This window comes from Salmo salar, chromosome ssa09 (genome assembly GCF_905237065.1).
Source record: "Salmo salar chromosome ssa09, Ssal_v3.1, whole genome shotgun sequence".
NCBI classification, from domain to species: Eukaryota; Metazoa; Chordata; class Actinopteri; order Salmoniformes; family Salmonidae; genus Salmo; species Salmo salar.
In genome coordinates this window covers 6,600,327-6,821,190 of record NC_059450.1, presented here as the reverse complement: position 1 = coordinate 6,821,190, position 220,864 = coordinate 6,600,327, and the positions used below count along the sequence as shown (strand labels likewise).

General features: G+C 42.4%; 8 protein-coding genes across 14 annotated transcripts; 4 read left to right on the top strand and 4 right to left on the bottom strand.

Moving 5' to 3' along the window:
* Positions 1-3,513: 3,513 nt before the first annotated feature.
* On the top strand, positions 3,514-55,022 carry rcan3 (regulator of calcineurin 3). Its single transcript, XM_014210095.2, has 4 exons — positions 3,514-3,862; positions 41,153-41,326; positions 47,992-48,163; positions 51,749-55,022. Exons 1-4 carry the CDS (start codon positions 3,776-3,778, stop codon positions 51,913-51,915), a joined length of 600 nt encoding a protein of 199 aa, XP_014065570.1. The 5' UTR covers positions 3,514-3,775; the 3' UTR covers positions 51,916-55,022.
* A 10,361-nt stretch (positions 55,023-65,383) lies between these two features.
* ncmap (non-compact myelin associated protein) lies at positions 65,384-83,510 on the top strand. Its single transcript, XM_045723352.1, has 4 exons — positions 65,384-65,594; positions 78,516-78,622; positions 79,144-79,228; positions 82,630-83,510. The coding sequence occupies exons 1-4, from the start codon at positions 65,581-65,583 to the stop codon at positions 82,895-82,897; spliced, it is 474 nt and encodes a 157-aa protein (XP_045579308.1). The 5' UTR covers positions 65,384-65,580; the 3' UTR covers positions 82,898-83,510.
* Positions 83,511-88,576: 5,066 nt separating this feature from the next.
* On the top strand, positions 88,577-92,005 carry tmem234 (transmembrane protein 234). 2 transcript variants are annotated; one of them, XM_014210094.2, is made up of 5 exons: positions 88,577-88,656; positions 90,084-90,235; positions 90,413-90,479; positions 90,659-90,751; positions 90,915-92,005. In XM_014210094.2, exons 1-5 carry the CDS (start codon positions 88,644-88,646, stop codon positions 91,025-91,027), a joined length of 438 nt encoding a protein of 145 aa, XP_014065569.1. In that variant the 5' UTR covers positions 88,577-88,643; the 3' UTR covers positions 91,028-92,005. The 2 variants fall into 2 exon arrangements, with proteins under 2 accessions (XP_014065569.1, XP_045579307.1); XM_045723351.1 differs by lacking the exon at positions 88,577-88,656 and adding an exon at positions 88,663-89,895.
* A 2,211-nt stretch (positions 92,006-94,216) lies between these two features.
* On the bottom strand, positions 94,217-99,411 carry LOC106610651 (doublecortin domain-containing protein 2). The gene is given in 8 exon segments (XM_045723329.1): positions 94,217-94,350; positions 95,573-95,656; positions 95,789-95,854; positions 95,967-96,006; positions 96,168-96,302; positions 97,061-97,210; positions 98,712-98,805; positions 98,808-99,411. Coding segments are annotated over 8 exon segments (837 nt in total). The 5' UTR covers positions 99,049-99,411; the 3' UTR covers positions 94,217-94,323.
* Positions 99,412-99,668: 257 nt separating this feature from the next.
* On the bottom strand, positions 99,669-106,975 carry iqcc (IQ motif containing C). Its single transcript, XM_014210093.2, has 5 exons — positions 106,829-106,975; positions 105,937-106,077; positions 100,639-100,861; positions 100,379-100,503; positions 99,669-100,250 (listed from the first exon to the last, which is right to left on the bottom strand). Exons 1-5 carry the CDS (start codon positions 106,862-106,864, stop codon positions 100,215-100,217), a joined length of 561 nt encoding a protein of 186 aa, XP_014065568.2. The 5' UTR covers positions 106,865-106,975; the 3' UTR covers positions 99,669-100,214.
* Positions 106,976-107,119: 144 nt separating this feature from the next.
* fancm (FA complementation group M) lies at positions 107,120-187,245 on the top strand. 5 transcript variants are annotated; one of them, XM_045723347.1, is made up of 23 exons: positions 107,120-107,918; positions 108,017-108,189; positions 108,996-109,073; positions 109,337-109,495; positions 139,194-139,325; positions 139,719-139,851; positions 140,023-140,112; positions 140,535-140,633; positions 141,021-141,199; positions 143,251-143,457; positions 145,021-145,246; positions 147,095-147,246; positions 147,596-147,754; positions 165,301-167,182; positions 167,446-167,534; positions 172,696-172,767; positions 173,000-173,125; positions 173,358-173,523; positions 173,883-173,989; positions 175,263-175,946; positions 176,121-176,487; positions 177,990-178,281; positions 183,992-187,245. In XM_045723347.1, the coding sequence occupies exons 1-23, from the start codon at positions 107,183-107,185 to the stop codon at positions 184,119-184,121; spliced, it is 6,438 nt and encodes a 2,145-aa protein (XP_045579303.1). In that variant the 5' UTR covers positions 107,120-107,182; the 3' UTR covers positions 184,122-187,245. The 5 variants fall into 5 exon arrangements, with proteins under 5 accessions (XP_045579303.1, XP_045579302.1, XP_045579301.1 ...); XM_045723346.1 differs by having other exon boundaries at positions 145,021-145,276; positions 173,361-173,523; XM_045723345.1 differs by having other exon boundaries at positions 145,021-145,276.
* On the bottom strand, positions 115,880-117,342 carry LOC106610652 (heme-binding protein 1). Its single transcript, XM_045723350.1, is given in 3 exon segments — positions 115,880-116,239; positions 116,786-116,847; positions 116,849-117,342. Coding segments are annotated over 3 exon segments (636 nt in total). The 5' UTR covers positions 117,251-117,342; the 3' UTR covers positions 115,880-116,067.
* A 536-nt stretch (positions 187,246-187,781) lies between the features above and the next one.
* On the bottom strand, positions 187,782-199,434 carry LOC106610586 (mitochondrial basic amino acids transporter). 2 transcript variants are annotated; one of them, XM_014209966.2, is made up of 4 exons: positions 198,668-199,434; positions 197,141-197,184; positions 191,293-191,376; positions 187,782-190,500 (listed from the first exon to the last, which is right to left on the bottom strand). In XM_014209966.2, exons 1-4 carry the CDS (start codon positions 198,726-198,728, stop codon positions 189,727-189,729), a joined length of 963 nt encoding a protein of 320 aa, XP_014065441.2. In that variant the 5' UTR covers positions 198,729-199,434; the 3' UTR covers positions 187,782-189,726. The 2 variants fall into 2 exon arrangements, with proteins under 2 accessions (XP_014065441.2, XP_045579300.1); XM_045723344.1 differs by lacking the exons at positions 197,141-197,184; positions 198,668-199,434 and adding an exon at positions 191,639-193,325.
* Between the last annotated feature and the right edge of the window lie 21,430 nt (positions 199,435-220,864).

Below are 220,864 nucleotides of genomic sequence, written 5' to 3'. Positions count from 1 at the left end.
ATCAGATGACCTGGCCTCCACAATCACCAGACCTTAAACCAATTGAGATGGTTTGGGATGAGTTGGACCGCAGAGTGAAGGAAAAGCAGCCAACAAGTGCTCATCAGAAGCAATAAGAAGGAAATAAATTCAACAAATTAACTTTTAACAAGGCACATCTGTTAATTGAAATGCATTCCAGGTGACTACCACATGAAGCTGGTTGAGAGAATGCCAAGAGTGTGCAAAGCTGTCATCAAGGCAAAGGGTGGCTACTTTGAAGAATCTAAAATATATTTCGATTTTTTTTAACACTTTTTGGTTACTACATGATTCCATATGTTTTATTTCATAGTTTTGATGTCGTCACTATTATTCTACAATGTAGAAAATAGTAAAAAATAAAACCATTCCTAAATAGGCATAGGCCTACATAATTGTGATTTGAAACAATCCACAGCCAAAAAAAATTAAATAAGCATTTTGGTGAAATATTTTGAATTATTTTACTTAGACAGGAGTAATTATATAATTTTGCTGAAACATCAATTTACTTTAGGGTAATCCAGCCTCCTAACAGTGCACTGTGCACCCGCCAACTTTCCTTTCCAATTCACAAGAGGCTGTAACCAGAGGTCTGTATATAATGACGAGATGCTCATGTCTCCGACCTAACAATGGGAGTTTGTGTCCCAAAGGTGCGAAGGCAGGCGACAAGCTTAGGTCTGCATATTATGCCCATAGAAACGCATTGAGCTTATTCTGGACAGATTTTGGCAAGAGTGAGACCTTTCGCTTTGCCTCTTCTCTGCTGAAACTGTCACCAGAGAAAGCATCTGAGTGAGTGAAACAGCGCCCCTATATATGTAGCCCCATGTATGTGATTCTGTCTAGCCAGAAATAATATGACATGCCATACTCTTGGTTCGTTTTGTTCACTCGGATGCTTTAACTGAGATTGATGTGTCTTTCTGTCGGTGCACATCTCACACCATGCCCAAACCGGACTCGCGCGTGTGTCCACCATCGTGCGCAAATTGATTTAGTCCCCCCACACCAAACACGATCACGACACGCAGGTTGAAATATCAAAACAAACTCTGAACCAATTATGTTAATTTGGGTACAGGTCGAAAAGCATTAAGCATTTATGGCAATTTAGCTAGCTAGCTTGCAGTTGCTAGCTAATTTGTCCTATTTAGCTAGCTTGCTGTTGCTAGCTAATTTATCCTGGGATATATACGTTGAGTTGTTATTTTACCTGAAATGCACAAGGTCCTCTACTCCGACAATTAATCCACATATAGAACGGTCAACTGAATCGTTTCTAGTCATCTCCCTTCTTCCAGGCTTTTTCTTCTTTGGACTTTATATGGCGATTGGCATCTAACTTTCATAATAAGGTGTATTACCACGACCGACCGAACAAATTCAGTTCATCTTTCAATCACCCACGTGGTTATAACTAATGAGGAGATGGCACGTAGGTATCTGCTTCTATAAACCAATGAGGGGATGGGAGAGGCACCGTGTTCAGCGTCACAAATAGAACTGACTTCTATTTTAGCGCATGGCAACGCAGACGCTCATTGGCACTCGCGAGCAGTGTAGGTGCAATGATTGAATAACATGTATGTGTACATTTATTTTGCAACGCTCGCAAACGCGACGCGTGGTCAGCATGTCAGCCAAATAAATAATCAATATTTCAATATTTTATTTGGACGGGCAGGGCCACCTGAGGCCCGCCCATAACGCCGACCCTGGTACAGTCAACTTTAGGGACAGTTCTTTGTGTACTTCTGTGGTCTGAAGTAACCTTTTATGAGTGGATCATCTATTAGTGTGACAATTTTAGGTCCCCTATTAATCAAGGATCTGGTGAGGGGAATGACGGTTGAATATCCAGGACACTCTCAAAATATATTTAATTGCAATTCATAGAGTAAAAATATTCATTTCACAGATATATTTGCAAGGAGGATAAACCCCTCTGAGAACACTGGATTAATGAGGGTAGATGATGGTTTTATTCCAAATAGATTTTAAGATGAGTTTAGAAAATGCTGACTGAGATCATTTGAAATTAGGACGAAAACTCTAAAGGCGAGCACATCCTCAATCTACTCATATTTTTGTAAGGATCTATGTGTAGCTGGTGCAGAGGAGTCAGGCGCAGGACAGCAGAGATGAGTAAATAAAAGTAACTTTACTCAAAGTCATCAAAATATAAGAGATTTTCCAAGCCCACAAATACGGACCACAATAGAACAAACAATCACTCACAACCAAACATGGGGAACAGAGGGTTAAATAATAAACAGGTAATTGGGTGAGTGAAACCAGGTGTGTAAGACATAGACAAAACAAATGTAAAATGAAAAGTGGATCAGCGGTGGCTAGAAGGCTGGTGACGTCGACCGCCGAACGCCGGAGAGGGACCGACTTCGGCGGAAGTCGTGACAAATTTATAATAATTGCATGATATTACTAATAGAAAGTAGTACTATGATAATGGATCAAAAGGTGTAACACCATCCCATTCGATTATATTCTATTCCATTCTACTCTAGCAACATAGTGCTTCTTAGTCAATTCACACTCTACCACTGGGGTCACAGCCTCAGGCTGGTCAGAACCAGATTGAGCCACCCCAGTTAACAGTGCATAATATCTGGCTCGCATGGACAATGTGCCCTGTGGTAAATTACATGACACACAGACAGACAGCTCACTCCCTCCAGCCTATTGCCTACTCATCATGGCTTATGACAACCTTTATTGTCTTAGCTAGTGAATGATGAAACGGAGAGCTTGTGCTGGAGTTGAGGAGTGTAAGGTAATGCAATACTGAAGTCTGTCGGAAGTTTGGGCCAATCAGATGAAGTTGAGAGAGAGAATGCACATGTCACATGATATCATCATAATGAGTAAGGGAGATATGAAAATTGTGGTAAGTTATTGTACTACAGGCAGCTTCTGCAAGGTCCACAACATATTAGCAGGCTATACTGGATTTGTCTGGATTGTTCTGTTTGCACCAGGCACTTTACGATCAAATGCATTTGTGGGAACATTATAATGACAAAATACTACTGTAGCATATAGACAGCCAACCCCATAAACAGATATTCAATAGGGTCACTACACATGTTGTGGGAAAGGATGGGTATATAACATGAGCATGCATATCACTTTGAATTTGAGTAAACACAAACTGACTTATTTCATTTGATTGAGCATGGTGCGTTCCATGTCAGAGAGAAAGTAGCCTAGGCCTATTCTACAGAACCAAGACATTATCAGATTCAATTCCAGGCTATTTTTGTGGACTGTGCTATAGGCAGTCCTGATTATTATTGTTGGGAGAAGTAGGCCTAGGATACATAATTTCAGAGTTCTTTTCGCAGTTATGTTCATGGGCTAAACGAGAAGGAGAAATAAATAAAGGGAGGCAGTTAGAAAAGCACCGTAGGCTACAAGCTGCAGTGCCTCCTCCCTACAGCGTCGCTAAACGAACAAATGAGGCATGACGTCAGTGCTGTGCCTGAGCGCGCGCTGGTTGGTGCGCTCGCGAGCGTTTCTGACGGTCGTTCTGTATTGGAGCAGTGTCGGAGTGTGAGAGTTTACAGCTGCAGCATCACTTCCTATAGCGCACCCAAACTGCGAGGACACCGCATCATCCAAAGCAAACCCATTGGAGTGTACAATCACCTGCGAGGCTGTGACTGCACTTTCTCTGAAGCAGACAAGAACCCAACGAAATATTTTATTTATTTATTAGCTACGAAAGGGAATGCCATCGATAAATATGAAACTGGAGATGGTGACCATCATCGCCTGCGAGGTAGATACCGACGTGTTTACGTCCGACAAAATGCAGGTAGGCCAACAGTTTCATAAAACCCCACGTTCAATATTTTGATTATATTTGTAGTTTTGTGCTCCGAATTACGCACGACCGGATTTTCTGCATGGCCCAAAGTGCCTGTCTTGATGACGTTTTATGGAGTCACCCGTTCACCATGGATATTTATCAATGAAACCGCAGTTCGTCAAGATGCACGTCCTGAATGCGCATGGATGTCCTCGATTTCATCATTGATTGACGTTTGTGGGGTTGCAGAAGTGGGGACGGGAGGGCGGACAAAAAAAGCCTCATGCAGTAGCCTATACTTTTTTTTTTACTGTATGCGCTTCAGACTACATCTCACCACAGGTCAGTTTTGGTACGCAAGTTACATGATTAAATGCAAAGCGGGGGAAGGGGGGGGGGGGGTATCGAATTGAACTTGAGGAGGAGCGCTGAACGAAATTCAGATTTCTTTTAGACGCAGTGTCGGAGTCGGACCCCCCTCAACCCTCCCCTTTTCAGCATTGCAGGGGCGCCAGATAGCTAGAGTGCTACTTTAGGGGGCGCATCCATCGAATCCAACGGTCACAGGGCAGACGATGTCGGTACTTATATGCCCAAACGTTGTAGCCTTGGAATAAGAAAGTGCTAATAATTCATTGAAATGCCGCACATATGTTGTTCAAATGGTGCATTGTGGATCAAGGCTGGCAATTGTATTGTCCATTGCAGAGAACAGCTCGTGCCGTGCAAGAACAACAAGGTATTAGGAGACTAAGTCTTTCCTAAATACAGTTATGCAGTCTGAACAGAGGTCTTATGCTATGGAAAAGTAAACAGTAGCTCTGCCATGGCCTCAATAAACACAAACATTATGCATGTGTGCTCGTGCACACACATCTCCGACTCCAAAAACAAAGCACCTTTTTTTTTTACATTCAAACCTGAGCTCTACATATCCTAACTCTTCACCTCACTGACTCCCAAAACCCTACTACCACCTTTTGCCTGCGGATGCTCGTGAAATCATGCAATGCAAGGGAGCGCGCGCAGGCTCATGTTGGAATAGGATGGCACAAAGAACAGGACTAATCCGTGTTTCTGGCAGTCTGGTCACGAGAGGACAGGGGTTTGGGGGAAAGATTAGCGGGGCATGCACGTGGTTGGGGAACACTGATTGAGATCATCTCTCCCAGGCAGCTTGCGGTTTGGTTCGTTGTTTTCAAATATCATTCAAGGAGACCTCATCTGTTGTCTGTGTGTTCTTTCTCTCTCCCTTTATTCATCCAAAGCAGTGGTCACCAACCTTTTCTGAGTCAAGATAATTTCCGCAGTCAAAAAGCAAGCTGAGATCTACTGCTCAGATTTTTACTTTTTACATTAACCTCACACAAAGAGTTTTGTAGGAATGAGGAATGGGCAGGAGGCCTAATACATTGTCACAGCATATTGGCTATATGATTGGCCTGCCAATATTGTTAATCAGACCATATTATATTTCAAAAGTCGAGCTTTGATAACAAAATAGATCAATTGGTTTAGCACTTGTGAGGCACTGTGGAGCATGAATTGAAATGGCTTGCGAAAGTTTTCACCCCCTTTGGCATTTTTCCTATTTTGTTGCCTTACAACCTGGAATTAAAATGTTTTTTGGGGGGGTTGTATCATTTGATTTACACAACATGCCTACCACTTTGAAGACACAAAATATTTTTTATTGTGAAACAAACAAGAAATAAGACAAAAAAACTGAAAACTTGAGCGTACATAGCTATTCACCCCCCCCCCCCCCAAGTCCATACTTTGTAGAGCCACCTTTTGCAGCAATTACAGCTGCAAGTCTCTTGGGGTATGTCTATAAGCTTGGCACAACTAGCCACTGGGATATTTGCCCATTCTTCAAGGCAAAACTGCTCCAGCTCCTTCAAGTTGGATGGGTTCCGGTGGTGTACAGCAATCTTTAAGTCATACCAAAGATTCTCAATTGGATTGAGGTCTGGGCTTTGACTAGGCCATTCCAAGATATTTAAATGTTTCCCCTTAAACCACTCGAGTGTTGCTTTAGCAGTATGCTTAGGGTCATTGTCCTGCTGGAAGGTGAACCTCCGTCCCAGTGTCAAATCTCTGGAAGACCAAATACAGGTTTCCCTCAATAATTAATATTTGCTGGTCTGTGGTGTATAATGAGGAGCAACCAGATGATGCACTTGACACATTTATGAAATTGCTTATTCCAGTTACTAATAAGCATGCTCCCATTAAAAATGACTGTAAAAGCTGTTAAATCTCTTTGGATTGATGAGGAATTGAAAATGGTATGTTTGATAGGGACGAGGTAAAATGTATGACATAACTCTGGCAGCCCAATCGATTGGCAAACGTACTGCAAATTAAGAAATCATGTGACTAAACTAAATAAAAATTAACTATACTATGAAACAAAAATAAATTATATAAAGAATCATAGTAGAAAGCTTTGGAGCACCTTAAATGACATTTTGGGAAAAAAGGCAAACTCGGCTCCATCATTCTTTGAATCAGATGGCTCATTCATCACAAATCAATTGCTAAACCCACTGATATTGCCAACTACTTTAATGACTTTTTCATTGGCAAGATAAGAAAACTTAGGCATGACATGCGAGCAACAAACGCTGACACTACAGTTGTGGCCAAAAATTTTAAAAATGACACAAATATTAATTTTCACAAAGTCTGCTGCCTCAGTTTGTATGATGGCAATTTGCGTATACTCTAGAATGTTATGAAGAGTGATCAGATGAATTGCAATTAATTGCAAAGTCCCTCTTTGCCATGCAAATGACCTGAATCCCCCAAAAACATTTCCACTGCATTTCAGCCCTGCCACAAAAGGACCAGCTGACATCATGTCAGTGATTCTCTCGTTAACACAGGTGTGAGTGTTGATGAGGACAAGGCTGGAGATCACTCTGTCATGCTGATTGAGTTCGAATAACAGACTGGAAGCTTCAAAAGGAGGGTGGTGCTTGGAATAATTGTTCTTCCTCTGTCAGCTGTGGTTACCTGCAAGGAAACACGTGCCATCATCATTGCTTTGCACAAAAAGGGCTTCACAGGCAAGGATATTGCTGCCAGTAAGATTTCAACTAAATCAACCATTTATCGGATCATCAAGAACTTCAAGGAGAGCGGTTCAATTGTTGTGAAGAAGGCTTCAGGGCGCCCAAGAAAGTCCAGCAAGCGACAGGACCGTCTCCTAAAGTTGATTCAGCTGCGGGATCGGGGCACCACCAGTACAGAGCTTGCTCAGGAATGGCAGCAGGCAGGTGTGAGTGCATCTGCACGCACAGTGAGGTGAAGACCTTTGGAGGATGGCCTGGTGTCAAGAAGGGCAGCAAAGAAGCCACTTCTATCCAGGAGAAACATCAGTGACAGACTGATATTCTGCAAAAGGTACAGGGATTGGACTGCTGAGGACTGGGGTAAAGTCATTTTCTCTGATGAATCTCCTTTCCGATTGTTTGGGGCATCCGGAAAAAAGCTTGTCCGGAGAAGACAAGGTGAGCGCTACCATCAGTCCTGTGTCATGCCAACAGTAAAGCATCCTGAGACCATTCATGTGTGGGGTTGCTTCTCAGCCAAGGGAGTGGGCTCACTCACAATTTTACCTAAGAACAGATCCATGAATAAAGAATGCTACCAACACATCCTCCGAGTGCAACTTCTCCCAACCATCCAGGAACAGTTTGGTGACGAACAATGCCTTTTCCAGCATGATGGAGCACCTTGCCATAAGGCAAAAGTGATAACTAAGTGGCTCGGGGAACAAAACATTGATATTTTGGGTCCATGGCCAGGAAACTCCCCAGACCTTAATCCCATTGAGAACTTGTGGTCAATCCTCAAGATGCGGGTGGACAAACAAAAACCCACAAATTCTGACAAACTCCAAGCATTGATTATGCAAGAATGGGCTGCCATCAGTCAGGATGTGGCCCAGAAGTTAATTGACAGCATGCCAGGGCGGTTTGCAGAGGTCTTGAAAAAGAAGGGGCAACACTGCAAATATTGACTCTTTGCATCAACTTCATGTAATTGTCAATAAAAGCCTTTGACACTTATGAAAAGCTTGTAATTATACTTCAGTATTCCATAGTAACATATGTCAAAAATATCTAAAGACACTGAAGCAGCAAACTTTGTGGAAATTAATATTTGTGTAATTCTCAAAACTTTTGGCCACGACTGTACAGTCTTTCTGACCAAATTCTGAAAGACAAGCATTGTACTTTTGAATTCCGTAAAATGAGTGTGGAAGAGGTGAAAAAATGATTGTCTATCAACAATGACAAGCCACCGGGGTATGACAATATGGGTGGAAAATTACTGAGGATAATAGCGGACGATATTGCCACTCCTATTTGCCATTTTTTCAATTTAAGTCTATTAGAAAGTATGTGCCCTCTGGCCTGGAGGTAAGCAAAAGTCATTCAACTACCCAAGAATTTTAAAGCCCCCTTTACTAGTTCAAATAGCCAACCAATCAGCCTGTTACCAACTCTTAGTAAACTTCTGGAAGAAATTGTGTTTGACCAGATACAATGTTATTTTATAGTAAACAAAATTACAACAGACTTTCAGCACTCTCATTGAGAAGGACAGTCAACAAGCACAGCACTTAAACAAATGCTTTGTTAGACTTAAGTGCAGCTTTTGACATTATCAATCATAGTCTGCTGCTGGAAAACTTGTGTTATGGCTTTACACCCCCAGCTATATTGTGGATAAAGATTTACTTGTCTAACAGAACACAGAGGGTGTTCTTTAATGGAAGCCTCTCCAACATAATCCAGGTAGAATCAGGTATTCCCCAGGGTAGCTGTTTAGGCCCCTTACTAACGACTTTGAGTAAAGCCAGTGTGTATGCGGATGACTGAACACTATACACGTCAGTTACGACAGCAACTGAAATGACTGCAACACTTAACCTCTATGGGCTAGGCGGGACGAATTCGTCCCACCTACGTAACAGCCAGTTGAAGCCTGTGGCGCGATTTTCAAATACCTTAAAAATCCTATTACTTCAATTTCTCAAACATATGACTATTTTACAGCTATTTAAAGACAAGACTCTCGTTAATCTAACCACACTGTCCGATTTCAAAAAGGCTTACAACGAAAGCAAAACATTAGATTATGTCAGCAGAGTACCAAGCCAGAAATAATCAGACACCCATTTTTCAAGCTAGCATATAATGTCACAAAAACCCAGAAGACAGCTAAATGCAGCACTAACCTTTGATGATCTTCATCAGATGACACACCTAGGACATTATGTTATACAATACATGCATGTTTTGTTCAATCAAGTTCATATTTATATCAAAAAACAGCTTTTTACATTAGCATGTGACGTTCAGAACTAGCATACCCCCGCAAACTTCCGGCGAATTTACTAACAATTTACTAAATTACTCACGATAAACGTTCACAAAAATCATAACAATTATTTTAAGAATTATAGATACATTACTCCTCTATGCACTCGATATGTCCGATTTTAAAATAGGTTTTCGGTGAAAGCACATTTTGCAATATTCTAAGTACATAGCCCGGCATCACAGGGCTAGCTATTTAGACACCCAGCAGGTTTAGCACTCACCAATATCAGATTTACTATAAGAAAAATGGTCTTACCTTTCCTGTTCTTCGTCAGAATGCACTCCCAGGACTTCTACTTCAATAACAAATGTAGGTTTGGTACAAAATAATCCATAGTTATGTTCCAACAGCGACGTTTTGTTCGTGCGTCCCAGACACTATCCCAATGGTAAATAACGGTTGTGCGCACGGCGCATTTCGTGACAAAAGATTTCTAAATATTTCATTACCGTACTTCGAAGCATGTCAACCGCTGTTTAAAATCAATTTTTATGCAATTTTTCTCGTAAAAAAGCGATAATATTCCGACCGGGAATCTGCAATTAGATAAACAGCCGAAGGAAAATATATCACTGGGTCGAATCGGGCACGCGCCTAATTCCATTGTCCTCTGATGGGCCACTTGGAAAAGAAGGGAGAAGTATGTCCATAATAAAGCTCTGCTCTGCCTTCTTAACAACACTATCAACAAGGCAGGTCCTACAGGCCCTAGTTTTGTCGCAACTAGACTACAGTTCAGTAGTGTGGTCAGGTGCCACAAAGAGGGACTTAGGAAAATTGCAGTTGGCTCAGAACAGGGCAGCACGGCTGGCCCTTAGAAGTACACGGAGATCTAACACTAATGATATGCTTGTCAATCTCTCATGGCTAAACGTGGAAGAGAGATTGACGTCATCACTACATGTTTTTGTAAGAAGTGTTGACAAGCTGAATGTACCAAGCTGTCTGTTTAAACTACTAGCACACAGCTCGGACACCCATGCATACCCCACAAGACATGCCACTAGAGGTCTCTTCACAATCCCAAAGTCCAGAACAGACTATGGGAGGCGCACAGTACTACATAGAGCCATGACTACATGGAACTCTATATGGAACTCTTTTCCACATCAGGTAACTGATGCGAGCAGTAGAATCAGATTTTTTAAAAACAGGTAAAAATATACCTTATGGAACAGCGGGGACTGTGAAGAGACACACACAAATGTACAGACACACGCATACATTGTAATATTGTTGTATGGTGGTATTATACATGTTGTATATGGCAGCAGCTAATGGGGATCCCTAATAAATACAAATACAGGAGAAGCATTTGAACATCTTTTTTTTAATCAAAATGCTTTTTTTGGCAGTAATGCATTCTGGAACATGTGCACTTTCATGTGCCTTAATAACTAACTTGTATTCCATCTGTAAATACAAATAAAATTGTTACATTACGAGCTGGTTTAGCCACGGAAAAAGACAGGAACCTTTCCGCTAGCCATGATTTACTGACATAATGGATGGGCTGGACATGCCAGGAGATGAGTGTGGATTGGTCTGCTATGTAGCATGCTTCTGTCTATAACCTGAGCTGCTCAGTATGTGTTGATAGTCCTTTCTACCGCAGCTTTTTTGAGAGATATAACATTAGCCATCGAGAACTTACACGTGTAAGAGTCTAGCTACATTTTCCGATATTATACGTTTCAAATTTTGTCAGGAAGTCGTTTTCATTTCAAGTTAAAGCGTACTGTTAGCTAGCAAACGTTAGCTTGCTGGCTCGCTAGCTAACATTACATGTATGATCTGTGTAATAATATTATTCGAATCAGAAACAGTTTGCATTGCTAGTTATAGCCTAATGTTAGTTAGCAAACATTGAACCTAGTTGGTTAGCTTTATCTACCTGCCGATTCATACTACAGCTATGACAATGTTTGTATCGGTAGTAGTATGAGTTGAGATTATTCCTGTTCATTGTTTAGCTAGCTAGCTACATGTCTAAACAAAAGACTCCACTTTACCAGATTATTACATGACCATCAAATTAGCCAGGTGTGTTTGGGGGTGATTATGGCCATCTATTTTATTTCATGAACATGTGTACATGTCTAAACAATAGTGACCCATCCACTTAGCTAGATGTGGCTGGGGGGGTGGTTATAGCATTTCCTTCACATGTCCCATCAATTTAAATAAGTATATCTGGGTAAGCATCATCTAATAATGATCAAATGTTTATCAAATATTTTTATCTGGACATTTACTGTTTTTGATATTAATACTTTAAAAGTAACCATTTCAATGTACTGTTTACACCTTCTGTATCCTGTGAATGTGAATTTGATATCAAATTCACATTCACAGGATACAGAAGGTGTAAACATTACATTTACCAGAAACGGTAATGTGAAGAACATGGCCTGCACCAAAGGCAGATTAGGATATAGGCTAAGGACTAGATAAAGTGTATTTTTACCTGGAGTTTTACCTTATTTGTAGGCTACTATTTTTACCACTTTTAGTCTTGTTAACTACACTACTTACTCTGTTTAGCATATGGCCTCACATGTGAATCCTTAAAGAGATGTTTAAGAGGGTGTGAACGATGCTGAATGGGTGGAGACAATGAAGAGCTCTGCAGTAGGTGTACCGGTCCATTCAAGGCCCATTTTCTCAAAAGTGGGGTTACAAGTTTATCAACTTTCAAAGCAGAATTATTTTCCCATTGTTCCTCAACTGCAGTGCATGATAGACTATTTTATAGTCTTTACTTTTATCCAATGTAAAAAACACCATTAAAAATGTTGCTACATAGGACTGAATCCAGGTGGAGGGTCACAAATAACTTCCCCTTATAGTGTGGCTCAGGTGGTAGAGCATGGCACTTGCAACGCCAGGGTTGTGGGTTTGATTCCCATGAGGGACTACTATAAAAATGTTGCTCTGGATAAGAGTGTCTGCTAAATGACTAAAATGTAAAAACAAATGTAAATGATGCACAAACACACTCCACATACATTATATAGGATCACGTGCACATGCTCTCTCTCTTTCACAGTAGTGACAGGATGGAAAAAGGTCATTGTTGTGTATTCCCTCTGTCAGCAAACCTCCATCCATCCAGACTAAATCCCAGGCCTGTACAACCCTACTTTCTTTCTATCAGCATTTGTGGTTTGCCTGTCTGTTCCCAAGCCTATCATCATAACAATGGCAGCTGTCTGTGTCACTTGTACCTCTGACTATCGCCCTGGAAACTCAGGGGAGAGCTTTGAGGAGCCACATCTTTGTTTGATGCCTAGCCAGCTCACTTGAACTCCTGTATGGTCTATGTTTTTGCTGAGGTCTGTGTTTTGGTCTCTTGCCTATTTATCAAGCACGTACCAATGGCATATTCAATGTGGATGTGTCAAAACGTCATGTATGAAATTATATTTGACTGAAAACATGGAACATTTGGATTGCTGTTTGGCTTGCTTTAGTAAGGTCATCGTATCATCTTCAAAAACCTGCATTGATAAAATTCTATCCATATTTCAAACAATCAGCAACCTATTAGCAAGGTTGCACTCAGTGAGCCCTCACAGAGTGCAAGCATTTGCTCGATGATATAACTATTCTGAAACAGCTCTGTAGAGGTTTGTATGGCTATAGTAGAGATATAACAAACCGCGTGTGTCAGTCAAACCGGTATAGGAGAGGGGGAAGAGTGGCGGATGAAGCGGGTGGCCATATTATGTTCTGTCCAGGTGGGAAACCAGATCTGGCCCTGGCAGGTGGACAAGGCCTAGGCCCCTGGTGCACCTGTGTATAACTCTGATAGCCTAGTCCAGAGTAGGGGGCTCAGGTGTTCACCGCTCTCAGTCTGTGGATATGTCGATCTGGGCCACGGTCGTCTCATATTCCCCCGAAACCTTAGAGAGACTCTGGGTCTCAGGTGTCACGTAAAAGGTTAGGACAATGTCCGCTGGAGTGACGTAGAAGAAAAAAACACAAAGAATAAAAGTCTATCATTGGCGTTGTGTCGGGATACAAGAGCCAAGACAACAGGGTTGTGAGATGATAAGGTGAAGGCTAAAGAAAAAGCTTTTTATCCACTGAAGTGGAGATTATTTGGGATCAATGGCAGGATGACATGAAGTCTAGTAACTTGATGTTTTAGGTCTGTTTTAGCTACCACTTTGTTGCCATGTAAAAGCATAAACTGAAATTAACGTTTCAGAGCTTTCATTTGGATAAGGCATCAGTGCCTTTACATCACACAGTATGCCAATAGAACCAGCCCCATTTTAAAAAATAAAATAAAATCAAGGAGCAAATTCTATTCATATTTATGAAATTGTTCATATTTTGAGTCTCTCCGCTAGTGTAACCGATGTGAAATGGCTAGTTGGTTAGCGGGGTGCGCACTAATAGCGTTTCAATCAGTGACGTCACTCGCTCTGAGACTTTGAAGTAGTTGTTCCCCTTGCTCTGCAAGGGCCGTGGCTTTTGTGGCGCGATGGGTAACGATGCTTTGAGGGTGGCTGTTGTCGATGTGTGCAGAGGGTCCCTGGTTCGAGCCCAGGTAGGGGCGAGGAGAGGGACGGAAGCACTAGCAAGGGCCATTGTAAACTCAACGGAGTCATTCAATTTGTGTAGTTGGAGTCCTACCATCATGATTGGTGCAATACTTAAAATAATATCACGTGAACGATGGCTTACAGTAGGCGTTAATGTTGTAGCCGAGGATATGGATACTGGATATAGTCGTCTGTCAATCTGTCAGTTAAATAACCTCTACAGCGCTCCATAGTACTGAATTACAGCATTAAAAAGAGACGGCACAAATCTTCAGACCAGGCCATTACTAGGCCTAGTTCACAACCAAGGTGACACACAAAGCGACACGCTTTGCTGCTGAGGCATAAGGTGAGAGTAACCCACCATCACAGCATCTTCTGGAGGATGTTGTCAGGGTTACCATTGGAAGTTTGGGTTGGATATTGATGATTATGAAAGAAATTGTCTTCCACAGTGAAATACCTAAATGACAGATTGGTAATAGGATTCATTTCTCCCCACAGCTATAAACTGATTTCAATCTATGAAGTACGGAGCGAGTCCTCAGAGGCCGTTACTTACGTCTCGCCCATCAATATCATCAGTGTTTCCAATTTAACAATTTTGTTGCTATATTTAGGGAGTTTTCATACCCCTCCAATGACTTTTATTGGTGAAAGATTCTAGTGACAAATGTAGCTACTTTTCAGGCTGCCTTTGGGGAGTTTTGACACAGAGGGTTTCTATGGTTTTGATAGCATTTAGTGAATTTTCCCACTAAATTCTGCCTCAAACTAGAGTGGGAGAAACTGATTGTGCAACAGAAGTCACAGCAACGGCACACACAGGCAGAGAAGCACAAGGGGAGGGGGTGTGCGGCGGGAGAGGGGGGCGAAAACGCTATTCGGGGACTGCAGCAGCAAGGCAAATTGGTGCAGTGACGTTGTCGCGGCAACAGCAAAGCGTAATCTAGCGATTTCTAGCGACAAATCAAGGGGCCAATAGCGGATCTCACTGAAAAATGGTTGGCAACACTGGATACTGTTCCCACTCCCGTATTGATGCCACAGAAATTACATGACCGTTTTGGCTGCTTTTTAGTTGCCCGCTTTGCAGCGCTGAAGGCTAGGCTAAGAGCATAGGGCAGCTAGGTCTGAAGCATTAGCATATGAAGCTCTAGGTAGCCTTACTGTCATATTGTTGTTTTGTAGCGCTGAAGGCTAGACTAACATGCTGACTACACTAGCCACACGCACCAGACGCGATCATGACACTCAGGTCAAAATACAAAAAACAACTGTGAACCAACAATATTAATTTGGGAGCAGGTCGAAACACACATGAAACATTCATGGACATTTAAGTAGCTAGCTATCTGTTGCTAGCTAGTTTGGCCTGGGAGATGAACATTGGTTTGTTATTTTACCTGACATGCATATGGTCCTCTTTTTACCTGGTTCTTTGTAGAATTTTGACTTGGAGTCATACAAAATCGTGGGTTTCTCTATGCCAACGATTAATCCACAGATAAAAAGGAAAATCTAGTTTGTTTTTAGTTATTAATTAATCTTTCAAGCATCCACGTGGGTTTGTATATTCCTGATCCATGTTCTATTTTAGCGCTTAGCTACACAGATGCTCTTTCACGTGTGTGAGCGGTGTGGGTGAAATTATGGAATAACGTGTGTGACCATTTATTTTGCAACAGTCCAGACCAAATCTGAGCCAATCATAGATGTCTATGTATTACAGGTTTGGACAGCACATTACAGCACTGCAGAGTACAGTACAGTTCAATACATTATAGTCACGTAGAGTACAGTAATGTATAGTTCATTACAGTACATTAGAGTAAAGTACAGCATATATTGTACTGTACCCTACTTTACTGTACTGTTCTCTAATGTACTCTACTGAACTAAACTCTACTGTGCTGTACTGTAATGTGTTGTCCAAACTTGTGAAACAAATACTTCCGGTCTGGACTGACCAAATGTTGTCTTGTTTGGGGGCGGAGCTCATTCAAATAATACCCAGCTTGCTTTGCAAGTGTTGTTTTTTTTACATTTCATTTTACATTTTGTGCTTTTAGCAGATGTTATTTTTCAGAGTGACTTACAGTCAGTGGATAAACAATCACATATCACAGTCAGAGCAACAAAAGCCTTTCTGTAACTGTTACTGAGAATGTTATTGTAGTTGAAGAGTTGTTTTTATAAACAAATGTTGGTCTGAAAACTTTGAAAATGATCAATGCTAGTTTTAAAGCTTAAAAAAAAAGTTACATAAGTGCATGTGACAGATGGGAGGCAACTTTTCCTCTAAGCTGCGCGGGTGAGCCCACCTCCTGGACTGCCGCACAGAATAAATGCCATGTTGCGCAGAGACGCAAGAGTTCAATCTTTACTAAGTTCGCCTCATTAGTTTACACTACATAGATCAACGTTTTTTTCTGTGATCGAATCAACATGATATCAGCCCCTTTTCAATGCAACAAACCAAGACAAATCTAACTTTGCAATATTGAGGATGTGATTTTGCTGTAGACAGAGCCAGAGCAACGGAGTAGAATTCTATTGGCAGGGGTGGCCCATGAGCTGTCTTTCAGTCACCCACGATTGAATGCACTTTTCAGATCAGATCAAATTGTGCGTGTGCACATTTGTTGATATTATTTGCTCCTTAGTGAGTTATTAGCCCAGTTATAGATAAGTATTGGTCAGCAATGGGGAGTTACTGTTTCCTACAAGTGCAAGAGGTAAAAGGAGCAGTGTTGTATTTTGAGACAATATGCAAATAAGCTAATAGTTAGAGGGGTAGCCTACATTGTCTAATTCTCTGTATGGTAATAATAATTAATTGTCTTTTGTAAAGTGGTTTCTTGCATCATGCAACACAATGCAATGTACAGTCACCTATTTGGCACATGGTGTTACAGACCAAGTAAAAAATCATGAATTAATGTCAAGCCCTACATAATGTAAGAGCGTTTTAAAAGTCTCATGCAATCAGTGGCGACCAGTCATTCATGGCCCCACATTTTTTGAGGGGGGGAGGCTTGCCTGTTTTGCATGTTATTTTGGCATTAATACGTGTCGCATATCAGTTTGCAAACAATGTAAAAATTATATATATATCAGTGAGTTAATAAAGCCTCATACAAACATGGTCTCTTTTTTGTTTTCTTGAGTAAAGCAGCTCCAAAATGCAGGTGTTTCAGCCTAGCTCAGTGCTTTCTGTGGTGGGGCGAGCCAGCAGGAAAATACGGAGCATTGTGCCGTGATTGGCTCAGTGTTCTGTCACTAATGGGGACACTACGTTAAATTCTAACCCCTTGGGTGCTGCCATAGAAGTGTCCATCCAAGAAGGCTCAAGGTCATTGGCCACAGATAAAATGTCAAATCACGTTATATCTACAGTAGCTTTGATTGGACTGATCTTAGCTAGCAGTCATCATCATGAATCAAGTCAACAATCTACTGGCAAATCCTTTTTAATCTTTGTCATATGAGAAATAATTAAGAGTAATGAAAGATAAAATGTATCGGTGCTCATCGGCCATAAACATTACACAACAAGTTGGAAATCGCAAATTTAACAATGAGTGGTTTGGAAGGAATCAGTGGCTAACTGATTTACATGCTAAAATCACCACTGCATGCAATGTAGGCAGTGAACACCACATATAGGCTACATCATAGAAATCAAAGCTATTTCCATGTGAAAATGTTATGGGATTTGCTCCATTGGTTTTGTTGGTAGGCCTATTATGCTCAAATAGCCACAATAGCCTATTGGCTACTGTCTAAAACTGTAAGGGTAAAGCCTCAGTGTTAACTGTACACACAAAATTCTCACAACGTTCCAAGTTTCTGCTCCCAAGACCAAACATTTGCTCTGTGCCCCAAAACATTAGAGGGAACATTGATGGGAGGAATATAATGTTTTCTGCATTGACATTGTCATGGGCGTCGTAAGGATTGGACCAATGCGCAGCGGGTAAAGTGCTCATCTTCTTAATTTATTAGAATTAACACTTAAACAAAAGAAACAAAACGACGAAACAGTCCCATAAGGTGCACAGACTATACAGGAAATAACCACCCACAAAACACAAGTGAAACAAACCTCAACTAAATATGGCCTCCAATTAGAGACAACGACAACCAGCTTCCTCTAATTGGAGGTCCTACCAAAAATCCAACATAGAAATAGAAAAATAGATTTAAACATAGAAATAGAAAACATAACCTAAACCAAAAACCCCAAAACAAACACCCCCTGCCACGCCCTGACCAAATTACAATGACAAATAACCCCTTTTACTGGTCAGGACGTGACAGTACCCCCCCCAAAGGTGCAGACCCCAAATGCACCTCAAAAACAAAAACCCCACAAAAACAACCCCAAACTTGAAGGGAGGGTGGCCACTGTCAACGACGGTCCCTGTGCTACACCCCCCCCCTTCCCAATCCTCCCACTACAGAGGTGGCTCTGGCTCTGGGCGTAGCTCCCGTTCAGAAGACTCTGGGCTGCGCGGCGTCGCTGGAGGCCCCCGGCTGAGAGGCGTCGCTGGAGGCCCCCGGCTGAGAGGCGTCGCTGGAGGCCCCCGGCTGAGAGGCGTCGCTGGAGGCCCCCGGCTGAGAGGCGTCGCTGGAGGCCCCCGGCTGAGGAGCGTCGCTGGAGGCTCCGGGCTGAGGAGCGTCGCTGGAGGCCCCCGGCTGAGAGGCGTCGCTGGAGGCCCCCGGCTGAGAGGCGTCGCTGGAGGCCCCCGGCTGAGAGGCGTCGCTGGAGGCCCCCAGCTGAGAGGCGTCGCTGGAGGCCCCCGGCTGAGGAGCGTCGCTGGAGGCTCCGGGCTGAGGAGCGTCGCTGGAGGCTCCGGGCTGAGGAGCGTCGCTGGAGGCCTCCTGCGTGGAGCTGGGACCGGTCTCCCCACCAAAACACACAAAACAAACACCTCCTGCCACGCCCTGACCAAACTACAATGACAAATAACCCCTTTTACTGTTCAGGACGTGACAGACATGTAGAAATAAATGATTGTATGTACGGTTGAAATTTGGCCAAAGAAACAATGACCCAAAAAATACGTACTGCATTTTCAACATCCATAAAATACGTTCTTTAAAAGTCGGGAAGAGATGTATTTTCAACTTTCAATCAGAACCAAAAAATAAATGTGATTTAAACGTTTGGAAAAGACGTCAAAAAAAGTATTTTTAACTTAATTTTGCTCACTGGGTAAGGCCAAGTGAGCAAAAGTAAGTGCCACTAGGCTGATGTTTGTTTTTGGTTTTGGTTTGTTATAGTCTGAAGCATTAGCACATGAGGGAAAAGCTATCCACTCTGAGGTAAATGCTCATTATAGCGTCTGGTGGAGTTGTCCAGACTAGTCTGTGGTTAGTGGTTCCCAGAGGCGCCAACCTCAGGCCTCACCCAGTGTGTCAATCTTCCCACTGGAAGACTCAGACAGTAAACAAGCGTTAGTCTGGGCACTAACACCCTCCTCCCTGCTCTACAAGCCAGTACCAGGGGATAACATTTTGCTAACACCAAACAAACACTCCCATCATTCACTATGACACGCATTATTTTACAACCGTGAAATTCTAATCTAGACTCTTTCAAAGCTACCCTTTCCTACCAACTGCCACCTTATTGTCTGGTAGGTGAGATTAGAGATATCTCCTCTGACTTGAGGAAGTGTAGTTTGTATGCGTGCGTGAGAGTGTGTGTGTGTCCGCACACACAAAGATAACAGGTGGATCACTCAACTGCTCCCATCATCCCCTGACCTGCTTTGATTGGCTCCAGCTCAGCCAACAGGGGGACTGTAATTAAAAAAGATTGTTGGCACACTTAAGAGAGATTAGCTTAATTATTTCAGCACACTCTATTTTTAGTTTAAAGTCCTTACTGAATCCCTCCGGGCGGCATGGCCTAGATTGTTGGTTTTCACCCAAATCTCCCGCAGTGGATGAGAGTCTCTTCAGTTTGTCCTTAAGTAAAGCCCTGCCTCAACGCTCTGATTACTAGCTGACTTGGCAGATATCGGTTTTTGGCTAGCCGTCCAGGGTCATATTAGGGCACACTCTAGCAAAATGTTTTGCAACTGAAAACTAAAAAACAGTGTTTCTTATTGGACATGTTCAGGTAGGCCCTCTCTGTTTCAGTCCTCTGTCTTCCATTTGGTGCTTAATGAAAACGACCCAGGCTATAAACAAGTTACAAACTGGTAGACGACAGTGCTCTCTCCACTCTCTTGCTATTGAACGCTCCCCCGCCTTCTGATTTAACTCGATTATGTAACGCAACATGTCAGCCGATGGAGTGTGCCGCTGCGGAAGTGTTTTACGATGTCTCACATCGTGTGATCTATAAAATGACAGTAGGCCCATTAGTCGAGAGGCTTTTATTTGGATGAGTGTCGCTCATGCATTTAGCAGACATGGAGGATCAAGGCAATGTTATGGTGAGATGACAACCATCAGTTTATTTCCACTTAAAAAGCATGTTCAAGGCTTCTGTCACCAGAAAACATTTAGTCAACATTATGTTGACCTTGCAAATATTAAATGTCTGAAACTTTAATACAGATCACTACCTATTTTTAAATGTTTATATATATATATATTCAAGCAGTAGGGAAAATTACGGCTTGAACTTTGCTATATACTTCTATGTTTACAGAATCCAGTGCAGCCCTGCTGTTTCTGTATTATTCTGGTTTGACTGCTGCATGTGTGTGTGTGTGTGTGTGTGTGTGTGTGTGTGTGTGTGTGTGTGTGTGTGTGTGTGTGTGTGTTTGGTTTTACTATCCTTGTGGGGACCAGAAGTCCTCACAAGGATATTAAACAAAGACAGGTGGGGACATTTCGCCAGTCCCAACAAGGAAAAAGGCTATTTTAGGTTTAGGGGTTAGGGTTACAAATATGGTTAGAGTTAGGGGTTAGGATTAGGTTATGGGTTAGGGTTAGAGAAAATAAGATTTTGAATGAGAATCAATTGTTTGGTCCACACAAGGATAGTAAAACAAATGTGTGTGTGTGTGTGTGTGTGTGTGTGTGTGTGTGTGTGTGTGTGTGTGTGTGTGTGTGTGTGTGTGTGTGTGTGTGTGTGTTTACTCGGCTAGCAGAGCAGTATGGGCCCGGCTAATCGTCACTGAGCCACATGCTAACAAACTCAATCATACTTTTACATAACACAGCATACAGCCACATAGTGAGTGTATGTGTGTTCCTCTCTCATCCACACGGACACTGTAGAGACAGCTAATTTAAATTCCATTTCTAACTAATTTCCTGTCTTCCTATCTGTGTCATCTTGGTGCTGATGAATGTGAGTCAAGGCGGTGTCCCGTTGTTACAGCCATGACAGCTTTTCCATTACCATCAGGAAAATGACCGTCTCATTACCCACAGGGCAATCTGCTAAAGGATGGGATTGTGTCACTCGTCCCTGTCTGTCTCTGTCTCTCTCTCTCTCTCTCTCTCTTGGCTAATTTGGGCCAGCTCATTGGCCAGCCGAAGTAACCTGGAGTGTTTCATAAAGGTGACATGGAGAGGTAGTGGAGGAGCACGGGTAATGCGGTAATGGCCATATTTTCTCTTGGAGCTCTTGAGGAGCTAGACTTTGGCCACGTTTCAATGTTCAATGTCCATACTACCATAGGCTACTACTTAGAATGGATGCCAAATGGATTGCTTCATACTAAGTGTTATATTCTATTATGGTTATTGGCTATTGTAACAGAGCCTTTTGTCTGTCTCTGACTTGGCTTTTTCTGGAGGTATTCCCCCTCCATTATAGAGTAGGAGACCAACTCATTACTCATTGTCCTTGTGGTCTGAGTGTCCACCTTGAGATTGGAAGGTTGGGAGTTTGATCCTCATCCGAGTCATACCAATGACTTGTAAAAATGGGACCTGGTGAGTTTCTGCTTGGCACTCAGCAGTAAAGAGCTAGATTGGGGGCTAAGGCCCTGCGATAGACTAGCGTCCTGTACTTGTACATCAAGCTGGCCTCACTCTACAGCACGTGTCAAACTCATTCGACGGAGGGCCGAGTGTCTGAGGGTTTTCGTTCATTCCTTGTAATTGATTGATGAAATAAGGTCACTAATTAGTAAGGAACTCGGCTCACCTGCTGTCAGAAATCAGCAGACACTAGGCCCTCCATGGAACAGGTTTGAGACCCCTGCCCTACAGAAACAGGCTCCTACTCCTAAAAGCTGTTCCGGCTCGCTCAAGCCAAGCGTTGTGCAGGATTACTTATGTACAGTACATTCATATGATCTGAACAGTCATTCAGCCTTACTTGTTCTGTCCCGTTACTTCATCTAGTGACAAAAAAGGTACCCCAATTTTCTGCACAAACTTACCTCCATGAAGTTAGAGGAACAGGGCCCACAGCGGCCATCTCTGATAAAAAGTCACCTTTGAGAGAGTCAAAAACAAGAACAGCTTGTTCTGTTTTCCTCACACTCATCCTTTGTCCACCATGTCTTCATGCTTCTCTCTTACTGTGGATAGCAGGTTCAGTGGGGTGTGTGCGTGTGCGCGTGCGTGCATGCTCGAGCAAGTGAGTGGTTTTGTGTGTGTGTGTGTGTGTGTGTGTGTGTGTGTGTTTTTACACCTTGGATTAAAAAGGCCCGGTCGGTCTTCCTTGACAGGCCCCATGGTCGTCCGTCAGCTCCTATTGGGTTTGAGGCACGTTACCTGTCACATTATTTTGCCCGTGCCCACATGAGAACATGACCCCTTATTTATGAGAGAACAAATCCTCCGGTTACATCAGAGCCCAGACGAGAAATTAAGTTATCAGTACAGGCACCACCGCTGCTCTGGGGCTTGCTATACTGACAGTCAAAATGACACTTGTCAAATAATCACAGCATGAGCCTGGTCTAATATGCAAGTCCTCTTTAGCTCAGTTGGTAGAGCATGGCCCTTCGGTTCAATTCCCGGCACCACACGTATGTAAAATGGATGCTCACATGACTGTAAGTCTACAAATGGCATATATTATTATATTTTAAGTTGCTCTGGATAAGATTGCCTTTGATTGTAATAAGGCGATCTGAAGAAGAGTGTTTGCTAAATGACTAAAATGCAAATGTAAAATGTATGTTTGAGTACCAGTCTGATCATGCCAATTCCTTGTCACTCATTTTCATGCCAAACTATTTTGTCTTGACAATGACAGCCTACAGCAATGGAGTTGGCAAGAGCACAAACATATCTGGGACCAGGCTACTCAGATTTAACACAGCGCATTTGATTCCATAAGTGTGTTGTAATACATCACTAAGATATTAAGCTTGATGAACCCTATGACATTGGCGAGTAGGTGGCTAGTAGTAGTATTACAGTGTGCATGCACAGTCCAGCCCTGGGTCTTGTCCACAGTTACAAAGGGGTTTAGACTGCAGTTTGCTATGAAGCCACCCATTTTCAACAGAATTCTGGATTCAGTAGCAAGTGACGACTCTGCTCACATATTTGTTTTTACCCCCTTTTGAGTTTTTCAGAAGTCAACTATAGAAATTAAAACTTACTTCTGAATAACTCAAAAGGGGTAAAAACAAGTGGAGAGGGGAACTGTTTACAGGGGAACCAGGAAGTACCAGGAGTAGAAGCCGAGTTGTCTCTCTGCTGCTGGTATAACTCTGATTGTCCATTTGCTTAATAGAGAGAAGATTTCCTGCTCTAGTATGCAAGCTGAGTCGCCACTTGCTACTGAATCTAGAAAATGGGTGGCTTTATAGCGAACTGCAGCGCCCCATTCTGAGTGCCCTTTCTGGGTCCACAACAGCTATCTGAGAAAGTTCACTTTCCGTAGCTTACGCTCAATTTGCTGTCTCGCTCTATTTGTCAAGGCAATTGCTTCACATTGGGCCTGGCCCGTGAGAGGATGAGTCTGAATGTTACAGGCTTGCCACTCAGAGTCATTGAGACTATCCAGAGTGCCAGAGTCCCTTCTATATGCTCACTGTATGGTAACAAGTGGTGCGTTTTTGCGAAGTGGTGTGATCATTCCTTACCAAAGCTTTACATTTGAGATCCTATGCTTTTTGCAAGACCTTCTGGACAGAGCAAAGGCTTTCTCCACTGTAAAGGTCTATTTAGCCGCTATCTCTGCCTTTCATATACGCTTCAACAACAACACAGTAGGGAGGCATCCCCCCCTGTTGTCTCGCTTTATGAAGGAGCCTCCAAGCCTTTAGCCCCATCTTGGGACCTACAGTGCCTTGCAAAAGTATTCATCCCCCTTGCCGTTTTTCCTATTTTGTTGCATTACAACCTGTAATTTAAATTGATTTTTATTTGGATTTCATGTAATGGACATACACAAAATAGTCCAAATTGGTGAAGCAAAGGGACAAAAATTACATGTTTCAAAAAATATTAAAACATTTAAAACAGAAAAGTGGTGCGTGCTTATGTATTCACTCCCTTTGTTATGAAGCCCCTAAATAAGATCTGGTGCAACCAACTACCTTCAGAAGTCACATAATTAGTTAAATAAAGTCCACCTGTGTGCAATCTAAGTGTCACATGATCTCAGTATATATACACCTGTTCTGAAAGGCCCCAGAGTCTGCAACACCACTAAGCAAGGGGCACCACCAAGCAAGCAGCACCATGATGACCAAGGAGCTCTCCAAACAGGTCAGGGACAAAGTTGTGGAGAAGTACAGATCAGGGTTGGGTTATAAAAAAATATCTTTGAACATCCCACGGAGCACCATTAAATCTGTTATTAAAAAATGGAAAGAATATGGCATCACAACAAACCTGCCAAGAGAGGGCCGCCCACCAAACTCACGGACCAGGCAAGGAGGGCATTAATCAGAGATGCAACAAAGAGACCAAAGATAACCCTGAAGGAGCTGCAAAGCTCCACAGAAGAGATTGGGAGGAAAAGGCATGTGGGAGACTCCCCAAACATATGGAAGAAGGTACTCTGGTCAGATGAGACTAAAATGTAGCATTTTGGCCATCAAGGAAAACGCTATGTCTGGCGCAAACCCAAAACCTCTAATCACCCCGAGAACACCATCCCCACTGTGAAGCATGGGGGTGGCAGCATCATGCTGTGGGGATGTTTTTCATCGGCAGGGACTGGGAAACTGGTCAGAATTGAAGGAATGATGGATGGCACTAGATACAGGGAGATTCTTGAGGGAAACCTGTATTTGGTCATCCAGAGATTTGAGACTGGGGAAACATTTAATTGTCTTGGAATGGCCTAGTCAAAGCCCATACCTCAATCCAATTGAGAATCTATGAATCTTAAAGATTGCAGTACACCAGCGGTACCCATCCAACTTGAAGAAGTTGGAGCAGTTTTGCCTTGAAGAATGGACAAAATTCCCAGTGGCTAGATGTGCCAAGCTTATAGAGACATACCCCAAGAGACTTGCAGCAGTAATTGCTGCAAAAGGTGGCTCTACAAAATATTGACTTTGGGGGGTGAATAGTTATGTACGCTCAAGTTTTCAGTTTTTTTGTCTTATTTCTTGTTTGTTTAACAAGAAAAAATATTTTGCATTTTCAAAGTGGTAGGCACGTTGTGTAAATCAAATGATACAACCCCTCCAAAAATCCATTTTAATTCCAGGTTGTAAGACAACAAAATAGGAAAAATGCCAAGGGGGTGAAAACTTTCGCAAGCCACTGTATCTATTGTGCTTGAGGCCATTTCACAGCAGCCTTTCGAGCCGATGGAAAGTGTGGAAATGAAAAATCTCTCCTTCAAAACCGCTTTACTGATTGCCCTTACGTCTGCAAAGCGAGTGAGTGAGCTGCACAGTCCTGTCAGTGAGCTGTCAGTCCACCATTCGTGCCGACAGTTTGCCCCAGGTTTTCCAAGGTGACTTTGTTACCCAACCCAGCCTTTTTGCTTACTGCCAGCAATACTTATTATTTCCTCACCTTAGAGCTTTTGGCCTTCCATGCGCCACCCCTCTCTTCTACTGGAGGAATAGTGTCTCCACCGTTTGTGTTCAGTACTCACTTTGCGCATTTACTTGGATAGAACGAGTACATTGCGAAAGAGCGATCAACTCCATATCCTGGGCACTCTCTCCCGTCAACACTTATCCCGTTGGATAGTGGAGGCTATTATACTGGCTTATAATAGCAAGGCCACTGGAGGGCCTGAGGGCTCATTTCACTCGAGGTATGGCTACCTCTTGGGCACTGTTCAAAGGAATCTCTGTACAGGAGATTTGTGATGTGGCATGTTGGGCCACCCCGCATACATTTGAGTTTTTTTCAACTGGAGGTGACTGCACCTTCTTTGGCGCATACTGTCCTCAGTATCGGAGCCTCTGAGACATGCTTAACCCCAATTCTCTGAGAATATGAGTGAGATGCTCGCAGGAGCTCAAGGAAGAGAGACATGCTTGAGAATGACCAGAGGGTGTATTGAGTGGCCCCTTATAAAGAGGGAGGGGCTCACCTCATTCGCCACTCAACCTGTCCGTCTCCGACAGATGTTGTGTGATTGGTTCTTCCATAGTGATCCGCCTATCCAGCGATACCATAGTGAGACATCTCAATCATATTCTCAGAGAACCGGGTTAACTTTGAGTTTCGTCTCAAACAGTGCCAAGGAATCAGGTTTAGAGGATTCAAGTCCCACATTGAGTGGCAGTTTTGTCGAGTCGCCTGCCAAATGACTATCCTCTTGCCAACATCACATATATTTTGTAGGCGATATGTTTTGTTGCTATGGAACTACTGTGTTTGGCTGCTGAGGGCTAGGGCTGATACTGGAAGGATGTATCAAAGTCTGTGTGGTCCAGGATGTAGAATTGAAATTAGCGTTGTCATTGGCTGGGAGAGGTTGTCTGTCAAAGTGCTGCCCACGCAAACACGCAATTCCTGGCCCACTCTACCATGACAGATTTTGAGTGGCGCTGCATTATGCAATATTTAGCGTGAGTTTCATCTATTTATATTTGACTACCACTGGGAGAGATTGACTCACAGGCACAGCCATAACAATATTATGTGATCACCAGTCTTGCAATGAGGTAAGATGGAACTGTGAACTGAGGAATTGAACACAGTTGTTGGGTTGTAGATGGGGTGATGTGTGTAATGTGTGTCACTGTTTTCCATCAGGGTAGTGGTTGCCTATGCTAGTTTCATTTACATTTACATTTAAGTCATTTAGCAGACGCTCTTATCCAGAGCGACTTACAAAATGGTGCATTCACCTTATGATATCCAGTGGAACAACCACTTTACAATAGTGCATGTAAATATTTTAAGGGGGGGGGGGGGGTTACTTTATCCCATCCTAGTTATTCCTTAAAGAGGTGGGGTTTCAGGTGTCTCCGGAAGGTGGTGATTGACTCCGCTGTCCTGGCGTCGTGAGGGAGCTTGTTCCACCATTGGGGTGCCAGAGCAGCGAACCGTTTTGACTGGGCTGAGCGGGAACTGTGCTTCCTCAGAGGTAGGGGGGCCAGCAGGCCAGTGGTGGATGAACGCAGTGCCCTTGTTTGGGTGTAGGGCCTGATCAGAGCCTGAAGGTATGGAGGTGCCGTTCCCTTCACAGCTCCGTAGGCAATCACCATGGTCTTGTAGCGGATGCGAGCTTCAACTGGAAGCCAGTGGAGAGAGCGGAGGAGCGGGGTGACGTGAGAGAACTTGGGAAGGTTGAACACCAGACGGGCTGCGGCGTTCTGGATGAGTTGTAGGGGTTTAATGGCACAGGCAGGGAGCCCAGCCAACAGCGAGTTGCAGTAATCCAGACGGGAGATGACAAGTGCCTGGATTAGGACCTGCGCCGCTTCCTGTGTGAGGCAGGGTCGTACTCTGCGAATGTTGTGGAGCATGAACCTACAGGATCGGGTCACCGCCTTGATGTTAGATGTTACATCATGTTGGTATGACTGTAAACACTGATAAAGTATCATATACATCATGTTGGTATGACTGTAAACACTGATAAAGTATCATATACATCATGTTGGTATGACTGTAAACACTGATAAAGTATCATATACATCATGTTGGTATGACTGTAAACACTGATAAAGTATCATATACATCATGTTGGTGTGACTGTAAACACTGATAAAGTATCATATACATCATGTTGGTGTGACTGTAAACACTGATAAAGTATCATATACATCTTGTTGGTATGACTGTAAACACTGATAAAGTATCATATCCAAATAATCTCAAAATTAAAATTCAAGTATTATATGTCATTTTAAAGATACTCTACTCGTTTCAAGTTTCAAGTGATAGTTATCAAGTGTGGCTGACAGTCTGCGATTTATATTTATTGAAATTTGAAAGTGGATTAAGCTGGTAAAGTCAAACATCACAACACTTTCTAAACCACTCTGGTGACAAACACTTTTTTTATTTGTCGCCATTCGTCCACATTGCTGCTGGCTTTGCTACCACCAGAAATATTGTGAAGATTGCCAATTATTTTGTTTTTGTAAGGACCCAAAAAACAGAGGTAGTAGGAGAACCTATTCAAGTAAGTAAATACATTTGTTTTATGTAAAACAAACAATGTATTATTACCTAGCTAGCAGGCTACAGTAGGCCACTTTGTAGGCTGACTCAACTGAGCTGCTAACTTAAAACACACTGTTCAGCTAAATTAATTAAATATCATCAGCTAGCTATCTAGCCGTCTTGATGTAATCATTGTAAATTAAAATCACCATGTTCAAATGCATTTGTAGATGACGGCCATGGAAGAGGCTGAAATTGCAGCTCCAGCTGTCAGTAAAGAGAGAGTGTAGGGTACTGGATAGTGCAGGTCATTTTGTGGGAGGACATTATGAAAAGATTGTCCAGTTCCAGTCCCTAGAGGGGAAAACTTTGAGTACAGAGCAACATAATATTCAGTGCTGTCTAATTTGAGTATAATGAAGTATGTTTCTTTGTGATGTTTTCAGTCCTCAGATATGTTAAGCTGTGAAAGCCTGTTTGCAGATGAAAAAAATAGGTCCCAATGAATGTCCCAAGATACTAAGGGTATGTCCTATATGCCATGGGTTATACGTGTAGGCCTACCCATGTTAGCAAATGTTGTATACAAAGATACAGTTAAATACATCACAAACAATGTATGAACCTATTACAATTAGAGCAAGCCAACCCTTCTGGAGGACTGCTGGGTGTGCAGTGTTCTGTTTCAGCCCAGCAATAACACACCTGATTCAACTTATCAAATCTAATGAGTTGATAATAAAGTGTGCTATACCTGGGATGGAATAGAAGTCTGCTCACCCAGTTGATCAGGGATCAGTGGAGCAAGGTTGGCCACCGTTCATATGGAGTTTTTTTGTTAACCACCATTCATATGGAGTTTTTTTTGTTAACCACCGTTCATATGGAGTTTTTTTTGTTAACCACCGTTCATATGGAGTTTTTTTGTTAACCACCGTTCATATGGAGTTTTTTTTGTTAACCACCATTCATATGGAGTTTTTTTTGTTAACCACCGTTCATATGGAGTTTTTTTGTTAACCACCGTTCATATGGAGTTTTTTTGTTAACCAGAATTTATGCTTTAGTAATAATAGCCTACTTGTTACTACTCAATTATATGTTGTCATTTAGACTAAGATGTCTAATCTTTACATACGAGTTAGCTTATTTGTACACTTTGAAGTGATGAAGTGTTGATTCTTTGAAGTTAAGTGTTTAAACTTGTTCTAATTGTTAAACTATTATTCAAAATGAACTAATGTCAATGTTGATTAATCACATATCTCAATCCTTTAATAAAGAGGGGAAGGGGTTCTTTCTCTAATGTGTCTGTGTTTCTTTGTTGTATTCTCAAATGAACATGCCCTTTTTGTCTAGTTGTAAGATTTTCAATCTCTTTTATTTGATTGGCACTCTTGTATATCCGCTATGTGAATCCATTTTGCAGCTTATCATATAGCATGCATTGCCAATACAGTCATAGGCCTACAGTATGATGGCATTACTGGCCTTATGGGCATCTGTCATCTGAAGCAGAGAATAGCTAAACTCACACTATATGTTCGCAATTTAAAATAATACCAGCAGACAAACCATATACCAGATTTTGTACATGCCTTTTAAGTGCTGACATATAAATTGTGTAGTGCAAATCCAACCCTTGTAATTAGGTACAGTATTAAAATAAGGCAACAATTAGGCTACAGGAAAGGGAATGCCTTCAAGATGAGCATTCCAGGTTAATAAATATTTGACGTTCATTTTATTTCATTCATTTTAGAAATGTTGCTTGCGAAATTATTGCAGTTGTTCCCATAGACTGTACATGGTTGCTCTATGTACCACTGACCCTGGATAAGCTAGTGACTGGGCTAACACAGTTAACCTTTTAGGTGGGGCTGGGCGATATTGTCGCGTCCTGACCATAGAAGCTTTTATTTTCTATGGTAGAGTAGGTCAGGGCGTGACGGGGTTGTGTCTAGTTTAGATTTTCTGTGTTGTTATGTTCTAGTTTCTGTATTTCTATGTTGTTGTTTTTTGGGATGATCTCCAATTAGAGGCAGCTGGTCATCGTTGTCTCTAATTGGAGATCATACTTATGTAGTTGTTTTTCCCGACCTGGGGTTGTGGGAGATTGTATTTTGAGTAAGTGTATGTTGCACCTCTTCGTCACGGTTTGTTGTTTTGTTCATTAGTTTATTTGTATGTCTTGCATAGTTTCACAGTTAAATAAAGAAAATGTGGAACGATACACACGCTGTGCTTTGGTCCGCTCCTTCATCCGACAACAACCGTGACAAATATGGCCTAAAAATCATATCTACATTTTTTTAAACTTATGGGCAATTCACGATATATATCTCTATTTTCTTTGAAAGTTTTCTCTAAATAAGCTTTATCGCACAATTAAAGGTCAATACACTACATATAAAATGATACCTAGGTTAATTGTAAACCTTCCACACCCATAAGACCGACTAATAATAATCTGGCTTTCAAGTCTGTCTATGAAAATGCCATTTTTGTTACAAATTTAACCAGAACCATGCATTTAATGAAACACGGACAGGAACAGAATAGGGACAGCGCCTGGACAGGGGAAAACAAAAACGACAATAATGCTGACATGGGGATGAAACAGAGGAAACAGACAGATATAGGGAAGGCAATGAAAACGTGAAGGAGTCCAGGTCAGTCCAATGAGCCCAGATGCGCATAATGATGGTGACAGGTGTGCGTAATGAAGGGCAGCCTTGCGTCCTCGAGCGCCAGAGAGGGGAAGTGGGAGCAGGCGTGACAATTATAGAAAAGGAGCACAGGTCTCAGAAAACAATCTCAAGCACAAGCCCACGTGCTAGTGAGTAGCCAGCTAATCTTTATATTTAAAGTCTAGCCAACTTGGATCTATTTGCTTGCTAACAAGGTAGATGAGTTAAACTTTATGAATACACCCATCTCCAACTGTTTGAATAGCATAGCCTGTTCACTTTAAGATTTTGAAATCAAGTGGCTTACCTGCTTAAGAAGACACTTATTTCTTAGAATGAGAACATGTTGCCTATTCCTGATATAAATAAACAATTTGTATGCTCATTGCACATGTATAAAACACAGACAGAACATGACAGTCTGTGGCTAAAATGCTGCTAGCGGTACGTGGTACGAGACAAAGTGAACATTTATTTTCCACAATCATGTTCATTGATACTCTTATTTTAGTAGGGTCGGCTCTATTCTACATTTTGGGAGTTGAGACATAAAAAGGGTGTCGTTAGAAAGGTTAAGTTCTCGTCTGTTGGACCAAATCTCAAATGCAAATAGCGAGTTTAAACTGCTTGTTGTCAGAGAGGAAGAAGTTATCTTTCATCGTTGTGAGTGGCAGGGGGAGGGGCTTGGTGTCTGTGTGCGAGTGGCCTGCACAGAGCCCTGACCTCAACCCCATTGAACACCTTTGGGATTAATTGGAACGCGGAATGTGAGCTAGGCCTAATCGCCCAACATCAGTGCCCGACCTCACGAATGCGCTTGTGGCTGAGTGGAAGCAAGTCTCCACAGCAATGTTCCAACATCTAGTGGAAAGCCTTCCCAGAAGATTGAAGGCTGTTATAGCAGAGACCAACTCCATATTAATACCCATGATTTTGGAATGAGATGTTTGACGAGCAGGTATCCACATACTTTTGGTCTTGTAGTGTAGCTAGTAACTAGCTAGTTAAACCTAGGTAGCTTACAAGGTTAGCTGACTTCTCAAAACGAACCTCATTGTAGCTAGCTACTTCTTGTCCCTCATGCTAGCCTTTACAGGCAAATATCACTTTAGAAACATCAAAATTAAAAAATATTGATATGGCCAGCATTGAAGACCATTTCTCCCCCTTTTCCTGCAGCTTTAGCTAATCTCGAAATGACAGAGAAATGCTGTGAAAACCAGTGTGCTGCAAACATTCTAAAATGTTTTGTCACCAGGGCTTGTTATGTTGACATTTTCTGTCCTCACACACTGGTGCTCCTACGGCGCTCTTCTGGTGAGCACCTTTGGAGCTCCGCCCAAGCAAGACATTTGATTTGTTTGACATATTGTGAGGTGCAGTGGTGGAAAAAGTACCCAATTTTCATACTTGAGTAAAAGTAAAGATACCTTAAAAGAAAATGACTCAAGTAAAAGTGAAAGTCACCTAGTAAAATACTACTTGAGTAAAAGTCCAAAAGTATTTGGTTTTAAATGTACTTAAGTATCAAAAGTAGAAGTATAAATCATAAAAAATGTCTTATATTAAACAAACCAGACCGATTTCTTGTTTTTTAAATTTACGGATAGCCATGGGCACACTCCAACAACTGAAACATAATTTACAAACGAAGCATTGGTGTTTAATGAGTCTGCCAGATCAGAGGTAGTAGGGATGACCAGGGATGCTCTCTTGATAAGTGCGTGAATTAGACAATTTTCCTGTCCTGCTAAGTATTAAACATGTAACGAGTACTTTTGGGTTTCAGGGAAAATGTAAAGAGTACATTCTTTTCTTTATGAATGTAGTGGAGTAAAAGTGAAAGTTGTCAAAAATATAAATAGTAAAGTACAGATACCCCAAAAAACTACTTAAGTAGCACTGAGTTGTCACTAATTTACACTGGCTTCCGACCCCTCTTTAGCTGATTTCTGCCATGGAACTTCCACAGGCTTCCCGTTTTAGGGAATCCTGGTTCGCGACGAGGCTAACCACATGCATCCCAATTCCAGGCAGCTCAACATCAGGAGGACTTTGATATATCCATGATGTTTTGTGTGTGTGTTTTCCACGTGGTAGTCATGGGTGTTGATGATGGTAGTCTAGAATTAACTGCAGGGGGTTCAACACTACTCGTTCAGTACAGAGGCTCTGAGTGGAAAAGTAGTCCCTTATGTCAGGGTTGGCACGGCTACAGACTGAAGGGCGGAGTCAAGACCCAGAAACAAAAATTTAACAATTTTCTTGGCTTATGAATGGAAAGGCCCTTGTATGGTAAGTTAAACACCAATCCGATGTGCCCCGATAGTGAATCTAGCTCTGGCTGGAAGGCAGATAAGGATATTCACATGGGGATTGAGGAGTGCTCATCTTTTACAAGCAGCTTATTCACTTTTCCACAGTTTACGCTCTTTATCAACCTGTTACTGTCAGTGTCTCATACCTTGACACTTCCATATCCCCATATCAACGCGGTACAAACGTGTATGTGTTTGACGATACCTTTGGAACAAGAGGTGAATTACGTCTTATGCTCTTGTACCAATAGTAAAGTCTGACACATACGCGTACCAGTACCAATATTATTGGTATTTTAGCATTTCCATTTGAAGGAGTAATTATTATTTAGTGTGATAGTAAATGCTTCATTCAATCAATTGTGTCCTTTCAGGAAAACTATGATATGTATGTGATTGAGAGCCTTTCTGTTTAGCTGAATTCAATAACAGTTTCTCTAACCCAAAATGGCACAGCCAAGCCGACCAAAAGGAAGTAGGCACCAGTTCCTTTTAAATGATGCCTATAGTTTCATGGCTACCTTTCTTCCCTCTTTCAAAAACAGGTTTGATGAGAGAGAAAGAATCGTCTCCTTGATTGCTCTATTTGTGGAGCGTGCTGTGAGAAAGCCCCCTGTATCGACTAGCCAGCCTCCACCTTCCCTGGTCTCTTCCCAGTTACTGGCTCCCGACAGAGTCCATCGATTGAATTCACAGCTAAAATGTCACTCTGTCCAAGCAGTGAGAGAGAGAGACAGAGGGATAGGGGGAGAGAGGGAGAACATTGAGAAAAAGAGGGCGTTGGATGGAGAAAAGAGAGAGGTTGGGAGATAGGGAGAGGTGAGAGACAGAGAAGATAGCATCTGGAGGGCCAGAAGGATTCAGATGGGAAATCTAATTTCCTTACCAAACACAGCAGTGGATGGGCAGAGGAACACCATGGTTACCCCTGATATATATATGTGTGTGTGTGTGTGTGTGTGTGTGTGTGTGTGTGTGTGTGTGTGTGTGTGTGTGTGTGTGTGTGTGTGTGTGTGTATTAGGCCTAAACTAATACCACCATTCTGAATGTTGACTGAATGAAAGTGGAACTCTCTCAACAAGCTTTTTGTTTTGCTAAATATGACAGACACACATCTGACCAAGGGGCCATATGTATGGCTCTGATCATAATACTGTAAGCACAGGGTTTGGTAGGTTACTTTCTAAATGTAATCCGTTACAGTTACTAGTTACCTGTCCAAAATTGTAATCAGTAACGTAACTTTTGGATTACCCAAACTCAGTAACACAATCAGATTACATTCAGTTACTTTTAGATTACTTTCCCCTTAAGAGGCATTAGAAGAAGACAAAAATGTATGTTACCAATTGAACGACATCTATTGCAACATAAATCAATAGTTTACATAGATGGCCATATATGGATGTAAAATGTTACTTTATGGGTTGGTTATGTAGGCTTCTTCTAACCCATTGCTTTCTACTACATATAATAACGCAATTAAATTATATCATTACATTAATATATATCATTTATAAGTCCAACTACAGATTGCCCCTTTAAGTCTATCAAAAGTGTGCGAGTTTGAGCATGTGTCCATTAGGCCTTTAGAATTTTTTTTTTATCAGCATGAATTAGATTGAGCAGTAAAAGCCCCACTTTTATTCCGTAGGCTGGGATCCGCACTATGCAGCTGTTGCAAGAGTGCATTTTTCACTGGCTGTCCACTGGTTTCAAAACAATCATTGATAGGCAGCTTAAACTTCTTGAATTCAACCATTATTGGGTTCAAATACACATTTAGAGTTGTGAACAGCCATCCACAACAACCACAATCCGTAAGGCGCAAATAGCTAAATTAGAGAGCAGCAGTTTGATTCACATCAATGCGCTATGTAAATATCAATAAAAAGTGATATCCGTATCGCCGTATAGACTACACCACTGCTGTCATCCTTACCTCCAAGCGTTTATTCAAGTTGGATAATCTTTGGATGCCGACAGCAGTTGCACCATTGGAAGACATAGCCTGGACTGTAGCCTACAAAAAAAGCCTATTCCTGCTCTTTTCCCGCGATACACCAAATGTGTTTGATGTGTCATCATAGTGGTCTCTGACTTGTGGTCAGACTCCCTCAGGTGGAACAAACCTAAACTTTTTTCAATGCTGATTTGAATGTCATTGAGAAAACAGAGAAGTGTTAAAGATTTTTTTCCGCAAGCATCCTTTCTGAATTTGAAAGTAATCTTCGAGGTAATCATCACATTTTTCAAAAGTATCTGTGATCTGATTAAATTATTTTAGCTGGTAACGTAACGGATTACAGTTACTGTTTTTTGTAATCCTTTACATGTAACGGATTACATGTACACGGATGACATGTAATCCGTCACTCCCCAACACTGTGTATACCTTAAATACACAGTGTACAAAATATTAGGAGCACCTATCTAATATTAAGTTGCACCCCCCTTTGCCGTCAGAACAGCCTCAATTATTTTGTGCATGAATAACAAGGTGTCGAAAGCGTTCCACGAGGATGCTGGCCTGTGTTGACTCCAATGCTTCCCACAGTTGTGTCAAGTTGACTGGATGTCCTTTGGGTAGTGGACCATTCTTGATACATACGGGAAACTGTTGAGTGTGGAAAAACCATCAGCGTTGCAGTTCTTGACACGCTCAAACGGTGCACATGGCACCCACTACCCGTTCAAAGGCACTTCAAATCTTTTGTCTTGCCCATTCACTCACTGAATGGCACAGATACACAATCCATGTCTTAATTCTCAAGGCTTAAAAATCCTTCTTTAACCTGTCTCCTCCCCTTCATCTACACTATTTGAAGTGGATTTAACAGGTAACATCAATAAGGGATCATAGCTTTCACCTGGATTCACCTGGTCAGTTTATGTCATGGAAAGAGCAGGTGTTCCTAATGTTTTCTACACTCAGTGTATATATATACACACTATAAATACAAAAGTACACCCCTTCAAATTAGTGGATTCGGGCTATTTCAGCCGAGCAGGTGTCCACATACTTTTGGGCATATATGCACACTACATGACCAAAAGTATGTGGATACCTGCTCATCTATCATCTAATTCCAAAGTCATGGGCATTTATATGGAGTTGGTCCCCCCTTTGCTTCTATACCAGTCTCCACCCTTCTGGGAAGGCTTTCCACTAGATTTTGGAACAATCCTGCTTCCATTCAGCCACGAGAGCATTAGTGAGGTCGGGCATTGATGTTGGGCGATTAGGCCTGGCTCGCAGTCGGCGTTCCAATTCATCCCAAGGGTGTTCATTGGGGTTGAGGTATGGGCTCTGTGCAGGCCAGTCAAGTTCTTCCACACAGATCTCGACAAACCATTTCTCTATGGACCTCGCTTTGTGCATGGGGGCATTGTCATGCTGAAACAGGAAAGGGCCTTCCCCAAACTGTTCCCACAAAGTTGGAAGCACAGAATCATCTAGAATGTCATTGTATGCTGTGGCATTAAGATTTCCCATCACAACAGCCCCAGACCATTATTCCTCCTCCACCAAACGTTACAGCTGACACTATGCATTCGGGCAGGTAGCGTTCTCCTGACGCCTGCCAAACCCAGATTCGTCCGTCGGACTACCAGATGGTGAAGCGTGATTCATCACTCCAGAGAACACGTTTCCTCTGCTACAGAGTCCAATGGCGGTGAACTTTACACCCCTCCAGCTGGCGCTTGGCATTGCGCATGGTGATCTTAGGCTTGGGTGCGGCTGCTCAGCCATAGAAACCCATTTCATGGAACTCCCGACGAACACTTCTTGTACTGTAGTAGCTTCCAGAGGCTGTTTGGAACTCATTAGTGAGTGTTGCAACCAAGGACAGATGATTTTTATGCGCTTTAGTACTGGTGGTCCCGTTTTGTGAGCTTGTATGGCCTACCACTTCACGGCTGAGCCCTTGTTGCTCCTAGATGTTTTCACTTCACAATAACAGCACTTGTAGTTGACCGGAGCAGCTCTAGCAGGGCAGAAATTTGACAAACTGAGTTGTTGGAATGGTGGCATCCTGTGACGGTGCCACGTTGAATGTTACTGAAGTTCTTCAGAAAGGCCATTCTACTACTAATGTTTGTCTATGGAGATTGCATGGCTGTGTGCTCGATTTTATACACCTGTAAGCAACAGGTGTGGCTGAAATAGCCGAATCCCACTAATTTGAAGGGGTGTCCACATACTTTTGTATATACATACAGTACCAGTCAAAAGTTTGGACACACCTACTCATTCCAGGATTTGTCTGAATTTTTACTATTTTCTACATTGTAGAATAATAGTGAAGACATCAAAACTTGTAGTAACCAAAAAAGTGTTACAAACAAATCAAAATATATTTGGAATTTTTCAAAGTAGCCACCCTTTGCCTTGATGACAGCTTTGCACGCTCTTGGCATTCTCTCAACCAGCTTCATGAGGTAGTCATCTGGAATCCATTTCAATTAACAGGTGTGCCTTGTTAAAAGTTAATTTGTGGAATTTCTTTCCTGCTTAATGCATTTGAGCCAATCAGTTGTGTTGTGACAAGGTAGGGTTGGTATACAGAAGATAGCCCTATTTGGTAAATGACCAAGTCCATATTATGGCAAGAACAGCTCAAATAAGCAAAGAGAAACAACAGTCCATCATTACTTTAAGACATGAAGGTCAGTCAAGAACTTGTGCAGTCGCAAAACCATAGCAAGACCAATCAAGCGCTATGATGAAACTGGCTCTCATGAGGACCGCCACAGGAAAGGAAGACCCATAGTTACCTCTGCTGCAGAGGATAAGTTCATTAGAGTTAACTGCACCTCCGATAGAAGCCCAAATAAATGCTTCACAGTGTTCAAGTAACAGACACATCTCAACGTGATCAGAGGAGACTGTGTGAATCAGGTCTTCATGGTCGAATTGCTGCAAAGAAACCACTACTAAAGGACACCATTAAGAAGAGACCTTTGGGCCAAGAAACACGAGCAATGGACATTAGACCCGTGGAAATCTGTTCTTTGGTCTGATGAGTCCAAATTTGAGATTTTTGGTTCCAACTGCCGTGTCTTTGTGAGACACAGAGTAGGTGAATGGAGGATCTCTGCATGTGTGGTTCCCACCGTGCAGCATGGAGAAGGAGGTGTGATGGTGTGGGTGCTTGGCTGGTGACACTGTCAGTGATTTATTTAGAATTCAAGAAACACTTAACCAGGATGGCTACCACAGCATTCTGCAGCGATAAGCTAATCCCATCTTGGTTTGAGCTTAGTAGGACAATCATATGTTTTTCAACCGGACAATGACCCAAAGCACACCTCCAGGCTGTGTAAGCGTTATTTGACAAAGAAGGAGAGTGATGAGATGACCTGGCCTCCGCAATCACCCGACCTCAACCAAATTGAGTAAAAGAAAACCAGCCAACAAGTGCTAAGCATATGTGGGAACTCCTTCAAGACTGTTGGAAAAGCATTCCAGGTGAAGCTGGTTGAGAGAATGCCAATAGTGTGCAAAGCTGTCATCTAAGGCAAAAAAAAATAGTTTGATTTGTTTAACACTTTTTTTGGTTACTACATGATTTGATATGTGTTATTTCATAGTTTTGATGTCTTCACTATTATTCTACAATGTAGAAAATAGTAAAAATAAAGAAAAATACTTGAATGAGTAGATGTGTACAATCTTTTGACTGGTACTGTATATTAATGTATATAGGGGCAAGAAACTGCTTATTTTCTTAAAAAGTTCGTAATGTCACGATTTCGAAGCTACAGTGCATTCAGAAAGTATTCAGACCCCTTGACTTCTTCCAAATTTTGTTACGTTACAGCCTTATTCTAGAATGGATGAAATATTTTGTTCCCTCATCAATCTACACACATAATGACGAAGCGAAAACAGGTTTTTGACATTTTTGCAAATGTATTAAAACTAAAAAACAAAATCCCTTATTTACGTAAGTATTCAGACCCTTTGCAATGAGACTCAAAATTGAGCTCAGGTGAATCCTGCTTCCATTGATTATCCTTGAGATGTTTCTACAACTTGATTGGAGTCCACATGTGGTAAATTCAATTGATTGGACATGATTTGGAAAGGCACACACCTGTCTATATAAGGTCTCACAGTTGACAATGCATTTCAGAGCAAAAACCAAGCCTTGAGGTCGAAGGAATTGCCCCATAGAGCTCCGAGACAGGATTGTGTCGAGGCACAGATCTGCAGAAGGGTACCAAAAAATGTCTGCAGCATTGAAGGTCACCAAGAACACAGTGGCTTCCATGATTCTTAAATGGAAGAAATTTGGAACCACTAAGACTCTTCCTAGAGCTGGCCCCCGGCCAAACTGAGAAATCGGGGGAGAAGGTCCTTGGTCAAGGAGGTGACCAAGAACCCGATGGTCACTATGACAGAGCTCCAGAGTTCCTCTGTGGAGATGGGAGAACCTTCCAGAAGAACATCCATCTCTGCAGCACTCCGCCAATCAGGCCTTTATGGTAGAGTGGCCAGACGGAAGCCACTTCTCAGTAAAAGGCACTTGACAGCCTGCTTGGAGTTTGCCAAAAGGCACCTGAAAGACTCACCATCCCTAAGGTGAAGCATGGTGGTGGCAGCATCATGCTCTGGGGATGTTTTCAGTGGCAGGGACTGGGAGAGAGAGATCCTTGATGAAAACCTCAGGACCTCAGACTGTGGCGAAGGTTCACCAATGACCATAAGTACACAGCCAAGACAACGCAGGAGTGGCTTCTCTGAATGTCCTTGAGTGGTCCAGCCAGAACCCGAACTTGAACCCGATCAAACATCTCTGGAGAGACCTGAAAATAGCTGTGCAGCACTGCTCCCAATCCAACCTGACAGAGCTTGAGAGGATCTGCAGAGAAGAATGGGAGAAACTCCCCAAATACAGGTGTGCCAAGCTTGTAGCGTCATACCCAAGACTCAATACTGTAATCGCTGCCAAAGGTGCTTCAACAAAGTACTGAGTAAAGGGTCTGAATACTTTTTATTTTTAATACATTTGCACACAAAAATAGAAACCTGTTTTTGCTTTGAGGTATTGTGTGTAAGTTGATGAGAAAGAAACAACAATTTAATTCATTTTAGAATAAGACTAACGTAATTAATGTGGAAAAAGTCAAGGGGTCTGAATACTTTCCAAATGCACTGTATAATACATCTGATATACACACATTTTTGCAAAAAGTCTGCCTTTTCTAGTCTGCTTAGTGAACAACAGGGGAGGGTGACCTGGAAAGTTGGAAACCTCAAATTTCACAATTCAACATATCCGCCAGTCCAGAAAATCCAATACGCGTAGCAGATGCCCCTAGAGTGCTACCACAACACAGAGGATGGACCACAAGAGAGGAACTATGACACAGGACACCCCTATGTCCCCTATTGCTCAAATGACAAGATCATATTCTGTTTCAAATGGCTGAATGATTGATTCAACCACCCTTTCCACTACTCCCCTCTCTCCCACTGTTTGTCTGCTCCCTTTGATGAATTAATAGAATAGATACTATATTGTCCCTTTTTGTTTTCAGCCTAATCTTAACCCTCCCCAAAATGCACACATTCACGTGTATCACACACACACACAAGGCAAAGGGTCAGCGATGGAGCAGCATCTATGGATGTAGAGAAGTTTATAATAATTATGTTGAATGATTGCATTTATATAACACCTTTCCAGATGCTCAAATCCCTGTAAGGGGGAACACACCTCTAGAGCTATGCTGCAGTGTAGGGCTATGCTACCTTACTAACAATGCCTGAAATGCTTAATGGAGACATTTCAGGACAGGTGCAGGATCAACTCCTGTCTAAAATGGCCACTTTTTCTTTCTTTCTCTCCCAGGAGCGGTTTGAGGCCTTATTCAGGATCTATGACGAGCAGACGTCCTTCCAGATGTTCAAGAGCTTCAGGCGAGTCCGCATCAGCTTCAGCACTCCGGAGGCGGCCGCCCTCGCTCGTGTCGAGCTCCACGAGACCGAATTCAACGGGAAGCAGCTTGAGCTTTACTTTGCCCAGGTGAGTGAACTCTTCCTGGTTTCATTTTTTTTTTTGCAATGGAAAACTAAAATGAGTGTTTTTAAAGTCTAGATTGGATAGTCCCTCCATTTTTCAGTGTTTCTTTTTCAATTTGGTACCTAATAAACACTACCCCAGGTATTACAGAAGCCCCGTTTATACCTGGTTCTAACATGCATCCTTTGTCCTGATCTTTTCCACATCCTGATTGTGCCCACATTTTCAGACGGGTGTAGACGATTAAAAGACGCATTGTGAACTGTTTGTGATCAGATCTTCCTGACCACTTCCGGTGGTAGTCAGGCACACATTGTGTCTGGATATCTTACATGTGTAGATGGATCTGGACAGTAACACCATTTAAATCATCATTATCCCACCTTTATAAAATCATTGACAGGTGGCACCATTGACTTATGCATCAATATGCATCTTAAAATAAAGAAATAAATATTATTTTTGAAATAATTGCTGTAAAATAATTTGCATACAGGGAGGGACCAGGAAATCTGGTCACAGTCCAGACACAGTGGACGGATATGAAACATATTTCAGAAAATGTGGGCACAATATCAGAATGAGGATAAGATCAGGACAAAAGGACACTTGTTAGCGGCAGGTATAAATTAGGCTAGACCATAGACATTAAAACCAGTAGATAGTGATGTCATCCACGTATTCCTATGGGAAACTCCAGATGGCATGTGAAGCCGGAAATATTTGAATTTGAAGCACGCCATATTGTTGAATGGAATGGCACCCCAAAATCGCTAAGCATCATGGTGAAAGTGGCCGTAAGAGAGTCAACCTATGTGGCCTAAGAGTCAACCTATGGCATGGGGGGGTGAGCTTCCTCGTAGCCTGCTGGCCCTTGATTGGTCTATGTCAGCACGTGGTACTGTGGGACAACAAAATAGTGGTCAGAAAGGATCACTATTTAACCCATATGAGTCTAAGCCCTATCTAAGCCGAGGTAGGGGAGGGAGGGAGGGGGGGTTCTACTATGCTATAAGGAATTGTTTTAAGAAGGTCATACCAAGGATCATTTTCTAAATCTAAAGGAAATTTGTTCTGAAGTGTCTGTCCTCGATCTGAGAGATATAAGAAAGATCAGGGAAAAAAATGTTTTTTACATGTACGGTTGAAGTCAGAAGTTTACATACACTTAGGTTGGAGTATTTAAACTCGTTTTTCAACCACTCCACAAATTTCAGTAAAACGAGTCCTATATCGACATAACCTGAAAGGCCGCTCAGCAAGGAGGAAGCCACTGCTCCAAAACCGCCATAAAAAAGCCAGACTACGGTTTGCAACTGCACATGTGGACAAATATCGTACTTTTTGGAGAAATGTCATCTGGTCTGATGAAACAAAAATAGAACTGTTTGGCCGTAATGACCATCGTTATGTTTGGAGGAAAAGGGGGGAGGCTTGCAAGCCGAAGAACACCATCCCAACCGTGAAGCACGGGGGTGGCAGCATCATGTTGTGAGGGTGCTTTGCTGCAGGAGGACTGGTGCACTTCACAAAATAGATGGCATCATGAGGATGGAAAATGATGTGGATATATCAGGAAGTTAAAGCTTGGTCGCAAATGGGTCTACCAAATGGACAATGACCCCAAGCATACTTCCAAAGTTGTGGCAAAATGGCTTAAGGACAACAAAGTCAAGGTATTGGAGTGGCCATCACAAAGCCCTGACCTCAATTAGACAATTTGTGGGCAGAACTGAAAAAGTGTGTGCGAGCAAGGATCCTACAAACCTGATTCAGTTACACCAGCTCTGTCAGGAGGAATGGGCCAAAATTCACCCAACTTATTGTGGGGAGCTTGTGGAAGGCTACCCGAAACATTTGACCCAAGTTAAACAATTTAAAGGCAATGCTACCAAATACTAATTGAGTGTATGTAAACTTCTGACCCACTGGGAATGTGATGAAAGAAATGAAAGCTGAAATAAATCATTCTCTCTACTATTATTCTGACATTTCACATTCTTAAAATAAAGTGGTGATCCTAACTGACCTAAGACAGGGAATTTTTACTAGGATTAAATGTCAGGAATTGTGAAAAACTGAGTTTAAATGTATTTGGCTAAGTTGTATGTAAACTTCTGACTTCAACTGTATTTATCCCTATATTTCTGGCACTAAACAGTCTCCATATATACAATATATATACAAAAGTATGTGGACACCCCTTCAAATTAGTGGATTCGGCTATTTCAGCCACAGCCGTTGCTGACAGTTGTATAAAATTGAGCACACAGCCATGCAATCTCCATAGACAAACGTGGTCAGTAGAATGGCCTCACTGAAGAGCTCAGTGACTCTGGAAGCAACGTAAGCACAAGAACTGTTTGTTGGTAACTTAATGAAATGGGTTTCCATGGCCGAGCGGCCGCACACAAGCCTAAGATCACCATGCGCAATGCCAAGCGTCGGCTGGAGTGGTGTAATGCTCGCCACCATTGGACTCTGGAGCAGTGGAAACGCGTTGTCTGGAGTGATGAATCATGCTTCACTATCTGGCAGTCCGACAGACGAATCTGGGTTTGGCAGATGCCAGGAAAATCGCTACCTGCCTGAATGCATAGTGCCAACTGTAAAGTTTGGTGGAGGAGGAATAATGGTCTGCGGCTGTTTTTCATGGTTCGGGCTAGGCCCCTTAGTTTCAGTGAAAGGAAATCTTAACGCTACAGCATACAATGACATTGTAGATGATTCTGTGCTTTCAACTTTGTGGCAGCAGTTTGGGGAAGGCACTTTCCTGTTTCAGCATGACAATGTCCCCGTGCACAAAGCAAGGTCCATATAGAAATGGTTTGTTGAGATCCGTGTGGAAGAACTTGACTGGCCTGCACAGAGCCCTGACCTCAACCCTATCGAATACCTTTGGGATGAATTGAAACGCCGACTGCGAGCCAGGCCTAATCGCCTGACCTCACTAATGCTCTTGTGGCTGAATGGAAGCAAGTCCCCGCAGCAATGTTCCAACATCTAGTGGAAAGCCTTCCCAGATGAGTGGAAGCTGTTATAGCAGCAAAGGGGGGACCAACTCCATATTAATTCCCATGATTTTGGAATAAGATGTTCGACGAGCAGGTGTCCATGTACTTTTGTCATGTAGTGTACTTTCATTAATCTTTTCAACTGGTAGCGGGGGACCTTCAGACAACTGTTTTTAGGAAAACAACTGACAGGTACGTATTCGAGAGAGTCTCACCTTTCCACAGAGGGATCATGTTGGTGTGTAGCCCAAACTGTTCGATTGTAGGGGTCATAGAGCAAAACGGAGCACACTATCATGTTCGCGAGAGTCTTCCCTTTCGATAGAGTAGTCATAATAGTTTGTAGGCCAAACAGTTCCGGATGCTATAGACGATGTTTTGATAAGACCTATATTCGGGATAACTCATGGTCTGTCAAACACCGCACTAGCTCCGTCACCTTTCACCGCAGATGCGGAAGTGTGACTCATCCAATGCAAAAAAACTGATATCTCTTGCTTAAACTGACAGATTTTTATGGGGATTTTTGTGTTATACTAATTATACTGAACAAAAATATAAACGCAAAATGTAAAGTGTTGGTCCCATGTTTCATGAGCTGAAATAAAAGATCCCAGAAATGTTTCCATACGCACACAAAGCTTATTTCTCTCATATTTTGTGGACAAATTTGTTTACATTCCTGTTAGTGAGCATTTCTCCTTTGCCAAGATAATCCATCCACCAGGTGTGGCATATCAAGAAGCTGATTAAACAGCATGATCATTACACAGGTGCACCTTGTGCTGGTGACAATAAAAGACCACTCTAAAATGTGCAGTTTTGTCACACAACACTGCCACAGATGTCTCAAGATTTGAGGGAGCATGCAATTGGCATGCTGACTGCAAGAATGTCCACCAGAGCTGTTGTCAGAGAATTCAATGTTAATTTCTCTACAATAAGCCGCCTCCAATGTAGTTTTAGAGAAGTTGGCAGTACATCCAACCGGCCTCACAACCGCAGACCACGTGTAACCACGCCAGCCCAGGACCTCCACATCTGGCTTATTCGCCTGCTCAATAGTCTGAGACCAACCACCAGGACAGCTGATAAAACTGAGGAGCATTTGGTGACTTCACGCTCCAGACCGGACACCGGAGGCCTGCACTTACATTTTACACTTTAGTAATTAAGCAGACTCTCTCATCCAGAAAGACTTATAGGACTAATTAGGGTTGAGATTTTTCACCTAGTCGGCTCTGGGATTCTAACCAGCGACCTTTTGGTTACTGGCCCAATGCTCTTAACCGCTAGGCTACCTGCCACACGTCAGTACACTGTATCCTCAGGTACATACCTTACTTTACTGTACTCTCCAACACTGTGTGAGGAAGTGATTTCATCATCCCAAATGTTCACACACCGTCCATGGCCCCGACAACAAAAACCGTTCACTCTGCTATAGTGAATGCGCTTTCTGTAATTGTTGTAGTCAACTGCTTATAGTGATCAAATCGTCCAGAACAAATGTGATCACTATATGTGGAGTGCAATGTACTACGAAGATAGAGCCGGCACATGCCATTGGCAGCTGCTCCCATTACGTACTTTCCCAAGTACTTTATTTTAACTGGTTCCACAAGAGAGATGTTTCATATGCAAGATACAAGACACATAGCCTTGCGGTGCAGGTTGAATCAAAGCACTTGGGAGCAGCATATTTCTGTGCAGCCTTTCTTTCTCTATTTCTATTCTTTCTCTATTTCTATACTGTACTCTCCCCATTGAGAATGTAGTGGCCTCTGAGCTAGACCCGGACCTCGTCCTCCACTCACAATGGGTCCAGGTCCCTCAGTCTGAGGTTTATCTGAAGCGTTGTCATTAGTTCAAATGTTTTTTTTCCCTTTTGTGTCATTGCAAGTGTGTGTGTCTTTGTACGTCTCTCTACAGGCATTGTGTATGTGTGCGTGAGTGTGTTCTGTGTTTTGTGCCTGAGTGTGTGTTTTGTGCTTGCGTGTGTGCGGTCGGGCGTGCGTCCTTGTGTGTATTGTGTGTGTGTGTGAGTGGGTTCTGCTAATGACTGCTCCTTGGTTGTGCTCAGCATGTGTTTGTTCTGAGTGTGTTTTCTACGTGGGTGGGCCGCTAAGGGGACTAACCAAGGTGTTAGGGATGGGCATTTGACATTTTTACTCACTTTTTTTTTGTGCAACAATGCCTCACATATCATAAACATTGCAGATAACAAATCCTAATTGCTAAATTGCCACATATATATTCAGCCAATAAAAAAAGCAAGTGCCATTTAAGATGAATTTATTAAAACCGTAATATCAACTGGTTATATTGTATAACACAATCTTCAAAAAGGCAGTAACTTCAGCAGTGGCGCTTGATTGTAGAAGCCTATGGCTGTGCAATGGCATAACCTTGTTTTGTTAATTGAGCAGACAAGAAGCTCTTATTTTCCAAGGCCTTATCACAGTCAAGACAAACCTATTTTATAGTTAAAAAACAAACATGATGTAATATAACAGAATAAAATAGAACATACTTTTTTTCCCCAAGTTGCCAGTGCGAAGTGATATGCATCTCGCGCGTCTGTAACAGTCATTCTCACAGGGTGATCATTTGAAACAGGGCTCAGTTTGGTGAGTTGAAAGACAATTCTTTCAGGGTTACAAACCAAAATGTGTCTACAGACGTTCGATTTAGTTTATTCTGCCTGTTCTTTGGAATTTTCAAAAAGGATGAACAATTCCACATTGAACACTGCGTGATGATGAATTACCTATGTAGGCCTACGCTTAATGATTCTGATAAAAATACACTATGTCTTTATCAAACTAAAGTTTTTGCTTATTTTCAGTGTGGAACCTGTCTATGGGTTATAGCCTAGGCTAACCAATTGGAAATTGCACTAGCAGTTGGCAAAGTAGCCTAAGCGGAAAATAGACGGGAAGCAATTATTCCAAAACTGCAGCTCATTGTTAGAACACATATTTTCCTACTTCAATCAACCAGTCCATTTTGAATTTGTGATGAAACTGTCGTCATTTGGCAAGGAATGTAGCTTGTGAAGTATCCCATCAGTTAGATGCATTTATTTCTGTATGCCTAACAGGAGCTTGTGTGCGCACTCAGCGCACGTGTGTAGAGGGAGCGGTCGGAACGCAATTGAGTGAATGAGACATGGAGGGGAAAGGAAATGTAGGGAGAAAAACTGTCTGATGCTTGGCTTGGTTTCTTTTTTGTTGTGCCCAGCAAATGCACATGTACAAATGGAACACTAGTGTCAAAGCAAATTAACATCGTCTTCAAGCACATTCCACCAAATAATTATACAGTATTTGAAAAAAAAAAGTGATCTCTGGTTAAAAATCGAGCTTTGACGTCCGTTCGAGTACTTGATTACTCATGTCCATCACTACATTGAGTGCGTGTATTATATAGATATGATCCAGTACATAGTGTTCCAACAGGAAGAGAACAGTGTGCTTCCAATACAACAGCAGCCGGGTGTATTCATTAATGCACAACGTAGCATTACTGTTTTCTACTTTAATGTTTCCAGCATTGCAATGTTTTCAACATTTTCCATCGTGTGTCCAAATGAACATAATCTGTTCTGACATTCCCCCCCTGTCTCCTCTCCTCCTCTCTCCCCCTCTATAGGTTCAGAACTCTGGGGAGGACATAGACAAGTCGTACCTGGCCCCTCCCGCACCCGTCAAACAGTTCCTCATCTCGCCCCCCGCCTCGCCGGCCGTGGGCTGGAGCCAGAGCGAAGACGCAACGCCCGTCATCAACTACGACCTGCTGTGTGCTGTGGCCAAGCTAGGCCCAGGTCAGTACACACACACTTTACACACACTCTTGCGCACACACACACACGAACACACACGTATAAATACATACATAGACACATACACACACGCACACAAATGCACGCACACATACTTACGTCCGTACACACAAATACACACCATTTTGCAAGCACACACACACACTCTACCCTTTTATAAACATTTATTAAAATTGTTAACTGAACTGAGCTCATCAGCTTTATCTGCTGTGGTATCGTGAGAATAATAGGATAACAGTAAGGTCACAAAAAGGGCACCAATTAGCATTCAAGCATACAATTGCTTTGTGCAGCATGCTGGATGGTTGTCTAAGTATGAATGTCCATCAGAAAAATAGATTAATCCTCAGACTATATATCGTGTTCTCTAATGCCTCTCTCTTATGGCATCCATACTTCTCTGTCTGTCTGTCTGAGTAAAGGACTGGCGTTTACAGACAGACGGTTTACCTTTGAGAGATGCCAGCCATATCAAACAGGGAGTAATGACACCTGTGTTGGCGTAATGACACCTGTGTTCTTTCTACTGGGGTCAGGAGGGTCACATTTACTAGGTAACCAAGCTCCCAGGATTCTTCACTGTGTGCGTCCCAATAATATGTCCTTTCTCCTGCTCATACACAACTCCCCACAAATGTTAAAACATTGGGCTAGAGGGAGTTTCCACTGTTATTCTTACACCAGTTATTTCCTTCTAAGTCCATGAAGGGAAGGGAACCAACAATTGCACACTTCAGGAGGAAGGACAGATTCATTGTTTATGATGCTAAAGACCCTTGTCATCTGTAAAAAGGAGACCCTTCTAAGATATACAAACTTAACGGAAGACGCTGTATGTTGGTAGTCAGTTACACCATAATATGTTTTTAATAGGCCCACGTGACATGATCCAAGAAAAAATCCTGGCCAGTTGTCAGGAAAAGGTCTGGTCCCTAGTTATATTATAGGTGTGTGTTCTTCACTCTACAGGGTGTGTCAATAAGTTTGTGTGTGAAGTGTCTTTTCATCCAGACATCAGGACATGCAGTACCATTTTGAGTGCTTCTCTTATAGTCTACCAGGGAACATTAAGGGCTGTTAAATGAGATCTAGCCTATGCCATTTAGCCTTGCCTCTGACATGGCTTAATTTCAAATGCACCACCACAACCCTCTCTAATGCATTACAAGAACAATCATGATTCCTACATTACATGATTTACCATGTTGAAGCCCTGACCACTGCTGCACTCACTGTTACTATGGTAACAGGAGGAGGCATCAGGAAATAGAGCTAACGCTTGTTTGGGCTTCTTTAGCCTGCCTCGGATTCAGATTAGTGCTTTGCTGCAGTGTGGCGCCCTAGCACTCTCTGCTGGCCGCCTATGGTAGTGACCTTCCCTAGACAAAATGGGGCCTTGTTTTTCCTGTCAGACAGTGGTGTGGGAAACCTCTTATCACGTTTCCCTCTGCCCTCTGGTCTTCATGGAAACCGTGATACAATCTGCATGCGTATTTGTGGCCAGTTGTGATGTGAGCATTGGTGTTGCCTAGTCGGTATTAAATTGAACATTGAGGCCCTGCCCACCTATGGGGAAAACAACAACCTTGGTTACCCAATTGGCTCACAGCAAAAACAACCTTTTTCAAAAGCAATTCTCTTGTTTTATGCTTGTTTTAGTCAGTGACAAAACTACATTTAAGAAATGTACAAAATGTCAAGATTACTTTTCAACATTGCATGCTCCCAAGCATTTTCACTACTTAGAAAAATGTAATATTGTAGGGCTTTCTTCATGCCCCTTTTCATGGCGGTGCTAACATTAAGCCACGTGAGGGCTTCCATCATGCCTCTTTTCATGACGGTGCTAACATTAAGCCACGTGAGTGCTAGCTATCTACCAAGCAGAGCTTTAAGCTGTTGAAGAGGATGGGCACGCCCCCTGGTCATGGCATTCTGCTAGGGAATGGAGTCCCTACATAAGACATTGCAGTAACTCCTTGTGTCTTCCAATGGTGGCTCCTTACAGGGAGACAGCATTGTGGAGTTGGTCTGAGACTGCTGGGTCAGTCATGGCCAGTTCGTACTATCAGAACTGAGGATAAGACCCAGATGCAGACAGCTAGAGTCACAGATATTTACTGACCCAAACAGGGGGCAGGCAAAAGACAGGTCAAAGGCAGGCAGAGGTCCGTAATCCAGGTCAGAGTCAATAGGGTACAGAACAGCATGCAGGGTCAGGACAGGCAGAATGTTCAGAACCGACGAACTGGCAACAGACAAACAGAGAACACAGGTATAAATGCACTGGGGATAATGAGAAAGATGGGCGACACCTGGAGGGGGGTGGAGACAAGCACAAAGACAGGTGAAACAGATCAAGATGTGAAAGTACCCTACAATTACATCTGCAACCATGTGCATGTGAGTAATAAACTCAGCTAAAAATGAATATATTCTAATCTAGCCAAGACCAACAACACAAACATAAAGACTATAAAGCTACAAGTAGTAAGTGTAGTTACAAACAGACTATACTAAACAAGCTATGATTAAATGTTTTCCACACACATAGCTATGTGTAGCTTACTTGGACACTGTGTCCCCACTTTCCCACTCTTCCACACCGAATAGCCTGAAGCCAGAAGGCTATTCTCGCAGGCTCTATTTCCTTACGTGGACGCATTGCGAACCAATGGTCAGGATTTTTTTACCTGTTTACATTCACATTTAACAACCCAGCAGCTTTTCGGGAAGTTTTGTCATTTCTGTATAGCAAAAGATCGACGACAAAGTTGGCTCTTTTACAATGGGGGTCAATGGGAAAGAATGTTTGTTTTCCAAATTTGTGGGCGTGGTTGAGGAGAATTCCTTCTTATGACACAAATACCGAAGTATATAAAATCTTGATATCTGTGTTATTCCACCTCTATTTGATATATTATACTGGCCGTATATTTTAAGAATCATATAACGTTAGTAACATTTGTTCCATGCTATATAACATTTATAACGTGTTATATATTCTCTAGTAGCCAATTCTCGAGTTGTTTGGCACATGATAGCAACAGGCAGTTTGATCCTATCCTATACTGCAGTACATTTCATTAGGCTGCAGCCAGCCAGTGTTGCAACAGCTGATAACATTGGCCATTGGGTACCACCGGTCATTGCAGGGGAGTTCCGTCTGTCAGGAAGGGTTCTACATGGACCCCTGAATAGTTCTGCCTGGAACCAAAAGGGGTTCTTCAAAGAGTTCTCTTATGGGGACAGCTGAAGAACCCTTTTAGATTCTATATAGAACCCTTTTTTCTAAGAGTGTATGGTAGGCTTGCATCTGTTCCTGGAGTCGGTTGACTCGCTTCAATCTGCTTCAGTGGGAGATCCGACATTCAGGGGCTCATCTAATCAATATATTTAAACTGGAATGCTGATGTAGGCCTGTTGATGCATGTGTAGCACTGTAAATGCAAATATAGTGTATTAGTCTTTCTTTTTTTCTCTCTCCCTCACGCTCTCTCTCCCTTTCTCTCCCTCCCTGTCTCTCTCCTCCCCCCCTCCATCCTTCCCTCCCCACTCCCTCTCTAGGGGAGAATTATGAGCTGCACGCGGGCACGGAGTCGACCCCCAGCGTTGTAGTGCATGTGTGCGACAGCGACGCCGAAGACGACAACAACGCCGAAGCGCGTCCCAAGCAGAAACAGCAGATTGTCCAAACCCGGCGCCCCGACGGACCACCGCAAGTCCTCAACTAGGACCCTCTACTTCGGACCCCACTCCTACGACCCCAAAACACGCACCTAGACCTGTCTTCTCTGTCTCTGCACTCGCAGAGCACAATGAGACAACGCCCCTCATTTCAATTCAACCAAAAACAAACAAACAACAAACATTTGGTGGTGTTTGTGGACGGAGCGTGGCTATTGGATGGAATGAGGCGGCCTGGCCTGTATGGATGATGGAGGATGGATGAGATTCACACACACACTCATCACACTCAAAGGAAAGGGAGGGAGGGATAATGGAACCCTTGACCTTTACTCAGCCAGGGGCGGTAATTTAACACCTTGTCCCCCTAAAGCAGGCACACTGTCATAGAATCATACACTCAGCTCTCATATGTGCTAGTACTGTAGTAGTTCCGCTTGTCTGACCTCTCCTTCTTCTTTCCTTCTTACGTCATTGGTTAGTTGTGTGCAATGGACTTCGGGGACATGCAATACCTCCGAAGAGAGATTTTGGTTGTTGCATCGGTTCTTCTTCTGCTCTTTTATCATATCAGCTGATTGGTTGTTTCTGCTATCACAGAATCAGGAATGATTGTCTGGTATTCCTCTTGTCTGCATGTATATATGAGTTCTTATGAGAAAAATACTTACTACAGAGACTCAAATACTAAACTACTGTATGAAGCAAAGGAACCTATCGAGGTCACACTACATAACAAAAAGTCGCCATGTGGTAACAACAAAGTTGTGGTGGTGTTTGCATTTTCTTTTTTTGTTCTGCTTCTGTCCTTTTTTTATCAGAGATGTGTATGTTGGTTTTTGCTGAACTAGATGTGTATTCTTCCTCTTAACATGTATTTGATACCACAAACAATCGTTTTTTTGCATGCTTACTTACTATAGTCGGCAGCTGAGGCGTTTTATACTGGTCCAGACGACAGGGAAACGGAATGACGCTTTTGACGACACGCATATCTATAATTTTATAGTGTCAAGTCAGAGGGGAGAGGCTGGCTGAGCAAGATATAAGACTGAGAGTGAAAGAAACCTTTACAGTGTGAGTAAAGGCCTAAGAGTAGGTCTCTCTCTTAAAGCCTAATAGTTGGGCTTTAGGATAGGAGTAAAAGCTAGCATTAATCTTCAAGAGTGTTGATGTTTTTTCAGGGGGCATTTTTATGATTCCCATCTTTCCAGTAATGGTTTTTGGTTCTTGTTATGATATCAACCCAGTTTATATATATATATATATATATGTCTGTTTTTCTTCTTCTGAGACCTATATTGCTTGTTTTGCACAGAAAATCTCGAGATCTCTGGAGCTACACTGAAGGAATGTCCTGAATTTCCTCTGTCAGCTCTTAAGAGTTTAAGGCCGCTTCTTAGTTCTCGCTGTAAATAGCTGAATAGTCAGTAGGTTGAAATAGTCCATTAGGTTTTAATGATTGACATTAAGCGTTGCTGAGAAAGTGAAAATTGTTAATTAGCCTCCTTGCCTCTGGAGATATCAACCAAATCCTTCGTCTCACCTTGCAGTCACAACACAAATCGTTGGAAACTCAAGAAACTTAAGAGAAAGTATTGATTTGAATCACTCCAATTTGGAATACTGCTGCATTCACAGTTGTTACTTTGCTCAACAACAAAAAAGTTATTACCAACTCCTAAATAAATAAAGTGTGCTTTTAGCCGTTTAGCCAATTATTTTAGGAGTAACTATTTCCAGAATGTTCGATTTTTCTCCCCACTATGCACCTTGAATAAAAAAATATGTGATGCCAAGTGTCTGTCATTACAATGATTTCATGCCATAAAAAGTCCTTATGTTTTAGTTTTGTCACAGAAACATATTCCATATAGTGAGACTGTTGAATACAGACTATTCCATGTTGAGTCCTTGATTTTATTCCCATCCTGAAAAGGTGTTTTGAATCTAGTTGTTTTTTTACTAAATTAAAGTCCAATCATTGAGGTGGAGTGTTCAAGTGTTCAATACAGTACATTTGGCCTCAGTGGTGAACGTAAACCTTATCCGTGTTAGAATGCATTAAAAATGACTTTTTGCTCATATTTTGTAAAGAAATGATGGTCTCTTTGCATGCTAGCACTTTTTCTGCGTTTTCTTTTTATCCTTGTAAGATGCAGTCTTGCTAGAGAGAACGCTCCTCATCGACATCATTTTTTTCTGTTCTTTAAAAAAAAAATCTTCTGTTTTTCAAGATGAACACCTGGGAAGCCTTCTCACCAACAGAGCAGTGTGAGTCCAACACTCAAATGATCTGAATTCCACCTCTCGCTAATGGGGTTTTGAAGGCTCGGAGTCCTTTGGATATAAGCGTACTACTGAATAGGTGTGGAAGGAAGAACAGGGAAACTTGTCTTTTGACAGGATAGATGGTTGCGACCACAGAACAAATGTGTGTTTTTGTTTCAGTGCTTGTCTCTGGAACATACTTCCATGTGCAAGCGTTGTCCTTTCAGAGGCGACTTCTAAAAACGAAGCCGGCAGCAAGTGTTGAAACGCAGCATAATGGCATAAGCAGTTTTTAGTTATGCTGACTGGTGAAAATATTGATGATTGATGACAATGATGATGATTATGTTGATGATGCTTATCTGATGTTTTTTACTGTCTTTGAAACTGAGTGCATTTTTGGTCACAGTTGAAAAGAGAAAACGTATATTTATGTATATATGCCAAGTGTTTTTTTTGCCGAGACCAGTTCCAGTGTGCATAAAAAAATTGTGGCTTCTACTTTTATGTTGTTGTAAAGATTTAAAAAAACTAAGTCCTGAAATGCTCGATCAAATCAATTCTCATTGCGTCGTGTTGAAAATTGACTCTGTTTGAATGTTTTTTTTGGAAAGTCTACAATACAAAAAGGTCAATACCGTCCGTTATTGTTGTATACTGTTCTGTTGAAATCTGAATATTGTGTATTGTACTGTAGTTATCCAAAAAACAAAGTAGCAATCAAGCAATAATTTACAGTTATATACTGGTATCTGTATTTCATGTTATGTACTAATTTCCAGAGTGGTTTTCTCTGACTGTTACAACAGTACTTGCTTATTTGTGTAGTATGATTGTCATTTGTTTCACATAGAGAAATATATAAAGAACTATTCTTAAAGAAGTTTGGAGTTTGTGTGTTTTTTAAGTTTCGGTATGATGTATTTTGCTTTAAATGTATCTTCAAATATTTGACATATAGTATACTTGTACTATATACTACCAGTGGTGGGAAAGGTACCCCATTGTCATACTTGAGTAAAAGTAAAGATATCTTAAAAGAAAATGTTTCAAGTAAAAGTGAAAGTCACCCAGTAAAATGCTAGTTCAGAAAAAGTCTAAAAGTATTTGTTTTAAAATATACTTAAGTTTTAAAAGTAAATGTAATTGCTAGAATATACTTAAGTATCAAAAGTAAAAGCATAAATCATTTCAAATTCCTTATATTAAGCAATCCAGACAGCATAATTTTCTTACTTTTTTTTATTTACCGATAGCCAGGGGCACACTCCAACACTCAGACATAATTTACAAACAAAGCATTTGTGTTTAGTGAGTCCGCCAGATCAGAGGCAGTAGAGATTACCAAGGATGTTCTCTTGATAACTGTGAATTGGACCATTTTCCTGTCCTACTAAGCATTCAAAGTGTAACAAGTATTTTAGGGTGTCAGGGAAAATGTATGGAGTAAAAAGTACATTAGGACTGTAGTGAAGTAAAAGTAAAAGTTGTCAAAAATATAAATGGTAAAGTACAGATACCCCAGGAAACGACTTAAGTTAAGTAGTACTTTAAAGTATTTTTACTTAAGTACTTTACACCGCTGTACAGTATACTACTAAACTATAGTACTACTGCAAATATACTGCTACAAGTATAGTGTGAAAGATGGATCTCATTTCATGTTTTGAACCAGTAGCTGTTGCACAGACAGTCAACAGTGCTAACTGTTCTCTTGTTTGAAGGTCAATATTGTCATGGTCAACCTTTTCAAACGCTTTCGTACTTAATAGTTAGTTAGCCCGTTACCTGAATGTCTTTTCTAAAGTGACTGAATTCTCAATGGATTGATTACTCTAAGCTGAACATCAAAAAGTCTTTAACACTGCAGTGCAGTGTCTGGTAGAACTATCCGGATGACTCACGTCTTTTTAAACCTTGTTGTATCAACACTGTCATGCATGAAACAAGAACCTTTTTAGATTCAATTCATCGTCAGATACATTTCCCAACACATTTTTCACAGAAGGAGTTTTCACAGATGCTCATTCACAGTTAGAAATATGTATGTAAACAAATCTGTCCTAATTGTTACATGTAATAGGTAGGATTGGTCTGACTACTGTTCTTAATAGTGAACACTGCTTTAACCCATATTTCACATAAATCTATCAACCTATGTTTAATCAAAAGCATAAAAGGCTGCTAAAAGCTTTACGGTTGCATTTTACATCACAGCTCAAGATAAAGTGGCATTAACGTGGTAATAGTATGGTAACACGTTATAGTGGCTCATCATACATTATATTGCCCAGATACCCCTTAATTTCAGTGTAATTATATTCTTGTTTTAGGGTAATACTCCATACAGTGCCTTCATAAACTATTCACACCCCTTTACTTTTTCCAAATGTTATTGTTACAGCCTGAATTTACTACATTTACTACATTTAGATTTTGTGTCACTGATCTACACACAATACCCCATAATGTAAAAGTGGATTTTTTTGTTGTTGAATTTTTTTAAGCTAATTATTTAAAAATGAAAAGGTCAAATCAGAAATAGAGTCAATAAGTATTCAACCCCTTTGTTATGGCAAGCCTAAATACATTTTACAAACATTTGCTTAAAGGAAAGATAAACCCATTTTGAATATTATATTGTTTTTGTGCATCTCTGAGCTATATTCTATTGATTCCTTGGGTCATTTCATGTTTTTATATATATCGGACCTATTGCCATTCAAGCAGGCAGAAATATAGCCGGTATGCTTGAACAGGGTTGGATACACACATGAAAACATGAAATGAGCCGGGGAATCGATAGAACATTGCTCAGAGATGCACAAAAACAATATAACATTCAAAATGGGTGAATCTTTCCTTTAACAAACCACAAATTCCAAACCAGAAGCCATGGAATACGGGCAACACTGCACCGAGCGAAATGCTAGAGCTGCTGCTTTCAAGGAGCTGGACACTAATCCGGACACTTATAAGAAATCCTGCTTTGCCCTCAGATGAACCATCAAACAGGCAAAGCGTAAATGCAGGACTAAGATTGAATCCTACTACACCGGCTGTGATGCTTGTCAGATGTGGAAGGGCTTACAAACTATTACAGACTACAAAGGGGAACACAGCCGCGAGCTGCCCAGTGAAACAAGCCTACCAGACGAGCTAAATGCCTCCCAGACGAGCTAAATGCCTTCAGTGCAACACTGAAGCATGCATGAGAGCACCAGCTGTTTCGGACGACTGTGTGATCATGCTCTCCGTAGCCAATGCGAGCAAGACCTTTAAAAAGGTCAACATTCACAAGGCCATGGGGCCAGACAGATTACAAGGGCATGTACTCACAATGCAGAGAGAACAAAAATAGTAAAACAATAGAAAAGTAAAACACTAATATTTAAAAGAATTAATAGATACACAATGCGTAATCACAACTTGGCTATATACAAGGAGTATCAGCACCCAGTCAGTGTGCAGAGGTACGAGGTAATTTAGGTAAATACACTACATGATCAAAAGTATGTGGACACCTGCTCATCAAAAATCTAATTCCAAAATCATGGGCATTAATATGGAGTTGATCCCCCCGTTGCTGCTATAACACTCTTCTGGGATAGCTTTCCAGTAGATGTTGGAACATTGCTGCGTGACTTGCTTCCATTCAGCCACAAGAGCATTAGTGAGGTCGGGCACTGATGTTGGGCGATTAGGCCTGGCTTGCAGTCGGCGTTCCAATTCATCCCTAAGGTGTACGATGGGGTTGAGGTCAGGACTCTGTGCAGGCCAGTCAAGTTCTTCCACACTGATCTCGACAAAACATATCTGTATGGACCTCGGTTTGTGCACGGGGGTGTTGTCATTCTCAAACAAGAAAGGGCCTTCCCCAAACTGTTGCCACAAAGTTGGAAGCACAGAATCGTCTAGAATGTCATTGTATGCTGTAGCGTTAACATTTCCCTTCACTGGAAGTAAGGGGCCTAGCCCGAACTATGAAAAACAGCCCCAAATTTTACAGTTGGCACTATGCATTATCCTGGCATCCGCCAAACCCAGATTCGTCCATCGGACTGCCAGATGATCAAACGTGATTCATCATTCCAGAGAACGCGTTTTCACTGCTCCAGAGACCAATGGTGGCGAACTTTACATCTCTCCAGCCGAACGCTTGGCATTGCGCATGGTGATCTTAGGCTAGTGTGCGGCTGCTCTGCCATGATAACCCATTTCATGAAGCTCCCGACGAACAGTTGTTGTGCTGATGTTGCTTCTGGAGGCAGTTTGGAACTCGGTAGTGAGTGTTGCAACCGAGGACAGACGATATGTACACACTTCAGCACTCAGCGGTCTCGTTCTGTGAGCTTGTGTGGCCTACCACTTTGCGGCTGCTCCTAGACATTTCCACTTCAGAATAACATTTGACTGGGGCAGCTCTAGCAGGGCAGACATTTTAAAAAGTGACTTGTTGGAAAGGTGGTATCCTATGATGGTGCCACGTTGAAAGTCACTGAGCTCTTCAGTAAGGCCATTCTACTGCCAATGTTTATCTAAGTAGATTGCATGGCTTTGTGCTTGATTTGACACACCTGTCAGCAACGGGTGTGGATGAAATAGCCAAATCCACTAATTTGAAGGGGGGTCCACATAGTTTTGTATATATAGTGTATATATATCGTTCCTTCCTAGGTTCCTGCCTTTCTAGGGAGTTTTATATAGTTCTTACAGACTTACCCAAAAAGATTCACAGCTGTAATCGCTGCCAAAGGTGTTTCTAACATGTATTGACTCAGGGGGTTGAATACTTATCTAATCAAGAGACACTGAGTATACTAAACATTAAGAACACCTGCTCTTTCCCTGACAGACTGACCAGATGAATCTCTTATTGATGTCACTTTTTAAATCCACTTCATTCAGTGTAGATGAAGGGGGGGAGAAAGGTTAAAGGAGGAGTTTTAAGTCTTGAGACAATTGAGACATGGATTGTGTATGTGTGCCATTCAGAGGGTGACCAGGCAAGACAAAATATGTAAGTGCCTTTGAACGGGTAGTGGGTGCCAGGCGCACTGGTTTGTGTCAAGAACTGCTGCTGGGTTATTCACGCTCAACAGTTTCCTGTGTGTTCAAGAATGGTCCAACAGCCAACTTGACCAAACTGTGGGAAGCACAGGGGGTGCAACTCAACAGGTCAAATAAAATGGTATTTGTCACATGCGCCGAATACAACAGGTGTAGACCTTACAGTGAAATGCTTACTTACAAGCCCTTAACCAACCACGCAGTTTTAAGAAAATACCAAAAAAAGTAATTAGCGAGCAGCAGTAAATAATAATAGCGGGGCTATATACAGTACAGGGGGTACCGGTACAGAACCAATGTCAATGTGCGGGGTCACCGGTGTCGAGGTAATTGAGGTAATATGTACATGTAGGTATAGTTATTAGGTGTTCCTAATGTTTGGTATACTCAATGTATATTAGTGTTTTATTTTTGATTAATACAAAAAAAGTTAGAACTTTGCACCCACTTTTACAATACAGAGTATTTTGTCTAGATCGTTGACCAAAAATTACAATTAAATCCATTTTAATACCACTTTGAAACACAACAAAATTTGGAAAAAGTGAACTTTCTGAAGAAACTGTACATAAAAAGAGTAACAACATCTGAACAACAGTAACTTGTGCTAGAAGTTGAGGTTTGGAAAACAGATGAATTGGTATATTGGTCAACATAATACTGTGATAGTAGGTATATTTGAAGAGTTTATTTCCAAAACACTATATCCACCAATTTTTCACATTTGTGTTTTTTCATCGGAAATGGTTGCTTTCTGTTCTCAGATGTTATATTCTTAGATTTGGTGTATGAAAATGTTTTTTGTTTGTTTGCAAAACCCTGTAATGTAATAACGCTATATTATATTAATTGTTTAGGTGGAGCGAAATGTTTGTATCCTGTATATTTATTTAACTGTGATATGTGGTTGTCTCACCTAGCTATCTTAAGATGAATGCACTTAATGTAAGTCACTTTAGATAAGAACATCTGCTAAATGACTAAAATATCAACAACAATAAAATACAATATTTTTTTTACTTTTCTCCCCAATTTTGTGGTATCCAATTGGTAGTTACAGTCTGTCCCATCGCTACAACTCCCGTACGGACTCTGGAGAGGCGAAGGTCGAAAGCTATGCATCCTCCGAAACACGACCCTGCCGAGCCACACTGCTTCTTGACACACTGCTCGCTTAACCCGGAAGGCAGCTGCAACAATGTTTCGGATGAAACACCGTACAACTGGCGACCGTGTCAGCGTGCATTTGTATTTGTATTTATTATGGATCCCCATTACTCTTCCTGGGGTCCAGTAACATTAAGGCAGTTTATACAATTTTAAAACATTACAATACATTCACAGATTTCACAACACACTGTGTGCCCTCAGGCATGCGCCCAGCCTGCCACAGGAGTCGCTAGAGCGCGATGGGACAAGGACATCCTGGCCAGCCAAACGCTCCCCTAACCCGGACGATGCTGGACCAACTGTGCGTCTCCTCATGGATCGAACCCGGATCTGTAGGGAGGCCCCCAAATGTAAATGTTTTACATAACAGATCTCATACTACTAAAAATAATATTGTCACAAATGTATAATTTGTACAGTTCTTTATAAAAATGTAGTTATTTGTAACATTTGACTGTGTAAAACCTAGCTGTGCTACTTATTTATCTAAGAGTGAGGTGGATATATAGAATTTTGCAAAAAAACATGATTATTTGTCTCTGAAATAAACCATTAAGTGATAGATTTTAAACAAATGCATGTCTGTCATTGAACAACCCTATGATTAGATAGTGAAAAACACCAATGTGTGACTTGATTTGTGTGACATATCCAAAGACCTTAGAAGCTGTATGTTTCTGGGACATCTCTTCTCTTACATTGATTGACTGTTATGCAACAGTGTTGTCGGCCTCTGTGTGTTAGCTAGAGGGTGACAAGCAACATGAATGATGGTCATCCCATTTAAAAATATATATTTTCATCCCTCATCCTCTTCAACTTTTTCCCAGTCACAAATACAGGCGTGCTTCCTAACTCAGTTGCCGGAGAGGAAGGCCAATGGTGACTTTAAAACAGTTACAGAGTTTAATGGCTGTCATAGGAGAAAACTGAGGATGGACAAACAACATTCTAGTTACTCCACAATACTAACATAAATGACAGACTGACCAGAAGGAACAGAATACAAATATTCCAAAACATGCATCCTGTATGCAATAAGGCACTAAAGCAAAGTGGCAACGAAAATAACTTTCTGTCCTGAATACAAAGCGTAATGTATGGGGCAAATCCAACACAAACCGTCACTGACTACCACTCTTCATATTTTCAAGCATGGTGGTGGCAGCATCATAATGGATATGGAGTTCTTTAGGATAAAAATGAATGGAACAGAGCTAAGCACATGCAAAATCCTAGAGGAAAACCTGGTTCTGTCTGCTTTCCAACAGACACTGGGAGCCAATTTCAGGACAATAACCTAAAACACAAGGCAAATATACACTGGAGTTGCTTACCAAGACGACATTGAATGTTCCTGACCGGCGTAGTTACAGTTTTGTCTTAAATCGGCTTGAAAATGCCATATAGTGGTGTGATATCTCAATGGCAACAAACCAAAAATGGATACAGATAAATAGTCAGGAATATGACATAACCAATCTCTGCAGAGCAGCATGGTGTTCACTATCAATGATTAATCGTTAGCTCAATTCAACCTTGAAAAGCAATTAATCAGTTATTAATCAGTAATAAATCAACAAACAACAGTCACTGCATCCCTTACCGACTGTTTGTATTGGAGTGAGATCAAAACAAAAGGGATACCATTTTGAAAGATGCATTCATTCTTCTCCTGTGTCTGTATGAAATCCGATCCAAATCTTTAGAACTGGCTTAAGTAATGATTCCTGATGATAAAAACATTTTTCCACCTGTGAATTTGGGGATTGCGCAAGCAGGCAGGCGAACAGAGTTTATCCTTTTGGGAGCAGGCAGCAGAACAGTACCTGTCCACTTTAATGAAGCTTAGTTACACTTTCTCATAAAAGAGGGAAAGTAATTAGCTACCCTTAAAGAAAAATCACATGATTTCGCATGTAATTTCACGTGTGAAATCATGTGAAAGCGTGTTTTTGGAACACTTCACATGTGATCACGTTTTCACATGTGTAGTTTCAGGTTATCACATGTTGTCTTACATGTTGTCACGTTATCATATTAACTTCACATAAGATCACACGTGATCACATTCATGTGTTTTTTCCGTAAGGGTAGGGCCTTAACCTAGCCTCCACAGGTAAACAGACTTGGGTTCAAATACTATTTGAAATGATTTCAAATACTTCATCTGGGCTTGATTGAGTTTGCCTGGTTTAACGGATCAATAGAATAGTTCCCAAACTGAAAACCCCGCCCATTTCGAGGAAAGGTTAGAGGAAGGTTAGAGAAAACGCTAAAAAGTTTTTGAAATATTTAGAATAGTATTTGAACCCAGGTCTGCAGGTAACATGAGGCTAACAGCTAGCGTGTCTATTGAATAGTTGGCACGGCTTGGAAAGACACTGCTGCCTGTCATTGGATCTGGTGAGAAAGGAGGAGAGAAAAGACAATTCTTCACAGAGAGAGAAAGCATTTTTCCATTCAGCGAGACACTTCTTGGGCAAGCCTTTCATTGAGGATGTTTGTCTTAGTAATGAATATCCCCCATGGGGTGAGGGCTGTGGCTTTCTGAAAGGGAAAAGGCATGCCATTACATACAGTGCCTTCAGAAAGTATACACACCCCTTGACTTTTTCCACATTTTGCTTTGTTACAGCCTGAATTTAAAATGGATTCAATTGAGATGTTGTGTCACTGGCCTACATACATTACCCCATAACGTTAAAGTGTATTATTTTACAAATAAATTAAAGAAGAATAGCTGAAATGTCTTGAGTCAGTAAGTATTCAGCCACGTTGTTATGGCAAGCCTAAATACAGTAAGTTCAGGAGTAAAAAGTTGCTTAACAAGTCACATAATAAGTTGCATGGACTCTGTGTGCAATAATAATGTTTACCATAATTTTTTTTAAGACTACCCCATCTCTGTACCCCACACATACACATGCCTCGCAAAGAAGGGCACCTATTGGTAGATGGGTGAAGATACAATAAAAAGCAGACATTGAATATCGCTTTGAGCATGGTGAAGTTATTAGTTATACTTTGGATAGTGTATCAATACACCAAGTAACAAAGATACGGACGTCCTTCCTAACTGAGTTGCTGAAAAGGAAGGAAACCGCTCATGGATTAAAACAGTTAAAGAGTTTAATGGCTGTGATAAGAGAAAATAGGATGGATCAACAATGTTTTAGTTACTCCACAATACTAACATAAATGACAAAGTGAAAAGAAGGAAGCCTGTACATAAAACAAATATTCCAAATGATGCATCCTGTTTTGCAATAAGGCACTAAAGTAAAACTGCAAAATATGTGGCAAAGATATGAACTTTATGTCCTGAATACAAAACGTTATGTTTGGGGCAAATCCAACACAACACATCACTGAGTACCACTCTTCATATTTTCAAGAATGGTAGTGGCTGCATCATGTTATGTGTATGCTTGTCTTTGGCAAGGACTAGGGATAGAGGAAAACCTGGTTCAGTCTGCTTTCCAACAGACACTGGGACACAACTTCAACTTTCAGCAGGACAATAACTTAAAACACAAGGCCAACTATTCACTGGAGTTGCTTACAGTTTGGTCTTAAAGAAAATCTATGGGAAGACTTGAAAATGGCTGTCTAGCAATGAGCAACCAACTTGACAGAGCTCAAAGAATAAAACAAATTATAATGTGCAAATATTGTGGTGTGCAAAGTTCATAGAGACTTACCCAGAAAGACTCACAGCTGTAATCGCTCCCAAGTATTGACTCAAGGGTGTTAATACTTATGTGAATTAGATATTTCTGTATTTCAGTTTCAATAAAAACATGTTTTCACTTTGTCATTATGGGGTAATGTGTGTACTGTAGATGGGTGAAGAAAAAAATATTGTAATACATTTTCTATTCAGGCTGTATTACTGCAAAATGTGGAATAAGTCAGGTATGAATACTTTCTGAAGGCACTTTACATTACATTATTTTGATTGTTTTAGTCATTTAGTTAGTGACCAATCCAAAACATCCATTAATTCCTTGAAGTTACGGGCAATGGAACGTTTCAGAGAGACTTCATACAATGAACATACAGACACACACACACACACACACACACACACACACACACACACACACACACACACACACACACACACACACACACACACACACACACACAGAGAGTGACAAAGACACACTGCATTTACAGAGTTACAGCATAGCTGCCATCCTTACATGGACTGTAATGGTTTTTGTCTTTCGAGGTTGGGGCACCTACACACACAGACACAATGATACACACACAAAGCCGCACCCTCTGGATGCAATTGAGAACTCCAGGGATTTGAGGCAGGCAGGCTGGAGCAGTGGTATAGCTAGACAGGCACCCTGAGACTGGAGGAGCGTCGTTTTAATCAATGCATGCAGCAGTGGCCAAGGCACGCCTAGGGCCAGGCAGTCGGACCTGAAAAACCAGCTGCTCAGAATTACAGTTACCAAGCAGCGTGGCGTCCATCCTCTACACACACTCCACAGAGAAGCAACAGAAACCATCCAACCAACCAACATTCTGTTGTGTTTTTTCTTCTTCCAACACTGTAGTTTCTACAGGTCGTCTGACTTTTTGAACGCTTTTCACTTTCAAATAGATTTTTTTCTTCTACTTCGTTTGGCAAAGTAGCCCCCTCCTCTCTACTCCAATCCCCTCCCCCAGCTTCGACGGTTTCTGAGTGGACTATGTCCCCTGTGCCTGAGGGAGTGGGGGCCAGGTGCTTCTTCTGAGGCTCCAGGAAGAAACGTCTGGAACAGAAAATCCGAGACAGTTAGGTGAGCAATCTGAAAGAGGGAAAGTAGTGACAAAGGTCTCTCACTTTCTTCCCCATATACTTTATCTCTACCAGTCCGCTGGGTCTCTGCGGTGTCTTTATGTGAGTTGGTTACTATACTGACTCACAGACAAGCTAATCTGGGAGTGGGCTAGAACTGGCAAGGGGAGGGGGTGGGGTTGGGGGGGGGGGGGGGTGGGGTAAGTCCTAGACGACGTGGCGACCGACATGCAGCAGGTGAGTCTCAGGTGGAACGCCGAAGCCAGAATAGCTGACATTCCAGAGAGGGGTAGTAAGGATTTGGAATACTAGTTGCGCTGCTATTGTAATGGTCATATACGGCTGAAACAAAAAGTTTGATGTCTCGTTCTCACTCTTCCTGTCTGGGTCGGATACCTGATTCATGGGAACGTTAAGGTAACGTTACTGAGGCGCTTATCACCACGTTGATTGTTGAAGGGGACTGGGAAAGATCAATGCTTTGGGATAGAGTCTGACAAAGGTAACATTATGAGATGACTTTTTCTGAAAATAAGTTTTCACTTCTTGGACATGACATATCATATCATTCACAGAGGGTGGAATATGTTTTGTTATTATTTTGGAAACATGTCATGACATATGTCATCAAAATCAAAAACATACGGGATGAATGAATGATGAAATCTTTCAGTCGATCTTTCTTATGAAAGCAGTAAAAACATTTTACAATCAACAATTATTCCCATGTAGCATATTTGTTTCACATTGAAATGACAAAATGTACCGTGTAATTACAGTACATAGCTATAGTGTACATTTTCTTGTATATGAAGACTGCTTCCTCTCAGTATTGTTCTAAAAGTAGATCAGTGACCTGCCATTCACTGTCCTTGGCTTCTCCCCAGTTGCTACAGAAAAGGTAATCGAGTCCTTGAGTTTTTTGAGGATGCTATTCTACACACAGTTCCACTATATTTAAGTGGTTTTATAAACTCAATATGTGCCTAATATCAAATGAATAGTGTTAGATCGTACCAGATGAACGTCTTGTTGGTGGCACAGTTCATCGTTGGAAGTCTCGTTTTGTGGAATCCTATAAATATATTTTTGTCACATACTGTACATCAGTAGTCAATTTCATATATATATATATATTTTGTACTGAGTGTACAAAACATTAAGAACACCTTCCTGATATTGAGTTGAAAGTCACTGAGTTCTTCAGTATATACACCAATATATACAAAATAATGTGGACTTTTTCAGCCACACCCATTGCTGACATGTGTCTAAAATCTAGCACACAGCTATGCAATCTCCATAGACAAACATTGGCAGTAGAATGGCCTTACTGAAAGTTCAGTGACTTTCAACATGGCACCGTCATAGGATGCCACCTTTCCAACATGTCAGTTCCTAAAATTTCTGCCCTGCTAGAGCTGCCCCGGTCAACTGTAAGTGCTGTTATTGTGATGTGGAAACATCTAGGAGCAACAGCGGCTCAGCCGCAAAGTGGTAGGCCACACAAGCTCACAGAATGGAATCGCCGAGTGCTGAAGTGCGTAGCGCATAACAATCGTCTGTCCTCGGTTGCAACACTCACTACCGAGTTCCAAACTGCCTCTGGAAGAAACATCAGCAAAATAAATGTTTGTCTAAGATCACCATGCGCAATGCCAAGCGTCGGCTGAAGTGAAGGGAAATCTTAACGCTATATCCTACAATTACATTCTAGACGATTCTGTGCTTTCAACTTTGTGGCAACAGTTTGGGGAAGGCCCTTTCCTGTTTCGATATGACAATACCCCTGTGCACAAAGCGAGGTCCATACAGAAATAGTTTGTTGAGATCGGTGTGGAAGAGTGGAGGCTGTTATAGCAACAAACTAGGGACCAACTCCATATTAATGTATATGTATATATACAGTGGGGGGAAAAAGTATTTGATCCCCTGCTGATTTTGTATGTTTGCCCACTGACAAAGAAACGCCTTCCCTGTAGCTCAGTTGGTAGAGCATGGTGTTTGCAATACCAGGGTTGTGGGTTCGATTCCCACGGGGGACCAGCACAGAAAAAAAAATGTCTGATATGTATGAAGTTGTATGAAATGTATGCATTCACTACTGTAAGTCGCTCTGGATAAGAGCGTCTGCTAAATGACTAAAATGTTTAAAAAAAATTAAATGTAAATGATCAGTCTATAATTTTAATGGTAGGTTTATTTGAACAGTGAGAGACAGAATAACAACAAAAATATCCAGAAAAACGCATGTCAAAAATGTTATAAATTGATTTGCATTTTAATGAGGTCTATGTCATGGAAACAGCAGGTGTTCTTAATGTTTTGTAAACTCAGTGGATATACTGGAAGTGCCAGAAATCCCTATGTTGATACATTTAATACATTTTGCCATTACAGATAAGTTGTTAATGTTTTACATAACTTAATAGCAAGATTAAATATCACCCTGATTTTGGATTTGGATACAATACATTCTCATCACTTCTAGAAGCAGTGATCTTGCAACTCTCAGTAAAGGCAATGTTTAAATGGTTGAGTGCCTGGGGCCTAGATGGGGCTCTTCAAGGATCCAGCCTCCGGGGCCTGAAAAGTGGGCTGGCTGTAGGTGACAATTAATCAAACCTGCAGTGGAAAACTAGGAACCCGAACATTGCTGACGTTATTGCTTCATGCCCTTATATGAAGAGTGGAACGACTGGGTGCACCTGTGCCATACTGACTGGTTCAATATTGACTCAGACCTTCATTTGATTAAGGTTGCTCACTGTACTGTGGGTTAAAACTGGGCATTTAAAAAAAAGGAGGAAACTAAATTGTACTGCGGCGCTTGTCTGTTGGAAGTCAATTGTATGAAAAGAACAATAAAACATGATTTGTTTGCAGAGGGAAATGGAGAGGATATTATACTTACAATGGGGAATTGTGGTTTGTGGAACAACATACAGTACACACATGCGGCTGGAAGGGTCAGAAGGAGTTAGAGAGAAGTATAGATGGAAAAGAGGAAGAGCAGCAAATAGAACAAAAGGTACAGTTGAAGTCAGAGTTTATAGTCGGGTTTATGTTCAGTGGACTAGTCCCACTGGGCACAGACGTCAGTTCAATGTCTAGTTTTGATTTCCATTTGGTTGTGTTTGTCAACTAACGTGAATTCAACGTGAAATCAACAAAAAACTTCACCGTGTCATTGAATGTAGGTTAAAAGTTTGGTGAAAAAAAAATGAAATGCCCTTACGTTTTGCAAATCCAATCAGTTTTCTAAGTTGATTCAACGTCATCACATTGATTTTGGTTGAAGTTACGTGGAAACAACATTGATTCAACCAGTTTTTGCCCAGTGGGTTGGTTGTTGAATAAGTTCAGGTGTAAGGTAGGTCATTGCTAGCCTGGTTAATGCAGTGCAGTGTTCAGTCTAGTTTAACCAGGTTTTGTCACTGCTGGCCTACTGTGCTGTAGTTGAGCAAATTTTCTCAACGTTTCAATACCAATGGCATATGGTTGCTTATTGATCTCCAAACGTCCAGAGAATATCCCTAGAATGCCCGTGACTCACCTATACAGCATGTGATCCATTAGTTATCAATGGCTGTTACCTCAGTAAATAGCAAAGCTGATAAATAGAGTATGTCATTAGTAATCGCCCATGACCTAATGTTGAGTCAACATGAGAGAGTTGTGTGATGTTTGCTGCAGTTAGGAGACAGACGAAGTGTGGCAAAATTGGAATTGGAAACATTAGTTGAGGTAAATCTTGCTCTATTTTTTCTGTTTCTGAAAATAAGACTATTTGTCAGTTGGCTGAGATATGTGTTTATTTGCACCTATGGCCCAATCTAATTCCAGCTGTACAGATCACATCTCTCTGTCTGGCATCAGTTGAGTTTAATGGGAAAGTCATGCGTGGGGGGGTCGTAAACTACATTTCACCTATCTTCCTGATTGTCCAGCTCAGAAAGGGATGTCATCCTAGAGTGGCTCTGGAAGTGAAATTCTTACTGCTGACCTCTGAGTGAACCTGGCAGTGGGTGTTGTCACCAGGCAGAGAGTACCCGGAAGCACTGGTCTGGAGCCAGCTTTTAAATATTGTTGTCATGGTTTTAGTTTGTTTTGTGTTTGTTAAGGCAGGTCCAGGATCAGATCCGTAGCCTATAGTTATACCTTGCTTAGTAGGATATGGCACGGGCTGTCACAGAGGTAGTTAGGATAGTGTTGGGCATTGGACTCTGTTAACCTGAGGGGTTTTAAATAAATCTCAGATACTGGCTGAGACGGCAATACTGTCTTGGTTGCATCATAACCGTGGGCAACACCAAAAATGGTTGATAAAGGGACAGTTCACCCAAATTACAAAATTACACATCTGCTTCCTTACCCTGTAAGGAGTCTTTGGACAAGAGACATGCAATCCATTTGTTTACTTGGCTGCTGTCAACAAATGCTAACTTAAGTCACGTTAATATACCCTAAGTTAGCATGGGATAACAACAATATTATTTGATTCAGTCTTACCCATGGGCAACACAGAGAATGGTTCACCTAGGAGGTGTACCACTGATCCTTCGACTCACTTTTCTATTACGTTATTGAGGTTTTGTTAGAGCAAGGGTGTCTTACCAAGCATTGAGAACGTCAACAAAAGATCTTGAGAAGGAATAGGATCTGGCATTATAGGATAATTGTTCTTCTTTGCACTGTAAAGAAATATGAAATGAGGGCTAGCATGATGACATGAATGGTTGTTGATTCATAAGGGTTGGATTGAATGCAAATAATATCCCACTTAAATTGTGATTCTTTTACAATATAAAGTCAGTCACTACGGAGACTTTTAAATACTTCAGATCTGTGTGTTTGTCACGTCCTGACCAGTATAGGGGTTATTTGTTATTGTAGTTTGGTCAGGACGTGGCAGGGGGTGTTTGTTTTATGTGGTTCAGGGTGTGTTTTGTGTATGTGTTTAGGTAGAGGGGTATTTCATTTATTAGTCCGGGGTTTGTTAGTCATTGTTCTATGTTAGTATATTTCTATGTTCTATCTAGTCTTTTGTAGTTCTTTGTTTAGTTAATTGGGGTTGGACCTTCAATTGGAGGCAGCTGGTTATTGTTGCCTCTGATTGAGGGTCCTATAATCAGGAGTTTGTTTTTCATGGGATTTTGTGGGAGATTGTTTCTTGTTTAGCTGTGTGCCTGACGAGACTGTCCAGTTCGTTTGTTTTTTGTATACGTTGTATGTGTTTTCCTTCTTCACTAAATAAAAAGAAGATGAGTATACATTTTCCCGCTGTGTTTTGGTCTACACCCTACGACACCCGTGACAGTGTTAAATCCAACATGATCTCACTCGCTAGAGACCATGCTGTATGGAGACTCAGTGCTGATCTAGGATCTGTCCATACAATGTTATTCATTGTATGGACAGATCAGTACTCCTACTCTGAGGCACTTTGTGGATACGGACCCTGGTCTGATCAATGGAGACAATACTCAACTGGCTTGTGTTTTAAACTATGTGCTACATAGTTTTCCCTCAGGGTTAGTGTCTATATATCAGAAATACTGTTTATGTAGAAGTTGACTTTTTCAGCCAATGGATGGCTTATTATAAGTGGCCAATCGATTGGTTGATGAATTGATAAACTTGATTGGCTGTTACTATTTCGGGGGGGAAGTTGCTATGAGGTTGTTATGCTGATAGCTGTGAAGCAGAGACTAGACACTTCACTGCCAACATGTTCATCACTCTGGACAGTAGTTTCAATTTATGGAAAGCAGACGTGGGGCCTCCCTGGTCCTGCCCCTGCCCCTGAACAGTTCTACTAGGCTTTGCATCAGTAGAGGCAGCTACGCTCCCAGCGTGGAAAAAATATAATTGCTGTTATGAAATTGTGGTGGTGAATCCATTTGAATGTAATCAGCTAGGAATGGTGCTGGCTTTTTGTTTCTCTCTGTGTGTGTGTGTGTGTGTGTGTGTGTGTGTGTGTGTGTGTGTGTGTGTGTGTGTGTGTGTGTGTGTGTGTGTGTGTGTGTGTGTGTGTGTGTGTGTGTGTGTGTAAGCAAGCATCCGTGCATATGAGCATGCACGTGTGTGTATGCGTGAGAATGTGCGCGGGAGCAGTACTAGTGGAACAGAGTCTGATCTTCCGTGTTCCAGGGTTTTCAGCTTTTTATAGCCAATGCAAATTTTGTTCTCTTTTGAAGCACCTGTTCAGATAAATGGGGGTCAATAGGGCGCTAGCTCAACCACCCAGCATGAGATGTGAGACTATTCATTTGTTCTCCGTAATATCATATACAGTGCATTCGGAAAGTATTCAGACCCCTTGACCTTTTCCAGATTTTGTTACGTCACAGCTTTATTCTAACATTGATTAAATTGTTGTTTCCCCACATCAATCTGCACACAATACCCCATAATGATGAGCAAAACATGTTTTTAGAAAATGGAGCAAATTTATTACAAATAAAAAACTGATATCATATTTACTCAAGTATTCAGACCCTTTACTCAGTACTTTGTTGAAGCACCTTTGGCAGTGATTACAGCCTCAAGTCTTACACCTGTATTTTGGGCGTTGCTCCTATTCTTCTCTGCAGATCCTCTTAAGAGAATCCTCTTAATCTCTCCAGAGATGTTCGATTGGGTTCAAGTCCGGGCTCTGGCTGGACCACTTAAGGACATTCAGAGACTTGTCCCGAAGTCACTCCTGCGTTGTCTTGGCTGTGTGTTTAGGATTGTTGCCCTGTTGGAAGGTGAACCTTCGCCCCAGTCTGAGCTACTGAGTGCTCTGGAGCAGGTTTTCACCAAGGACCTTTCTGTACTTTTTGCTCCGTTCATCTTTTCCTCAATCCTGACTAGTCTCCCAGTCCCTGCAGCTGAAAAACATCCCCACAGCATGATGCTTCACGGTACGGATGGTGCCAGGTTTCCTCCAGACTTGACGCCTGGCATTCAGGCCAAAGAGTTCAATCTTGGTTTCATCAGACCAGAAAATCTTGTTTCTCATGGTCTGCGAGTCCATTAGGTGTCTTTTGGCAAACTCCAAGCGGACTGTCATGTGCTTTTTACTGAGGAGTGGCTTCCATCTGACCACTCTACCATAAAGGCCTGATTGGTGGAGTGCTGTAGAGATGGTTGTCCTTCTGGAAGGTTCTCCCATCTCCAAAGAGGAACTCTGGAGCTTTGTCAGAGTAATCATCGGGTTCTTGGACATCTCCCTGACCAAAGCCCTTCTCCCCCGATTGGCCAGCTCTAGGAAGAGTCTTGGTGGTTCTTCCATTTAAGAATGATGGAGGCCACTGTGTTCTTGGGGACCTTCAATGCTGCAGATATTTTTTGGTACCCTTCCCCAGATCTGTGCCTCGACACAATCATGTCTCGGTATCAGGTATCAAGGTAAGACCCAGATGTCACAGCTGTTTGAATGATCGGACCAACGCGCAGCATGGTTGTGGTTCCACATATTTATTAAACGTGAAACTGAATGCAATACACTTAAATACTTGAAAATACAAAAACAACAAACCGTGACGCAGAGAGGAAAACACACTACTCAAAAGATAATCACCCACAAAAACAGGTGGGACAAACATCAACTGAAATAGGACCTCCAATTAGAGACAACGACAGCTGCTGCCTCTAATTGGAGGTCATGCCAAACAAAAACCAACATAGAAATACAAAACTAGAAACTGAACATAGAAATAGAAAAACAGACAAACACCCCCTGTCACGCCCTGACCTACTCTACCATAGAAAATAACAACTTACTATGGTCAGGACGTGACAGTGTCGAAGTAACAATGTTTATTACAGCAACAGGGGCAAAGGTACAGGACGGCGGGCAGGCTCAGGGTCAGGTCAAGCAGAGGTCGGTAATCCAGAGGTGGGGCAAAGGTACAGGACGGCAGGCAGGCTCAGGGTCAGACAGAGAACACAGGTATAAATACACAGGGGATAATGGGGAAGATGGGCAACACCTGGAGGGGGGTGGAGACAATCACAAAGACAGGTGAAACAGATCAGGGTGTGACAGTACCCCCCCCCCAGGGCCCATTCCTGGTTGACCCGGGGTGGCGGCGATGGAAGTCAGCGATGAGGGCTGGGTCCAGGATGTCTCTAGCGGGGACCCAGCACCTCTCCTCCGGGCCATAACCCTCCCAGTCAACCAGGTACTGGAAACCCCATGTGTGTCGAACCATCAGGATAGCCATCGACGACACGGGGAGGAGCGGTGGTCCTGGAAATAGAAGACAAAAGGCTCTGAGACACGGGAATGTAGGATGAATACGAAGGGTACGGGGCAACAGAAGGCAGACAGCAGAGGGGCTAATGATCTTGGAGATGGGGAAAGGGCCGATAAACCGGGGGGACAGTTTGCAAGATTCCACCCAGAGGGGCAGATCCCGGGTGGACAGCCATACCTTCTCCCAGAGACAATACTGGGGAGCCGGGGTCCTATGGTGATCCGCTTGTCGTCGATACCTGGAGGTGGTCTTGAGGAGGGCCGACCGGGCTCTCCTCCAGGTACGACGACAGCGGCAGACAAACATCTGGGCAGAAGGTATGCCGACCTCCTCTTCCTGCTCAGGGAAGAGCGGGGGCTGGAACCCCAGGGAACACTCAAAGGGAGATAGGCTCGTGGCAGAGCAGGAAAGGGTGTTGCGGGCGTATTCGACCCACACAAGCTGCTGGCTCCAGGTGGTGGGGTTGGCGTAGACCAGGCAGCGCAGGGTAGTTTCAAGGTCCTGGTTGGCTCGCTCTGACTGGCCATTGGACTGGGGGTGGGACACGGAGGGCAGGCTGGCCGACGACCCAATGAGGGTGCAGAACGCCTTCCAGAGCTGGGACCCCTGTCGGAGACCATGTCCACAGGCAGGCCATGGATCCGGAAGACGTGCTGCACCACGAGCTGGGCCATCTCTTTGGCAGAGGGTAGTTTGGGGAGAGAAATTAAGTGGGCGGCTTTGGAAAACCGATTCACCACGGTCAGGATGGCGGTGTTGCCATCAGACGGGGGAAGACCCATGACAAAGTCCAGGATATGTGAGACCAGGGACGGTGGGGGACAGGCAGAGGTTGGAGGAGACCAGCCGGAGCTTGCTGAGGAGTCTTGTTCTGTGCACACCCCTTGCAAGTGGTAATGAATGCGGACACGTCAGGGACCATAGTAGGCCACCAAAAGCGCTGTCGCACAAATGCCAGGGTCTGACGGGCGCCTGGATGGCTGGCAAGCCTGGAGGACTGGGCCCACTCCAGGACCGTGGAGCGGACAGCGTCAGAAACGAACATCCGGTTATCAGCAACAGGGGCAAAGGTACAGGACGGCAGGCAGGCTCAGGTCAGGCAGAGGTTGGTAATCCAGAGGTGGGACAAATGTACAAGACGGCAGGCAGGCTCAGGGTCAGGGGCAGGCAGAGTGGTCAGGCGGGCAGGTACAGGGTCAGGACAGGCAAGGGTAAATACGCAGGGGATAACGGGGAAGATGGCCGACACCTGGAGGGGCGTGGAGACAATCACAAAGACAGGTGAAACAGATCAGGGTGTGACACTCTGAGCTCTACAGACAATTCCTTCGACCTTGGTTTCTGCTCTGACATGCACTGTCAACTGTGGGACCTTATATAGACAGGTGTGTGCCTTTCCAAATCATGTCCAATCAATTTCATTTACAACTCCAATCAAGTTTTAGAAACATCTCAAGGATGACAAATGGATGACAATTTCGAGTCTCATAGCAAAGGGTCTGAATACTTATCTAAATAAGGCATTTCTGTTGTTTTTTTTGCGATACATTTGCAAAAAATTCTAAAAACCTGTTTTCGCTTTGTCATTATGGGGTATTATGTCTAGAATGATAAGGGGAAAAAAACTATTTAATCCATTTTAGAATAAGGCTGTAACAAAATGTGGAAAAAGTCAAGGGGTCTGAATACTTTCCTAATGCACTGTAGCTTTGAAATCATGACATTATTAACTTCTGAAGAAAATACGCAGTTTCTCGACTCATAAACTGACTTTCTAGAAGGGAGTGCGCGGTGAATGGCTATGCAACCGCATGACACAGCACGACAATGTGAATTTGATTGGCCAAGAATACCCATGCTTCGAGCATTATGCATTTCTTCATTCATTTTCCCCGCTGTTTACCATCTCCTTCCTTGTTATAAATATATCTGATACTTATTTTCTACTACAAAGATCTGGTCAAAGGTCAAATCATGAATGAGGCAGAGTGAAAGCGAGACAAGGGGCTAGACAAGATAAACTACAAAACACTCATTCTCTAGAGGAAAAGAGAGACATCCATGTCCTGTGTCTACTCAGTGAAACACTGTCTATAGCTAAAGCCACACAAACTCAATTATATGTTTAACGGATGCCCCTCGAAATAAAATAAAAATGTGCTTGATTTCCTCACAAAAAATAAGTAATCTGTTAAACATTTATTAACGTTTGTAGCGAGCACCTCAATCAACAACAGTTTTTAAACCAGCATTTAGAAAGGGAATTTCAAAAGGAAATAATGGGAAGGTTTTGTGCCAAAAGAGACTGTATCATCTGTACTGTTCTGTATATCTATGTAACTACATTCTCAACAGTGTTTTGGCTGCAACACTGTTGACAATTGATGATTGATGATCACTTCACCAACATAATACGTAGATAAGATAATTGTAACCAAGTAAATTCATTTAAATATGGTGACTAATTGTAGCTTTTGTCTTGTCATGTGGAAGGCCACGGAAATATTTCATCCATACCTACTATGACATCACAGCTCGTCAACATCTGCACATTTTGTTTCATGTAGGTGTTCACAGTGTAGGTGTTCACAATGTCATCATATTGTCTGCATTTCAGATAGGCAAAAATAGATGTTTAACGTTTAGAGTGATGCACAATATGTTGTACAGTATGTTGTATAATATGCACCAAGGTAACAGACAGAGGATATTTCGTAAACAAGGTTATTTTATTTTGATCAGGGCCCGTCAGTCAAACATGCGACTGGAAACTTGTTTTCTGGGAAATGAACGATACAGACACGGGAACGAGGAGAAACACATAGTATCACCGATAGAAATATAATTGATGATATTTCCATGGTACTGCATCACCACTCCATTATACAATATGGTTCATGCTCAGGTATAGCCTAAATGGGGGCCCAAGGTAGGGCAACTTCATTCCAGTGGCTTTTGGCATGTGTTCATTAATTCATTCCACCCACTTGTATTCTGTCTTTCTCTGTCCACTCTTTCTCTTCCTTTCTCTATTTTCCCTCACCCATTTTGTTGGCGAGGATATGGCAGGCGTTACTCAGGTGGCTCTTGAACTCATAAAATGTAGTAAGTTAATGACTCTGACTCATGTCAATGTTCATATAATTCCTATGACTGAATAGGCTCCATGCTTAGATTTCAAAATGCCTATTCTGCAGGCACGTCGTTAATGTAACAGACTCTCTGCAGGGTGACACCAAACGCTAAGTTCATTAACAATCATCTAACAATAACCACTCTCTTGCAGGATGACGCCAAGTTCATTAGCAATCATCTAACAACCTATGTAATAAAACTTTTTTTTTAATATACTGCTCAAAAAAATAAAGGGAACACTTAAACAACACAATGTAACTCCAAGTCAATCACACTTCTGTGAAATCAAACTGTCCACTTAGGAAGCAACACTGATTGACAATAAATTTCACATGCTGTTGTGCAAATGGAATAGACAACAGGTGGAAATTATAGGCAATTAGCAAAACACCCCCAATAAAGGAGTGGTTCTGCAGGTGGTAACCACAGACCACTTCTCAGTTACTATGCTTCCTGGCTGATGTTTTGGTCACTTTTGAATGCTGGCGGTGCTTTCACTCTAGTGGTAGCATGAGACGGAGTCTACAACCCACACAAGTGGCTCAGGTAGTGCAGCTCATCCAGGATGGCACATCAATGCGAGCTGTGGCAAGAAGGTTTGCTGTGTCTGTCAGCGTAGTGTCCAGAGCATGGAGGCGCTACCAGGAGACAGGCCAGTACATCAGGAGACGTGGAGGAGGCCGTAGGAGGGCAACAACCCAGCAGCAGGACCGCTACCTCCGCCTTTGTGCAAGGAGGAGCAGGAGGAGCACTGCCAGAGCCCTGCAAAATGACCTCCAGCAGGCCACAAATGTGCATGTGTCTGCTCAAACGGTCAGAAACAGACTCCATGAGGGTGGTATGAGGGCCCGATGTCCACAGGTGGGGGTTGTGCTTACAGCCCAACACCGTGCAGGACGTTTGGCATTTGCCAGAGAACACCAAGATTGGCAAATTCGCCACTGGCGCTCTGTGCTCTTCACAGATGAAAGCAGGTTCACACTGAGCACATGTGACAGACGTGACAGTCTGGAGACGCCGTGGAGAACGTTCTGCTGCCTGCAACATCCTCCAGCATGACCGGTTTGGCGGTGGGTCAGTCATGGTGTGGGGTTGCATTTCTTTGGGGGGCCGCACAGCCCTCCATGTGCTCGCCAGAGGTAGCCTGACTGCCATTAGGTACCGAGATGAGATCCTCAGACCCCTTGTGAGACCATATGCTGGTGCGGTTGGCCCTGGGTTCCTCCTAATGCAAGACAATGCTAGACCTCATGTGGCTGGAGTGTGTCAGCAGTTCCTGCAAGAGGAAGGCATTGATGCTATGGACTGGCCCGCCCGTTCCCCATACCTGAATCCAATTGAGCACATCTGGGACATCATGTCTCGCTCCATCCACCAAAGCCACGTTGCACCACAGACTGTCCAGGAGTTGGCGGATGCTTTAGTCTAGGTCTGGGAGGAGATCCCTCAGGAGACCATCCGCCACCTCATCAGGAGCATGCCCAGGCGTTGTAGGGATGTCATACAGGCACATGGAGGCCACACACACTACTGAGCCTCATTTTGACTTGTTTTAAGGACATTACATCAAAGTTGGATCAGCCTGTAGTGTGGTTTTCCACTTTAATTTTGAGTGTGACTCTAAATCCAGACCTCCATGGGTTGATACATTGGATTTCCATTGATTATTTTTGTGTGATTTTGTTGTCAGCACATTCAACTATGTAAAGAAAAAAGTATTTAATAAGATTATTTCATTCATTCAGATCTAGGATGTGTTATTTTAGTGTTCCCTTTATTTTTTGGAGCAGTGTATGAAATGTGGAATTTTATTGCAGATATACAGTATCCTCTTTGCATGACAAGTTTGTACCTTTTTAATGCACCCAACTGTAGTAAAAGGGAATCCTAATCATCAATGTGAAGGTTTACTGCAGGTCCCGGAATCATCAGATGCATGTTTTCTCTGTCTGCACAGGATATTGTTGAAGATGACTTCAACTGTCTCACCTGTGACCAACTTCACTACAGTATTCTCCAATACCACAATCACCACCAAGTCCAAAGAACAAATACTCACTCAGAGTAAGTGGGCGTGTGTGTACGTGCGTGTGTCTGTGCGTGCGTGTGTTGTGTGCGTACATGCATGTGTACTGTATGTGACCTGGCTGGTGTGTGTGAGAACTGTTTGTTAACACAATTTTATTTGCAGTTTTTGTTACATTTCAGAAGTGAATAAACTATTCGTAATAGTTTCACAATGACCCCAAGTAGTAGTAATCATCTAACACAACGCCTCCCCTATGAAATTTTAAATCAATAGGAAATTATAGTCCTAGTTAAGATAAGCATGTGCTTATAAATAACATCCCAGTGCGTCACACAATCTAATCAGATGTACTGTAAGGGAGTGGTAACAACTGAAACTCGACCCGTTCACTAAAGGATACATCTACAATCCCTCCCAACAATGCTATCAACAATGCCATAAACAGTGAGAGGCAGCATGCAAGATGGCTGACGAATTAATGTTGATGACAGTATACTAAATGACCATTCACTCTCACAAATAAATAACATTGTTACCTCTTTGCTCATTTTCCCAGGTTCAGGGGCTATGATTGCTGTCATTGTCATTGGGATCATTATCCTTCTAACCATACTGCTTGTCATCCTGAGGACATACAACAGGTCAGGCTGCATTTCATTTAAATAGGCCTCAATTACATTCTCAGTGACACAGTCAGCCATTGCAGGTTCCCTTTCAATTATTTGTTTCGAAATCTCACAGCGGGATTCACCAGAATCTCTAGAAGCTCAAAGAACCAATCACACAGTGGTCTAGTGGCAAAAAAGATGAGCCCCTCCCCTCATACTGAAGAGCCATTCGCCTGACCTCTGGTCATTCTCATCTCTCTTCCTCATCACGAAGAGTACTACTCTAGGCTGCTCAGCATGACTTGATCTGTTTTGAGGTTCAACTGTTCACAGGTGTGCTGCAAGGTAGCGCCGCCAAGCGCAGGTTTTTCTGCTCTTGTCTTCTGCGTCACTGGTACTTCCTGTTTGAGTTTTTGCTTGTAAGCAGGAATCAGAAGGATAGAGTTATGGTCTGATTTGCCAAAGGGAGGGCTTTTTATGTGTTTCTGTATGTGGAGTAAAGTTGATCTAGAATTTTGTTGCCTCTACTTGCACAGGTGACATGGTGGTAAAAATGAGTTAAAACGGATTTCAGTTTTACTGCATTAAAATCAACGGCCATGAGAAACACTGCCTCTGAATTTTCATTTTCTTGTTTGCTTATGGCCCTATACAGCTCGTTGAGTGCAGTCTTAGTGTCAGCATCGGTTCGCTGTGATAAATAGACAGCTACGAAAAATATACATAAACTCTCTTGGTAAATAATATGGTCTGCAGCTTATCATACGGTATTCTAACTCAGGGAATCAAAAACTTGAGACTTCCGTAACATTAGAGATCGCACACCAGCTGTTTTTAACAAACAGACACACCTCTCCCCCTCTCGCCTTACCCAAGTCTGCCGTCCGGTCATGACAATGCATATAAAAACCAGCGAGTTGTATATCCATGTCCTCGTTCAGCCACGACTCCCGAGAAACATAGGATACTACAGTTTTTCAGGTCCCGTTGATAGTATAGTCTCGGACAGAGATCATCCAGTTTTTCTCCAGGGACTGCACGTTTGCCAGAGGGCATTGGTGGTGTACATGCTCAGCGACGTAATCTCGCCGCCTCGCTTGCCTCTCTTTTGCCGCCGCTTCCTCTTTCGAGTCACGGGGATCAGGGCCTGGTCCGGGGTAAGTAGAACATCCAGAGCTGCTGACTCGTTGAAGTAGAAAACTTCATCCAAAACGAGGTTAGTGTTCTGTGGAGCAGAGCACAATTACTTTCACTATGTGCGACTCATGTCCCAGGAGTGCTAAATGTAGGAGCGGACTTATTGTCCAGGGGGAATCATCATCACAGGGAATGGAAACCATCCCCAAGTGGTGAAACACGTCTTCTCCTATAAGCCTCATACTCCCCACTCTAGTCAGAGTGAGGGAAGAAGGCTCGTTTCTCATCTTGGTAGCCCCTCGATGGCCAGGCAAGTTCTGGTTAGCAGAGATCATTATCCTGCTGCACGACGAGCCCTGGCAACTCCCGTTATACAGGGATATTCCGACTCAAGTGAACTGAGACATTGTCCACCCTCACCTGAAACACCATGGCCCTCTGGGCCTGGCCCATGAGGTTCAATCTGGATGTGACAGGCCTGCCTCTTTGAGTCATTGACTATGCAGAGTGCCAGGGCCCCTTCTACACGCTCACTGCATGGAAACAAGTGGTGCATTTTTTAGAAGTGGTGTGACCAAAAACAGATAATTCCTTACCAATGTTCTGTATCCGAGGTGTTATGCTTTTTGCAGGACCTTATGGACAGGGGGAAGGTTTTATCCACTGTTAAGGTCTATCTAGCCGCTATCTCGGCCTGTCATATAGGCTTAAACAATAACATGGTGGGAAAACACCCCCTGTTATTGTCACGACTTCAGCCGAAGTCGGTCCCTCTCCTTGTTCGGGCGGTGTTCGGCAGTCGACGTCACCGACCTTCTAGCCATCACCGATCCATTTTTAATTTTCCTATTGGTTTTGTCTTGTCTTCCTTCACACCTGGTTCCAATCCCATCAATTACATGTTGTGTATTTAACCCTCTGTTTCCCCTCATGTCCTTGTCGGAGATTGTTTGATCGTCTGTTTGTGTATTATGTGTTGGTGCACGACGGGTTTTGTACCCACTTTTTATTATTTAGTAATTTTGGTTTTGGAGTTTTGTGAAGCACTGATTAAACAACTCCGTTTATACCAAGTTCGATTCTCCTGCGCCTGACTTCCCTCCCACCAACACGCACCCAATACAGTTATGTTGTTTCATGAAGGGGGCACATCGCTTACGTCCAGACTTTTTAGCTGCTGGAAAGTGTGGAGATATATGTCCTTTAACACTGTTTTTACATTTGCAAAGAGAGTGAGTGCCTACAGTTTGTCTGGGGCTTTTCCAAGGTTTCCTTGTTGCCCAACCCTGCCTTGATGCCTAAGGTCAGGGCAATAACAATTTTCTTGCCTTGGAGCTTGTGGTTTTCCACCCACCGCCTTTCCCTTTGACCAAAGAAGAGCGGTTCCACCGTTTGTGTCCAGTATGCGCGTTGCACATATATTTTGGATAGAACAAGAGCTTTGAGCAAGAGCAACCAACTCTTTGTGTCCTGGATGCCTCCCTGCAAGGGAAGGCCCTTCTCTCATCAATGGTTATCACATTGGATTGTGGAAGCTATTATATTGGAAGGGGGTTACAGCCTCCAAAAGGCCTGAGGGCTCACTCCATTAGAGGTATGGCTACTTCTTGGGCTCTGTTTAAAAGGAATCTCCTTGCAGGAGATGTACGATGCGGCTTGTTTGGCAACCCCTCAACCTTTTATGAGGTTCTACCGGCTAGACGTGACTGCGCATTCTTTGGTGGATTCTGTCCATTCTTCTGAGAGCATGTGCGATACGGGAGTTGTCCATATCCCACTGTTAGATATGAAAACAAGATATCTCTGATATTATCAGTGAGATATCTCACCACATTCCCCTACTCACAAGAGTGTGAGGAAGTTTGACATGCTCGAAAATGACCAGCGGGCAAGTGTCTCCGACAGATGTGTGCGATTGGTTCTTCGAGGGCTGTACAATTGAAAAGTAAACTCACACACCTATAGTGTTACAAGGTGCATGGAGAAAAACTGAAAACACTGAATATAAAGCAAAACTGCACACTAGTGATCCTGATGCTTCAGAAAATGTTATGGATCTCATAGAATAACTGTGCTATAACAACTCAATTATGTGTTAGCAAATGTATTATTGAGTGTATATGTTCTGCTAATCCAGATGGTATTGACTTTTTGTGATTAGTCATTAGAAATTAACTAGAATTTTAAAATGCAATGTATTACCTATTTTGCTATAGTGAGGGCTTTGACAGGTTACATTATCAGGAAAACCTCAGGGCCCTAAGATGGATCTTTATATGTATTTTACCCTTCACCAGGCGAACACATGCGTCCAGAGTGCTGGGTACAGGCTCCAAAGGGCCACCTCGACAGAAGATGTCCTCTTCTACAGTGCAGACCAGCATGCCCTTGGGGAACTCTGTGTCTGGGAGCTTTGCGCTGTCAAGTAGTATGTCCGTAAATGGATTCCGGCTGCCCCGAGTGGAACTAAACAGCCTGGACCAAAACAACTTGGAGCAACAAAGCAGAATCAGCGATTCGACAGTAGTCACCATACATGATACTCCATCACTAGGGAATACATAGCAGGCCGCTAAATTATTGGACAGGTGACAAAGTCAGCATATAATGCTTGAAAAGAAAACCTTTATTATGAACAAAGTGGTGCTATAGGAACGCAATGAATATGCATGGACAGTCCTGTGGACATAAACAATTGCTTTCTTGACTACAGTGTTCAGAACATGAACAAAATGATCCTGCTGTCTGTGCATTTGCAGCTGTGCTACCAACAACCATGAGGACAAGCGTTGGAGGAGAGATGTGTACAAGATTAACGGCATGAACATGGTATCATGTCTAGTTTTCCTGTGTGTGTACATTTCTGTGAGGAAGTTGTTCACAGGGTTTTACATTTATTCACATTATTCTGATGTAAGATTATTTTATTTTTTATCTGAATAATGTTGTGGTTTTCAGGAAAAATCATGAGAATGTTTCTGTGAAAAGTCGATACTGGTTTGAATCCCTGTGGAGATCTAGATAGCATCTAGATCGCATACAATTATGAAATAATAAGTTCCAATTAGTTTGATTCCAAAGGATTTTGCACTTTTCACTCACCCTATTCTGTGATAATTTTTGCTTGTTGTTATTTCATTGAAATTAATATTGAAAATAAATCTTGATATTTCTAAAAGTGTGTGCATGTGTCTGCTTGAATATGATTACATTTCGTTAATTTACAGTGCATTCGGAAAGTGTTCAGACCCTTTTCCATTTTACACATTTTGTTACGGGACAGCCTTATTCTAAAATGGATTGCATAGTTTTTCCCCCCTCATCAATCTACACACAATACCCCATAATTGTCACGACTTCAGCCGAAGTCGGTCCCTCTCCTAGTTCGGGCGGCGTTCGACGTCACCGGCCTTCTAGCCATCGCCGATCCACCTTTCATTTTCCATTGGTTTTGTCTTGTCTTCCCTCACACCTGGTTTCCATTCCATCAATTACATGTTGTGAATTTAACCCTCTGTTTCCCCCATGTTCTTGTCCGGAATTGCTCTCAGTCTTTGCTCTCCTGCGCCTGACTTCTCTGCCGCCAGTACGCACGCATTACAATAATGATAAAGGTTTTTAGACTTTTTTGCCAGTAAAAAATATATTTAAAAAATGAAATATCACATTTACATAAGTATTCAGACCCTTTACTCAGTACTTTGTTTGAAGCATCTTTGGCAGTGATTACAGCCTCCAGTCTTCTTGGGTATGACGTTACAAGCTTGGCACACCTGTATTTGGGGAGTTTCTCCCATTCTTCTCTGCAGATCCTCTCAAGCTCTGTCAGGTTGGATGGGGAGCGTTGCTGCACAGCTATTTTCAGGTCTCTCCAGAGATGTTCAATCGAGTTCAAGTCCAGGCTCTGGCTGGGCCACTCAAGGACATTCAGAGACTTGTCCCGAAGCCAATCCTGCGTTGTCTTGGCTGTGTGCTTAGGGTCGTTGTCCTATTGTAAGGTGAACCTTAACCACGGTCTGAGGTCCTGAGTGCTCTGGAGCAGGTTTTCATCAAGGATCTCTCTGTACTTTGCTCCGTTCATATTTCCCCTTGGCCCTGACTAGTCTCCCAGTCTCTGCCGCTGAAAAACATCCCCAAGGCATGATGCTGCCACCACCATGCTACACCTTAGGGATAATGGCAGGTTTCCTTTAGACGTGACTCTTGGCATTCAGGCCAAAGAGGTCAATTTTGGTTTCATCAGACCTGAGACTCTTGTTTCTCATGGTCTGAGATTCCTTTAGGTGCCTTTTGGCAAGCGGGCTGTCTTGTGCCTTTTACTGAGGAGTGGCTTCCGTCTGGCCACTGTAGCATAAAAGCCTGATTGGTGGAGTGCTGCAGAGATGGTTGTCCTTCTCGAAGGTTCTCCCATCTCCACAGATGAACTCTGGACCATAGGTTTCTTGGTCACTTCCCTGACCAAGGCCCTTCTCCCCCGATTGCTTAGTTTGGCCGGGGGGCCACAGCTCTATGAAATCTTAGTGGTTCCAAACGTCTTCCATTTAATAATGATGGAGGCCACTGTGTTCTTGGGGACCTTCAATGCACTGTAGCAGACAGAGGTAAAATTTGTTTTATATTGAATATTTAGTAGATATTTGTTATTCTCTCATCAATAGCTATTTAACCAAGCATGCAATGACTATGAAAATGGTATACTCTGAATCATGGGTGGATGGAGAAAAATCCACACTTTTTATTTTTATAAATGTAGATTTTTTTATTTTTCAGATTTCAATCTTCAATAGCTTTTAAACAAAGCATGCCATGTCTATGGAAATTATATATTCTGAATCAGGGGAGGATGGAGAAAAATCCACACCATTTAGATTTTTATGGGGAAGGGGTTCAATCTTTAATAGCTCAAACAATTGATTCAGAAAATATAATTTTTCATGGTCATGGCACGCTTTGTTTAAGCGCTATTGAAGATTGAAATCTGAAGATTCTTTTTAAATAAATATATGTTAACTAAGAAAATGTATTTTTCTACATGCTCCCCTGATTCAGAATATATCGCTTTTATAGTCATGGCACGTTTTGCTTAAGAGCTATTGCCGAGAGAAAACCAAATATCCACCAAATATCCAATATTAAAAAAAAAATGTACCTCGGTATTTGGCAGACCGTTTTGTATTGACTTTGAATGAATGGCACAACGGGTGTCAACAGCTTGAGAATAGTTTTTGCACAAGTGACTGGCAACTGAAAGCTTCAGTGCCCTCATCTGGTGGAAAGTAGCCATTGGCAGAATTTTGAGGCTGCATTACAGATCCCATCAGTTTCAAGTTGCAATGCGTTTGGGTGTCATTTAAAGTGGAACTAACAGCGTTTTAGCAACATTAAATTTGATTAAAATCTGTTCCTATTCACCCTCAGGAAGAATGACATGTATTTACATTTTTTAAAGTGAGATCTTAGATATGGTCATTTTCACATGTTCATACTTTCATGTAATGTTTCGGAATGATGTGGAGTAAAGCATTTGTGAAAATTCTTTAACAGCCGTGGGTTGGACAATTGATAGACACCACAGTAAATAAAACCGAATAAAAAAACGTGTCAGTCTTGTCCAGTAACTTTTTACATTCTGTAATGTTCACTTGAACAGAAACAGTGCTGTACTGAACGACCAGTTGACAAACTAGGAGGTGTTGGGGAACACTGTCAGCATGGCCACTGCCCTTTAAATATGTCACTCATTGCTTCAGCCCACACCTGCCACACAAAAATAAGCAAAAATAAGTCAAAGGCTGTTCAAGAACATACAAGAAAGATTTTGGGAAAAGTGTCAATCTGTACAAACCGTTCTGCAACGTAGCAAACGTTCAAGCGAATGGAATGGACCTCAGCACCGGACTCTACACAGACCTGTGCATCATAGTCAAGCAGAGCTACAGTATATGCAAATAAGCCATCATTCACTTTGAACTGGACTGTGTGTTTGCAGGCACTAGCAACAGCGGCACTTTAGATCATTAGAAAGCATTTGCCAAAAGCCACAAAATACAAATACCTAAATCGATTTCTGCAAATATGTAAATACCACAGGAGTCCTCTTACATTTGGGAACTTTACAGTCCTATTGATCAAACAACCATGAAGAGCACAGGAGGTTGGTGCCACCTTAATTGGGGAGGATGGGCTCATGGTAACGGCTGGAACTGAATAAGTGGAAGCAAAAAAGGGGTAGAGGCAGCAAATCTTACCAGGCCAGCTGTGATTTACAACCTAATACCAAGAAATGTATTGGTGAATGAGTTATATTTGCCTGACTTTCCTAGTTAAATAAAGGTTAAATCAAATAAAATAAAAATACATATTAAATCGGTCATTAATGTCTTACTCTATGTCATGGAATTTTGAGTGAAATAGAACCTATTTTATAAAACCTCTTATAAAGTTGGTGTTCTAGCATAAACTGTGAATTTGATATTTTTGACTGATATGATTGTCTGTTTGTTTTATATCTGCAAAGTAGTTCAAACTGTCTGTTCCAGTTTAAGATTTTACAGTAAATTGATTAAGACCATAATGCTCGACCAAGTATATACACTGCTCAAAAAAATAAAGGGAACACTTAAACAACACAATGTAACTCCAGGTCAATCACACTTCTGTGAAATCAAACTGTCCACTTAGGAAGTAACACTGATTGACAATAAATGTCACATGCTGTTGTGCAAATGGAATAGACAACAGGTGGAAATTATAGGCAATTAGCAAGACACCCCCAATAAAGGAGTGGTTCTGTAGGTGGTGACCACAGACCACTTCTCAGTTCCTATGCTTCCTGGCTGATGTTTTGGTCACTTTTGAATGCTGGCGGTGCTTTCACTCTAGTGGTAGCATGAGACAGAGTCTACAACCCACACAAGTGGCTCAGGTAGTGCAGCTCATCCAGGATGGCACATCAATGCGAGCTGTGGCAAGAAGGTTTGCTGTGTCTGTCAGCGTAGTGTCCAGAGCATGGAGGCGCTACCAGGAGACTGGCCAGTACATCAGGAGACGTGGAGGAGGCCGTAGGAGGGCAACAACCCAGCAGCAGGACCGCTACCTCCGCCTTTGTGCAAGGAGGAGCAGGAGAAGCACTGCCAGAGCCCTGCAAAATGACCTCCAGCAGGCCACAAATGTGCATGTGTCTGCTCAAACGGTCAGAAACAGACTCCATGAGGGTGGTATGAGGGCCCGACGTCCACAGGTGGGGGTTGTGCTTACAGCTCAACACCGTGCAGGACGTTTGGCATTTGCCAGAGAACACCAAGATTGGCAAATTCACCACTGGCGCCCTGTGCTCTTCACAGATGAAAGCAGGTTCACACTGAGCACATGTGACAGACGTGACAGAGTCTGGAGACGCCGTGGAGAACGTTCTGCTGCCTGCAACAACCTCCAGCATGACCGGTTTGGCGGTGGGTCAGTCATGGTGTGGGGTGGCATTTCTTTGGGGGGCCGCACAGCCCTCCATGTGCTCGCCAGAGGTAGCCTGACTGCCATTAGGTACCGAGATGAGATCCTCAGACCCCTTGTGAGACCATATGCTGGTGCGTTGGCCCTGGGTTCCTCCTAATGCAAGACAATGGTAGACCTCATGTGGCTGGAGTGGGTCAGCAGTTCCTGCAAGAGGAAGGCATTGATGCTATGGACTGGCCCGCCCGTTCCCCAGACCTGAATCCAATTGAGCACATCTGGGACATCATGTCTCGCTCCATCCACCAACGCCACGTTGCACCACAGACTGTCCAGGAGTTGGCGGATGCTTTAGTCCAGGTCTGGGAGGAGATCCCTCAGCAGACCATCCGCCACCTCATCAGGAGCATGCCCAGGCGTTGTAGGGAGGTGATACAGGCACGTGGAGGCCACACACACTACTGAGCCTCATTTTGACTTGTTTTAAGGACATTACATCAAAGTTGGATCAGCCTGTAGTGTGGTTTTCCACTTTAATTTTGAGTGTGACTCCAAATCCAGACCTCCATGGGTTGATAAATTGGATTTCCATTAATTATTTTTGTGTGATTTTGTTGTCAGCACATTCAACTATGTAAAGAAAAAAGTATTTAATAAGATTATTTCATTCATTCAGATCTAGGATGTGTTATTTTAGTGTTCCCTTTATTTTTTTGAGCAGTGTATTTACATTTTATGCTTTTATTTCGCTTCTGAAATAAAACTATCAGATATAATTACTACGTTGACGGAGTGTCCAGCCAACGTTGTAGAACTGTTTACCGTAGGTGACTTGAATGCGACTCAGTACTCGTGTTTAACAATGGTGTCCGTGGGTAAGTACAGTAGCTAGCTAGTAAATCGGGTATACTAGCGTAGCTATATACTTACACGTTGCTCTCTAACAGTCCTTATTTATTGTATTAGTCACACAATGAAACCGAGCTTGCTGGATTGATTATTTACTAAGGTTGAAGCCGATAACTGTGATTACAAGAGAAAACGAATTAGCGTTAGCGAGGGCTTTGCTGGGCAGCTTCCGGGTAGCATTAACTAGCTAAGGGGAAGTCAAAAGTTAGTAACTTGTAGCTAGCTTTCAATGTATAAAAGAGTTTGAATATATTTACATGATCGTTAAATTCACACGTTTTGAACAGTTCAACAGACCGTGGGGAAATATGTATGTGTAACACCTGTTGTGTAAAATACATCTTGAGCAAATGTCATAAGCTAGAGAGCTTTATCTTTTTGTACTCTCACTTTTCTGGCCATAATATCAAATCCATGTTTTTGGTCACATACACGTGATTAGCAGATGTTATTGCGGGTGTAGCGAAATGCTTGTGCATCTAGCTCGACAGTGCAGTAATATCTAACAAATTACACAACATATACCCTCTACACACAAATCTAAGTAGGAATGAATTAAGACTATATACATTTGGAAGAGCGATGTCAGAGCGGAATGGAATGGACTAAGATAGAAGTATAGAATACAGTATATGAGATGAGTAACGCAAGATATGTAAACATTATTAAGTGAATGAGATACTGTAGAATAGTATAGACATATGAGATGAGTAATGCCAGATATGTAAACATTAAGTGACTAAGATACCGTAGAATAGTATGTACATATGAGATGAGTAATGCCAGATATGTACACCTTATTAAAGTTACTAGTGTTCCATTCCTTAAAGTGGCCAGTGATTTCTAGACGGCCTATAGGCAGCAGCCTCTAATGTGCTAGTGATGGCTGTTTAACAATCTGATGCCCTTGAGATAGAAGCCGTCTTTCGGTCCCCAGCTTTGATGCACCTGTACTGACATCACCTTCTGGATGATAGCAGGGTGAACAGGCAGTGGCTCGGGTGGTTAATGTCCTTGATGATCTTTTTGGCCTTCCTGTGACATCAGGTGCTGTAGGTGTCCTGGAAGGCGGGTAGTTTGCCCCTGGTAATGCGTTGGGCAGAACGCACCACCCTCTGGCGAGCCTTGCAGTTGCGGACGGTACAGTTGACGTACCAGGCGGTGATACAGCCTGACAGGATGCTTTCAATTGTGCATCTGTAAAAGTTTGTGAGGGTTTTAGATGACAAGACAAATATAATAATTGAGTGGTTGTTGGCAGTGCACATAGGCATTGTTGTTTGTCAAACATGAGTACGATTATCAACTGAAATTGTGTTTATCATAAACTTATAATTAACAGTTTGAATCCAATTTAATCAAGACAGATGATTGACAGACATTTCATTTCTAGTGGAGGTACTATGCCTCCTGCTGGTAGCTGTGCTGTGGGGCTGCACCAACCCATTTCTGAAGAGAGGCACAGAGGGGATTGAACATGTGAAAAAGGATAACAAGTTTCTTCAGTTCCTGGCAGAGGTTAAGTTCCTGTTTTTAAACATCAAGGTAAATTGACACTTGCATTTGGAGAGGGACTAAAACTTTTTCCATTTAGGCCTATCGTACCATTAGCTCATAGTAACCATGTATGTAATTCTTAATTGATGCAAATACACTTTCCATGCTTTTCCTGTTATTTATAGCAGATGTAGCCTATAACAACGTGTCCCTTTACATTTGCAGTACCTGATACCATTCCTACTGAATCAGAGTGGGTCCTTGGTGTACTACTTCACTCTTGCCACCACAGGTTAGCTACATCTTACAACTAAGACATGTTGAACTACAGTATGACTATTTTACACATCGACTGCTCACAATCTCATCCTCCTCAGGTTTCTCTTATCTCCAAATCACATGATTGAAGTTGCCCCTAGATGCAGATTTTTCTTCCTCACCCTTTTTTCCCCCCCTCCTCCCCTCATACAGATCTGTCTCTGGCTGTGCCCGTGGCCAACTCCCTCACCTTCCTCTTCACCATGCTCACTGGGAAGCTGCTCGGGGAGGAGTTTGGAGGGAAAAGTAAGTGTTGTGTGGTTATGATGTCACCACTCTCCAAACATAATGGCACACATTCTACAACATTGCCATCGCTCTCTGGGCTGTTTGGTTAGCCTTAGCACACATTGCATTGAGAATTGTCTAATTTTTCCACACGCTGTCTCTGTGTGTTTGTTTGTTGCAGGAGCTGTTGGAGGAATGGTCCTCACCATGGTGGGCATCACTCTATGCATAGTGAGCTCCATCAGTGAGACTGAGAGCAAGGGGCAGCAGAATGGCACAAAGGTCTCACCATAGAAATAGATACTGTATCAGCACAGTACTGTATATCTCTATGGGTCTCGCTCTAAAAAAGATGACTGGACACATTTTAAAATGTTCTATCACATACCAACTAGTTCAAGTTATTGTTTCTTGTCTAGGGTACTTTCTATAGGCTTAGTTATGTCTTCAATAGAAGTGACTTTATGCTACATAACATATTTCAACTACAGCGGTGTTTAGGCTATCCAAAAAGATCAAAGCATATCGCTGTAGAACACAACATTTTGTAACAGGTAATGAAAATGAGCGCTTCTTATTGGACAAGTTCAAGTAGTAAGCTACCTCCCCATTCCCTGTTTCAAAACGTTTTCTCCCTACTGGACACAATCCTGACTTATACCAGCCAGGCAACAGAGTGATTGGACAATATGTAGAAGAGAATGCAAATGAGCATAGTGGGAACTCAAGCACAATGTTGTGGCTCCCACACCTTATAACAACTGTGACAGAGTTCAAGTAGGGTTTATTGCAGCCGGGGTCCAGATTTATTGCCTATCTAGTTAATGCCGAACCAGCCATTCTTGCCACTTTGCTGCCATGTTGTGTGAATACTGCCGATAGAAACACTAGGCTATAGGCCTATAGAAGACCACAGTCAATGTGTTAGTGTTGAAAATAGACTAACTAGAGTTTTAATCACAGTGCTGCTACTGTATACCAAGGTCAGAGAAACCGTTATTACATTGTAATGTCTTAATGTAACTTATTTTGATATGAAACTACAAAGGCGTTCCATGCAAGGTGATATGTTGAGTGGGGAAAAACTGTAGTCTGTTTCCTGTTTTATTGCACTTTTTATTCAGAAATAATGGCATTTAACCCAAAATGCTTATACGGTACAATCAGAGGACATTGCTGTTTTTGTAAGATAAAATATTTCATATTGTATATTTCCACGTTTATTTTGATGAAGAGGAATTCTTTACATTAAATGTACACTACCGTTCAAAAGTTTGGGGTCACTTGAATTTTTTTTTATACACAATTTTTTTAAAGCACATTTTCTGTCCATTAAAATAACATCAAATTGATCAGAAATACATTGTTAATGTTGTAAATGACTATTGTAGCAGGAAACGGCAAATATTTTTTTTAATGGAATATATACATAGGCGTACAGAGGCCAATTATCAGCAACCATCACTCCTGTGTTCCAATGGCACGTTGTGTTAGCCTTTTAAAATGATACATTTAGATTAGCTAATGGGTCATTAGAAAACCCTTTTACCATTGTTAGCACAGCTGAAAACTGTTGTTCTGTTTAAAGAAGCAATAAAAGTGGTTAGTTGAGTATCTGGAGGATCAGCATTTGTGGGTTCGATTACAGGCTCAAAATGGCCAGAAACAAAGCACTTTCTTCTGAAACTCGTCAGTCTATTCTTGTTCTGAGAAATTAAGGCTATTCCATGAGAGAAATTGCCAAGAAACTGAAGATCTCGTACAACGCTGTGTACTACTCTCTTCACAGAACAGCGCAAACTGGCTCTAACCAGAATAGAGTGGGAGGCCTTGGTGCACAACTGAGCAAGAGGACAAGTACATTAGTGTGTCTAGTTTGAGAAACAGACGCCTCACAAGTCCTCAACTGGCAGCTTCATTAAATAGTACCCACAAAACACCAGTCTCAACAGTGAAGAGGCGATTCCGGGATGCTGGCCTTCTAGGCTGTGTGTTCTTTTGCCCATCTTAATCTTTTCTTTTTATTGGCCAGTCTGAGATATGGCTTTTAATTTGCAACTCTGCCTAGAAGGCCAGCATCCCGGAGTCGCCTCTTCGCTGTTGACGTTGAGAATGGTGTTTTGCGGGTACTATTTATTGAAGCTGCTAGTTGAGGACTTGTGAGGCGTCTGTTTCTCAAACTAGACAATCTAAATGTACTTGTGCACCGGAGCCTCCCACTCCTATTTCTATTCTGGTTAGAGCCAGTTTGGCTGTTTTGTGAAGAGAGTAGTACATAGCGTTGCACGAGATCATCAGTTTCTTGTCAATTTCTCGCATGGAATAGCCTTCATTTCAAATAACAGTTATAGACTGACGAGTTTCAGAAGAAAATTCTTTGTTTCTTGCCATTTTGAGCCTGTAATCTAACCCACAAATGCTGATGCTCCAGATACTCAACTAGTCTAAAGAAGGCCAGTTTTATTGCTTCTTTAAATCAGCACAACAAAAGGACTTGAGTTCCTGTATGTTGTTATGATCACACCACGTCTCGTTAATCATAAGGCATACACCCCCGCCCTTCTTCTTACCAGAGAGATGTTTGTTTCTGTCGGCGCGATGCGTGAATTAACCAGGTGGCTGTACCGACTCTGACGTATCCCGAGTGAGCCGGGGGACATTTCTCCAAAAAGTACGATTTTTGTCCCCATGTGCAGTTGCAAACCGTAGTCTGGCTTTTTATGCCGGTTTTGGAGCAGTGGCTTCTTCCTTGCTGAGTGGCCTTTCAGGTTATGTCGATATAGGACTCGTTTTACTGTGGATATAGATACTTTTGCAACAGTTTCTTCCAGCATCTTCACAAGGTCCTTTGCTGTTGTTCTGGGATTGATTTGCACTTTTCACACCCAAGTACGTTCATCTCTAGGAGACAGAACGAGTCTCCTTCCTGCGTACTATTGTTTGTACAGATGAACGTGGTACCGTCAGGCGTTTGGACATTGCTCCCAAGGATGAACCAGACTTGTCTCCAATTTTTTTTCTGAGGTCTTGGCTGATTTCTTTTGATTTTCCCATGATGTCAAGCAGAGGCACTGAGTTTGAAGGTAGGCTGTGAAGTACATCCACAGGTACACCTCATATTGACTCAAACTATGTCAATTAGCCTATTAGAAGCTTCTAAAGCCATGACATCATTTTCTGGAATTTTCCAAGCTGTTTAAAGGCACAGTCAATTTAGTGTATGTAAACTTCTGACCCACTGGAAATGTGATACAGTGAAATAATCGGTCTGTAACAATTGTTGGGAAAATGACTTGTGTCATGCACAAAGTAGGCGTCCTAACCGACCTGCCAAAACAATAGTTTGTTAACAAGAAATTTGTGGAGTGGTTGAAAAACAAGATTTAATGTAAACTTCCGACTTCAACTGTGTGTGTATATATATATATATATATATATATATATATATATATATATATAATAAATAAATTAGGTAACAGTTGGGTAACAATGTTGAGAATGATTTGCCAAGTCATTAGTGATGTTCATTGACCAGACACACCTTGTCTGGGTCTTTTGGGAAGGGAGGGGGATCTTTTTCACATAACTTCTTACTTACACGTAGCTTTGGTCAAAATCTAGAGGAGAAAAATACAAAGAACCTCTTGTAGTCTCAATCCTTTCACACTAACAACAACCATACAACCAGGCGTGAATAAACATGCATTTAACAAAGACTTACTTTTATCCCTATGAGCACAAGATGTTGAAAATACATACACTACCGTTCAAAAGTTGGGGGTCACTTAGAATTGTCCTTGTTTTTGAAAGAAAAGCACGTTTTTTGTTCATTAAAATAACATCAAATTCATCAAAAATACAGTGTAGACATTGTTAATGTTGTAAATGACTATTGTAGCTGGAAATGGCAGATTTTTTATGGAATATCTACATAGGCGTACAAAGGCTCATTATCAGCAACCATCACTCCTGTGTTACAATGGTGTTAGCTAATCCAAGTTTCATTTTAAAAGGCTAATTGATCATTAGAAAATCCTTTTGCAATTATGTTAGCACAACTGAAAACTGTAGTGCTGATTAAAGAAGTAATACAACTGGCCTTCTTAAGACTAGTTGAGTATCTGGATTATCAGCATTTGTGGGTTCGATTACAGGCTCAAAATGGCCAGAAACAAAGCACTTTCTTCTGAAACTCGTCAGTCTATTCTTGATCTGAGAAATGAAGGCTCTTCCATGCGATAAATTGCCAAGAAACTGAAGATCTCGTACAACGCTGTGTACTACTCCCTTCACAGAACAGCGCAAACTGGCTCTAATCAGAATAGGAGTGAGAGGCCCCGGTGCACAACTGAGCAAGAGGAAAAGTACATTAGAGTGTCTAGTTTGAGAAACAGACGCCTCACAAGTCGTCAACTGGCAGCTTCATTAAATAGTACCCGCAAAACCCCAGTCTCAATGCCGAAGAGGCGACTCCGGGATGTTGGCCTTCTAGGCAGAGTTGCAAAGAAAAAGCCATATCTCAGACTGGCCAATAAAAATAAAAGATTAAGATGGGCAAAAGAACACAGACACTGGACAGAGGAACTCTGCCTAGAAGGCCAGCATCCCGGAGTCGCCTCTTCACTGTTGAAGTTGAGACTGGTGTTTTGCGGGTACTATTTAATGAAGCTGCCAGTTGAGCACTTGTCCTTTTACTCAATTGTGCACCGGGGCAACCCACTCTTCTTTCTATTCTGGTTAGAGCCAGTTTGCACTGTTTTTCTTGTTATATGAGATCTTCAGTTTCTTGGCAATTTCTTGCATGTTCCTCACTGGTCTGGCGTAGAAGATAGCGCTCACCTCCTTCTTTGGTCTCTTTTGGATGGCTGGGAGTGCCGTCTTCCTTACTTCGTCCCCCGTTGACTTCACCCTCCGTCCGTCCGACTGGAACCACAACATCAGAGTCGTGTTCATTAGACACCAAATAGAAGAAAACAGACAAACAGGGCGGGACTACCTGGACTTATAAGAAAAGCAAATTTTCGCTACATTTTTGCTACAGTGTTTTGACTGTACCTCTGGAGAGTCCAAGAGAGCAGAGTCACTGTATCTGTCCTCAGGGCCCCTGGCTGCCTTCCTGCCCTGAGCAAGACAAAGGGAGACAGTGTGTACCTTTATTACCACGCTCAATTGTCCTACAGACAAAATAAATATAAAATATGAATCAGTAGATGATACGCACGAAGTAGCTTACCTCATATCTCCTTGACAGCCTTCTAATTCCAGGGTAAATTCTGGAAAATAATGGAAAATTTAAATTCACATAATATAGAATTCAATATTTTATTTTATTTAGAATAAAATACACACACTAGTCTTTAGTCTTGTCTGTCTAAAAGCTGTTCTATTGTCAGATTCTCTAAAATTTCTGTACACATGATAATTCCATCTATACCTCTCAGTGGCTTTAGGAACCAACAGCTCCACGTAGGGAAGCTTATTGAACCTCTCTGCTCCCACTGCCACGTAGTACTGGCCACTCTCCAGCTCATCTGCACTGGACACGGTCACACCCTCTAGAGTGCACAGCCTAAGAGGTAGCAGGGTCAACGGTCAGGGGGTCACTAATGGGGTCAGAGAGCCTTTAGCCTTTTGGTGGCCCTAAGTGAGATTTGGTTGGCGGCAACAACAAAGAATCTGTCCCCTCTCTTGACGACGGAGAGAAAAATGAAAGATTGTAAACTTAATTTCCTGCAATTCTACCCATTTTGCCATGGGGAGTAGAGAAATGTTGCAGTTTTAATTTATGTAAATCTACACATTTTGCCATCGGGGCGGAGAGACGTTAAGCAATTTTTTATAACACATTTCATGCATTTCTACTCATTTTGCCATGGGGCAGAGAGACATATTTTTTATGTTTTACTTAGCTGACATTGCTAATTGTTAGCTGACATGGCTAATTAACTGACGGTCAGTGACTGACATAACAAGAGAAAACCTGCTGAAGCGGAACCAAATTTTGAAATTCCACCTTGTGTATTCTACTATTCTAACTCTTAACAGTAAGTTGAGACCCTGACTTCGTTCCTATTTTTTATATATGTTTTTGCTGTTGTGGGCCCCCTGGCGACCTCCTATGTCGCTTATGCCTGGAGCCTGCCCTGGAGAGACTGTTATCTGTGTACCATTAGGTCATTAGACTGCCATTACCTGTAATAGGTCAAACATGCTGTGAGGGTGTGACAGCTGTGTTGTCCTATGTGATCAGTCTCACAGTGTGTTTCTATGCGTGCGTTTGTGTGCCTGTATGAGTATGTGTGGTGTGTGTGCGCGTTTGGGTCTGACCTGCGCACGGCTCCAGTGCGTAAATTGGCCTTCTCTGTGATTAGACCGAGGATCTGATCCAGGTCTCGCTGCCAGGTCCTGGGAATGATGAACCGGAATGGCAAGCTATTAGGTCCAGAGGCTATGGAGGCAAGCCCTGTTAGTATCACTCATTGTTTCTGACCACATAATATAACAATAAATCAATACTTCAAACTAAACCTAGCCACAGACAGATAATGTTTCTACAGTGTTTCCACTTTGATACTATGCAACATTGTTGTTGTATTTAAACCAAGCGGTAGGCATGGGGGGGCTGCCAGTGAGGGGCTGCGTACAGATGTAGGATCTTAATTTGATTACTCTTTTGTTGCGGCACAGCAGGAAATGCAAACTTGTAGTTTATTTGGGTTTTAAAAAGTTTGTCATTTCCACTTTGAAATTTCAGACTTGATTTGCCCTAATGAAAAATGTATCAATCCCAATAAAAATGGCCATGAATTATAACCCACATGCTAATTCACATTTCCTGTTACTGCAGGATTATTTACCTGCTGCAGCAAACTGGCTCAAACTAAGATCCTACATCTGTAGGCTGGGTATCAGGCCTGCCCGGGCATGTTCAGAGCCCTGATAACACAGTGGCAAAACAACATCTGTGCCAACCCAAGTGTCACACAATTCCCTTTCTACTGTTTCATATTAACTCAGTGGTGTAAAGAAAGAATGCTGACGGGCATGTTATGGTGGCCTTTCTGGTCCCAGTCAGATAATGGAGATTTATATTATTTTTAGGAGTACGATATTGCTCCAAAGCAGTACACACTCCACAGCTAAAAATGAAATACATTCATATCTTGCTATCCAACCAATTGGACTGAATAAAAAGCAAGCACTTTCCATTGTGCGAATGGCTATTGAGATGCTACGCTTGAAATGGCCTTGTATGACAAGCATCCGTGACACGTCCGAGAGTCCTTTGCATAATATTACCTCATCAAGATCTATCCTCCTTTGATATATGAATGCATCTGATGATAAAGAGAGCTATTGAAATGGGCCAACAATTACCTAAGACACTGGGTGACAGCTTGAATACAGCACAGAACATTGATGTTATTATGGTGCTTATTTCCCTATTCGTCTTGGGACCGGTTCAGATCCACCTGATTTGAGTGGGCGTGTTAGTGTGACCATCCCCCTCGGAGCGTTCCAGTGGCGAGTCCGAGATGGGTTAGGCATGGATTAATGAGTAATGGACCCGACAGAGAGCCGCCACACACAGAAAACCATATTGAACCTAACCTGTGCTCCTTCTCTGGGTACAGACTGCTTCTACAGCCCTGTGTTCAAATAACTGTATGGAAAAACCAAGAGACGTGTTAAGGGTTCACACGTCATCACCAACGTCAATGAGACATAGAACGCTTGACCCATGTCTGTATAAAATATTTGCATAATGGTTTACTAGCTTCATGTGTATTAGGCACACAATGCATACATCTCATAGGAAACGTAACATTTTCACAAAATAATGTAACCTACTGTATCTAGACATTTACACACGTCATGGTAGACATGAATAAATTGACCAATGCCATTGAACATACAGGTGTAGAATTAAGACAATTTCTAGAGAATTCATAATTCTGCCTGGTAGACTACTACTCACTCCAGCTTCTTGAACCTCTCAAAGCCTGCAGCTACGTACTTGGCCCCGGTCTGGAGGTCATGCAGCTCCCTGACCCGGTGTCCCTGACGGGGGTGTACAGGGTCCTCACGGCTAGCAGAGCCTGGATGCAGTGGGTCATGTCATTGAGGAATGCCTCCATGGTGGCCACCTGTCGATGGTTGACCACGAACCTCCTGCCAGAGTAGGAGTCACCGTTCCTGTAGACCATCACGCTCTTGACCGGAGGCAGGAGGAGAGTTGCTGACACACTAGAAGCCATTTCACCAGATGCTGTCTTTGTCCCCGTCTGCTCTGGGTCTAACACACCACCTCTCATACACTCAAACCTTAGAAGGCTAGAAGAGTGTCGAAATGTTTGAATTAGAAGGTGAGACCCACTTCTGTTGTTGTGTTCTGTGTGGTGGTCTCTCACAGCTCTGGACTCTCCCGCTTTCTCTGCTCTCTCTCTCTCACACACACACACACACACACCTCTGGCGGCTGTGAGTATTCCCTGGTTGCCATGGCAGCAGGGCCAGCAATGACTGGCTTTGTTGGCAAAACCATCAGCAGCAACGAATGACAAGAAGAGGGAGAGTGCAGGAGCAATAGTCAGAGAGAGAGCAAGGGGACAGTGTTGTAAGCTGCATAAATAAGACAAACCATAAACCTATGCATCATCTTAAAAAAAAAAAAATACAAAAACCTGTTGAACTGACATGGTCAAATTCACAAGTGAAGCCTAATGCTAGTTCTGTAGTATGTACAACGGAAACAGTAGTTAAAGCTCAGGGATAACCCCTCTACAATAGGTTAGGCTCTGGGAGTTGACTTGAGGGAGTTGGAATACCTTTTCCCATTCATCCATTTCAAACATTCTCCCTTGCTTGACCTTTTATGGGCTGTCTAGAAAGCAGCTTTTGTGTAGTCGATATCCACACAAACAAGAACAGTATGTTGAATTGTATAACTGCACTTTAATGATTGTATTGAGTATGTGGTCTCAATGGGAAATACGAGCTTGTGTGGATCACCTGAGATAAACTAAAGGCAGCAGGAATTCCCTTGAATCTCTCCCATAACTTATTTGAAAACAATGGAGATCACCATAGTTATATGGAACGATGAAGACGATAGCAGTGACGTGAAGAAACATCACATATAGCACTGACAGCAACAACATAAGTATTATTATTTAAAAAAACATAGCTATAATATATTTGACCACGTCATCACTGGATAGTTACAAACATAAACGTTATTCATAATATGTTTTCCCCAAACATTCACTCTGTGCCACTCATACACATCTTGAATAAATACCCCCCCTAAAAAGTATACATTTAATTATACCCCTCCCAGTGTGGGATAGCTAGATTCATTTATTTGGTATATGATTATTTATATATCGTAACATAATTTCATTTATCAACATGGGGAAAGATTCAGTCCTTCAGATCAATGTCCAGTTTAGAGAAACAGCCTCTCCTTGGTCCTCTGCCATTAGGAAATATTCAGTCTCTCTTTCAGTGACAGGTACTGAGAGAGAGAGAGAAGAGAAAGATAATGTAATTGTTAACCTTGCATTGAATATTGGTCTTATTCTTCAACACAAATCAATGAAAACAATGTGACAATGACATAACATTTGAGAAAACGGCTTTCACTTTTTTACGGCTGGCAATAGCTTGTTGAAGCCATAGCATCTCCATGGCCAAAGTGTTCCTGTGTAGCTGCAAGGCTTCAGGGGTATGGGGCTCGTCCTGGGCCAGACTACACCACTGCTGGGAACCTGGGAAAAGGCAGACACGTTCAGAGCAAGTCATTAACTTACATGCCCTAAAAACAATGAGTATAAAGTCTCTAAAAAACAAGCATATTTGGATTCACACATACTAAACTTTTATTTGACCCACGCACACCTTACCTTTCTGAGTCTCCCCCTCACCCCCAGGTGGACAAGAAGAAGGACTGGAGGAGCCCCTGGAGATGGATGCCTGTCCATGGCTGTAGGGGTCATCTCTCTCTGGTTCTAGCCTATCAGACATAAGCTGTGCCCCTTCTCTCTCCCCTGGCTGCTCCAGAGGATGGCTTCCCCCGTCTGGTGCTTCTTCCGCATGTTTTTTGGTGAAGATACCAGATGGGCCATCCTGTATGGTAGAGTACAATAACATTTGTTAGATACACAAACTGTGCAGAAAATGACAAGCAGAACTCAGAGTCTTCGAGAGAATGGCAAACTCATCAAGGACCTCAGCCACCCTAGCCATGGTTTGTTCACCACGCTACCAGAAGGTGGAGACAGTACAGGTGCATCAAAGCTGCATCAAAGCTGGGGTCGAGAGGATGAAAAACAGCTTCTATTTCCAGGCCACCAGACTTAAATAGTCACCACTAGCCGGCCTCCACCCAGTACCCGGCCCTGAACTTTAGTCAGGCTACCATCCGGAACTCAGCCCTGCACCTTAGAGACTGCTGCCCTATGTACATAGTCATTGAACACTGGTCACTTTAACAATGTTTATATATTTTCTTACCCACTTCACATGTATATACACTGCATTCTAGTGAAGGCTCAACCTATATAACTACTGCTGTACACAGCTTTTCTATTCATATACTGTCACTCCATAATGTCTATACACACACACACACACACACACACCATCATATAAGTTTTAGAACACCTACTCATTCAAGGGTTTTTCTTTAATTTTACTATTTTCTACATTGTAGAATAACAGTGAAGACATCAAACCTATGAAATAACACATATGGATTCATGTAGTAACCAAAACAGTGTTGAACAAATCAAAATATATTTTAGATTTGATTCTTCAAATAGCCACGCTTTGCCTTGTTGGGTTCTGAGAATATGATATATACTTAGTCATGTCACTGAGGGAGAGAGGGTAATTTATAACGTTTACATTATATCAGGGATCCTATTGAAATATTGAGTGCTTAGGGCTACACCAGAAGATAATGGTTATCTGCAGGAGGAAGGTACAGTTGAAGTCGGAAGTTTACATACACTTAGGTTGGAGTCATTAAAACTCGTTTTTCAACCACTCCACAAATTTCTTGTTTTAACAAACTATAGTTTTGGCAAGTTGGTTAGGACATCTACTTTGTGCATGACACAAGTAATATTTTCCAACAATTGTTTACAGACAGATTATTTCACTGTATCACAATTCCAGTGGGTCAGAAGTTTACATACACTAAGTTGACTGTGCCTTTAAACAGCTTGGAAAATTCCAGAAAATTACGTCATGGCTTTTGAAGCTTCTGATAGGCTAATTGACATCATTTGAGTCAATTGGAGGTGTACCTGTGGATGTATTTCAAGGCCTACCTTCAAACTCAGTGCCTCTTGCTTGACATCATGTGAAAATCAAAAGAAATCAGCCAGGGCCTCAGAAAATAAATTGTAGACCTCCACAAGTCTGGTTCATCCTTGGGAGCAATTTCTAAACGCCTGAAGGTACCACGTCCATCTGTACATACAATAGTACGCAAGTATAAACACCATGGGACCACGCAGCCGTCATACCGCTCAGGAAGGAGACACGTTCTGTCTCCTAGAGATGAATGTTCTTTGATGTGAAAAGTGCAAATCAATTCCAGAACAGCAGCAAAGGACTTTGTGAAGATGCTGGAGGAACCCGGTACAAAAGTATCTATATCCACAATAAAACGAGTCCTATATCGACATAACCTGAAAGGCCGCTCAGCAAGGAAGAAGCCACTGCTCCAAAACCGCCATAAAAAAGCCAGACTACAGTTTGCAACTGCACATGGGGACAAAGATGGTACTTTTTGGAGAAATGTCCTCTGGTCTGATGAAACAAAAATACAACTGTTTGGCCATAATGACCATCGTTATGTTTAGAGGAAAAAGGGGGAGGCTTGCAAGCCGAAGAACACCATCTCAACCATGAAGCATCATGTTGTGGGGGTGCTTTGCTGCAGGAAGGACTGGTACACTTCACAAAATTGATGGCATCATGAGGATGGAAAATTATGTGGATATATTGAAGCAACATCTCAAGACATCAGTCAGGAAGTTAAAGCTTGGTCGCAAATGGGTCTTTCAAATGGACAATGACCCCAAGCATACTTCTAAAGTTGTGGCAAAATGGCTTAAGGACAACAAAGTCAAGGTATTGGAGTGGCCATCACAAAGCCCTGACCTCAATCCTATAGAAAATTTGTGGGCAGAACTGAAAAAGCGTGTGCGGGCAAGGAGGCCTACAAACCTGACTCAGTTATACCAGCTCTGTCAGGAGGAATGGGCCAAAATTCACCCAACTTATCGTGGGAAGCTTGTGGAAGGCTACCCAAAACGTTTGACCCAAGTTAAACAATTTAAAGGCAATGCTACCAAATACTAATTGAGTGTATGTAAACTTCTGACCCACTGGGAATGTGATGAAAGAAATAAAAGCTGAAATAAATCATTCAAGGCTCACTTAACCAGCATGGCTACCACAGCATTCTGCAGCAATACGCCATCCCATCTGGTTTGAGCTAAGTGGGACTATCCTTGGTTTCTCAAATGATTGTCTCGCCTGGTTCACCAACTACTTCTCTGATAGAGTTCAGTGTGTCAAATCGAAGGGCCTGTTGTCCGGACCTCTGGCAGTCTCTATGGGGGTGCCACAGGGTTCAATTCTTGGGCCGACTCTCTTCTCTGTATACATCAATGATGTCGCTCTTGCTGCTGGTGATTCTGTGATCCACCTCTACGCAGACGACACCATTCTGTATACTTCTGGCCCTTCTTTGGACACTGTGTTAACTAACCTCCAGACGAGCTTCAATGCCATACAACTCTCCTTCCGTGGCCTCCAACTGCTCTTAAACGCAAATAAAACTAAATGCATGCTATTCAACCGATCATTGCCCGCACCTGCCCGCCCATCCAGCATCACTACTCTGGACGGCTCTGACTTAGACTACGTGGATAACTACAAATACCTGGGTGTCTGGCTAGACTGTAAACTCTCCTTCCTGACTCATATTAAGCATCTCCAATCCAAAATTAAATCTAGAATCGGCTTCCTATTTCGCAACAAAGCATCCTTCACTCATGCTGCCAAACATACCCTCGGAAAACTGACCATCCTACTGATCCTCGACTTCGGCAATGTCATCTATAAAATAGCCTCCAACACTCTACTCAACAAACTGGATGCAGTCTATCACAGTGCCATCCGTTTTGTCACCAAAGCCCCATACACTACCCACCACTGCGACCTATATGCTCTTGTTAGCTGGCCCTCACGTCATACTCGTCGCCAAACCCACTGGCTACAGGTTATCTACAAGTCTCTGCTAGGTAAAGCCCCGCCTTATCTCAGCTCGCTGGTCACCATAGCAGCACCCACTCGTAGCACGCGCTCCAGCAGGTATATCTCACTGGTCACCCCCAAAGCCAATTCCTCCTTTGGTCACCTTTCCTTCCAGTTCTCTGCTGCCAATGACTGAAATGAACTGCAAAAATCTCTGAAGCTGGAGATTCCCATCTCCCTCACTAGCTTTAAGCACCAGCTGTCAGAGCAGCTCACAGATCACTGCACCTGTACATAGCCCATCTGTATACAGCCCATCTACCTCATCCCCATACTGTATTTATTTATTTATTCTGCTCCTTTTGCACCCCAGTATCTCTACTTGCACATTTCATCTTTTGCACATCTACCATTCCAGTGTTTAATTGCCATACTGTAATTACTTTGCCACCATGGCCTATTTATTGCCTTAATTCCCTTATTTTACCTAATTTGCACTCACTGTATATAGACTTTGTTTTCTTTTTCTTCTTCTTCTGTATTATTGACTGTATGTTTTGTTCATTCCATGTGTAACTCTGTGTTGTATGTGTCTAACTGCTATGCTTTATCTTGGCCAGGTCGCAGTTGCAAATGAGAACTTGTTCTCAACTAGCCTACCTGGTTAAATAAAGGTGAAAAAAAACGTACAAAAAAACTGGAGAATGACCCAACACACCTCCGGCTGTGTAAGGGCTATTTGACCAAGAAGAAGAGTGATGGAGTGCTGCATCAGATGACCTGGCCTCCACAATCACCCGACCCCAATCCAATTGAGATAGTTTGGGATGATTTGGACCGCAGAGTGAAGGAAAAGCAGCCAACAAGTGCTCAGCATATGTGGGAACTCCTTCAAGACTGTTAGAAAAGCATTCCTCATGAGCTGGTTGAGTTAATTCCAAGAGTGTGCAAAGCAGTCATCAAGGCAAAGGGTGGCTACTTTGAAAAATCTCAAATACACTTTTTTTGTTTACTACATGATTCCATATGTGTTATGTCAAAGTTTTGATATATTCCCTATTATTCTACAATGTAGAAAATAGTAATAATAAAGAAAAGCCCTTGAATGTGTAGGCGTTCTAAAACTTTTGACCGGTAGTGTACATATATATTTACATTCCAGACTGACATTGCTCATTCTAATATTTCTAAGTTGCCTTTGTTTGTTTGTGTATTGTTCGTTTTTACTGCACTGTTGAAGATACAGTGCAGTCGGAAGGTATTCAGACCCCTTGACTTTTTCCACATTTTGTTATGTTACAGCCTTATTCTGGAATAGATTATATAAAAAGACAAAATCTCATCAATCTACACACAATAACAAAGCATAATCAGGTTTAGACATTTTTGCAAATAAAACACTGCAATACCTTATTTACATAAGTATTCTGACCCTTTGCTATGAGACCCGAAAGGTGCATTCTGTTTCCATTGATCATCCTTGAGATGTTTCTACAAGTTGACTGGAGTCCACCTGTGGTAAATTCAATTGATTGGACATGATTTGGAAAGTCACACACCTGTCTATATAAGGTCCCACAGTTGACAGTCTTTGTCTGAGCAAAAAAAGCCATGAGGTCGAAGGAATTGTCCGTAGAGCGCTGAGACAGGATTGTGTCGAGGCACAGATCTGGGGAAGGGTACCAAAAAATGTATGCAGCATTGAAGGTCCCCAAGAACATAGTGGCCTCCATCATTCTTAAATGGAAAAAGTTTGGAACTACCAAGACTCTTTGGCCAAACTGAGCAAACTAAGAAAATGTGGGAAAAGTAAAGGGGCCTGAATACTTTCCGAATGCACTGTAAGCATTTCGCTACACCCGTGATAACATCTGCAAAATGTGTGTACACATCCAATAACATTTTATTTTAACCCTTAAAATGCTTACGTCTTTGAAGTGAGGAATGGCAATAATGTTCCCCTTCCAATCTAAATGGTTCACTTCTCCATCGATATCTCTCACAATGTCCTCAAACTCTGAACGTGCGCAGTTGATCTCCTTTCTCATCAGATATCCACGAGCGTGTGCCTGTGGGAAAGGGATGAGGTGACCACTGTGTTAGTGTTAGCTACAAAACCTGGCGAGGTTAGATTTGTTAGCTAGTAGTAGTGTAGCAATTGACAACTAGAGCTAAGTTTGAACCAACAACCCTTCAGTAACAGGGAGAGCACATTACCACCTCTGCCATTAAGGTCCCTCCAGACCTATTGGCAGGGGCTGTTGTATATAGGATGGCATTGACCACATTATTCCACCTCTCCGGAGAAGCCTCTATTCCCAATGCAAATGAAACACTTCCATCAAATGAAGGAGACTTCTGGGATAATCTACCCACCTTTAGAGCAAGGGTACAGCTAGGGCATGAACAAACAATTGGCTACTGTACTGTATGTTGCAGAGCATGTTGAAGTACACTTTCCTACTGTGCCATAAAGGTCCAGACCGTTTGGCTGAGTACATTCACATACAGGGAATCTACACTATCATAAAAAGCTAGCTACATACATTTTGTGAATACAACCCTGTGCAACAGACTGTAGTAAGCTACAATACTGTATTTAGCTAGCAGCTAGAACGCATCGTATACGTTAACGTTAGCTAGTAACTTAAGCCTCCCACCCACACTCAGTCCCCACTGCCAGCCAACACTAGCTCAAGTTAGCTTTGAAGCTGCTTTCAAGCAAAATGCACGCCGCTATAGTAGCAATACAACACGGATACGCAAACGAGTGGTCTTTGTTTGGAGACGTTAGTTAGTTAGTTGCTTGCTTGCTTTTACCTGAAAAAGTATGAAAATCCACTCGCTTCCCTCCATTGCTATGGTAACGAGGCAAAGTTCGCGGGAAATAAACCGACTTTTGTTCCTTTTCCGGTGTCACAACCACGTCAGGTGAAAATGAAAAGTCCCTTCGTGAAATGTGTAATTTAAAATATATATGAACATCTCCTTATAAGTTGGAAACTCGTCTATATTTCTAATATGTTCAACGCTATTATTAATCATGTCTGCTTTATGTTGTTATTTGTGTTTATTTTGAAAAATATGTGAGCGACCCCGGAAGTACTTATTTTTGCAAGCTTCGTAACGTTACCGCTGTCCAAAAATAATCGTCTGTCAACGCCACACGCGAAAATGAGTGGTGTGAACCAAATGACCTTGTTCCAGACGTGGGGAGCATCTGTTCCGCAAAAGGTTAGTCAAACGAATAATGTAAAGAAGTCTTCCGGACGACGAAAAACAACCCAAAACAGCAGGGGCAGCACCGCAGCCTCAGTCAAGACTCAGAAGAGGGCGACTGGTATAACTTTGCCGCCCCCGGCGCCACGTAACACGCTATGGGGTGAATTTGGTCAGGGGTCCACAGCAGACAGCGAGGTGAGAGATGTCGAGGAGGTTGCTGCTGCTGCTGATGATGATGATGATGATGATGATTTAATGGTAGTTGCTGTTTATGAGGCGGAAAAGTCTTTGCAAATTGATGGAAACTTTGGACAACATAGTGAACACACAACAAATGTTGAGAGCACTTGTCTCACACAGATAAGCTCAAGTGGATCAACATATTACAAAGACTTCCCTGGCCTTGACAGCTCCTCTGCAAAGGTATGGATCTACCCCACCAACTATCCCATAAGGGACTACCAACTAAAGATATCGGAGGCAGCTTTATTTCAGAATACGCTGGTATGCCTCCCCACTGGCCTGGGAAAGACTTTCATTGCTGCTGTGGTAATGTACAACTTTTATCGATGGTATCCATCTGGAAAGATAGTTTTCATGGCACCAACAAAACCGCTGGTGGCACAACAAATAGAAGCGTGCTACAAAGTGATGGGTATTCCACAGACACACATGGCAGAGTTGACAGGTAAGTTGCCACGCATGTATCTTAAACGTGTTTAAACGGGGCCACGGCAAGGCTATAAAACATGTCTTGTCTGACATTTCCATTCCTTTTTCCACCAGGGAGCACGCAGGCTCAGCAGAGGCAGGAACTGTGGCGGTCCAGGCGCATCTTCTTCCTCACTCCTCAGGTATTGGTGAACGACCTGTCTCGAGCCACCTGCCCCGCGCTGAACGTCAAGTGTGTGGTGATTGACGAGGCTCACAAGGCACTGGGGAATCACGCCTATTGCCAGGTATCTAACACTTAAACCATACCTGAGAATGTTTCTGCTTTAACTGAGAAAGTTTGTGTTGAGCTTTACATTTTATGTGAATGACCATTACAGACCAGAGGTAAGCTATTTCACCACTGTTCTATAACTGATACTGGCTCCAGTTACCACCAGAGGAATTGATTGATTGATTGATATCATTTTTTAGATGATTAAAAGTAATAGGCTTGTCCAGCCGGTGACAAAATGACATGCATACAAGAAAACACAATAAAGCCCAGATGCTTATTTTCATTGTTGTCCTCAAAATCAAATCAAATCCTATGTTATTGGTCACATACACGTGTTTAGCAGATGTTATTGCGGGTGTAGCGAAATGCTTGTGTTTCTAGCTCTGACAGTGCAGTAATATCTAACAAATAATATATAACAATTGCACAACATATACCCAATACACAGAAATCTAAGTAAAGGAATAGAATTAAGAGTATATAAATATATGGGCGAGCAATGTCAGTGGCATAGACTAAGATACAGTATATACATACGAGATGGGTAATGCAAAATATGTAAACATTATTAAAGTGACTAGTGTTCCATTTATTAAAGTGGCCAGTGATTTCAAGTCTATGTATACAGGGCAGCAGCCTCTAATGTGCTAGTGATGGCAGTGAGATGGCAGCAATAATTATCAACAGCAGAGGTGCATGTTTGAGAGACCTTGTGAGAAAAATACCCCCAATCAAACTGCCATGTTGTTTCTCAGATATTGTTTTTGTGACACCTTAAAGCTATTCTCTGCATGTTGTCACTGCTTCTCTCCTCAGGTGGTGAGACAGTTGGGGAGCCAGACTCAACAGTTTCGCATCCTGGCACTCAGCGCCACGCCAGGTGGAGACACAAATGTGAGCAGCACAGCCTCTTCCACAACACTCTGAGGATGTTTACCACTATTATTTTGACCTTATGATGCTTGCAAAAGGGTATTAAATGGACTAACGTGACATTATGCACTGACATTATGTAATGATGTACCACTTCAACCATTTACAAGAGAACAGAAATGATATTCCACCTCAATAGTATTCACATTATGTAGGATTATCACCCAAATTGCCTACTTCCTAGAAATCTATCAACTCACGCCTGACTGTGTCTTCCTCTGCAGTCAGTGCAGCAAGTCATATCCAACTTGCTGATCTCCCACATTGAGCTGCGGTCTGAAGAGAGCCCTGACATCCAGGCCCACTCCCACCAGCGCAGCCTGGAGAAGGTGGTGGTTCCCTTGGGGGAGTCGCTGGCCGGGCACCAGGCCCTCTACCTACAGGTAGGCACCAAAGATCCTCTCATATCAGACTTGGTGGCACAGATTGTTTTCCTGGAAATGTGATGTAGCTTATGTCAACTAGAAAGGTAAACAGTGTTCCTATCTGTATGACAGCTGTAGAGCCTTCCAAAACACAATAATGATGTCTATGTTTTGTTCGCTTTTTGAACTTTGTGGTGAAGGAGTGGCCTCTGAGGCTGGTTCCCTTTTGACCCTGGGTTATGTGATATTTGTGTTGGTGCACTGTCACCATCTTCTGGCTGAGATTTGTTATTGCAGGATGTTTTTTCAACTGTCCCCTACATGGAAGTAAACATTCTCTTTTGCCATCTCAGTGTGGTACAACTTAATTCATTATTTCTAACGATATAGTGAGAAGCTGCATACCAGGGTGCACTGTGGTTGTTTGTCAGTGCAAATGAGCCGTCTGTACTGTTGTGCCCATTTCAGACTAATTGGTCTCAATTGGCTGGAGTGGTAGAATGTTGTGGCTGTAGAGCAAAGGGCCTATCCACCAGCTACTCCTCCAGCACTGTACCTCCAACCTCAATCACTGTCACCTGTCAAGCCACTGGAGCTGAAGTGACTGGCTGCTATGCGAATCAGATAAATGAACGCTCAGATAGGTGCTTCCCATGATCCAGCATTCCAGACAGCCTCTGGCGAGGAGGAGACTGGACTCGTGTGGTGCTGCCTGTAGTTGGTGCACCTCTTGTCTGATGTGCTGAATTTACAAAGTTACTCTCATGGTTTATGGTCTGGACAAGCTGCCATGGCCTCAACATTGACTAACTCAAAGTAGGTTTGCCTCAGCAAGCATCTCCTTCATGGTCTAGACTAGTTGCCCTCAACATTGACTAACAGTAGTAGGTTTGCCTCTCCCTGGGCGCCTCATTCCATAATATCAAAGGGACTGCCTGAGCCTACTTGAGGCTCCATGATATATTGTGCATGGTTCCCGCTTGTGAGGGATTGTGTTTCACACAAGTAATTGAGCCCACAATTATTCCCTTGTCATGGGAAAGAATATTTGTTCCCATTCCCTCTTTTGTAGGTTATATATTTTGATCTCATGAAAGAAACATGTTTTTGGGTGTGAATTAAGTAATTTGGCAGACATGTCAGACGTTCCCTCTGGAGATTTCCTGCTCCCTCAGGTACTGAGCTGGGGCTTAGTAACCTCATATGCCCCCATCTCACCTTCAGGTTTTGAATAGCCTTCAGCATGGTGCCATTTCCATGCTCACTGGTGCCAGATAGGTTTGAAACTAAACTTTACAGCTGTGGATCTGCTTCTGTGTGTCTGAACATGACTAATCAAGCTTTTTTTTGTATACTGGTAGTCTAGGTTATTATTGGGAAATATCCATCCCCACCATCATGGCTGAAATCACACAACGAAGATTTAATACCATTATTATTTCTTAAAATGTTTGGTTTCTTTTCTTTAACAAAACAATCAACAAATCCACAGCTCTCGTCGTTGCACTTCCTCAAAAATATTTACTGTACAGAACACTTTAACAAATCACAGGGAAAAAATTTGCAAAATCCACCAAATTGCATCCACTCCAACTGGATGTTCCCAAATGACCAGTCTGTTATACATGGAGTTCAAATCTTTAAGCATGTTCCAATTCTGTGCACATTAGGAACGTTAACATTATATCCTACTTAGTGTCTACATCATCTCTGATTCCGGCCAGCAAAACAACTAGCTTAGTGTAAAAAGCTGCAAAGGCCAAACACTTAGCCTAATAACCACCCCTGGAACAACTTGGTTAACAGGTGCGGGTTATATCACTATGCTGATCATAAAATTATGGGGATGACGATTTCTCAGAACTACTACATTTAGACTGGACTTGGCGATTTGAAGTGATTGAGATCCTATTAGTTTACATTCTGCTGAATGTGGTACGTGGTGAAATAATGGTCATTAACCCACACTGGGCAATGAGAAAGATGATGTCCTGAACAAGTCTTCACTCAGTGATGATTTGGCAAGGTACCTGACGTACAGTACTTTCTGTGACTGGCGTCATCACAGCTACTTTACTATACAGTCCGGTGTTAAGCAGTATAGGCCTAATTTTCCTCTAAAACAAGTATGATAGATCTATGTATTGTTGAGTCAACAAAATAGATGATACAGATGATCACTTTGACATTAAATTAATCCACTTAGTCATTGGTTTTATTAAAAAAAATATTTGTGAAGATAGAAAATACCTCCTAAAATCTTATTGAGTTAATGGATTTTCGTTAAATTGGATATAGATAACGCTGTGAACTAAAAACAATTAACTTTTCTAAAAATACAAAACACATCAGTGTGTGTATACGATAGGTTGCTCTATTTAAGTGCTCAATGCTTTTCCTCTCTTTTCAATGTTACTTGTTTCTCATCAGCAGTGCCAGGTAACTTGCACCAACATTGACACAAAGCAATGTCTGGATTGGAACAGTATGTAAAGAGACAGAAATAAGTAATATTGTACTGTAGTTTGAACAGCTTGTCTTTAAGCAGGGTTTTTCTGTATCAAAAAGAGGCTTAGGTGGTAGGCATGGCCGGGGGCATGGCAGGGGAACGGTCAGGCTGTCGGTGTGGCTGAATTTCAGAGAATTTTAGAGCCTCCCCCCGTCTAGCAGATTTTTTTGGCATTTAAGCTGATTTCCGGCAATTCTACACATTTTGCCTTGCAGCTGAAGAAATGTTGCAGTTTAAAGCACGTTTCCTGCAATTCTACATTCTGCCATGTAGCTGAGAGAATTTTGCAGTTTTAAAAGGTAGACTTAATGATATGACGTAGATGCAGAAAGTAAACAGCATAGTGGGTACATTTCCGCTCTTTTGGTTCCGTGGCGCCCACGTTGTAAGAGTGAAGCGAACCCGTGCGCATGTGCAGATACTGTGTATGACTGTGTGAGAGCGAAGTCTTGCGTCTTGCTCATCTCAATATTTGCACTGCTGCTCGTGGTCTACCTTTTAAAGCTAATTTCCTACAGTTCTATGCATGTGTTATTATGCTCGAAAACTAAATCTATACTGCTAAATTAAGTTTTTATTTTTTTCCTATAGGTGATTGTTAGTTCTTAAAAATAAAATATAGGTCCATTATCTAGTTTTAGTAGTTTAAGTTTACACTGAAATCATTTTCCCCATCACCCAAAAAGTTATCCACCCCAAATAATATTTTTCACTGTTTGGACTTAGGCAACCTAAAAAAAACATTTAGGCAGCCCGCCCAAGGATTAATGGCAGAAGAAACCCCGGCTTTAAGAATGAGGAATGCGTTGCCCCCGATCATAGAGAAATGTAGTATGCAGCAAATAGCATGCTTGATTGTCATACAGCAAAGGTCAGTGATTTTGGTTTGTAGTAATGCTTTTTTTTGTATGTTTTCTCTTTCTCGCAGTGCTTTGGTGGTATAGTGGGGTATTTGGAAAAAGCCACAATGGTTTTTCAATACTGTCAAAACTATTTATTGTATATTTATCTTTTAAGTTAATACATGCAGTCAACTTGTGCAATATGTTAGGAGATAAAGCAGATTGTGTTCTTCATTTCACCCGTCACATTATGAAGCTTACCGTAGTTCCCCAGAACAGTTGAGCTAATCATTTTTGTTTGTAAGTAGCACAATGGGAGAAAGCTAGTGCTTGTGAGTCCAGCTGTGCATTTAGTTTATCTTGTTAGTTAGCTAAGTAAGTGACTGGGCAGGGCATCATATAGTGCTAGCTTTCTGCCGTGTTTGAGAAGTCAAAGCGCTTTGGATGGGTATCTTGATTTTCTTGCGTTTATTTTTTTACCTTCTTGCCCCCTATTTATCTGAGCGAAGCAGGCAGACCCGTTGCCCTAGCGACTCCACACAGACACCGCTGTACTCGTACCACTCCAGAGCCAGTACTGTTCTCCCTTATAACAAGCATGCTTCAAAACTTTGTTCATTTGCACAATGTCTCTCGTTCACATTCGCTCGTAAATGTCCAAACTGACAAAAAGACATTCGGTAGCTACTACCTATACTTGTTTAACTTTGAGCTCGTTAGCATATTTAGCTAGCAGCCTCTATTGAAATTCGCTATTAGTTTGTGCTAATTTTGTTAGCCTTCTGGTAATAGACGCACAATGGGCATTGTTTTAGCGCCCCCCCCATGTGTACTAAGCGGTAATACCATAAATCCCGGGCTGAGAGAAGGACTGTATGACAATATGAAAATCTGGATACTGCACAACCCTAGTGTTTATACATTGACTGTTGGCCGTTTCAATACATGTTTATACAGTTCTGTGTTTGTCTATATGTCATTATGTTGCATCTTCAGTGTTTCCTTGACAGAAATAAAATGGCCTGCTTTACATACACTTCTTCACTGCTAATAAATCCACCCTCCTATCGCATTGTCTAAAGTTGGTAGTTATCATGGTGAAGATTGCAATTAGGTTTTTTCCCCCCACCTAATGCTGACTGGAATAGGTGTCATCGTGAACGATGACACCTATTGCTTGGTAAAGATTCAAGTTCTGTGAGGTTTACAGTGACTGGTGCAAGAATTAGATATCCACCCACTTTCCACAAAATATCAAGTAAACGTCACTTGGCTCCTCACCTTTCGGAGGAGGTCAAGACTATGTGAGGAGAACAGAGGTGCAGAGTAAAATCACTAGTTGGTCTATCAAAAAGGTGTTATCCCTTGAGTCAGTTGCTGTGGCCCCACAAATCTAATTAGCATTAAAAAAATCCCCATAAAAATTAAGCTAGAAATATATTTTTGCTTGGGCTGCGTCTCAATCCACCGCATCCGCCAAAATCGGCCTTGCGCAGCTGCAGTGAAAAGTGGCAGAGCTACAGCTGTTTTTATCAGATCACGAGACATCCCGAAAAATCGGTCTTCTCACGGTCTAGTGTTTGGCCTACAAACTATGACCCCTCTAAGGTGAGACTCAAACAACATAAATATAGTATACACTGAGTGTACAAAACATTTAAGGACACCTGCTCTTTCCATGACAGACTGACCAAGTGAATCTAGGTGAAAGCTATGATCCCTTATTGAAGTCACTTGTTAAATCCACTTCTATTAGTGTAGATGAAGGGAAGGAGACGGGTTAGACGGATTTAAGCCTTGAGACATGGATTGTGCAGTGGTGTAAAGTACTTAAGTAAAAATACTTGAAAGTACTACTTAAGTAGTTTTTTGGGGGTATCTGTACTTTACTATTCATATTTTTGACGACTTTTACGTCACTACATTCCTTAAGAAAATTATGTACTTTTTACTCCATACATTTTCCCTGACACCCAAAAGTACTCGTTACATTTTGAATGCTTAGCAGAACAGGAAAATGGTCTAATTCCCACACTTAAAGAGAACATCGCTGGTCATCCCTACTGCCTCTGATATGGTGGACTCACTAAACACATGCTTTATTTATAAATTGTTGGAGCCTGCCACTGGCTATACATCAATAAATACAAATGGTGCCGTCTGGTTTGCTTAATATAAGGAATTTGAAATTATACATTTGATACTTAAGCATATTTTAGCAATTACATTCTACTTTTCATATTTAAAACCAAATACTTTTAGACTTACTCAATTAAGATTTTACTGAGTGACTCACATTTACTTGAGTCCTTTTTCTATTAAGGTATCTTTACTTTTACTTGTATGACAACTGGGTACTTTTTTCACCACTGGGATTGTGTATGTGTGCCATTGAGGTTGAATGGGAAAGACAAAAGATTTAAGTGCCTTTGAAAGGGGTATAGTAGTAGGTGCCAGGTGCACCGGTTTGTGTCAGGAACTACAACCTGCTGGGTTTTTCCAAGCTCAACAGTTTCCTGTTGTCCCAAAGGACATCTGCCAACTTGGCACAACTGTGGGAAGCATTGGAGTCAACATGGGCCAGTATCCCTGTGGAACGCTTTCGACACCTTGTAGAGTCCATGTCCCGACGAATTGAGGCATTTTGAGGGCAAAATGCGGGGTGCAACTCAATTTTAGGAAGGTGTTCTTAATGTTTTGTACACGTGTGTATGGAAGTAGTTTATTGCCTAAAAAAAGGGGTTAAATGTGTCAAAATATAACCCGTTTCCTGATCTCATCTCTCAGATATAAGACACACTTCAAAACAAATTTCCAGTAGCTGTTTTACTATGTTTTTCCTTGTATGAATCTGTAATTCAATGTGTTTATGGGCTAATAGCAGTAAGGCAAATTCAATGTTTCAGCAAATAACTTATTCGATTTTAGGACCCAAAAATATTATCTAAATGCTTTGTATCCTTTGTATGACCATCTTAAAACAATTCCATATGTTAGCTTAGTAGAGCCCCCCCCCCCCCTGCCCCCCTTCCAGGTATAGACTCTAGATGATTAATGGACCCAGATGATGCAGCCTTTCACAGAACTGGTAATAAGGACCTTTTTCAGCAAAGTCCCAAAGTCTCTTCTCTCTCTAAAATGGAAAGGGGTTTCCATCAGGGGTGAATCGGTAGGGTCAGATAAGGACGGGGTGTTGGGTGGGTCAAGTTCAGGAGGAGAGGTCAAGATTAGGCTGGCCCTCAAGGCTGCTCCAGGAACCAAATCTCGTTCTGTCGGTTTACCGCCGCGGGGTGTTTGTAGCCGGCGACAATGAATGAGCCATTCACGCATATGGCGGGGGAGTCGAGCACTTCTGCCATGGTGCGAATCTCGTTGATGATGGTGACCTCGTTCTTAGCACCAGTGAAGGCCCTGGAGCGATAAAGGGGCACATAGGAATCTAATGAGATTTGATTCAAGTAATGGAGCTGTGCGTTTAAGGTATTTTAACCTCCCTACTCATTCTGCTGTATAAATTCCAATGAGATTGTCCAATACAATATGCCATGAAAGTGAATGTCACAATAGGCTAAATGGAAACACAATTGGAGCGTCGTCATATTTGGAAGCATGATGCAACCATATGTCTAGCAAAAAGTGTTGGAGTGGTGGCTGATTTGACTGAAATAATGTAAATAACTTTAGCTAGTTAGTCTCTTGTGACTGACTTAACAAATGTTTGTGTCCAATAGAGTAGCTAGCTAGTTACGTACATGAGATTTGGTTCCAAGATTCCCAGTAAGCTAACTTCTTGGCTAACTGCAGGTCCTAAACAGTTTGCTAGAAACTGAACTTGTTCATGCCTCAAGCTGACAAAGTGGCTCCAGTAATGATTACAATTTGATGTTAACGTATCTACTTCCATATTGTATTGTCATAAAATGTATCAGGCAGCACAAATGAATCGCAAACTCCTACCTTGTGTATACAATAGTGGCAGGCCATTCCTCAATGCTTATTTCAGTGTCAGAAGGCTTCGGGTGGCAGGGCTTGGTATTCTGTGGGCAGGTAGTAGGCCACAGTGACGTCACTGGACAAGACGGAGTGGTTCTCGTCCGTGCGGATCACCGTCAGGATAGGGATGGTCATACCCAGATAAGGACAGGACATGAACAACCAAGAGTCTGCAGTAGATGTGGCTAAACAAGGATGACGTTCGAAGAATAAACACTCAATGACTACTGTAAAGGCTGCTTTGGACTCACCTGAGGAGTTCTGCTGGCAGATGCATCTCATGAGCTTCATGAAACCGTAACAGATGCTCTGCTTGTAGGTGTCCTCATGAACCGTGATGCACGCCCAGTGGGCCTTCTCATAGTGGCGTTTCTCATAAAGCACGTCCCCACACTGTATAGACAGACACAAAGGCTCAGGCTCATGCATTTGGCTGGGTCACTATTAATGATGCGCGGCTCAGCGGTTTGTTCACCCGTCCGCAATTGCTAATAACCCATCCACAACCTCTCGAGTGGCCCAGCCAGAGACGGACTTGAACCCGATCGAACATCTGTTGAGACATGAAAATAGCTGTGCAGCGACGCTCCCCATCCAATCTGACAACGCTTGAGAGGATCTGCGGAGAAGAATGGGAGAAACTCCCCAAATACAGGTGTGCCAAGAAGACTCCAGGCTGTAATCGCTGCCAAAGGTGCATCAACCAAGTACTGACTGATCCCCTGATTGCTCAGTTTGGCCAGGTGGTCAGCTTTAGGAAGAGATTTGGTTTTTCCAAACTTCTTCCATTTAATAATGGAGGCCACTGTGTTCTTGGGGACCTTCAATGCTGCAGAAATGTTTTTGTACCCTTCCCCAGATCTGTGCCTCGACACAATCCTGTCTCGGAGCTCTACGGACAATTCCTTTTGACCTCATGGCTTGGATTTTACTCTGACATGCACTGTCAACTGTGGGACCTTATATAGACAGGTGTGTGCCTTTCCAAATCATGTCCAATCAATTGAATTTACCACAGGTGGACTCCAACGTATAGAAACATCTCTGATCAATGGACTGGGAAGCAACACAAACATTGGCACAGACACATGCGCACACACACACCCACGCGGATTTAGCACTGTAGATGTGTGGTAGTGGTGGAGTAGGTGCCTGAGGGCGTGTTGTGAATGTATTGTAATGTTTTAAAATTGTATAAACTGCCTTAATTTTGCTGGACCCCAGGAAGAGTAGCTAATGGGGATCCATAATAAATACAAATGGAAACAGAATGCACTTGATCTCAATTTCGAGTCTCATAGCAAAGGGTCTGAATATTAAAGAAAATGCAAACTGTTTTCGCTTGGTAATTATTGGGTACTGTGTGTAGATAGAGGAAATGTTTATATTTAATCCATTTTAGAATAAGGCTGTAATGTAACAAAATGTGGACAAAGTCAAGGGGTCCGAATACTTTCCCACTGTATATAAAAAAAAAAATCTCAATAGAATTGCACATAATGACTATGTCTCTAGATTTCAGAAAAAAAGCTGTTTGAAAAGTTTTAACTTCCAAATTCTGGACACGCATCATAATATAAGGTAAAAAATGGAGTGGACAAAACATTAACATGCTCTTTCCATGAGACTGACCAGGTGAATGTCACTTGTTAAATCCACTTCAATTAGACAGGTTAAAGAAAGATTTTTAAGCCTTGAGACAATTGAGACATGGCTTGTGTATGTGTGCCATTCAGAGGGTGAATGGGCAAGACAAAAGATGGAAGTGCCTTTTAACGGGGTATGGTAGTAGGTGCCAGGCGCACTGGTTTGAGTGTCAAGAACTGCAAAGCTGCTGGGTTTTTCGCGCTCAACAGTTTCCCGTGTGTATCAAGAATGGTCCACCAAAGGACATCTGCCAACTTGACAACTGTGGGAAGCATTGGAGTCAACATGCCTCGACAAGTTTAGGCTATTCTGAGGGTTACTCAATCTTAGGAAGGTGTTCATTAATGTTTTGTACCAGTGTATTTTTTTTAAAACATGCAAACTGCCTCCACCACAGATGCGGAAGTGTGACAGTCGGACATGGTGGATTGAGACTCATCCAATGAAAAAAAAAAATATATATATATATATATATATATATATATCTTAAACTGACGTATTGTTATGGGGATTGTTTTATGCTTTAGATCGACAAATCATTTCTGTATGGACCTCGCTTTGCGCAAGGGGGCATTGTCATGCTAAAACAGGAAAGGACCTTCCCCAAACTGTTGCCACAAAATTGGAAGCACAGAATTGTCTAGAATGTCATTGTATGCTGTAGCGTTAACATTTCCCTTCACTGGAAGTAAGGGGCCTAGCCCGAACCATGAAAAACAACCCCAGACCATTATTTCTCCTCCACCAAACTTTACAGTTGGCACTATGCATTGGGACAGGTAGCGTTCTCCTGGCATCCTCCAAACCCAGATTCGTCCGTTGGACTGCCAGATGGTGACGCGTGATTCAACACTCCAGAGAACGCATTTCCACTGCTCCAGAGTCCAATGGTGGCGAGCTTTACACCACTCAATTTTCTACTTCATATTCATCATCTATAACACCACCCCAACATATGTGAATATGGCGCGTTTGTTTTGTAGTAAAAAAACTAATGTGGAGTTAAGCTGTATGTTTGATGACAATGCTGTAGTGCTACTAACAAAACACCCCATTTTCTTACATTTCTGATCCTGACTTGGGCTCCATAGATTCAGAAAAACGTTGTGTTGCCTGCCAACCTGCTTAATAGAAGTCAAACTAGTTGAGGCAGAGGCCAAGGTGCTGAAATATAGACCCCTATGGCATGAATGTAGCTAGTAGTAGTACAAGAAGTATTGGTTTCCTATTGCAGTCTATAGACTATAGTCGCTGTTCCCAAACTAGGGGTCGCCTGATATAAAAAGGGGGTCGCAGGAGAATTTCCAAAATCCTGAAGGGGAAAAAATATACATGATTTTGAGAGACAATCTTATGTGGTTAACCTTTAATCTAATAAATTATTCAAATTTGAAAGATAAAATTAGATCACCTGACTGTTGCACTTGAATCATTCCCAAGGTGAATGGCTAGGCCCCGTTATGCTATGAAACCACACACTATTGTGGAGACTTTGATATTACCGGCTGCAATTGATATGGTGAAAAACAATGTGCAGAGGCACAGAAACTCAAATACCTTTGTCATGACACTGTTAAAGAATTTATGCTATTGCTAGCAATCAAGAGAACTCGGACTCAAACTCCCCAGCTTATGCACTCCAAATGGACGTTGGCTGTGACGGCCAAGATGCCCATGGATTGACTTTCTTTTGTTTGCTATACCTGTCAGGGGATGCTATTCATGAGAACATTGTTCTGTCTCACGATTCCCGAGCATAAAAAGGCACAGGGGATGTTCAGTGTGCTACGTGGCTATATTGACGAAAACAGATCCTATGGGATCGAATGGTGGGCTTTTGCACAGATGGGGCGTCATCTATGGCGGAACGGCGTGCAGGCCTCTGCACTCTAGTTATGAAGGTGTCTCCCTCTGCCATATGGACGCATTGTATGATACACCGAGAGCAACTGGCGACTATCTTCGATTATAAACTACATCAAACCACATCCGCTGCATGCACTTCTGTTCGTAAAACTATGTGGAGATATGGGATCAGAGCATGACAATGTTCTTTCACACCGAGGCTTGGTGGTTATCGAGGGGGAGTGTTAGATTTGTCATTAAGAAAGGAACTGTTGTCATTTACATTGGATTTAAACTTTTTTTCTTTTTTCTTTTCAGACTTGATGTTCTTTGTAATAAAATGTGTCTCCTTGCCTATGTAACATACATATTTGGTCAACTGAACACAAGCATGCAGGGGAAATACAAAAACATTCTACAGATTGACTGAGTCAGTGGATTCAGATCAGAGGAAAGAATTCTGATTGGAGAGTCTTTCAACGCGAACCATGCCTCCCCATGGCTGTGCATGTTTATAACAGAAAACAGCATCAGTAAGTTTCCCACATGAGTAATGACTGCTCGCCTCAAGCTTGAAAGAGCATTTTGGTACCTACTTCCCAATCCGATTGACTATGATCCTGGCTCAGTTGACATGCCGGTAAGTGAAATTGAACAACTGATCGAGCTGTCGAGTGGCCGAATGCTGCTGACAACGCATTCACGGGTCTCTGAGGAGTTTTTGTTTGATTCAAAGGGAATACCTGCCGCCTCCCTCTGAGCTTTAATGCAGCGGTCAGAACTAATGGGAACTCGGAAATCTCTGACTTCTGAGCGTTCAAGACAACTGGGAACTCGGGAGAAAAAAACTAGCTCTGGGGAAAAATCTTTTGAACAGTCATCCAACTCGGCCTCATTTTAGAGCTCAGACTTTCCGACCTGAAGATCAGTGACGTCATGATTTGACCTCGTGTTTTTCAGAGTTCCCAGTTGTCTTGAAAGCACCATAAAACTCATGGTACCCTTCGCCAGCTCATATCTGTGTGAAGCTGGATTCAGTGTGCTCGTCTGCATTAAAACCAAATATCGATCCATGTTAGATGTAACATCAGACTAATTTGCAATTGACTGTTATAGCCCCGCATTTAAAAGTATGTGATGGTGAGTTGAGAAGACAATCAGAAATACTGTTAGTTTTTCAATTGATGGCCATTACCCCAAATCAAAAAGTAAACATTGGTTGGTAATTACATTAGTTTTCACATGGTTGGAGTCGTGAGAATTTTCAGATATCAAATTGGGGTTGTGGGTCAAAAAAGTTTGGGAACCCCTGGCCTATAGTGTTCAGTCTACAGTAGGCTTGGGCAGTATCCAGATTTTCATACCGACCTTGTGCCATCCCGGGATGTTTTGTAATACCGGCACTGAACACAAGGGGCACTAATTTCATACCCGACAGCCTCTGGAATCCGAAGGTTAGCAATGCTAACAAGTACATGTAAAATCCTATAGAGAATGCTAACGAGCGCATTGGAAACTTTTTACAGTTCTGACCTAAAGTATTTGCAGGACAGACATCCCAGCTCATAAAATATACAAGTAACAACGAAAATGCTACTCAGTTTGCTGCATGCACAAAACAATTAGACATCAAGGCTCTTGATTCAGGAGGGGTTTCTCTACTGTTACCAAAAAAAGCTTGATTTGGGAAGAAGCTAACCACTTAGCAAGATAGCTAACTAGCTACTAAATTAGCAAACCAAATGCACAACTGCAGGGCATTTAGAACATTTTAGGCAGGTAACTTAGTTTAAGATATCTAGCTGGCAAACATTTAGTTGTGAATTCGATATTAACTACGTCACCTGGTGCATGCTGCACAACAGTGAGTGACACGCAAGGCGCCGTTCTCTCGTCGTTGTGTGCTTGAAAACAAATGCCACTGACTGGGGACTACAGAAACTTTTCATTAGGAAGTTATGTGACCGGTGAAATGAAGAATGCAATCTTTAGGCTTATCTAACGTATTGCATAAGTTGACTGCAGGTATTTACTTAAAGTAACTCAGCAGCCTACACATCCAAACAAAAGGGCATTTATTTCTAACCTGTGGCTTTGACACTAGCCTACTTCAACCTGGGTTGTGTTTAGGGCGTGGCGATATGGCCTAATAATCATATCTTGATTTTTTTTTTTTTTTTTTTATTTGTAAATAAATGTCTAACTTATGGGCGATTCATGATATATACAAAATTATGTGGACACCCCTTCAAATTAGTGGATTTGACTATTTTAGCCACAGCTGACAGTAAAATTGAGCACAATGCCATGCAATCTCCATAGACAAACATTGCCAGAATGGCCTTACTGAAGAACTTCAGTAACATTCACCGTGGCACCGTCATAGGATGCCACCTTTCCATCAAGCCAAATCATCAAATTTCTGCTCTGATAGAGCTTCCCCGGTCAACTGTAAGTGCTGTTTATTGTGAAGTGGAAATGTCTAGGAGCAACAATGGCTCAGCCGCGAAGTGGTAGGCCACACATGCTCACAGAATGAGACCACCAAGTGCTGAAGTGGTGGGTTGCAACACTCACTACCGAGTTCCTAACTGCCTCTGGAAGCAACGTCAGCACAAGAACTGTTAGTCGGGAGCTTCATAAAATGGGTTTCCATGGCCGAGCAGCCGCACCACAAGCCTAAGATCACCATGCGCAATACCAAGTGTCGGCTGGAGTGGTGTAAAGCTTGCCGCCATTGGACTCTGGAGCAGTGGAAACGCGTTGTATCACGCTTCACCATCTGGCAGTACGACGGACAAATCTGGGTTTGGCAGATGCCAGGAGTACGCTACCTGCCCCAATGCATAGGCCAGGTGTAAAGTTTGGTGGCAGAGGAATAATGGTCTGGGGCTGTTTTTGATGGTTCGGGCTAGGCGCCTTAGTTCCAGTGAAGGGAAATCTTAACCCTACAGCATACAATGACATTCTAGATGATTCTGTGCTTCCAACTTTGTGGCAACAGTTTGGGGGAAAGCCCTTTCTTGTTTCAGGATACCTAGAATGTAGATTGAACAGCAGTAGTACTATTTAGGCTCAGAGGTTTTGACTTTACTCTGGTGACAGCAGCATAGACAGCCCAGTCTGGGTGTACCCTTTCAGCCCTCTGTAATTGTGCTGCTGGCTGCCTGCTGCAAACCAAGTCTGCATTCCAGACGACCTAGTAGGTCAGGCACAACTTTTCTCAGTTTCCTTTCAGAAATATAAGCAGTTCTGGGTACAAATCTGGTCGCAGTACAGCCAGCCGCCTGGCTTGTGTGTGTGCAATAGGAGGCCTATCCTTTGTTTTACTCTACATGCAGACAGGGGAAATTGGGTCACTCAGTGTTGTTGCCTCATGTTAACCTTACAGGGGCGTTAAATTCAGGACAAGAAATTCACATTCTCCAGAACAGTGTCTTTCAACCTGGGGTTTTGTAGGCTATATGGCAGGGATCATCAACTAGATTCAGCCACGGGCCGATTATTTTCCTTGAGAGGATGGTCAGGTGGCATGAACATGATGGCAAATTGACCTCAAGAAGACCAAACATATCTTTGACAAAAACAATTTCAAACCTTGCTTACATTTGTATATGATTTCTAATATGCATGGGAATACTTGAACAGATGTCTTAACTAAAAATCACTTGGAGCTGATTTCCAGGTGTTTTGTTTATGTCCAACAATAATAAAAAAATATATTTTTGGCCTCAACTTGGGTTGACCTGAACATTCACTGACCCCTGATCAGCCCCATTTCCCTCTCCTTGTATGGACAGCAATTATTGTCCCTCGGGGATGAATACAGTTTTATTGAAATGTAACTCTTTTTATTTATTTTTTCCATTTCGTTTTTCCACTGACTTGTCACCAGATATGAACAGTGACCCCGCATGCAGATGCCTGCCAAAATGGCTTGCAGAGTGGTAATCTGTTGGATTAGGGTTTGTTAAATCATTTTAAAAGCGCCTCTACTGGCCATGAGGGGCAAACGGATCAAGGGCTTTAAGTGATACCCGTCATGTTACTGCTACAAGCACTCATCTTACTAGGCTAGCCCCTCATTTTCACACATGGCATTAGCATTATTCACAGCCTAGGATTTCATGTAGCTCAAGTACATTATACATGTTTAATACATGTCAGTGTTCCTTAACTAGCCTAGTGACAATAGTACAGTTTTTGTGAATGTATGACAGTTCTTTTTGTGTTTCTTCCATCTGCGAATAATCGCACCAAATGTTGTCACCTTATCACCAAGCTGCTTGGCGACGGTTTTGTAGCCCATTCCAGCCTTGTGTAGGTCTACAATCTTGTCCCTGACATCCTTGGAGAGCTCTTTAGTCTTGGCCATGGTGGAGAGTTTGGAATCTGATTGATTGATTGCTTCTGTGGACAGGTGTCTTTTTTACAGGTAACAAGCTGCGGTTAGGAGCACTCCCTTTAAGAGTGTGCTCCTAATCTCAACTCGTTACCTGTATAAAAGACACCTGGGAGCCAGAGATCTTTCTGATTGAGAGGGGGTCAAATACTTATTTCCCTCATTTAAAATGCAAATCAATATATAACATTTTTGACATGCGTTTTTCTGGATTTTTTGTTGTTATTCTGTCTCTCACTGTTCAAATAAACCTACCATTTTAAAATTATAGACTGATCATTTCTTTGTCAGTGGGCAAACGTACAAAATCAGCAGGGGATCAAATACTTTTTCCCCCTACTGTATCTGTGACCAACGGATGAATATCTGTATTCCCAGTCATGCAAAATCCATAGATTAGGGCCTAATGAATTTATTTTGCTACCCTCTAGGGTGTCAGGTAGGGTGGAATTGATATGATCCTTGACTAGTCTCTCAAAGCACTTCATGATGACAGAAGTGAGTGCTATAGTCTATTAGCTCAGTTACCTTAGCTTTCTTGGGAATAGGAACAATGGTGGCCCTCTTGAAGCATGTGGGAACAGCAGACACGGATAGGAATTGATTGAATATGTCTGTAAACACACCAGTCAGCTGGTCTGCGCATGCTCTGAGGACGCGGCTAGGGATGCCGTCTGGGCCGGCAGCCTTGCGAGGGTTATCACGCTGAAATGTTTTACTCACGTTGGCTGCGGTGAAGGAGAGCCTGCAGGTTTTGGTAGTGGGCCGTGTCGGTGGCACTGTATTATCCTCAAAGCGAGCAAAGAAGTTGTTTAGTTTGTCTGGGAGCAAGACATCGGGGTCCGCGACGGGGTTGGTTTTCTTTTTGTGGTCCGTGATTGACTGTAGACCCTGCCACATACCTCTCGTGTCTGAGCCGTTGAATTGCTTGCATGTATAGCCTGCACATTGACTGAGTGTACAAAACCGCTTTTACAGTTCAAGTCGGAAGTAACACATATGGATTCATGTAGTAACCAAAACAGTGTTGAACAAATCAAAATATATTTTAGATTTGATTCTTCAAATAGCCACGCTTTGCCTTGTTGGGTTCTGAGAATATGATATATACTTAGTCATGTCACTGAGGGAGAGAGGGTAATTTATAACGTTTACATTATATCAGGGATCCTATTGAAATATTGAGTGCTTAGGGCTACACCAGAAGATAATGGTTATCTGCAGGAGGAAGGTACAGTTGAAGTCGGAAGTTTACATACACTTAGGTTGGAGTCATTAAAACTCGTTTTTCAACCACTCCACAAATTTCTTGTTAACAAACTATAGTTTTGGCAAGTCGGTTAGGACATCTACATTGTGCATGACACAAGTAATTTTTCCAACAATTGTTTACAGACTGATTATTTCACTTATAATTCACTGTATCACAATTCCAGTGGGTCAGAAGTTTACATACGCTAAGTTGACTGTGCCTTTAAACAGCTTGGAAAATTCCAGAAAATGTCACAGCTTCAGAAGCTTCTAATAGGCTAATTGACATTTGAGTCAATTGGAGGTGTACCTGTGGATGTATTTCAAGTCCTACCTTCAAACTCAGTGCCTCTTTGCTTGACATTATGGGAAAATCAAAATAAATCAGCCAAGACCTCAGAGAATAAAAAATTGTAGACCCCCACAAGTCTGGTTCATCCTTGGGAGCAATTTCCAAACACCTGAAGGTACCATGTTAATCTGTACAAACAATAGTACGCATGTATAAACACCATGGGACCACTCAGCCGTCATACTGCTCAGGAAGGGGACGCATTCTGTCTCCTAGAGATGAACGTACTTTGGTGCGAAAAGTGCAAATCAATCCCAGAACAGCAGCAAAGGACCTTGTGAAGATGCTGGAGAAAATGGGTACAAAAGTATCTATATCCACAGTAAAACGAGTCCTATATCGACATAACCTGAAAGGCCGCTCAGCAAGGAAGAAGCCACTGCTCCAAAACCGCCATAAAAAAGCCAGACTATGGTTTGCAACTGCACATGGCAACAAAGATCGTACTTTTTGGAGAAATGTCCTCTGGTCTGATGAAACAAAAATATAACTGTTTGGCCATAATGACCATTGTTATGTTTGGAGGAAAAAGGGGGACGTTTGCAAGCTGAAGAACACCATCTCAACCATGAAGCACGGGGGTGGCAGCATCATGTTGTGGGGGTGCTTTGCTGCACGAGGGACTGGTGCACATCACAAAATAGATGGCATCATGAGGATTGAAAAGTACGTGGATATATTGAAGCAACATCTCAAGACATCAGTCAGGAAGTTAAAGCTTGGTCGCAAATGGGTCTTCCAAATGGACAATGACCCCAAGCATACTTCCTAAGTTGTGGCAAAATGGCTTAAGGACAACAAAGTCAAGATATTGGAGTGGCCATCACAAAGCCCTGATCTCAATCCCATAGAAAATGTGTGGGCAGAACTGAAAAACCGTGTGCGAGCAAGGTGGCCTACAAACCTGACTCAGTTACACCAGCTCTATCAGGAGGAATGGGCCAAAATTCACCCAACTTATTGTGGGATGCTTGTGGAAGGCTACCCAAAACGTTTGACCCAAGTTAAACAATTTAAAGGCAACGCTACCAAATACTAATTGAGTGTATGTAAACTTCTCACCCACTGGGAATGTGATGAAAGAAATAAAAATGTAAATGAATCATTCTCTCTACTGTATTCTGACATTTCACATTCTTAAAATAAAGTGATGATCCTAACTTACCTAAGACAGGACATTTATACTTGAATTAAATGTCAGGAATTGTGAAACACCTTAGCTTAATACATTTAAACTCAGTTTATGTAAACTTCCGACTTCAACTGTATAACATGTCTTTGCAGAATACATCCCCGTGTTGTGGATTTTTCCACAGAACTCCACAGCTTCTCCTTGATTATTGCCTATACTGTGGATTTGGAAAGTGTTCAGACCCCTTCACTTTTTCCACACTTTGTTACTTTACAGCCTGTGAATAAAATATGTGCTAAATTATTAAGTAATCAAATTACAATAACAAGGCTTTTTTTTTTTTTTTTTTTTACAATTTAACATTTTTAAATGTAACCTTTTTTTTATTTTATTTAACTACGCATGTCAATTTACAATGACGACCTACCCCGACCAAACCCAGACGACGCTGGGCCAGTTGTGCGCCACCCTATGGGACTCCCAATCACGGCCGGTTGTGATACAGCCTGGAATCGAGCCAGGGTCTGTAATGATCCCTCTTGCACTGAGATGCAGTGACTTAGACCGCTGTGCCACTCGGGGGCCCAGGGGGTACCGAGTCAATGTTGGGGGGGTACAGGTTAGTCGATGTAATTTGTACGTAGGTAGGGGTAAAGTGACTGCATAGATAATAAACAGCGAGTAGCAGCAGTGTAAAAACAAAGGGGAGGGGGGTGTCAATACAAATAGTCTGGGTAGCCATTTCATTTTGAGGATCCTTTTGAGGGTCTGGGGTCCCATGCCAAATCCCATGCCAATTCTCCTGAAGGGGAAAAGGTGTTGTCGTGCCCTCTTCACGACTGTCTTGGTGTGTTTGGACCACGATAGTTTGTTGGTGATGTGGACACCAAGGAACTTCAAACTCTCGACCTGCTCCACTACAGCCCTGCCGATGTGAATGGGGGTGTGTTCGGCCCTTCTTTTCATGCAGCCCACGATCAGCTCCTTTGTCTTGCTCACGTTGAGGGAGAGGTTATTGTCGGGGCACCACACTGCCTGGTCTCTTACCTCTTCCCTATAGGCTGTCTCATCGTTGTAAGTGATCAGGCCTACCACTGTTATCGTCAGCAAACTTAATGATGATGGTGTTGTAGTCGTGCTTGGCCACGCAGTCGTGCGTGAACAGGGAGTACAGGAGGGGACTGAGCACGCACACCTGACGGCCCCCAGTGTTGAGGATCAGCGTGGTGTTGTTGCCTACTCTTTAGTCCCAGGGTCCTTTGCTTAGTGATGAGCTTTGTGGACACTATGGTGTTGACAGCTGAGCTGTAGTCAATGAACAGCATTCTCAGATAGGTGTTCCTTTTGTCCAGGTAGGAAAGGACATTGTGGAGTTTGACTGCGTCATCTGTAGATCTGTTGGGGCGGTATGCGAATTGGAGTGGGTCTAGGGTTTCCGGGATGACGGTGTTTTGAGTCATGACCAGCCTTTCAAAGCACTTCATGGCTACCGACGTGAGTGCTCCTGGATGATAGTCATTTAGGCAGGTAACCTTCGCTTTCTTGGGCACAGGGACAATGGTGGTCTGCTTGAACATGTAGGTATTACAGACTCGGTCAGGGAGAGGTTGAAAATTTCAGGGAAGACACGTGCCAGTTTTTCCACGCAATCTCTGAGCACACGCCCTGGTAATCCGCCTGGCCCCGCGGCCTTGTGAATGTTGAACTGCTTAAAGGTCTTGCTCAAATCAGCTACGGAGAGCGTGATCACACAGTCGTCTGCAACAGCTGGTGCTCTCATGTATGCATCAGTGTTGCTTGCTTCGAAGCGATACGATAGTGACTTTATTATGCCTGTGGGCAAATGTTGGTTGCGACTTTAGTAAAAACATATCAAACATAGACAAGGACATATACAGACAATAAATACAGGTAAAAAGTACAGTTCATGAACGGTCAATGATTCATCTGTACATTATATACACTATACACATCAGTACATTCTGTCAGCTACAATGTCAACTGTAAGCCAGCCCGCTGGTCTTACTTGTGGCTTTAAAAGCCTTACTGGCACTGTGACAAAGGATTGTTTAGGTCTATTCCTTTTGTGCCCTGGTGCCCACGTAGTGCCACACTGAGGGGAGTAGCTCAAACTCTTGGTAAAGAGGATGTCTGAGATCTGTCATTAACTTGTGGGCTTGAATGAGGGCTCTTTTATCATAAATAACCTGCAGAGCTAACAATTTCTTAACATATTTCCCTAAGAGACATTAGAATTTCCATACCAGCAGATGATGCATGTTAAGACACTTTCAATAAATTACTTGTAAAACACGATCAACATTTAAGAGTTTCTGTCCTTTCTTATAAATCTGCTCTGTACACTTTCCACATTATAGCTTGTGGTCAAGTATTTATACTCTTCCACTACCTCTGTCTTGTCCCTTGACAACAATCAGTGGGGGGCTGTTAGATTTTTGCTGAAGTGAATGTGCATCTCTTTGGTCTTTTTTGTGTTGACCACTAAGTGAGAGTCATCGCATCACTTCACGAAGTCCTCCAAAATTGGCCCGCGCTCCTCCTCATCCTGGAGTAGACTGACTAACACTGTGTTGTCTGCAAAGAAGCTTTTACAGTCATTAGCGTACAAGATGTACAACTGCCGAGAAAGCACACAGCCTTTAGGAGAGGCAATAGTCGTGCGCTTGTCCGACATCCATTGTCCCATCTTGACCTGCTTTTTCCTTTTGCTCAGGAAATCAAGGATCCACAGCACTAGTCCTCCATCCAATGAGAAATTGTCTATCAGTCTGCGAGCCAAGGTGGAGGTCTGGATTATATTAAATGCTGAGGAATAATCAACAAATAAGACCTTAGCATGGCATTTAGCTCCCTGTAGGTGTTAGTAGATAAAGTTCAGTAGCATAAGGATTGCATCATCAACCCCCTTACCAGATGCATAAGCAAACTGAAGGGAAGTAAAATGCTGCTGGGTAGGTTGCAGGATGTGTTTTTGACAAACTTCTCAAAACACTTAATAACCAGGGACATTAATGTTTCCAGCCTATAGTTATTTAGTACAGATGGGTTTGTTGATTTGGGGATGGGTACTACAGTAGAGTTTTTTTTCATAGCATATGAAGGCATACAGTACCAGTCAAAAGTTTGGACACCTACTCATTACAGGGTTTTTCTCTATTTTTACATTTTTTTTACATTGTAGAATAGTGACAACATCAAAACTATGAAATAACATACATGGAATCATGTAGTAACCAAAAAAGTGTTAAAATATATTTTGATTTGTTTATATTTGAGATTCTTCAAAGTTACCACCCTTTGCCTTGATGACGGTGTCACCAGCAAAGCACACCTCCTTTTGACTGGTACTGTACATGTTGCTGATCCAAAGAAGGTTGAAAAATAAAATAGGAAATCCCAGCCCGTTGCTCTGCACAGTGCTTAAAAAAATGTCAACAGATTTGTCTGGACCTCATGAAATATCTTTACCTGGATAATAATATATTTTACTGTGAAGAGCATTTCACCTCAATTTAGCATTTGAGTATTTTAACAAGAATAGGCTTAATCTCTCAATTTTGGTCAATAAAGGACCTTCTTAACACGTGATTTTGTTCACCTTTCCCAAGTTAGCTTTTCACCCTTGTTAGCATGTTTATGTTTTGAAAACTATATACACTAGTGACCTGCAGTATTTGTCAGTATACCCTGATGAAGACCGCTTGTCTGTCGAAACGTTGGTTATTAGGTTAAATTATTGCATCTGAGCTCCTAGAGTGTGCGGCTCTCCTTTTTTCTTTTTCAAGCATGTTTATGTTAGCATGTTACCAGTTAGGCAGATGGCATGGGTAAGATAGACAAAAGGCTAGACTATCACAGATTGAAGTCAGACATCAAATTTTATTGGTCACATACACATGTAGCAGATGTTATTGTGGGTGTAGTGAAATGCTTGTGTTCCTAGCTTCAACAGTGCAGTAGTATCTAACAATTCACAACAATACACACATCTCAAAGTAAAATAATGGAATTAAGAAATATATAAATATTAGGACGAGCAATGTCAGGGTGGCATTGACTAGAATACAGTACAGTGCTTTTGGAAAATATTCGGACCACTTGACTTTTTCCACATTTTGTTATATTACAGCCTTATTCTAAAATAGATTAAATAATTTTCCCCCTCAATCTACACGCAATATCCCATAATGACGAACCAAAAACAGGTTTTTAGAATTTTTTTGCTCATAGTAAAAAAATTCAATGTACGTAAGTATTCAGACCCTTTCCTTATTACTTTGTTGAAGCAGCTTTGGCATCAATTACAGCCTCGTCTTCTTGGGTATGACGCTACAAGCTTGGCCCACTTGTATTTGGGGAGTTTCTCCCATTTTCTTCTCTGCAGATCCTCTCAAGCTCTGTCAGGTTGGATGGGGAGCATTGCTGCACAGCTATTTTCAGGTCTCTCCTGAGATGTTCGATCGGGTTTAAGTCCGGGCTCTGGCTGGGCCACTCAAGGACATTCAGAGACTTGTCTCGAAGCCAATCCTGCATTGTCTTGGCTGTGTGCTTAGGGTCGTTGTCCTATTGTAAGGTGAACCTTAACCACGGTCTGAGGTCCTGAGCACTCTGGAGCAGGTTTTCATCAAGGATCACTCTGTACTTTGCTCTGTTCATCTTTGCCTTGATCCTGACTGGTCTCCCAGTCCCTTCTGCTGAAAAACTGCCCCACAGCATGATGCTGCCACCACCATGCTTCACCATAGGGATGGTGCCAGGTTTCCTCCAGATGTGACTCTTGGCATTCAGGTCAAAGAGTTCAACCTTGGTTTCATCAGACCAGAGAATCATGTTTCTCATGGTCAGAGTCCTTTAGGTGCCTTTCGGGCAAAATCTAAGTGGTCTGTCATGTGCCTTTTACTGAGGAGTAGATTCCGTCTGGCCACTCTACCTTAAAGGCCTGATTGGTGGAGTGCTGTAGAGATGGTTGCCCTTCTGGAAGGTTCTCCCATCTCCAGAGAGGAACTAATTATGGGGTATCGTGTGTAGATTGTTGAGGGAAATGTTTTATTTATTAAGGCTGTTAAAGTAACAAAAAGTGGGAAAAGTCAAGGGGTCTGAAAACTTTCCGAATACATAATCTCTGGATCTATTGGGGTGGTATGCAAATTGAAGTGTGTCTAGGGTGTCAAGGTGAAGGTGATATGATCCTTAACTAGCCTCTCTAAAAACTACAGGGCAATATTCATTTAGTTCAGTTACCTTTTGCTTTCTTGGGTATAGGAACAATGGTGAACATCTTGAGGCAAGTGGGGAAGGCAGACTGGGATAGGGAGAGATTGAATATGTCCGTAAACACTCTAGCCAGCTGGTCTGCGCATGCTTTGAGGATACGGCTAGTGATGCCGTGTGGGACGGCAGCCCTGCGAGTGTTAACGCACTTAAATGTCTTACTCACGTCGGCCACGGAGAATGAAAGACCACAGTCCCCGGGAGCGGGCCGCGTGGGTGGCATTATGTTATCCTCAAAGCGGGCGAAGAAGGTGTTTTAGTTTATTTGGGAGCAAGGCTTCGGTGTCTGTGACGTGGCTGCTCTCCCCTTTGTAATCTGTGATTGTCTGGAGTCCCTGCCACCTACATCTCGTATCTGAGCCGTTGAATTGCGACTTCACTTTGTCTCTGTACTGACATTTTGCCCGTTTGATTGCCTTATGGAGGGCATTACTGCACTGTTTGTATTCAACCATGTTCCCAGAGACCTTGCTGTGGTTAAATGCAGTGGTTTGCGCTTTCAGTTTTGCGCAAATGCTGCCATCCATCCACGGTTTTTGGTTTGGGTAGGTGTGAACAACATCCCCAACACACTTCCTGATGAACTCCGTCACCGTGTCACTGTATATGTCAATGTTATCTCAGAGGCAACCCAGAACATATCCCAGTCCGCGTGATCAAAACAATCTTGAAACATGGATTCTGATTGGTCAGACCAGCACTGAATTGACCTTAACACGGGAACTTCCTGTTTGAGTTTTTGCCTATAGGAAGGGAGGAGCCAAATTGAGTCGTGATCTGATTTGCCGAAGGGGGAGCGGGGGAGGGCTTTGTAGCCATCCTGGAAGGGAGAGTAACAGTGGTTGAGAGTTTTAGCAGTGAGAGTACTACAGTCGATGTGTTGATAGAACTTTGGTAGTGTTTTCCTCAAATTTGCGTTAAAAGTTCCCAGCTACAATAAATGCGGCCCCAGGGATATGTGGTTTCCAAATCCACAAAGTCCAGCGTAGTTCCTTGAGGGCTGTTGTGGTATCGGCTTGAGGGGGAATATACACGGCTGTGACTATAACCGAAGAGAATTCTCTTGGGAGGTAATACAGTCTGCATTTGATGGTGAGGTAAAGGACTTGAGTTCCTGTACATTATCACAATCGCACCATGACTAGTTAATCATGAAACATACATCTCTGTTTTTCTTCTTCCTGGACAGTTGTTTATTCCTGTCTGCGCGATGTACTGAGAACCCAGCTGGCTGTATGGCTGGGGACAGTATATCCGGAGAGTTTCTGTGAAACAGAGTATGTTACAGTCCCTGAGCTCGTCTACTTTATTGTCCATGGACTGAACATTAGTGAGTAATATACTCTGAAGTAGTGGATGGTGTGCACGTCTCCTGAGTCGGACTTCAAGTCCTCTCCAAATACCTCTTTTCCACTGGCGGCGTCTTGGAACAGCCACTGGAATAAGTCCAATTGCCTAGGGGGATACAAACAAAGGATCCAATTTGGGAAGTCGTATTTCTGGTCAGAATGCTTGTGAGTTACCGCCGCTCTGATATCCAAAAGTTTTTTCCGGCTGTATGTAATAACACAAACGTTCTGTGCTAATAATGTAAGAAATAACAAGACATACTGCAAAGTTGCTTTGGAGCTAGTAGCAGAGCTGCCATGTCTGTCGGCGCCATCAATAGAGTAGTGTAGCGTGCTTCCAGCTAGCGTGTGAGTCTGCGATGAGAGCCATGGGGGGTTAGGACTAGTAGTCAGTTTCCAGTAATTCACCCAACCCAAAATGTTGTTTCATGGTGAGATTGTGGTAACGTACAGTAACGTCAAGTCCTTTATTCTCCCGTGTATATTTTCTCGCAAGCAGATGCCACAACGTCTCCCAAGAAACTACGCTGGATTGTGCAAACTGGAAGCCGCTTATCCTGAGGCCGCATTTATTTTAGCTGGGGACTTTAATAAAGGAAATCTGAAGAAAATGCTACCAAAATTCTATCAACACATCTCCTGTGCTGCACGTGCATCACATACTCTGGATCATTGCTAATCTCCCTTTCCGAGCGGCTGCAAGGCCCTCTCCCACCCTCCCTTTCTGCAAATCCGATCACGCCTCCATTCTGCTCCTTCCCACCTATAGGCAGAAACTTGAACAGGAAACCCCCGTAGTAAGGACGGTTTATCGTTGAGAATAGTAAGGACGTATACACTGACTCGTGACTGGGTTCATCAGGAAGTGCGCAGAGGATGTTGTTCCCACTGTTAGAACTTATCCAAACCAAAAACGGTGGATAGATGGCAGCATTCAAATTAAATGCAATTCTACTGGTCGCGTACACATTTTGCAGATGTTATGACTGGTGTGAAATGCTTATGTTCCTAGCTCCTAGGTAAATAATGTATCGTCATTTTGGAGTCACTTTTATTGTAAATAAGAACAGAATATGTTTCGAAACACTTCTACATTAATGTGGGCGCTACCATGGTTACAGATACTCCTGAATTAATTGTGAATAATGACAGAGCACACCCTCATCCACATTGACGAGGACTTCGTGTCGAGGGTCACAAGCTTCAAGTTCCTCGTGTGCACATCACTGACGACCTGAAATGGTCCCTTCACACAGACAGTGTGGTGAAGAAAGCGCAGCAGCACCACCTCAACCTCAGGAGGTGGAAGTATGGCAGTTGCATCATCCACAACCAGGGGGTGGTGCTGTCAGCCCAATGTACACCACATGACCAAAAGTACTTGGACACCTGCTCGTCGAACATCTCATTCTGAAATCATGGGCGGAAGGTAGCCTAGTGGTAAGAGCGTTGGGCCAGTAACCGAAAGGTTTCTGGATCGAATCCCCGAGCTGACGAGGTAAAAATCTGTTGTTCTGCGCCTGAGCAGAACTGTTCCCCCGGGCGCCGAAGACGTGGATGTCGATTATGGCAGCCCCCCGCACCTCTCTGATTCAGAGGGGTTGGGTTAAATGCGGAAGACACATTTCAGTTGTACAATTGACTGGATAGCCCCCTTTCCCCCCTTTGCTGCTATAACAGCCTCCACTCTTCTGGGAAGCCTTTCCACTAAATGTTGGAACATTGCTGTGGGGACTTGCTTCCGTTCAGCCACGAGCATTAGTGAGGTAGGGCACTGATGTTGGCCGATTAGGCCTGGCTCGCAGTCGGCGTTCCAATTCATCCCAAAGGTGTTCAATGGGGTTGAGGTCAGTGCTCTGTGCAGGCCAGTCAAGTTCTTCCACACCGATCTCGACAAACCATTTCTCTTTGGCTCTCGCTTTGTGCACGGAGGCATTGTCATGCTGGAACAGGAAAGATCCTTCCCCAAACTGTTGCCACAAAGTTGGAAGCACAGAATCGACTAGAATGTCATTGTATGCTGTAGCTTTAAGGGGCCTAGCCCAAACCATGAAAACAGCCCCAGACCATTATTCCTCCTCCACCAAACGTTATAGTTGGCACAATGCATTGGGGGAGGTAGCGTTCTCCTGGCATCCTTAAAACCTAGATTAGTCCGTCGGACTGCGTGATTCATCACAGATGGTGAAGTGTGATTCAGGCATTGCGCATGGTGATCTTAGGCTTGTGTGCGTCTGCTCGGCCATGGAAACCCATTTCATGAAGCTCCCGACAAACAGTTGTTGTGCTGACATTGCTTCCAGAGGCAATTTGGAACTCGTAGTGAGTGTTTTTACGCGCTTCAGCACTCGGCGGTCCCATTCTGAGAGCTTGTGTGGCCTACCACTTCGCAGCTGAGCCTTTGTTGCTCCTAGACATTTCCACTTCACAATAACAACACTTACAGTTGACCGGGGCAGCTCTAGCAGGGCAGATAGTTGATGAACTGAGTTGTTGGAAGGGTGCCATCCTATGACGGTGCCACATTGAAAGTCACTGAGCTCTTCAGTAAGGCCATTCTACTGCAAATGTTTGTCTATGGAGATTGTATGGCTGTGTGCTCGGTTTTATACACCTGTCAGCAACTGGTGTGCCTGAAATAGCCGAATACACACATTTTAAGGTGTCCACATACTTTTGTCTATATAGTGTATCATGGACGGCACGCTGTCTGCCCTACAGGACATCTACAGCACCCGGTATCACAGAAAAGCCAAGAATAAAGGACCTCAGCCACCCGAGCCGCAGCCTGTTCACCCCGCTACCATCTGGAAGAAGGAGACAGTACAGGTGCACCAAAGCTGGGACAGAAAGACTGATAAACAGCTTCAGGCCATCAGACTGTTAGACAGTCACCGCAAGCCGGCCTCCGCTCAGTACCCTGCTCTGAACCTTCGTCGCTGTTACTAGCCGGCTACACCTGGTACTCTACCCAGCACCTCAGACTGCTTTGCCCTATATACATAGTCATTGAACACTGGTCACTTTAATAATATCTACATACTGTTTTACCCACTTTATATGTATATATGGTATTCTAGTCATAGCTCATCCTACATAACTACTGCTATACACACATTTCTAGTCATGTACTGTATACACACCGTTATATATTGATATATTTCGTTATTTTTACTTTTTGAGTAGGTGCGTATGGTTTTCTAGGTATTATTACTGCACTGTTACAAGCATTTTGCTGCACCTGCGATAACATCTGCAAATCTGTTTACACGACCAATAAACTTTGATTTGAGTTGATATCTGGCCCTGTTGAAAAGGTAGATGGGCCAGTTTGTCACGAGGTTGATTTGAATTTGATCCCCTAATCCCTTTATGTAATGATTTGTGGAAAAGCCTATTTGAAGCATTCAAAGGCTTCGGTCCCAGCTGGCGCACGTCTCCACAGTGCCCAGTGCTAGATTACAGACATATCGCTCCATTAGATACCCTCAGAAATAAGACCTCATTCATTTACATTTGTGCCCCATTACTTACATTAATATCTCATTCAATTGTGATTTTGAATGTGCTGTTAATAAAGGCCTATGATCTGCAGTGTTCATTAGGCACCAAACTGAATACATTTTTCATTATTCCGTCGCGGTGCCCTGATTCAGAGGGGTTGGGTTAAATGCGGAAGACGCATTTCAGTTGTACAACTGACTAGGTACCCCCCTTTCCCTAATGAACACGACCCAGGTGTCATTGTTCAATTGTGGCACCTGGGAATGTTTAGATTTGTTATTTCTAAGCGTTAGATTGATTGTGTTAGAGAGAATAGACCTAAATCAAACCAATCCCCCAAAATGGCTTTTTGCTTTTCGGATTTGGGAAGAGCGAGTTTTGAGGCCAGCCGTTGAAAGACTGAACAACTTAATTTAGAGTCATCTTCATGCCTGCTGGATTGGACAACTCAAATCAAATTGTATTTGTCACAGGCGCTGAATTTACAGTTTTAATTTACCTTAGTGAATTGCTTACTTACAAGCCCTTAACCAACAATGCAGTTTTAAGAAAATACAAAAACAATGTCAGAAATAAAAGTAACAAATAATTAAAGAGCAGCAGTAAAATAACAGTAGCGAGGCTATATACAGGGGGTACCGGTAAAGAGTCAATGTGCAGGGGCACCGGTTAGTCGAGGTAATTGAGGTAATATGTACATGTATGTAAAGTTATTAAAGTGACTATGCATAGATAATAGCAGAGAGTAGCAGCAGTGTAGAAGAGGCAGGGGGGTAATGCAAATACTCTGGGTAGCCATTTGATTAGATGTTCAGGAGTCTTATGGCTTGGGGGTAGAAGCTGTTTAGAAGCCTCTTGGACCTAGACTTGGCGCTCCTGTACCGCTTGCCGTGCGGTAGCAGAGAAAACAGTCTATGACTACTATGTCCAATCGGTTGAAATCCTCACCTTGATTGGGGGAAATCCTCCCTAATGCGTTTGTCTTGTGTGTGTGGCAAAAATATCTTAGATTGGTATCGATCTAATATGCTTTTGTGATGTAAAAGGTCACTGGAATTATCGGTTCTGTAAATAATGTGAGTACCGACTTATGTGAATCGAGGACTCCATACAAAGCACTATTTTCTTATTTTTCTTCTATACCAACCTATAATTGACTTATCTTATTCTGAATAATTGCACACTGGTTCCAGGGCTTCCTGTTGGAGACTTCAATCTCCTGCTGGGAAGATGAATGGATATGACAATTGTGGCCACAAAAATAAAATAAATCTGCCTCACTCTGAAATGGGGAACAGATAATTGCAGAGCCTTCTTCGGTTTTGTATTGCGTTTGTTCCCTGCTTCCCTGTGGCTCAGTTGGTAGAGCATGGTGTTTGCAACGCCAGCATGGTGTGTGCAACGCCAGGGTTGTGGGTTCGATTCCCACGGGGGGCCAGTACAAAAAAAATCGAAATAAAATAAAATGCATGAAATGTATGTATTCACTACTGTAAGTCACTCTGGATAAGAGCGTCTGCTAAATGACTAAAATGTAAAAAATGTAAATGAAATAGGCGCTCAACTTATCCTGTCTGTGTCACCCATTGTTGTTCCAGGTACTGGAACGGTTCATGGGCCGTCTGATCCAGAACAGGGCGATGTCTCACCGCAACTTGCACTCCCTCACCAAGTACCAGCTCATCCTGTCCCGGGAACAGTTCCGCAAGAACCCTCCGCCCCACGTCACGGTGCGGTATACACACGGACGCATGCAGGCACACAGTGCCACCACACACCACTACCACACGACACACACACACACACACACACACACACACACACACACACACACACACACACACACACACACACACACAGAGAAAGGCTATACTTTTAATAACTTTATGAACATTTTGTAACACGTAGCCAACCAATGCTCATCTTTTTTGGAGCAGGAATGTCCTCAGTATCCCCTATTCATTTTCTTCTATGATCAACCAACACGTTGCTGTTTTGCGATGGAAATCCAATGTCAAATTGACTTGCAAATCGATGTCAAGTTACGTCATGTTATGTCTTGCTGTCAAATTAAGTCAAGCTAAACACATTAAGCCTATCTTTGTGGTCCTGGCTGTTAACAGGGGGCTCTGCAAGGGGCTTTGGAGGGGGACTTTGCCCTGTGTATCAGCCTGTACCATGGATACGAGCTGCTGCTCCAAATGGGCCTGCGCTCCCTCTTCCTCTATGTCCAGGGCATCATGGATGGCACAAAAGGTAGGTAGGAGGCACCTCCCTACGTTCACTCACTCACTCACTCACTCACTCACTCACTCACTCACTCACTCACTCACTCACTCACTCACTCACTCACTCACTCACTCACTCACTCTATAAGTGATAGCTAGCATTCTGCTCAGGTGATTTCTCTATTTATGCCAACTCAAGAGAAGTCTCGAGCCAGGAACGAGCTACAGCGCAACGCCACCTTCATGGACCTGTACCAGGAGATGGAGGCCATGTTTGTAAAGCCCACCGGTAGGATACCGTTCCTACAGCCCCGTTCCTACAGTTTTTGAAGCCACATGATAACACTTTATTTCACAGCCAGGCTGGTACTTTCCTGGTATTTACATGGTGAATACTAGGAAACTGTGGTAACAATAAGTATTTTTTTGGTACTTACCTGAAAGAATTCAACACAATTTGGTAACTACCTGGTACCAAATGGTGCATAGTGATGCTTGTGTCAATGAATCTCAAAGAAACCGGAGTGTAATTATTACGCAATTATTAGTCAATTACCGTTGTAACAAGTAATTTCTAAATAACTACCTGTTCAACAGCTGGCTGTAAAAAAACAAGCGTTACCAATGTTTCTCCTAATTGTGAATGTTTATTACGAAGGGTGTCGTGGGCCCTGACTGACCTGATTGCCGTGTATTGCGCTTTGCTTCCAGGCCCCGAGGAGCCCTTCATCTACAGCCACCCCAAACTGCAGAAGCTTGAGGAGGTAGTGCTAGGGCACTTTAAAACATGGGCTGAGAGCTCCAGCACTGGTAATTTACTCTCTTGTTAGTAGCAACTAACTGCACTCGACTCTTAGCGATGACTCAACCTTTTAAGATATTTAACTAGAGCCGAGGTAAACGGCAGGAATGAATGACATGGTTAAAGTCGGTGTGCTCCAAATGTTGTTAGTCCGTATTTGCTTTGAGTAGTAGCAGATGCACTTAATAAGCAGTTGATCGGTTGTAAGAGCACACACGCACTGAGGAAGGCACTAACCGAATGTATGCAGTGTGTATTTCAGTAGGAAATGTTGCCTAAAAGGAAATTAAGACGTATACTTAATTTCCAACTACATGAAGTGAGCGCTGGTGCCCCCTTTCCATTGGTTGTAAGTAACCTCTTTCTCTTTTCCCTCTCCTCTTTGATTGGTCCAGGCTCTGGGCCCCAGGAAGTGAGCACACGAGTGATGATCTTTTCGTCGTTCCGGGAGAGTGTGCAGGAGATTGCCGCCATGTTAAATCGCCACCTGCCCCTGGTCAAAGTCATGACCTTTATGGGCCAGGCCTCGGCAGGGAAGGGGGTCAAAGGGTTCACCCAGAAGGAGCAGCTGGAGGTAAAAACACTATGTTCTATCTAGAACCTAAAATGGTTATTCGATTGTCCACATGGAAGAACCCTTTGACAAACTTTTTCACAGAGCGTTCTACCTGTAACCCAAAAGGGTTCTTCAAAGGATTTTCCCATGTGTACAGTCGAAGAACCCTTTTGGACCACCACCTTCAGTACATAGGCCTGTGAGTGTGGCCGTGTTGCTTTGAATCCCAGACCTACCGCTGCTTTGTTACAACCCCTCTCTTCACTTATCTCCTTCTATGCGTCCTATCTCTTCAATAAAATGTCTGATATTACCTTGACTAACCTGTGCCGCCACACTCTGTACCCGTAACCTCTGTATATAGCCTCGTTACTGTTATTTTACTGTTGCTCTAAAAATAAGAATTTATAATTAAATTATTAAAAAAATAAAAAAAAGGTTTATTTTAGTAAATACTTTCTTAACACTTATTTTTCATAAAACTGCATTGTTGGTTAAGGGCTTGTAACTAAGCATTTCACTGTAACGTGTTGAATTTGACGCATGTGGCAAATAAAATGTGATTTGATTTTGATAAATACTAAAAAACACAATGCATGTGCCACTGTCACACCAGGTGACAAGACGGATAACACAAGCTCATGGTAACGCCAGGATAACGTCATTAAAAAGGGTACTATTTGATGAACATGGCTTGGTTTACATTGTACTGGGATTTGGTCCAAATGAACCAACAAAGGACACACTGGAAAGTGCCTCCCAAATACCTGTATTGAGCAAAGCTAAATGGCACAAACACTAAATGTTATCCAAAAATGTGGTTGCTTAGCAGCTCTGACTGAAGCTAAGGTGTTTTTCTGTGTCCTAGAGATGGCTACAACATTGACCATATTAGGCTTGTCTTCTCAGGTCCTCAGCTTTCTCTATTCCTGACTGGCAGACAGAGTGTATGCTTAGCTTAGATAATTGACACATCCTACTGTGTGTTGGTGAGCTGCCAATATTTTATTTTATTTATTTATTTAAATGTACTGATATCCACATGGCAGTCAAATATACTGAAATACATGGATATTACAATACATACACAATAACACATTCAAGTTGAAATCACAAGTAAAATTCATGACAATATGTACGTTAAGGAGACCCAAAGAGTTTTGTTCATTAATTTGCATAGGTAGGGTATGGGAGACTGGTTTGCTGATAGAAATATATTTTCACCACTCACACCTGTACCATAGGTATAACATAATGTAGGTAGGCCTGTATAAAATGGAGAAGTTAAGGCGATTACGATAAAGTAAGAAAGCAGTACTGATCCAGTTCAGGTAAAGATTATACATAAATGATATATTTTATGTTCTTCAAAAACCACCAGCAAATCAATTGAATGGCTAAACTGTTAGCCTCTAGGCTAAATGCAGCACCCACCATTAACTTACAGGAACGTAGCGTGTGAAGAACTAGCTGGTCGTTTTTTTCCCCCCATTGTACTTTAGCACAAAATGTTATGCTGCTCATAAGTATCATTCCTCTACAAATCGTCGATAAATTGCATTGGTCCTGACTCCTGAATATTTTAAGGGTTCTGTTTTGTACAGAGACTTGCAGTTAATGCATAGGCCTGCTCAGTTCCTCTTCATCTCCTTGATGCACTGAGGACATGATGTCACAGAGTACAGTAGCACTGTGCCTTCAGCTCAAAGTTCATGAGAACTGCTCTATAAGGAAACATTTACCTTAATCCTAAACTGTGCTGGATTCAATTACCACTATAAGGGTTCAGTAATTTATTGATGCAAACAAAGTACAGTATATATTCACAGGTGTGTGTGCAAATATGGTCATTCAGCACCATTCAGTGACTCATTCAGTATTTGTGGCCCTGACCCATGCTGGAATCGATTCCACAACCCACATGTTGCTATAACCATGCTCTTACCCACTAAATCATTAGAACCACATGACTTGACAGCACAGACATACATGTTTGTGATTGACTTCACATACAGGCACAGTGAAAATTTCTGTCATCCTGATAAAATGTATCGATTTCTGTACCGAAGGTGGTGCGGAGGTTTCGGGAGGGGGGCTTCAACACCCTGGTGTCCACCTGCGTGGGTGAGGAGGGACTGGACATAGGCGAGGTGGACCTCATTGTGTGCTTCGACGCCCAGAAGAGTCCCATCCGCCTGGTTCAGCGCATGGGCCGCACCGGACGCAAACGCCAGGGCCGCATAGTGGTCATCTTGGCCGAGGGACGAGAGGAGAGAGTGAGCAACAACTCCTGCCTTTGGAATCTTAGGAATGGTCCCACATCTGTTTGTGCTGTACCTCTATGGTCTTTCCTATGATTGTTGTCATACCAAACGTGTTTATGTTTGGCATGACAATTAACATAGGGGTTAGCAAGACGGCACTAGGACCAGGTCAATGGAATGTCCTTATTTTTCCTCATATTTATTTATTTAGACAGTTGAATAGAGAGGGGGAGACTGAGGTACAAAGTGTGCTCCAGACCTAGCTGTGTTTCCACTTTTTCAAAATACCAAATTCCACAACCCCCAACCGGATCCAGTCTTTTGTGTGGCTCTGGATTCACTGTCTAGTGTTTCCAAGTGTCTGGCTCCTTCCCAGGCATCTCACCGTTTTAGATTGGTTTCCTTTGTTATGCGAAGATAGACCAAACATCCTCAAGTGCACTTTGTGTTACCTGGCACTGCTTTAAGAATCCATGCTTATCCTTGTTTTGTCACATTGATCAACCGCAAAAACATTTGCTCTACAGTTGCCTCTAGAATTAACAGATACAGTGCCATCAGAAAGTATTCATACTCATTGACTTATTCCCCATTTTGTTGTGTTACAGCCGGAATTCAATATGGATAAAAAAAAAATATATATATATATCCTCTCGCCCATCTACACACAATACCTCATAATCGTGAAAACATGTTTTTAGAAGTGTGTGTTGTATTGGATTTGCCCTAAACACAACAGTTTGTATTTAGGACTAAAAGTTAATTGCTTTGCCACATTTTTTGCAGTACTAATTCAGTGCCTTGTTGCAAACAGGATGCATGTTTTGGAATATTTTTTATTCTGTACAGGCTTCCTTCTTTTCACTCTCTCAATTAGGTTGGTATTGTGGAGTAACTACAATGTTGTTGATCCATCCTTATTTTCTCCTTTCACAGCCATTAAACTCTTAACCGTTTTAAAGTCACCATTGGCCGTATGGTGAAATCCCTTAGTTAGGAAGGATGCCTGTGTCCTTGTAGTGACAGGGTGTATGGATACCTCTTACAAAGTGTAATTAACTGCAACATTCTCAAAGGGATATTCAATGTCTTTTTTTTTCTTTTTTTTACCCATCTATCAATAGATGCCCGTCTTTGTGAGGCATTGGAAAACCTCCTGGTCTTTGTGGTTGAATCTGTGTTAGAAATTCACTGCTTGACTGAGGGATCTTACAGATAATTGTATGTGTTTTTGGTACAGAGATGAGGTAGTCATTAAAAAGGTAATGTTAGACACTATTATTGCACACAAAGTGAGTCCATGCAACTTATTATGCGACTTGTTAAGCAAATCACTTTGACATCATCGGGTATTGTGTGTAGGCCAGTGACGACAAATCAAAAATTCATACGTTTTAAATTCAGGCTGTAACACAACAAAATGTGGAAAAAGTGTGAATACTTTCTGAATGCATTGTAAGCATGAAATAGCTTCAAATAATCTTGACTACGTTTTGAAACGCTCTTTGTTTGAGTGCGCACCCCCTAATCTGCAACCACCAACTCTTTGTCGGACATCTTTTGTTTTCCCCTCAGACCTACAACCAGAGCCAGAGCAACAAGCGCAGCGTGTACAAGTCTATCGTGGGGAACAGCCACAGATTCCACATGTTCCCCCACAACCCCCGCATGCTGCCCGGGGGGGTGCACCCCGCCCTGCACAAGATGCACATCACCTGTGGCCAGTTTGACCACCGGGAGAGCAGCGGGCGGCTCTCCGGGGGTTGGAGGGGGCGCAGGTCCCACTCCTTGGAGGGCCAACGTGAGTCCCTTATTCTTCCGCATGGTCTAGGTAAGAGAGGCTCTTGGTATGTCTATGATTGAATCGAACCGACAGCAACGACTCTCATAGATAAGTCTTGGTGTTGTTATCACCGTGCTCCAAATATTTGGCCATCTTGTCCAGAGCAGAGCAATGTTTGCATTTAACTAAATATTTTTCATTTGACATACACTACTGTTCCAAAGTTTGGGGTCACTTAGAAATGTCCTTGCTTTTGAAAGAAAATGTTTAAAAAAATGTCCATTAAAATAACATAAAATTGATCAGAAATACAGTGTAGACATTAATGTTGTAAATTACTATTGTAGCTGGAAACGGCTGATTTTAAATGGAATATCTACATGGGCGTACAGAGGTCCATTATCAGCAACCATCACTCCTGTTTTCCAATGGCACGTTGTGTTAGCTAATCCAAGTTTCATTTTAAAAGGCTAATTGATCATTAGAAAACCCTTTTGCAATGATGTTAGCACAGCTGAAAACGGTTGTGCTGATTTAAAGAAGCAAAAAATCTGGCCTTCTTTAGACTAGTTGAGTATCTGGAGCATCAGCATTTGTGGGTTTGATTACAGGCTCAAAATGGCCAGAAAGAACTTTCTTCTGAAATTCGTCAGTCTATTCTTGTTCTGAGAAATGAAGACTATTCCGTGCGAGAAATTGCCAAGAAACTGAAGATCTCTGTGTACTACTCCCTTCACAGAACAGCGCAAACTGGCTCTAACCAGAATAGAAAGAGGAGTGGGAGGCCCCGGTGCACGAGGACAAGTACATTAAAGTGTCTAGTTTGAGAAACAGACGCCTCACAAATGCTCATCTGGCATCTTCATTAAGTAGTACCCGCAAAACACCAGTTTCAATGTCAACAGTGAAGAGGCGACTTCGGGATACTGGCCTTCAAGGCAGAGTTCCTCTGTCCAGTGTCTGTGTTCTTTTGCCCATCTTAATCTTTTATTTTTATTGGCCAGTCTGAGATATGGCTTTTTCTTTGCAACTCTGCCTAGAAGGCCAGCATCTCGGAGTCGCCTCTTCACTGTTGATGTTGAGACTGTTTTTTGTTTTTTTTGCGGGTACTACTTAATGAAGATGCCAGTTAAGCATTTGTGAGGCATCTGTTTCTCAAAGTAGACACATTAATGTACTTGTCCTCTTGCTCAGTTGTGCACCAAGGCCTCCCACTCCTCTTTCTATTCTGGTTAGAGCCTGTTTGCGCTGTTCTGTGAAGGGAGTAGTACACAGCGTTCTCACATGAAATAGCCTTCATTTCTCAGAACAAGAATAAACTGACGAGTTTCAGAAGAAAGTGCTTTGTTTCTGGCCATTTTGAGCCTGTAATCGAACCCACAAATGCTGATGCTCAACTAGTCTAAAGAAGGCCAGATTTATTGCTTCTTTAATCAGCACTACAGTTTTCAGTCAATCTAACATAATTGCAAAAGGATTTTCTAATGATCAATTAGCCTTTTAAAATGACAAACTTGCCAATGACAAACTTGCCATTGGAACACAGGAGTGACGGTTGCTAATAATGGGCCTCTGTAGATATTCCATAAAAAATCTGCTGTTTCCAGCTGCAATGGTCATTTACAAAATTAACAATGTCTACACTGTATTTCTGATCAATTTAATGTTGTTTTAATGGACAAAAAAAAAAGCTTTTCTTTAAAAAAGGACATTTCTAAGTGACCCCAAACTTTTGAACGGTAGTGTATGTATTGGCTCTCCATGTACCTGTATTGTAAGCTTTTGTAACAGTTGAAAGACTGACAACGGGCCTCTCTCAGCTTTGGAGTATAAAGTCAACTTCGCCCTTGTGTTTCAATGATCCAGTCGGGCAACAGGAGAGTATGAAGAAGGATGGCTTCCTTAGCCCCTCTGAGCTCACTCACTGGGAGTCTACGATGAAACTGGGGGAGGGGGAGGCTCCACCCATTCTGAGACGGTCCCGTTTCCTCTCAAAACAAGAAGGCTCGCCACCTCGGGTGAGTCATGGGTTAAATTCTTGCAAGGATCACACACACACACACACACTACAAATGTATGCACTCTCGTATCTTAGATTTTTTTATTTTATTTAACCTTTATGTAACTTGGCAAGTCAGTTAAGAACAAATTCTTATTTACAATGACGGCCTAGGAACAATGGGTTAATTGCCTTGTTCAGGGGCAGAAAGACAGATGTTTACCTTGTCAGCTCGGGGATTCGATCCACCAACCTTTCGGTTACTGGCCCAACGCGCTAACCGCTAGGCTACCTGCCGCCCCATTATCTCTTTGGATAATATCTGCAAAGTGGTATATTTTATGATTATGTTGTGTATGTGGCTGTAGGTGGAGCCGCTCTCCAGTGGGCCAACCAGGGAGCTGTCTCTGTGGGAGTGGAGACACTGGCAGAACCAGCCCTTCCCCACTCACATTGTGGACCACTCCAACCGCTGCCACCACTTCACCAAGGTCATGGAGCTCATTGACGGCCTGCGCCAGGAAGAGGTGAGAGGGAGGGCAACCTGAGAGGGGGTCATCCATCTACCCATCCATATACAGTTGAAGTCGGAAGTTTACATACACCTTAGCCAAATTCATTTAATCACAATTTTTCACAATTCCTGACATTTAATCCTAGTAAACATTCCCTGTCTTAGGTCAGTTAGGATCACCACTTTTATTTTAAGAATGTGAAATGTCAGAATAATAGTAGAGAGATTTATTTCAACTTTTATTTCTTTCATCACATTCCCAATGGGTCAGAAGTTTACATACACTCAATTAGTATTTGTTAGCATTGCCTTTAAATTGTTTAACTTGGGTCAAATGTTTTGTGTAGCCTTCCACAAGCTTCCCACAATAAGTTGGGCGAATTTTGGCCCATTCCTCCTGACAAGAGCTGGTGTAACTGAGTCAGGTTTGTAGGCCTCCTTGCTCGCACACGCTTTTTCAGTTCTGCCCACAAATTTTCTATAGGATTCAGGTCAGGGCTTTGACTTTGTTTTCCTCAAGCCATTTTGCCACAACTTTGGAAGTATGCTTGGGGTCATTGTCCATTTGGAAGACCGATTTGCGACCAAGCTTAAACTTCCTGACTGATGTCTTGAGATGTTGCTTCAATATATCCACATAAACATCCGGCGCCGACAGAGATGGCCTCCTCTCTTCTCGTTCTTAGGAAACTATGCAGTATTTTATTTTGTATTATTTCTTACACTGTTACCCCAGGAAATCTTAAGTCTTATTACATACAGCCGGGAGGAACTATTGGATATAAGAGCAGCGTCAACTTACCAACATTATGAACAGGAATACAACTTCCCAGAAGCGGATCCTCTGTTTGGTCCACCACCCAGGACAATGGATCGGATCCCAGCAATCGACCCAAAACAAAGGCGCCAGAGAAGGGGCAGAAGTAGCGGTCTTCTTGTCAGGCTCCGTAGCCTGGCACATCGCCCACCGCTCCCGAGTATACTACTTGCTAATGTCCAGTCTCTTGAAAACAAGGTAGACGAAATCCAAGCAAGGGTTGCCTTCCAGAGAGACATCAGAGATTGCAACATTCTCTGCTTCACGGAAACATGGCTCACTCGGGATACGTTATCAGAGTCGGTACAGTCTCCTTCGTTCTTCATGCATCGCGCCGACAGAAACAAAGATCTCTCTGATAAGAAGAAGGGCGGGGGTGTATGCCTTATGATTAACGAGTTGTGGTGTGATCATAACATACTGGAACTCAAGTCCTTTTGTTCACCTGACCTAGAATTCCTTACAATTAAATGCCGACCGCATTATCTACCAAGAGAATTCTCTTCAATTATAATCACAGTTGTGTATATCCCTCCCAAGCAGACTCCTCAACGGCCCTGAAAGAACTTCATTGGACTCTATGTAATCTGGAAACCACATGTCCTGAGGCTGCATTTATTGTAGCTGGGGATTTTAACAAGGATAATCTGAAAACAAGGCTCCCTAAATTTTATCAGCATATCGAATGCGCGACCCGGGCTGGCAAAATCCTGGATCAATGTTACTCTAACTTCCGCGACGCATACAAAGCCCTCCTTTCGGCAAATCTGACCACGACTCCATTTTGTTGCTCCCAGCCTATAGACAGAAACTAAAACAGGAAACGCCCATGCTCAGATCTGTTCAACGCTGGTCCGACTAATCTGATTCCATGCTTCAAGATTGCTTCGATCACGTGGACTGGGATATATTCCGGATAGCGTTGAACAACAACATTGATGTGTACGCTGATTCGGTGAGCGAGTTTATTAGCAAGTGCATCGGTGATGTTGTACCCACGGTGAGTATTAAAACCTTCCCCAACCAGAAACCGTGGATTGATGGCAGAATTCGCGCAAAACTGAAAGCGTGAACCACTGCTTTTATTCAGGGCAAAGCGACCGGAAACATGACCGAATACAAACAGTGTAGCTATTCCCTCCGCAAGGCAATCAAACAAGCTAAGCGTCAGTATAGAGACAAAGTAGAGTCGCAATTCAACGGCTCAGACACGAGAGGTATGTGGCAGGGTCTACAGTCAATCACAGACTACAAAAAGAAAACCAGCCCTGTCGCGGACCCCGATGTCTTGCTCCCAGACAAACTAAACAACTTCTTTGCTCGCTTTGAGGACAATACAGTGCCACTGACACGGCCCACTACCAAAACCTGTGGGCTCTCCTTCACCGCAGCCAACGTGAGTAAAACATTTCAACGTGTTAACCCTCGCAAGGCTGCCGGCCCAGACGGCATCCCTAGCCATGTCCTCAGAGCATGCGCAGACCAGCTGGCTGGTGTGTTTACAGACATATTCAATCAATCCCTATCCCAGTCTGCTATTCTCGCATGCTTCAAGAGAGCCACCATTGTTCCTGTTCCCAAGAAAGCTAAGGGAACTGAGCTAAACGACTATAGCACTGACTTCCGTCATCTTGAGTGCTTTGAGAGACTAGTCAAGGATCATTTCACCTCCACCCTAGACCTAAACATAACCAATCCTATACCACAAGCATGTGCAGACAAAGAGTTTATTTTCTCGTCTATAGACTAAAATCATTACATTTTAGCTTCAAGACAATAGCAGAGTTGCTTTTCGTCAAGTAACGTTAGCCAATCAAAAATGTACGATTTAACCCTCTCATACAAATTTTAAACTGCAGTCAGGGGTGGAAAAAGTACCCAATCGTCATACTTGAGTAAAAGTAAAGATACCTTAATAGAAAAAGACTCAAGTGAAAGTCACTCAGTAAAATAGTACTTGAGTAAAAGTAATTGGTTTAAATATTTAAGTATCAAAAGTAATTGTAACTGTTAAAATATGCTTTTGTTTAACTTCTCTAGGGCCAGTGGGACGAAATCGTCCCACCTACGTAACAGCCAGTGGAATCCTGTGGCGCGTTATTCAAATACCTTAGAAATGCTATTACTTCAATTTCTCAAACATATGACCATTTTACACCATTTTAAAGACAAGACTCTCGTTAATCTAACCACACTGTCCGATTTCAAAAAGGCTTTACAACGAAAGCAAACATTAGATTATGTCAGCAGAGTACCCAGCTAGAAATAATCAGACACCCATTTTTCAAGCTAGCATATAATGTCACATAAACCCAAACCACAGCTAAATGCAGCACTAACCTTTGATGATCTTCATCAGATGACACACCTAGGACATTATGTTATACAATACATGCATGTTTTGTTCAATCAAGTTCATATTTATATCAAAAACCAGCTTTTTACATTAGCATGTGATGTTCAGAACTAGCAAACTTCCGGTGAATTTACAAAATTACTCACGATAAACGTTCACAAAAAACATAACAATTATTTTAAGAATTATAGATACAGAACTCCTCTATGCACTCGCTATGTCCGATTTTAAAATAGCTTTTTGGTGAAAGCACATTTTGCAATATTCTGAGTAGATAGCCCGGCATCACAGGGCTAGCTATTTAGACACCCAGCAAGTTTAGCACTCACCAAAGTCAGATTTACTATAAGAAAAATGTTATTACCTTTGCTGTTCTTTGTCAGAATGCACTCCCAGGACTTCTACTTCAATAACAAATGTTGGTTTGGTTCAAAATAATCCATAGTTATATCCAAATAGCGGCGTTTTGTTTGTGCGTTCAAGACACTATCCGAAGTGTAAATAAGGGTCACACGCACGACGCATTTCGTGACAAAACAATTCTAAATATTCCATTACCGTACTTCGAAGCATGTCAACCGCTGTTTAAAATCAATTTTTACGCCATTTTTCTCGTAAAAAAGCGATAATATTCCGACCGGGAAAGCGTGTTTACGTTCATAGAGAGAGAAAATAAAAGCATGGGATCCCCTCGTGCACGATACTGAGTCTCATTGTACTGTGACCGGCCACTATCCAAACGCGCTAATGTTTTTCAGCCAGGGGCTGCCTCGATATCATTCAGCTTTTTCCCGGGTTCTGAGAGCCTATGGGAGCCGTAGGAAGTGTCACGTTACAGCAAAGATCCTCAGTCTTCAATAAACAGAGTCAAGAAGCTCAAGGAATGGTCAGAGAGGGCACTTCCTGTAAGGAATCTTCTCAGGTTTTTGCCTGCCATATGAGTTCTGTTATACTCACAGACACCATTCAAACAGTTTTAGAAACTTTAGGGTGTTTTCTATCCAAAGCCAATAATTATATGCATATTCTAGTTACTGGGCAAGAGTAGTAACCAGATTAAATCGGGTACGTTTTTTATCCGGCCGTGTCAATACTGCCCCCTAGCCCTAACAGGTTAAAAAGTAAAAGTATGTATAAATCATTTCACATTCCTTATATTAAGCAAACCAGACGGCACAATTTGTATTTATTTTTTATTTTCTGATAGCCAGGGGCACACTCCAACAGTCAGACATAATTTACAAATGAAGCATGTGTGTTTAGTGAGTCCACCAGGTCAGAGGCAGTAGGGATGACCAGGGATGTTCTCTTGATAGGTGCGTGAATTGGACCATTTTCTTGTCCTGCTAAGCATTCTAAATTTAACGAGTACTTTTGTGTGTCAGAGGAAATGTATGGAGTAAAAAGTACCTTATTTTCTTTAGGAATGTAGTGGAGTAATTGTAAAAGTTATAAAATATTAAATTAAAGTACAGATACCCCCAAAACTTTAAGGGCTTTTTTGGTGCCACCTCTGAAATCACCACACAATGTTACAAATGAAAAAAGATATCCTATTTGTATAATCTACATTTTACATGTTTTGGTGGGGAGGATAGGTTTCCGCTATTGCGACAATTTCAGAATGTTACAATTTCAGGTAAAAACTCAATAACAAGTCTCAAATATTAGGAAAATGTATGTCAGCTGTTTCAAAAACATTGCTCTGCTATTACCGTCTATACTGTAGACATGTTAGCTCAACGAGACAACTGTTGGGCGATTGGGGTGCTATACCTCTGGAGGTAGCATTCGAGACGTAGCAAGTATGCAAGTTTACATTTGAGTGATGTGTAGCCGTCGGTATTTCTACAAAAAGTGTAGTAAGTGTTTCTGGGGATTAGGGAGATTTTAGGCTACGGTAAATAGATCCCTAGCAACAATGGAAAACCATTTACTACATCTATGTATCATCATCATCGATCTATCACCACCATGCTAAGGATCATTTGTATAACTTTAAAAGATAATCAGAGAGCTCCATTGTGCTCCATTGTGCTGACATTTTCCTTTCATTCAAAGACAATAGCTGATATTCAGTCCTTTAGAGCCCTAGGTTTGTTTCAGGTGGATCTAGTTTTCACTTTATTCTAATAGGCTATTTTGGAATGTTTCCTCCGCCACAGGTTAACGAGACGTCGTGCCAGTTTGTTACTCTTGTTTGTTCACCATGGAGATATTTGGGCCAACAAATAGGCCCCCATGTATTTGAGGCTTGTTGTAGGCAGCACAATCTCAACATCACAAACAGATCAATCTAGACAAGGACATTTTCAGTGCATGTAGAAGCTCTATTTGTGGTCATCCATCCCACCAAAGTGTTATTCGCAAACAACCACAAAATCGGCCTTGCGTATATAGGCCACAGTTAACTGATGTTTCAACAGTTTGAAATGGAAATGATCTGAATTTAGTGTAGCTTTTTTTTTCACCACCATTTATATTTCCCTCATTAGACCAATCTACTATCATCAAATCACATTTTATTGGTCACATACACATGGTTAGCAGATGTTAATGCGAGTGAAGCGAAATGCTTGTGCTTCTTGTTCTGACAGTGCAGCAATATCTAACATGTAATCTAACAAGTCTACAACAACTTCCTAATGCACACAAATCTAAGTGAAGGAATGGAATAAGAATATATACATATAAATAAATGGATGAGCAATGACAGAGCATCATAGGTAAGATGCAATAGATGGTATAAAATATTGTTTGTTTGTGCAGCCTCTCTGTGTTTAGTGATGGCTGTTTAATAGTCTGATGGCCTTGAGATGGAAGCTGTTTTTCAGTCTCTCGGTCCCAGCTTTGATGCACCTGTACTGACCTCGCCTTCTGGATGGTAGCGGGGTGAACAGGCAGTGGCTCGGGTGGCTGTTGTCCTTGATGATCTTTTTGGCTTTCCAGTGACATCAGATGCTGTAGGTGTCCTGGAGGGCAGGTAGTTTGCCCACAGTGATGCGTTGTGCAGACCGCACCACCCTCTGGAGAGCCTTGCGGTTGTGGGCGGTGCAGTTGCTGTACCCGGCGGTGATACAGCCCGACAGGATGCTCTCAATTGTGCATCTGTAAAAGTTTGAGGGTTTTAGGTGACAAGTAAAATTTCTTCAGCCTCCTGAGGTTGAAGAGGCACTGTTACGCCTTTTTCACTACACTGTCTGTGTGGGTGGAACATTTCAGTTTGTCCGTGATGTGTACGCTGAGGAACTTAAAACGTTCTACCTTCTCCACTGCTGTCCCATCGATGTGGATAAGGGGGTGCTCCCTCTGCTGTTTCCTTTATTCCAAACAACTTTCATAGTTTTTCCAACGGGGGCTTCATAGGATGAGCTCGACTGCCCTATTTATTGGTATTCTGTTTAGCTTATTCCAGTCCCGCCTCCCCCTCGCTCTTTTCTTGAAGGCTGACTGACTCAGCTTATTCAGAGGGCCGATGACATTAGCCAGGGCTTAGTTACATGGCCTAAATCGTAAAGGCCTTTGCGTTCGTTCTTTTGCTGCGCTGCTTTCCTCTCTCCACACCTTTAAAACCAATGACCGGGGCAACTAAAAAAAAAACAACCCAAATTCAAAGGGAAAGGTTTTTTGTTTATAAAAAAAGCGATCCCTTTCCATTTGAAGACCTCGCTCTGTGTGAGTCCGTGCACACGCAGCCATGCTGCGTTTTTCATTTTCTTGTCTCCCCCTTTTTTATTTGCCTTTATGATGGGGAGAGAGGGAGACACACAGCAGGCAGACAGGCTGTCTCTCCCTCGCTTTTCTCAGAATTATTACGTTTCTCAGAATTATAAGCCCAGGAAGCACTAAGTAGGCCAGCCCTGGGTGACCTAGATATGCACGGACAGGGGCTGAGCTAGGAAGAGCAGAGATTAGAGTGAAAGAGATGGGGAGCCTGACACCCTGTTGCCTCTGTGATGAACATAGAGGTGCCTGTCCACTCCAAACCGGTGTTTGGTTTGTTTTCCCTTACCAATGAACACCAGAGGGGTTTGGCTGTCACTATGGAAAGGGATGAACTCTGGATTGGATTTCATTTCAATTTACTAGACTGGGCGGGCGGGTGCCTGGGACTCGCAGCTCAGCACCACTCATGTAAATTGTGAACCCAAACAATGTGAACCCAATGATCAAATGTTGGTCCAATGTTTTATAATAATGTTCCAGTTTACACTGGCTTGTGGTTAATTTAATAATGACATTCACTCGATCAAATGGTTAGTCGTTTGAGTGAAAGACCAAGAACATTGTCTGGTACATGGAAAAGGGAATTCGGTCCAGTGACCCAATTTGACGTTTGCAATGTGTTTTATCATGTCATCTGCTTCTGTCTGTCATTTACATTGGCATTTATATTTGAATATGTGAGTCATATCTAATCTAGGACTTTGAATTTCAAGGGAAATTAAGGATCAGATTGACTATGCGTTTGCACCAGTGCAAAATCTTATGTAACAAGGCAGTACTAAACAGTAAAATATGGGTTAAATAGGAATAAACGTTAAAGTGACATTAAATTCCAAAATCACATCTTGTGAGATGTTTTCAGACCTCAAAAGTAGTTTGATGTCAAGATGCATCCATGTCTCAGACCATCTGTCTTGTAGATCCAGCAAAATTCCACAAGCTCTAAAATTAATGGAAAAGATGGGCACCATGCAAATTCCGGATTTGCGGGGCTCATCTAATCCATGCATTTGGGGTCAAGGCATGTAGCTGATCCACACAACCAGTGGTGTGCGATGTGGAATCATATTTACATTAGACTACTTTGGAGGTCTGACAAATTTAGATTCTGGTATACAGTGGGGGGAAAAAAGTATTTGATCCCCTGCTGATTTTGTAAGTTTGCCCACTGACAAAGAAAGGATCAGTCTATGATTTTAATGGTGGGTTTATTTGAACAGTGAGAGACAGAATAACAACAAAAATATCCAGAAAAATGCATGTCAAAAATGTTTTAAATTTATTTGCATTTTAATGAGGGAAATAAGTATTTGACCCCTCTCAATCAGAAAGATTTCTGGCTCCCAGGTATCTTTTATACAGGTAACGAGCTGAGATTAGGAGCACACTCTTAAAGGGAGTGCTCCTAACCGCAGCTTGTTACCTGTGAAAAAGACACCTGTCCACAGAAGCAATCAATCAATCAGATTCCAAACTCTCCATCATGGCCAAGACCAAAGAGCTCTCCAAGGATGTCAGGGACAAGATTGTAGACCTACACAAGGCTGTAATGGTCTACAAGACCATTGCCAAGCAGCTTGGTGAGAAGGTGACAACATTTGGTGCGATTATTCGCAAATGGAAGAAACACAAAAGAACTGTCAATATCCCTCGGCCTGGGGCTCCATGCAAGATCTCACCTCGTGGAGTTGCAATGATCATGAGAACGGTGAGGAATCAGCCCAGAACTACACGGGAGGATCTTGTCAATGATCTGAAGGCAGCTGGGACCATAGTCACCAAGAAAACAATTGGTAACACACTATGCCGTGAAGGACTGAAATCCTGCAGCGCCCGCAAGGTCCCCCTGCTCAAGAATACATATACATGCCCATCTGAAGTTTGCCAATGAACATCTGAATGACTGAGGACAACTGGTGAAAGTGTTGTAGTCAGATGAGACCAAAATGGAGCTCTTTGACATCAACTCAACTTGCCGTGTTTGGAGGAGGAGGAATGCTGCCTATGACCACAAGAACACCATCTCCACCGTCAAACATGGAGGTGGAAACATTATGCTTTGGGGGTGTTTTTCTGCTAAGGGGACAGGACAACTTCACCGCATCAAAGGGACGATGAAAAAAAAATATTTAAAAAAATGGACGGGGCCATGTACCGTCAAATGTTGGGTGAGAAACTCCTTCCCTCAGCCAGGGCGTTGAAAATGGGTCGTGGATGGGTATTCCAGTATGACAATGACCCAAAACACACGGCCAAGGCAACAAAGGAGTGGCTCAAGAAGAAGCACATTAAGGTCCTGGAGTGGCCTAGCCAGTCTCCAGACCTTAATCCCATAGAAAATCTGTGGAGGGAGCTGAAGGTTCGAGTTGCCAAACGTCAGCCTCGAAACCTTAATGACTTGGAGAAGATCTGCAAAGAGGAGTGGGACAAAATCCCTCCTGAGATGTGTGCAAACCTGGTGGCCAACTTACAAGAAACGTCTGACCTCTGTGATTGTCAACAAGGGTTTTGCCACCAAGTACTAAGTCATGTTTTGCAGAGGGGTCAAATACTTATTTCCCTCATTAAAATGCAAATCATTTTATAACATTTTTGACATGCGTTTTTTTCTGGATTTTTTGTTGTTATTCTGTCTCTCACTGTTCAAATAAACCTACTATTAAAATTATAGACTGATCATTTCTTTGTAAGTGGGCAAACGTACAAAATCAGCAGGGGATCAAATACTTCCCCCCCACTGTATAATTACTCTTTAAAGCAATTGTAAACAAACAGTTTAGTGGGTTAGTTTAGCTTAGTTTTTTCCCTGTTTTATCCCCTTCTGTAAATGTGCAGTACAATTGCTTAGGGTGTTATTAAATCAGTCAAATACAATGCCTGATTGTGCTGCATGAACATTTTGAAGTGTGAAGCAGAAACATTTGAGGGTGGGTAAATTTCTCCTGCCCCATCACTCAGGTGTTTACCAAAACAATGGTGGCACTGGTAGGGTTTCTGCTTCGTTGTTTGAACTTCGGATTGCCCGTTTATCTATGGCCGCATACTTCAATTGAAACAGACGTGAGCAAAGTGATCAGGTTGGTTTACAAGGCTACTGTATCACGGCCTCAATCTAACAAACACTAAAATGTCCTGTACGTTGTGTTCTCTAACCCCAGCCGCGTTCTGTCTCCCTTAGCGTAGTTCACAACTGTCACTTTAATTAAATGTGTTTGCCAAGAGGCGCGATCTATGATGACTCATAACTAGGCCACTTCCCCTTTTGAGCTCCATCTATACCCTCAGTGTTTAACTCCCTGAGTTGATGTGCTGGAGGGGTACACTATATATACCAAAGTATGTGGACACCCCTTGAAATTAGTGCATTCAGCTATTTCAGCCACACCTGTTGCTGACAGGTGTATATAATTGAGCACACAGCCATGCAATCTCCATAGAGAAGCATTGGCAGTAGAATGGCCTTACTGAAGCTCTGTGACTTTCAACGTGGCACCGTCATCTGTAAGTGCTGTTTATTGTGAAGTGGAAATGTCTAAGAGCAACAACGGCTCAGCCGTAAAGTCTGTCCAAATTGCCTCTGGAAGCAACGTCAGCACAATAACTGTTAGTCTGGGAGCTTCATAAAATGGGTTTCCATGGCCGAGCAGCTGCACACAAGCCTAAGATCACCATGCGCAATGCCAAGCTTCGGCTGCAGTGGTGTAAAGCTCGCCATCATTGGACTCTGGAGCAGTGGAAACACGTTCTCTGAAGTGATGTATCACGCTTCACCATCTGGCAGTCCGTCGGACGAATCTGGGTTTGGCGGATGCCAGGAGAACGCTACCTGCCCGACTGCATCGTGCCAACTGTAAAGTTTGGTAGAGGAGGAATAATGGTCTGGGGCTGTTTTTCATGATCCGGCTAGGCCCCTAGGTTCCAGTGAAGGGAAATCTTAACGCTACAGTGTACAATGACATTCTAGACAATTCCGTGCTTCCAACTTTGTGGCAGTTTGGGGAAGGTCCTTTCCTTTTTAGCATGACAATGCCCCCTTGCGCAAAGCGAGGTCCATACAGAAATGGTTTGTCGATCTAAAGCATAAAACAATCCCCATAACAATCCGTCAGTTTAAGCTAGAGATTATTATACAGACATGGTTTGTCTAGATTGGTGTGAAAGAACTTGACTGGCCTTCGGGATTAATGGGAACACCGACTCCGATCCAGGCCTAATCGCCCAACATCAATGCCCGACATCACTAGTGCTCTTGTGGCTGAATGGAAGCAAGTCCCTGCAGCAATGTTCCAACATCTAGTGGAAAGCCTTCCCAGAAGAGTGGAGGCTGTTATAGCAGCAAAGGGGGGACCAACTCCATCTTAATTCCCATGATTTTGGAATAAGATGTTCGACGAGCAGGTGTCCACCTACTTTTGGTCACGTAGTGTAAGTCAACCTCAGTGCTGTACTAGTATGGCATGTTTTAGCTGTAGTGGAAGGGGGCAACACCCCCACTACAGCTGTGTTCTGCTGTTCTCTACCAGTCATCAGGTAGAATGCTCTGGAAGGCTCAGTGATCCATTTGTAAGGCACCACAGTTGGATAATGTCCTAGCTGTCTTATCCATCCTTCATCACCTGGATGTTGATAGGTTGATTATATAACCAGTGTTAACTGGCTACCCATTTATTCTCCATCAAAGAATAGAATAGATTAGTGTCACGACTTCCGCCAAAGTCGGTTCCTCTCCTTGTTTGGGCGGCGTTCGGCGGTCGACGTCACCGGCTTTCTAGCCATCGCCGCTCCATTTTTCCATTGTTCCATTTGTTTTGTCTTGTTCCCTGCACATCTGGTTTACATTCCCTAATCACACTGCATGTATTTATTCCTCTGTTCCCCCACATGTCTTTGTGTGTAATTGTTTTTGTTACGTGTTCGTGTGTACGCGCCAGGCTGGGTTTTTCCCCGTTAGTCCGGGGCTTTTCACAAGGGATGTTTATTGTACAACATTTGCTAATTTTTTTGTGACTGTTTTGCGCATTACACTTTTACCTTTGGCTGGAGGTTTTGATGCAGTGGCATCTGTCGGTTTTATTGCCTCTGCCTTATTAATAAAGTGTGCGCCTGTTCACAACTCTCTGCTCTCCTGCACCTGACTTCTCCACCAGTAGCGCACACCTTGACAGAATTACACACCACTCATGGAGTCAGCAGGAGCAGGTACCCCGGTCAGAGTCGAGGAGCGCATCCGGGAACACTCGGCAATGCTGCAACATCTCGGTGCCACGATGGATCGCGTTGTCCAGACCTTGGACCGCTGGGAGAGACAGGAAGTCTCGGAACGACAGGGCCCTTATCGACCACTACCGGTGCAGCCTGCGCGAGGACATCCGATGGGAGTTGGCCTGCAGGGATGCCACCATCACTTTTGACCAACTGGTGGATCTGTCCATCCGGTTGGATAACCTGCTGGTCACCCGCGGACATCCAGAGAGGGCTCTGCCGGTTCCATCTTCCAGCATCCCGGCTCCAGTGCCCATCGAGCTGGGAGGGGCTGCGCTTAGGGAGGCTGGAGGAGGGGCCTTCACGTGCACCATCTGTGGCCGCAGAGGGCACACTGCCGGTCGGTGCCGGGTTTGTCCCTCTGGGAGTCGAGGCAGCAGGCGGGGCACTCTGAAGTCACCCCAGTTGAGTCTGTACCACTCTCATCCAGAGTCCTCTGTTGTCCACCTGTTTGTACCTGTTTGTTTTCCTGAGTTTCCCCCGCATTCCCAGCATAAAGCGCTCGTCGAGTCAGGCGCGGCTGGGAATTTTATCGACAGAGCGTTCGCCCTTAGTTTAGGGATCCCCATTATTCCTGTGGTTGGACCTTTCCTGGTACATGCTCTGGATAGTCGACCATTAGGGTCCGGGCTAATCAGGGAAGCCACCATCTCCCTGGCCATGGTGATGCAGGGGGGTCACGAGGAGAAAATCAGTCTCTTCTTCATTGACTCTCCTGCATTTTCTGTGGTGATAGGCCTTCCCAGGTTAGCGCATCATGACCCCACCATTTCCTGTCAACAGAGGGCTCTCACGTGGTGGTCGCGAGAGTGCTCGGGGAGGTGTGTAGGGGTTTCTGTTGGTGCTACCACGGTGGAAAGTCCAGACCAGGTCTCCACGGTGCGCATCCCCCCAGAATATGCCGATTTGGCTCTCGCCTTCTGTAAAAAGAAGGCGACTCAATTACTACCCCATCGACGGGGGGGATTACTGTAGCGCATCTCCTCATGGACTGCATAAGATTTGCCAGTTCTTGCTGTGAGATGTTACCCCACTCTTCCACCAAGGCACCTGCAAGTTTCCAGACATTTCTGGGGGGGAATGGCCCTAGCCCTCACCCTCCGATCCAACAGGTCCCAGATGTGCTCAGTGGGATTGAGATCTGGGCTCTTCGCTGGCCATGGCAGAACACTGACATTCCTGTCTTGCAGGAAATCCCGCACTGAACGAGCAGTATGGCTGGTGGCATTGTCATGCTGGAGGGTCATGTCAGGGTGAGCCTGCAGGAAGGGTACCACATGAGGGAGGAGGATTTCTTCCCTGTAACGCACAGAGTTGAATTTGCCTCAATGACAACAAGCTCAGTCCGATGATGCTGTGACACACCACCCCAGACCATGATGGACCGTCCACCTCCAAATCGATCCTCACTCCAGAGTACAGGCCTCGGTGTAACGCTCATTCCTTTGACGATAAACGCGAATCCGACCATCACCCCTGATGAGACAAAACCGCGACTCGTCAGTGAAGAGCACTTTTTGCCAGTCCTGTCTGGTCCAGCAACGGTGGGTTTGTGCCCATAGGTGACGTTATTGCCGGTGATGTCTGGGTAGGGCCTGCCTTACAACAAGCCTACAAGCCCTCAGTCCAGCCGCTCTCAGCCTATTGCGGACAGTCTGAGCACTGATTGAGGGATTGTGCGTTCCTGTTGTAACTCAGGCAGTTGTTGTTGCCATCCTGTATCTGTCCCGCAGGTGTGATGTTCGGATGTACCGATCCTGTGCAGGTGTTGTTACACGTGGTCTGCCACTGCGAGGACGATCAGCTGTCTGTCCTGTCTCCCTGTAGCGCTGTCTTAGGCGTCTCACAGTACGGACATTGCCATTTATTGCCCTGGCCATATCTGCAGTCCTCATGCCTCCTTGCAGCATGCCTAAGGCACGTTCACGCAGATGAGCAAGGACCCTGGGCATCTTTCTTTTGGTGTTTTTCAGAGTCAGTAGAAAGGTCCCTTTAGTGTCCTAAGTTTTAACTGTGACCTTAATTGCCTACTGTCTGTAAGCTGTTAGTGTCTTAACGACCGTTCCACAGGTGCATGTTCATTAATTGTTTATGGTTCATTGAACAAGCATGGGAAACGGTGTTTAAACCCTTTACAATGAAGATCTGTGAAGTTATTTGGATTTTTACAAATTATTTTTGAAAGACAGGGTTCTGAAAAAGGGACATTTTCATTTTTTTGCTGAGTTTAGATATTTTTGGTCGCTGGCCAACACACAGTATCCCTTAATGTCCAAGTGGAATAATGTTTTTGGCCATTTTTTCAAATGGGTTGAAATTGAAAAGCTGAAATGTCTTCAGCCAATAAGTATTCAACCCCTTTTTGTTATGCCAAGCCAAAATACATTCAAGAGTAAAAATGTGCTTAACAAGTCACATAATAAATTGCATGGACTATAATAGTGTTTAACATGATTTTTTAATGACTACCTCATCTCTATACCCCACACATACAATTATCAGTAAGGGCCCTCAGTCGAGCAGTGAATTTCAAACACGGATCCAAACACTAAGACAAGGGAGGATTTCCAATGTCTCGCAAAGAACGGCATCTAGATGGGTATTGAGCATGGTGGTTACAAATTACACTTTGGATGGTGTATCAATATATCCGGTCACTGTAAAGATACAGGCGTCCTTCCTAACTCAGTTGCCTGAGAGGAAGGAAACCACACAGGGATTTCACCATGAGGCCAATGGTGCCTTAAAAACAGTTAGAGTTTAATTGCTGTGATGGGAGAAAACTGATGGATCAACAACATTGCAGTTACTCCACCATACTAACCTAATTGATAGAGTGAAAAAAACATGTATCCTGTTTGCAACAAGGCACTAAAGCAATACTGAAAAAAAAATTGGCAAAGCAAATTATATTTTGTCCTGAATACAAAGTGCATTGGATTTGCATTAAACATAACACATTACCGAGTACCACTTTCCATATTTTCAAGCTTAGTGGTGGCTACATCATGTTAGGGGTATGCTTGTAATTGTTAAGGACTGGGGAGTTTTTCATGATTAAAAAAAATTATGGAATTGAGCTAAACACAGGCAAAATCCTAGAGGAAAACCTGGTTCAGTCTGCTTTCCACCAGACACTGGGAGATCAATTGACCTTTGAGTAGGACAATAACCTAAAACACAAGGCCAAATATACACTGGAGTTGCTTACCAAGAAGACAGTGAATTTTCCGGAGTGGCCGAGTTACACTTTCAGATTTAAGTCAAAACTGTATGGCAAGACCTGAAAATGGTTGTTGAGCAATGATCCTCAACCAATTTGACAGAGCTTGAAGAATTTTGAAAATAAAGGGACATTTTGCACAATCCAGGTGTGCAAAGCTCTTAGACTTAACCAGAAACACTCACAGCTGTAACCGCTGCCAAAGGTGCTTTTACAAAGTATTGAGTCAGGGGTGTGAATACTATTTCTGTGTTTTAATTTTCAATACATTTGCTAAAACTTGTGTGTGATTTAATCCATTTTGAATTCAGGCTGTCACAACAATGTGGAATAAGTAAAGGGGTATTAATGCTTTCTGAAGGCACTCTACACAACATAAAACATCAGCCTTGTTTAACCATTAAACCTAATGCTACTTCTCATATCCCCTGAATGAAGACATAGCCTACTGAATACTGATAACATGTTTTCACTTTGATTTAAATTCAGGCTGTAACACAACATGTGGAATAAGTTTAGGGGTATGGTTACTTTCTAAAGGCACTGTGTCAAAAATGTCTTGTTGTTTATATAACCAGCCAACTCTGTGTGTTGTTCCAGGGAAGTATTAAATCTGTAACTTGCATTATGATACAATAGCTTGTGCAACATCTGAAGAAATTTGCTAGACTTCAACCAAACTTTTTTTTTTACCTCTCTAGGGGAGGTGGGACGAAATCGTCCCACACTATTCAACAGCCATTGACAAATCAGAGCGCCAAATTTAAAACCACAAAATGTCATAATTCAAAGTTCTCAAACATAGGACTATTTTACACCATTTTATAGATACACTTCTCCTGAATCGAACCACATTGTCCGATTTCCAAAAGGCTTTACAGCGAAAGCAAAACATTAGATTGTTAGGAGAGTACATAGACACACAGCCATTTCCAAGCAACTAGCATGCATCACAAATACCCAAAACACAGCTAAATTCAGCACTAACCTTTGATCTTCATCAGATGACACTCCTAGGACATTATGTTATACAATACATGCATGTTTTGTTCAATCAAGTTCATATGTATATCAAAAAACAGCTTTTTACATTAGCATGTGATGTTCAGAACTAGCATACCCACCGAAAACTTCCGGTGAATTTACTAAATTACTCATGATAAAACGTTGACAAAATACATAATTATTTTAAGAATTATAGATACAGAACTCCTTTATGCAATCGCTATGTCCGATTTTAAAATAGCTTTTCGGCGAAAGCACATTTTGCAACATTCTGAGTACATAGCTCGGCCATCACGGCTAGCTAATTTGACACCCACCAAGTTTGGGACAACCTAAACTCAGAATTACTATTAGAAAAATTGGATTACCTTTGCTGTTCTTCGTCAGAATGCACTCCCAGGACTTCTACTTCAACAACAAATGTTGTTTTGGTTCCAAATAATCCATAGTTATATCCAAATACCGCCGTTTTGTTCGTGCGTTCAGGTCACTATCCGAAGGGTAACGCGCGAGCGCATTTCTTGACAAAAAAATTCAAAATATTCCATTACCGTACTTAGAAGCATGTCAAACGCTGTTTAAAATCAATTTTTATGCTACTTTTCTCATAAAATAGTGATAATATTCCAACCGGGCAACGTTATATTCATTCAAAGCCTGAAAGAAAAAAATGGAGTAGTCTCGTGAGCGCGCATCTCCAGTCTCACTGTCCCCAGGCAGGCTGACCACTTACAAACTCTGCTGCTGTACTTTGCCCAGAGACAGCAGACACCCTATTCCACTTTCTGGCGGCTTTAGAGAGCCAATGGAAGCCTTAGAAAGTGTCACGTTACAGCACAGATGCTGTAATGTCGATAGAGATGCAACGGAAGGACAACAAATTGTCAGACAGGGCACTTCCTGCATGGAATCTTCTCAGGTTTTGGCCTGCCATATGAGTTCTGTTATACTCACAGACACCATTCAAACAGTTTTAGAAACTTTAGAGTGTTTTCTATCCAAATCTACTAATTATATGCATATTTTAGTTTCTGGGCAGGAGTAGTAACCAGATGAAATCGGGTTCGTTTTTTATCCGGCCGTGAAAATACTGCCCCCTATACCACAACAGGTTAAATAGTGAAAAAGTTTTGTAGTTATATTCATTGTCATGTTTGTTTTATCTGACAGGGTGAAAGCAGATATGAGTTGGAGCTGCTGCCCCACCTCCACAAAGCAGATGTCATAGGCCTCACGGAGGAAGCACAGAAGGAAAAGTCCACCAAAGGAAAGAAGCAGAAAGAGGGAAAAACGACAAAATCCAGAACCAAAATGGCCAACCTGAACCACAAGCAGAAGACTTCCTGCCTTTCCTCAGCTGACCTAGACCGTGTCGAATTCAAAAAGGAAGTGCAGAGGGAAAGCATTTCTAAAGCAGAGACTCTCTCTCCATGGACCCTGATAAAGGACAGAGTCCCTTCAGAATGTCACAAGGAGGTGACTCATAACCTCAGAGATCACCCAGGCCTCTGGCCACTCTCCTCCACCGGTGATCAGCCAATCATGGACATGGATTTTGACTGTATCATACTCAACAACGAGAGTGAAAGTTCAGAGGTCAATTCTCCAAGGGATTTGGTGAGCGAATCAGTGAACTGCATTGCTGCTGTAGAACAGATTGACCTCAATCAGTTGACCTCAATTGCAGACCGTGAACCCAAGTCAGATGAAGATTCTGAACTGGAGGCTTTGTTTTACTTGCCGAAATGGGACGCTGCCATCCCCAAGTTGCAGCCCCTGAGACAGAGGTTAGAGAGCTTCAGGGTCATTCTAGTCAACGTGACAGAGCTTCTGTCTAGGTCTCCTCCAGCTTTGCACTTTGACCTGGACAGCCCTCAGTTCGACCCTGGGCCCACCCCCTTCACCACCATAGACTGTTCACATACACTTCCGGTTGAACCTCTGGATGAACTGCTGGATGTGGGTCAGACATTCCACGTGAATTTCTCCCTGGAAGTGGATGAGGACTTTGCTGATCCTGCTTCTCAATCTCCCAATGTTGATTTAGACATTGGTTCTCTAGACTGTGAAAGCCATTGCGAACCACATCAGCAGCACTCCCCTTCTTCAGCCATTACTGTGCCAGCAGACAGCATGGGTAGGGAAAGTGCCCTTGGCAGCCCTAGCTGGGATGAGGTCTTCGAGGATGACAGCAATGACATAAAGGACGATGATATGGATGATAAAGCGGACTTCAAGCCACCATGTCATCCCACTCAGCCTAAAGCCCAGCACGCTAAAACCAACCTGGACGAGAGCATGGACCTGTTTGGAGATGACGAGACCTTTCTCCAGATGACCATCCCGGACATCCCAACGCCAGAGAACGTCAGTATCCGAATACCTAGCCCCCTGAAGCCTCCGGAGAGGGAATGGTTAATAGGGTCAAGTAAAAGTGTGACAGAAACAAATATGGTGTATCAGGTCAAACCTAGCCATAGCCATGCTTCTCCTGTAGCGCAGCAGGAGCCTGCTCAGGACTTTGAGAACTTTGACTGTTCTCAGGATTTCTTCTCTGTCAACTTTGACTTGGGCTGGGAGGAGGATGAAGGGGACACAGAGGCTGCTCCTAGTCCGTTCCCCTCAAAACCTTCACCCCCTGGATCCAAAAAACAGGAAGCAGCCCTTTCCTCCTCAGTGAATGGGCCGAAAATCTCTGGCTCCTCCGCTCCCCCCTTTAGTTTCCATAGGAAGAGCGTGTCCACACCCCTGGCAGCCTGTCCGGGAGGGAAGAGGGCAGAAACCTCTGCTCTGGCTTCGCCTCAGACCTCTCCTCTGACCTCCAAGAGCGGAGCTCTGTTCTCACCAATCCCCACATTAGGACCAAGGCGAGCTCTCCTGCCTGGTCCTTCCACCACCCCATCCACTTCATTCTCATTCTTAAAGAGGCAACGCCAGGGGACCTTACAGAATGCCCTGACTCCCAAAGCTCAGTCGGGGGACCCAGGAAATGGTTCAATAGAGATGGGACACAGTTTGTCTCACAAATCCATCCTGGACCCCCCTCATCCAGGTTAGTTCACTCCAACTATTACAGGTGCTTGATGTCAATGTGTCCCCTAGTTTCCCATTCACAAACAACTAAGCCACCTTGTTAATATGTATACCTGGTCGGGACATTAGCAGGTGTTCTGACAATCTGACCTACACATCTCATCAAGGTAGCACATTCTGAACGATAGGTGAGATTGGTACTGCTTTGCATTGTCTGTTTGTTCCTGTGAGTGGGTAAGCACTTCAGGCATGTGCATTATGATTTGTTATCCCCTGCCGCAGGCCTGTGCACCAGTGACAGTGAGGAGGAGGTTATCACCCGTAAGCGGGTTCATCATCATGTCAAGGCGAACCCCTTGTCTTCTCCAGTGGTAAGTCCCAATTAGCTACTTTTTCACTGTGTGTCAAGGACTATATAGTAAGCCTTCAGTAATGCATCTTCATTCTGTCAAACATAACCACCAAATGTAGGTCTGGTGAACTGCTACTTGCACTAGGTCTCTAATTCTAGTCATGTCATGGTGTTATTGTCTATTTTTCTAACTTACGTATACTGAACAAAAATATAAACGCAACATGTAAAGTGTTGGTCTCAGAAGTTTTCTATACGCACAAAAAGCATATTTATCTAAAATGTTGTTCCCAAATGTGTTTACATCTCTGTTAGTGAGTATTTCTCCTGTGCCAAGATAATCCATACACCTGACAGGTGTGGCATATTAAGAAGCAGGTTAAACAGCATGATCATTACACAGGTGCACCTTGTGCTGGGGACAATAAAAGGCCACTCTAAAATGTGCAGTTTTGTCACACAACACAATGCCACAGATGTCTCAAGCTTTGAGGGAGCGTGCAATTGGCATGCTTACTGTTTTAGAGAATTTGGCAGAAGGACCTCCACATCTGGCTTCTTCACATGCGGGATTGCCTGAGACCAGCCACCCGGACAGCTCTCAGGGAAGCGCGCTCGTCATCCTCACCAAGGTCTTGACCTGATTGCAGTTCAGCGTCGTAACCGACTTCAGTGGGCAGATGTCAACGTTGTGAATAGAGTGCCCCATGGTGGTGATAGGGTTATGGTATGGGCAGGCATAAGCAACTGACAACGAACACAAATGCATTTTATCGATGGTCATTTGAATGCACAGTGATACCGTGAGGAGATCCTTAGGCCCATTGTTGTGCCAGTCATCCACCACCATCACCTCATGTTTCAGCATGATAATGCAAGGCCCCATGTCACAAGGATCTGTACACAATTCCTGGAAGCTGAAAATATCCCAGTTCTTCCATGGCCTGCATACTCACCTGACATGTCACCCATTGAGCATGTTTGGGATGCTCTGGATCGACGTGTACAACAGAGGTCGACCGATTTAATCGGAATGGCCGATTAAATTAGGGCCGATTTCAAGTTTTCAAAACAATCGGTAATCGGCATTTTTGGACATCGATTGTGGCCGATTACATTGCACTCCACGAGGAGACTGCGTGGCAGGCTGACTACCTGTTACGCGAGTGCAGCAAGGAGCCAAGGTAAGTTGCTAGCTAGCATTAAACTTATCTTATAAAAAACAATCAATCTTAACATAATCACTAGTTAAAACCTGTTAGGGCTAGGGGGCAGTATTGACACGGCTGGATAAAAAACATACCCGATTTAATCTGGTTACCACTCCTACCCAGTAACTAGAATATGCATATACTTATTACATATGGATAGAAAACACCCTACATTTTCTAAAACTGTTTGAATGGTGTCTGTGAGTATAACAGAACTCAAATGGCAGGTCAAAACCTGAGAGATTCCTTTACAGGAAGTGGCCTGTCTGACCATTTCTTGAACTTATTTTCCATCTCTATCATTTACTAAGGATCTCTGCTCTAACGTGACACTTCCCACGTCGTCCATAGGCGCTCAGAGCCCGGGGAAAAAACAGAATGTCGTCATTCCAGCCCCAGGCTGAAACACATTATCGCCTTTCTCAAGTGGCCGATCAAGGGACACTGGGCTTAGGCGCGTGACCCCGACCGCCCCCGCCTTTGGGATTTTTTCCTCTGTTTGCCGAAAAGGAGATTCCCTGTCGGAATATTATCGCTTTTCTACGAGAAAAATGTCGTAAAAATTGATTTTAAACAGCGGTTGACATGCTTCGAAGTACGGTAATGGAATATTTAGAATTTTATTGTCACGAATTGCGCCATGCGCGCGACACTTCTTTACTATTTCGGATAGTGTCTGGAACGCACGAACAAAACGCCGCTATTCGGATATAACGATGGATTATTTTGGACCAAACCAACATTTGTTATTGAAGTAGCAGTCCTGGGTGTGCATTCTGACGAAGACAAAAGGTAATCAAACTTTTATAATAGTAAATATGATTATGGTGAGTGCTAAACTTGCCGGGTGTCTAAATAGCGAGCCCGTGATGCCTGGGCTATGTACTTAGAATATTGCAAAATGTGCTTTCACCAAAAAGCTATTTTAAAATCGGACATATCGAGTGCATAGAGGAGGTCTGTATCTATAATTGTTATGCTTTTTGTGAACGTTTATCGTGAGTAATTTAGTAAAATGTTAGCGAATTCCCCGGAAGTTTGCGGGGGGTATGCTAGTTCTGAACGTCACATGCTAATGTAAAAAGCTGGTTTTTGATATAAATATGAACTTGATTGAACAAAACATGCATGTATTGTATAACATAATGTCCTAGGGTTGTCATCTGATGAAGATTATCAAAGGTGAGTGCTGCATTTAGCTGTCTTCTGGGTTTTGGTGACATTATATGCTGGCTTGAAAAATGGGTGTCTGATTATTTCTGGCTTGGTACTCTGCTGACATAATCTAATGTTTTGCTTTCGTTGTAAAGCCTTTTTGAAATCGGACAGTGTGGTTAGATTAACGAGAGTCTTGTCTTTAAATAGCTGTAAAATAGTCATATGTTTGAGAAATTGAAGTAATAGGATTTTTAACGTTTTGAAAATCGCGCCACAGGCTGCCAGTGGCTGTTACGTAGGTGGGACGCAAGCGTCCCACCTAGCCCATAGAGGTTAACTACACATGGTTGATGATATTACTAGTTTATCTAGCTTGTCCTGCGTTGCATATAATCGATGCGGTGCCTGTTAATTTCTCATCGAATCACAACCTACTTCGCCAAACGGGTGATGATTTAACAAGCGCATTCGCGAAAAAAGCACTGCCGTTGCACCAACGTGTACTTAACCATAAACATCAATTTCTTTCTTTAAAATCAATACACAAGTATATATTTTTAAACCTGCATATTTAGTTAATATTGCCTGCTAACATTAATTTCTTTTAACTAGGGAAATTGTGTCACTTCTCTTGCGTTCTGTGCAAACAGAGTCAGGGTATATGCAGCAGTTTGGGCCGCCTGGCTCGTTGCGAACTGTGTGAAGACCATTTCTTCCTAACAAAGACCATAATTAATTTGCCAGAATTGTACATAATTATGACATTGAAGGTTGCACAATGTAACAGCAATATTTAGACTTAGGGATGCCACCTGTTAGATAAAATACAGAACGGTTCCGTATTTCACTGAAAGAATAAACGTTTTATTTTCGAAATGATAGTTTCCGGATTTGGCCATATTAATGACCTATGGCTCGTATTTCTGTGTGTTATTGTGTTATAATTAAGTCTATGATTTGATATTTGATAGAGCAGTCTGACTGAGCGGTGGTAGGCAGCAGCAGGGTCGTAAGCATTCATTCAAACAGCACTTTCCTGTATTTGCCAGCAGCTCTTCGCTGTGCTTCAAGCATTGAGCTGTTTGACTTCAAGCCTATCAACTCCCGAGATTAGGCTGGTGTAACTGATGTGAAATGGCTAGCTAGTTAGCGGGGTGCGCGCTAATAACGTTTTAATCGGTGACGTCACTCGCTCTGAGACCTTGAAGGAGTTGTTCCCGCGGCTTTTGTGGAGCGATGGGTAACGATGCTTCGAGTGTGGCTGTTGTCGATGTGTCCCTGGTTCGAGCCCAGGTAGGGGCGAGTAGAGGGACGGAAGCTATACTGTTACACTGGCAATACTATAGTGCCTATAAGAACATCCAATAGTCAAAGGTATATGAAATACAAATGGTAGAGAGAAATAGTCCTATAATAACTACAACCTAAAACTTCTTACCTGGGAATATTGAAGACTCATGTTAAAAGGAACCACCAGCTTTCATATGTTCTCATGTTCTGAGCAAGGAACTTAAACGTTAGCTTTTTGACATGGCACATATTGCACTTTTACTTTCTTCGCCAACACTTTGTTTTGCATTATTTAAACCAATTTGAACATGTTTCATTATTTATTTGAGGCTAAATTGATTTTATTGATGTATTATATTAAGTTAGAATAAAAGTGTTCATTCAGTATTGTTGTAATTGTCATTATTACAATTAAATAAATAAAAACAAAAATTGGCCGATTTAATCGGCATCTGCTTATTTTGGTCCTCCAATAATCGGTATCGACGTTGAAAAATCATAATCGGTCGACCTCTAGTACAACAGTGTGTTCCAGTTCTCGCCAAATACCAGCAACTTCGCACAGCCATTGAAGAGTGGGACAACATTCCACAGGCCACAATCAACAGCCTGATCAACTCAAATGCAAAGGAAATGTGTCACGCTGCATGAGGTAAATGGTCACACCAGATACTGACTGGTTTTCTGATTCACACCCCTACCTTTTTTCATAAGATATCTGACCAACCGATGCATATCTATATTTCCAGTCATGTGAAATCCATAGATTAGGGCCTAATTTATTTATTTCATTTGACTGATTTCCTTATATGAACTGTACCTCAGTAAAATCATTGAAATTGTTGCGTGTTGCGTTTATATTTTTGTTCAGTAATAGTGCATTGAGTTGCACTACCATCAAAACTGTACAATCATCCATTTCTATTATATAACCTACCATATCTAATTTCCGTCCTCTTATCTTTTCCACACTTTATTTGCCATGGCTGTAGAGCATATGTGCCCAATTTAAGAAGTGCTCAATATATAGTAATGATACCATACTTCGTCGGAATATTGAGGGGTCTGATGTATCTCACTTCTCTATATAAGCCTTTAAGCATAGTCTGTCTGATAGCTGCCTGTTGTCGGCATGGCAACAGGCTCGCAGACTGCTTTTGCGAAGATCTATTTTGTTTAAAATGTTCCATTCAGACTGGCCTCTTTTAGGAAAGCATCTGTTTTCTCTGAGACAACTCAGGTTTTGACAATACAAGACTATTTGCCACACAGTTGCATACATGGCCTTGCCAGAGATAAAGAAAGCCTGCAGAAAGCAGTGGCTCAGAATAGTCACGTGGGCTTCTAACTAAAGATTTACACTTTGCATCTTATGTAGAATATATCAATGATACAAATGCAAAAGTGTCTGAAAGAAAGTTATTTGTTTGAGAGATGATTCCTTGTGGGACCCAAGTTAAAAATATATTCAAATGATTGATGATTCTGTTTATTCATTGTTTGTTATATTTCCTCTCCCAGTCAATGCTTCTCAGTGATGTGGATTCTCCTATACAAGTGACCAGGAAGTCGAAGCATGCAGTGGCACGCATTGTAAGATAATTACTATAACCACTATCACTAAAGTATTATTATCAAACTTGTCAGTTCTAGCAGCTTGTGTGTATGGTTCTCTTCCTCTCAATTATCTTTTACTTATTCAGTACAAGCTAGCATCAAATAAATACTTGTGGATTACAATGAATGTTGAACACTTTTTTTTTCTTCTGACCGTCATACTAAAGTTAATATGGCTTTGACCATGTCTTCCAAACCTCTTTTCCAGTCAGATGAGAGCGAGGGGGAGGGGGAGGCAGTGTCTGACGATGACTTCCAGAATACCTCTGTTCGACAGCCAAGAGCGCCCCCCCGTGTGGCTGTGAAACCATCAGCATCGCATGGGAAAGCTAAGGTCAGTCAGGTGTCAAATACATCTCACATGAGAAGTGGTGGTCAGTAGCCCAGGGTCATTTTAAGTGTGTTGTTGTTCAGCTACCTTCTCTGTTTGTTGACGACTTGCTCCAACCTCTCCAACCTCTTGTCTTTTGGAGGGTTTGGTATAAAGCAGAAGACATTTTTGTTAGGTCATATGTACGTTGGACAATAAAGTAATCTACTCCTTCGAATCAACATTTCCTTCCCAGCAGGTCGTGCAGCACCACCACCAAGGAGCCCGTCACTTTCTGGACGAGGAGGCGGCGCTGTCCGAGGGGGGGGAGGTGTCATCTGATGAAGAGGATGGTGAAGAGCAGAACCGCTCACTGGAGGGCTTCGTTGTGAGCAACACCCAGTGCTCCCAGGGAATAAACGGTGAGGGGTCAAATATAATAACAACAACAACATGGGTTTTATACAACGCTTTTCATGGACCCAAAGTCTCTTGTTATGTTATACAGTTGTTATACAGGTAGTCACCTATTATACAGTTCATTCACTGGGCATGAAATAGAATAAAGCGTTTCTAAAATGGGGAGATACCTAAGAATCGCTCACTTTCATTTTCTGTTGCACTATGTATTGACATGTTTTGTTTCGGTGTGCCCTAACATGACCCAGCACTCAAGCATTTTGTCAAAGGGGACTACTGCTGGCTCAAGCAGCTTGGGCATTACTTGACTGACACACACACACTCTCATTGTATCTCCCATTGTATCTCCCTGTGTGACAGATTCTGAGATGCAGGGGGTTTACCTAAAGTCAGTGAGAAGCCCTGCTGTGGCTGGCAAGTTCAAAATGATCTACAAGCAAAACCACAACATGGACATCTTCTCTCAGGTAGGATTATCAGGATTTCTTTGGTGTCTATTAATCTTAGGGCCGGTTTCCCAGACAGGGGTTAGTCCTTGTCTAAGATGCACTTTCAATAGTGAATCTCCATTGAACATGATTTTTAGTCTAGGACTTGGCTGTGTTTGGGAAACTGTCCCTTCGAATAAAACTCTATGATTTTTATCAACTGTACCCTTTTCACTCACTAAACAAAACACTAACTAGACCCTAAACCTCAACTAAATCTTGTAATAAATCATGTGGAAATTGAGCAAGTTGAGATTACTAAACTGCTTGGAGTAACACTAGATTGTAAACTGTCATGGTCAAAACATATTGGATGCAGTAGTAGCTAAGATGAGAAGTCGTCTATAATATAGCGATGCTCTGCCGCCTTGACAACACTATCAACAAGGCACGTCCTACAGGCCCTTGTTTTGTCGCACCTTGACTACTGTTCAGTAGTCTTTTTTGAAAATTTCAATTGGCTCAGAACAGGGCAGGACGGCTGGCCCTTGGATGTACCCAGAGAGCTAATATTAATAATATGCATGTCAATCTCTCCTGGCTGAAAGTGGAGGAGAGATTGACTTCATCACTACTTTCATTTATGAGAGGTATCGACATGTTGAATGCACCGAGCTGTCTGTCTAAACTACTGGCACACAGCTCGGACACCATGCATACCCCACAAGACTATGGGAGGCACACAGTACTACATAGAGCCATGACTACATGGAAGTCTTTTCCACATCAAGTAACTGATGCAAGCAGTAGAAATGTATTTAAAAAACAGATAAAAAAAACACCTTATGGAACAGTGTGGACTATGAAGCAACACAAACATTGGCACAGACACATGCACACACGATAACATACGCACTATACATACACATGGATTTAGTACTGTATATATGTGGTAGTGGTGGAATAGGGGCCTGAGGGCACACAGTGTGTTGTGAAATCTGTGAATGTATTGCAATGTTTTAAAATTGTATAAACTGCCTTAATTTTGCTGGACCCCAGGAAATGTAGCTGCTGCTTTGGCAGCCATAATAAATACAAATATACTCAAGTTGACTTTTTTTCTGATAAATGCTTTATGCTGAAATCTATAGCCACTTAACCCTTTTTTGTTGGATTAGATAAAACATTTTTTTTATCTATGACTTAATTTCTTAGTTTTTAAAGAAGCAATGAATAGAAGTAAAGAAACGAAGTTAGCCGATTTAATCACTTTATAACGTTTTGCTTAAGCTTCTCTCCAAACTGTCCATAGGTGCCTGAGCTGGACGAGACATACGCGGAGGACAGCTTTGTGGTGAGTGGCAGTGATGAGGAAGAGCTCGGCGAGGAGGATGAGGAGGTCCCATTGGAGCTTATCTACGAGGACTCCTTCGTGGAGGGGAGGAGGCAGTACCCCACCAGACGCAAGGCGCTGATCCGAAACATCAGGGCTCAGGCTGGGAGCGGGCCTGCCACTCTGGACAAGAGGGCTGCTGACCCTCAACCTAACCCTGCTGGGAAAAACAAGCGCTCCCGCATAGTGCACTTGGAGGACTCCAGCTCGGAAGAAGAAGTGGAGAAAAGTAGAAATAGTGTGAAAGCTGAAGGTGTTGCTGCCACCTGCAGGCTAACTGAGTTACAGCAACAGAATGACTGGGTGTTTAAAGCTCCACAGCAGCAGGTGCCCCCTAGCGGAACCACCAGAGCCTCCACAGCGAGCTGTGTGGTGGGGCCTAGAGTCCTCAGTGGAGCCAGGTCCTCCTCTATGAACTCTGTGATGGAGCCTAGCGCCCCAAGTGGAACCAGCAGGACCTCCTCAGTGAGCTCCGTGAGGGGGCCTAGAGAGGAGCAGCAGGAAGAGAGGTGTCGCCAGAGGCTCCATCAGCAAGCCCTCCTGTCTGAGGAGCTGGACTTTGAGCAGTCGGAGTCTCTGTTGTTCTCAAGTAAACAGCCACAGGTAATGTGGTAATGTACTGATATAGGCCAAATAGGTTGTTCTACCTATTTTCATCCTTCTAGGCCAAACTTATCCTACAATAGAAGAATGGAATAGAATCTTCCGGAATCTGGATTTTAGAAGTAGTAATTAATTAGATTTCTCCCTAAATGTCTATGTTGTGTCTTTCCCCAGGCTACCTCCTCCACCTCCTCAGTACCCCACGCCCAGAGCTCCTTCTGTCAGGCCGCCACTCTAAGCAAGCCCCCTGCCTCGTCATCTAACCCATCGGGCCTTGTCTCTGTACTGGTGGACAGCCGCTGTATCACAGCCTGCGTGGATGTGGTCTCCAGCCTGCGCCAGCGTTACGCTGTCACGGCCCACGTGTGCTCGCTGGACGGCTGCGACTTCGTGGTCAGTAACCGCATGGCGGTCGAGAGGCAGTGCCAGTCGGAGCTGGCCGGGATGCCGAACCGCAAACGGCTTGTGGAGAGGATGACCAGTTTGCAGGGCCTATTTGAGCGGGTCTGTCTCATCGTAGAGAAGGACCGCACCAAACCAGGTGAGGGAGGGCATGCACTCACTTTATAACAGACCAGTTGGCTGGGATACTTCCTGATTTTCTACATTATGCTTGTCACATCACTTTTGTTTGATTGTGACAGAAGCCACTTGATTTAGCTCGCCCAGCTTGCTGTGTTTTCATTTGGATCCATTCCACAAACAAATGTCACGTTCGAATGATGCACCAGCACCAAAATGCACTTGTAGAAGGATAGCTAACGCTAAAGTCGGGACCTTGACAAACTTAAAGGGCATCTGCACTTCCTTATTTGGCCTCGTTTTAGATTTGGTTCATTATGAAATGCTAGCGGACTAATTCAAAAGTGAGTTGGTTTCAGGGTGTGGTTTGATGTGGGTGTCTCTTGTGTGTGTTCACAGGTAGGAAGAGTTAGACAAATTATTTCACCAATTAGCTTCAGCCGGCTGGTGTGCGACCATGGCAAAGCTGGTTTGACTTTGGATAGCCCATCTTGGGGACTGTCAATAAATTACACAATGTAAATGGGACAATATTTCCATCTTGCACCTCTTTTAGTTGTCTCATTAAATGCTTTCAATATTTGTATATGAATTTCTACAATTTATAGTTGGTTTGAGGTTAAGTAATTGAAATTTGGAGCAATTGACCATTTCAAATATTGTTCAATTTACTGATGGTCCCAAACTAGCCCCATTGGGATATCGAATGTCAAAGCTAATTGACCATTGGCATTAATGATTGGGTCACGTGCAGCGTCACTCTGAATTTATGATTACGTGGGTACTGCCAACCCATGGAAAACTGTTACGGTATCCTTCATTCCATGACATACCAATTTTTTTTCATCATCTCGCAAACCTCAGTTTTGGACGAGACAGACTTTGACCAAAATTATCCTATTTCCACTTTGTAGTCAATTTTGACACTAGAATAAATGTTTTAAGTCGTATCGATGCCACATAGGCCATTTTCAAAAGAAAAATATGTTTTTTAAGGGCAGTCACTCTTTAACAGTGAGTGATGACCATGAAAACATGCAGGACTGATGGCTATAGCTACAGTATGTTCAACAAGTATATCATTCTTCTGGCTTTATCTAGCTCTATTTGTGATATTTTACCTTGTCTCGTCGGCTTGCTTGCTTGCTAGGTAATCAAGCCTCTGATGACATCTGCAATGTTTGTTAACTTGCATGAGCTGCATTTGAAGTTACACGTAAACATATCCACTCACTGCTAGGTAAACAAAGAGCTTTCTGATTCCGAACTGCGTGCCCAACTTTTCATGACGCGGACGGGAGGGCAAGCTACATCAAGTGTGTTTAGCGATGACCGATGACAGAATGTATATGGAAGTTTGATAAAATATTCAATGTAACACTATAACCAGAAAGATCCCACATGACAGTATTTAAAGGGTTCAGCATTGCCTTTCTATCATCAGACAAACATTTTTGGAAAGTTGATCTACCGTTCGTTATTCTTCATATTTTGTACATTTTCCTCGCCTGCTTCCCGTAGGTGAAGCTTCCCGTCCTTTCCAACCTACACGCTACTACGACAGCACACTGGCAAGCTTGGTGCGGGCAGGCGTCCGACTCCTGGTGAGTGGGGGGCCTGAGGAGAGTGCCATCCTACTGGCTGAGCTGGCCCGAGTGGAGCAGAGGAAGGGCCAGGCTATTAGTGTGCCATTAGAGGTCAAAGGTCACCGGCAGCAGGCGCTACTCTTCTACCGAACGCTGCCCTGTGTCAGCTATGTCAACGCCCTCAACATGAGCCACAGCTTCAGATCGGTGGGCCACCTGGTCAACAGGTAGGGGAAATAAACTGCTATTGTTAGCATCACTGTTAGCATTATTAGCTCTGTTAGCGTGTCAGTTAGCATTACCTCTGTTATCAAATCTATTTGTCACATGTGCCGAATACAACAAGTGTAGACCTTACGGTTAAATGCTTACTTACAAGCCCTTAACCAACAGTGCAGTTCAAGAAGAGTTAAGAAAATATACTGCTCAAAAAAATAAAGGGAACACTTAAACAACACATCCTAGATCTGAATGAATGAAATAATCTTATTAAATACTTTTTTCTTTACATAGTTGAATGTGCTGACAACAAAATCACACAAAAATAATCAATGGAAATCCAATTTATCAACCCATGGAGGTCTGGATTTGGAGTCACACTCAAAATTAAAGTGGAAAACCACACTACAGGCTGATCCAACTTTGATGTAATGTCCTTAAAACAAGTCAAAATGAGGCTCAATAGTGTGTGTGGCCTCTACGTGCCTGTATGACCTCCCTACAACGCCTGGGCATGCTCCTGATGAGGTGGCGGATGGTCTCCTGAGGGATCTCATCCGCCAACTCCTGGACAGTCTGTGATGCAACGTGGCGTTGGTGGATGGAGAGAGACATGATGTCCCAGATGTGCTCAATTGGATTCAGGTCTGGGGAACGGGCGGACCAGTCCATAGCATCAATGCCTTCCTCTTGCAGGAACTGCTGACACACTCCAGCCACATGAGGTCTAGCATTGTCTTGCATTAGGAGGAACCCAGGGTCAATGCACCAGCATATGGTCTCACAAGGGGTCTGAGGATCTCATCTCGGTACCTAATGGCAGTCAGGCTACCTCTGGCGAGCACATGGAGGGCTGTGCGGCCCCCCAAAGAAATGCCACCCCACACCATGACTGACCCACCGCCAAACCGGTCATGCTGGAGGATGTTGCAGGCAGCAGAACGTTCTCCACAGCGTCTCCAGACTGTCACGTCTGTCACATGTGCTCAGTGGGAACCTGCTTTCATCTGTGAAGAGCTCAGGGCGCCAGTGGCGAATTTGCCAATCTTGGTGTTCTCTGGCAAATGCCAAACGTCCAGCACGGTGTTGGGCTGTAAGCCCAACCCCCACCTGTGGACGTCGGGCCCTCATACCACCCTCATGGAGTCTGTTTCTGACCGTTTGAGCAGACACATGCACATTTGTGGCCTGCTGGAGGTCATTTTGCAGGGCTCTGGCTGTGCTCCTCCTGCTCCTCCTTGCACAAAGGCGGAGGTAGCGGTCCTGCTGCTGGGTTGTTGCCCTCCTACGGCCTCCTCTACGTCTCCTGATTTACTGGCCTGTCTCCTGGTAGCGCCTCCATGCTCTGGACACTACGCTAACAGACACAGCAAACCTTCTTGCCACAGCTCGCATTGATGTGCCATCCTGGATGAGCTGCACTACCTGAGCCACTTGTGTGGGTCGTAGACTCCGTCTCATGCTACCACGAGAGTGAAAGCACCGCCAGCATTCAAAAGTAACCAAAACATCAGCCAGGAAGCATAGGAACTGAGAAGTGGTCTGTGGTCAACACCTGCAGAACCACTCTTTTATTGGGGGTGTCTTGCTAATTGCCTATAATTTCCACCTGTTGTCTATTCCATTTGCACAACAGCATGTGAAATATATTGTCAATCAGTGTTGCTTCCTAAGTGGACAGTTTGATTTCACAGAAGTGTGATGGACTTGGAGTTACATTGTGTTGTTTAAGTGTTCCCTTTATTTTTTTGAGCAGTATATTTTATATATATATAAAAATCAGGCCTTTATGGTAGAGTGGCCAGACGGAAGCCACTCCTCAGTAAAAGGCACATGACAGCCCGCTTGGAGTTTGCCAAAAGGCAGAGTCTTGGTGGTTCCAAACTTCTTCCATTGAAGAATGATGGAGGCCATTGTGTTCTTGTGGACCTTCAATGCTGCAGAAATGTTTTGGTACCCTTCCCTAGATCTGTGCCACGACACAATCCTGTCGCGGAGCTCTACGGACAATTCCTTCGACCTCATGGCTTGGTTTTTGCTCTGACATGCATTGTCAACTGTTGGACCTTTTATATAGGCAGGTGTGCGCCTTTCCAAATCATGTCCAATCAATTCAATATACCACAGGTGGACTCCTAGCAAAGGGTCTGAATACTTGTGTAAATACGTTTTTATTTTAAATTCATTTTTCGCTTTGTCATTGAGGTATTGTGTGTAGATTGATGAGGAAAATACATAATTTAATCAATTTTAGAATAAGGCTGTAATGTAACAAAATGTGGAAAAGGGGAATGCACTGTATATTTGCCAGATATGCCAAACCCCTCGGGCGTTATTGCTTAATTATACAACGGGTGGGTCTAATCCTGAATGCTGATTTGGTTAAAACCGCATTTAAGCCGGTGTCTATTCCACAGGTTTCCACCGCTAAATCTATGATATTAAAATGCCTATTTACTCTGTTCCATCTGACTGCGCAGTCCACTGTCTCATCAGCCCAGCCAGGCAGTTTATAAACTTGATCTCCACTATAAAAAGCATCTAGACATTGTCACATTTCTTTTAGACTAACATTTAGTTTTCAACAGCTGATATTTGTATAAATCTTGCTGTCTGTTTCTCCGACATTTGCAACGTAGTTTCAATATTGAAATTCGATCTCCAGCTGTCCCATTGTAATGAAAGTGTCAGAAAGGCAGGCAGAGTTTCTCAGCCAGTCGAAATCATGAATCAGCTGGCATCATTTTTATGGATATACTGTGTATATACAAAGAAATGTGAAACAAAACAAAATGCAGCTAGTTTGCATTCTTCCCAGCTCCGGTTTGAAGTGATTGTGTTATCTGTGTTGTTGGCTAGCTCCTCTGAACGACAGTGTCCTGACGAGTGAGCACATTTTCTATGCCAGGCGAAATTGCGCCTCATTAGCTCATTTTTATGGATGTATCCAAATAAATGTCACTAGAAAAAAGCTTAAACATATGCAGCTACTTTGCTGTTATTCTGGTTGTAAGTTAGCCGTAGTTGAGTAGCTAACAAGCAAGGGATAACGTTGCCTGGCAGTATGACAATGGAACATAGATACAGAACAAAAAGACTGAACAACTGGGTCGCGTCATTGGCAACCGAACCAAAACGAACGACCAGCCGGCTTGGGTTGCAACTCTAGATTTGTGTCGGGACTGTATTAAATAGTATGAATAAATTCATCGAAATAATGTTTTTAATGAAAATATGTCAATCATTGTTTGAATATGTTGGTAACCCATTGTTTAAAAGTGATAATGCCCTCGAAGCATCGGGCCTAACAACATCGGTGCCAATATATCCTCCAAACTCGGGCATTATCACTAATGCGGGCACTAACATCTAATGATGGCTTCAACTTGGCTTGCAATACAAATCCTTCCATTACAAAAGGAACCTGTTTTTGGGGGGGGCTTTCTCATTATAAAAACAGGGATGGTGAAATTCTAATGGTGAGATTAATGTTACCACTATTCATGTCTTTATAATGGGTACCTGCGTTGGTCACAAAGGCTACAGAAAAATCACCATGCATCCAGGCAAGTCCGCATTATTCTCACATATTTTAGAATGTACAAATCATTTGAATGTCAATGCATTGACAAGCCCCCCAAAAAATCATTATTATTAAAGTGGTAATTTTCTACTTTTATTTTTTTTTTATTATATATATATATATATATATTTTTTTTACACTTTTTGAATGCTTTTTTTGAGAGGGGGGGTTCTACAATTTTCTAACATTGAGGTCCTTGAAAATTACAATTAAGTGCTTGAAAAAGTCCCTGAAAGTCCTTGAATTTGACTTGCCAATGTATGCATGGCAAAAGGAGGTATAGTCCTAGGCCAATGTTGTATAGGTGTAGTTATGGGCTAATTTGCGCATATTCCACTAAGTACACATGTGGAACTGCATAAAAATAATGTATGTTTTTAACAATTTTTTGGTTTATCCCAATGTCACACATTGGCCCCATTTATTTATAGAAATACCCCCAGTTGCATATGTGGATATGGAAATGTCTTCTTCAGTCTGGTGTAGAAAAACCCCTACAACATGATAAACATTCAGACGTCAAAGGGAAACTTCATTTTCATCATCTCCAGCACCACCCCAACATCAACATATGTGAAAATGGTGCGTTTCTGTGTTTTGTAGTAAAAAAGATAGATCATTGGTGTGGATCTTGTGATTTTGACCAATTGTAAGTAGGCATTGCCTACTAATTGGTCGATGTCATTGGAAACAATTATTTTTCTCAATCTTTTTTTCCCACAAAACATAGAAATGCGCCATTTTCACATACAGTATGTTGGGGTGGTGCTGGAGATGAAGTTGAACAATTGTGAAATTTCTCTTTAAGGTGCTGCAGAATCTTTAATAACAATATATGAGCAATATTTGATACCATCAGACACACTACATGGCCAAAAGTATGTGGACACCCCTTCAAATTAGTGGATTCAGCTATTTCAGCTACACCCGTTGCTGACAGGTGTATAAAATTGAGCACATAGCCAAGCAATCTCAATAGAGAAACATTGGCAGTAGAATGGCCTTACTGAAGAGCTCAGTGACTTTCAATGTGGCACCGTCATAAGATGCCACCTTTCCAACAAGTCAGTTCGTCTAATTCCAGCCCTGCTAGAGATTCCACGGTCAACTGTAAGTTCTGTCATTGTGAAGTGGAAAAGAGCAGCAACGACTCAGCCGCGAAATGATAGGCCGCACAAGCTCACAGAACGGGACCACCGAGTGCTGAAGCACATAGTGCGTAAAAATTGTCTGTCGGTTGCAACACTCACTATCGTTCCAAACTGCCTCTGGAATCAACGTCCACACAAGAACTGTTTGTCGGGAGCTTCATGAAATGGGTTTCCATGGCCGAGCTGCCGCACACAAGCCTAAGATCACCATGTGCAATGCCAGGCATCGGCTGAAGTGGTGTAAAGCTCTCCGCCATTGGACTCTGGAGCAGTGGAAACGCGTTCTCTGGAGTGATTCATCACGCTTCACTAACTGGCAGTCCGACGGACGAATCTGGGTTTGGCGGATGCCAGGAGAACACTACCTACCGAATGCATAGTGCCAACTGTAAAGTTTGGTGGATAAATAATGGTCTGAGGCTGTTTTTCATGGTTCGGACTAGGCCCCTTAGTTCCAGTGAAGGGAAATCTTAATGCTAGAGCATACAATGACATTCTACACAATTCTGTGCTTCAAACCATGTGGCAACAGTTTGGGGAAGGGACTTTTTCTGTTTCAGCATGAAAATGCACAAAGCGAGGGCCATACAGAAATGGTTTGTCGAGATCGGTGTGGAAGAACTTGACTGGCCTGCACTGAGCTCTGACCTTAACCCCATCAAATGCCTTTGAGATTAATTGGAACACCGACTGCGAGCCAGGCCTAATCACCCAACATCAGTGCCCGACTTTACTAAGGCTATTGTGGCTGATTGGAAGCAGGTCCCTGCAGCAATGTTCAAACATCTAGTGGAAAGACTTCCCAGGGGAGTGGAGGCTGTTATAGCAGCAAAGGGCTGACCAACTCCATATTAATGCCCATGATTTTGGAATTAGATTTTCGACGAGCAGGTGTCCACCATACTTATGGCCATGTAGTGTATATAGTAGAGAATACAATAATTAGCTACAGTAGCATTAACACACTCTCTCCTCTACTTGTAGCTCTATCGAGGCTCTACAGAGGGGGGCGTGTGTGAGCCGCCCCAGAGCCGAGGAGATCTACCGCTGCCTACGCTACTGCTGTGACACCACCCTGATGACTACCAACACACCCAGGAAGAACGACCTTTAGCCAGCCATCACTGCTTAAATCTCCATTGACACTGATCTAAGGTCAGTGTGGCCCTTTTCCTTCCTAATGGTTACTGGTTAGGATTTTGGGAGAGTTTACCGATCCTAGATCTGTGCTTCAAGGACAATTTACAATCTTGCTTTCAAACAGGACCTCTAATGGCATCATGGCCTTGAATTGTGTTCATTAGTCACCAAATGGAATAAAGAATACTGAATAAGGGATGGTCTACCTGGACTTCACCTTCGTTCCCCATTACAAAATGAGTATTTCTTACACATTTGAAATAAGACTTGACTTGATAACGGACACTAAGGTGAATGTACGGTATGATGAATGCAAGTTGTAAGTACTCGCTCCTTCCTATGTAAAATGTATAAGTGCATTTCTGTTTTGTTGAACAAATATTTTAAGTTATTACAATTTCTGTTCAAATAATGGAGTAATATCTTTGTGTTCATATTTTGTAAAGAGATCAAATATATGGTTTTGATTGCAGGAATAAAAATTCACAATTTTTCTGTAACAAAATCAAATTCACAATGAAATCAGAGGTATTTGTTTATTATTCGTTTAAGGTCATTTGATTCAGTCAAAACACATTGACGGATATTATCCCCCAAGAATACAAAAGGAAGTTTATGCACATATCTTTCTTAGTGTTAGATTCATACATTCCTCTTGTCCAACATTAATAGTTGGTTGTATTCTGAATATTTGACTGTAACAGGTCAGTGATTTCAACCTTATGTCTGTCTGTCTAGTCTCTTCGCATTGCTGAGTCTGGCAAGACTAGTCTGTCTGAACCACAAGGGTTCACCCTTTCATTACATAAAGAAGACAAAACGACAGAGTAGGACACGTCATTGGTCTTTCCAGTCTTTATAATAGAGTTCCCACATAAAAACATTTGACATTCTGGGGGCGAACATGCACTATGGAGTCATATACAGTACTTTCTGAAAGTATTCACACCCCTTGACTTTTTTTCCACATTTTGTGGGGTTACAGCCTGAAATTTAAATGGATTCAATTTGGATGCATCACTGATCTACAGACAATACCCCATAATGTCAAAGTGGAATTATATTTTTTGAGATGTTTACAAATTAATAAAACATTTAAGCTGAAATGTCTTGTGTCAATAAGTATTCAACCATTTTGCTATGGCAAGCCTCAATAAGTTCATGAGTAAAAATGTGCTTAAGTTGCATGGACTCACTCTGTGTGCAATAATAGTGTTTAACTTGATTTTTAAATGAGTACCCCATCTTTGGGGGTACAATTATCTGTAAGTTCCCTTAGTAGAGCAGTGAATTTCAAGCACAGATTCCACCACAAAGACCAGGGAAGTTTTCCAATAGTTTGCAAAGAAGGGCACAGATTGGTAGATGGCAACAACAAAAAAGCAGACATTGAATATCCCTTTGAACATGGTGAAGTTATTAATTACACTTTGGATGGTGTATCAATACACCCAGTCACTACAAAGATACAGGTGCCCTTCCTAACTCAGCTGCCAGAACGGAAGGAAACCTCCCAATAGGTGCCCTTCTTTTTGAGGCTTTGGAAAACCTCCCTGGTCTTTTTGGTTGAATCTGTGTTTGAAATTCACTGCTCAACTGAGGGACCTTACAGATAATTGTATGCTTGAGGTACAGAGATGGGGTTGTCATAAAAAAAAATGGTAACGTATTATTGCACACAGCGATTCCATCCAACTTATGTGACTTGCTAAGCACATTTTTACTACCTATTAACTTATTTAGGCTTGCCATAAAAGGGGTTGTGAATAATTGACTCAATACATTTGTTTTTCATTCATTAGAAAATTCTAAAAACATAATTCCGCTTTGACATTATGGGGTATTGTGTAGGCCAGTGACAAATCAAAAATTGGTCAATTTCTAAGGGCGGCAGGTAGCCTAGCAGTTAAGTGTGTTGAGTCAGTAACCAAAAGGTCGCTGGTTCGAATCACCAAACTGACCAGTTAAGGAGAAAAAAAATTGCCTTTTTGCCCTTGAGCAAGGCACATAACCCGAATTGCTCCTGTAAGTCGCTCTGGGTAAGAGCGTCTGCTAAATGTAAATTCAGGCCTTAACAAAATGTGAACTTTCTGAAGGCACTGTACGTGTTCCTTTCAGTGATGGGGTCATTTTGTGGCTTAAACCATTCAAAAGATTGCACCACATTTGTAGGAAGAAAACAGAAACCGGTTTATTACAACTGCATCTAGCAGCTACCGAAGGTAATTGACGTAAGTGCAATTTTTTGTTTCTCTTGTGATCCCATTTTCCAATCCCCTTGTTTGGGAAATAGGGGTTTGGTGCCATCAACAGGACTCCTTTCTCAAAACCAAACCTGCTTTATCAGAGCATTTTACATACTTTCCTTGTTTTGCACAAGAATAAAATATACACATTCTTTGACCTAGGTTTTGCCTTCAAAAGCAATGTCTGCCTGTTCTAGAGCAGTGACTGTTCCCTTCAGTTTGAGTTACCTATACTAGATGGATACTGATATGCACTGATCAACAAGATATACTGTGTATAGGTTCAGACATTTTGTGAAATGGCACAGCGTGGCAGATGAATCAGAATTAGTTGGGTAACATAGATAATTGTCATTAGAATGTATCCCTTTGGACTCTGGTGTCTTTCTGTTGCACTTTTCCCCTAGCTGGGGCTCAGTCACTTGGGGCCCAGAGAGGTCAGGCTTGTCTTTTACATGTCCTTGGTGCTATGCAGAATATCAGAAAGGGAAGAGGACAGAATGGAACATTGTCTACATATGTGTGTGTTTTACTGAGGATGGGCCTCTATGAGAGAGCAGATTTACGATGTCTTTTGATAATAACGCCTAAAGGGCATTCCAGAGGACATGAGCTAATGGTTCTGTTCTATACCGTACCAGGGAGAGACGGTTCCAGTTTGGAGTAGGAGGACCAGACACTGTTGATGTCTGCTATGTTTTATAGATCTTTCATACAAAACTTGTGACCGTCTTGTACGTTGAGAGGGGTGTATCTTGGCTATAAAAGATCTTTGTACTTTTGTGTAGTCACTTTTCAATGGTGCATTGAAAGTCAAAGTATCTTAATTATTAAAGATATAGTTAAGTATAACTCTGACTGGTGTGTGAAGTTTGTAACTCTCCTCATTTGGTAATGCAGAAATTAGCCACCACAACAGTTAAATAGAAATCGAACTGGATGGACATCAGAAATAAAAAAACAAAAACTATTGTAAAGTGTGTATAAGATGTATAAACTGAAGGTTTATTAGTTTACTCCAATTGGGGGAAGGATGGTAGGGTTTGCAGGGAATAAAAGTGTATATGTATGTATATATATATATATATATATATATTTATTTACCAAAAAAATATGGGGGATTGGAAATGTAGACAATTACATTGATGGAAGCAACAATCTTTCTGCAATATTAAGCTGATCCACCCCTTAAAAAAAGATGGTGTTTAGGCCAGGATTTAATCCGGTCTGGCGCCATTGGCAATGCACCTTTTTAAAACGCAAATGTTCCAACGTTCACTGTAAATGCATTGCTGCACATCTCGGCTTAGTCGGAAATTAAATTGAAATGGTGCATAGCACGACCTTTGGCAGACATACTTGTCTTGAAAAGACATGACAAAGAAGACTCCTATTAGATCGTTTTTATTCAGCCATTTCTTTTTCCACATATTGCTTTGGTTGCAAGACATTAAGACCTATAAAGAACAAAAATTACACGTACAAAAGAAAAGTTACTTGCCCTTTTCGAGCACTTGAGCCCTTCTGGACTCTAGCTCTGATTTGGACAAATGCCATCCAACCTGTACAGTACAACCAAAATGCTGATGGTTTTCATGTAACAGTAAAACAAAGGAAGCAGCATTCTATATAGTTGAGATGCCCTTGTGTCTACGATCACACTTAAATTGTGCCATAAAAGAAATAAGACGAGAGAAAGCACTGACCCAAATTCACAGTATAAATACATCATACAGTACGTTACTCTGTACAAGCAGTGTCATCCAGCATATAGAAACAAGTCATTAGTTCTTGTGAAACACATGCACTTGCAATTCAATATCCAGTGTAAGGTTGCAATATCCTCAAGATATTTGTTTACATACTTGTAGGATCATGACATCATTCAATATTAAGTTTGTAACAATCAGGCTGTTAATTTCATTTGCTAGGGACTGTGCTGCCTCAAATACAATATGCTACTGTAAAAAAAACTTGTCCGGAATCAAAACAATTCACTTTATTTCGCTGTGCAATATGGTCGTGCCATTTCATACTTAACACTGCAATAATTTCAGCACATTTGTTAATTCCGAGTGTTTCAGTAAAATAAGGTGCCACCTTTACAAGGTCTGAGACATGATTGACTTGATGCCCCTGAGTGTTTAAATTAGGATTATCAAGAACTAAGAGTTGTGTAATCAGGAACCAGCTAGTGCAGACGTCACACCCAACTCTAATGCCCAATGGCTTTCCAACAGGGTAGATAAAATGGTTACTCAAGATAATCTTCACTCATGGGCCTAAGGCTCCGTTCACACTGCTTGCCGTAAAAATCTATGCAAGGAAGTCATTTCATTGGTCCTAGCCAGCAGAATCATCGAAATGGCTTCCTTTCTGGGATAGTTTTTTCCCTGCAAGCAATGTGAACAGACCCTTAGTGATTCGAAAATAGGACTCCACAGTTAGTCTTTTCATCGGAAAGCTTCACTTGTGTGTACATATTTTCAGACATACATATAAGCAGGGTTGGGTAGGTTAATCCGTTAATTACTAGTTACATGTGAAATTCTAAATCAGTAACGTAACTTTTGGATTACTCAAACTTTTACTTTGTTACTTTCCCCGTAAGATGCATTAGAAGACAAAAATGAATGACATCTATTACAGGATAAATCAATGTTAAGGGCTGGCCATAATGGATGTTGCATTTTAATGACAAAGTCTATAGGCATCTGCTAGCAGATACCCATAGACTTCCAATCATTGGCTAGCGAAATAACTTCCTTCATACTGGACACGGAAATAAGAATGGTATCCATGAGTTCATCTGATTCTGGGGAAGTAGATAAAATCTGTAAGTATCCCTTTAAACATGCATCCTTTTTCAATGCTGATTTGAATGTCAGGAGAAAATGGAAAGGAGTCCAATTTCCCCGGCCTCAAACATCCTTTCTGAATTCAAAAGTATCAAATCTGATTGCTGGTAACAAATTAGTTTGTTTTGTTACTCCAACCCTGCAATATAAATATACTAAGCTGTGCATACATACATGTATAAAGGGTGTTTTGTTTGTAACCAGGATGACCAGTTCAGTAATTTGAGTACTTTTTCAGTGTGATTGCTTTCTTCCCCCAGTGACAAATTAATTCACCAAAAAACGAAACTATTGAATTAAAAAAGCTGCTCTGTACAAAACCAAAGGTCAAAAAGGGACACAAATATTTACAACTGAAGTTTTCCAATCTTAAAATACATTGTATAAAAATATCCTTTGTCGAGTGGTCAAGTCACTCAGGTCTCAGCAGCTTAACTGGTGGGACCACCAGAGCAGAAGCACCATCTTCCCCAGGTCACAGGCTTGAGGGCTGGGCCTGCTGTGGGCTCGCAGTGAGTGAGGAGTGGGCGGGTAGGGGCTCGCAGTCTGTGATGCCGCCCTCGTCGTTCCGCATGTACATGAGGAACAGAGTCACGGTGGCAAAGGTTGTGGCGTTGACTGGGAATGCACGAAGCAGTGTGGAGGTGAGGCCACGCGTGAACACCCGCCAGCCCTCTCGCTTCATGCTCTGACGCATGCAGTCTGCGATGCCGTTGTACTTGTTGTGGCCACCCACGCCGTCCGCCTGGAGACGGGATTTTATGACGTCCACGGGGTAGGTGGAGATCCACGAGGCGATGCCCGACATGCCGCCGGCGAACAGCAACTTCAGGATCATGTAGGGGTCGTCGGGCTCGCAGCCCAAGTGGCGCGTCAGGACATCGTAGGTCAAGAAGTAGATCCCAAAGCCCGGTGTCTCACGGACCAGCGTGGTCACCATTCCCCGGTTGATTCCGCAGAAGCCCTCCTTCCTGTAGATGCGCACCAGGCAGTCCAGTGAGTTCTTGTACAGCTTCTGCTTGGACTTCCTCTCGCCCAAGCCCTGCAGCTGCATGCGTGTCTTGGCCAGCTCCATAGGGCAGCAAATGATGCTCTGCAATGCCCCCGCCGACGCCCCAGCCAGGAACTGGTTGAGCGGCGTGTCGTGGCCCAGCCTGCGCATGGCGTTGCCCTGGACACCGAACACGATGGCGTTGATGAAGGTCAGGCCCATCATGGGGGAGCCGATGCCTTTGTAGAGCCCTGTCATCTGTGGACACACAGCAGACAGAGAAAGAGGGACAGCAGTAATAAGGTAATGAAGTTTAATGAAGCTGAATAACTTAGAACAAACAGTCGTTTTGGATAAAAGTATCTGCTACATGGCATATTTATTATTTACGCAAGCCAAATCACACTTTCACTACAATAAATGCTGTTCAAGGCCAGACTCTTTATAAAGCAATGGTATAATGCTAATGTGCTGTATATGCCGCTATTCTACTCCTTTAATAATGATATAGCTTAACACTAGTACTCCACCATTGAGAAAATTGTGGAATTCCTAATCACAATGAAAAACAGGTTCAGGCAGCCCAGCAGAATCTACCCCCATTAAAACCTGGCGTAACTCCCAACCTGCGCGAGTGATGAGGCGGTTGTCTTAATTTAGCCACGCAGCAGGCACAACGCTCCGATTAACCCTGGCTACTGATATATCTCACCCAACCTCCTCCCTCCAGACTGGCTGATAGGCTCTCTGCTAGGCTGACGCACAAGACTGTAACGAGAGACACTTGAGTAGAGCCCTGTTCTAACCAATGGTACGACTGTAGTTGGCACTGCACAGAGCACATGGCAATGCAGAGCCAACCACCTCAAACTGATTAATTCAAATATGAAAAGATTTCACCACTGGTGACTACCCACTCTCACTTTAAAAAAAAAGTGTTTCCCCCACTACAGCAGTCTCACACTTCCAGCCCATAGGCCACATCAGTTGAGTTCTACAGACTTGGTACTGTGAGGAACTTGAGTCGGTCACGGTGGTGGTCGTACTCACCGACTCTTGTCGTACGATAGACTGGAAGCAGTGATACGTGCCGCGGTACAGAGGTCTGTCCACACTCTGAACTTGGAGTCGTACCTAAAAAATGGACACCTCAATGTTAGTAAAAAAGCAAAGACAATACTGCCACATTTAATAATACAAAAGGAAAAAGGGACAATACATTAAAAAGTTACTATTGGCAAATGTAGTGTACTAAGGTATGGGAGTTGGGTCAGGTGCAATTTGGGTGGTGGTGGTGAAATTATATATTTAAAAAAAAAGTATTCTGTGCTTGTACATCTGGAGAATATTTTTTACAAAACACGGGGGAGAAACAGAAGACCTTGACCGTACTTACTAGCTAGGTCACCCATCCGTGCAGAGGTTGATTATCCCTCATCTACAACAAAGTGACACTTATGCTGTTAAAGACAGCCCTCCCCGTTCAGGGATAAAATCAACATTGTATCCCTCCCTCTGCGCCTTTTGTATTGAAAAATAAAATTAAGTGTATGAATACACAACTTGGAAAAAAGTTTCAGTCATATCAAACAGGTGTAAAGTACAAATATCCTGATAGGTGTTGTAATTTCTTGCTTTGAGATTGAGTACACATATCTGAAGATTCTGTGTTGTAATTTCTTGCTTAGAGATTGAGTACACATATCTGAAGATTCAGTGTTGTAATTTCTTGCTTAGAGATTGAGTACACATATCTGAAGATTCAGTGTTGTAATTTCTTGCTTAGAGATTGAGTACACATATCTGAAGATTCAGTGTTGTAATTTCTTGCTTAGAGATTGAGTACACATATTTGAAGATTCAGTGTCGGCAAATTACAGCTCTTAGACTAATTACATGTATGAAAATACGATGAGGCTTGTACTGACATTTTTATAATAACAATTAAGCCTATGAGCTTAGTTTCCACAGCTATATAATATACATTTCATGAGAGGCTATTTTGAGCCTAAATAACTATTGCTATGACTGGTATAACTTTACTAGAAATTACCTTATGGAACAAAGTCCGTGTTTACAAAATACTTTGCCCTCTGCCTTGACATGTCCCTCCGTCAACCAACCCTGTGTCAATTCTAGGAAGATTTCAACCTACTTATCCCCAAAAATGTCTCAATGTCTCCAAGTTTCACCATAATTGTAAAGCCCTAGTTACTTTAACAAATTCATATCTGAGATTATTTCATGTGATTAGTGATTTATTTACATCTGCCCCTCATTTTAAGGTCAGCCCTGTTATGTGAACTATCGTTTTAATATGGTAAAACTATTCCTTTTTAAATGTGTTTTTCAAAAGAAACATTGAACATCAAAGTATATTCATAGTGTAAAAGCAGGTCAGCTGGTTCTATGCCTTTTGGGCATTTTCTAGTGTTTTGTGGGGGGAAACTGAGCAGGTCAAGCATAACGTTAACCCTGTTACCCATAGACAGGCTAGAAATGTTTTAGCAATTACATTTTTTTTGTGAAGCTTGCATTCAATTTCCATTCCCTGTTGCACACAAGCTTCCAATACCACTTACTGTAGTCATTTTCATTTAACATCTTCAGATGGGAAAAAGTGTTTATGAAGTTTAGAATGTGCTTTTTATGACCAAGTAAACAAAATATGTGTCACCTTATTTTAACAAAGTTACACTTCTCAAAAGGCACCGGAACGACCTTCATAATTATGAGATAATAAGTCTGGATCATGGACATTGAATAGTCGCGCAGGCTTTTAAAAAGGACAATCTAGGATTCAACCAATAACTAAGCATTTTCCCAGCCACTTAATTTGCTTAATAGCTGAGGAATGGGGCAGGAGAACAATTTTACCACTCAAATACATAGACACAGACTCTCACATATGGATGCAAAGACTGAACACCAATGCGATAAGAATAATAGTTTTAACCATGTTTTGAAACTATACAGTGATGGTTTATTATTTGTAAGTAATGTAATTGTAAACAAAGGTTATATTTTGGGTTCTGATACAGTGAGGGGAAAAAGGTATTTGATCCCCTGCTGATTTTGTATGTTTGCCCACTGACAAAGAAATTATCAGTCTATAATTAATGGTAGGTTTATTTGAACAGTGCGAGACAGAATAACAACAAAAAATCCAGAAAAACACGTCAAATGTTTTAAATTATTTGCATTTTAAATGAGGGAAATATATATTTGACCCCTCAGCAAAACATGACTTAGTACTTGTTGGCAATCAGAGGTCAGACGTTTCTTGTAGTTGGCCACCAGGTTTGCACACATCTCAGGAGGGATTTTGTCCCACTCCTCTTTGCAGATCTTCTCCAAGTCATTAAGGTTTCGAGGCTGACGTTTGGCAACTCAAACCTTCAGCTCCCTCCAGATTTTCTATGGGATTAAGGTCTGGAGACTGGCTAGGCCACTCCAGGACCTTAATGTGCTTCTTCTTGAGCCACTCCTTTGTTGCCTTGGCCGTGTGGTTTGGGTCATTGTCATGCTGGAATACCAATCCACGACCCATTTTCAATGCCCTGGCTGAGGGAAGGAGGTTCTCACCCAAGATCTGACGGTACATGGCCCCGTCCATCATCCCTTGATGCGGTGAAGTTGTCCTGTCCCCTTAGCAGAAAAACACCCCCAAAGCATAATGTTTCCACCTCCATGTTTGACGGTGGGGATGGTTTTCTTGGGGTCATAGGCAGCATTCCTCCTCCTCCAAACACGGCGAGTTGAGTTGATGCCAAAGAGCTCCATTTTGGTCTCATCTGACCACAACACTTTCACACAGTTGTCCTCTGAATCATTCAGATGTTCATTGGCAAACTTCAGACGGGCATGTATATGTGCTTTCTTGAGCAGGGGGACCTTGCCGGGCGCTGCAGGATTTCAGTCCTTCACGGCGTAGTGTGTTACCAATTGTTTTCTTGGTGACTATGGTCCCAGCTGCCTTGATCATTGACAAGATCCTGCCGTGTAGTTCTGGGCTGATTCCTCACCGTTCTCATGATCATTGCAACTCCACGAGGTGAGATCTTGCATGGAGCCCCAGGCCGAGGGAGATTTACAGTTCTTTTGTGTTTCTTCCATTTGCGAATAATCGCAACAACTGTTGTCACCTTCTCACCAAGCTGCTTGGCGATGGTCTTGTAGCCCATTCCAGCCTTGTGTAGGTCTACAATCTTGTCCCTGACATCCTTGTCCCTGAGATCCTCTTTGGTCTTGTCCATTGTGGAGAGTTTGGAATCTGATTGATTGATTGCTTGCTTCTGTGGACAGGTGTCTTTTATAAAGGTAACAAGCTGAGATTAGGAGCACTCCCTTTAAGAGTGTGCTCCTAATCTCAGCTCGTTACCTGTATAAAAGACACCTGGGAGCCAGAAATCTTTCTGATTGAGAGGGGGTCAAATACTTATTTCCCTCATTAAAATGCAAATCAATTTAACATTTTTGACATGCGTTTTTCTGGATATTTTTGTTGTTATTCTGTCTCTCACTGTTCAAATAAACCTACCATTAAAATTATAGACAGATAATTTCTTTGTCAGTGGGCAAACGTACAAAATCAGCAGGGGATCAAATACTTTTTTCCCTCACTGGCATTGGTAAGACCAATGCTCATGGGGAATTTCTAAGTTACATTCAAGAATCAATGGCTACAGTTGAAGTCGACAGTTTACATACACTTAGGTTGGAGTCATTAAAACTCATTTTTCAACCACTCCACAAATTTCTTGTTAACAAACTATAGTTTTGGCAAGTCGGTTAGGACATCTACTTCGTGCATGACACAAGTAATTTTTCCAACAATTGTTTACAGACGGATTATTTCACTTATAATTCACTGTATCACAATTCCAGTGGGTCAGAAGTTTACATACGCTAAGTTGACTGTGCCTTTAAACAGCTTGGAAAATTCCAGAAAATTATGTCATGCTTTAGAAGCTTCTGATAGGCTAATTGACACCATTTGAGTCAATTGGAGGTCTACCTGTGGATGTATTTCAAGACCTACCTTCAAACTCAGTGCCTCTTTGCTTGACATCATGGGAAAAATCTAAAGAAATCAGCGAAGACCTCAGAAAATGAATAGTAGACCTCCACAAGTCTGGTTCATCCTTGGGAGCAATTTCCAAACGCCTGAAGGTACCGCGTTCATCTGTACAAACAATAGTACGCAAGTATAAACACCATGGGACCACGCAGCCGTCATACCGCTCAGGAAGGAGACGCGTTCTGTCTCCTAGAGATGAACGTACTTTGTCGCGAAAAGTGCAAATCAATCCCAGAACAACAGCAAAGGACCTTGTGAAGATGCTGGAGGAAACGGGTACAAATCTATATCCACACAACCTGAAAGGCCGCTCAGCAAGGAAGAAGCCACTGCCTTAATAAACCAGACTACGGTTTGCAAATGCACATGGGGACAAAGGTCGTACTTTTTGGAGAAATGTCCTCTGGTCTGATGAAACAAAAATAGAACTGTTTGGCCATAATGACCATTGTTATGTTTGGAGGAAAAAGGGAGGCTTGCAAGCCGAAGCACACCATCCCAACTGTGAAGCACGGGGGTAGCAGCATCATGTTGTGGGGGTGCTTTGCTGCAGGAGGGACTGGTGCACTTCACATAATAGATGGCATCATGAGGAGGGAAAATGATGTGGATATATTGAAGCAACATCTCAAGACATCAGTCAGGAAGTTAAAGCTTGGTCGCAAATGGGTCTTCCAAATGGACAATGACCCCAAGCATACTTCCAAAGTTGTGGCAAAATGGCTTAAGGACAACAAAGTCAAGGTATTGGAGTGGCCATCACAAAGCCCTGACCTCAATCCTATAGACAATTTGTGGGCAGAACTGAAAAAGCGTCTGCGAGCAAGGAGGCCTGTAAACCTGACTGTTACACCAGCTCTGTCAGGAGGAATGGGCCAAAATTCAACCAACTTATTGTGGGAAGCTTGTGGAAGGCTACCCGAAACGTTTGACCCAATAATTTAAAGGGAATGCTACCAAATACTAATTAAATGTATTTAAACTTCTGACCCACTGGGAATGTGATGAAATAAATAAAAGCTGAAATAATTCATTCTCTCTACTATTATTCTGACATTTCACATTCTTAAAATAAAGTGGTGATCCTAACTGACCTAAGACAGGGAATTTTTACTAGGATTAAATGTCAGGAATTGTGAAACCTAAGACAAATACATTTAATCTCAGTTTATGTAAACTTCCGACTTCAACTGTATATATTAACTTAAATCCAAAAATGCATGTACCAATCCCAGATTGACCCTTTTAATAGACTGCATTTAATTAAATCGATGTCATCAAACAGGCACCAACTCACATCAACAAAACTCTCCAATCCATTAATATGTGTCATTGACAATGGTATATACATAAGGTTATCCTTGAAAGTTGAGGGGAGCCTGATGCAAAGTGCACATAGGATTCATGATATACAGACCCCTAAACGTATCTCATAATTACGATTTACTATCTCATAATAATGACGCGTATTAAAAAAAAAATTCGGTAGCGGGAACAGTGGTCTATATTTCCATAGATGTCACTAGTTCAGAAAACAGCCAAAATACCCACGTTTGTGTGGTCTGTGGAAAAAAAGTGCTGTTTATTATTATTAAGTAGTAGCCGAGAAAATATGATTCCTAAAATGTTTTAATTGGAAAAGAGCGTGCATAGCTTATTTAATTCTCTATCAAACGCTTTTGGTCATTTGTATTCTAACTCACCCTTTCGATGAGGCTTAATAAACCCCACAGTAGCTAAGATAATAACATTTCAGTGTGATTTCTAAGAAAAATATAAACACGTGCCAGGCATTTGCCAACGAGAAAACAAACCCACCTTTACAGTATCAAAAGGATGACCAACCAAAACACCTGCAGCACCTGAAAATGACAAAGATCTGTTAGTCAGCACTTGCTTGTTGGAAGCATTTGATTTCTGCTAAGTAATGTAGGCTATACTAAGTTAAAGCCATGTGAAACTGATAGGAAAAACAAACCCTTAATTGCAAAACAGGATAGCATAGAGAGTGGTGAATAACTCTACAGTAGAGAGCATGGAGATGCTTATCAGTCTTTGAGCCAAGCCATGATTTGCCTTTACCTCCCTTATCTCACCTCATTTGCTCACATTGTTTATAGACGTATTTTTCTACTCTATTATTGACTGTATGTTTGTTTTACTCCATGTGTAACTCTGTGTTGTTGTGTGTCAAACTGCTTTGCTTTATCTTGGCCAGGTCACAATTGTAAATGAGAACTTGTTCTCAACTTGCCTACCTGGTTAAATAAAGGTAAAATAAATAAATAAAAAATGTAAGTTGCAACCACGGCGGCTGCATGTTTGAATATCAAGTGCATCACACACAAGAACAAACACTCTTATCTGGACTGCCATCAACAGTTGTTCACTGTACCCTTGTCCTTGACATTATTGCTAGAGAGAGAGGAAAACGCAATACTGTCTGACACCACCTGTGAGTGTCACAGGACTAAACCTGCCTAGGGCAGTTTCAGATCAGGGTACATTCGTCTGACCCTCACTTGCAAGACATTATCTGTAGCTGAGACAGTATCACAATAATGCTCAATGATATAGTTTATTAATCAAAAACTGTCTGTCTGGCTAACCGGACAACATTCATGTAATTTGAGATAGAGGTAGGGTTAAAGGCAATTATACATCTTTGTAGGAAGTCAAGAAAATAACTTCCTGTGGAGAATAATTTTAACAATGTAATTTAGCTAGACAGGTCCTATTTCACAACGCCTCTAAGGTCTAGAAAGGTCTAGTTTAATTTTGTGTTGGGGGGGGGTACTGTTAAAAAATGAGTACCCCCCCGTCTGAAAAATCTGAAGATTGTACGTAACGTTAGTTCACTTCACATTCGCCAGTTTTGACCATGTGAAGTTGGTGCTTGAGGGACTGCCCATTGTACCACTCCCAACTATGAGCACATAGTTTGGATTGAAATGAATGTAATTGTTTGGTTGTGTGAGAATTAAAGGTTATCAACAAGATATATTCTATAGCTAAGTGCATGTAATATGGCGAGTTAAACAACAATGGGGGCAAGAAAGTGCTAGACTGGTAGACAAGACACACAGTTCTCAGTATTTTTCCATTCATTAACCTACTTTTTTGGTAAACTTGCGCCATCATTGGGCATATTTCTGCATTAGCTAACTAACATTGCTAGCCATGAATCATTAAGTCAATTCAAAACGATTCCAACGCGACGCATTTGGCAAACCCTTTCCATGACTCAGTGCTGCTGCCACGTAGCAATCATTGAAGCAATATATCCAAGGGTGTGCTTGCTAGCTAGCTATAGTTTAACTTACCTCCTATTAGTTTTTAACTTACCTCCTATGCATCCTGCCGCAAAGTCCAATGTAAAGTCCATTCCCTCAGTCTTTGAATTCATCAAAAGATTGCTAGCGGTCAGTGAGCCTGTATTTCTTCTTCGTGGCACAAGGGGCTAGCCAATTCAAAGGTCTGGCTTGGTGCAATCTTGTAATGCTTCAAAGCTAGCCGAATAATTTAGCTAGCTGTCCGTTTCCACCTGTAGTTTGATGGCTGCATCTGTAACGTTAGCTATCTGCTAGTTGAATTGCTAGCCTGATCGAGTCTCCTCTTGATATAGAACAGTTAGCGAAGTGCTTTGGTGATATCACTGGCTACCCAAGCGAGCTCGTGAATAAGCTAGATAAGTAGCTTAGTGTGCATGCTTTAATTTAATAATTGAATTGAGGTTCTCCCACAGTTAGCATACTTCCACCAGCTGTGTCTTCTATTTCTGTATACCGTGTGAAGTTCAAAGCCCATTTTGAGGAAGCATTTAGCCCAATCGGATTACTGTGACGAAGACAACACCCCTACCGCCCCCACACTCATTGACTCGATGTGATTTTGCATGGGGTTCTGTTCAAAAACGGTGATTACAGTACTTTCGACTCCAAACAACTGATTTATGATCAGCTCTCCCCAACCTAGTCTAACCCTTTACCTTTAGTATAGGACACAAGTAACAAAACAGACCTTGGACCAGATGTTAAGGGTCAAATATGGTAAATTCTTGACCAAGACACATTCAAGATTGCAACGTTTATAGCATATTAGACATTCTGAAAAACACTCACTGTATGGTCAAACCAAACATTGTATAATCAAATCAAATGTATTTATAAAACCCTTCTTACATCAGCTGGTATCTCAAAGTGCTGTGCAGAAACCCAGCCTAAAACCCCAAACAGCAAGCAATGCAGTTTGTAGAAGCATTTCATTTTTTTAAGTGGCAAATTACCAACAATGACGAGGCAGCCTACAGGGAGGAGGTGAGGGCCCTGGCGGAGTGGTGCCAGGAATATAACCTCTCCCTCAACGTCAACAAAACAAATCGTGGACTTCGTGAGACAGCAGATGGAGCATGCCCCTATACACATCGACCGGACCGCAGTGGAGAAGGTGAAAAATGTCAAGTCCCTCTGCGAACACATCACTGACAATTTGAAATGGTCAACCCACACAGACAGTGTGGTGAACAGTGCCTCTTCAACCTCAGGAGGCTGAAGAAATGTGTCTTTGCCCAACCGAGTCAAGGCCTGTTCACCCTGCTACCATCCAGAAGGCGAGGTCAGTACAGATCCACCAAAGCCGGGACCACGAGACTGAAAAACAGCTTCTATCTCCAGGCCATCAGATTGTTAAATAGCCATCACTAGCCGGCTACCACTCGGTTACTCAACCCTGCACCTTAGAGGCTGCTGCCCTATATACATAGACATGGAATCCCTGGTCACTTTAATAGTGGAACACTAGTCACTTAGATAATGTTTACATACTGTACTGCTTTACTCATTTCATATGTATATACTGTATTCTATTCTACTGTTTTTTTAGTCAATGCCACTCCGACATTGCTCGTCCTAATATTTATATATTTCTCTAATATTTATATTTATATACCTCACCTCCACTTTAGAAAGTCATAATATGATGTATCATATTATGTGTTTATCGTACTGGGAACACTGATGCGCTATATCCTTGCCTGTTGTGTAACAATTGTACTGTATTATTATCATGGCATCTTTGGCATGAGTCCTGCTTTTTGATCACTCTGTTTTGATACTGTAGTGATTTGGTCAGTCACTGCATGTCATCCACAAACAATCTCTGATTAGTCTTAATTCAGACACAGTTAAAACATTATTTATATAATTATTACCATCTATGTTTTAATAATACACTACATATATATTTTCCAATGATTGCTGTTTTCTCGAATCCACAACTTGGCTTACGATGTTTGTTGCTGTATGGTTACATGCACACAATAATGTGATTGTTGTGGACTGTCAGATTAATATAATAGTTCGATTAAAACGTGTACATGCTTTGCAAGAAGAACGATTTTCAAGAAGAACGATTTGCCCCATCGTAGCTGATCCTCAACTAGCCTACTCCATGCATATAGCCTACCTCTTTCAGACATATGGAATGTGGCGCCTTGGTTTGTCTGAAAGGGTACAACTACGGCTTTTTAAATGCCGCCACGAAACCTTCTCTGGAGATACTGTAGTTTCGAAGAGCCAATGAACGGGCATTTAACTTGTCTGCAAATGAACGCCGCTTCTGAATAGTGGTGGGAAGCCGACTCCAAAATGATCGATTCCTCGACTCCTTGCCCGGTGCCAACTCCCATTTCTGGGTGTCAAGCTTCAATTCCGCTAGGAATCGACTCCTAAAATTAAGTATTTTTGCAACGGAGGAAACAATTTTCCGTAGTCTATTTCGAGAACACAAACTCTCGCATCTTTCACAGCAAAGAAAGAGCGAGAAGGAGATGGGAGGGGCACAGCCAGGCATAGGTAGGCATGTCGCCCACCAGGCAGACAGTCAGAACGGTGCATCGGTAATCAAAATATGTAGGCTATAGGTGTGGGGTCAATTTCACGCCATATGTATTGAATTCAAAATAAAATAAAACGTGAACATGTAAAATAAAGTTGAGAATGTAAACATATTTTCGAGGACGGGTGAAATGATGGATGTTGTGATCAAAAACCAAACAATTGAAAGTAAAATGTATAGAATTGTAAACAAAAATAAGACATCAAAACCCAAAAACTTGTAAGCAAATCATTTTAAAGTGAGAGCAAAACTATGACAAATGGTTAAAAGAAATATTTGAAAACGAATGCAAAAATCGTTTTCGGTTAACTTTCCCAGCAACCAATCCTATTGAATACATTTTCCCTATGCTCTTGCCTGCATGTACTACCTTTTGGTTTTATTTTATTTATTTTATTTAACCTTTATTTAACTAGGCAAGTCAGTTAAGAACAAATTCTTATTTTCAATGACGGCCTACCAAAAGTCAAAAGAACTCCTGCGGGGACGGGGCTGGGATTAAAAATAAATAAAATATAAATATAGGACAAAACACACATCACGACAAGAGAGACAACACAACATTATATAAAGAGATACCCAAGACAACAACATAGCAAGGCAGCAACACATGACAACACAACATGACAACAACATGGTAGCAACACAACATGGTACAAACATTATTGGGTACAGACAACAGCACAAAGGGCAAGAAGGTAAAGACAACAATACATCACGCAAAGCAGCCACAACTGTCAGTAAGTGTGTCCATGATTGAGTCTTTGAATGAAGAGATTGAGATAAAACTGTCCAGTTTGAGTGTTTGTTGCAGCTCGTTCCAGTCGCTAGCTGTAGCGAACTGAAAAGACGAGCAACCAAGGGATGTGTGTGCTTTGGGGACCTTTAACAGAATGTAACTGGCAGAACGGGTGTTGTATGTGGAGGATGAGGGCTGCCGTAGATATCTCAGATAGGGGGGAGGGAGTGAGGCCTAAAATGGTTTTATAAATAAGCATCAACAAGTGGGTTTTGCGACAGGTATACAGAGATGACCAGTTTACAGAAGAGTATAGAGTGCAGTGATGTGTCCTATAAGGAGCATTGGTGGCAAATCTGATGGCCTAATGGTAAAGAACATTTGGCCGTTCGAGAGCACCCTTACCTGCCGATCTATAAATTATGTCTCCGTAATCTAGCATGTGTAGGGTGGTTATCTGAATCAGGGTTAGTTTGGCAGCTGGGGTGAAAGAGGAGAGATTACGATAGAGGAAACCAGGTCTAGATTTAACTTTAGCCTGCAGCTTTGATATGTGCTGAGAGAAGGACAGTGTACCGTCTAGCCATACTCCCAAGTATTTGTATGAGGTGACTACCTCAAGCTCTAAACCCTCAAAAGTAGTAATAACACCTGTGGGGAGAGGGGCATTCTTCTTACCAAACCACATGACCTTTGTTTTGGAGGTGTTCAGAACAAGGTTAAGGGTAGAGAAAGCTTGTTGGGCACTAAGAGAGTTTTGTTGTAGAGCATTTAACACAACATCCGGGGAGGGACCAGCTAAGTATAAGACTGTATCTTTTGCATTTAAATGGATGAGAGTGCTTCCTACTGCCTGAGCTATGTTGTTGATGTAAATTGGGGAGAGCGTGTGGCCTAGGATTGAGCCTTGGGGTACTCCCTTGGCAGTGGCTGACAGGCAGTGGCTGAGACAGCAGATTTTCTGACTTTATACACTGCATTCTTTGAGAGAGGTAGTTAGCAAACCAGACCAAAGACCCCTTCAGAGACACCAATATTCCCACAAGAATGGAATGGTCTACCGTATCAAAATCTTTGGCCAAGTCACTAAAGATAGCAGCACGACATTGCTTAGAATCAAGGGCAATGGTGACATCATTGAGGACCTTTAAGGTTGCAGTGACACATCCATAACCTGAGTGGAAACCAGATTGCATACCAGTCAGTTGATTATTGACACGTTTTTCCAACACTTTTGATAAACAGGGCAAAATAGAAATAGGCCTATAACCGTTAGGATCAGCTTGATCTCCCCCTTTAAATAAAGGGGGAGATCAAACAATGACTGCCTTCCAAGCAATGGGAACCTCCCCAGAAAGGAGATAGGGGCAGCAACCATAAAGATGAAAGGGTCTAAACCATCTGACCCAGATATTTCTGGGGGTCAAGTTTCAGGAGCTCCTTTAGCTGCTCGGACTCAGTGACTGCCTGCAGGGAGAAACTTTGTAGCGGGGCTGGGGAAAAAGAGGGAGAAGCATCGGGAATAGTTTCATTAGAAGGGGTGGGAGATGAGGAAATGTTGGATGGGCAAGGAGGCATGGCTGAGTCAAATAGGAATCGTGACTTAATGAAATGTGTCTTCCAAATGGACAATGACCCCAAGCATACTTCCAAAGTTGTGGCAAAATGGCTTAAGGACAACAAAGTCAAGGTATTGGAGTGGCCATCACAAAGCCTGACCTCAAACCTCTAGAACATTTGTGGGCAGAACTGAAAAAGTGTGTGCGAGCAAGGAGGCCTACAACCTGACTCAGTGTCACCAGCTCTGTCAGGAGAAATGGGCCGAAATTCACCCAACTTATTGTGGGAAGCTTGTGGAAGGCTACCCAAAACGTTTGACCCAAGTTAAACAATTTAAAGGTAATGCTACCAAATACTAATTGAGTGTATGTAAACTTCTGACCCACTGGGAATGTGATGAAATAAATAAAATAATTAATTCTCTCTACTATTATTCTGACATTTCACATTCTTAAAATAAAGTGGTGATCCTAACTGACCTAAGACAGGGAATTTTTACTAGGATTAAATGTCAGGAATTGTGAAAAACTGAGTTTAAATGTATTTGGCTAAGGTGTATGTAAACTTCCGACTTCAACTGTAAGTAGACGGTCTGACGTCACCTCGTTTTAGGGTTTTAGCTAATGTACTTCAAAATTGTCAGTCACGGGTCAATAATGTACGGTTATTAGAAGCATGTCTATCTGATACATTTAATGACAAACCATCTAACTACTTAGGTAAACATGAATGACCTGTTTCACAATGTTCTGCGCAGGTTTTGGTAACTGGTTCACCATGTTCAGAACATGCGGGCACATGTGCCGAACACATGCGCCGAACATTGTGCTAAAATAATGATTAAGATCACACTTCATCAATGTAAATATTATGGGGAGACCTACACCTTTGACAAGCAAGCACGAGTTATCGGTGTCGCCTATTATTGTCGAGACATAACTTTGAAATATCTTCACGCCTACAATAAAAACCTCCAGGCTTCCGTCATAAGAGTCAATGCAATTTTAAAAAAATTAAGAATTACAGTTAAGTTTGGAAAAACTAATCCTGTGTGAATCATCTTCTCCTCTGGAAGAATGCACAAGCTCGGATAATAATTACAAAACCAGCATCTCTAGTTATACCTGTCCGAATAGGGCTATAACATGGCAAAGGATAGGCTTATCAGCGTAGAGTGCACCGCGTCATCCCATGGGATCTGTCAAGGCTGCACACAGCAGAAATATCACCGAAATATAGTTCTTTCATATTATGACAAGGATTAAAAAGGATATTCCAGTAGATTGTCGACTTGATTCATGATGATGACTGCTAGCTAAGATTGTGAAAGTATGACGTCGACATGATCAGTCCAATCAAAGCTACTGTACATATAACGTGATTTGACGTAATTTTATCTGTGGCCAATGACTTTGAGCCTTCTTGAATGGGCACTTCTATGGCAACAGCCGAAGGGCTAAAATTGTCAAGGTCTCCTCTTACACTTGGTAGTGATGTAAAGTCCCCATGAGTGACAGAACACTGAGCCAATCACGGCGCAACGCTCCGTATTTTCTGCTGGCTTGCCCCACCACCATAGAAAGCGCTGAACTAGGCTGAAACACTTGCATATTGGAGCTGCCTTACTCAAGAAAAAAGAAAAAAAGGCCATGTTTGTATGTGGCTTTATTAACTCAATTATATATATTCTTTTTTACATTGTTTGCAAACTGATACGTGACATGTATTAATGCCAAAATAACATGCAAAACAGGCAAGCCCCCAAAAATATATTTTTGCAAAAAATATGTGGCTCAAAACAGGTGGGGCTCTTCCCCACCTGCCCTGAATGACGGGTCGCCACTGCACAGGACAAACATAGTTAGAAGGTATGCATGAAAGAATGGACATTTTTATAAGTATCGACTGATACCGACTCGAAGTAGTGAGAGGTAGACTACACTTTGCCAAAACCCATCTCCTCGCCTCTCAACTGCACCGGGTATCGTGGAGTTGAGAATTTTTGGCTATAGACATCCATGTCTTCATCGCTGAAAAAGATAAACAGTTGAGTTGTCATGTCATTTGAAAGCTTACAAACAGGGTTATCAAACTATTCTGTGATTTTCTGAAAAATAGTTCAATTGAGGTCCCATTGAGTCGTTTTTATCTCAACATTAAATCATTTCTGTGTAAATTAAGAACCCTACTGTGATTGTTTTCAATTAAAATTGTCAAAGAGAAACAAAAATTCATCTCACCAGAACAGGCTGAAATTTCAGGCATCTTTTCAAACAGTTCTTACACTAAAAGGGAATTATCATTTTCACAGTTTCACATTATTATTCCAACCTCATAGAGTGGAAATATATAAAACACAAGAAAATCACATTTTTGACTACATTGGGCCAATAATAATAATAATAAAAATATATATAATTTCATGTAGCCCTTTACACTCCTACCCGTATACGGAGATTTATAAATGGGTCGTTTTTGTATTGCGTAAACAACAACAGTAATTGTGTGATGGCAGGAATGCAGGGTTGTAATTCCAAACAAAACAACTACAAGTGTGCTTGCTCTAGTTCCTCAACAGCACAGCTAGGAGAGCTAAAAAAATGCAACTTATAGTTGAAGACTCTTCTTTGAGTCATAAAAGTGCATTGACATTAGTTAGGAAATGTGTTTACATACTGTTTTACCCACTTTATATGTAGTTACATACTGTATTCTAGTCATGGTTCGTCCTATATAACTACTGCTGTGCACACCTTTTCTATTCATGTAGTGTCTATAATGTCTATACACACCATTATATACAGTATATACAAACCATTATATTTAAGAAATAAGGCACGAGGAGGTGTGGTATATGGCCAATATACCACGGCTAAGGACTGTACTTATGCACCATGGTATATTGGCCAAATACATACCACAAACCCCTGAGGTGCCATATTGCTGTCATAAACTGGTTACCAATGTAATTAGAGCAGTAAAAATACATATTTTGTCATACCCGTGGAATACGGCCTGATTTACCATGCTCGAACCACCCAGTTTATACATTTATAAAAGTTTGGACACACCTACTCTTTCAAGGGTTTTTCTTTATTTTTACTATTTTCTGCATTGTAGAATAATAGTGAAGACATCAAAACTATGAAATAACACATATAGAATCATGTAGTAACCAAAAAAGTGTTAAACAAATCTAAATATATTTTATATTCTTCAAAGTAGCCACTTTGCAAAGCCTTGATGACAGCTTTGCACACGCTTGGCATTCTCTCAACCAGCTTCACCTGGAATGTTTTTCCAACAGTCTTGAAGGAGTTCCCACATATGCTGAGCACTTGTTGGCTGCACTGTAAAACATTTACTGTAGAAATTACAGTAAATTAACGGCAAAAAAGTTGCCAGTAAAAGTACTGTAAAACAACAGTGAATTACTGTAAATTAGAATTACAACATGTTGCTGTAGATGTACTACAATAACTTATTGTTTATAAATAACAGCAATTTTCTGTATTTTTACAGTACCTGTACACCTTTCTAATTATAATATATTATTGTGCTTTTATTTTACAGTAATTACTTGTATCTACAAAATGTACAGGATTTACTCGAATTACCATTAAATTACTGTAATGTATTTTAGTATTTTTGCTGTAAAACCACAGTTATCTGTTGTATGTGCTTTTACAGTAACATATTACAGTTACATATAAAATATGCCAATAGTACTGTAAACGTCTAAAACATTTGCATTACCAAAACAAGTAAACATAATACAAATAATATGTTCTTAAGCATGGTTTAATGTAAACAAACCAAAAAAGTGACAAACACATTCAATAAGCTCCCATCGTACAACTGAAATGCCAATAAACTGTAGCTAAATGGGCTGCATCACAAACGCCTCAATTACAAACCTACTGTACACCTTTTGTCACGTGTGCTCCCTCTCCGGCCTCTAGGTCACCAGGCTGCTCGTTATGACTCACACCTGTCACCAGCATTACGCGCATAATGACACTCACTTGGACTCCATCACCTCCTTGATTACCTGCCCTTTATATGTCACTCCCTTTGGTTTCTTCCCCAGTCGTCATTGTTTCCAGTATCTGTTTCATGTCGGTGCACTCTTCGTGTTTCTTGGTTTGTTCATTTATTTATTAAATGTATTCACTCCCTGAACTTGCTTCCTGACTCTCAGCGTACATCATTACAGAATGACGACTCAACAAAGGGAAGCATCAGGGAGTGTTTTTTTGTTTGTTTTGCTGTTGGAGGTGATGTCGGGTCCGGGTGTCCGAACCGGATCTACCTGGGAGGCCCCAGCCAGTTTGTCGGGTTCCCCTGCCTCAGCTGGCCCGACGGGTTTCCATACCTCAGCGGGATCGATAGGTTCCCATGCCTCAGCTGGCTCGACAGGCTGCCATGCCTCAGCGGGTTCAATAGGCTCCCATGCCTCAGCGTGCTCGATAGGCTCCCTTGCCTCGACTGAGGCAACCGGGGAGGTCTCAGCCGGCTCATCAGGCTCTCACGCCTCAGCCGGTTCATCAGGTTTCTGCGCCTCAGCGGCGGTGACCGGTCCGCTCCGGACCCCTGGGATCGTCCCTTTGGTTGGCGTCCTGCGGCTGAAGCTGAACGTGCCGGGGAGGGGGTACTGTCACGAATGCTGCCTCTCCGGCCTCTAGGTCACCAGGCTGCTTGTTATGGTGCACACCTGTCACCAGCGTTACATGCATAATGACCCTCACCTGGACTCCATCACCTCCTTGATTACCTGCCCTTTATATGTCACTCCCTTTGGTTCCTTCCCCAGGCGTCATTGTTTCTGTTTCTTGTCTGTGCGTTGTTCATATTTCTTGTTTTGTATTATGTCCCGTTTTATTTATTAAAACACTCGCTCCCTGAACTTGCTTCCCGACTCTCAGCGTACATCGTTACACCTTTCCCCTATCAAAGTGTAAATCTGAAAATACAAGCATCTTCCTTTACAAATTGAAAAATTGCGCAAAATTATGTTTAATGATATTCTAGCTTGTATGTGACAAAAAAAATGCAATCAGATGCAAAGCCATTTTTTTCCACAAAAAGGTTTCAAATGTATCAATTTTCAAAATAGATCAACGTCATGAATAAGGTGCATGTTTATAACTGTTCCAGCATAGAAAGTGACAGCATTACAGTTAAGAAAGGCGCTGGTATACTGTATGTATCTTAGCTTTGAAAAAAAAAATAACCTTTCAGACACAGGTAACTCAAAAATTGCATTGCCTCGCATTGAGCTGCAAAAAAGAACATGTTTTCTACTAAGATGGGTAAGCGTACTCTCAACATGTCTGCCTGGCCTTATCTTAGGTTTGTCATTACCTTTACTCCCAGGTTAAATGCAGAGTATGTCATTTTGGGAAGGGTAATTTGACTTTTTAATTATGTGAGATTATGGTTAGAAAAGATCTCAATGGATATTTTTCTCCTATTCCCAGATGTCTAATTATGCACTCAAGCTTTAATAAGGTTTGCCCTCTCAAGTTTTGAGTAAATGCCAGACATTTCCAAACATCCAAAGTAGCATTACTTCCTCAACAATGTGTCAATTTCAGTGCATACGAGATCATTTTCAAACACTTAAGGTGTAAAACACAAAGTCCATTATCTTCCTGACATATACAGACATATACATTAATTGTGTTTCTGTTCTTCTCCACTACCTTTCCACTTTTCTTGCTGATGACCTCTGCTGTGGCGGTCTTCGAGCCAGTGGATGGATTGATTCCAGCAAAACATCTGTGAAAACAAAGAGCACATCCAGACAACATTTTTGAAAGATGATTATGTCTTCAATAGTGTCTTCAATAGTGTCTGAAGCGTGCTGCATTACCTCTGTTTTGTACAGAATGTTCACTTAGCTTCTCACTGCCAGTGCTTATCTCAGGACGTTTGTCATTACCATCACTCCCAAGGTATTTAAATTGGCTGATGCATCTGTTAAATTCAAAATATGTAAAATGTTTCTGTTGACTGACCAAATGATTAATGAACAGTGTAAGGTCAAAAGAGACAATGCCCTCTGAGAGGTCATGACCAAGGCAAGGAGGCAGTCCAGGCCGGCAAATGTGGAAGTACCTAAGCTTATTAAATAGAGAATCAAATTTGACACCCCATGCACTGTCTTTGTCATTAGCTTCTATGTACTTTACATGTTCTTTATAGGACTGGGCAGTTCTTGTTGAACCAGTTGACAGTGGATTCGACTCAAATGTTGCTCTGTCAATGTCACAATATCAACAAAAATATGTACTCCGGCTGAAATTTTCCACAAAGCCCCCAATACTGCGAGATTCCAGATTATCTCCAGCTATGGCACATAAAGCACCTCTCAAAACGCGTCCATCTGCCAAAAGAATACCACCATCCTCTAGCTCCTTAAGATCTCTTAGCAATGGGTTAAGAACGAATTCCTGTCCAAAATGCTTAAAATCTTGCTTTCTGCACAGAAGGACTAGTTGCATGTGATCAATATGTGATCAGTAAGATTGAAAGAAAGCACCTTGTGTTTCTTTTTCCCTGGTCCCGAAGGATTTGCAACCGCAAATGCATCTTGATATAAACTCCTCAGCAAAAAAAAGAAACGTCCTCTCACTGTCAACTGCATTTATTTTCAGCAAACTTAACATGTGTAAATATTTGTATGAACATAACACGATTCAACAATTGACACATAAACTGAACAAGTTCCACAGACATGTGACTAACAGAAATTGAATAATGTGTCCCTGAACAAAGCGAGGGTAAAAATCAAAAGTAACAGTCAGTATCTGGTGTAGCCACCAGCTGCATTAAGTACTGCAGTGCATCTCCACACAGACTGCACCAGATTTGCCAGTTCTTGCTGTGAGATGTTACCCCACTCTTCCACCAAGGCACCTGCAAGTTCACAGACATTTTTTGGAGGAATGGCCCTAGCCCTCACCCTCCGATCCAACAGGTCCCAGACGTGCTCAATGGGATTGAGGTCCGGGCTCTTCGCTGGCCATGGCAGAACACTGACATTCCTGTCTTGCAGGAAATCACACACAGAACGAGCAGTATGTCTGGTGGCATTGTCATGCTGGAGGGTCATGTCAGGATGAGCCTGCAGGAAGGGTACCACATGAGGGAGGAGGATGTCTTCCCTGTAATGCACAGATTTGAGATTGCCTGCAATGACAACAAGCTCAGTCCGATGATGCTGTGACACACCGCCCCAGACCATGACGGACCCTCCACCTCTAAATCGATCCTCATTCCAGAGTACAGGCCTCGGTGTAACGCTCATTCATTTGACGATAAACGCAAATCCGACCATCACCCCTGGTGAGACAAAACCGCGACTCGTCAGTGAAGAGCACTTTTTGCCAGTCCTGTCTGGTCCAGCGACAGTGGGTTTGTGCCCATAGGCGACGTTGTTGCCGGTGATGTCTGGTGAGGATTTGCCTTACAACAGGCCTACAAGCCCTCAGCCCAGCCTCTCTCAGCCTATTGCGGACAGTCTGAGCACTGACGGAGGGATTGTGCATTCCTGGTGTAACTCAGGCAGTTGTTGTTGCCATCCTGTACCTGTCCCGCAGGTGTGATGTTCGGATGTACCGATCCTGTGCAGGTGTTGTTACATGTGGTCTGCCACTGCGAGGACGATCAGCTGTCCGTCCTGTCTCCCTGTAGCACTGTCTTAGGTGTCTCACAGTACGGACATTGCAATTTATTGCCCTGGCCACATCTGCAGTCCTCATGCCTCCTTGCAGCATGCCTAAGGCTCGTTCACGCAGATGAGCAGGGACCCTGTGTTTTTCAGAGTTGGTAGAAAGGCCTCTTTAGTGTCCTAAGTTTTCATAACTGTGACCTTAATTGCCTACCGTCTGTAAGCTATTAGTGTCTTAACGACCGTTTCACAGGTGCATGTTCATTAATTGTTTGTGGTTCATTGAACAAGCATGGGAAACAATGTTTAAACAATGAAGATCTGTGAAGTTATTTGGATTTTTACGAATTATCTTTGAAAGACAGGGTCCTGAAAAAGGGATGTTTCTTTATTTGCTGAGTTTAGTATTAAGGCTAAAGATGATGCTTAAGGCTAAATAATAAAGCATTGTCTGCAATATTCTATCCATCCCAAATATCTTTCTCATATTGTGTCTTGAATGTCTTTGACTCAAAAAGTGTTTTATTTATAGGGACATACTGGGCAAAGCACTCTTTCCCAGATTCATTAGTGCCTAAATACAAGGGCACAGGTTCAACATAATTTTAAAGATAGTCTTCTGACGCTGAATTCTGTCGGTGTACATTTCAAAAGTGCTGAACAAATAGTTATATTGACTACATCTGTCCTTGCTCGCTCATTAATTTTCTCTCAAAATTCAACTAATTTCAAGTATCCTGACCGCAATTGCAAATGTTTGCTAGACTGTATAAATGCGGTTTCTACTGACAATTGAGATGTACAAACTAAAGCATAAGGGGCCGACAAGCGGATAAGAGGCAATCCGTAATTTCGATTTGGACAACTCCCTTGTGTCCTCCTCCCAGAGTGCTAAGAACCTTGGCGTGATCCTGGACAACACCCTGTCGTTCTCCACTAACATCAAGGCGGTGACCCGATCCTGTAGGTTCATGCTCTACAACATTCGCAGAGTACGACCCTGCCTCACACAGGAAGCGGCGCAGGTCCTAATCCAGGCACTTGTCATCTCCCGTCTGGATTACTGCAACTCGCTGTTGGCTGGGCTCCCTGCCTGTGCCATTAAACCCCTACAACTCATCCAGAACGCCGCAGCCCGTCTGGTGTTCAACCTTCCCAAGTTCTCTCACGTCACCCCGCTCCTCCGCTCTCTCCACTGGCTTCCAGTTGAAGCTCGCATCCGCTACAAGACCATGGTGATTGCCTACGGAGCTGTGAAGGGAACGGCACCTCCATACCTTCAGGCTCTGATCAGGCCCTACACCCAAACAAGGGCACTGCGTTCATCCACCTCTGGCCTGCTGGCCCCCCTACCTCTGAGGAAGCACAGTTCCCGCTCAGCCCAGTCAAAACTGTTCGCTGCTCTGGCACCCCAATGGTGGAACAAGCTCCCTCACGACGCCAGGACAGCGGAGTCAATCACCACCTTCCGGAGACACCTGAAAGTAATCCTTCTAACCCCCCTTAAAAGATTTAGATGCACTATTGTAAAGTGGTTGTTCCACTGGATATCATAAGGTGAATGCACCAATTTGTAAGTCGCTCTGGATAAGAGCGTCTGCTAAATGACTTAAATGTAAATGTAAATGTAAAATCATAGCGCTTGATGGTTTTTGTGACTGCACTTGAAGAAACTAAAAGTTCTTGAAATGTTTCGGATTGACTGACCTTCATGTCTTAAAGTAATGTTGGACTGTCGTTTCTCATTGTTTATTTGAGCTGTTCTTGTCATAATTTGGACTTATTTACCTACCTTATTTACCTATTTGGTAAAATACCATCTTCTGTATGCTACCCCTACCTTGTTACAACACAACTGATTGGCTCAAATGCAAATGAATGTTTAACCAGGCACACCTGTTAATTGAAATGCATTCCAGGTGACTACCTCATGAAGCTGGTTGAGAGAATGCCAAGCTGTCATCAAGGCAAAGGGTGGCAACTTTGAAGAATATCAAATATAAAATATATTTTGATTTGTATAACACTTTTTTGGTTACTACATGATTCCATATGTGTTATTTCATAGTTTTGATGTCTTCACTATTATTCTACAATGTAGAAAATAGTAAAATAAAGAAAAACCCTTGAATGAGTAAGTGTCTCCAAACTTTTGACTGGTACTGTATATATATATATATATATATATATATATATATATATATATATACACACAGTGCATTCGGAAAGTATTCAGACCCCTTCCCTTTTCCCACATTTTGTTACATTACAGCCTTATTCTAAAATGGATTAAATAAAAAAATGTCCTCATCAATCTACACACAATACCCCATAATGACAAAAAAAAGTATGTTTTTAGACATTTTTGCAAAGTGTGCTTAGGGTTGTTGTCCTGTTGGAAGTTGAACCTTTGCTCTAGTCTGAGGTCCTGAGCGCTCTGGACCAGATTTTCATCAAGGATCTCTCTGTACTTTAATCCGTTCATCTTTCCCTCAAGCCTGACTAGTCTCCCAGTCCTTGCCGCTGAAAAATATCCCCACAGCATGATGCTGCCACCACCATGCTTCATCGTAGAGGTGGTACCAAGTTTCCTCCAGACGTGACACTTGGCATCAGGCCAAAGAGTTCAATCTTGGTTTCATCAGACCAGAGAATCTTGTTTCTCATGGTCAGAGTCCTTTACGTGCCTTTTGGCAAACTCCAATCAGACTGTCATGTGCCTTTTACTGAAGAGTGGCTTCCATCTGGCCACTCTACCATAAAGGCCTGATTGCTGGAGTGCTGCAGAGATGGGAGAACCTTCCGGAAGGACAACCATCTCCAAAAAAGGAACTCCGGAGCTCTGTCAGAGTGATCATCAGGTTCTTGGTCACCTCCCTAACCAAGGCCCTTCTCTGATTGCTCAGTTTGGCCAGGCGGCTAGCTCTAGGAGTCTTGGTGGTTCCAAACATCTTCCATTTAAGAATGATGGAGGCCACTGTGTTCTTGGAGACCTTCAATGCTGCAGAAATGTTTTGGTACCTTTCCCCAGATCTGTGCCTCGACACAATCCTGTCTCGGAGCTCTACGGACAATTCCTTCGACCTCATGGCTTGGTTTTTGCACTGACATGCACTATCAACCCTGGGACCTTTATATAGACAGGTGGGTGCCTTTCCAAATCCATTTCTAATCAATTGAATATACCACAGGTAGACTCCAATCAAGTACTAGAAACATCTCAAGGATGATCAATGGAAACAGGATGCACCTGAGCTCAATTTCGAGTCTCATAACAAAGGGTCTGAATACTTATGTAAAAAGGTATTTCAGTTTTTTATATTTAACACATTTGCAAACATTTCTAAAAACCTGTCTTTGCTTTGTCATTATGGGGTATTGTGATGAGGGAAAACAATTATTTAATCAATTTTAGAATAGGGCTGTAACGTAACAAAATGTGGAAAAAGTCAAGGGGTCTGAATACTTTCCGAATGCATTGTATGTATCAGTGGAGGCTACTGAGGGGAGGACAGCTCACAATAATGACTGGACGGAGCGGATGGAATTGCATTAAACATATGGAAACCATGTGTTTGTTGTATTTGATACCATTCCACCAATTCTGCTCCAGCCATTACCAGGAGCCCCATCCTCCCCAATTATGGTGACACCAACCTCCTGTGATATATATACTGAACAAAAATATAAACACAACATGCAACAATTTAAAATACTTTACTGAGTTCAATGAAGGAAATCAGTCAACTGAAATAAATTCATTAGGCCCTAATCTATGGATTTCACATGACTGAGCAGGGGCGCAGCCATCGGTGGGGGCGCAGCCATTGGGAGCCAGGCCCAGACAATCAGAATGAGTTTACTTTTTTTGAAATTACAGATGGAAATAATCCTCAGCACCCATTTTTTGATCGAAATAAGCTTTTTGGAAAATGTCTGGGATCTCTTATTTCAATTTATGAAACATGAGACCAACCTTTTTGCAAAAAACATTGATGTACACAGATAAGAGACAATCACCTTCAAGTAGATTCTTTTGGTTTTATTTAACTCATCCTTTGTTACTCATGTGGGCAACTACTTCCTGAGATTTAATTGATGGAACAATCCAGCCAATGGTTAGGCGGCTGTGGTTTTGGCAGAGGGTTGGTAAAAGGTCCTGCCCCCAGAGCTGCTCAAATCAAATTTTTACTTGTGAATCTCTCTCTACAAACATACAAAACTTTCTACAAGTTTACCAATCTCTTGGTAATGTGACAGCAGTGACAGAACTCAGAGCGTGCGCAGATTTAAAATGTGCAAGTATATTCTTGATTCACAGCAGAATATTCATAGTTGTAAATGGACTTCTAATAATTATGCTTGCAAATCTTATTGAATGTATTCAAATGTGAAGTTACAAGTTTGCAACCGTTGTTAAATCTTTCACACATTATGACACAAGTTTGCAAAATTAAATGAAACACTTGTGAATCATACTTGCAACCACAAAATTCTAAATACAAACTCACATAGTTCCATCATCATTATAATCCCATAATAATCTCTATCTTATTTTACTTTGCAGACAGATTAGTCTTCTTTTCAGCAGGAGCCATTTGCTTTCCAGCCTGTGTTTTTCTGCAGGGGTGGACTGGGACCAGAAATCGGCCTTGGCATTTCTAACACACCAACCAATTTTTTTTCCACCGGCCCATTTTTTCCCTCGAGGCCCCCACACCAGCCCTTTTTTGCCCTTGAGGCCCCCATTATTAGCCAGATAATTATAATTTGGAACAAAAAAACAGAAGTTAGACAGGCCCACTAGGCAAAACATTGACCAGCCCATCTGGCATTTGACCGAAATGCCAGATGGCCAGTCCGCCTGTTTTCTGTGACTGTATTTGAAATATTGTGAAAGGCCTGTTTTGTCTTCACTGACAGATTTGCAGCGCATTCCTGACTGTAGGATAAGCCTTGTTATTGTGCTACACACATTTCATAGCTAGGCACTTTTTAAAAATAAGTTATTGATCCTCTGTGGCTAAATTATAGGCCTACTCATGGTGTAGTAGGCTATTCTGAATTATTTCATTTCTTTCTGAACATGCAGCAGTAATTCTATTGTCAAGGGTGGCTCAAGGAAGCAGGAGAGGTAGAGTCAAGCGCAGGAGACAGTAAATTCTTGAACACACTTTAATCCGTATGTACAAAAATAAAGATAGTCCAAACACGGTAAGGTAGGGCGTCAAACAGTATCGCGCTCCAAAACCCTTGTAGACGTCACAAAATGGGACGCAGCCCATAAATACCTATGCGGTGATAAAACACAAAACCAACCACAGACAGAGGGAAAAAAACACGTTCCTCAAGAACCACAAAACCTGACAAGGAACATAATCACGCACAAACACAGACATAACTCGCTAAACTAAATAACCCCCCCTACTAATAACTAACCCAAAACAGGTGCGTGCCTACCTAGACCTAACCAACAGAAAGTGAAACAAAAAGGATCGATGGCAGCTAGTAGGCCGGCGACGACGACCGCCGAGCGCCGCCCGGTCAAGGAGGGGCGCCACCATCCGTCGGTGTCGTGACATCTATAATTTTTGCAAATGTATTTCAATTTATCAGTGGGCGTAGCGTTTGTCAGGAACCCTTCCCGCTGCTATGATTCCATAAGGAAATAAATAATGATGTGCTGCCAACCAGACCGAATATTGATGAAGATGTAAATTAAGTGTGAATTAAATGTTATGCTGCTGTGGCAGATCTGTTGATATTTAAAATGGCTAGCTTGCAAGCCATTTTCTATACCGGATGAGTAGTTTGCCACCGCCCCTGAGCTTCTAGGACATGGAAGTCCTGTTGTCAAAAAAATATACTTGCAGTGAAGCCGCTCAACAACTACATCATACCAGTCATCCAACAGACTCCCATTCAGAGCGACACACAGAAGCATCCAGGGTCAATGCCCTGCTCAAGGCCACGTTGACAGATCTCCCACCAGGCAAAAAAACATGAACCCGAACCCACCAAGATCCCCCCCACAGTTCCCCAATAGCTGTCCCTCAACCATTCGAGACCCCTCCCACAGCCCCCCCAGAAGATTTTTTTTTACTATTAATTCCATTCCCCACCCCCAATGCACCAACAACCAAGATAATGAACTAAAGAGAAAAAAGAAAGACAGAAGAAAACAGCAAACAGCAATGCAAAAAATAATAATAAAATAAATAAATGTAAAACAAAGGACATTAAGGACAACTAAAATCACAACAGCAATGCCAACTGTATATGTTTGTGTGCATGTCTGGCACTATTCAAATCAAAATCAAATCAAATGTTATTTGTCACATATACATGGTTAGTGTATGGTATGTGTGTGTTCTTGTATGCATTTATTTGAATGAGAGTGTGTGTACAGCATCAGCCTCAGGCAAACTGGCATTAATTGTAAAAACAGTGCCCCTCAGTGTCATTCAAACATACTTTTTATTATGTTTTATTTTTACTCTTTTAAAAAAAAAACTTTTATCTTTGACCATCATTCTATCTCCCGCACAGCAACTCCACTCCCACTTGTCTCCAATTCCACATCCCAACCCTCAGCTTCCCTCAGCCCATCCCATCTATCTCTGCTGGCCACCCACTTTGGGTTTCTACGCAACACATATCTTTCAACTATGCTGTGATGTTTAATGTACAATTTCAATCTATCTAATCGAATAGAATCCACAGATTGCGAGTGGAAGATAAATACTTTTACTAAGAGTATTAGTATATTAGTAATTGACTGACCCGGTCTCTCTCTTCTAACAGTACTATTTCTAGGGTCAATTTTAGATCAATGCTATGCATTTTCAGCCATTCCTTATTTACTATTTTACACCTGGGGTTGCTATACATTATTTTTACCCATTTTATAAGAGAATTACCAAAATTGAAAAAATCCAGGCATTTATAAATAAAATCCAGTCTTACTATCAAATGCCTTTTCAAAATCCACTATAAATACCAAAGCCTGGCTTCTTAGATGTTTCATGATGTTCTATTATTTCTAGTAGTTGTCGTATATTATCTCCAATGTATCGTCCATGTAAAAAACCTGTCTGATCAGGCTGAACAAGACCTGGTAAAACCCTTTTAATTCTGAGTGCTATGCATTTTGCTAGTATTTTTCCATCACAACATTGAAGTGTAAGGGGCCTCCACGATCTTAACTGACTTGCCTAGTTAAATAAATACAAAATATTTAAAAAGACTTTCCGAATGCACTGTATACAGTTGAAGTTGGAAGTTTACATACACCTTAGCCAAATACATTTAAACTCAGTTTTTCACAATTCCTGACATTTAATCCTAGTAAGAATTCCCTGTCTTAGGTCAGTTAGAATCACCACTTTATTTTAAGAATGTGAAATGTCAGAATAATAGTAGAGAGAATGATTTATTTCATCTTTTATTTCTTTCATCACATTCCCAGTGGATCAGAAGTTGACATACACTCAATTAGTATTCAGTAGCATTACCTTTAAATTGTTTAACTTGGGTCAAATGTTTCGGGTAGCCTTCCACAAGCTTCCCACAATAAGTTGGGTGAATTTTGTCCCATTCTTCCTGACAGAGCTGGTGTAACTGAATCAGGTTTGTAGGATCCTATATATAGGAAGGAGGTCAGAGACCTGGCAGTGTGGTGCCAGGATAACAACCTCTCCCTCAACGTGATCAAGACAAAGGAGATGATCGTGGACTTCTCATCGACAGGGCTGTAGTGGAGCGGGTCGAGAGCTTCAAGTTCCTTGGTTTCCACATCACCAATGAACTGGCATGGTCCAAACACACCAAGATAGTCGTGAAGAGGGCCCCCTCAGGAGACTGAGAAGATTTGGCATGTGTCCTCAGATCCTCAAAAAATTCTACAGCTGCACCATCGAGAGCATCCTGACTGGTTGCATCACCGCCTGGTATGGAAACTGCTCGTCCTCCGACCGCAAGGCACTACAGAGGGTAGTGCGAACGACCCAGTACATCACTAGGGCCAAGCTTCCTGCCATCCAGGACCTCTATACCAGGCGGTGTCAGAGGAAGGCCCTAAAAATTGCCAAAGACTCCAGCCACCCTGGTCATAGACTGCTACCGCACGGCAAGCGGTACTGGAGCACCAAGCCTAGGTCCTTTTCGTTATTTTTACTATTTTCTACATTGTATAATAATAGTGACGACATCTGCATCCGTACTTTCACTATGGGTTGCTGAGCGTCAAGGCAACCCAAGCGTCAAGGCGTCAAGGCAACCCAAGTACCGCAACCCAATGCCCGGTCTGAAGACCATCGCTCATGACAGCTTCCTCAGGCTGTACAAGGGAGCTAGTGCACTCGCCCTGTGAGAAAGCCCTTCTTTCGCCGCCTACTTCACTATTTATCAAGTTATGAGCAACTGTCACCACCTGGGAAGACGCAGCCAGGTAAACACACATCATCACTCTGGAAGAATCTCCCAAAGCATATGCTTCTGTAACTCCGCTCATGTCATGTAAAAGGTTCCTTTTACCATCGGTCATTATTCATTCATCATGAGAATAACCACCCCCCGTGCATAGGGACATCCATAGACGTAATTAAATCCTGTTTGCAGGTGGGCGGCATAGGCAAGAGGCGATACAAGGGTTTCTTCCACTACAGAGTATAGGCACTGAGGGGCTGGGTGTTCTCTTCAAAGGCCTGGGCCTCAATTGCATATGTGCCTTCCCCGTCAACATGTCTGTGTTCGCCATGTACGAGGTGGATGAGCGCCTCCTCCGACTGTGAATCTATAGGTCTGGGTTGAATTCATTAGGCATTAAATGGAACAAAACAGTCTGAAATACTGTCCAAGAAATGCTAATTTTTGTTTTTTTGTGTCTTAATGAACACAACCCTGTTTTTGAAGACTTGGGTGTCAACCTTTTTTGATTTACATCTTTAAACAATATGTGATTCCATTTTAATGTTTCTCATGCAGTTTTTCATGACTGGAATAACACACAATCCAGTGAGCGTGTATGCTATATCACCATTCACCTTTGCCTCAGTTGCTGCTATATGCGATTGTTCAATAATGCCATACTGCACTATAAGGGAAACTACGATTCCTCAGTAACATTTCAATATTCCTACAAAGTATTTCAAGTGAAAATGTGAATTGAAAATGAATACTGAGCTAAAACAGTTATGGTAGATTTATCAGACAGTTTAGGAATAGGGTCTAATAGTTCTTAGACCTTTTGGGAATAGCACTACAGTACCTTGCTTCTTATTGCACATCATTTTTATTTATTTGAAGGGAGGCTTACTGTTTACACAACTTTCCCTCACTGACCTTAATACAGGGTTGTATTTTACACAGCAGGATTACTTGAGTTTACTGGTTTATAAATGAAGCTTAAGTGGGTTAGTAACAGTTTATTGTATCTTCCTAATGAATACAAATGTATGGTGCTTGTTATTTCTGAATACTGTATTAAGGAAAGTTACTTGTTGATCCTGCCCTTAGAATTATCCCGTTGTTCATATCACTCCTGTTACAGCTCAGGAAACAAGTCTCTGAAATAGGGCTACTAGCCAGCCAGCAAACTGCAGTATTTAGGAATTGATTCACTTCTGCCATAGGCTTTCACCTCCCGTTCGGTATGAACGTGAGTGAAGCCTTG

Bases quoted from the DNA above. Each gene is read 5' to 3' on its own strand.
- rcan3 (XM_014210095.2), top strand. From the start codon at position 3,776: ATGCCATCGATAAATATGAAACTGGAGATGGTGACCATCATCGCCTGC. The intron at 41,327-47,991 runs GTGAGTGAACTC...CCCCCTCTATAG, and splicing joins TTGAGCTTTACTTTGCCCAG to GTTCAGAACTCTGGGGAGGA. The intron at 48,164-51,748 runs GTCAGTACACAC...CTCCCTCTCTAG, and splicing joins TGTGGCCAAGCTAGGCCCAG to GGGAGAATTATGAGCTGCAC.
- ncmap (XM_045723352.1), top strand. The intron at 78,623-79,143 runs GTAAGTGGGCGT...TCATTTTCCCAG, and splicing joins AGAACAAATACTCACTCAGA to GTTCAGGGGCTATGATTGCT. The intron at 79,229-82,629 runs GTCAGGCTGCAT...ACCCTTCACCAG, and splicing joins ATCCTGAGGACATACAACAG to GCGAACACATGCGTCCAGAG.
- tmem234 (XM_014210094.2), top strand. The intron at 90,236-90,412 runs GTAAATTGACAC...TTACATTTGCAG, and splicing joins TCCTGTTTTTAAACATCAAG to TACCTGATACCATTCCTACT. The intron at 90,480-90,658 runs GTTAGCTACATC...CCCCTCATACAG, and splicing joins CTTCACTCTTGCCACCACAG to ATCTGTCTCTGGCTGTGCCC.
- iqcc (XM_014210093.2), bottom strand. From the start codon at position 106,864: ATGGAGGGAAGCGAGTGGATTTTCATACTTTTTCAG. The intron at 106,078-106,828 runs GTAAAAGCAAGC...CCTTTCCCACAG, and splicing joins GGATTTTCATACTTTTTCAG to GCACACGCTCGTGGATATCT. The intron at 100,862-105,936 runs GTAAGCATTTTA...TCTACCATACAG, and splicing joins CCATTCCTCACTTCAAAGAC to GATGGCCCATCTGGTATCTT.
- fancm (XM_045723345.1), top strand. From the start codon at position 107,183: ATGAGTGGTGTGAACCAAATGACCTTGTTCCAGACGTGGGGAGCATCT. The intron at 139,326-139,718 runs GTGCGGTATACA...GGCTGTTAACAG, and splicing joins ACCCTCCGCCCCACGTCACG to GGGGCTCTGCAAGGGGCTTT. The intron at 173,126-173,357 runs GTCAGTCAGGTG...TTTCCTTCCCAG, and splicing joins CATCGCATGGGAAAGCTAAG to CAGGTCGTGCAGCACCACCA.
- LOC106610586 (XM_014209966.2), bottom strand. From the start codon at position 198,728: ATGAATTCAAAGACTGAGGGAATGGACTTTACATTGGACTTTGCGGCA. The intron at 197,185-198,667 runs GTAAGTTAAAAA...TGTCATTTTCAG, and splicing joins TGCGGCAGGATGCATAGGAG to GTGCTGCAGGTGTTTTGGTT. The intron at 191,377-197,140 runs GTGGGTTTGTTT...TCCATTTTTTAG, and splicing joins ATCCTTTTGATACTGTAAAG to GTACGACTCCAAGTTCAGAG.